At 41.9% G+C, this 288,358-nt stretch overlaps 3 protein-coding genes and 1 pseudogene across 5 annotated transcripts; 2 read left to right on the top strand and 2 right to left on the bottom strand.

Annotated features, from left to right (window-relative positions):
• Positions 1–3,923: 3,923 nt before the first annotated feature.
• ubtd2 (ubiquitin domain containing 2) lies at positions 3,924–85,560 on the top strand. Of its 2 annotated transcripts, XM_041193763.1 has the most exons (4): positions 4,046–4,191; positions 11,703–11,864; positions 64,747–64,983; positions 80,462–85,560. In XM_041193763.1, coding segments are annotated over exons 2-4 (636 nt in total). In that variant the 5' UTR covers positions 4,046–4,191; positions 11,703–11,863; the 3' UTR covers positions 80,860–85,560. The 2 variants fall into 2 exon arrangements, with proteins under 2 accessions (XP_041049696.1, XP_041049697.1); XM_041193762.1 differs by lacking the exon at positions 11,703–11,864 and having other exon boundaries at positions 3,924–4,191.
• A 21,937-nt stretch (positions 85,561–107,497) lies between these two features.
• Positions 107,498–116,770, bottom strand: LOC121281446 (EF-hand calcium-binding domain-containing protein 9-like). The gene is made up of 4 exons (XM_041194391.1): positions 116,635–116,770; positions 114,090–114,238; positions 111,022–111,198; positions 107,498–107,647 (listed from the first exon to the last, which is right to left on the bottom strand). The coding sequence occupies exons 1-4, from the start codon at positions 116,768–116,770 to the stop codon at positions 107,498–107,500; spliced, it is 612 nt and encodes a 203-aa protein (XP_041050325.1).
• Positions 116,771–160,203: 43,433 nt separating this feature from the next.
• On the top strand, positions 160,204–286,885 carry stk10 (serine/threonine kinase 10). 2 transcript variants are annotated; one of them, XM_041193637.1, is made up of 19 exons: positions 160,204–160,670; positions 200,027–200,191; positions 224,113–224,161; positions 224,923–225,072; positions 238,399–238,471; positions 241,163–241,357; positions 249,330–249,411; positions 257,700–257,834; positions 258,981–259,661; positions 261,302–261,432; positions 261,818–261,941; positions 263,529–263,708; positions 266,570–266,662; positions 270,490–270,619; positions 272,523–272,647; positions 272,947–273,135; positions 280,164–280,289; positions 281,502–281,615; positions 286,227–286,885. In XM_041193637.1, the coding sequence occupies exons 1-19, from the start codon at positions 160,515–160,517 to the stop codon at positions 286,362–286,364; spliced, it is 3,036 nt and encodes a 1,011-aa protein (XP_041049571.1). In that variant the 5' UTR covers positions 160,204–160,514; the 3' UTR covers positions 286,365–286,885. The 2 variants fall into 2 exon arrangements, with proteins under 2 accessions (XP_041049571.1, XP_041049572.1); XM_041193638.1 differs by lacking the exon at positions 266,570–266,662.
• Positions 254,816–257,367, bottom strand: LOC121280961 (annotated as a pseudogene).
• Positions 286,886–288,358: the final 1,473 nt, after the last annotated feature.

The raw sequence follows: 288,358 nt of genomic DNA, 5'->3' as shown, positions 1-288,358 counted from the left end.
ATTACAGGCCGGCGAGCCTTATGTCAGTGGTAGGGAAATTATCGGAGAAGATTCTTCGTGACAGGATTTACTACCATTTGGAAGCAAATGGGCGGAATAGTGAGAGACAGCATGGTTTTGTGAAGGGGAGGTCGTGTCTTCTAACTTGATTGAGTTTTTCGAGGAAGTGACAAAGATGATCGATGATGGAAGGGTAGTGGATGTTATATACATGGATTTCAGTAGGGACTTTGACAAGGTCCCTCATGGCAGACTGGTACAGAAGGTAAAGTCGCACGGGATCAGAGGTGAGCTGGCAAGATGGATACAGAATTGGCTTGGTCATAGAAGACAGAGGGTAGCAGTGGAAGGGTGCTTTTCTGAGCATACCGACCCTGGAAGTGCAAAATGTTTTAGTTGACGGGCAATATGATCGGCGCAGGCTTGGAGGGCTGAAGGCCCTGTTCCTGTGCTGTACTTTTCTTTGTTCTTCGAAAAAGGGGGATGGGGATGGAGGAGAGAATTCATGGTCTGAAGTTGTTGAACTCAATGTTAAATCCGGAAGGCTGTAAGGTGCCTAATCGAAAAATGAAGTGCTGTTCCTCCAGTTTGCATTGAGCTTCACTGGAACATTGCAGCAGGCCAAGGATGGACATGTGGGCATGACAGCAGTATGAGGTGTTGAAATAGCAAATGCCAAGAAGGTCAGGATCATGCTTGCGGACAGGCCGAGGGTGTTCCGCAAAGCTGTCACCCAATCTGCATTTGGTCTCGCCAATGGAGAGGAGACTGCATTAGGAGCAAATGCAACAGACCAAATTGAAGGAAGTGCAAGTGAAGCACTGCTTCACTTAAAATGAGTGTTTGGGCCCTTGGACGGTGAAGCGGGGGGAAGTAAAGGGGTAGGTGTTGCATCTTCTGCAATTGCATGGGAAGGTACCATGGGAAGGGGATGAGGTGTTGGGGGTGATGGAGAAGTGGATCAGGGTGTCCCTCGGGGCATGGTGAAAGGTAGATGTGTTTGGTGGTGGCATCATGCTGGAGTTGGCAGAAATGGCAGAGGATGATCCTTTGAATGTGGAGGCTGGTGGGGTGAAAAGTGAGGACAAGGAGGACCCTATTATGGTTCTGGGAGGAAGAGGAAGGTGTGAGGGCAGAGGCACAGGAGATGAGTCAGACATGGTTGAGAGCTGTGTCAACCAGCGTGGGTGGGAAGCCTCGGTTAAGGAAGAAGCAAGACATTGAGAAGTATTGTTTTGGAAAGTGCCATCATCAGAACAGACGTGTCGGAGGCGAAGGAACCGAGAGAACGGGATGGAGTCCTTAAAGGAGTCAGGGTGTGAGGAGCTGTAATCGAAGTTGCCGCAGGAGTACGTGGGCTTGTAATGAACATTGGTGGACAGTCTATCACCAGAAATTGAGACAGAGAGGTCAAGGAAGGGAAGAGAAGTGTCAAAGATGGACCATGTGAAAGTGATGGAGGGGTGGAAATTGGAAGCAAAATTGATAGATATTTCCAGGAACAGGTGAGAGGATGAAGCTGCACCGAAACAGTCATCGATGTACCAAAAGAAGAGTTGTGGGAGGGGGCCTGAGTAGGATTGGAACGAGGAATGTTCCACATACCCCATAAAGAGATAGGCATAACTGGGGCCCATACGGGTACCCATAGCCACACCTTTGATTTGAAGGAAGTGAGACAAGTTTAAGGAGAAATTGTTCAGTGAGAGAACAACTCCAGCCAGATGGAGGAGACTGATGGTGGATGAGGATTGTTCGGGCCTCTGTTCAAGGAAGAAGTGGAGAGCCCTCAGACCATCTTGGTGGGGGATGGAGGTGTAAAGGGATTGGACGTCCATGGTGAAGAGGAGGCGGTTAGGGCCAGGGAACTGGAAATTGTTGATATGATGTAGGGCATCAGAGGAATCACAGATGTAGGTGGGAAAAGACTGGACGAGGGGAGAGAGGACAGAGTCAAGATAGGAAGAAATGAGCTCCATGGGGCAGGAACAGGCTGACATGATTAGTCTACCGGGACAGTCCTGTTTGTGGACTTTGGGAAGGAGGTAGAAGTGGGCTGTCCGAGGTTGGGAGACTTTGAGGTTAGAAGCTGTGGGGGGAAGATCTTCAGAGATGAGGTCAGTGACAGTCCTGGAAACAATGGCTTGATGTTCGTCGGTGGCATCATGGTCCAGGGGGAGGTAGGAGGAAGTGTCTGAGAGTTCGCGCTCAGCCTCTGCGAGGTAGAGGGCAGTACACCAGACAATAACAGCACCACCCTTGTCGGCTGGTTTGATAACAAAAGTCAGGGTTGGACCTGAGAGAATGGAGTGCAGCAAGTTCAGAAGCAGACAGGTTAGGGAGGGTGAGAGGAGCAGAGAAATTGAGACAGCCGATGTCACACCGACAGTTCTCAATGAAAATATCAAGGGCAGGTAAGAGGCCAGAGGGAGGGATCCAGGTGGAGGGAGCATACCGGAGGCGGGTGAAATGATCCATTGAATGGGGACATTTTGAATCCACCTCTGTAACATCCCTTGCCTCTGTACTGTCACAGCCTTTCTGCTACTCCAACAATCATTCACACATCATTCCAATGCTCTTTGGACTGGTTTTACATCTCCTAACCTTCAGCTTATTCAAAACTCTGCTGCCCATATCTTATCCTGCACCAAGTCCCACTCGCCCACTGCCCCGTCATTGTTGATCTGCACTTCATAATTAAAATATTCATCCTTGTATTTAATTTCCTTCTTGTCCTTCTAGCTCCCCATCTCTGCAAAGTTTCACAGCCCCAATCTCACATCCCCCTTGCCAACCTCAGAACATTCTATTCCGCTGACCTCCATCCCACTCACCCTTCAATCCACAGTTGAGGGCTGTGTCTTCAGCTGTCTGAGCCCCAGTTTCAAACTTGTTCTCTTTAAAGCCCTGCTTACAAACCACCTCTTTGACCAAGAATTTAGAGGCCTAATAATTGGATCCAGATCCCAGGCTCACTATATTATTGGGACATGGACCTCCAGTCAAACACATTGATCCATATGATGTGCTGCATTCCCACACCAATTGGAAAGCAAATCTCATTACCCAGTCTAATGATGCTTGATTGATAGCCAGCCTTTTTTCCCATTTTCAATACGTTAATATCTGGTAAAGAGAAACGTACAAAGAAAATTATTTTTAAAAAACTACATTTTTTTAATGTCCCTCTGATTCTTCTGCAAGGTTGCACAGAGCAGTATCCTGGAGACACCAGGTAATCCGATTTAGCATCTGCGCACGGGAGATAGTGGGTAAAAGACGCACTTAAACCCATTTGAAGATCAGTGACAAACACACAGCCCCAAAACACGATAGTAAAATACAACCCAAATAATGCCAGAAACAAACGAAGTTAAAGTAGCTCGAAAGACCGAGATGTGAATGAACAAAAACAGAAATTGCTGGAAAAACTCAGCAGGTCTGACAGCATCTGTGGGGATAAAGACAGAATTAACGTTTCCAACCCGTCTGACCCTTCATCAGAACAACACGGCGCTGCGTGTGACGTAGCGCAAGGAGCTCCTACGGGAGAGGGCGGGGCCTGGAGGGGGCAGCTAATAGAGGATCCGTGAACAGGCACGCGGCACCGGGAATGGGGTGTGGCACAAGAGGGGGCGTTTCCCCTCAGGGGAGGGGGCGGGGCCGCTAATGGAGAAGGAGTCGGGAGCGGGCGGCTCAGGGAAGGGGGTGCGGCCTGGAGGGGGCGTGTACACGGGGGTGGGGTCGTTCATGGAGGAGTGGGGAGCCGTAGCCAGCGGCTCGCGGAACGGAGGCGGGGCCAAACAAGGAGGAGGCGGGGCCGCCGTGTAGAGAGGGTGGCCGGGCCCGTGTGGGGTGGGGAGGCACGGCGGGAGCGCGCGGACGTCTGAGTGAGTGCCGGCCGCGGGGACGCGGCTGAGTGAGAATGCCCGTGGGGGCGCGTCCGGAGGCGGGCACGCGCGGCTGAGCGAGCGAGTGCCTGCGGGGGCGCGCCCGGGTGAGTGAGGGACTGCGAGGGCGCGCCCGGAGGCGGGGACGCGCAGCTGAGCGAGTGGAGTGCCGGCCGGGGCTGCGGGCCGGGTCAGTTGGTTTGTTGTAAAAGTGACAGGCGCTCACCCATGGGAGGGTGTGTGGGCACTCAGCATGATTCCTCAGGCAGTTTAAACGAGAATTCAGACGGCACAGGGGGTAAGCGAAACCGCTGTCGTTTATTGAAGATCTCTCTTTCTCGCTTCTTCCTTACGGTTTTCAAGTTTTTTTTCATTATGTAATTGAGTTGGCTCGATGTTTCTGTCTGGCGGTGAGTGTTAAAGTCTGAGTGTGGGCCTCTCACTCACTCACTCCAACCCCCTGGGCCGGGTGGCCGCCGAGCCCGGGGAGAATGCTGACTCGCATCATGGTGCCATTGCTGGGATGGCTCCTGTCTCTCATCCCCCGGCCTGTCTCCAGCTTGGCGTAAGAGCTGCAGCTGATGCTGGCAGGCAGAGGGATGCTTTCCCCCATCGAGGATGGGATGGCATTGGGTTCTGCCTCTGCAAGTCCAGGAGCTGCTGCTGGCTTTGTCTCTCACCGGCCCATATCTGTGCACTACTTTTCCTTGCCTCATTTGACCTAAACTCGACACATCTAAATAGCCGATCGAGATGTTGTCGCAGTATTTTAGAGATTGAGTTGAAGGTTTCATGATTTGGTGTAAAATTAACATGAGACGCCAGACTTGATTTTTAAAAAATACTGTATTCCCTTTGTTCTCCTTTGTTCCTTTCTATTAATTTTGATGTGTCTTGCAATGTTTACAGTTTGGTATGGATTTTAATTTCTTTAATTCTTGGTAACATATTTTCAAGCATGCGTATTGTTGTTAAATGCATTGTAAACAGTAAAGTTGGGTCGTAGAACCCCTGAGCAATCCAAACATTGCTATTCTCCCAAACCAACCCTGACTTGATCATTTGGGCATCTTGTGAACTGTATAATTCAACAGTGTAGCATGTGTCTTGAAGTTTGGAAACAAAAACAGGATTACTCTTTAATGGACGAGGTCAAGAAAATGATTAAATAATGTAGAGGAGCCAGAATTGCATATAACTTAACTATCTTTACATTGTATATGTCTTTTGACTTAGTCAAGTTATCAATCACCCAAAAAATGTCTGAAAATTCAGTTTATGTTGGTGTTGGGGATGGGAGGGGGGTTATTAGTTGAAATGTCACCAGGATGACAAGACTATATTTTTCTTATTTTAAAGAAAGAATGGCAAACTATTTTTCATGGGTAGCAAAACTAGTCTGTAAATTTACCCTGGGAAGGGGCTGTTTTGGTATGCTGCACAACTAACTGGAATTCTTAAATTGCAGACATGTGATTTTAAATGAAAGAAAAATATGATGAAAATTTTTTAATGAAAGAGGCACTGGTGTACAGCTGCATTATTTTTACTCTTGTTTTCTAGGAAATAATATGCATATTGTAATAGTTTTCTATCATCTTTCACCACCAAACTAACCCCGCCCCCCAAAAAAATCATTCTGGCACTCAGTGTACCTTTAGCTGTAAGTGTGGCCTATTTTCTGTGAGACTGGTTGATACTTTTAAGTGATGCACAAAATTAACCCAGGTTGTTTTCCTCCTTACCTTCATGATTAAGAGTTCCACACTATAAAATGCTTCACCTCACAGCCTCGGTGAGAATTGTTAAAGCTTGTCTCACAAAAGTATCAGATCTTATATGAAAAGCATTGAGATCTGAACTCAATAGGGCCATGAATGAGAGCGCAGGCTGATACATTTGAATTGAATACACAACCATTCCTAGTGCATATTTTTCTTTAGTGGTAATTAAAAATGATGTAGTGCTGTCATGTCACAGGTTCCATTTGTTTAAAATGTTATTTCTGAAAAAGATACTTTTGCAGTTGCAACTCCATTTGGTGAGGATTCTTATTTGAGTGGATGAGAACTTCCATTATAAAAACTCATGCTGTAGTCAAGGCTTACATTCAGTGCAACATTGTCACATATTCTGTAACTTGTCAGGCGGAGCAGATGATGAAGAAAGTTCATTATTCTAACTGCATGTGTGAAAGGCCAGAATTCCCACATAACCACCTTCTTAGTGGGCAGGTGGACAAAAATGACATTCAGCTTTTTTCTGGTGGTTAAGTTTCCATGCTTATTTTTCCTCTGTCATTCTTCTGACAGCAGCAGAACATTCCCATTTGCGTACACCCAAAAAGGTCTAACATGTGTAGATGTTTTTGAAGAAAGACACACACTGAAGAAATTCAAATGTCTTTCTTCAAAAAAGAATGTTATGGTAAGCGCTGTTAACATAGCTAGATTTAAATTATCGCTGTTACTGTGTGTGAATATAGCCGGAGGGAAGTATCAAGATGTAAGATGGGAGAGGAAGGAATTTTTGATTGACTGGAAGCTTGTCATAAAATCAGATGCTGAAGGCTTTATGAGATGTGGTAATTATTTTTTGTCATATTCAAATAAGGATTTCTACCTGTAATTATTAGGTTTGTTTTGGAGACTTGATACAGCAAGTGAACACATTTAGTTTCAAAATAAATGTTTTATTAATTCATTAATTGAATTGAAATGTTGAGGAAGCATTTCCTGCATCTAAGGTATAATAAATTGAAGGGGATTGCTCTTTTTCCCCTTAAATGCAACAATTTATGGAGCAAGCACCTTAACTTTAACAATATCGTTTCTTATCCTGAGAGATTTTGTTTTAGCAGTTCATTGATTGTGAAGGACTTCAAGATGTTATGAGGTATAACAGATGTTATGGACAAGCTGTATAAATGCTGCTTTCTTCTCTTGTCACTTTTGTTTTGTCATGCTTATTGTTTGTTCATGTTGCCTGTAGTCCTACGGACTTAATTTTAAATGTTGATGATTCCATGCATGGGGAGGTAAATACAAATTTCAAATCCAGCATTCCAGTGACTTAGATTTGATTGTGCCACTTGACATTCTGATTGGATATTTTACTAAAGAGTTGAGGAGAATTTGGATTAGCACAGCTAAGCATATTGAATGTAGATGCAGTGGTAGACATGTCAATATTAATGCTGCAGACAATATAACAAAGTAATTATAAGAAAAGTTAATAGAATACAGTAATATAGTGCTAAAACAGTAAATATAAGTGTACATTAATCTACTGCAGCCAACTTAAATACAATGTTGTTTTGCTAACAATCCAGTGTCTTTATTATCATACGGATATGTGTTTTGTGGGTGTGAAGTCGTGCCAACTTTAATAATGTGGAAGACTGATGCATTCGCAACCATCTTAAGCCAGAAATGTCAAGTGGATGATCCATTTAGCTTCCCCCTTGAGATCTCCAGCATCCCAGATATAAGTTGTTGGCCAATTTGATTCATTCTGTGTGATATCAAAAAACAGCTGAACGCAGTAGGTACAGCAAGGGCCATGGGTCTCGACAACAGCTTGGCTGTAGCACAGAAGATTTGTGCTACAGAGCTTATCATATCTTGAACCAAGCTGTTCCAGGACTGCGATAGCACCGGCACCTTATCCAACAAAGCAGAAAATTTCCTGGGATAAATCTAATCCAGCCAGTCACCTCCACACCAGCCTAGTTGCAGTCATCAGCAAAGTGACGGAAGGATTAAGTGCTGTCAAGCAACACTTATTCACCAATAACCTGCTTACGCTTGCATTTCATCTGGTCCTGGTGACTTACCAACTTCAGTATGGCCAATCTTTCTAATATATTCTGCCTATCAATTTTTAGCTCATCCATTGTTTCAACAACCTTCTCTTTCACTATGACTTTGGCAACATCTCCTTTGGTAAAGACTGATGCCAAGTATTTACTTAGTACCTCTGCCTTTGTAAGTAAATTCCCTTTTTGGTACCTAATCACCCACTTCTCCTTTTATTACCCTGTTACAGCTTGCATGCCTGTCAAAGATTTTTGGATTCCCTTTTATATTAGCTGCCAGCCTCTTCTCATACTCTCGTTTTATTTCTCTTTTTCTTTCACTTCACCTCTGGACTTTCTATATTTACCCTGATTCTCACTTGTATTATCAACATGACATCTGTCATATGCAGCCTTTTTCTATGTCATCTTACTCTCTATCTCTTTCATCATACAGGGAGCTCTTGTTTTGTTTGTCCTACCTTTTTCCCTTATGGAGGATGTGCTGACCCATCTCCTATTTAAAAGCAATTAATTGTTTTGTTACAGTTTTGCCTGCCATTCTATGATTCCAATTTACCTGAGCCAGATTTGTTCTCACCCCATTGAAATTGATTCTTCCCCAATTCAATATTTTTACTCTGGATTGCTCCTTCTCCTTTTCCACTGCCAACCTAAATCTTATGGTACTGTGATCACTGTTTCCTCAATGTTTCCCTACAGGCACTTGATCCAGTTGACCCACCTCATTCCCCACAACCAGATTTCCAGCAATACTCCATTGCTCATTGGACTGGAACCATACTAATGTAGGAAATTGTCCTGTATGCAGTTCATAAACCGTTCCTTCTCCCTGCCTTTACACTATTATTATCCCAATCTACATTAGGATAACTAAAGCCCCCATTATAACTGTTCTATAGCTTTTGCACCTCTTTGTAGTTTCCTTGCAAATTTGTTCCTCTATATCTTTCCCACTAGTTGGCTTATAGAATGACCCTAGTGTAATGATACCTATTGTTTCCTAGCTTTAACCAAATAGCTTCTGTCCGTGACCCCTATAGGACATCTTCTCCAACATTTAATATCCTCCTTAATCAATATTTCCACTCTTCCTTTCTTTCCTTCCCTATGTTTCCTGAACACCTTGGGCAGGATTTTTCACTCAGCATGCGGGCATGCGCCTGACGCGCCCGAGCGTAAAATAGCACACAATGACGTCATTGTGCACTCAAGCGATATTTTGGTTGGCAGGCATGCACGAGAGTTGGCAGCGCATCCCCCCCGCCCAACCAACAATTAAGAGGTCTTTTAAAGCCGTTAATGTATTAACTAACCTCGATTTTTCACTGCCTGTTACAGCAAATTGGCCAGGCAGCCTTTGGATTTTTGAGGAAACCTCATCCAAGGGTGGGATGAAATTTCCTATATTAATTTTAAAAATTAAAATGTTTGGACAGAATTTTTATAATCTATATGTCTAGGTGAGTGAGTCTGACAAGTGGACAATTATTTTGCATTTTAAAATCTTTATTTGATAGTTTTAAAATCTTCAGCTCCCTGAGGCAGCTCTCTGCCTTCAGGGAGCTATTAATGCATGCTCCCTCGCATCCACGCTGACTTCAGTGCTCGCCCTCCTCCCCGTCCCCACCCTGGCAGTGCTAAGCCTTTCAACATGCCTTTCATGCTGGCTGGCCGTTAATTGGCCAGCCAGCATGACATAGTGGTCGGGGTTCGATCGTGGGTGGTGAGCTGTTTCCCAGCCACTCCCAGGACTGTCCACCGCGCCCGCCCAGCAACCTCAAAATTCTGCCCCTTCTACCCAAGAATATTTAGTACCCAGGCCTGCTCTTTTATGAGCAAGATTTCCATTAAGATTGCAATATTATATTCGCACTTGGCTATATGCACCTACAGCTCACCAAGTTTATTTACCATGCTCTGCATACATGCACTGTAAACCTAATTTAATCCTTATTGAATTCCCTCTTACTCTGACCCCACCTAACACCTTACTATTTCTTACTCTAGTGTTTTCCGTCTCTCCCAATTCTTTGTCCACCTTGTTTCTCCTCTCTTATGTTTCACCCTATTTTCCACTGCCGCCCCCTCCCACCATCAACTTAGTTTATTGTGTATATCAATATGTATGATTAAATAATGCACTACATACATTTTAATCATATGGACACACGATAATTTGAATGTTGGTCCTGATTAAATAATGAATTATTGCATGACAATAGTTGGAGGACTAAGATTTTCAGTGCAAAAACATACGTATTGCATGTCTTGTGACATAGGAACAGGAGTAGAGTAGGCCTTAAACCTAGCACATGCCATTCAATGAGGTCATGGCTGGCCTGCACCCTAGCTCCATATACTCATCTTTGCCCATCTCCTTTATTACATTTGTCCAACAAAATGTATCAATCTCAGTTTTTAAATTAACAATCTGGTACCATTTGCCTTTGCAGAAGAGATGTCCAAGCTTTTAATGCTGTTTGCATGGCGAAGTGCTTCCTAATTTACCTCCTGAAAGGCCTAGCTCTAATTTTGTGAATAAGCTTCCTAGACCTAGGTTCATCTTGAAAACTTCTAACCTCTCCTAGTAACTCATCCACATTGGATTTATTAACATCTCCATAGAATGTGGTTTAATCTAAATGGGAAACCAAATTTAAAATGAATCAATTTTAAGTAATTTTTTTCGTTGTTTGTTCTTTGGCCTGCAGGTAAATGTGCGTGGTAGAATTACAAAGTGGAAGTCAAATGTTTCTTGTCATCATGAAATAGTTTGGTTACAATACGCTGAGCCTATTTTGGGGTTCCAGCAATTCTTTTTACACAGGTCAAATTGGTATTGTTGCCTTGTCCTGTTTTTAAAATTGATTCTTTGAAGGAAACTGCAGTCAAGATAAATTTCTCAGAATGACATGTCCGTCATGTCTTGAAAAAAAAAGTTTTATTTGAAGGGTTGCAAATGAACATAATTAGTGGAAACTTGCCATGGTAATTAATTTTATCTATGTGGGGCCTAGTTCCAGCATAATGTTTTTAAACCATTGCAAAAGTTCACAGAAACCTGATTTGCACTACAGGAAGTCTGCACTTGAAACTCTACTCCAGGTTCTAAACGATGAGGTCTATTAAAGATTGCTGCAAAGACAGGATAGTATTTGCTCTTTTGTACTTAATTGTCCTTGTGATACCCTCTAGCGTTCTTTGTTTTAGCAGTAGTTTCACGGCTAGTTCTCAGTCATTCATGTTCTATCATAGCTACGTCTTTCTACTGCTTTAGGATTGCAACCCTTACTGAACATGACGATTTGGCCAGTGCGTGTGCTCAAACTGCTGAACTCAACACATTGCATCATGATGTTGTTTCCAGGATGTGAGCTCCAGGCGCCTGATTGACACATGCTGGCAGCTGTTGAGAACATGCATTTAATTTTAAAAAATGATGACTTCTGGATTGCCAGAAAAGAAGGGAATTGGGCAAGTTTATGTTGCCACCAGCTGCACAATATGTATACTGCTGAATCAATGACTGCAGAGTAATATAAAAGTAGCTATATAAGGAGAGCTTATAAATATGCAATGGAGTACAGCAAGGTGCATCTCCAACTCATGCCTCTTGTAAATGTTGCTGTTCTAAAATGTTTGCTGTGTGCCTGTGTATGAGGTCAGTTATATGAAATTAGAAGCCATGGTATAAAGTCTTACTAAAGCCATCTTAATTTAAAGCACGTATAGCAGCTGAAAATCTGTGCGAGTGCATATTAATTGCAATCTGCATTTATCTGTACGAGGCCTTACAGCCATAATTCAGGCTTTTTTTTTCCCCAAAACTATGGCGAGACATTGTTGTGTTCATAAACACATGGGTTCAAATTTACCCCTGCACTAAATTTAATAAATCCTAATTACAATATATCACTCATTGAGAATATATAAAACGTTTGCCACATTGTCCAATTGCATATAGAATAAAACAATGTGTTCACTTACAGGTGACATAATATACAGAAGCAAAATAGACAGCAAGGTAATAAAAGATGCCATGACTAACCTTGCACAGTTTTGAAGTGGCCTGAATTTGATGATCGGGGAGACAATCACTCTGCTTACTTGTGTTCCACATTAAGATGGCATAGAAAAGTAATATAATCTGAGTAAGTCTGAGCATGATAAGTATTTTCATTTTGAAGATCAAATAATTTCATATCAGTTAAGCAGTTAAAATGTTAACTCTTTTTAAGCACTTTGGAGGGGAAGTAATAGTTCAGGCTTCTAGGCATAGTAATAGTTTATTGTTGGTACCTGACTGCATTAAAAAACACAACCCCCTATAGAACTGAAATACGTGACATCAAATTTTGCTTTATAATGCTCCTGTGAAGTGCCTTGGAAGGTTTTATTACATTAAGGGTGCTATATAAATACAATTCTAGATATTTTTAAATTCTCTCATTATAACTGTGTCATTTCACTATTTCTATATTTAATTTTCAATTTCTAACAAGTGTATGCACTCACACAGGTTACAATTTACAGGTTCTGTACATTTTCAACCCTTAAGCTGAGCTGCATGTATGTGGAAAAATGTGTGTTGTTCCTTTTTAATTCTCCTAGTCAGCCTGTCTGCCAACTTGCCCTTGTGGCTTAACCCTGGATGTTTCCCCTATTACCACCATACAATATATTTAGTTGGCACAATAAAGGCTTGCAAACTCTTTCCTAAATATCGGTTGGACACTGAGTAATTGTATGAATCTCTTGGATTATTTTTCATTTGAAAGTGGTGATTTTTATCACTACTTCAATCCCTGTTTGTATCTTTACTTGTTAGAGATCACTTTTCTAATTAAGACTGTTGACCAACTGATGAAGCTGGCAGTCTTTACACAATTTGGGAAAGCATTTCTCTTAATTCTTTCTTAGCTCTTATACTGTTCTTTTAATCTTGATCCCAAGAGTCCACAACTGATAACTGGTTTCCAGTGTTTTTTCTGTTAAATCTATTTTCTGTATATTGGTGGGAGAGTTGTCGATCTAGTTATCTGGTCTAGAAGTCTGCTGCCACCATGGAAAACTAACTTAACAGCATGAGTTCAAGAACAGTATAAAAGCAACTTCAGATATTTATGGATCTAGTGTAGTACCCCTGCACTAGAGCAGCATGTAGGGTAGATCTTAACATTAATGTTAGCCGAGAACAGTGCCTGGCCACTTTCATGTTGTCAGTTAATTACTGAAGGAGAACCATACAGAAACTTACTACCAAATTTGTTACACGCCTGTCTGTTTTAGGAACTTTTCTGCCTGTTAACAATCTGAAGGCTGAAAACATCTTGGCCAACCCGTATAAACTTTTTCAGTTGTTCACAAATTTATTTATAGTGGGTTTTGTTTACTGGTTGGGTCAAGACTATTACTGGCATTGCAATTGATTTTGATTCTCTATACTGTCTCTTGGATTACCCAAGGGAGATAGACTTTGATCATATGATCTATATGTGGTTTACAAATGAGTCCTGCTTGCACTAGCACTAGATAGGTTTGCCAGTGCAATTTTGAGTGATAGGGAGAATTCATTAATGACCATGTCACTTTTTTTGAATATAATAGGTATTGTACACCATGGCTACTGATCCACCTTTGGGGTAGTATTTGCTTTTCCCTAGCCTTTTGAATATTACTTTGGAGATCTAACAGGAAAAATAGTGAATATTGAATTTGAGATTTCTTTTTACATTTCTTCATACTCTTCCCCAACTCTTTGCTGGACCAGAGTTCCACTAAGAGGAGACTTGATAGAGGTATTCAAGATCCTGAGGGTGATTAGTGAGAAACTTTTCCCACTCAAGAGAGCTTCAAGAACTAGGGGACACAGATTCAAAATAATTGGCAAAAGGCATAAAAGTGATGTGAGGAAAACTTTTTTCACCCAGAGAGAACGAACTTCCTGAGAGGGTGGTGGAGGCAGGTTAGATCGAGGTATTCGAAAGGGAACTGGATTGCTAAAGAAAAATGTGCAAGGTTATGGGGATAAGGCAGGGGAGTAGGACTAGATAGAATGCTCTTTCAGAGAACCAGTGCAGACGCGATGAGCCAAATGGTTGTCTCCTGCATTGTAAAGATTCTGTAATTGTGGCTGTACAGCCCAAATGGCTGTTACTTGAGCCTCCACAACAATTTTTTTGATAGGCTCTTTGACTAGGAATTGACTTCAGAAGCTTGATCCTGATCTTTCAAAGACATACACACACTTGCAGCTTTACCATGAGACACATAACAGCAGTTGGCAACAGGTATGTCTTTCATTTTCTCTTTATCCTTCCTTACTGTGATCAGCTAACTCATCGTTGGATGTCGGTCATTTTCTCTTTGGGCAGTAGGCTAGCAAAATGTAACTTACTTAATTACCATTTCCACTGATATCAAGGTGAAGGTATAAATTATCCCTATCGAATCTAAGACCTTCTAAGTGTATATTGCCTCACTGAAACTGTTTGTTCCTAATGTCCAGTTGCTTAACTTTTTTTTGTAGGTAACTTCAATAAAGCAACTTTATTTTGAAAAGGTTTTGCTCTGACCCACATTATAATATTGCTTTTGTGTAATAAATGGATTTGTAAAATTGCTACAGTATTCATTGGGAGGGAAAAATAAATGCTTCTACTTAAAAGATCATTTCAAAATGATCATGTTTCTACAATTCAGTCCTTTTTGTTCTCTCTTGCCCTTTTCTCTCTCTATCTCCCTTTCCCTCTGCCTCTCTCACACAGGGAGGGAGACTTGCATGAATGGAAGAGCTTCCTCACAAGACTTACTAACAGCATCTGAGACAACCCATGCAATTGTTCCTTTTTATGCTGTTAGCCGTAAGCCCTGTCGCTGAAGAACTAATTCATTTGTCCCAAAACTTGAGCTTGAATTTGCCAACCTCTATAACTAACATCTATCAATTTACATGGTCTTATATGTGATTACATTTTTTTTCCTGTAAATGACTTCTAATCTATTTCAAAACTTTGCTTTACTCCATTTTTGTTGCTTTCGTTCAAAATACCTTGACACTATTCCAGGGTTTTGAGTAGATCTACCATGCTTGCTGTGTCATTGTGATGTAGAGGAATGAAACTTATAAACAGGAAGTCATGGTATTCTGTGAATAGTAAGTCTTGTTATTTAGTCATTTAGGGAAAAAAAATCAAATGTTTTTTTTTGCCTTCCCTGAAAATGTTTTGCATACCTCAAAAAAAATTGATTTTTCAAGAACTTCTGCAGCAGGAGGTTATAATTGCGGTAAGACTGCCGCTCTTGGAGCACGCCAAGATTTTTTTGTTTATAACTCTCATCACCACGTCTGCTAGAATAAGTAGAAATTGTTGCCCTGAGCTGTATGCTGAGAGTTGTACTCCACTACCTGATTGAGCTTGTTCATTCAGGGAATATTTAAGTACCATAATACTTTTTCTGGGAACTAAAGAAAAGTTCCAGCTTTCATAGAGAGAAGCTATCCTGTGTAGGGAATACTTCCTGTATTATTGTACAATGGTTAGGTTCAGTTTTGTGCCTCAAAAAATAAATCTTAGTTGTTAGGTGATAAGTTAATTTTTCCATGGTGCCCAGTGGAGGGGGAGGGAGAAAATAAAAACAATTATGCTAAAAGAAGCATGTAAAATTGAATGGTTAATTGGTGACTTTGTGGTTGCTGCTTATTCATTTGACTTCTTTTAAATTTTATATTAACTCTTTCAAAATATAGTTGATATTACCATTATCTATTCAATCAACAGTGACTGCAAACAAAATGGTGGGAACGTGGAATTTAATTAGAGTTCGCAGCAGAATATAACACCCTTGGTATACAGCAAAAACATATGACCATGACAAGTAACGAGTAATGGTCCAGATCAGGCAGGATGGCTGGCATGCGCGAACAGCGCTTTCTTTGTAATTTTTTCTTCTTTTCTTGGTGCCTCACGTCTTCACAACTTCTCAAACTACTCAAGATCTTAAGCAAGGATCTACCCATAAAAATTTCTCTCCACCGCTAACTACACTGAGGTCTGGCAAAGTCTCCTACTTTATACCCTTTTTCACAGGTGGACCTGGATGGACTATTGGTAAGGCCTATTTACCTTAGAAAAATGTACTTAATTTTGAAATATCCCGTCAAACGAACTTGTCCAACCTATGGCCACAGGCCATTATCCAGCCCACGGACTCACTGTTCAAACTATGGGTATATTCAATGAAAGGTTCTGCAAGGAGCTGCTCCTTCAATTACACGTCATTTCTGTCCCTTGTTGGCTCACTGGTGAGTCCATCAGCAGGAAATTCAGGAGAGAAACATCCTCAGATTGGAGGAGCAGATGGCAATGTGAAGATGAGTAGCTTCTCTTTTGTTTTCACAGTGCGCAATCTCGCTGCCTTTAGCCATGCTGTCTCTCTTGTGCCCTCCAACACAGGCCCCCTAAAGAAGCACAGGACACAAGATTGCAGATTGGGGGAGGCCACGAGAATCAGCAGAGTTACAGCAATAGCATCCACCAGCCCCCACTCTCACCTGGGGCAGTTGGAGTCCCAAACAGGACATGTGAGGAAGTGCGTCCTTTCACAGCATCTTGAATACCTCCTCGGTAAGATGTCCAAACCTGGACCCAGGTGGGGAGTGAGTGAGTTTGTGTGAATTGGTGAGAGCAAGAACTTGCTCTCAACCCCCCACATTCGTGCCAACTCTGACTGTGTGCTACTAGAATCAAATGCAAGGTCAAGGTTAGTTAAACCCAAACTGCTTAGCTCGGTCCCAGTCCTCACCCCTTCCCTGGTGACGAGGACTTGGGCCTGGTCTGTCTCTCCAGCTCTAAGCGAAAATGCAGAAAAGGTTTCATTGGTTAACTCTACTGCTTGGCACTTTTTAATGGTCATTTTTATTATTTTTTAATTATCAATTTATTGCTTTGACATTTTTAAAAAATTCATGTTAATGTTGGACTAAACCTTATCTTGCCGAAATTTGTTCATTGGCCCCTTGAATGAAAAAAAATTGAAATTTGGACCCCACGCGAAAAGCTTGGACAAGCCTGCTGTAAAATATCACATTCTTTGGCAAAACCTTGGGTTGAAAAGCCTACCTTTAACATTATTCACCTGCTATTAACTTCTTGAACCTTTGCATGTACCTTCTGGCCTTGATCAATCCAACCTAAGCCTTGCATCATCCTTTCCTTATCACATCTCAAGCTGTCTATCTCACCAGTTTCATCCTTCCAAGAAATATTCCACCTCTGGTGTCAAACTAACTCTCAAAAGTTTCATCTGTATTAATTCCACTATCAGTTTATGTCTAAGCTGTTCATAGCCTGTTAACAGGCTGTTATAATGGCCATTCAGTACAGATGGTCTTATTCCTTATTGAATAATAAGATTATTGAACCATGGGATTGTTCACTAAAGTAATGTCTATTCTACTTCCACACAGTAGTGAACTTGGATGTTTCAGCAAGGATCTTAATTTGGAAGGTGGACTGAAAATCCTAACACAACTTTGTAGTATGATTGTTAGTTTTAAGTAGCTACCAGTTGCTCTATCACTAGGCCTTGGCTGACCATGGGCTCCTTTCTGAGCTGGGTTTGGCTGTCATTACCTAAGTGTAATCATTCCAGTAGTTTGTTTCTAGAGAAACAAAAGTTTAGGCAGTTTCCAAGAAAATAGAATTTACAGCGCTACCCTATCGTTTTCTTTATTCATTCATGGAACGTGGGTATCATTGCCTAGGCCAGCATTTATTGCCCATCCCTAATTGCCTTTGAGAAGTTGGTGGTGAGCCACCTTCTTGAACTACTGCAGTCCATGTGGTGTAGGTACACCCAGAGTGCTGTTAGGGAGGGAGTTCTGGGATTTTGACCCATTTCAAGCCCATTTTATTACATATACACATATACATATATAACTTATTTCTAATTTCTAACTTTTTGATTGGTTCACTCAAATATTCTATCCACTAAATATTTAACACGTAGGCCTTGATTTTACAAAAATGGATTGGGCAGGCCCATGCTGCACATTTGCCTGTGATGGCAGCTTGCAAGGTGGAATGGACTACCACATTTTCTGACAGGAATCACTTTTACTTGAACAGGCTAATGGCACATGAAAAGTTTGCCCAGAGATCTCTTTAATGCACTTGTCTGTGAGCTCAAGACCTGAAAAGGCTGCGATTGTCATTAACAGGAAAGTAATGGTAGTGAGAGAAAGGTGGACTAATTGCTCAGTGGCTCAACTAAGGCCCCTGAAGAATTGGAGGTGCTGCTGCAGAAGTGTACCAAAAGATGCTGTTCATATTTGGAACTGAAGCCCACCCCTTCCAATACAAGGACAGGTGCAAGCTTAAAAGAGGTAGGTTGCTGACCAAGGTATTTTAGCCAACCAGGTTCCTCACATCTGGCTGTGAATGGGGCAGAAATGTGCTGGTATCAGGAGGGAGATGAAGCACTATTTCCTATTGCACAGATTTCTTTTGGAATCTCTTACGGATGTCACTGATAACTCCCACATCTCTAGGAAATTACAAGTACCATTACAAACATTGTTCACAAGCATTCCTTTTTACACACGCTGTACCAAAGCAGATTGAGATACTAGTTTGGAATAGCAAACAGATGGTCAGCCATCCAGCCTAGAGTTCTCTTCTTGCAGGGCGAGGCGAGCAGAGTTAATCAATGGTATCATGGATGCAGAGATTAACTCAGCCACCTACCTGAAAAAAAAATTCCAGAAATGTGAGCACCGTGGAGTGCCACAATGTGGCTGCTTCCGGATAATGTCCATCGAGGAACGTAATGATGCTTTTATTATGAAACAAAAACTGAAAATGCTGGAAAAGCTCAGCAGGCCTAACAGCATCTATGGAGAGAAAAACAGAGTTAATGTTTCAAATCCATATGACTTTTTTTTTTATGGAAACATCTGAAAATTACTTGTTAAAATCTTTCCTGTCGTAGATTGATATGAGAAGCATTAATGCTCACATCTGCAACATTCAGGGGAACTGTGCCATTTAATGAAAGCTCAGCATCCAGTACAACTGATGTTTCTTTTCATAAGGAAAACAGAGAGTTTAACTGGGGCTGTCTGAGCGGCATGCGCAGGCTGGACACCCTTGATGGCCCCAGTGCGTGGCCAGGAGCATTTTAACCTGCAGATCTCATCACCCTGTTACAACAAGGACTCCCACCTGTCAGTGTGATCTAGCATGGCAGGAGCTTGGTGCCAGAGACCCGAGGGAATGCTTCCCGGCATTAAGATAAGTAGTAGTTTGGTGGGGTGGGGGGAGATGTTGGGTAGTGGTGCTCCAGAGCCGAGGGCAGGGGAGGCTTAAGGTAGCTCTGTGGGTCTCGGAGGAACAATCCTGCTCCCCCTGGCCCACAAGGAAACCGTGAAAAAAAAAATGTTGATCATAACTGGTTTCTTCTGGCCATGATCCTGCCTGCCCCAGGCTTCAATAATAAATCTGACGCTGTGCGTCATGTTGCAGTTGGCAGTAAAATCATGTTGAGGTTTGAATGATGTCATCAAATATTGACTAAGTATTTTTAAACCCCCCCCCCCCCCCCCCCCCCCAACCCACGCGCTCGCACACACACACACACACACACACACACACACACACACTCCTTTACTGGAGGTGGGTGATGCTGCTGAAAAACTAGCAATTAAAATATCAGTAGATGGAAAGTTGGTTGAAATTAGTGCCTGACCCCCCCAGTTCTCACTGTGCAGGCAAGGTTAAAACATGCCTTTTAGAGTTTGTCTCTTTTTTGCCTCTGGGTAGCTTGAAAGCTGTGCTTTATACCTTTCACTTGCACGGGAAGAGCCATCTCCAGGACATTCACAGGTGATTGGTGCAGACAAACAGATTTGGGTGTTATTCAGCCTGTATTTGTTGGCACCTCATGAACTTCTGTTCCTCACATAAATCATGCAGCACATTCAGAAGCATCAAAGGAACCCCCATTGTCATCCAATAAAAGATCTGTTGAAAATTATTTAATGTTTTTTATGCTTATCATCAAATTAAACTGTTTCATTTATGTTTGCTTTGTGTTTGTGCTTCACATTGGTTGCTTTCATGGTTCAAGTTCCAAATGGGATATTTTCCAATTGAACGGTATTTCAAAAATATGATTTACTGAGGTGCTTTTTATTTTGCGCAATATGGTTTAGTTTTAAAATTAGAATTGTTTTCAAATCCCTCCATGTTCTCACCCCTCCCTGTCCCTGTAATCCTTCCGAGATATGTGCATTTATCTAAATCTAACCTCTTGAGCATCCCCAATTTTAATCACTTCATCATAAGTGGCTGTGCCTTCAGTTGCCAAAGCCCTAAGTTCTGGAATTCTGTCCCTTAAACCCCTCTATGCCTTTACCTCTCTTTTCTCCCTTATGCTGTTTAAAACGTACCTCCTTGACCAAGCTTTTGATCACTGATATCTCCTTATGTGACCCAGTGTCAAATGTTGTTTTATAACATTCTTGTGAAGCAACTTAGGACACTTTATTACATGAAAAATGCTATGTAGATAAAAGTTGTCATTAATATGGAAGTATAGCAATGATTGTTTTAAAACAATAGGCCTGATTTTGCAGGGGTGGTGGGGTATGTGCTGGTGGTGAACTTTCGGTGTTCATCATCATTAACCCTCTAACTGTCGGTGTCATCATTACCTCTCTGATACTGACCACAACTTGAGGACATCAGGCATGTGCACGGAAATGTTCACGTGCACTGCTGCAGGCTGCATGTGTCCTCCCCCAGAGCCAACAAAGGCTGAAATCAGTGAGAATTTCAACTCCCCTGTACCCATGTCGCCTTTTGATACCCCTTTAAAAGTTATGCCTTGTTCAATCAAGTTTAACTGGATTTTTAATGGCAATGTGATTAATAAAATTTTAGTAGCAACAGAGCTGATCCTGAGAAACAATATAATTGTGGAGTGCTGTTAAGTGATTTAGATTATATAAGCTATTTTTTTCATATTTTTAATGTTTTTCAGAATATTTTTACTTCTATCTTCATCCATGGTTATGTGCCAGTCTTTAATTTGCTCTACGAAAAATATATTAAATGATTTTCCTTTTGTGAAAGGCCTTTAATTGGCTGTTTGGACATCACTCTAGCTCCACATTGTAAATGCTGAGTAAAAATGGTGCAGTCAATTCCACTGCATAACCCTAGAGCTAATTCTGCCCAAAGGGACCACTAGATCTCTTGGCAAAATTTACTTAATGGTCAGCAGCAAACGTCCTTCACTGCTAACTGAAAATCTGGTCTGATGTATGAGAGAAAGTGTTCCCCACAAAGTATCACTGATTTTATGGCAGTTATTATAGAGCCTGCTGTCTGAACATGGTAATTGTCATCAGAACGCTTCCGTAGCATTAAGATGTGCTCTGAAGTTACTGCAAAAAGCTTGCAAAATGCAGAATTGGAGAATGATTGACTGCTTTAAAGTCTGATTTATAGTGCTGAGATATATTGTAAGTACCAGGCTGCTTGCAGCAAAATCTTCCCCTTAATTTGATAGCTACATATAACTGCCATCTTTTCAAATACTTCAGGTCATGGAAAATTGGGATTAGCTAGCGAGACACAAAAAAGTCCTCTTGTTCCAGGTGACAGAGAAGCTCAGAAACAACAGATCAAGGACAATGCAGTGCAGCTTTATTGAGGAAAGAAGTAATCTCTAATTATCATGGAGTAGTTAAAAGCAAAAAACTGCGGATGCTGAAGTTGTGTTCTACCAAGGCACTGTGATGCTTGTATCATCAAACAAACTGAAAGACTTATATGGCTGGTGAATTTACATTTTGAACAGTCCTTGCTGCTGAAACACAATGTTACCAAGATTGCCATCGACAGGGACTTCGACAGTGCATCCTGAGAAGGATCAGAGAATCATTGACAGTAACTTTTGGATTTCTGCATTTGTGCAGACACCAGAGGCAGAATTTTCTGCCTTCCGGGCGGGCGGGCCCGACCCAATCTCCGGTGGGCGGGGAGCCGATCCTTGCCAGAGAAGCGGGCCCTGCCGCCATTTTAAGTGGGTGGGCCAATTAAGGCCTGCCCAGCGTGACATCCGGCAGGAAGCGCTATGCGCTTCCTGTGCAGGCGTGGGGGGGGGATTCCCAAAAGCGAGAGTGCGCTCTTCTGCACATGCGCACGAAAGAGCGCACATCTCTCTGAGGCTAAGTGCTGCCTCAGGAAGATGGCTGACAGTTCTAAAAACATTAAAAATAAAAAAATATCCTTAACATGTTCCCCACATGTGACATTATCACATGAGATGGGACATGTTCATAATTTACACTAAAACTTTATTAAACTTTTAAAATCCCTACATGAAACCTCATCCCACGGGCAGGTCCTTTAATTGTTTTAATGATCCTGTCAATGGCCTCAATTGGCCATTGACAGGTTGGCAGGCCCACAGCTGATCTCACTGTGCCCCTGCCTTCCTGAAGATTTAAATGGGGCGGGATGACATCGGGGTCCCTCCCACTCGACGTCATCCCGCTTCATTTTACGCATCAACGAACGGGCCCCGCCCCCTGCTCACCAACGGCAAAATTCAGCCCTAGAAGTTGTCAGTTTCACAGCGTAATGCTGCAAATGCTGTAATTAAATCTGCAAAATCCAGGCCAATATGTTTTCCGCTTTATCTATTCCACTTGTCAGTTAAAGCACAAAAGTTAGCAAATTGCCACTGCCTTAAGACATTTAGATTCTGGACATAACAAATATCAAAGTGTACAATTTTCGTTTAGCCTAAAAAAAAATTCACACTGATCTCTGTTCCTTTTTAAGAAAGCATGGTGCATACGGAAAGCATTTTACAAGATTAAGATCTTTATCCATGTCAGTTATCCCTGTTGTTCCTAGATGAAAACATCATGTGATTTACATTTACTGATCAGAGTGAAAAAGGTGCATATGACTCGACATTGGTGTGAAGCAATATCCTAATTGAATCAGGAGATTAAAATCATTTTTTTAAAAGGCTAAGTTAAGTGGCTGGTCAGTTTGTAAGTTGGAAAGGGCAGTTATGTAAATTTTGTTAGAATAAAGGATTATTTATTTTCTGGGGCAACCAGTTTGATTACTGCATACATATTCAATCTAATATTTTTGTAATTTCATAAGACACAAGGAGACAACATAGTAAGCACTAAAACAAAAACAAAAAATGCTGGAAAAACTCAGCAGGCTTGAGTTTCGAGTCCGTATGACTCATCTTCAGTCTTACGGACTGGAGACGTTAACTCTGTCTTTCTCTCCACAGATGCTGTCAGACCTTTTGAGTTTTTCCAGCAACTTTTGTTTTTGTTTCAGATTTCCAGCATCCACAGTATTTTGCCTTTATCATAGTAAGCACTAATTTATGCTACTTTAATGTTAGTCTTTATGCACCATGGTTAGACTTGTAGTGTAAAATTTTGTGGCAAATCCTAACCTTACCCTGGAACGAGACTCCCTGAAGTGAGCATACTCACCGATGCTGCCAGACCTGCTGAGTTTTTCCAGGTGTTTTTGTTTTTGTTTTGGATTTCCAACATCCGCGGTTCTTTGCTTTTATCTCACCGTAAGTTTATTTGGCATCACACAGAGTACAAGTCCAGTGTACTATAGAACTGGAAGCAAAAAATACCCTGATACTTTTTAAGCCCACCCATAATTAAATGTTTAGACAATGTAAATGCTGCTTATTTGGTGTACGCATTTAAAATTTAACTGCTTGGAGAGGGGTTCACCTAGTCAGCAAGATCAAAGTTTCAGTCAACCAGTTTTGCTTGGCTGAAAATCAAACTGTATTTGCTGCTTCGACTGGTAGCTGCTATCTAAATGCACCTTGCAGTACCATCCATCCTTGCTGTTTTTAGTTGCAAAATAGTTATAAATCTATGTAAGAATAGAGATAAAATGTCTGAATTTCTGCTTTGTTCACACAGCTGTTCAGGGTCATGGCTGAAGCTGGTTCTATTATTTTGAAGCTGGTTGATATTCCCAGGCTTAAACTGGTTGAGCTGCTGTAGTTTATATCTGGCCTGCTTTATGTGGTAGAGCAGATTCATTTTGGAAATAAAGATGAATTATTTGTAGAATTTGCACTATTTCCTACAGCACGCTGGCATTACGTGTTCATAATGTGTCATTTTAAAAATCTACAAAGCCAAATGGTTCGGTTGAAGTAGAAAAAAGTTAGCCCTTTGAAGGGACATTTATCTTAAATGAATTTCATTAATTTTTCTGCAAATTTTAATTTTAAAAATCAGATTTGTCATTGTGTTGAGAGCCTAGCAAGAGTTAGCTTTGTGTGTTTCTGATGGTTTCTGTACAATATATGAACATTCTGAATTACTTCTCCCTTCCCAAAGAAGATTCCGATTTGACATTAAGACCATTTTAGAGCAGTTTTCCATGTTCTGTTAATGCATTGTTAAAAATTAGCTTTTTTGTTCTCAACAATCTTGCATTCATAGAAAAATGAACCACAAATTAAAATGAACTGAAACTAGCAAACATCCTGAGTTGTTAATGAGATAACATATTATAGGGCAATTAACATTTTTGATATTCCACAACGGAGACTGCCAAAAGCAGATAGATTTGATTCAGGCGAAAGGTTAAAATTTCAAAAAACTGAAACAGGAATCCATCCAGGAACCCAACCTTTTCTGGTTTTAACCTAGACTGATTGAGCAGCAGGTGATCAACCCATTCTCAGGAGGCGGGTTGGTCGTTGAAATCTTAAGCTTTGTGCCTCCATTTTTAACCGCTGTCACCCAGTTTTCCCAAACCTTGGGAACTCCATCAGGTAAAAGCTGGTGCAAAGGCATCATGTAAGTGCCTTTATAGTACTGCTTGTGGGCCAGGAAGTGTTTCTTCCAGGCCCAATCAACAAGCTAATCCCAATTGAAATTTTGCACACTTCTGCTAGTCTAAGAATCCCGTAGCAGGCAGTTAAGCCCTTCAGCTTGCTTTGGTTTTGAAATGAGCTTGCAGAAAGGAAAAGACAAATATCCTTCCAATGCTGCAATGTGGAGCTCTGCTGATACCTAAACAATAGGAAAACTAATTATTTTCTCTTACTAGCTTTGTAGAAAATTCAGATGTTTTCAATGAAAATTGCATTATTTAATGGGGCCAAAAGAAACTGATAGCTAATGGCATCTGAGCTATGAGGGGAGTGTGAAGAACCTCAGAACCTTCACTCTGGAGAAGAGAAAGCTTAGGGTTCGAGATGAAATTTAAGTATTTAAGATTGTTCAGGGAATAGATGAAATAAATTCCGATAATATGTTCGAGATTGACACACACTCTGAAACCTGAGGAACACGACCTCCGTTTATAGAAGAGAGATGACGCTATGGCATAAGAGTTATTGCTATTTCTTTCTTATGGCTGATGTAGGTGTAGAGCAACAGCTATAATTTTATATTCAGGTGGGTAAGCCAGATAATTGCATCATGAGTAGCCGTGTGTATAGCTATACATTGTGAATTGGGCATTGAGTAGTTATACTTTCCATGATCTGTTCTGGGTAATCACAGTTTCCCACTGGAGGGTTTTTAATTTTCCATTTATGCATCAAGTATTCACATGCTATGATTTGTGATAATATAGTTTAGCAATACCCATTAGCTTTGCAGAATACCAAAGCATCAGGTGTTTCATAAGGTGTTTGCGACTCCTTTTGAACTCCATTCAGTTTTCCCAGTTTCATCAGTTTTGAAATCGCATTTTCTAAGGCTAATGGGGAGTTTGTTTCCTTGATTTATTGGACTTCCCAGAGGGCTGTAGCATTGCAGTGACTGGAAAAGGAAGTGATCTGCAACAACATGGTAGTAGGGGACAGTATAGTCAGGGGGATAGATACAGTTCTCTGCAGCCAAGAGTGTGAGCCCAGGAGGCTGTGTTGCCTGCCCAGTGTCAGGGTTCAGGGACATCTACTCTGGGTTGGACAGGAACTAGCAGTGGGAAGGGGAGGATCCAGTTGTCACGGTCCAAGTACCAATAACATACGTGGAATTAAAAAAGGGGTTCTGCTGAGGGAGTATGAGCACCTCGGGGCTAAATTAAAAAGCAGAACCTCAAAAGTAATTACCTCTGCATTACTACCTGAGCTACGAGCAAATTGGTGAAGTATAAATAAGATTAGAGAGTTAAATGTATGGCTCAAAATTTGTGTCCCTATTAATAAAGCCCAGGATACTATATGATTTATTAACTGCTGTCTCCACCTGTCCTGCCACCTTCAATGATCTATGCACATATACACCCAAGTCTTTCTGCTCCTGCGCCCTCTTCAAAATTTCACCCCTTTTTTTTATATTGCCTGTCCATGTTCTTCCTACCAAAATACATCACCTCACACTCCTCCACATTGGACTTCATCTGCCACCTGTCTGCCTACTCCACCAAAATGTCTGCCCTTTTCAAGTTCTACACCATCGTCCTCCCAGTTCACAACACTCCCAAGCTTCATATCATCCACAAACTTTGAAATTGTCCCCTACACATCAAGATCATTAATATATATCCGGAAATGCAAGGACCCCAGTACTGACCCCTGGGGAACTCCACTACAAACCTTCCTCCAAGCCCGAAAAATATCCATTGACCATTACTCTCCGCTTCCTATTTTTCAATTTTGTAACCACGTTGCTACTGTCCCTTTTATTCCATGAGCAATAACTTTTCTCTCAAGTCTGTTGTGGCATTGTGTAAAATGCCTTTTGAAAGTCCATGTTCACCACACCAACAGCACTACCTCATCCACCTTTCCTGTTATCTCTTCAAAAATTCCAGCAAGTTAGTTAAACACGATTTCCTGTTAAGAAGTCCGTGCTGACTCTGCCTTATCAACCCATATTTTTCCACATGACTGCTAATTCTATCCCGAATAACCTTGCCCACCATTGAAGTTAAACTTTCTGCTCTGTAATTTCTGGGCTTATCCTTTCAACCTTTTTGAACAATGCGTAATGTTTACAATTCTCCAGTCCTCTGGCATCATCCCTGAGTCTAAGGAAAACTGAGATTATGGCCAATGTCTCTGCAATTTCTATTGTCACTTCCTTCAAAATTCTTGGATGCACCTCATCCGGTCCAGGTGCTTTGTCAACTTTAAGTACCAACGGTCTATTTAATAATTCCTCCTTGTCAATTTTGAACCCTTCTAGTGACAGAGTGTCCTCATCTGTCACCATGGCCTGGGTAGCATTTACCTCCTTGGTAAAGATGGACGGAAGTATTCATTTAATACCTCAGCCATGGCCCCTTCGTCCATATGTAAATTCCCTTTTAGGTCCTTAATCGGCTCTACTCCTCCTTTAACCAACCTTTTACTATTTATACATCTATAGAAGACTTTGGGATTCCCTTTTATGTTGGCTGCCAGTTTTTTCTCATAATCCCTCTTCGCTTCTCTAATATGCTTTTTTACCTTCCCTCTGAACCTTCTTCATTCCTCTTGGTTCTCAGTTGTATTTTCTACCTGACACCTGTCATAAGCGCACTTTTTCTCCTTTACCTTAATTTCAATTTCTTTTTTTCATCGAGGGAGCTCTGGATTTGTTTGCCCTACCTTACTCTTTCGATGGAATATAACTTGACTGTGCTCAAACCAGTTCTTGTTTGAACATAGCCCATTGTTTAGCTACAGTTTTTCCTGCCAGTTTTTCGTTCCAGTCTATCTTGCCCCATCGAATTCGGCTCTTGTCCAGTTAATTATCCTTACTCCGGATTGCCTATCGTCCTTTTCTATCATCATCCTAAAACAAACAATGCAATGATCGCTGTATCCCAAATGTTCCCCACTGACACTTGATCCACTTGGGCCACCTCATTTCCAAGGACTGTGCGGTGGTCAGATTAAATAGAGAAGACAAGGCAGGAAAGCAAAGTACCAATAAGGGAAATGATAATCAGAGTGTGGCAGGAAGGGATTCATACAATTCTAAGAGTGTACCAGCAGATAAGGCTAGAAATACAGAAATAGTGAAAAAACAGAATTAAGGGCTTTGTGTCCGAATGTATGTAGTATCTTAACAAAATCGATGAATTGACAGTGCAGATAGAAATAAATATGTATGACCTGAAAGCCTTTACAGAAACATGTAGGATGCAGTTATGAGCCAAATGCTGTATTAGTGTACTGTAAGAGTGGGAACTATGGCAGTTATTATGTTTCAGTGGGTCACTGGTTGGCACAGGCATCTTGATTGTATTAGTCACTGCACTGACTACTCTTCCTACATGTTTACCTGCCACTTGGTTATATTTACTAATTCTGTTATATTGCGTACAATGTTAGTACAAAACAACCCTCGAAAATGTGTGACTTGGCCATTAGATTGGGCTAATTTTATTTTTGCATTGAGTTGTGTGAGAATAAACAGTAAGTGCCTTGGGTTTCTGAATTAAGTGAGTATGATGAAGGATATATGGATATAGTTAATTTTTTTGCTATTGAAATGGTGGATTGATGGTATTTTCAATATGTAGGCAGGTAATTTCATGATGTTAGTGGTTGGGAGGAGAATGGAAGAGTGTGATGTGTGAGGTAAGAACAAGATCTGTGGGTACATTATCCTGGTACATAATCAGTTGACAATTAGAACTACTGATTTCTAGTTGCACTTTGCTCTTGGAATGTGGGAGCTTTGGGGTTGTGAAGTGTATGTCACTTCACTGACAGATTTACTGCATTGATCACAAGAAAGATGTGAAGGCATTGGAGAGAGTGCAGAAAAGATCCATATGAATGGTTCCAGGGATGAGGAGCTTCACATTTTGTTATGACGTGGCTGATGATGTGTGCCAGATGGATAAAATCCACGAGGGAAACTTGATCACACAGTCACAACTGTTTTGCAATTTGTATTTTTTTTTAGATGTGTGCCCTGAATTCAGAAGTAATAAGACTACCATGACTTCAGAAGTTTTTAGAAAACTAAATTAAACATTTATTAACAAAAGAAAATATTTCAAGCATATACATAGGTCTACAAATTACTCCTGTAATAACTCCTGAAACCCTTAATTAATCTGGCTCCCAGTTACATCTCCATTAATGCAACATTAGAAAAACAAATAGATTAAACAGACCCAGGACAAGCAACGTGATACCCTGGACAGGGATATTCAAAATGAGTTTTCTCAGCTTCGGTTCCTGTAGTCAGCAACTTGATGCACAGAGGCTGGAGGCTTTTCACACTTGTGTTAGATCTTAGAATGCCTTCTCCCCTGACACAGCCTCATCTCCTTTATACATGGATCTCCCTTTGTAATGCAAATTTAATTGTTCTGATATATCTTTGGAACTTTACCTTTCTCATAATATAAATCTTTTCATAGTGTTCATATTATCAGTAACTTTTGGGAAAAATAAACACACTGTTTGGCTTAGCTTCCTCTGGTTAGGTGTAACAGCTTGCCATCTCTTTGAAACTCAAACTACTCTGGTTTATCTAAAAGTGCAAATTTTCCTTATACCTTACATTCTAAAACCAGCCATGTTTACTTATTTAGCATTTCAAACCTATCTTCTTTTTGGTAACTCAAAGCCTCCAAACCAGCTGTCTCAAATTCAGTTAAATCCCACACACGCACACATACACACAGAGAAACTATCCAAACCCCACTATTAACCTACCATCACAATAAATCACAATACCATTATGAAAATTATTGTATTTTTATGACTATTATGAAGATAGATTGTAGAAGTTGAAACTGTTTTCCTTGGAGAAGAAAAAGCTGATAGAGGTATTCAAGATCATGAGGGGCCAGGACAGATTTGATAGGCAGAAACTATTCCCTCTCCCGAAAAGATCAAGAACGAAAGGACACAGATTTAATGTAACTGGCAAAAAAAGCAAAGGCAACATGAGGAAAATCTTTCTCGCACAGCAAGTGGTTAAGGTCTGGTATGCACTGCTTGAGAGTGTGATTCAATCAAGACGCTCAAAAGGATACAGTGGGCTGAATGGCCTCCTTCTGCATGTAACGATACTGTGAAGCATGGCATGGACTGGGACTTGAATATTCAATGGTACATAATATTTAGGAAGGTCAGGAAGCTAGGATAAAGTGGAGGGGTATCTCTGTTCATTAGGGATGATATTGGTACGATAGCGAGAGATAGAATTAGTTTGGCTGAAGATAAGTTGCTTTTGGAAGTGGTTTATAGTACCCTTATCGGTATCCACACTGTAGGGCACGCTATACATGATGAAATAACGGGGGCTTGTGAGAAAGTTATGGCAATAATCATGGGTGATTTTAATCTCCATATAGATTGGACAAACTAGATTGGTAAAGGTAGCCTGGATGATGAATTCATAGTATTTTCGGGGCAGTTTCTTAGAGCAGCGCATTCTAGAGCCAACCAGAGAGCCAGCTATACTAGATTTGGTATTGTACAATAAAATATGATTAATTAATGATCTCGTAGTGAAGACACCCCTAGGTAGCAGTGATCATAATATAATTGAATTTCACATTCAATTTGAAGGAGAGAAGAATGGATCTAAGACTAGTGTTTTAAACTTAAATAAGGGCAATTATTAGTGCATGAATACAGCTGGTGAAAATGAACTGAGAAATTAGGTTAAGGGGTAGGTCAATAGCGAAGCAGTGGCAGACATTCAAAGACATATTTCAGGATACTCAAAAGATATATTCCAGTGAGAAAGAAAGAATCTAAGGGAAGGATGCACCATCCATGGCTAACTAAGGAAATTAAATATGATAGCAAATTGAAAGATAATGCATATAATTCCATAAAGATGAGAGGCAAGTCAGAAGATTGGACAGAATATAAAGAACAGCAACAAATGACTAAAAGATTAATAAGAAGGGAGAAATTAGCATATGAGAGAAATCTAGCTAGAAATATAAAACAGAATAAGAGTTTCAACAGGTATTTAAAAAGGAATAAAAAGTAAGTAAAGTGAGCATTGTCTTCTAGGAGAGAATCTGGGGAATTAATAATGGAAAATAAGGAAATGGCAGATGAATTGATATTTTGCATCTGCCTTCACTATGGAGGATACAAATACCATCCCAGATATAATTGTGAATCAGGAAGTGAAAGAGGGAACAATTACAGTCACCAGGGAAAGGATACTGAGAAAATTATTAGAACTGAAAGCTGACAAGTACCCAGTTCCTGATGGACTTCATTCTAGGGTCTTAAAAGAAGTGGCCGCTGAGATAGTAGATGCATTTTTAATTTTAATTTTCAAAAATTCACTAGATTCTGGAAAGGTCCCATTAGGGATTGGAAAATAACGAATGTGACTTCTGTATTCAAAGAAGCTGGTAGACAAAAAACCAGAAATTACAGGCCAGTTAACTTAACATCTGTCAAAGGGAAAATGCTGAAATCTATTATTGAGGAGGTCATAGCATAGCACTGAGAAAATCTCAATGCAATCAAGCAGAGTCAACATGGTTTTGTGAAGGGGAAATCATGTTTGACTCATTTATTGGAGTTCTTTGAGGAGGGAACAAGCAACATGGATAAAGGGGAACCTGTAGATGTGCTGTACTTCAATTTCCAGAAGATATTTGACACGTTCCCACATCAAAGGTTATTACGCAAAATAAGAGCTCTGTGTAGTGGGTAACCTATGAGCATGGATAGAGGATTGGTTAGCTAACAAGAAACAAGAGATTAGGCATAAATGGGTCATTTTTGGGTTGGCATGTGATGAGTGCCACAGTGCTGAGTGACTCATATATTTACGATTTATATCAATGATTTGGATGAAAAAACCAAATGTATGGTTGCTAAATTTGCTGATGATACAAAGGTAGGTAGGAAATTAAATTGTAACGAGGACATAGGAGCCTGCAAAGGGATATTGAGAAGTTAAGTGAGTGGACAAAGATCTGGCAAATGGAGTATAATGTGGGAAAATGTGAACTTGTCCATTTTGGCAGGAAGAATAGAGAAGCAACATTTTATCTAAATGGAGAGACATTGCAGAACTCCTGAGGTACAGAGGGATCTGGGTGTCCTTGCCCATTTCTGGACCAGGTTAACCCTTAGCTTTGTCTTTTTAAAAATTCTTTTGTGGAATGTTGGCATCGCTGACTACGCCAGCATTTATTGCCCATTGCTAATTGCTCTTGTGAAGGTGGTGATGCTGCAGGCCATGTGGTGTAGGTACGCCAACAATGCTGTTCAGAAGAGAGATCCAGGATTTTGACCCCGTGACTGTGAAGCAACAGTGATAGGATGATGCGTGGCTTGGAGGGAGCTGGCAGACGGTGGAGTTCCCATGTATCTGCTGCTCTTGTCCTTCTAGTTGATACATGTTGCAGGTTTGGAAGTGCTGTCAAGGGGGCCTTCTTTCATCCCTCTGAGCAAAATAGGTGGTTAGTTAAACTCCTTCAATGTAGAGAACCACAAGTTGCTACCATACCAGTTTTTCAATAGTTAAAAATATGGTGAATGGTGCTGAGATGTGTTAAAGCTGTACTAGCTTTTCTGGAAACCATGGAAAGAAAATTGAATGAGCTAAACAATGTGCAACTCTAGTAAAGGAAATAATTTGGAATTACTATTTTATTTAGATACAGATTAGACAATATTTTATGTTAGTATTAAACATAGAAAGATTTATTGTGCAGAAGGAGACCATTCAACCTATCGCATCCACACTGGTCAAAAAGGAACTATCCAGTTTAATCTCACCTTCCAGCTCTTGGTCCGTAGCACCGGAGGTTACGGCATAATCTAACTATTTATTACTCTGATTAGGGTTTCTGCATCTGCTACTCACACAGAGAATGAGTTTGCTGACCTCCCCACCCTCAGGGTGAAGAAACTTCTCCTCTATTCTGCTCTAATCCTTCTACCAATTACTTTAAAATTATATCCCCTGGTTGAAGAGTCATACGGATTCAAAACATTAACTGTGCTCCTCTCCGCAGATGCTGTCAGACCTGCTGAGTTTTTCCAGCTATTTTTGTTTTTGTTTCAGATTTCCAGCATCCGCAGTATTTTTCTTTTATCCCTTGGTTATTAACTATCTGCTAACGAAACAGGTCTATTCTGTCCACTCTGTCTAGACTGCTCATAATTTTACATGCCTCAATTAAATTTCCCCTCAACCTGCTCTGTTTCAAAGAAAACAATCCCAGCCTTCTTCACCTTATCTACTACCTTCAGGGATCTGCAGACATAAACTTCAAGATCCCTCTGTTCCTTTCTACTTCTCAATATCCTGCTATTCATTGTGTACTGCCTTGCCTTGTTTGTTCCCCCAAATGAATTATCTCATACTTTTCTGTTTGAATTCCATTTGCCACTACTCTGCCCACCTGACCAGTCCATTAACATCAGCCTACAGTCCACAGCCTTCTTTCTCGCTGTCAACTATATAGCCAATCTTCAGTCCATCATGCCCCCCTATATTTGAGTCTAAATCATTGATATATGCCACAAACAGCACGGGACCCCCATGGAAACCGCGTTCCACTGTTACCCCTTGCTTCCCGCCACTGAGCCAATTTTTGAACCAACTTGCCACTTTCTCTTGGATCCCAAAAGCTTTTAATTTATGAACCAAAGTGCTGTGTGGGACCTTTTCAAAAGTCTTGTGAAAATTCATGTAGACTACGTCAGAGGCCTTCCCTTATCGACCCACCTTTTTATTTCCTCAAATAATTCTATAAGTCAGCCAGATACAACCTTCCCTTAGCAATTTTATACTGACTGTCCTTGATGAGTATGTGCCCCTCTAAATGATGCTTTAGATTTTGTCTCAATATTTTCCAATAATTTTCCCCCTCAAGGGTAAACTGACTGGCCTGTACTTATTTGGGCTATCCCTCCTTCTCTTTTTAAACGACAGTACAATGTTAGCAGCCCTCCTGTCTTCTGCCACATGCCTGTAGCAAGAGAGGATTAGAAAATGATGGTCAGAGCCACATCTTTACTTTAAAAGAATGTGCATTTTGATGTGAAATAGCTCATATTTCAAAAGGACTCATTTCCCTCCCCACCCCCACCCCTTTCCCCCTTTATTTTTCTGTGCAAAAAATGACCTTTCCGTTTACCACACCTGCCAACCTGAGATTTCCCTAAACATCTTGTTTGGGAGCACACAAGCCTTCAGACAACGCATCTACCCAACCCTTCGAGCACCACATGCCCCATATGTGGCAGAGTCTGCAGATCGCGCATGGGACTTATCAGCCATTTTATAACACATCAAATCAGAGTGGAAGCAAGTCACCCTCGATCCTGAGGCACTGCCTACAAAGAAGGAGAACATGTCGTCTTAAATGTGAGCAGTTTTGTGTTTTGAATCCCTACCCACAAAATAATGAGTTGAAATTGCCTTTGGGATTGATTTTGAGTCAAGATCTTAGAACTGAAATTTGCACATATCCACTGCAAAGTTAATCACTTGTGACAACATGATCAATCGATAAACCATGCAAGTCAATATGAGCCTACATTTATATAGGGCATTTAACATAGAACATCCTAATGTGCTTCAAAGGCAAAAAATACTGCCTAAAAGAGGTTAAAAAAGCTAAGTTTTGAGAAGGCTTTTGAGGTTTGTGAGAGTAGTAGCAAGTTTAGGAACAGTTGTTCAACCATCGGACAAGGTAGCTGAAGGTTATGCAACTAAAGATGGAGAGAGGAACCGCAAAGGAGACTAGAATTGGAAGAGCCAAGAACACCCTGGTGTATAGGGGTTGAGGTTATGGAGATAGAGGAAAGGAGAGTTCAGAGGGGTGTCAAGACATAGAGGCATTTGCCAGTGAGAATGAAGAAGCTGTGGAAGAGAGTTTCAGTCACAATGGACAGAAAAGGGTAATCTGGACATGAAAATAATTCATTTTGGTGATGGATAATATATGTGGTTTAGAGCTGAGCTCAATGTCACAAGTGATATTAAGGTTGTGTGTCATTGGGTTAAATTTGAGAGGGCAGGCATGTGGATGGTATCGAGGCATGGAGGGATCCAAACAGAATGGCCTCATTCATACTGACATTGAGCTGGGGGAAGGTTTTGCTAATGCAGAACTTGTTTTACAGCGAACAGTTGGACACTCAGTGCTGGGGATAGTGACAATGAAGGAGAATTGACTGTCAGCTGCACACATGTGAAGACAGAACCTATAGGTTCTGATGATGTTGTAAAGAGACCAAACACCGCTGACGGGATTTGGGGCACTCACGAGCTGACCTTACTAGGGATGGGGTAGGAGGTGAAGCCATTGCATGATGTATGTTGTCAATATTGGAACAGGTGGCAGTGGAACCAAGCAAGGGTGGTGCTACAGATGTAAAAAATGGAAAACAATGGAGTTGTTGTCCATGTTGAAAACCAGAATGGTGGAGGACACAAGGTAAACATATCTTGATCGCAATCACAATGGATATCATTGGTGATTTTGTCCTGAGTGGTTTAGGTGCTGCTACATGCAGGGAAACCAAATTCAAACAGAATAGTGTAAGAGCATTGAATTAGTCAGAATGACAACCCAAGGACTCCATAGTCTTGAACACATCCAAAACTCTATTGCCACATCTTAACTTGTACCTAGTCCTGTTCACAATTCCACTGCGTTTGCTGACTTGCACTGGCTCTCAATTGTTTCAATTTGAAAATTCTCATCATTGAGTTCAAATCCCTCCATCGGTCCATCTGGTCCCTATCACTGTAACCTCCTTCAACCCGACAACCTCTCCATGGGGGGAGGTGATGATGTAGTGGTATTGTCGCTGGACTAGTAACCCAGAGACCTAGGGTAATGCTCTGAGAGCCTGGGTGCAAATCCTGCCATGGCAGATGGTGGAATTTTAATTCAATAAAAATCTGGAATTAAAAGTCTAATGATGACCATGAAACCATTGTCGACTGTTGTAAAAACCCATTCGAGGAAATTTGCTGCCCTTACCTGATCTGGCCTACATGTGACTCCAGACCCACAGCAATGTGGTTGTCACTTAAGTGCCTTCTGAAATGGCCTGCCAAGCCACTCAGTTATAACAAGCCGCTACAAAGTCACAAAAAATGAATGAAACCAGATGGACCACCCGGGTGGGCATCAACCTATGCACCGGAAATGACAACAACGACGGCAATTGGAGACCTGTCGACACTGCAAAGTCTTCCTCAGTAACATCTGGGGGCTTGGGAGAACTGTCTCACAGTCTAGTCAAGCAACATCCTGACATAATCATCCTCACGGAATTGTACCTTACAGATAACGTCCCAGACACCACAATCACCATCCCTGGGTATGTCCTGTCCCACCAGTAGGACAGGAGGTGGCAGCCCTCACAGTCGGGAGGGGGTTGCCCTGGGAGTCCTCAGCATCAATTCTGGACACCATGAATTCCCAAGGCATCAGGTCAAACATGGGCAAGGAAACCTCCTGCTGATTACTACATACTGCCCTCCCTCCAGCTGATGAATCAGTGCTCCTCCATGTTGAACATCACTTCACAAGGATGACGAGGGCACAAAATGTACTCTGGGTGGGGGACTTCAATGTCCATCACCAAGACTGGCTCGGTAGCACCACTACTGACCGAGCTGGCCAAGTCCAAAATGACATAGCTGCTAGACTGGATCTGTGGCAGGTGGTGAGGGAACCAACAAGAGGGAAAAACATACTTGATCTCATCCTCACCAACCTGCTTCCGCAGACTCATTTGTCCATGACAGCATCTGAAGGAGTGACCACCACACAGTCATTGTGGAGATGAAGGCCCGCCTTCACATTGAGGATACCCTCCATCGTGTTGTGTAGCACTATCACCATGCTAAATGGGATAGATTTCGAACAGACCTGGCAACTCAAGACTGGGCATCCATGAGGTGCTGTAGGCCATCAGCAGCAGAATTGTACTCGAACACAACCCATAGCCTCATGGCCTGGCATGTCCCCCACTCTACCATTACCATCAAGCCAGGGGAGTAACCTTGGGAAGCTATAACACAGGACTACTTGCGTGCCAAACAGCATAAGCAGCAAGTGATAGACAGAACTAAGTGATCCCACAACCAACAGATCAGATATAAGCTCTGCAGTCCTGCCACGTTCAGTCGTGAATGGTGGTGGACAATTAAACAACTCACTGGAGGAGGAGGTTCCACAAATACCCGCATCCTCAATGATGGAGGAGCCCATCAGTGCAAAAAATAAGGCAGAAGCACTCGCAACAATCTTCAGACAGAAGTGCCAAGTGGATGATCCATCTCAGCCTCTTCTGGGGGTCCTCTGCATCACAGGTGCCAGTCTTCAGCCAATTCGATTCATTCCACGTGATATCAAGAAATGGCTGAAGGCACTGGATACTGCAAAGGCTATGGGGCCTGACAGTATTCCGGCAATAGTACTGAAGAACTTGTGCTCCAGAACTTGTCGAGCCCCTAGCCAAGCTGTTCCAGTAGAGCACTGGCATCTACCCGGCTACGTGGAAAAATGCCCAGGTATGTCCTGTACACAAAGCAGGACAGATCCAACCTGGCCAATTACTGTCCCATCAGCCTACTCTCGATTATCAGTAAAGTAATGAAAGGGTTCATCAACAGTTCTATCAAGCAGCACTTGCTTAGCAATAACCTGCTCACTGATGCCCAGTTTGGGTTCCGCCAGGGCCCCTCAGCTTCTGACCTCATTACAGCCTTGGTTCAAACATGGACAAAAGAGCTGAACTCCCGTGGTGAGGTGAGAGTGACTCCCCTTGACATCAAGGCAGCATTTGACCGAGTGTGGCATCAAGGAGCCCGAGCAAAACTGGAGTCAATGGGAATCAGGGGGAAAACTCTCCGCTGGTTGGAGTCATACCTAGCACAAAGGAAGATAGTTGTTGTTGGAGGTTAGTCATCTCAGCTCCAGGATATCACTGCAGGAGTTCCTCAGGGTAGTGTCCTCAGCCCAACCATCTTCAGCTGCAACATCAATGAACTTCCTTCCATCATAAGGTAAGAGGTGGGGATGTTCGCTGATGATTGCACAATGTTCAGCACCATTTGCGACTCCTCAGATACTGAAGCAGTCCATGTCCAAATGCAGCAAGACCCGGACAATATCCAGGCTTGGGTTGACAAGTGGCAAGTGACATTCGCGCTACACAAGTGTCAGGCATTGACCATCTCCAACAAGAGAGAATCCAACCATCGTCCCTTGATGTTCAATGGCATTACCATCACTGAATCCCCCACTACCAACATCCTGGGGGTTACCAATGACAAGAAATTGAACTGGACTAGCCATATAAATACTGTGGCTACAAAAGCAGGTCGGAGGCTAGGAATCCTGCGATAAGTAACTCACCTCTTGACTCCCCAAAGCCTGTCCACCGTCTACAAGGCACAAGTCAGGAGTGTGATGGAATACTCCCCACTTGCCTGGATGAGTGCAGCTTCCACGATACTCAAGCTTGACACCTTCCAGGACAAAGCAGCCCGCTTGATTGGCACCACATCCACAAACACACACTCCCTCCACCACCGACGCACAGTAGCAACAGTGTGTACCATCTACAAGATGCACTGTAGAAATTCACCAAGGGTCCTTCAACAGCACTTTTCAAACCCACGACCATTACCACCTAGAAGGACGAGGGCAGCAGATAGATGGGAACACTACCACCTGCAGGTTCCCTTTCAAGTAACGCACCATCCTGACTTGGAAATATATCAACATTCCTTCACTGTTGCTGGGTCAAAATCCTGGAAATCCTTCCCTACCAGCACTGTGGGTGTACCTACACCACATGAACTGCAGCGGTTCAAGAAGGTAGCTCACCACCACCTTCTCAAGGGCAACTAAGGATGGGCAATAAATGCTAGCCAAGCCAGCGAAGCGCACATCTTGTGAAAGAATAAAAAAAACTCTGACCCCTTCTTCATTCCATCATTGGCGGCCATGCCTTCAGATGCCTGGACCCTAAACTTCTTCACTTCTCTAACTCTCCTCCTTTAATTCACTCCTGTTTGACCAAGCTTTTTGTCACCTAGCCTAATATCTCTTTGTGTCTTGGTAGCAATTTTTTGTCTGCTAACTTTCCCATGAAATGCCTTGGATCATTTAACATATAACTGTATATAAATGCAAGTTGTTAAGAAAAAAATTTGAGATTGGGATCATAATGAGGAAAAACAACGGCTGCAAATAGGTTTAGAAGGGGAATGGTCGGCAGTTGGCAGAATACGAAGTAAGGGAATTGTTGACTATGTTGCTGCCTATTTTATGGATGGTACCTTCTCAGCAACATGAAATTTAAAGCTACGTGTGGAAGGTATTGATCAGATAATTCTAGTTCCATTGCAACCCCCCCCCCAAAAAAAAGCACCTTGTAGAATTCTGAATTTCACATTTTTAAAAAACCTAAATATGTAAGTTGCAATGACGTAATGATGCATGAAGTTACGATATTATGTATTGCAGTTAGATTTATGGATTATTCTCCCTTTTTAAAAATTGACACCATTCTTTCAAATTCTGTTTTTTTTTTTAACTTTTTTGATTTTTCAATACAATACCCTGCAAAGCATTAACAGGAGATGGTCTAATCTGGAGAAATTAGAAGACAGCAGCTCCACTAGGTTTCTCACTAACTGGTGGTATGAAAGCCTTTTGAAGAATCCAAAATGCTTCTACTGTCTTTCACAAACATTAATTGGGAAGCAGCCAAGTTCCTAAGGACAATATAAATGGAGCTTAAATGTGCCAGCACACCTGAATTTTCATTTGGATTTGTGTCATTGGGGTGGAAATTGCTTTCTTCCTTTTGACACCGGAAATTTAAATAGTCTGTACAACAGTTAAAGCATAGAAACATAAAAAATAGGAACAGGAGTAGGTCACTTGGCCCTTCGAGCTTGCTCTGCCATTCAGTATATTGACGGCTGATCCTCTATCTCAACGCCATACTCCCATCTCTCCCTAATACCCCTTGATGCCTTTTAGAGTCTAGAAATCTATTTCCTTCTTAAATATATTCAGTGACTTGGCCTCCACAGCCTTCTGTGGTAAAGAAGTTCATCTTAACCTGAAAATTTATAAATTTTGGAATCCTATCTCTTCCCCTCCCCTCTCCAAATAGCTAAGCTTTATCTTGTTCGCTAGCACTAAGCAGCACATATCATGAAGCTCTTACTATGATACATGGGCAGTAATTTGCAGTGAGTGTTTTAAATGGTGCCTGTCATTAGTTAGGCTTGCAAGTTTAGGTTTTTAATTTTTTTGTGTAGCAAGTCAATGAAAGTACGAGCTGATAATGTCACAACAAGGGAGAATAGAGTTTGGGACTGGGCAAGCAACTGCCTGTTTTCTTAACCAATGTGATTGATGTTTAAGACTCTGTTGATGCTAGCTGTTAGATCATAATACGAAATACTAATTACTGTAATATTTGTTTGCCACTGAGGTTTTCAGTGTTTTATTTTAGCTTCTGACATTTTATTTTCTGATAATTCCAGTTTTTGTCTGTTTTCATCTAAAAGAGCAAAAAGCAGAGAATGTTTTAACTGTATTCACTTCCCTGAACTAACTGTCCACAATCCAATATGATTATCTGCCTTTGATTCTGGTGATTACAAATACTGGGATCAAAAGCAAGTACTGTTATCCAGTTATGTGTTTTAATCCCTTGTACTAGAGAACATAATGGGAGGGGAGAAGAAAAATCCTTTAATATCTATATTTACAAAAAAATTACTGGAGTAAAAGATTGTTTGCAAACCTCTAGTTCAAAATTTGGAGAAATTTACCTTTGTTTAAAACTTCAAGTCTTAAGGTGATATAAAATTCTGACACCTAAAAATTATATGCTGTCAGTTAGTGTCGATCAGAAGGCTGAATCAACAGCCTTTCTTGGGCTTTGCATATAAGTTATCTCATCTGGCATGAGGACAGTTTAGTGTTCAAACCGTATCCAAGTTCCTTGCATGAAATGGTGTCTGAATGCCATCTGGCTCAAATCACCATTTTGTCTGCTCTGTTCCATGTGAATACAAAATGATATGCAAGAAGTCAATTCTTTTGCTATGCTTATTTCAATTAGATCATAAAATCTACTTAGTGTGTGCCTTAGGGAAGAATGGTTTTGGCTAAGGAAGGAGTATAGATTTTTTTGATGAAATGATAAACCAGTTGGGAAGTAATTATATTTTCAATATTTTGGTTAGTGGACCCACACTTTAAATTGCCATTGTTCAATGAATCAGGTACACCAAGCCACAAGAAATCCTTACCTATTTTTATTTTGATAAAGACTGGTACAATTATATATTCTCACGAAATGCAACATGGTACTCTTAGAGCTGTCTTATTTTATCTAAAAGTTAAGTTTAAATAAATGCAGATTTATTTTGATCAGTTGGAAAGATTCCACTGCTTGTCAGTTCTCTGTAAGGCACCCTCTATATTTAACTTCTCTTTCTTTCCCCCTTTACACGAGCTTTCCAGCATCCACCCTGCCATCTGCCTAAATCATTTGCTCTGCATGTTTGTCCATGCAATGTCTTCTATAAATTTCTATTAGAAATACATTTCAGTTTATTTGTTGTGACTTCCCTTACCTTTTGATTTTTTTTAAAAATCCCTCAATCTTATTTATCTTGCTAACCATTTTTTTTAACACCCCCTCTTGCAAGCATGAGTAACTGAAGGAAAAGAAAACTTCTGACCAAAGCATAAGAAACAGGCCAACACAAAAGTGCTATTCTTGGTCACAGGAACTAGAAGCTAATTATAGTAGCTATTGGAATCCTCCCCTCTCCCAAAAACACTGGATTCCGTAATAGTATTGCTTTTCACATCCAGTTTTGCAGCTTTTAACAAATCTGAAGTAGCATTTGAGCAGAGCAGTGAAATTGGGAAAATGTCACTGGCATATTAAATCTACCCGAAGTGCACCATTTGGGCTTCAAATGGAAAGTTCTAAATTCGGAGGAACTGTCAGAGCTAGTAATAGGTCTTTGCATGCAGCTGCTGCTGCCAACTTAAAACTGTACACAAATGCAGTCATAAGATTGTAGGAGCATATCAAATCCCATTCACAATGAGTAAGCTTGGGGGTGGGGAAGTGGACTATAGTGACTGTTGAATTTAAGTCTTTGTTGCAGCTGCCAAATCTGTACTAGAATGCTGACTTCTTTCATAAAATAGGTTGCATAGTTAAATATTTGATCATGCTGAAAATGAGGGGGGACAGAATGTTGTACATTTTCTACGAGAAGGGAAACTTTAATGCTGGCAGGTGTCAAACCCCCATTAAAGCATGTGCTATTTCAATTTGTTTTATAAACCTGAACTGGTTGATTGACAGACCATGAGAAAGGTGTTATTTTGGTTAATGTTTGTTTCAATGGCATTTGAAATCTATTTAATTAGAAGTATGGGTGACACCTAGAAGCATAGGAGAGGCTTATCAATCTTTAATTAACATATAGCAATAGGTAAGAAGTCAAGGTTTCAATCAAGCCTTTATTATCAAATGGTACACTGCTTTGTGGTGGGATAACAGTACCAGATTTTAGTGGAATGTGAGTGATGACCCTGAGGCTGATAGTGACTACATTGTTCCAAACTGTCTTAAATTGTCTCAAGTTTTTTTCTTTATTCTTTAATGGGTTGTGAGCATCACTGGCAAAGCCAGCATTTGTTGCTCATCCCTAATTGCCCAGAACTGATTGCCTTGTTAGGCCATTGCAGAGGCCAGTTAAGAATCAACCACATTGCTATGGTTCTGGAGTCACATGTAGGCCAGACCAAGTAAGAAAGGCATATTTCCCTCTCTAAAAGGACATTTGTGAACCAGATGGGTTTTTACAACAATCAATGATAGTTGTCATGGTCACAATTATTGAGATTAGCTTTATATTCCAAACTTGTTAATGGTATTTGCATTCCACCACCTGTCATGTCAAGGTTTGAAGCCTTGTCCCCAGAGCATTAGCCTGAGCCTCTGGTTACTAGTCCAATTACATTAACATTACACCATTGACTCCCTCAAGGTGTGGCATGGGGTTGCTTGATAGGGACTGATTTTTCTCTCTATTATACAAATATTGTCAAAGCACTAGAGCCTGGTGCTATGTACTTTGTCCCAAAAGAATCAAAATAGAATTAATATGTTTTATGTCAGTAGCTGTCATGGAAAGGGCAGAATAGATTTATGCGTAATAAAAACCCACCTGTTTACAGTTAAACATTGAGAGTGTTTTTTTGTTAATTTGTATAAGACATGATAATTTACAATACAGGCTGTAGTTTTCCAAAGTGGCCAATAGATGTTTACCATTGATATCCCAATAGCTTTTTATTTGGTAATTGGCAGAAATAATCACTGTCATTTCTCTGTTTCCTTTCGTTTTAAAGCCAGGTAGGTTTACTTAAGAATATTGTATTTTGACTTCAATTGAAAGTTTTCTCCTTTATGCTGTTCTTGTACTTGCTCACTTTCTGCTAAATGTATATGCCGTGTTTCCTCCTGTCAAATGCTGATCAATAGCTAAAGATAAGCTTTGTGTTGGAAGTTCTCTGAGACACATTTCAGAAATTATTCCCCCTCCTTTCCCTTTAATCTGACATTATCCCAACTGATATTTTAGTAATTAAAACTCCCCTAATATCACCATTCAAAAGTTCTTAGGCATGTCATTACATTCCAAATAATGTACAGAATCAAAACAAAGAGACAGAAAGATGGGATTAAGCAAGATATATTTAAAAAGACACAGAAAAGGCTTTTTAAAAATATTCTTTTTGTTAAAAATCTCCAATAATTAAAACTAGGAATGAGTGTTGGAATGAGACTTCACACTTGTAAAAGTTAATTTTCAATGGCAGACAGATAATTTGGCAGTAATAAAGACTTATCACATGGTTCAAAAATTACTTACAGTGGATAATTTACTAACAGGACTACTCCAAATCTTTTTTGGAGTATTAAGTGAGTAAGTATAGCAATTTCATGCAGCTCCATGTATTTTAATATCGGGTCTCTTGGCGAGATACCTGTTACAGTGAAGCTTGTGGAGGAACAGGACAATTTGGACAGAAACTTCCTGATTTCCACATTTAACTGCACATTTGCAATCCTGTAAAATTTACATCTTAATAATGTTCACTGCTCATAGCCTTACTGTTAATTTTACAGCAAAATCTGAGCCAGTGAATTGAGAACATCATCATATTAAGCAGGCAAAACAAAGCTCATCCATGTTTCATTGTAGGAATCCCAAAACACGGTTCCTCACTTATGCCAGTATTAAACATGGCTTAAGCCAACCTGAAATAATGCCAACAAAAACAAAAATTGCTGGAAATACTCAGCAGGTCTGACAGCATATTTGGAGAGAAAGACAGAGTTAACATTTCAAATCCGTATGACTCTTCTTCAGAACTAAAGAGAAGTAAAAATGTGGTGAAATATATACTGTTTAAGGAGGGTGGGACAGGTGAAGCTGGATAGAAGGCCAGTGATAGGTGGAGGCAAAGGAGAGATTGCAAAAGATGTCATAAACAAAAGGTTGAAGGGGTGTTGATGGTGGTGATACTGGCTAAAGGAGGTGCTAATGGTGACATTAAGAGTAGAAAGCAGAATGAGCAAGTGTCAGATGGCGCCGGTGGGGTGGGGGAGAGGGGATGGTGTGGGGGAAAAAAGATCGAAATAGACTAAAAGGTGGGGATAAAACAATGAATGGAAATAAATTTTAAAAATAATAATAATAAATAGGTGGGTAGAAGAAGTATATATATAAAAATTAAAAAATAAATATTTGGGAAAAGGGGATCAAAAAGGGGTGAGGCTGGAGGAGAGAGTTCATGATCTGAAGTTGTTGAAATCAGTGTTAAGTTCGGAAGACTGTAAAGTGCCTAATCGGAAGGTGAGGTGCTGTTCCTCCAGTTTGCGTTGAGCTTCACTGGAGCATTGCAGTAGACAAAGGATAGACATTTGGGCATGAGAACAGGGTGGCATGTTGAAACAGCAAGCGACAGGAAGGTCTGGGCATGCTTGCAGACAGACCGAAGGTGTTCCGCAAAGCTGTCACCCAGTCTGCGTTTGGTCTCTCCGATGGAGAGGAGACTGCATTGGGAGCAGCGAATGCAAGGGAGGTGCAAATGAAGCGCTGCTTGACTTAAAAAGAGTTTTGGGCCCTTGGACGGTGAGCAGGGGGGAAGTAAAGGGGCAGGTGTTGCACCTTATGCATGGGAAGGTGCCATGGGAGGGGGTTGAAGTTTAGGGGCTGATGGACCAGGGTGTCCCGGAGGGAACGGTCCCTATGGAATGCTAATGGGGGTAGGAGGGAAGGGAAGATGTGTTTGGTGGTGGCATCATGCTGGATTTGGCGGAAATGGCAGAGGATGATCCTTGGAATGCGGAGGCTGGTAGGGTGAAAAGTGAGGTCACGGGAGTCCCTATTATGGTTCTGAGAAGGAGAGGAAGGTGTGAGGGCAGAGGCACGGGAGATGGGTTGGACAGGGTTGAAGGCCCAATCAACCACCGTGGGTGGGAAACCTCAGTTAAAGAAGAACGAAGACATGTCCGAAGCATTGTTTTGGAAAGTCGTATCATCAGAACAGACGTGACGGAGGCAAAGGAACTGATAGAAAGGGATTGAGTCCTTACAGGAAGCAGGGTGTGAGGAGTTGTAGTTGAGATAGCTGTGGGAGTCGGTGGGCTTGTAATGAATATTGGTGGACAGTCTATCACCAGAAATTGAGACAAAGAGGTCAAGGTGGGGAAGGGAAGTGTCAGTGATGGACTATGTAAAAGTGATGGAGGGGTGTAAGTTGGAAGCAAAATTAATACATTTTTCCAGGTCCAGGCAAGAGAATGAAGTGGCACCAAAACAGTCATTGATGTACCGGAGAAAGTGTTGTGGGAAGGGGCCTGAGTAGGACCAGAACAAGGGATGTTCCAAGTACCCCATAAAGAGACAGGCATAACAGAGGCCCATGCGGATAATCATAGCCACACCTTTAATTTGGAGGAAGTGAGACGAGTTGTTCAGTGAGAGAACAAGTTCAGCCAGATAGAGTAGAGTGGTGGTGGATGGGGATTGTTTGGGCCTCTGTTCAAGGAAGAAGTGGAGAGCGCTCAGACCATCCTGGTAGGGGATGGAGGTGTAGAGGGATTGGATGTCCATGGTGAAGAGGAAGTGGTTGGGACCAGGAAACTGGAACATGTAGGGCCTTGGAGGAATCGCGGATGTAGGTGGAAAGAGACTGGACAAGGGCAGAGAGAACGGAGAACAAGATAGGAAGAAATGAGTTCCATGGTGCAGGAACAGGCTGACACGATCAGTCTACCAGGACAGTCCTGTTTGTGGATTTTGGGGAGGAGGTAGAAGCGGGCTGCCCTATGTTGGGAGACTGAGGTTGGAAGCTGTGGAGGGAAGATCTCCCAAGGAGATGAGGTCAGTGACAGTCCTGGAAACAATGGCTTGATGTTTGGCGGTGGGGTCATGGTTCAGGGGGAGGTAGTAGGCAGTGTCTGCGAGTTGGCGCCCAGCCTCTGCGAGGTAGAGGTCAGCACGTCAGACAACAACAGCACTGCACTTGTCAGCTGGTTTGATAACATAGTCAGGGTTGGACCTGAGAGAACAGAGTACGGCAAGTTCAGAAGGAGACAGGTTAGAGTGGGTGAGAAGAGCAGAGAAATTGTGACGGCCGATGTCACGCCGACAGTTCTCAATGAAAAGATCCAGGGCAGATAAGAGGCCAGAGGGAGGGGTCCAGGTGGAGGGAGAATACTGGGTGAAAGGATCCATTGAACGGGGGGAGGACTCCTGCCCAAAGAAGTGAGCACGGAAACGAAGGTGGTTGAAGAAGAGTCCAGCATCGTGTCGAGCCCGGAATTCATTGAGGTGAGGGCGTAAGGGTATGAAACTGAGTCCTTGTACTGAACGTTCGGCATCAGAGAGGGGAAGGTCAAGGGGCTATGGTGAATACACAGCCCGGGCTGGGATTAGAAGACAGGATGAGGTCAGAGGGATGGGATGGGAAGGGGTAGTGGGTCCTAGATGAGCGTTGGTATCAATAAGTTATTGGAGCTTGCGTTCCTTAGCACCTAAAAGAAAGACAAATTTTCTTTTTAAGGTGTCAGATGAGATGAATAATAAAATTAAACTGAGGGCAAGGACAGCTTTGAGTTAGGGTGAATCGGTGCTGCTGGAGGGAAAGGTCTAGTGTGTTCATATGGCGGCGCATGGCACAGAGTGTAGATCTCAAGATGCGGCAAGAACAGCAGCCTGAGGAGCATTGTATGTCCTGGATATACCTGTAATCCTGGAATCCTGGGTGGATTCGAAACATGAAGGATGGAATTTCAATTGGAATCCACATGGGGTAAGTCGGAGACGGAGACAGTCACTGAGGAAGAAAATTATGGCTGTGAAGGACTCCATCCCATGCTGTCAGTTGCTTCATCTCCGTTGCATCTGTCCCAATGATGCCGCTTTCCAAAACAGTGCTTCTGATATGTCTTCCTTCTTCCTTAACCGAGGTTTCCCACCCACGCTTGTTGATAGGGCCCTCAACCCTGTCCGACCCATCTCCTGTGCCTCTGCCCTCACACCTTCCTTTCCCTCCCAGAACCATGATAGGATCCCCCTTGTCCTCACTTTTCAACCCACCAACCTCCGCATTGAAAGGATCATCCTCCGCCATTTCTGCCAACTCCAGCAAGATGCCTCAACCAAACACATTTTCCATTCATACCCCCTCGTTGGCATTCTTTAGGGACCATTCCCTCCGGGACATCCTGATCCACTCCTCCATCACCCAAACACCTCAACCCCCTCCCACAGCACCTTCCCATGCAATCGCAGAAGGTGCAACACCTGCCCCTTGACTTCCCCCCCCGCTCACCGTCCAAGGGCCCAAACACTCCTTTCAAGCCAAGCAGCACTTCACTTGCACTTCCCTCAATTTAGTCTACTGCATTTACTGCTCCCAATGCGGTTTCCTCTCCATTGGAGAGACCAAATGCAGACTCGGTAACCGCTTTGCGGAACACCTTCGGACGGTCCGCAATCATGATCCAGACCTTCCTGTCGCTTGCCATTTCAACACAACTCCCTGCTCTTATGTCCACATGTCTATTCTTGGCCTGCTGCACTGTTCCAGTGAAGCTCAATGCAAACTGGAGGAACAGCACCTCATCTTCCAATTAGGCACTTTATAGCCTTCTGGACTTAACATTGAGTTCAACAGCTTCAGATCATGAACTCTCTCCTCCATCCTCACCTCTTTTTGATCCCCTTTTTCAAATATTTATTTATTTATTACATATTTTTCCCACCTATTTTTATTATTTTTAAAATTTATATCCATTCATTGTTTTATCCTTGCCTTTTAGCCTATTTCGATCCTTTTTCCCCACACCGTCCCCTCCCCCCACCCCACCCCCACAAGGTCATCTGACACTTGCTCATTCTGCTTTCTACTCTTAATGTCACCACTGGCACTTCCTTTAGCCAGTATCATCACCATCAACACCCCTTTGACCTTTTGTTTATGACATCTTTTGCAATCTCTCCTTTTCCTCCACCTATCACTGGCCTTCTATCCAGCTTCACCTGTCCCACCCTCCCTTAAACAGTATATATTTCACCACATTTTTACTGCTCTTTAGTTCTGAAGAAGAGTCATACGGACTTGAAACTTTAACTCTATCTTTCTCTTCACAGGTGCTGTCAGACCTGCTGAGTTTTTCCAGCAATTTTTTTTTTTGTTTCAGGATTCCAGCATCTGCAGTATCTTGCTTTTATCTAAAATAATACCATTCTCCCATTGAGATTTTTATCCACTCTTGCCTGGAATTACTTATTTATTGTATCCAGTTATTTTTGAAGACAAATTGACAAGGTTTATTGAAGGTAAAAAAATTGAATATGTGTCATTAAGAGCATTACAGGATATACAGATGGTCAATAAGTTTATTCACTGATTAGAAAGTACTTTACTTTTATTCCCTCCAACCCCTTACCCCACTGGCCATTTTAAATCTCTTGTTAATTGATTTCAACCAGAGCAGCAGTTGGGATGCCACAGTAGGTTTCAAGGCCCTAGATTATGGTGAATAAAATCTACGTTTCCTGCTGTTGTTTATCATCTAGTGACTTCTGTGGGAAGTACGTGTAATAGGTTTTGCATATATGTGCATTGATAACAGATATGTTGAAGACAGGATTGGACTGAGCTCATGCTCTACCCCAATGTTTCGATAGCTCACAATTCATCTGTTGTAATTTGACCAAAAATAACAGTCACTTGAGCAAAATACTAAAGGGTGACCAGTTCCATAATTCAGCTGAAGATTGTGCCTTTCACAGAGGAAGAGAATAGAGGAAAAGGGAGATGGGGAACTCCATGTACTGACTGCTCCCCAGTACTCCTGTGGATCATAAAATGAGGAGGAGGCCATTTAGCCCCATAAGTTTGTTCTTCCACTCGGTGGTCATGGCTGATCAACTTAATTCGATATACCCACCTTTGCTCTAAATCCATTTAACATCTATGGGTTACAGCAATGTATCAATCTCAGATTTGAAATTTACTATTTATCTCTCAGAAATTGCCACTGATCCAGCTATTTATGAGTAAATCTGCAAGGTGGTATTGAGCCATTTAATCCAGATAGAACCCAAATTTGCATAATTTTAAGAGAGCCACTCTTTTAGGGTTGCTAATTGGAATCCAGTGAACCTTACCGGAAAGTGTGCCTTGTGTGAGAACAAGATTGAGCTCAGTTGTGATGCCCTCTCCCCTGTGACCCACACCACCACCGCCCTCACCCAACCACCTTGGTTGTCGCTTGTCAATTTTCAGAATTGTACATGATGAAGGCCAGTTGCATATAGTATTGCATTACAGTCCAGTGTAGAGGTTTTCAAACTTGTTATCATGGGGAATCTTCCAAATATTAACACACTACAGGAGACTTCCTGCAAATATTGACATCCTACCAGCTCTCAAAGAGTCTGTGATCTAAAAAAAAAGCAGCTAACTTTGCAGCTAATGCTTTATTATTGTACAGCAGAGATTCCCTCGCAGTCTCCTAGGATTTGACCACCGATGTTTGAATAGGTCGTGTGTGTTGTTGCCTGAAGAGAGGGAAGGGCAGAAAGTGCAGGATGCCAATCTTTGAATTATTTACAGATATAAAATGTCCTAATTTTCTTGAAGTATGATTAATTAATGAGAAATTTAATTACGTACGAAAGGAAATAAATTGTGAGTTTTGAGACTTGATAGTGAAAATTGCAAGTTTTGTAGTATGATAGGTTAATAGAATAGATTTGCTAATAAGTGATGTAGATGATGGAACAATAACATCAAGCAGTCATGTGCTTGACTCTCAAGAGAGAGGATGGAACACACTGTACATTAGGAGCAACATACCTACTCTGTAACCTGATTATATACAGTATTAATAAACCAGTTTAAAGCAAATACCCAGAATAAGACTAGTCTGTCTAGCGAAGATAGGTCACGCATACCAAGTACCACGCCAAGAGTCCACAGATCACGTAACAGTACAAAGCATGGCAGCAGCAGTGGTGACACCAACCGAACTAGAGGTTGGTGCCATCAACCTAACTGTAGCAAGAGTGAAGAAAATCTTGGTAGCACCTCTTCCTAAAACTCTACAGAAGGAGGAGGCAGACTGGAGAGGGGTAACAATGTCCGTACCCGGTGAGCAGTCTGCCTCTACGTCACCTGTTAAAACGTCTCAAGGGCCCGCAGATGGGCCAAAAATGTGAGTTATGGAAGAAGCACTTCCTCCAATATCAAGCAGCATCGGGCCTTCATGCAAAGGAACAGAAGTACCAAGTCAGTTTGTTTCTTTATGCTATGGGCTCAGTAGCAGATGACATTCTCATGAGGCAGAGGGTGGAGGAATCCATTGCGGACTTTAACACTGTTCTCAAAGCCTTTGATACGTATTTTAGCCCAAAGCGAAACTCAGTAATAGAGCAAGCACATTTTAATCAAAGGTCCCAACGGCCTGGGAAATCAGTTGAATTATTTCTCACCGACCTATATCGTTTAGCTAGTACTTGCAGATAAGGGGTGCTGAAGGATAGGCTCATCCACAACCACAAAGTCATGGGTGTCCAAGATGAAAACCTCTGACTTTCTACAGACCAAGGACAACCTCACTTTAGACCGAGAGGTTCAATACACGAGGTAGGCTAAACTCGGAGAAATAAACTGGGCGATAATTTGTCATGACACCAAGGCTTTAGATGACTCTGCCAACAGGGTAGGCCCACAGGCATGGCCCCACTCACAAGCCCGTCAAAACTCGAGAAAGCCTGGGAAACACCAATGCAGCAGCCATTTTGAGATGCTCATGTTGTGTTGCAAAGAAACAACAGACAGCAGGACTGCCCAGCCAAGGGCGCGGAATACTTCCAGTGTGGGAAGACGGGACATTTCAAGTGTTTCTACAAATCCAACAACTTTAATCGAGGTAGAGGACAAGAGAATATTTATGAAATACCTCCAATCAAGTAATTGAAAATCAAGACAAAGACAAAGTTAGAGTTTCTAGGGGAAGTAAATAGTCTTAACCAAGACTGCTGGTCAGTTATAGTGCAAGCTAAAGGCTTTGATGCTACCTTTAAAATTGATACTGGGGCTAGCATTAACATACTAGCTGACTATCTAGACTGGCTTCAGTCAGTATCCCTTCAGCCATCAGATATCAAGTTGCAAGATGCAGGTGGCACAAACCTTCTAATAAAAGGCAGGATAATTGTTCCTGTTTGTTACAAGGGGTGATAGATTGTTAATGCTATGTTTTTCACAATCAATGCACATCCTTATTGAGTGGAGAGGTTAAGGTACTTCTGGAAATTCTTGAAAAAACAGATGACCAGCATTTGAACAACTCGATGCCATTCGTGGAGCAATCTTCCAAGTTTTATATAGATCCAGTGGAACTTCAGTTTATTAGGGAGAAATGACTTGCTTGGCTCCATGCCAGAGTCCATAGAGGATAACACTGCCGAAGAGTTGGTAGCATCTACTTCCAGGGATAAGAGTCAATGGATGCCATACTTCAGTCTCAGGTGCAAAATTTCTTCATACTAGAGCTGTTCTACAGAAGCTGAGGCAGAATCTTCATTGCTTCTAAAACTGCAGAATCCTGCACAGAAAACTCCCCTACAGGAAACCCAATCACAGGATACCCATCCACAAAAAATTCACCTTCATATAATTTTAGAGATTCATCCCATTGTAAAAAAATAGTGTTGCCTTTATATCCTCAAAAATTCTTCCCATTGCCCACAGTAGAGCAGTCTCATACAGAGAATAGCGTGTCAATGTTACCACTGCTTACAGAAAGAGAGTGTTCTTTCTGATATACCATCAGGACATCATCTCTTCTTTTCCTGACCTTGCTGAAAGGAACTGTTATTTTTCTTGAAGTCCCGATACGATAGAATCTCAGATCTCCAATACTCTTTTCATCTTCGAGGCAGCTGTGAATGATATGGCAGTGGCAGTCTTCATTGAAGTAGGAGATGATTCATCTTCTCAGGTCTTTCCTCAGAGCGCTTCAAGGGAACAGAACATTCTGAAGAGTCCTAATTTCGTCTCTTCTAGTTCAAGAATGTCCAAAGGTTGATGTTCTTCAGTCTTCTCCCTTGTATCAGTGATTGCTTGTGAAGGATCTATTGTTCTTGCAGTTCAGCAGTCATGGCGTCTTAATTACCAGCACTGCTGCAAAGTTACTGTCCCATTTTGCTAATGATGATGTCCTCCAAGGAAAAGAGAGCCCTGATGTCCTCCAAGGAAAAGAAGAGAGCCCTCATGTCTCCAAGATATCCTCCCTTCAAGCTGAGAACACTGGGAGACTGAATCCCTCATAACAGTGACTTGGGGAGAGGGAAGATTAGGAGTTGGATAGAATCTGTAGCTGTGAAAGGGAGTTACAGAAATGCAATGTAAACAATTAAAACATAGGGCGGAATCGTCCCAGATTTACACTAAGTACGGTAGTGGATAGGGAAAACTTTTTACCCGCCGGCCACAATGGTGGCTTCTCATGTTGTATCGTCCCAGACCTGGCGCATTAATTATGCATTCCCTGGAAATACAGCGTTTAGATGGTGGGTGGGCTCTCATTCACCTGCAACGCCATCTTGCCGCTTCATCACGCTGGGCACTGTATTTAAGGTGCAGCCGCGTGCACACCTCTCAGTGCTTCAGCCTGGGATTGCTGCACAGAAGACAGGATAGCCCTGAAAGGCAGCTCCCCGGTTTAGTGACGGGCCTCTCGAGCGCCTTGGAGGCCAGCCGTGATGACCTCTGCGCCTCTCTGACCGCAGGAGGGGCAGCGGCATCACCAATCCGGCATGGGAGGCAGTGGTTACCTTGGTCAGTGCCAAGGTCCTGCAAAAGATGATAGCCAGCTAGTGGTGCAAGAGGGTGAATGATCTCCTTCATTCCGCCAGGGTAAGTCACTCTTCTCATCACTGTCAACTCACACACTCTCAAACCTATCACATATCCACAGGGCCCTCACTTACTGCCAGTTCAAGAGACATCTCCATTCACTCTCTCACCCACACCTTCATTGTCCTCATCCCATCCTTGGGACCACTTACCACCCACACATGCCAGACATACTTATCTTCTGGCCTAGCAGGTGTCCTGCTTACACTCTTTCCATCTCAATTATGCAGGACAAACTGGCACAAAAGAGGGAGACGTTGCAGACTTATGGAAGAACACCTGAAATCAGGGTCCTCATAGACTTGAAAATAAAACCATCCAATTGGCCAGTGAGAATCTGCATAGTTCCTGTGCTGACAATGATTGTGCTCTACCAAGTGAGGATCCAGCAGTGAACCATCTATCAGACAACCATGCTGTGTCCTGTTTCACAGTCCCCTTCCATGCACTAATTATCTCTCCTGGCTTTTGCAGGCACATCTGGGAAACAGCCAACAGAATCCACAACCCAGAGCCTCTAATCGAACCCCGAGGAAACCACAAAGGAGGAATCTGGAGGCACCCTCATTGAAGACCTGTCACAGCGTGCAGAGATACACACCTCGGTGGGACCTAGCCTTAGAGTAGCCTCGGGATCACAGCCTGGGGAGCACGTCACACTGTCTGATCCACAGCAGGTGGCAACAGGGATTTCCCAGGTCCCGAGTAATCCGGAGGACTGCTGGACGCTAGAAATTTGCTAAGTCCGAGTCAGATGACAAGCCTCTGGACTTGGTCATGTCTCAGTTGCTGGAGCTGCAGAGGCAAGCTCGAGAACATCAGGAAGGGATGTCCACTGCACTCCTCATATTGCAGGGCACAATGGAGAAGTCTGTCTGCCTTCGGGCTGTGATGATGGCGCCAACATTGCAATGCACCGAGGTCAACACTGGTAGGATGGCAGCCGCCATGGAGACCATGGTCATTCCTGCACTGCTGCATGGGCTGAACTCCATCGCTAATGCCATAGTTGGCCTCCAACTGTGTGTACGTGAGAGGGTTGCAGGGTGGCTCAATCTCACTCCAGCTTCCAGTTCTCCTCAAGGAGTTAGCCAGGGGTCTTTGGGCATCTATAGGAAGAAGGATCAACAGATACACACCCGGGGACATCTACCCAAGTGATTCCAAGAGTGTCCAGCCCGTCTAAATCCCCTCTTCTTGTGACCCCAGCTGCTCACGCTCCACAGGTCGCGGAGGGTGCCACTGCCACACAGCAGGACCCAGAAAGCAGGCCAGAGCCCCCCAGGTCTTGGCCCTCCAGAGAACGCCTGTCAGGGTTGTCCCAGACAGAGCATAGCAGTCAGCATGCTACATCCACCTCCACTGTGGATGTCCGGGGAGCACCAAGACCTAGTGGCAGGCTTAGGAAAGTTAAGAAGATATAGTTGGGCACTGGTGTTAATCACTTGTGCATAATGTTCACTAATTTAAATAAACTCTCAACAATTTCTCCCTGCCTATGGCTCCTTGTTCTAATGAGCAGTGTTCGTGCTACTCAGATGTGAAACCTTTCTGCACAAGAGAAAGGCAGGTGTCTCAGCCCAGGGCCTCTTCCCTGTGCTTTGTGCAGCCTTCAGACCAAAGCGATGGTCTGGCCTCACACTCCCTGAACACATTAGCGATGCCTGCATCTTGATGGTGCTTGTCATTGCTGCTAGAATGTCATGTGCAGGTGTCACCAAGTTCCATCATTCTCTGTGTGACCAGTGATGCTGTGCTCCTGAAGGGTTCGGGTGCTGAAGGCGGACAATGGATCAGGTGTTTTTAAAGTTTCATGGTTGCGTCTACATGATACGACCCTGACCACAGCACAAGTGAGCTGCATTCGGCCAGGCAGGAGTCAGACATTCTCAGAGGCTATGTGAAGATCTATGGAGTGTCCTTACTGCATGTCGTCATCGTCCTTCTGCAATCGAGCGACGATCAGGGTCTCCACTGTGTCTCCGTAATGGGGGCATCATCATAGAGAGTATGTGCGCTGCCATAAGTCAGACTGGAGTAGAATGTTCAAAGATGCAATATGAGGATCTACTGTGTCTCCTCACTGCATGTTGACATAATCCTCAACAAATATAGCAGCTATGAGAGCCTCCTGAGCATACCTGCCTTGTTTGAACAGTGCGAGGGCCTCATCCTTGCCCACGAAGACCACCTCACCCACTTCCCTGTCGACATCCTCATCGGAGGAGACATGCAGCTCCTCCATCTCCTCCTCAGCCAGCTCCTCTCCCTGTTGCAGTGCCAGGTTGTAAAGGGTGCAGCAGGCGATGACAGATGCATGAACACCTTGTTATACCTTCGCTCTGCCGCAGTCTGAGGCCACTGCATTGGTGTCATCCTGCAGGATATGCTTGTGGTGGTTGCACATCAGCTGCACAAGCGAATGGAAGCACTTGTGGTTGACTTACTTGACTGCTTGTTGCAACAGAAAACTGAGCGCTACGTGAGTGCAGTTGATGGCACCCTGCACTAGAGGGAAACCTGAGATTGGGCAAATCCAATCGCTCTTGCACCTAGGCTTTCCTGGTCCTGGGTGAAGTGCACAAAGTTGAGTGCTCTTGCGAAGATGGCATTTGTGGCCTCATGGAAGCATTTGTGGGTAGAGGCTTGTGATATCCCACAGTGGTTACCTGTGGAGCCTTGAAAGGAGCCACTGGCATAAAATTGAGCACTGTGGTCACTTTCACGGCCACAGGTAGTGGATGCCCTCCATGTCCCCATGGCGCTAAATCCTGCAGTAGCTGGTAGTTGTGACCAACCAGTTCCCTCAACAGGCACGGTCTTTGGCGACACTGGTTCTCGGTCATCGACAGGAATGAAAGGCAGCATCTATAGACTCTGGGTCCAGCTTGTGCCGACCAGTGACGGCTCGTTGTGGCTCTCCAGCAACATGTGTGGGAGCCTCAACCACCCCTTCTTCCTGAGGGTGCTGCTCCTCCCTCTGCACAGCCAGGCGCCTCTGTCGCTCTCTTCTCTGTCATCTTCATTCTCTGTACGCCACAAGGCGTAAAGCCAGTTCACCAGGCTCCATGTTCCTGATGTACTCCTACAGGATGAAAGAGAGAGATGCATGGGTTAGCTTGGGTGTTCCAAGCACCTCTCTTGGCTAAGTCTGAAAGCCCATTAGTGCATCCCAGAGAATGCTGGCCACCACTTGGATGACCAGAGTTTAGTGCTCTGCATGTCTGCCCAAAACCCCACCCTCCCCCACACCAGTCCACCTGACCGATTGATGGCAGTTTTGCCCAGTGGACTGCATGTTGTGCTTTCAGCTCAGCTCCTAATCCACACTGCAAGGCTGTGCTGTCAGCTTGAACCATGGCAGGAGACCGGTCCAAACTGTGATGATGACTTCGCAAGGTGTTGTGAGCACCTCCACCAGTGACTGCTCCATGGTCAGCTTTCACAAGGAGATTGTACAATGTGCCCAGTCGTCCAACTGTTCTGCAGTCCACTAAAACGCTCATTAGTTTGCAGTCTGTGCCCCAGGGGTGAAAAGCTCTGAAGTGCTTGGTAGGCAGATAAGCTGGAGGCCCGTCAATGTGGCTGCATCTGAACAGTCTCAGCTGCAGAGGAATGGTCACTTTATACAATATTTCCCTCATGCTTGGCCGCTTTCCTCCCCTCCACCCTTCACGTGCTTGTGCACTACCTTCAACCGCAGGGCAGCCCTTGCCATCTCCACAAGTCGCCTCAACCTTAAGGTCCAAAATTTTTGTTAAGTTGATAGTTGGGGAGGTGTGGGGTAATGAATTAATAGAGTAGATATGCTAATGAGTGATGTGGATGATATATCAATGACATCAGGTAGTCATATGCTAGACTCGGCAAGAGAGAAGATGGAATGCACTGTACTCAGGTACAACATACCTGTTCTGTAACCTGTTTATACACAGTGTTAATAAACCAGTTTAAAGCAAGTACCAGAGTAAGACTACAGACTGTCTCGGGAAGATTGGTCATGCAAACCACACCAAGAGATCACAGCTCAAAGCAAATTCCTTACCCCAGTTTTCTTCACCTACCCACTAAAGGTTGCCGATTTAGATTGTGATTCATTGCCAGCAACACAATGCTTCATTTAAACTGGGTTGGTCAGTGTTGGCAGGCTATTCAACATGGTTTGGAGGTGTGACGCTGCTTTCCTCTAATCTCCAGAATACCAGCAAGGGCCACTGGATAATGATTAAGAGTGGTGGGAGTCCTTACATTTTTTAAGGCATTCATGGAATTACTGGAATAAAATGCTGTGCCCTACCAGTCACCTCAGTTAAAACTTGCTAATTCAGCAGTGGCCATAAATCTAATAAGGGACTTTTCTGATTGGTATGGCTCATGTTGAGTATTTTTTCCAGTGAGGAAATACAAAACGATTCAACCAGAAGCATTACTATGTAGCTTCAATTGTTCTTCAGCTGATGAGTGCAAATTGTACAGCTAAATATTTAAAAATTTCCTTCAATACTACTCCTTATGTTAGAAATTATACTGTTGTAAAGGGGGTGCAGGTATGGGGTGTGAAAGTGGGGGAGGCAAGTACACCTCCACTGAAAGCATTTGGAAAAACATTGAAGATATCTCCCTATCCAAATTAATTTATATAGCATTTCACGTCTTGAGGATACCTCAAAATGTTGTACAGCCAATTAATTATTTGGGAAGTACAGTCACTGTTGTTTTGTTGGCAGGCAATTTATACACAGCAAGTTTCCACAAACAACAGTGAGATGAAGAATGAATTAATCATATTTGTCACCCTTTTTACTAGGGAAAACGCTTGAATTTCTTAATCTTAAATTTGCAGATATTTTAAGTTGAAACAATGGCCTCTTATTCTTAAATGTTCATGTATGAAAATCCTGTGTGAATTCACATATCTTAGCCCTTCATTATCTCATATACTTCTGTCACATAACCCCTTAGTGTTTTCAGGAGACAAAAATCTCAGGACAGCTAACCTTTACTCATAGATCTTGGCTCTTAGTTCTAGGTTAAACTGGTAATCCTGTTTAGTTTTCCTTCAAATAACTTTATTGTTATTCAAAAGGGGAATTAAAACTCCACTTATGGTGGTCCCACCAAGTACAGATATGATTTTAGCATATTCCAGCTACGTATCGGAAATGATGTTTAATTTCTTTCTGCCTGTGAATTCTATACCAACTTGTCCACTGAAACCCCAATATCTTTTCCCCAGAGTGATAACGTAGTCATGTTTCCATGAGTACATAATTTGCACTATTCTTGTCTGTGCCAAGTTACATTAAAGCTTTCTGTATTAAGTTCCATCTGGCACTTCTTTAATCAATGTTCTACCTTGGCTAGATCTTATAGGATTTGTTCACATTGATTTTGTTCATTTGCTACTACTACTATTGTTGCACAATCTGCAAATTCCACCACCTTAATCATTGCAAAAATTAGAAATATTAGTTGTCCAAACAGTAACCAACTCACCACTGTCTACCAAACCTCTAATCCAATCCAGTATATTCCCGAGAGCCAAACCCGGTGCATTATAATACATCACAATTATGTTAGTGTGAAATATCTTTGCGAAATTTAATGATGAAACATCTACTGTTTCTAGTCAAGTCAACATTAATTTAATTTTTTGGCTTTTTGTCTAATTTCATTTGAGAATACAGTTACAACATAGTCAGATAGTATTTCAACATCTTTCCAATCCTTAGAGTTCACCTTTGCATTGTAATTCTGAGTAGCCTGATGCTTCTTTGTACTCTTTTTCTTTCCTTGCAATTTGTTTGAAAAAGTCTTTGTTGTTATTTTGCAAGTATATTTTCATGTTCACTCCTGCGGTCTCTTTAATTTCTTTATTTCTCATTTTGTTGTAATTAACTTTCCTACCCTGTTCCTTTTACCAACATTTCAGGTTTTGAATGCTTTCCCTTTCTTTCCAAAGTCTTACCTTATTTTGGCTGCCCATGTTGGTTTCTTTTATTTTCCATGACGTTTTTCAAGGATAAATTGTTGTCTGCTTCTTAAAATATCCCTTTAAAATTTTTAATATTAGATTTTCTGGCTTTGTTATTCTTGTACATAAGTTCTATTACTTCAGTTTGCTCACGGCACCTTGAGCCACTGCTTTAATCTGCTCTGAAGTAACAGAATTAATCGTGCATTACATTGAAGAGCTCAATATTTTTACAACTTGTATCTGTTGAGTTAGTTCAAGCTCCCCCTTTTCTCACCCTTTCAATGTTATCATTAGTTAATCAGTTGTTTGGCCTAGCAATTCATAGCAAAGTGTGAAAGTTGTGAAACAAAAACAGAATTACCTGGAAAAACTCAGCAGGTCTGGCAGCATCGGCGGAGAAGAAAAGAGTTAACGTTTCGAGTCCTCATGACCCTTCAACAGAACTGAGTGAATATTAGGAGAGGGGTGAAATATAAGTTGGTTTAAGGTTGGTCGGGGGGATGGTGCAAGAGAAGTGGGGGGGGTGGGGGTGGTGGTGCGATTGTAGGGACAAGCAAGCAGTGATAGGAGCAGATAATCAAAAGATGTCACAGACAAAAGAACACAGAGTTGTTGAAGGTGGTGATATTATCTAAACGAATGTGCTAATTAAGAATGGATGGCAGGGCACTCAAAGTACAGCTCTAGTGGGGGTGGGGTGGAAATACTAGCAGGGCGTAAAAGATTTAAAAATAATGGAAATAAGTGGGAAAAGAAAAATCTATATAAGTTATTGGAAAAAACAAAAGGAAGGGGGAAGAAACGGAAAGGGGGTGGGGATGGAGGAGGGAGTTCAAGATCTAAAGTTGTTGAATTCAATATTCAGTCCGGAAGTTAAGTGCCTAGTCGGAAGATGAGGTACTGTTCCTCCAGTTTGCATTGGGCTTCATTGGAACAATGCAGCAAGCCAAGGACAGTCGTGGGCAAGAGAGCAGGGTGGAGTGTTAAAATGGCAAGCGACAGGGAGGTTTGGGTCATTCTTGCGGACCGACTGTAGGTGTTCTGCAAAGCGGTCGCCCAGTTTACGTTTGGTCTCTCCAATGTAGAGGAGACCACATTGGGAGCAACGAATGCAGTAGACTAAGTTGGGGGAAATGCAAGTGAAATGCTGCTTCACTTGAAAGGATTGTTTGGGCCCTTGGACGGTGAGGAGAGAGGATGTGAAGGGGCAGGTGTTGCATCTTTTGCGTGAGCATGGGGAGGTGCCATAGGTGGGGGTTTTGGAGTAGGGGGTGATGGAGGAGTGGACAAGGGTGTCCCGGAGGGAATGATCCCTACGGAATGCCGCCGGGGAGGTTAAGGGAAGATATGTTTGGTGGTGGCATCATGCTGGGGTGGCGGAAATGGCGGAGGATGATCCTTTGAATCCGGAGGCTGGTGGGGTGATAAGTGAGGACAAGGGGGACCCTATCATGTTTTTGGGAGGGAGGAGAAAGCGTGAGGGCGGATGCACGGGAGATGGGCCGGACACGGTTGAGGGCCCTGTCAACAACCGTGGGTGGAAAACCTCGGTTAAGGAAGAAGGAGGACATGTCTGAGGAACTGTTTTTGAAGATGGCATCATCAGAACAGATGCGACGGAGGCGAAGGAACTGAGAGAATGGGATGGAGTCCTTACAGGAAGCGGGGTGTGAGGAGCTGTAGTCGAGGTAGCTATGGGAGTCAGTAGGCTTGTAATGGATATTGGTGGACAGTCTATCACCAGAAATTGAGACAGAGAGGTCAAGGAAGGGAAGGGAAGTGTCAGAGATGGACCATGTGAAAATGATGGAGGGGTGGAGATTGGAAGCAAAATTAATAAAATTTTTCCAAGTCCCGACGAGAGCATGAAGCAGCACCGAAGTAATCATCGATGTACCGGAGAAAGAGTTGTGGAAGGGGGCCGGAGTAGGACTGGAACAAGGAATGTTCCCCATACCCCATAAAGAGACAGGCATAGCTGGGGCCCCAGCTCTTTTCTTCTCCACCTATGCTGCCAGACCTGCATGATTTTTTCCAGGTAATTCTGTTTTTGTTTTGGATTTCCAGCATCTGCAGTTTTTTCTTTTTATCTCTGTGAAAGTTGTGACCTGTTTTTCATTCATCATACCTAACTACCGAATTTCCCTGTGATAATTTTCCAGTCACCTTCACAAAAAAGGCAACATCTCCAGCCTTTATGTTTCCCACACGCCAATCTTTCCTAAATGTCCTGTGTCTTTGTAACTTTTATTAATTTCTATCATCCTAGAGATGAGGTATTTTTATATTTTTTACTGTATTTTTCATTTTAAAGAATTACTTCATTTAAGTTAGAAATATTAATTGACAATACACAATAATATTTAGGGAGTCGTTTACCAAGCACATTTGATGGCCAGTTCCTTGCTTGTAGCCAGTGCTTATCATAAATCATACTCAAAATTATTCCTCACTCCAAATCTACAGTGTACGAGTACTATAGTGTAATGTTTTGTTTGATATATAAGTTGTATATTTTCACCAAAAATAGGATAGGACTTGGGTGCAGACGTAGGCAATTCGGCCCTTTGAGCCTGCTCTGCCATTTAAAAGCTCATTGCTGATCTAGAAATAGGATAATGGAGAAAATGGTCATTTATCATCTGATTTCACAAGCATTAGTTTCAGAGTCCAGATCAGAATATTAAAGCTACCTATATATTACAGTAGTGTCTGTATGGCTAAATTGCAATTTGCTTCAAAACTGTTTACATATGAACCAGGAGCAGGAATAGGCCACACAGCCCTTCGAGCTTGCTCTGCCATTCAGTAAGATCATGGCTGATCTGACTGTGACCTCCCGCCTGCCTCCAGTGACCCTTCACCCCCTTGTTTATCAAGAATCTATCGACTTCTGCCCTGAAAACATTCAAACACTCTGCGTCCACTGCCTTTTGAGGAAGGCAGCTCCAAAAACACTCTACCCTCTGAGACAAAAAAATTCTCTTCATCTCTGTCTTAAATGGGCAACCCTTTATGTTTAAACAGTGACCCTTAGTTCTAGATTCCCCCACAAGAGGGAACACCCCTTCCACATTAACCCTGTCAAGACCCCTCAGGATCTTATATGTTTCAATCAAGTCGCCTCCTACTCTTCTGAATTCCAACAGATACAAGCCTAGTCTGTCCAATCTTTCCTCATAGGGTAACTTGCCCATTCCCGGTATTAGTTTAGTAAACTTTCTCCAAAATGCTTCTAATGCATTTATTTCCTTCCTTACGTAAGGAGACCAATAATGTACACAGTATTTCAGATGTGGTATCACCTGTGTCCTGTACGACTGAAGCATAATCTCCCCACTTTTGTATTCAATTCCCCTTGCAATAAACAATAACATTCTATGAGCTTTCCTAATTACTTGCTGTAGCTGCATACTAGCCTTTTATGATTCATGCACTAGGACACCCAGATCCCTCTGAACCTCAGAACTCTGCAATTTCTCACCATTTAGATAATCTTTTTTATTCTCCCTGCCAAGATGGAGAATGTCACATTTTTCCACGTTATACCATTTGCCAGATTTTTAAAAAGATCTGTTAAAAAGTTGAGGGCTCAGCACTGATCCCTGCGGCACACTACTAGTTACATCCTGCCAATCAGAAAAAAAGACCCATTTATGGCTACCCTCAGTTTCCTGTTAGCTAGCCAATCTTCTATCCATGCCAATATGTTACCCCTACACCATGAGCTTTTATTTTCCACAGTAACCTTTGATGTGGCACCTTATCAAATACCTTCTGGAAATCTAAGTACAGTACATTCACCAGTTCCCCTTTATCCACAACGCATGTAACTCCTTCAAAAAAAACTCCAATAAATTGGTTAAACACGATTTCCCTTTCACAAAACCATGTTGACTCTGCCTGATTGCCTTGAATTTTCCTACGTGCACTGCCGTAATAACTTTAATAATAGCTGACAGATGTTAAGCTAACTGGCCTGCAGTTTCCTGCTTTATGTCTCCCTGCCTTTTTGAATAGTAGAGTTACATTTGCTATTATCCAATCTAATAGCACCTTCCCCAAATCCTGGGAATTTTGGAAAAGAGAAGCAACGCATCAACTATCTCACTAGTGTCATGACTCACTGAGGATCGTGCACTGCAATATCAAGCCCCACTGCTTCCTGAACCATGATAAATATGAAAAGTTTGATCAACCCACCTAACTGTTTAATTTAGGTTAACAGAACACAAGCACCAAGTTTGTAAACTTACTAAGTAAATAACTGTTTATTGAGCAAATTACCTTTAACCAGTGGCAAAAGAAAAAAATATGAACTGCTAATTTCTAACTCTGTAACCTAAACTCTATCTCTTCTCAAATCCTTAAACACACACATACAAGACATACAAAATACACAAAAACATGGATTTTAAGGGTGGGATAGAACAGTTCAATAGCACAAATTTCGGAGTACAGGATTCGATGAGTTGATTTTGATCGATGTCTTCCAAGTTCCTTTCAGTTCTTGTTGATGATGCAAGGTGGTTTTCCAGCACTTTCAGTCTTTAGTTCACTGGTTGAACACTTGTCTTTCAATGTCTCTAACAGTGATTTTCTCCTTTTCCTCTTGACAGGAGTTTTCAGGGAGAGAACAGGTTATAGAGATATGAGGGAAAGAAGCCAGCTAGCTATTAATGTAGGATTACTGGAATGTTACACACACAGCAGACAGAGGTTTTTCCTTTCAGGCTAGGAGTTATTCTGCTGCACTGCTCTCACACAAACCCTGGTCATCTGGTCAGGAGCCAATTAAAACGTTGTTGCCAGGCAGTTCCCCATTAGACCAGACTCCTCCTCAACACTATCCTGTCTTTCATGGCGCACACAGTTCCGGGACAGCAACATTGTATATATCCCTCACACTGTTCCAGTAAATATGTCCTACAAACTGCAGCCATTATAATTTTAACCCACAGCCCAACAGAAATAAAAAGATATGTTCTTTACACTAGCCACTTGCTTTCGGCCCCTAGGATGAAATCCATCAGGACCTGGGGATTTGTCAGCTCGTAGCTCCAACAGTTTTCTAAGCATCAATTCCCTGGTGATTGTAATTTTCCTGAATTCCTCCCTCCCTTCCAGTTCCTGATTTACATCTATTTCTGGGGTGTTATTTGTATCCTCTGTAGTGAAGACCAATGCAAAATACCTGTTCAATTCATCTGCCATCTCCTTATTTTCCATTATTAATTCCCCAGGCTCACTTTCTATAGGACCAACACTCATTTTATTAAACTCTTTTCTTATTTAAGTATCTATAGAATTTCTAACTATCTGTCTTTGTTTCTAGCTAGCTTTCTTTCATACTCTAATTTTCCCCTCCTTATTGATCTTTTTATCATGCTTTGCTGTTCGTTATATTCTGTCCAATCTTCTAACCTGCCACCTGTCTTTGCACAATTATATGCTTTTTCTTTAAATTTGATGCTATCTTTAATTTTTTTTAGTTAACCAATATATTGGCTAATTTCTTGTTTTTGCATTTTGTTACAGTGGCTTTGGGTCGCAATCAGCCCCTGAAGAAAGAAAAACCAAAATGGAAGAGTGATTACCCAATGACAGATGGACAATTACGCAGTAAGAGAGATGAATTCTGGGACACCGCACCTGCTTTTGAAGGTCGGAAGGAGATTTGGGATGCCCTCAAGGCTGCAGCACATGCTTTTGAAAGTAATGATCATGAACTTGCCCAGGCAATCATTGATGGTGCAAGTATTACATTACCACATGGTAGGTTGTCTCATTGTATATGTTGCACACATCTAACTTAACTCTGGCTTAGAATTGGCTCCTATCTGAATTACTGTACAGATTAGATTATATTATTTTTACACGTGAACCAGAAAATTGTCTACTAAATCTTTGAGCTTCCTTATGAAAGTATTGTATGGCATCTTCTATGTGGTTTACAAATATACTAGTATGAATAGTGTGGATGAAATAGCAGTGCAATATTTGTAACCGGTCATCTAAGTTTTATTTTAATGAAAATGTTTATCTATTAAGGATAAATGCACTAATATCTTTATTAAACTAAAATATAAAGTAATTTCACATTAGTTAATGTTGCACAGTGAAATCTTAACACCACAGAGACCCCATAAGTTATCTTTGAGTAGTAAAATTAATATTGTATGTATTCTAGCAGGTTTGAATCAGTTATAACCCTGGTCAAGTTCACTGTGTTTTGCACTGATGTGTGATGTGAGTTCTCTTGACAACTTGAATGTGTTTTCAGATTGTGCTGTGTTATAACTCTTAGTTGTTTGCTGTGAGTGTAAAATCTACTGTTACAGTAATAAAAATTTGAAGTGATTGGTACTAAAGTATCAGTCTAATATTTCAACTTATTTTAATCAGAAGATTAAACTTTTATAATTCTGAATTCTTTGTTGTTGTCTTTATAGTCAGAAGTGGAAGCTTACAGCTTTAATAGTTACAGGAGGTTCCCAGAAGACTAAAACTTACATTGCAACTCCCATATCTCATCATTATTAAAATTTCCCCACACTCCCCCAGCCACCCCTGCAAACCCAAAACCTTTCCCCTTTGTTGACAAATAGTGAAAGCCCAAAGGTTGATAATGGAGATGGAGAGAGTGGGAGTTTGTTCAGGGTAGGGAATGCTATAAAGTCTCTACTCTCATTGTGCTACTGCCCTTGGTTTTGTCTTTTCCGTTGTCTGCTAGCAAACCCTGAATGAAGACTCCTATCCAGTTCTACCAATTTCTCATGCTGCCCCTCGGTAACATCTTTGGAAAATACAATGTCATTTTCCAAAATGTAAGCTGATGACGCACCATTCTACTTCACCAGCTCTCTCAATCCTTCCACTATCTCTAAATTGTCAGAGTCTTGTAGTGGCAATGGGGCCCTTATTACCTAATCACACCTTGGACTGTTCCCCCTACTCCTCTAGTCCTTTCTCCTCTGTCAAGTGCATCATCTTATTCCACCCCTTTCCTTTAAAAATCCTCATTATCTTCTGTCCTCCAAAGCTCACTGTGAGGTTCTTATCAAGATACCCTTCTTCAGTCTCTGCACTGAATGACTGCTGATCTTTGATAATAATCTTCTCACTCCCCTTTCCTGCTTTTTTTTCTTCTGAGTTGACTGACCTCTTCCATCGTATAAGCTTTTCTACCGATATTCATGGCCACCCCTTCCTATCTCTTTTCTGCTCCGTTAGTTTCAATCAAACAACACTAGCTTCAACCATATTATTGTATTCATCACCACACAGCCACCAACGCCAGCCCTCACCAACGCCAGCCCTCACCCCCTAACCCTTCCCTTCCAACCTGTTATTTGTGTCTATTTCTGGGCAGGGGGGAAAACTCCACTGCCAAAATCATTTAAAATTGCCCTTTCTAAATCCCAATTATCTAGCCATTGACCCTCCATTCACTAATATTTCTGCAGCTGTTGGTCTTCTTAATTACTCCCTCACATCTATTTTTGCCTTTGCTGGCAGTACAACCTTAACTTTTCAATCTTGCTGAATGTTCTGGTATGCCCCACATCTTCAGTCTGGAGAAACAAACTCTATTTGATAGCTATACTCAGTTATTGCACACTTGTTTACATGTGATTTCATGCAATTATTATTCTGCAGGAATGTGGTTCAAAGTCCAAGAAATGTTAGCAATTCTACAACTTTAAACTCATGCTGCACCAGACTTCTTTTTCTGTTCATGACACCAGATTTAGCTCCTCCCTCAGTAGGGATGACTGACAAGTTGAACTATTTAGTAACAAAATAAAAAAAAATTATTTTGCTTGCTGCAGAGGAGGAAGGAGCTGCTGTTTTTTGCCTTCAATATTTGTGAAAGGAAGGGGCTACAAGGAAGATTGGAAGAGCAATAGTGATAGGTGATTCGATAGAGGAATTAATAAAAGCTTTCTGCAGCGGCAGGCTTGAATCCAGGACGATGTGTTGCCTCCCTGGTACCAGGGCCAATGATGTCACTGAGCTACTGCAGAGTACCCTGACAGGGGAGGATGAACAGCCAGCAGCCGAACTACACTGGTACAAATGACAAAGGCAGAAAGAAGGATGTGGTCCCGCAGCCAGAATTTAGGGAGCTAGATAGGAAAATAGCAAGCAGAACCTCAAAAGTATTAATCTCCGGATTGCTTCCAGTACCATACGCAAGTGAGTTTAGAAATAGCAGGATAAGGCAAATGAATGTATAGCTCGAAAGACAGTGCAGGAATGGGAGGGCTTTAGATTCTTGGGACATTGGGACCAGCTCTGGGGAGATGGGAGCTGTGCAGGCTGGACCATTTGCACCTAAACAGAGCTGGGACTGAGTTCCTTGCAGGGTGTTTTCCTACTGCTATTGGGGAGCGTTTAAACTAATCTGGCAGGGATGTGGGAACCAGAAGATAATATTAGAGAGGAATAACAAGATGCACAGAATACTGTGAGAGATGGAAAGCATTGGAATTGGGAATAATAAATTAATAGTTGAGGTCAGAGTAAGGGAGAGAGTAGTAAAGTCTAAATCTGGGTTACTGTGCGTGAATGAGAATGCAAGGAGTGTGACAAATTAGATTGGTGAGTAACATGCACACATTGCTATGTAAAAATATGATGTTGTGGCTATAACAGAGACCTAACTCAAAGAAGGGCAGGGCTGCGTGTTAAATATTCCTGGATACAAGGTATTCAGGAAATATGGAAAAGGAAGAGTGAGGGCGGTATTAGTTAAGGAGAGCATTGCAGTGCTGGAGAAAAAGGATGTCCCAGAGGGGTCAAGGACAGAATCTACTTGGCTAGAGCCAAGGAAAAAAAAAGTTATGATTGCATTGCTTGGTCTAGCCTATAGGTCACAAACTAGTGGGAAGGATATAGAAGAACAAACTTACAAAGAAATTACAGAGAAATGCTAAAATTATAGAGTAGTTATAATGCGGGACAGAGAGGGGAAAGAGTCCCTAGACTGTGTTTAGGAGAATTTTCTACAGCAGTATGTTTCCAGTCTAGTGAGAAACAAGGCACTGCTAGACTGCAAGTTCTTGGGAATGAGGTGGGCTAAGTGGATCAAGTGTCAGTAGGAGAACAGTTAGGGGAATTTAGTAACCATTGTGTCATAAGGTTTAGGTTGGCTATGGAAAAGGAGAAAGAACAATCCAGAGTAAGAATAATTAACTGGGGGAAAGCCAACTTCAGTGGAGTAAGAACTGATCTGGACCGAATAAACTGCAGTCAAAGGTTGTCAGAAAACTCGGCAGCTGAACAATGGACTACCTTCAAAGAAGGGATAGTTCAGGCACAGTCAAAGTATATTCACTTAAAAAGGAAAGGTAGGGCAAACAAATCCAGAGCTCCCTGGATGACAAAAGAGATAGAAATTAAGATTAAGAAGAAAAAGTATGCTTATAACAGATGTCAAGTAGAAAATACAATTGAGAACCAGGCTGAATATAGAAGATCAGAGGGGAGATGCAAAAGGAATGAGGAAGTATGAACAGAAACTTGCAGCTAACATAAAAAAGTAATCCCAAAGTCTTCTATACGCATATAATTAGTAAAAAGGTGGTAAAAGGAGGAGTCGGTGATTGGCGACTAAAAAGGGGATTTAGGCATGGAGGCAGAGGGCATAGCTAAATTATTAACTAAATAGTTTGCATCTTGTGTTTACCAAGGAAGAAGATGATGCCCAGGCCATGGTGAAAGAGGAGGTAATTCAGACACTAAGAAAAGTTTAAAATTGATAAGGTGTAGGGATTGGAAAGGCTATCTGTACTTCAAGTTGATAAAGGCATAAGGACCAGATGAGATGCATCCAAAGACACTGGGGGGAAGAGAGAGTGGAAATTGCAGAGGCACTGGCCATAATTTTTCAGTCTTCCTTAGACTCATAGTGGTTCCAGAAGCCTGGAAAATTGCAATGTTACACGCCCGTTCAAATAGGGTGTAAAGATGAGTCCAGCAACTGCAGATCGGTCAGTCCAACTTCAGTGGTGGGAAAACTTGTAGAAACAATAATTCGGGAATAATTAAGTCACATGACAAATGCAGGTTAATTAAGGAAAGTCAGCAATGATTTCTTAAGGGAAAATTGTGTTTAACTAAATTGCTTGAGTTTTTTGAAGAGGTAACAGAGAGGTTTGATGAGGGCAATGCTGTTGATGTAATGTACATGGACTTCCAAAAGGCATTTGATACAGTGCCACACAACATACTTGTGAACAAAGTTATAGCTCCCCAGGGGTCAGCCTTGGGACTCTTGCTTTTTCTGATATATATTGACCTAGACCTTGATTTCACGATTTCAAAATTTGTGAGTGATACAAAACTAGGAAGCATTGCAAACTGTGAGGAGGATAGTATAGAAGGACATTGACAAGTTGATGGAATAGGGGGGGACAGGTGGCCGATGAAGTTTAATGTTGAGAAACGTAAAGTGATTTATTTTAGTAGGAATAATGCAGAGACACAGTATGAAATAGAGGGTACAACTTTAAAGGGGATGCAGGTGCTGTGGGACCTGGATATGTATAAGTGCATAAGTCATTGAAGGTGGGAGGACAAGTTGAGAGAGCAGTGAATAAAGCATACATTATCCTAGTCTTTATTAATAGGGGTATAGAGAGGGGTATAGAGTATAAGAGCAAGGAGGTTACATTGAACTTTTATAGGACAATAGATCGACCTCAGCCGGAGTATTCAGTCCAGTTCTGGGAGCCACACTTTAGGAAGGATATGAAGGCATTGGGGAAAGTACTGAAAAGATGCATGAAAATGATTCCAGGGATGAGGAACTTCAATTCTGAAGGTAGATTGGAGAAGTTAGGATGTTTTCCTTAGAGAAGAGAAGACTGAGAGGAGATTTGATCGAGGTACTCAAAATCATGAGGGGTCTGGACAGAGTAGAGAGGAGAAACTGTTCCCACTTGTGAAAGGATCTAGAATGAGAGGGCACAGATTTAAAGTAATTTGCAAAAGAAGCAAAAGTGATATGAGAAAAAACTTTTTCATGCAGCAAGTGCTTAAGGTCTGGAATACACTGCCTCGGAGTGTGGTGGAGGCAGGTTCAGTCGAGGCATTCAAAAGGGAAGTAAACTATTATTTGAAAGGAGGAATGAGCAGGGTTACGGGGCAATGGCACAAAGTGAATTGCTCGTTCAGAGAGCCGGTGCAGACACAATGGGCTGGATGGCCTCCTTCTGCACTGTAAAAATTCTGTGATTCTTTGGAAAGGAGGTGCTGCTTTTTGCTTCCAACTTAAGGCAATAAGTACTTAAAACTTTGTAGTATTTTAGTACTTAGTGCAAGTTAAACTTGTTGTGTAAACTTAACAACAAACTAAAATGTAGATATAAATAATCTAGACTAAGAAATGGCAGAGCAGGTTATGTGTCTGAACTACAATATGTGAGAGTTTGTGGACATTGAGGCTGTCCTGAGCAAAGACATCTACAGTAGATGTCACTGTTTCAAATCTTTCCAATTCAGAGTCATTGAACTGGAGTGAGTTGGAGGCACCATGATGCAAGGGAGAGGGGGGCAGTATCTTGTCAGTTTGCTCCAGACTTTGATCACACCATGTAGAGTGGTGCAGGTTCAGAACAGGGTTGGTGTGACCGATAGTATGACCCTCAGAAGCTGATCCTATTCAACAGGTACACTGCACTTTATACCTGTCAGCATAAGGAGGAAGTACTGCCAGAATGCAGATCATGGCATCTTGAAGAAGGTGGGGAGAAGAGGAAAAGCAATGTAGTGGTGGTAAGGGATCCCTAATTAGGGAGACAGCAACATTCATTATAAACAAGATCAAGAGTCCTCTACAGAATGTTGTCTACCAGGTGCCAACATGAGGGACATCTTGAACTGGCTTGAAAGGTTAATGGAGAGGGAGGAAGGGGATCCAGTCCTTGTGATGCATGTTGGAACCAACAACACAGAGAAAAATAGGCAAGAGGTCCTTGGAAAGCACCAGGGACTAGGAACTAATTTAAAGAACACTACCTCAAAGGTTATAATCTCTGGATTATCACCCAAACCATTTGCAAATTGGCATTGGGATAAACAGATTAGAGAGGTAGACACACGGCTGAAGGAGTGGTGTAGGAAAGTGGGATTCCATTTTATGGGACCCTGTCAGCAGTACTCGGATAGGAAGGAAATGTACCATTGGGATGGGTTCCATTTAAACTGGGATAGACCAGGGTATTGGAGGAAAAGATAAGTAGGGAAGTCACAACGATTTTAAACTAGAAAATGGGCTGAGGGGATTGGGGGGCAGGGAGGGTAGGGATGTGAGGGTGGAGGGCTCAGATGGAATAGGTTATATAAATAATAGTTCCAGAAACACAAGGGAAGAGAGTAGAATAACAGTCAGAAATTGTGCTTTAGGTTTAATAGATAAAAGGAAAACCAAAAGATGTAAAGCAATTAAACAAGGAGAGAGAAACAAGGAACATGTGAATAAAACATTAGAACAGAATGACAGTTTGGGATTTGTGAACCAAATAAGCAGTCTTTTATGCAAACATACAAGGTATAAGAAACAAGTTGAATGAATTGCCGTTGCAAATTATTTGGAGGATGTGACATGATAGCCATTACTGAGACATGGCTGTTAAATGCTCAGAACTAAGGACTAAATCTACCAGGTAGTAAGGTCTACAGGAACGGTAGAGAAAATGATACAGGGAGAGGAGTAGCCTGAGTGATTAAAGATTAAATAACTTCAATGATTAGAAAGGATGTAATAAGAGATAAACAAGCATTGGAAACTTTGTTTAGAATTAAGAAATACTAAAGGATTTAAGACTTGTTATAAAACCTAAACCTTAACTTGTTGGAGAGCATGGAGGTTGGGAACTTCAGCCTTAGAGCTTTTGTGCATACGCAGACCTGGAGTGGGCTGCACATGTGCACATCGGCATTTTTATGTTTTCTTTTGGCTCAGTGCGTTTGTGCATAAGAAAACAATGTGAAAACCCAGGTCAGGTGACAGGGTGCGGAGCACCATTGCTGGCAGTTGTCCCAGGCGGGGTCAAGGGAGAGGGGACAGGGAGAGGTCCCAGTTTTGTTAAAAAGAGAGGAGCAGAGTAAAAAGGCTCTAAATAAGAAAAGGGTTGTGGATAGCTCAAGGAAAGCCCTGGTAATCGACACGGACTCTGTAGAAGCCCTGAAGATCCAAGAAGGCAGCCAAAGATCGGTGACTCTGCCCTGCAAGCGGTTGGAGTGAAGGTACCCCTTGGGAGCAGTAATGTTCTGCTCAGCGCAGCCAAAGAGCTGAAGATGTGCTTGTGAGTTTATGTTTGAGTGAGTACTCCAGAATCCAAGGGAACGGAATCTTGGAAGATGAGATTGAAATCCTGCGAGGTGGGCCGTCGTTGACACTGTCCAAGTTGGAACGACTCTTGGAGAGAATTCCAAGGCAAGATCTTCAAAGATGAAGATTGAAATCCTTGGTGAGGGAGACAGAGTTTCACTGAGGATTAGTTGACTCAGTGTTACTGATATCTGGGTAGATTGTTGAGAAATCCAGGGTTTCTGTCTTGGTCACATCTGCCATGTATTGTGTAGTGTGGTGCATTCGACCACAGTCGGCTTATTAATTCACATGTACTTCATACTTACCCTGACTGTTAGAGTATAGGATAGATATTGTAAATTGTTTTATCCTTCTGATCTTGTATAGTAAAGCTTATTTTTATTTGTTCAAAACCCGTGGAATCTTGTGGCTTTCTTCACTTAGCAATATACTTAATTTCAATCTTTGTCTATTTAAACAAAATGTTATTGGTCCCCAACTGGATTGCACCAACAACTTGGGGCTCTGGCAAAGGATCATAACAGACTGTAGTGGGAGTTGTTTATAGGCTCCTTGGCAGCAATTATGAAGTGGTAGATTACATGAATGCACAGATTAGACAAGCATGTAGCAGTGACGGGATGGTTTTAGTGGGAGATTTTAATTTGCATTTGGCTTGGGATAAACAAATCTACACATGCCAAAAATGTAGTGAGTTTCTTTAGTGTGTTTAGGATAATTTTCTACAAACATTGAGTCCTAGAAGCAACAAGGGCTCATGCCATATTGAATTTAGTAATGAGTAGTGAGCCAAATTTAGTTAAATGTTCACACACTGTTAGGCTGTTATCTAATATTGAACATAATATGAATGAGTTCAACATAGACCCAAATTTTCGATCCCGAGTTAGATGCACAGAATCAAAAAATGTTCTGACCCCCAAACAGACTCAGGAGAAACTGTCCCGAATCGCTACATTTTTATTCCGGGGTTGGGGGGGGGTGGCGCAGGCGCAGGGTCAGGGGAGACGCGGGGCAGATTCCAACTAGAGTCGGGCCACTGACCCTGGAAACAATGCAGAGGCAGCCTCATGGGCTGCCGAGTGCACAGGCGACTGGTTAAAAGGTCCTGGGACTTTGGCCCACATGTAATAAAAACAATAAAACAAAAAAAAGCCCTCACCCTTCACACTCCCTCACTTTGCACACATTTCCCAATTCATGCCACCTCATGCCTTCCCCTCTACCCACTCCCTGGCCGCTCATGGCCTCCACAGCAACCTATGCCAATACCTGCCAACCATGGCCTTTATAGCCCCATGCCAACTTAGTGTCAAATCATACCAAGCCATGACCGCCACTACCACCCTTTGTCTTTACAACCTCCATGCCAACTCACCCAGTATCCACCATGGTCAGACCTCAGGAGCCATGCTGAGATGAACAAAGTAAAGTTATAAGTATCTATCATAGACTTTATGTTTAAAAAATTAAAGCCTGCTGATTTTATCTCATTGATAAAAGCCCGTTCAATACATTTAAATCCCCTGATATCTCCTATTTAAAAAAGCATTTGTATTCATAGCCCCACATCAAAGACAGCTAATCTCTTTATAATGACGGAGCTGTCATTCGAACTATGAACTTACAGTTGCCTGCACTGTGATAATCTAGGTTGTGGAAGCAATCAAGTGAAAGTAATATAATGACAACCCTCAGGCTTATGTCAACAAACACCTATCAAAATTGCAAGCACCGATTTTTTTTTAACTACAGGCTTTTTTTTTAAATGTAAAGAGTAGGGGACTTAAATGACTTGACAGTTCCATAGACTTCATCCACTTTTTACACACATTCATGTCGACTGTTAGCAACCCCAAAGGGAGTACCTGACCTCTTCAAATAACTCCAGTAGTTTCGACTTTTCAATGAAATTCACAAAGCTCATGAGTTGTGTTTCAGAAACCTGAGTGACCAAAATTGTCTCCATTTATAGGCAGCTGCATTAACGTGCCCTGCCTCAGTGAACCACAGGTGTGTGAAATATGTCCCAAACTCATTTCTTCCCCCCAAAGCAAAAATGGTGGGTGCCAGGTATGGGGGGCAGGATTCCCGATTCTGGGCTCCAGCGTCGTTTTGGCTAAGGCGTGGAGCTCTTCTGTCTTTGCAAAAATTCAGACGATAATGTTTGGAAGGGAGTGAAATGGCTGTCAAGATTCTAGACACATGCTAAATAATTTACTTTGTGGCAGTATGTATAGTAGAGCCAGCATGTCAGACACCCCAAGAAAACTAATATTGATTCAGGGATGAGGTCTCAGCAAAATTAATGTTTATAAAAAAAACAACGGTAATGAAGAAGTTAATGGCACTAAACAGCGACAAATCCCCAAGACCAGATGGCTTCTTTCCCAGAGTTTTAAAGGAAGTGAGGACATTGTAGATGCCCAGACTATAAGCTTTCAAGGTTCCCTCTATTCAAGAGTAGTTCCTTTAGGTTGGAAATTATACTATTTAAGAAAGATGAGAGAAGAAAACCGGGGAATTAGATCAGTTAGACTAGCATCTGTTGTCAGGAAATTACTAGAACCTGTTCTTAAGCATAAAATGACTGAACACCTGAAAAACTTTTCAGTGGATCCAAGATGGCCAGCACAAATTTTTAAAAGGTATGTCATGCTTGACAAACCTGATGGAATTTTTTGAAACATTGGCTAAAGTAGTTGAGAGGGCAGTGTTTATGGATGTTATTTATATGGCCCTCCATGAGACATTTAATAAAGCCCTTCATAACAGCCCTCAGCTAAAGTTGAACCCATGGAATTCATTGTTGACCTGGGTTGGAAATTTGGCTGTGTGGTTAGAGACAGAGAATTGGGATAATGAGTAGATCTCTAAGCAGGTGTTCTGATTGGCAGAATGTGACTAGTGGTGTCCCACAAGGATCTGTGTTTCAGGTCTCAACTATTCACTGCATTCATTAATGATTTGTGTGATTGGATAGAAAACCACACAACCAAATTTGCCAATGGCACAAAGCTAGGTGGCATTATAAATAGTGTAAATGGAAGTGTACAATTACAAAGAGATACTGGTAAATTAAGTGAATGGTCAAAACTGTGGCAAATGGATTTCAATGTAGGCAAATATGAGATCATCTATTTTTGACTTAAAAAGGATAGAGCCAGGGTAGTTTCTAAATGGTGGAATAATCCAATGAGACATGGGAGTCTATACTACATAAGTAATTCAAATGTCATGAGCAGGTTCAGAAATAATCAAAAAGGCAATGGAATTCTGGCCTTTATATCAAGAGGTGAGGATACAACGGGATATAAGTGCTGCTTCAGCTATACCAAGCCATGATTAAGCACATCTGGAGTATTGTGAGCAGTTCTGGACACCACACCTTTGGAAGGATTTATTGGCATTTGAGGGAGTGTAGCTTAGATTTACTAGAATGATACCTGGACTCCAAGGATTATATTACAAGAAGAGATTGCACAAACAAGGGTTGTGCTCCCTGGAATTTAGAAGGAAAACAGATTGAGTAGACAGAGAGAAATTATTTCTGCTAGTTGGGAAGCCTAGAACTACAGAGCATAGTCTAAAAAATTAGAGCCACATCTTTTAGCAGTGAAATTAGAAAACATTTCTACACGTAACAGGTGGTAGAAGCTTGGAACTCTGTTCTGCAAACAGTAATTGATGCTAGATCAGTTGTTAATTTTAAATCTGAGATGGAAAGATTTTTGTTAACCAAAGACATTGAGGAATATGAAGGCAAAATGTATATGTAGATTTAAGTCACAGATTAGCCATGATCTCATGAAATAGTGGAACAGGCTAGAGGGGCTAAATGGCCTGCTCCTATTTCTGTGGAATTGGACACTAACCATGGGGGCTGAGGCTTCTTAACTCTCTCTTTTGCAATCCTTGCAACTGATAGAAGGAGAATTTTTCACCCCATTTAGCATGAGCTAGCTAACTATACTATTTGGTCACAAACTAGCAAATGTTTTCAAAGTTTGTTAAAACTGCCTTTTCCTTTTGTCGATTGTTAATATTTCTATGGAAGCAGAAGTTCTCAGGTTCATGAAGTATACACTCTGGCTCTGATAAGGGACCTTAAGGTGAAGGAACCTTTAAGAGGAAGTGACCATAATACGATAGAATTTACCCTGCAATTTGAGAGGAAAAAGTTGGAATCAGATGTAACGGTATTACAGTTGAATAAAGGCAACTACAGAGGCATGAGGGAGGAGCTGGCCAGAATTGACTGGGAGATGAGCCTAGCAGGAAAGACAATGGAACAGCAATGGCAGGAGTTTCTGGGAATAATTTGGGAGACACAGCAAAAATTCATCCCTAGGAAGAAGAAGCATACTAAAGGGAGGACAAGGCAACCATGACTGACAAGGGAAGTCAGGGACAGCTTAAAGCTAAAGAGAAAGCATACAATGCAGCGAAGAGCTGTGGGAAACCAGGGGATTGGGAAGCCTACAAAGACCAACAGAGGACAACTAAAAAAGAAATAAGGAGGGAGAAGAATAAATATGAGGGTAAACTAGCCAATAATATAAAAGAAGATTGCAAGAGTTTTTTTAGATAAAAAAAAGGGCAAGAGAGAGGCAAAAGTGGACATTGGGCCGCTGGAAAATGACGCTGGAGAAGTAGTAGTGGGGAACAAAGAAATGGCAGAGGAACTGAATAGGTACTTTGCATCAGTCTTCACAGTGGAAGACACAAGTGACATCCCCAAAGTTCAGGAGAGTCGGGGGGCAGAGGTGATTATGGTGGCCATTACCAAGGAGAAGGTGCTAGGAAAACTGAAAGGTCTGAAGGTGGATAAATCACCTGGACCAGACGGATTACACCCCAGAGTTCTGAAGGAAATAGCTGAAGAGATAGTGGAGGTGTTAGTGACGATCTTTCAGGAATCACTGGAGTCAGGGAGAGTCGCAGAGGACTGGAAAATCGCTAATGTAACCCCCCTGTTTAAGAAGGGAGTGAAGCAAAAGACGGAAAATTACAGGCCGATTAGCCTGACCTCAGTTGCTGGTAAGATTTTAGAGTCCATTATTAAGGATGAGATTTCAGAATACTTGGAAGTGCATGGTAAAATCGGGCAGAGTCAGCATGGTGTCAAGGGGAGGTCATGCCTGACAAATCTGTTAGAATTCTTTAAGGAGGTAATGAGTAGGTTAGACGAAGGAGAACCAATGGATGTTATCTACTTGGACTTCCAGAAGGCCTTTGACAAGGTGTCGCACAGGAGGCTGTTCAGTAAGATAAGAGCCCATGGTGTTAGAGGCAAGGTACTAGCATGGATAGAGGATTGGCTATCTGGCAGGATAAGGGGGTCCTTCTCAAGATGGCGCCGGTGACTAGTGGAGTTCCGCAGGGGTCAGTGTTGGGACCACAACTTTTCACTTTATACATTAATGATCTAGATGAAGGAACTGAGGGCATCCTGGCTAAGTTTGCAGATGATACAAAGATAGGTAGAGGGACAGGTAGTATTGAGATGGCGGGGAAGCTGCAGAAGGATTTGGACAGGTTGGGAGAATGAGCAAAGAAGTGGCAGATGGAATACAACGTGGGCAAGTGTGAGGTCATGCATTTTGGTAGGAAGAATGGAGGCATGGACTATTTTCTAAATGGGGAGAGAATTCAGAAATCTGGAGTGCAAAGGGACTTGGGAGTCCTAGTCCAGGATTCTCTTAAGGTTAACTTGCAGGTTGACGCGGTAGTTAGGAAGACAAATGCAATGTTGGCATTTATTTCGAGAGGACTAGAATATAAAAGCAGGGATGTGCTGCTGAGGCTTTATAAGGCTCTGGTCAGACCACATTTGGAATATTGTGAGCAATTTTGGGCCCCGTATCTCAGGAAGGATGTTCTAGCCCTGGAGAGGGTCCAGAGGAGGTTCACGAGAATGATCCCAGAAATGTAAGGCTTAACATATGAGGAACATTTGAGGATTCTGGGTCTATACTTGATGGAATTTAGAAGGATGAGGGGGGATCTGATTGAAACTTACAGAATACTGAAAGGCCTGGATAGAGTGATGTTTCCATTAGTAGGAGAGACTAGGACCCGAGGGCACGGCCTCATAGTAAAGGGAAGACCTTTTAGAACAGAGATGAGGAGAAACTTCTTTAGCCAGAGAGTGGTGAGTCTTTGGAATTCATTGCCACAGAAGGCTGTGGAGGCCAGGTCATTGAGTGTATTTAAGACTGAGATAGATAGGTTCTTGATTGGTAAGGAGATTAAAGGTTACGGGGAGAAGGCGGGAGAATGGGGCTGAGAAACTTATCAGCTATGAATGAATGGCGGAGCAGACTTGATGGGCCGAATGGCCTAATTTCTGCTCCTATGTCTTATGGTCTGATGGCCTGCTGCTTAATTATACTCCCAACTAACTAATTATCTGGTCTTCAATTACAGAAGAAAAAAATATTGCAATTAAGAGCAAGACATCTGCCACAGGTAGTTAATTTAGTGTGAGTGAATGAGTAAATTAAATGGTTGAATTTTATTCAGAAGTACTCTGAATATACTCTTATACATAATGCCTGTAAACATGTTTTCTAACACACCTTTATTTAAAAATGTCAGAGATTTTGTAAATAATCTTGATTACAAATTTCAAGCAGCATATTTCAGATCAGCTACAACAGTTCAGTAGTTATGTTGCGAGTGCATGAAATCTGAATGCTCTACAGGCAGCTCAAAATATTTGAGTAGCACCAAAAATTAAACTGTTTAGAGTTGGTTGCATTGAGGAAGTTTATCAAACACTAAGGGAAATGTCTTACCATAAGAAAAGTCTTGAGTGTTTCTTTAGAAATCAATCCTGTGAAATTATTAATGAATACAGATAAGCGCTGACCAAAGCCTGGGGACTCAGCCAACAAATGACATTGTTTTCCAAGTTTTTTTTTATGTTGCCTGATTGTGCTGCCTAGGAGGAGCTGGCAATAATTTGCTGTGTGAATTTTTGATGGTCTTTCTGCCTCACTTTCCTAATATGTGGTCTTGTTGGCTTGCGGTGACTGTGGCTGATCCGATCAGCAGCAGATCATCCGAAAGTTGAGGAGGATGGGCTCTGGGTTAACACTCTCGTTCAGCAGTATTAATTCAAATTTTTTTGGACCCCTAATTTTATATTCCCTTAAGTATTTTGCTAAATGTGAAATGAAAATTTTTATTTTTCTCTTTTCTATCCTCTCCCTCTCTTTCTTTCACTCTTTCCCCTAACAGCCTGTAAAACTTTCCTTTGCAATGTGAAACTTTTCCTTCTGTTTACTAGTAAACATTTTAGTTCAATATTTTTTGGATTCTAGACTAATATTGTATTCATTATGAATTGAAGAAAATAAACCTATCCAAGGTATTTGAATTGTGATTTTTAAATAATTCATGGCCCTATTTTATAGGATAGCTTGAAATAATTCCAGCCTTATTTTGATAGGTGGAAGTGTTCCGTTCATGGTATTTTTTAGATGTTACTTTGTAAATCCTACTGACTGTTGTGAGATAGCTAATCATTTCATACATTTTGATATATTAACAGCATACTGCTGCTTAAATCACACTTCAAATTTTGCTATAAAGCACATTTCAGTTTCATAAAGGTGAGTCTTTCTGAATTTTAGGTAGATGATTTGCATTATTCCTGCATTGAGAGGATGCAGCAACTAATAACAGCAGTGCTTTATGCTGTTGAGTCACTTCGCTTTTAAACCTCAATATTTCCGAAATTGAGTTGACTTTCTTCTTTTGATGGTGTGCATGTTGGGATGATATTTTTCATTTTTTTAAATACAGGTGTCCACTTAAAATCAAATTTTCAATCTGTGGCAAGAAATGTTCATAATATATAATTGAATTTAAGAAAACTTATTTTCTTTTTGCTCCCACACACAGGAGTCCTTACAGAATGTTATGATGAGCTAGGAAATAGATATCAACTTCCAGTCTACTGCCTTGCACCTCCAATCAACATGATTGAAGAAAAAAGTGACTTAGAGACACTAGACATCCCAGAACCACCACCTAATTCTGGACAAGAATGTCAGCTCCGGCTGCGTCTCTCCACAGGCAAAGACCTGAAGCTTATTGTCCGCAGCACAGATACAGTTTATCATATGAAACGGCGTTTGCACACAACGGAGGGAGTAGAGCCCCCTAGCCAGAGATGGTTCTTTTCTGGCCGACCACTGACAGATAAAATGAAATTGGAAGAACTGAAAATCCCCAAAGACTACGTGGTGCAGGTCATCATCAGCCAACCTCTGCAGACCCCTACACCTGTGGAAAACTGACTGGCCTTTTTTGAGTCCCTTTATTAGGCTTTTACTCCTTTCTACACAAGAACATTCATTTAATGTCACCTGTGTGGTCCCATCTGTGATGAGGACTTGCAGAATGTGTTCCGATAGATCCATTTAAGTGTAGAACACAGCAGTTTCTACCAAGAAAGCAACTCAGGAGAGGCTCCAGTTCAATCAGATCCTTCAGGGATTTGTTTTTTTTTTACTGGAAGACTTTGTTTCATGCATATCTGGCCTGAATAGATTCCTTTCAATAAAGGGGCAGTGTTATGTTCTATGAAAAAAAATTAAGTAATAGAAGTGTGGCTACCATTTTACACATTATTTAGTTGCAGTGCTGCAGTTTTCTGTTTTAAATCATACATGGCTATATTTAAATGGTACTTACTGTCAGTGTGTAAGACCATATACTATCATGGCAATAGAAGATTTTCCTTCAGGGATAATTTCAGTGAGACTGAATCAGTTGAAGTTATTCAGGTTTTTAATCATAGTTGGCAAAATAACTATTGTGTTACTTCCAACATGCGCAAACTTGGGGAATCAAATTTCTGGCTTACTGGCATATTCATTTATTGAAAAATTAGGAATATGCAGTAATACACAAGTTTCCGCTCTATTTTTCTTTTATGAGATAGCAGTCTTGACTCTGTGCTGAGTTATCCGATCTTGGGTGGGGGATCATTTTGAGTATTAAAATTAGCCTGGGTACCTTCAGGTAAAGAGGGATAAAAGCCACAATTCTCACTTTTGATTGTCATTCACTGATTCCTTCTAGTAAGTGCACATGTGGATGTTTTTGAGACATGATTGGACATGATAGTGATATCCCATATGGTCAGATAGTTTGTTGATTATCTTATGAAGAATTGGATAAGATACAAGATAGTTGCCTGTGTCTGTAAAGCTGCATTCCAGTACAAATTGATACATTCACAAAATAAGGAAGAAAATTGGATTTAAAAAGTTATCAATTAGCTATATAGAAAGTAATTAGTTATTTCTATTTGACCAACTCATCAACAGCCGTGATACTTGTTAATTGGTACTTTGTTTTGAAAGCTAGTTACTATTTAGGACCATAACTCTTTAAGCATTGCAAAGACTTCAGCATACAATTCTATGTAAAGGTACTGGCAGCTGAAGCCCTAACTTATATATGCAATAATTTGGTTCTATATTACCAGGGCCATCAAATGAATGTTGCAAATCTTTACAATGACAATGTTGTAAGAAAGAAGAAAGAATTGAAAACCATGCTTTTTACTTTTTTGCATCCTCTGATGGAAAGCAAAGCTATTCAGTAACATCCAATTTGTAAAATCGAAGCTGCAACCCCCTTAAAAACAATCTTTGGTTTTTATTTGATTTAAGGCTTTCCCTGGAGAGTATGGTTTAGAGCATTGGATGACTAATATTTGCATGATTAAAATTATAGGGCTTACACTGCAAGATCTATCTGCCATTGTTGGGATAAATATTGATGTTAAATTGAATTAAATGCAGTTGCAAAATATTGTAATTTTAAGCGAGGAAATCTTGTTCTGAGTGGCGTTATCATTTGCAAAATGGAGTGGTTCATTGCAGTTGCTTTATGGTTGCGCTGGAATATATGGAAATGGTCCAGGAGTTAGGATAGAAAATCATGGGAGTGAAATAAACCAAGCCACAAAGGGTCAGTCTTTCCAGATTTGTGCTCCTGTTATGGAGCATCATTCACCTGGTAGGTATATCAGGTAAACATCTGTTGGATCAGCTCGTTTTGAATTTTGAAACCACAGATTTGTCCCAAGCTGAGACAGCAATGGGACTGTTTACAACTCTCTCTCTGGGGCACTGCAAAACAATTGGCTCATATCTATACAAGAGAGCCTGGTGGGTAATGGAAGTTCTGTACCTTTTGTATCCATTTATTACTTCCCATAAACTCCATATTTTTGATCATGAATTTGGTCTTTTACGAATTGTTCAAGAGATCTTTATGTAGTGTGATGTAAAAGGCTAATTGAAACACAAAAAGTATCAGAACAATATAAATTCCATGTAGAGCTTGTAGATTAATTTTCTATATATATATATATACACACACACCATCTTAAATTATATTGGCCCGTATTTTGCTGTTGTTGTGAGGCAGATGGCTCTTGCCATTATTACTGGGTAAAACTGACAGCAACTTCTGGCATACACAGATGTGTCATTAAATGTGAGAATGTGGAAGTTGATACTGATACCCTGCTCCTTGGCAGGATGCACTGTTGAAGTCCTTTGCTGATGAAGTTTGCATGGTGATCATTGTAATGGTGTGAACTAAGGCAAATTACCTACTCTTCTCACAATATAGACAGGTGAAAATTTAGGGGTTGTAGAATCATGAGTAACTGAGTTTTAACGGCATAATAAGTGATAATTACTGCTGCACCACCTTATTGGCCCTGAAAGGTTAATGTTACAAATGGAGAGGAGTCTCATTCTCTTGGAAGAAAATTAATGTTGCAGATTTTAAAAAAATTTTTAGTTATTCTATTTTTCTCTTTAATATCTTTCCCGTAATCCTCGCATGTATGTCTAAATATTTATTTGTCTTCCTGTATAAAGTTTTGAATGTAATTTATATTTCCTGTATTTTATTTCCTGCTTTGCAGTCTGTGTTTCAGTAAGGATTCATTGGTCTGATTGGTTGAAGAAACTTACTGGTGCTTGACCTACTAACAGATGGCACAGATCCCCTAAAAACTAGAAAATTCCACTGACAAGTCAGCGAGAAGTCCCTAAGCAAATGTATGCAAGGCATATGGTGAAAGCCGTTCCTTCGCTGCTCACAGCAAAATCTGAGCCCTGAACTGTTTTTGTCTCCTTTCAGCATTAAGCTTGGTTGATTGCCTTAAGTAATTCTCCAGACCAGTAGATGTTAAGTTTGTGACACTCTGATCAGGTTAACTTTGTATGAGCAAATAACCTGTTAGTGGTTTTCACATGCAGCCTGGTTAACCTCAACAAACCTCAGTCAGTCTGTTTGGAGAAATAACTTTTCAACATCAAATATTAATTTCATAAAATTCTGAAAATGAAGTTTTATTGAAAACTGCAAGCAAAATTGGATTAAATATTTTTTGAATTCAAAGAACATCCCTTCATTTTCAACAATTAATGTGCTTGAATTAAAAACTAATTTGTATATGTGTTCATCAGATCTGCGCCTGCACACTGAAAACAGAAAAGTGGAAACCTTTTTCACCAAAGTTTTTTTTTAAACTGAAATGACTGATATGCTTTAAGAAAAACTCAATCATGGCATCAAGAAACAGAAAAGCTTTTACTCCTATTATAATGTAAATTTCAAATCGTTCATTTTATAATTTGATCTATTTCATGTCTGTTTCCTCAGTTTGAAAACCAAGCAGCCACTGAATTGCTTACATGGGAGCCTTAAGTACAATACTGTGTCAGTAAGTGAATTCTGTAACTCCACTGAAGCTTAAAAGGAATGATCATTTGGAATCAATTTCAAACCATGAACTTATGTATGTGAACATAGGCCTGTATTGTGCCTGAGGCATGGAGTACTGTTTTAATACCAAAAGCTTTATATTTATTATCTTTTGTAAGAAAATTACAGAGATACTACTTTGTGCATTACTGTCCAATGAAAAAGTCTCTTGAAATGCTATTAATCTTTTGGCCTTCATGTTAAACTTGGAGGTTAATTTTAATAGATCTATAATTTATATCACATTGGAAAGGAATGTTGTCCAACAAAAGGCTGATCAACACAGAGTTGGCCTTCATTTATGCATTATCTTTTAGCTATTAGAAGCATTAAACATTCTGGATAAACTATTATCTATATGCAGAGTGCATTGAACAAATGTAAACTCCTGTATAATACTGGAGGATTGACTGGCATGCCATTAGCGACAGGTCAGATATTGTTTTCTAAGCCAATTATCTAAAAGATTCAGTCTCCCGAAAATTATTCCCAAAAACATTTGTGACATCATTTAAGATTTTCTTTGCAGAATTTATTCCATTAATGTTTCAGCTATTTAGGATCATGTATTTGTTGAACAGGAGAGAACACAGCTGTTACCCCTTGAGAATAAAGCACAACATTTTACTGTTGTATGTCATAATGTTTTTAAATATTGAAATGTTTTAAGTATGTCATAATAGTTCTGGGGCTTTTCAATTGGTTTTTATTGTAAATGCAAATTTGCAAAAGAAAAGTCTTAATAAAATGAGTTTTTAATCATGCTTTTAAACTGCCATACTGCAGGCTAGCACTGTTCCCTCTTTAAGGAACAGTAGTTTTTTATGTTTTGTAACTGTACATTTAAATTTTCACAGATGAAGTTGGGACAGTGTCCACTGATGCTTTATACACTTTCCAATACAGTTTGTGCTCTTAATGTGCAGTGCACAGTTGTAAGATCTATACATTGTAATAAATGATTATTTGTCATAAAAGACCAATGAATGTTTGGTAATGAATGCTTTATATAATGGATGAATAAATAAACCAAATTGTTGTAATTTCACCCCATCAATCAGTTTTCTGAATTGCAGTTAAACTCCTGTCCCATTTAATTATTTGATTATCCTAAGGAGTGCTGTTATAATAAAATGTTTTCCTTTAGGGAAAGATCAAGAAAAAGGGTAACCCATGATAATAAACTATAACTTACCCTTCCACTATTTTGTGTGTGTGTGTGTTTTTAAACGACTCATAGTTAAGTTTTCTTTACTTTACTTTCTTAACATTCATTTACATTGCCTGCTCACTGTATTTAAATGTAGAGTTACAACCTCTACTGTCTTCTTAACTGTTGTCAAGAAATTGGAATGGGCAAATTTTCTGCTAAAAATCTTGATCGTTATCCAGTACGAATAAATCTAACCCATTTGCTTCTGATAGTGTGGCAAATTGAAATGATAAACTATGGGCAAGAATTGTTCTGGTCGATATATTCAAAAAAATCATAAACCTATCTTTTGAAACATATTCACACTGTGATTACATATAATGATTAAAGCAATGCATCCCCCAATATATTTAGCTTAACTGAGCCTTAATTATGAAGCTCTGTATATAGAATATTATTGCAACTTTGATTAGTTTTAGCAGTAACTTGAAATATTATTATGGGTAACATTAATGTTCAATGCTGTCTGCAGAGAGTATAAAATATCTTTGAAGTAAAATGATCTATGCTATTCTGAAACTGTGTGTGGGGTGAAGGTGGGAGGAGAATTGTGGTACAGTTTTTTACAAGGTGCCCTGTCAATGGCAAGTGAACAAATCTGATGATGGCTTCTTATAATGCCTGTAATATTAAACATTTGTTCTTTTTGGATCATGGAAGAGCATTTTCAATGCTAATACCAGCTCCCTTATCAGATTCACAAAAATGTGGTCTATGATGCTGTCACCCACATAAGAACTGTTTTAGTGGTATTAACACATGCAGCCAATGCTTAAGTGATGCTCTTCCATAATTCAAACTTATATCAGTTTCAATGTAAACATGCCTGAAGACTACACCAATGAGAAAAATAAATTACTTTTGTTAATTTTAACTGCTATAGTCAACAATCACTCAATTTATTTGAAAAATAATCTGTGAAACTAACATGAATATATTCTATACAATTGCCTTAATTAGCTTTTGATGGCCACTTACTGGACAATAATTGATTATTGCCCTGTTTAGGACCAATGATGAGTGGTATGCCAATGATTCATACAGATTTTTTTTTAATATCCAGTTGAGGAGCTAAACACTCCTGATGTAGCAGTTGAAGGACAATGAGGTAAATAAGTTTATTCCAAAGTTACTTTTCTGACAAAGAGTATTTTGCAACCTTTATGCTGGTCATGGTCTAAGCTCTCTTATCTTTTAATATCTGGTTTCATACCATCAACACTGAAAGATAATAGAAGTGCTGGTGTTGGCAATAAACAGTGTAAAAGCCATGCTAAAGTTGTATTAAAGCTCGCATAGAGTCATTACAACACAATGCCAATCAGCCCATTGAGTCCATGCTGGCTCACTGGAGCAATCCAATCAATTCAGTTTCCCTTCTCTATCCCCGTAACCTACAAATTTAATTCCTTCAAATGCTCATCCAATTTCCTTTTGAAATCATTGATCGTCACCTCTTCCACCAGCAAGTTCCAGGTCATTACCACTTGCTGCATTTTTTTTTTAAAGTTCTTCCTCGCATCCCTGCTGTATCTCTTGTCCAAAAGTTTAAATCTGTGTCCCCTAGTCCTTGTACCATCAGTAATGGGAACAGCTTTCTTTGTCTACCTTATCTAAACCTGTCACAATCTATCAAATCTCCCCTTAACCTCCTTTGCTCCAAGGAGAACAACCACAGCTTTGGAACCCCTGCAGCCTCTCAAGGATCCATATATCCTTCCTAAAATGTGGTAACCGGATGCAATACTCTAGTTGTGACCTGGCCAGTACTATATAAAAGTTCTTCATAATTTCCCTGCTTTTATACTCGATACCTTTATTTATGAAACCTCAGATCCCATATGCTTTGCTAACTGCTCTCGTAATATGTACTGCCAATTTCAAGTATTTTTATTCGTGACTCCACTGCCACCACCAACTCCCCCCCCCACCCACACCACTTGTCTGCCTATTCTGCTAGCGTTTATATGTCCTGTTGCAATCAATTGGTATCATCCTCACTGTTTGCCACTCCTCCAAAATTGGTATCACAGACAAATTTTGAACTTTTACTTCATGTTCCAATATCCATAGATATCAAAGAAATGGTCCTAGCACTGACCCTTGGGAAACTCTACTGCCTGCCATCCTCCAGTCTGAAAAGCAACCATTTACCGTGACTCAGTTCTGATGAAGAGTCATATGGATTCGAAACATCAACTGTATCCCTCTCCACAGGTGCTGTCAGACCTGCTGAGTTTTTCCAGGTATTTTTGTTTTTGTTCTAGATTTACCATGACTCGCTGTTTTCAGTCCTTAAGCAAATTTTTTATCCAAGTTGACGCCTCCTATTCCATGACCCTCAATTTTGTTAATCAGCTTTAATGTGGTATTTTGTCAAAATCTTTCTTAAAATTAATGTAAACAACATCCACTGCATTCTTCTCATCAATCTCCTCTGCTACTTCATCAAAATATTCAATGTGATTTAGTCAAGTGTGATCTGTCATTGCTGGCTGTCCTTAATTAACTCAAACTTCTCTAAGTACCTGTTAATTTTTCTCTGATTATTGTTTCCAAAAGCCCTCCAAATTCCTCGCACTAGTTCTTGCACACCTGCAGATTTGCTCCTCTGTCTCTCACTATTTGGAGTCTTATGAAATACCCCGTAGCATGATCATACTCCTTCTGCTTTCCAACTATAAACAAATCAATTCTGTCCTTGTCTCCTCAAGGATGTCCTCTCTTTCCAACACTACAATGTCGTCTCTAATTAGTACGGCCACCTCACCTTGCTTTTTTCCTTCCCTATTTTTTCTGAACATTTTTGTATCTGAATATTAAGCATCCACTCTTCATTTTTAAGCTACGTTTCCATTATTGCAATGACATCATATTCCCACATGGTTATTTATGCTTGGAACTCACCAATCTTATTCATCCAGCCCTGTCTTTATTTTCCTCATAGTACTTCTTAGTCTGTTCCTGTCTAATACTATTAATACTACTTCCTCCTTCCCTAGTACTATCCAACAGGCTCACTCCTTTTTGCACCTTATTCCTTGTTCCTGCTTCTATATGCTGATGCCCACCCCCCTGTCAATTTAGTTTAAACCTCCCCAATCACACTAGGAAACATCCCCATGAGGACTTTGGTCCCAGGCCTGTTGAATCAGTGCCTCCACCCAGAACTGGGCCCAATATCCCAAGAATCTGAAGAGGTCCCACATGAACCATGCCTCAGGCCATGCATTATTCTCCCTATCCTTATCCATTCTCGCTGATGCATGGCACTACCAGAGATTACTATGTTTGAGGTCCTTTTTAAATTCTTCTCTAGCTGCTGAAAATCTGACTATAGGACTTCAAACCTGCCCTTTCTGTCATTGGTACTGATATGTATCACAGCTTATGGCTCACTCCCTTCCCCCTGCAGAATATTCTGCACCCTCGCTGTGATATCCTTTACCCTGGCACCAGGGAGGTGCCTCCTCCTGGAACCAGTAAAATCTCAGTCTCCTTGATGCTCCATAGTGACTCCAGCTGCTCCCCAATGTTGGAAGCCCTGAGTTCAAGCTCAAGAATCTGGAGGTACTTTCACATGAGGTTCCCCATGATACTTGAAGTGTCCTGAAGTTCCCACATGGCATAGGAATTGCAATGGCACAGATCTCAGCTTTCATGAATGCTCTAAACACAATCTCTATTTCCTCTTTTAGAATGGTTAGTACCTTATTTGAGTATTAATTATAAATGATATCTTTGGACCTGCTCTATGCTAATATTCTCAATATTAATTGACTTACTGTTATAATTACTTGATTAAAATTGTTATTTCCTAGCTTCTAGTTTAAACCAATGTTCAGAGAGAGAAAAAAGAGAAACACTCAACAACTAACCAGTTAACTGCTTTCCTGTGGCACTCACTTTGATTTTCTTGAATGCAGTCCATCCACTCACATCTACTTCTTTATTCCCTTTACTGGTCTCATTCTGCTCTGGTTCCGGCTCTGGCTGTTGTTCATATTGAACTTAAACACAAATAATGAATTGTGTAGAACTCTTGCCTCAGAGCTAGAAGGTTGTGGGTGTGGTTCATTGGCAGTGAACTGCTTTTGAGAGTCCTGAGGGTGTGAAAAGTGGTATACAAATACAAGTTATTTTATTTGATTAATAGTAAACTGAAATTTTAGTTAGAAGTATCTAATCTTTTAGACTTCAATCTATTCCACACAAAATTCAGCAGGACCTGTTGCAATATCCTTTACAATTTTGATTTCACCTAAATTTCATGCCCTTCTACTGCTGGTATAGGTCCAGATACCCAAAGCCTTCACTCTCAGAAGGAAAAAATAAAAGTTGCCATAGTCCCAGAGGGCATAAGCTGCTTTCTCATCAGAGAGAGACGACTGGTAGTGAGTTTAACCTGAGGGTCACCACACTACAGGCGAGGGGCAAGGTTGAGAAGGTTGAGGTCATCTTCAAAGATGACCTCAGTAGGGCCTTGGTGGTAACTGCTCCTAAATAGTTGGAATTGATTATCAGGAGTTTTGACTGTATCAGTCCTTGTATTCCACCACCAGCATTGCCATCATCTCACACTATTTGGGCTGCTCCCCCAATTCTCTTTGACTGTTCAGCCTGGGAATCCTGCCTTGGAGGTAGCCCTTATTTGAAAGGAATCTGGACGTCAGAATCTGCCCATGAGAAAGAAAATTATTTATTGTATCTCTGAGAGCCATTTTATCCTGCCTGATATCACAATTTCATCAGTCTCCAATGTTGTAGGCAGGGTACTCAGAGTAATAACATTGGAGAGAGAAACAGAGTTAACATTTCAGATCAAGGGCCTTTCTTCAGTCCTGAAAAAGATCCTCGACCTGACAAATTAATTCTACTTTCTCTCTGCACAGATACTGTCAGACCTGCTGAGTGTTTCCAGCATTTTGTTTTTATTTCAGATTTCCAGCTTCCACAGCATTTTGCTTTTGTGTAAAAACATTACCCATATCCATATGCTGTATTCTTACCTTTGCACATCTCCTTTCAGGTACTGATTACTCATGTTCTTTCCATTTGTGGTATCTTTTAGGGAAAGCTGAATTGATGATTTACAGAAATACAAAAACAAAATACTGTGGATGCTGGAAATCTGAAATTTAAAAAAAATCACAAAATCCTGGAAAAGCTCAACAGAACTTTCATCTGTTCTGATGAAAGGTCACTCGACCTGAAACGTTAACTCTGTTTCTCTCCACAGATGCTGCCAGGCCTGCTGGAGTTTTTGCAGCATTTTTTTTGTTTTGATGATTTACAAGTTCTGATTAATACACAGGCAGTCATGTGGATGACATTCCCATCTCATGATATGAAATTAAATGGAATGTCATCCTTTTGTGACTTTCCCTTGACAAGTTTTGATTTTTGGATCTTTCCAGCAGTATTTGGAAGATGTTACAGATTAAAACAATAAATGTGGCCTCGTGTGGTAGGTGTAACTCTGATTTTCCAATATTATTGTAAACTGGAGCCCTAGTCCAACAAAAATTGTTTAATTTGCATTCTAGCAGAATAGGATTCTGCTAGTAATTTGCAGATCCCTAAGAACGAGAATGTATAGAAGCTCTTTGTCATGTTCCAAATCCCATAAATGTCTATAATATTTTCACTAAAAGCCTTAAAAAAAGATATGCAATATGAAAAGTTTTGATAATTAATTGATTCAGCTATAAAGTGAGCATCTTGTCCCCAAGGACATTGAGAATAAATTTCTTAATTTTTCAGTACCAGTATAGAAACTGCATGAATGTTGAAAGTATAAATAGATCTTTATTCTATTCAGTTCAGTTGCTTTGGAATATGGTTCAAAAATAACATGGAAAAGGTGATTTAATTCCATGACCATATGATTTGTAAGACTACTTCATGTCAGAGTCTGGATTTCCTTCTTTAGGATTTCAAGAGGATCTTCCCAAGTAAGTGAATGCTGTAATGATGTTGAAATACTATTCTGCCAATAGGCCTGCATTTGGACCCAACCCAAATTGATGAAATGATTGTCTCTGATTGTTGGTCTCTTTCAATAAATGCTTCACTCTGTACCTATACTTGAGTTATTTAACCAATCCAAAACTAGTTCAATTTGAATGTTAAGAGTTCTTAGAGTCTCCATTTCCTGCAGGCTGGATCCAAACGACGACTTGAGTTTATAGACCCAAGGCACTTCACAATAGAGTTAATAATCTAAACACTTATCTTGCTTAGGAAGGTAGAAATGTTTTAGATACACTGTTTTAATGAAATAATAGTCCTTTAGTGCTGCTCTTTATTTTATCTCAATCAACCAGCTCCAGATTGTTAGGATTGCTTTGCAGTTGACCCAGTACATCTTGTGACACAGGGTAAAACCAATAATTTGGCTTTTTCACCTAAATTACAGTATCTAATTCTAATCAGAGAATCTTACAGATGAACAAGTTACAAATTAAATATTTTATCCGCGCAAGTTTAAAAATGAAGACTTTTTATGAATTAAGTAAAATATTTTTATTGGAATTTTTTCTTTTTAAAATGTATTTAGCCAAACGGGGGCACTATTTTAGTAATCGAACTGCTACTTAACTTAAAATTGAGAAGACTGGTATGAACTTGAAATTTTTCTGCCTGCTCCTGTTGTCGGCTCTACTTCACCATGCCTCTCTTGCTAATTTGACCATTTAATGTTCAGCCTGCATTGTGTCAGTAAACAAATGTGTGGTGTGATTTACTCAAAGTTTAAATACTCCATTGGAGGATGGCAAATTAGATAAATAGCCAGTTTTGGTTGTAGGATGTACATTCGCTAGTACGCAGAAAGAACTTCCCAATCTTTGCCTAGTGTTATGGAACATTTCACATCTACCCAAGTATCATCCAAAAAACAATACCTCCAACACTTCTGTTTTTCCTCAGTACTCTATTTAAGTGTCAGCACAGATTAAAAGGTGAGATCCTGGAGTGGGTGTCTCTGAGCCTTACAGGCCAGGGATGTTCCCCAGATTCAATGCCTGGTCTGTATTGAGCTAACGGATTTCAACAAAGTAATGACAATAGTACTGCAATTGGTTGGGTTAAGGGAGGAAAAATAGATCAGAGCCCTATTCTTAATTGCTATATTGTGACACTCCACTGGAAGTGCAGACATGGGGGTCATCAGATGAGGACAGAATTGTGCCCATCTGTGAAACCCTCATCATCTGGCATTCCCTGCAAAGACTTTCGAAAGAGTAGTGGCAATTTGATTGAGGAGCAATTTAGTAACCACTACAAAAGGAGCGAATCAATAACTTCAAGGGAGAAAGGAAGAGAATTTTTAAACTGAGGAGGCAAGGAAGATTGGATATTTCTAATATGAAGGAAACACTTTCAAAGATTAGTTTCTGTTGCGCTATTAACCTGATTCTATTTAATTTTGTTTATCTTTCCACAATTCACATTGAAACTTAATATTGTTCAATTTATTTTAATTGTCATGAACAAGTTAAAAAGCGAAGTGTTTACTGTGGGTATTAGTTTCATATTGCTGTAATTTGATAAATTGCTTAAAACAGGAGTTGTGTATAAATAGGTAATCATGAATAATCTGGCCTTGAAAGATGTCAAGGAATGTCATCTTAGCAAATCAGTTAAGGGCAATTACAAATATTACTCAGTTAATGAGTGAATGTGGTGTGTAAGTAGAAAGTAGTTTATGGCTCTCTCCTGCAAAGGTTGGGAGGGGAACAGTATCCTATGATGAGGTCTCTAAACAAGTCAGTCCTTGCAAAGACACACATACCAAATGAATCTGCAAGACTGAATACATGCCCTCTGTTCTTCTCATTGCCTAGCTGAATGGGTGAATCCAGATCCTTACACACAAGTGTGCCAAATTCAATTTTTTTCAAGTAATTTGAAAATATATGTGTGGAAATAATGAAGATGTATATATAATTATTATTTCTGTAATTCCTAATTACAGGCATGATATTTGTCTTTCCTCTTAGTGCAGATTTTTATGTTTGTAAAATATCACTTTGATGTTTAAAAAGAATTGGCTTTACAATCCAGTGCTACAGCTTTTTGCAGTAGGGTATTGGCCAGGAAATTCCTCAGATTAGTTCCTGCTGTGCTAACATCATTCCATGTAAATGGGGTTTCTCTTGAGTGTAACACCAGCTCTCTAAAGAACCACCTGGTCATTATATTTATTAAGTGAACCAGAGGCAGAAAAATTGTCAATCTCAATTGTACCAGGATCAGCACATGGTGAGTCACAGATTAATATGTACATGATAATTATCTGATTGAATAAATCGTTGCTTAAGATCAATGTTTTCTTGATGTAAATAGTTGTGATAAAACAGTTTGTGTATTGTTGAAAAAAGAGACATGTCTAAGCTTTTCATCTTGCACTCATCAGGACACTCGCAAGAATACCAATATAAGGAGAAAACAGCAATTTATACTGTATGTGAAGAGTGCTGATTGGTTAGCAAGTGGCATTGCCATGGAGAATGCACTGCTGATGGTGACTGACAATTAACTGCCAGGCATTATTTGAAATTTAAACAAGGCAGCTTGACCCTGATTGGTCAAGGCATTGCCCTGAGGAATGAGTCAGAAAATGGCTGTCACTTATTTTGTTTGGCAGAAACAGGTGCAATGCGTGTACATATTCTTTCAGTGTTCATGGCTGAATCAACGTCTCCTATTGAAAGAACTCAACTAAGTACAGATGTGTCTGAAGGGCCGACTGTACTTGAAGGAGTCGAAGAAACAGATTTGCAGGTATCTACTGAAAAACCAGATGCTCAGGCGACTACAGTGAGGGAGGTTCCGGATCAAACATCAGAAGCTGTAGAGCTGAGATGTTCTACATGCTTAACGAAACCCCCAAAAAGACTGACTTTGTAAATTATTTATCTGTATGAATAATTTGATATTTTGAGAAAAAAATGTAAAATGTATTTCTGAGTGAAGGGAGGGATGTAGTAATCTGATGTGTAATATACCCTGAAGACAATGTAATGTAAGATCACATGATCTTGATATCCCATAGCAGAGTAGCACGGGGTAGCTTTCTAATCAATAATATTGAGTTAGAGTCTGAAGAGTAAAGGCAGAGTTTTGAGTTATAAACACAAGTGTAGTCAACAATTTCCAGTTCCCTGGCCCCAACCGCTTCCTCTTCACCATGGACGTCCAATCCCTCTACACCTCCATCCCCCACCAGGATAGTCTGAGGGCCCTTAGCTTCTTCCTCGAACAGAGGCCTGAACAATCCCCATCCACCACTACTCTCCGTCTGGCTGAACTTGTTCTCACACTGAACAATTTCTCCTTCAACTCCTCTCACTTCCTCCAAATAAAAGGTGTGGCTATGGGTACCCGCATGGGCCCCAGCTATGCCTGTCTCTTTATGGGGTATGTGGAACATTCCTTGTTCCAGTCCTACTCCTGCCCCCTTCCACAACTCTTTCTCCGGTACCTCAATAATTACTTCGGTGCTGCTTCATGCTCTCGTCAGGACTTGGAAAAATTTATTAATTTTGCTTCCAATCTCCACCGCTCCATCATTTTCACGTGGTCCATCTCTGACACTTCCCTTCCCTTCCTTGACCTCTCTGTCTCAATCTCTGGTGATAGACTGTCCACCAATATCCATTACAAACCTGCCGACTCCCACAGCTACCTCGACTACAGCTCCTCACACCCCGCTTCCTGTAAGGACTCCATCCCATTCTCTCAGTTCCTTCGCCACTGCCGCATCTGTTCCGATGATGCTACCTTCAAAAACAGTTTCTCTGACATGTCCTCCTTCCTTAACCGAGGTTTTCCACCCACGGTCATTGAAAGGGCCCTCAACCGTGTCCAGCCCATCTCCCGTGCATCCGCCCTCACGCCTTCTCCTCCCTCCCAGAAACATGATAGGGTCCCCCTTGTCCTCACTTATCACCCCACCAGCCTCCGCATTCAAAGGATCATCCTCCGCCATTTCCGCCAACTCCAGCATGATGCCACCACCAAACACATCTTCCCTTCACCCCCCCCCGTCGGCATTCCATAGGGATCGTTCCCTCCGGGACACCCTGGTCCACTCCTCCATCACCCCATACTCCTCAACCCCCACCTATGGCACCACCCCATGCCCACGCAAATGATGTAACACCTGCCCCTTCACTTCCTCTTTCCTCACCGTCCAAGGGCCCAAATACTCCTTTCAAGTTAAGCAGCATTTCACTTGCATTTCCCCCAACTTAGTCTACTGCATTTGTTGCTCCCAATGTGGTCTCCTCTACATTGGAGAGACCAAACGTAAACTGGGCAACCGCTTTGCAGAACACATGCGGTCTGTCCGCAAGAATGACCCAAACCTCCCTGTCGCTTGCCATTTTAACACTCCACCCTGCTCTCTTGCCCACATGTCTGTCCTTGGCTTGCTGCTTTGTTCCAGTGAAGCCCAACGCAAACTGGAGGAACAACACCTCATCTTCCGACTAGGCACTTTACAGCCTTCTGGACTGAATATTGAATTCAACAACTTTAGGTCTTGAACTCCCTCCTCCATCCCCACCCCCTTTCTGTTTCTTCCCCCTTCCTTTTGTTTTTTCTAATAAATTATATAGATTTTTCTTTTCCCACTTATTTCCATTATTTTTAAATATTTTATGCTCCCCCCACCCCCACTAGAGCTATACCTTGAGTGCCCTACCATCCATTCTTAATTAGCACATTCGTTTAGATAATATCACCAACTTCAACACCTATGTGTTCTTTTGTTCTGTTGTCTGTGACACCTTTTGATGATCTGCTTCTATCACTGCTTGTTTGTCCCTAGAACCACACCACCCCCCTCCACTTCTCTCCCCCAACCCAACCCCTAACCCCCACCCCACACACACCTTAAACCAGCTTATATTTCACCCCTTCCTTGGATTCAACTAGTTCTGTTGAAGGGTCATGAGGACTCGAAACGTCAACTCTCTTCTTCTCTGTCGATGCTGCCAGACCTGCTGAGTTTTTCCAGGTAATTCTGTTTTGGTTTCACAAGTGTAGCTGTTGAGTTCCTTTTGTAAATAAACAGAATGTGTTTCTTCTAACCACGGTCTACTGATCTTCCCTGCCTTGGTAATAACTCAGTAACCCCGAAACAGGCCTGTAACCCAGATCCTTTAGCCTCAACAAACCAGGGCACTGGATCCAACAACCATATAAAGCAGAACAAAACCAATCTGATCAGTTAATACATCATCAGCCTAGTCTCAATCATCAGCAAAGTGACGAAAGTGGCATCAACAGTGCTGTGAAATGGCACTAACTCAGCAGTAACCTGTTCACAAATGTTCAGTCTGAATTCTGCCAGAACCACACAGCTCCAAGCATCATTAAAGTCTTGGTCCAACCATACATGGAAGAGCTGAATTCCAGAGATGAGGTGAGAGTGACTACCTTTGGCATCAAGACAGCATTTGAGTTGAGTGTGGCATCAAGGAGCATATTATAATTGAAGTCAATTGGAATCAGGAGGAAAACTCTCTACTGGACAGAGTCATACCTAGCACAAATTAAGTTAGTCATGGTTGTTGGAGCCCCAGAACATTAGTATAGGAACTTCTTAGGGCAGTGTCCTAGGCCCAGCCATCTTCAGCTACTTCCATAATGATCACCTTGCCATAGTAAGGTCAGAAATGAGGATGTTAACCAATGATTACACGGCATTCTGTTTCATTTACAACTCCTCCAATAATGAAGCAGTCCATGCCAGACTGCAGCAAGACCTAGACAACATTCATGTTTGGGCTGATAAGTTACAAATAACATTTGTGCCATAGAAGTACCAGGCAATGACCATCTCTAACAATTGGCCCTTGATGTTCAATAGCATTACCATCACTGAATCCCCCACCATCATCATCCTGGGAGTTACTATTTACCAGAAACCTAATTGGACTGGCCATATAAATACTGTGATAACAAGAGCAGGCAAGAAATTGGTTATTCTGTGGGGAGTGATTCACTTCCCCACACATTTTCCATCATCTACAAGGCACAAGTCAGGAGTGTGATTGAATACTCTCCACTTGCCTGGATGAGTGCAACTCCAACAACACTCAAGAAGCTTGACACCATTCACCACTTGATTGGCACCCCCATCCAACACCTTTAACATATACTCCCTCCATCAGCTTTGCACAGTGCCAGCAATATATACTGTCACAAGATGCACTGCAACAACTCACCAAGGCTTCTTCAGTTGCACCTACCAAACCTGTGACCTCTACACCTAGAGGAACAAGTGCAGTAGATGCATAGGAACACCACCAGCAGTAAGTTTCCTTCCAAGTCACTCACCATCCTGACTTAGAAATATATCATCGTTCCTTCATTGTTGCTGGGTCAAAATCCTGGAATTCCTTCCCTAACAACACTGTGGGTGTACCTACACTGCGCAAACTGCAGCAGTTCAAGAAGGCAGCTCACCATAACCTTTTCAAGGGCAATTAGGGATGACCAATAAATATTGGTGTTACCAACAATGCCCACATCCTGTGAATGATTTTTTTTAATGCACTTTGTGGTTTAGGCTTCTTCTTTCTGATTTTTTATTCACTAATCCCCGTTAGAGGTGTTTGTGCTTGGATGCCAAACGAGGCAAGGATTTATCAAAAATAGCTGGAAAAACTCAGCAGGTCTGACAGCATCCGCAGAGAGGAACACAGTTAACGTTTCGAGTCTGTATGACTCTTCATCAGAATTCTGATGACGAGTCATACAGACTCGAAACATTAACTGTATTCCTCTCCACAGATGCTGTCAGACCTGCTGAGTTTTTCCAGCTATTTTTGTTTTTGTTTCAGATTTCCAGCATCCGCAGTATTTTGCTTTTGTCCAAGGATTGATCAATTTGGTTATACACCAGCTTCCTCTTGTGTAGCACCAAGTCATTGGAGTAGGAGGAGACTCGTGGAATGTAAACGCTGGAATAAACTGGTTGGACTGAAGAGTTTGTTTCAATGCTGGAGATTCTATGTAACTTGATAAATTCAGTGATAAGGTTATTTCATTGTAATCACTCCTATCTATTCATTAAACAGACTTGTGTTGTAAATAACAATTGTTGGACACCACAGTGAATTTAGAATCGGCAATGGATTAACAGCTCTAAAAATTCTTGAGATTTAGATTGAGTTCCATTCTAAACTTTAGTCAATGCCTGTCCTATCTAGGATTGTCTTATACTGACTTGAAGATTGCAGGAATATTTTTGCACAAGAGTAAAACAAAATTCAATTTGGCGTGAACTATTGTTCTATATATTTTACATTTCAAACGCAAAGTATAGCATTGCGTAAACCCAGGATGCCTGTGCCGATGAATTGTTCACCCGCAGTTAGTTATTTTCCTCCCTAACCTTTGTTATATCCTTCCTTTAGAAACACTTAACCATTATAGAAATTTTCATAAAGTAATGGTTACAAGTGCCACATAAAGGGGAAAATCCAATTAGGTCCAATGTTGGGCAGGTGGATCACTGCACAACGATCCTGCCTCTGGTCCCATTGAGGTTGGCAATACACAAATTTTGTGCTGCCCAATTATCTAAATGACTGTAGTGAAACACACTGTAGACTGGGTGCATGCCCAGCAGGGCACCCAGGCCAGCACGACGCACTGCTAGCCTGCACCTCTTAGTGGGGAACTGCACTCCTGCTACGGGAGCTGCTTCAACTGTCTCAGGAAGGCTTTGAAAAAAGGCAGAGGGTAAAAAATGGAACAACAGGCCAGAGAGAGGGTTCCCAGGTTTTCCGACCTGATGCTAGAGGCCAAAAGAAGAAGAGATACAGTGTTTCCATTCGGGGCCCTCAAGGCGCCTCCTGCAAAAGAAATGGGAACAGGTGGCCAGGGAGGTCAATACCTGCAATCTGACCCTGAGAAACTGGCTGCAGTGCTGGTAAATGTTCAATAAACTCACATGGAAGATCATGAATGCATCTTCAAAGGATATCTCCCACCAACTGCACCACCAAACTCAATGCACCACAATTTATCACTCATCCATCAGCAATCGGGACTCCAGCATAATATTAAGAGACTTGACGGCACCCTCACACCAACCTCTGTCTGTTTCCACATTCTTCCAGTTATTCAGCAATGTCAGGTACACAATGCAAATGCATTGCAACAAATTCACTGACATTCGTCTCTCTCTTGCAGGACAAGCCACACATAACTGCAGGAAGTAGCAGACAACCAGTGGGAAATGGACACGCCTGCAACTCCTGAGTCTTTGGAGGAGTCAGTGCTCCATGTCACGGGACCAGCTGTTACCAAAGCTGCTCAATCTAAGGTCACTGTAAACATTCAGGATGACGGTATCTATGCCCCTGCTCAAATACCACTTCACCCTCATTCTGCTGTCTGACATGGAGTGCAAACTGCAGATGGCATGACCAAGGATCTCTTGCTTTTACCAAACCCTCTTCACTCACCCCAACCCTCTCCATCTTCATTTTTGTTTTCAAATGCCCAGGATATGCTGCTTGGCCAACCACTGCAGCCCCAGGAAAAAGGCTAAGACCAACACAAGATCTCTGATGGCTTGATCTGACAATCACACCACCAGCTCAGATACTAGTATTGGGCATACTTTGGAGGGTAGTATAGAGTCAGGATCAGCATGTGGTGAGTCATTGGGCACAAGTGATCTGCAGCCATTTCAGATAGAAAGGATTGTTCTTGTGCCAGCTCACTGAAGGGGGAGGTTGTAAATGAATTTCACTGCAGAGAATTCAGATAAGGACTTTGGGGCAGCATGAAGGAGAATACTGATAGGCATGCTTGGTGCATTGATAGGCCTGCCATAGGGCCTCTCATCACTGTCAAGGAGCATGAAGGAGTCCAGCTCCAACTACGCACAGGGCTTCGTGCAGAGCCCATCTTTGGTCAACTCCATGGCAAAACTTGTAGACCCAACCGTGATGCAGCATCAGGTGGCCAATGCCTCAGCTTCCATTAATTGCATATATCAACCTTTTAAATGCTGCAGTGAAAGTTCAAGCTGAGGTTATGAGATCATTGTTGCCATATAAAGTCCAGGTACCATCATGTTCAAAGGGGCACCCAGGTTCTCACAGCAGTCCAGCCATCTGTCCTTCAACAGATTATTGGGATTGCAGAGGCATTGCCCCGGGAGAGTGGCATTGGCTCTGTGGTGCACGAACCTGTTGTCCTGTTTCAGGATGACAGTATTAGTTCTCCCATCACTGCCACTTCGCCAGTGCCCTTGCTGTTGCCTTTCAGCCAGCACAACCCAGTCTGTTGCCTTCCATGTTGAGGTGGAACGGTCTGAAGTTGGGCTCTCAAGGCCCAGAGCTCATCCTGCATTTTCCCACAGTCAGCAGTCTTCCATCTCCATGCTGCAGCTGCTGGGATAGCACTTTGTAGGAGCACTAGGCCAGGCAAAGGTACCTGCAAGATAGGTGCTAAGGGAATGCATTAGGGTGAATAGATCAGTTTGTATGTTGTATTAGAAGTGTTTTTGGACAAAATTGGTTTGGATTGGAGTTTTTGGCGGTGACTTTTAGTTTAGAATTTTGGCCAAGAGGACACTCTAATAGATTAAAATTTGGGGAATTATGGAGCAACAGTGATGTTGAGATGAGATCTGAAGAGAACCAGAACCTGAGATCTCATCCCCACATCACAGAGATGGCCTCATTAGGGAAAGGTTGTGGTTGATGCAATAGACCACCATGAACATGGAGAGTACTTGAGGGATGACCCCCAAGAGGCCCGAGTGGCTGAACCATTGTTTCAAGATGCCAATGGTTTGCTTCATGATTGTTCTGGTGGCTGCTTAGCTCTCAGTGTAGGTTCTCATTGCACTTCCATGCAGTAGGCTTGGCAGAGGACAATCATGAACAAGTGTTAGAGTGGGTATTATCCAGGAGCCAGCTGCCTTGTGGTAGACCAAAGATGGTGGGCACAGGATGAATGCCTCACAGCTGCTACCAGAATAGTAGGTATTCATTGACCAGATCTTCTGGGCATATTGCACACCAACTGCACTCTGCAGTCATTTATTTATATGTGTGGCCCACAGAGCTACATTTTATTTAATTCATTCATGCCCATCCCTAATTGCCCTTATTCAGAAGAGTCAACCACAGGTAAGGACAGCAGATTTCCTTTGTGAACCAGATGGGTTTTTACAACAACCTGCAATGGTTTTATGGTCATCATCAGACTTTTAATTCCAGATTTTTATTGAATTCAAATTCCACCATCTGCCATGGCAGGATTCAAACCCAGATCCCCAGAGCATTACCCTGGGTTACTAGATTACTCATCCAGCAACAATACTACCATTGCCATATGTGCAGTCAGTGGTACTATGCACCTTTGGGAATCCTGCTAGTCTGGCAAAGCCATGTGCTTTTTTCCTCCTGTCTCTCTGTCTGGTAATTGAGAAGACAATGAAGTCCCATTTCCTTCTGTACAGGATTCTTGTCATCAGCCTGATGCTACAATGTAAAACAAACTGAAATGTTGATAATGTCACCTGCTCCCAACTGGATGGATCCACTGGCATGATCATTTAGGGCAACAGTAATCTTCATGACCAATGGCAGTGTTGTCTTTGCCCTACTCTGCAGCTACAGGTCCAGTTGTAGGAGGTGACATAGTTCAGTCACTACCTCCTTGGTGAAACATAGGCACCTCGCAGACACTGCTGCTGGCTGAGGCAAAGGTAGGAGAAATGTTCCTTGTTAGGTAGGGCCTTCTCCTAAGAGCTCTCCTCCTCCTCCCTCTCTGCTGCCTGATCTCCATGTCCAAATCATGCTGCAGTCCAAGAGGAACTGCAACTATAGCTTCCATTCCTGAAAGTAGGCTTTCCCTGGCCTTCCAATATCCTCTGACAACCTTGTCTAAGTCCAGCATCATACTCTTTAAACCTAAATAGTTTTCAAATAGCACTCAATACAGTACCTCCACTTACTCTGCAACTGCAAAAGAAAGTTAAAAGCACCTCACCTGGAAGTCCCATGGTGCTCCCCTTTAAGTGTGGGGAGGGGCCCTCCTGCAGCTGAACACTTGTCCTGCTGGGAGTATTTAAGAGATGGTACTAATTGGAGCTGCACAGTCCAAATGGCAGTTTGTGCACAAATCCCACTTCTTAAATCAGTCGAATTAGGAACATGATAATTAAATGTGATTGTCATTTGAAGTTCTAGAGAACAGTAATGTTTGAATTATTTCATTTTGCATGGGAATAGGGAAAAAAACGTAATTTGGTATGAATAACTTGATTGTAGAATGTTCCTGGCCAGTGAATTTGTAAAGAATTGTGAGTAATTTCTTTTCAGCAATATGCAGCTGAATTCCAAAATCAGCACACCCATTCAACAGAAGAGGTAAAGCTCACTCTGTTACAAAAGACAGTACAGTACAATAAAACTTGAATGTGGATCACATTTAAAACTTTGAGTTTATAATCTGGAGATGATTAATATTATTCATCCTGAAAGATAGGATAAGAAAACATGCTGGCAAAATGCACCCAGCCTATCAGCATCTGGAAGTAACAAAAAAAATATTGGTATTGTGACTGGTAAAATGAGAAACTGAAAAGTCTTTCTCTTTTCTGGTATATTTTCAGCCTTTTCTGTTTTTAATTTATCAGTGCTAGCAGTTTTTATTTTAACTTTTGAAAAGTAAGATATAATACACAAACAGCATCAAGGAACAACCTGTTAATTTGAGTTGAGTTCTACTGTATAATTGTAAAATCATTCACCTATTATATTCTCTTATGAAACAAGTGACAGTATTATTCCAAAGCGATGACATCACATTAGCCCCTCAGAGTCCACAATATAATTTCAGGATTAGTCCATTGAACTTTCAGTTGGTGCTCTATTAATCATACTGAGATTCTAGTCACGATGTCTCTAGCAGGAAATTGCGGAAATGTCAGGAACAGTGTATAACAGTATAAGACCTGATCAGAATTTTTTCAATTCCCTTTCCTGCCCTGCATTGGATAGATTGAAGACAGCATAGGATTACATAGGATATACCATCCAACCAGTCCACAGCAGTGTTTATGCTCCATTCAAGCCACCTCCCATCTTTCCTCATCTCAATCTATCAGCACAACTTTCTATTCCCTTCTCCCTCAATTGCTTTTCTTTTTCCTCCTTAAATGCAGCTTTAATATTCACTTCAACCGCTCCCTATAATATTGAATTCCACATTCTCACTGCTCTTTGGGTAAAAACATTTCTTATGAATTCCCTATTGGATTTTTTTGGTGACTATCTTATATCAAAAGCCTCTAATTATGCTCTTCCTCACAAGAGGAAACATTCTGTATTCACTCTTTCAGAACCTTTCGTAATTTTAAAGAACTCTATGAGGTCAACTCACTGCCTTCTTTTCTCAAGAGACAAGAGACTGAGCCAATTCATCATTTCCTGATACGAATACTCACATATTTCTAGCTGGCTGGCTGCCTGCAGCAGAAGGCCATAGTGAGGGAGATAGTCCCCAGCAATCAAAAGAAGCTCAAGGGTTGGTGAGAGGTCTTGGAGTGCAGCAACAAGGAGGAAGGGAGAGATTGCAGAGAAGATGGGATGGTGGAAAAGGAGGCATTGTGGCAGAAGAATTGCTTAAGCGGCCAAGGGAAGCAGTCCTGCTCCTCTTGGCCCTCAAGCAGTGGTGGAAAAGCACTTAGCTGCTGGATCCAATAGCTCCTGCCTCCCGTTAGCCACCGGGTTTCCATTAACTTCAAATACATCCCAAATCTGAGGAACAGAACTTGATTTAAATATTATAATTACTGACCTGCCTTGCCAGAGTAGATTACTCAGCCAGCCACAAACTCACTACAGTTAAGCCAGAAGTAGGTACAGTTGTGGGGGAGTTGTGTTTTGGCTTCACATTTTTACCAATTTAACATTCTCACCATCTCTCACCCATCATGGAGGAGTTAACATTGTGTCCTATGGATTATATATGGTAAAAAGTGAATTACAAGGTGTCAATTTTATCTTGGATAGCAGAGGACATTCAGAAACTGTTAAGCATTATACTTATGGCTCATGAATCTCATGGATAAACTACAGCTTTGTTGTGTGTTTCTAATTTTAGACTTATCATACTTGTTTGGATATTTCCTTTTCCACTCTTCCCACAATTGCTGCATCACAATGATTTGGTTGTATCATCTTACAAATTGTTGAGATAGTCACTGTTTTTCCTCAGTTTTGTTTTGGAACCCTGACACATTCTGCAAAGCAAATTTAACAAAGTATGAAGCAGAGAAATTGCTCCATAGATAAAAGGTTTGGGGTATCATGTTTTGCAAGGAATATCATTTAATCCTGCACTGTGGACTTAGGTTCACAAGTCTTACTGCTACAATGGCTAAGAATGACAACTAACTCTGGGATCAGGAATGGGATAAAACAGACAAGCTTCCTGCTCCCAGTGCAACAATTCCTGTCAGAAAGAGTATATATTTCAACATGGCTAAGTACAAGTTCAGGCTATGGTTAAATATTTCAGGTACAGTTACTATGTTTGCTGTATAATTTTAAAGTATTTATCCACATTTTAATTTTGTCTAAATTTTCTTTACTGGAGTCCTCCAGACAATGTATCATTCTGCCTTTATGGTACAAGGGAGGAAACTCATTCAAAGCCATGGCTGATGTACTTTACAGTCTGTCACCACTAGGAGGTGCATGATGTATTCTTTTTTCCCTTAGTCCACATGGAGAGGTGATTAATGCCAAATTAGTGCCTAATCCTTCCTGTTATGAATCATGATACACCATGGTTATGCTGGTCTTTATATTACTGGATCTAGAAACCTGGACTAATAATCCAGAGAACAGAACTTCAAATCGCCACTATGACAGTTTGAGAATCGGCCCTCCAACTAACTGTTCTGCCACAATCTTCCCACAATCCCACCCACCCTGCAATCTCTCCTGGCTTGTTGCTGTGCTCCGAGTCCCCTCACCAACCCCTGATCTCCTCCAATTGCTGGGAACCAACGCCAACAGTCCAGCTATGGCCTTTTGCTGCAGGCAGGCAGGCAGCCAGAAATGATTGGGTGTACATAGCAGGAAAGGATAGACAGTTTGGGTCTCTTCCATCTTGAAAATTCTAAGTGATGACCAAAAAGAGGTTCTTAAAATGTTAAAACATTTTGATAGAGTAGATACAGAGGGAGTGTTTCCCCTTGAGGGGAAGAGCATAATTTGAGGCCATCAATATAGGATAGTTACCACGAAATTCATGGGGATTCAGAAGAAACTTCTTTACCCAAAGAGTGGTGAGAATGTGGAACTCCCTACCACAGGGAGTGGTTGAAGCGAATAGTTTTGATGCATTTAAGGGGATGATAGACAATCCTATGAGGGAGAAGGGAATAGAGGGTTATGATAATTGATTTAGCAGAGGAAAGATGGGAAGAGGCTTAAGGAAGAGAAGCATCAACACACAGCATGGACTGGTTGGGCACTATGCAGATTTACGTTGATTCACCATGGGCAAGCAGCGCTGTGGGCCACTACCAGCATGGTGCACCTCACTGATATCATTGAAAGAAGCCGCATGTCACCCCCAGGATCGATGTAGCCTGCGTAGTGCTGCTTGAAGTGGTACTGCATAGACAAATCTTTCCCCCATCAGTGTGTCTTTAAACAAAAATCTCAGATGGATCATCACTGTTCTTAATGAAAGGAAAACTGCCATCCATGCTTAGCCTAGCCTATAATGTGACACTAGCCCCATCGTGTTTAATTGTAATCTGCCCTCTGAAGTGGCCTAGAAAGTCATTCAGTTGTATTAATTTCAGGGTAATTAGGGGATGTTATGAGAATGATTTTTTTTAATGCTCAATTTGATTCCTTCCTCTCTTACTGTTTCAATGCAGTTATTGTATCGCAAATAAACATTGGCAAATTATACTCATTATGGTCGACTTTGGTGAAGCTTAGCTGGCTGACTAAATGTGCTGACTATAACACAAAACTTCCTATTTTTGGCTAATTTCTGAAAAGAAAACAAGCAATCTGAATCAGTGTGATAATGCACATACCTTCTGTAGTGCGTAACAGTCATAATTGTTGTTGTCTGTACCATTACCCCATTCAGCAAAGATGTTTGCCAGGATTATGAAGTAGTGGCTATTTCCTTCAAACATTCTTCCTGAGAAATAGTATCATGCTTATTCTCCATTGTCCTCATAAACAGGGTTTTTATGTTCCATATGAGTGTAGAAAGTATCCTATCTGGATGCTCATGTTGAAATATTGTATCTGAATCAAATTTGCAAGCTTTCGAGTTCTGATGAAGCACCTACACCTGTTAATGTTTCTCCATCCATCCTTTCAGCTGGATAAAAAAGATACCATGACGTGATTTTGAAGAAAAGCAGAGAAGTCCTGGCCAATATTTATCTATCTATCAACCAACAACATTAAAAGAGAGGATCTGGTCCTTAAATAAGCACATTGCTATTTGTGGGATCTTGCTATGTGCATATTGCTGCATTTTAAAATTTTATCAGAAGTATTTAATTGGCTGTGAAGCACTTTGGCACATGCTGAGATCATGAAAGATGCTGTATAAATGAAAGTCTTTATATTATTTATGTTTATATTAGGGTGATCTATTTTTAAGAGTGAAGCCTGATATTTACAGCAACATACATTGACATAAACTATTTAACAATTCAAAGGATAAAGAATTTTTACAAGAAACATCTCATTAAAATGTATTTATTTTAAAACTTTGATACTAAACACATTAGGTGCAATGCCATGGAGCAAGTAAGATTTTTTTTCCAAATATCATTTAAATGTTTCTAATTCCTCTTTGAAGAATTCCAGTTTTGTTTCAATAGTACAAGTTTACAATGGTAACAGAGAATTCCTTTGAGAAAGTAAATCCTTTATTGGCTGGTTCTGTTTCTGTTTCTTTTTCCTTTTATCTTCATTCATGCTTTCTTGTTTATCTATTAAGGCCATGATGAACATTTTGAATTCATTGTAGGTGAGGTTCTAGCTCAAATAAATAAACAAGGCCAAATTAGTTTGACAAAACAATATTGTTTTCTTTTATTTTCTTTTTTGCATCTCTCTACTCCTAAAGATTTTCAGATGGAATTAAAATTTGCAATGATGAAATGAGCTCATACTTGCAAATTAATAATTTCCTATTCTGGCTGGTTTAAAAGCATTTTCTTTGTCGTTTAAATTTTTCTCACCTTTCTCGTGTAACTCACTTTTCAACTCCTCAATGCAACTTCTTTTTAGGAGGAGAAAAGGCAAAAAAAAAGGTAACTTTTCAGTTTCAAAACCTGTTGAGTGCCTTCAAATTACTTCACCATTATTTCAAGCTGCAGTTCAATTTGTGCCTGACTTTCTCACTCCCGTCTTACAGCAGTGTGGAGAGTTTGCAGCTATCACAGACTGAATGTGACTGTTATCCACAATGAATAAGTGCCAAGATTATATGTGTGTTTTCTTCCCAGCATACATAAACTGTGTGAGACTTGTGTTCCCACATACCAACACTGTTGATAAATATTGAAACAACTTACAAATATAATCTGGAACAACAGGAAATGAAGCAAATGACTTAACTGTTATCTTCCTAAGCCTTCCACAAGTTCTCATAGTTTTCCTAATAATCAAATAAAAGAGGTGAGCATCGCTATAATAATTTGTGCCTTGGACGAAATAATTCTTCAGGGTGTGGTTATGAGTGCAGAGTTTGTCAATAGACAATTTCATGATAAAGCAACATTACAATTCCACTGGCGAACTACTCACCCATTTGGAATATCTCACCGTTCGGAGCGTGCCAAAAATCCAGCAGCTCTGCCGAGGAGTCCAACCAGTCCAAGTAAAGTAAGCGAGAAGCCAATAGTGAAGGAGGGTTGCATATCGCAAGGATAAATTTATGTGAGGCCAACAGGAGCATTAATGCTCTTCCTGACCTCACAATCATAACTTGCAAACCTCTTTTCCCCTTTTCCTGAGCTGTCTGCAACAATCTCTTTTGGGAGCACCAGTGAGACCATTCAACAGAAAGTACCAATAGCCAGAATGTGCGTGGTGCATGCTTTGCCTATTGGTACTTCATACCCACATCAAGGCCCTATTGATATAATATCATCTACAGTTGCATGACCTAATGAGATTCGCACTTGTTTCCAGCAGGGGCAGGAAGCAACCACTTCACAAACATTTTCGAATGGCGGAAAACTGGAAGTTGGTGGGAACATGATGTTAAGCAGGCTTTTTCACTCATGCTGCTACAAATTCCACTCCCAGCAAAGGGAATGTAAATTAATATCATTCTGTGACTTTTGTCTTCATTTATTTCCTGATATATGCCTAGCAAAAAGGTCAGATTTAGAGGATCCTATTGTGCATGTGATATATTTTCTACATCTTATATCAAGGAGCAGGTAAGCTTGCTTTATTACCATAGTCAATTTAGTGGCTAACATGTACACAAATGAGAGGGGAAATATTAAAAAGGATTGGAACTCCTACTTTAGCTACACTCGTACATAATGTTTTAGTTTTCACTCCATTAAGTCTTCTCACTATGTTTTTCACTGCTGTCATCTTAACAACTGTGCTGTAAACAAAAGATTGACATTCGCTGACCTGTGAAAGGATTGTCTTGCCTCAAAATATCCCAGCACAAAAATAGTGAACATTATATTGATTTTAAATAGAATGCTCAAAGCTAACAAGAAAGAACACATCTTGAAACATTTCAAAGCACTGGGATGAAAGGTGACATTGTCAGATCATATTTAGTGGTGACAGAGAAATTAGGAGAATGGAATAAAGTCCTTATAGGAAGAGGGCAAGGAGGGAATGTAGTCAAGATAGCTGTGGGAGGACTTATAATGAATTTGGTCTCTAATCTATCCACAAAAATGGAAAGAGAGAAGTAAAGGAAGGGAAGAGTCGGAGATGAACACATGAGGTGAGGGAAGGGTAGAAATTGAAAAACCATCCCTTTACTGATCTTTCCTGTACCCACTCACACCTCCCCACCCCTCCCAACCAACTACGTTGCCATCTCTGTGCTTGGTTAAAATCTGTTACATCTATAACTTTTCTGAGTTCTGGTGAAAGATTATTGACATGAGCCATTATCTCTGTTTCTCTTTCCATCGATGTCGCCTGGTCTGCTGAGTATTTCCAGCATGTTCTGTTTTCATTTCAGAGTTCCAGCATCTGGAGTATTTTGCTTTGAATTGAAACCAGGTTGATGAATAAAAACCATGTCCCTCTGCTGGATGGGTGTTATATGAAATCATTAACATAATCTGCTTCAATCAGCTAGTGGGCCAAAGCACAAGCATTTTGGGTGGGGTGGGGTTGAAGGTTAAGTTCTCTTTCCCCCCCCACCCCCGGCCCTTGTCCCATGCCATTTCTTTTCACATGGGATGTACCACCCCCCTTTACCAGCTTAAATCCCAGAATCATGGATAAAAGTCAATTCTATCTCTGCCAGTGGGTGAAAACTTGTAGCACAAAAGAGGCTGGTTATTTAAGATTGAACTGAGAAGTTTCTTCACTCAGACCATTGTGAATCTTTGGATTCTCTTTCCCAGAGAGCTGTGGATGTTCAATCGATGAGTATATTCAGGGCTGAGAATGATTGATTATTGGAAACCAAGGCAACCAAGGAATATGGGGTAGGATGGAAAGTGAATTTGATGTAAAATTCTGCCATGATCTTATTGGGTGTCAAAGCAGGCGCGATGGGATCGAGGACCTACTCCTCCCCTTATTTCTTATGCATTTATGTTCTTAAAAACTGTCCTTTCAACATTAGTTTGTATTATTACTCAGAAGGACTACTGTTTGGAATAAAAAATTAAGATTTCCTTGCACATCTTCATGAATAGTCAAAATATAGTTGATGTAAAATTAAATCATATGGAAGTATGAAAATTGGGTTTCCTAATTGTTACATGGGTAAATACACCAGGTCAGGAAGATCCCAGACTCTTCTTTGATTTAACTGGCCTGGAGGCAGGGACACTATAGTTGGCTTCAGTCCACACACTCCCCATTTTCAGAAGGAAAATATCATCCAGGGTGCATGGTGGGGAGGGAGGTGGAGGAGTGGAGAGGGAGATGAAGAAAGGAAGAGTTCCGCTATTCAGTTTAAAAGTGTTCCTAGATATCTGGTGAGGACAGGATTAGGTTGGTTGCAAAGTACCTTATAGTTGATAGCTTGCTGACACTCACTGAGCATAAACCATGAACCCTGACCACCTAGGTAAAGTACTAAGTGCCACATGAGCCGTGGACCTATATCTAGCAAGTGCCAATGTTTTCAAGACAGAAGAGCAAATTGGCAGCAAGGGAAGTTCATTGCCACAATTTTGCCATCTTACCTCACCGCCACTTCCACTGTAATCTTGAAACATCTGCAAATGAGTACGTCCTTTGATGTTGAAGAGAAATCCAGCAGCATAGAATTCTGCTGGAGTGATGGTGTGCCCCCCATCCATGTCAATTAGGTCAAAGATGGACCGGGAGTGACGATAAAGAAACTGCTGCTCCATTTTATCCTGTAATATTTAAAACAAATAATGGCTTTGCGTACGTGTGACAACCAACAGAAACAAGCAGTAATTTGACACTAAACCATGTTTAGCCTTGCAGAACTGAATGACAATGAAATGAAAGCAAGTCTACAAAACAGAATTTAACTTTGCTGAGAGAGAATTAACGATTTAATATAATGGATACAACTTTCTGAGAGCTAGCCTAAGGTTCTGATGACTGGAGAGCCATTCTTGCCTCACCAGTTGGCTGGTTTTGTTCTCAAGCAAATCCATGTCATGATAAAAAATACATTGAAGAATGTTTTTGGTTCTCTTTATCAATTGTAATCAATGTAGCTCAGAAATTTTACAATTGAAATCTGATAGGGGAACATGGGAGATTAAGGCAGTTGTCAAACATCAGTATTCCATTGCTTTTGCAGGGGACCAGAAATTTTGTTTGGTGGGTTAAGAAGCTCCCCCCACCCACCCCCGCCCTGTAGTGAAATGATAATGTCATCTATCAGAAATCCAAGTATTTCTGCCATTAATGTTTTACCTCATACCTGCATTAAGCAGCTATGAATGCCAGTATTAATAGATTTGAATGGAAGCAATTGTCTAGGCTGCTTTGGAATTCCTCCAAATTTTTGAATATCTCTGGACTTGCTGGAATGACTAAAGAGCATTTCTGAAAACTGCCTTTGACATGATCCACCTCCAACATTTTTTATTTAACTTCAGATCACGGTCCCCTGACCCCAGGATTATTTCTGGGTGGTACTCTTTCTTCTTTAATAATAGCTGAAAACCCACAGGTGGAAAAAGGTTTGATGGGGTACACCATATAAGGCTGCTCCAGAGTTAGATGAAACTTACTTGGCTGTTCTGTTCCCATTTGCTCCAGCTGATGAGCTATTCTAGCTGACAGTGTCAACAGAGGGAACCAAATGAGTAAAAGCTATATTATTTAAACACTCCAAAATTAATTTCATAGGAACAGGAGTTGACCTTTTAGCCCCTTGAGCTTGTTCTGCCATTCAATGAGATCATGGCTGATCTAACTCCATATTCCCACCTTCACCCCATGTCCCTCAATACCTCTGGTTAATAAAAACCCATCAAACTCAGATTTAAAATTCACAAATGATTCAGCATCAATTGCTGTTTCTGGAAAAGTTCTCATGTTTCCTAATTTCACTCCTGAAAGGTCTTGTTCTAATTTTTGCCTATGCCCCCTAATCCTAGACACCCAACCAGTGAAAATAGTTTCTCTTGATCTACCCTATCCGTGCCCCTTAAGACCTTGAAAACTTTCATCAAATCACCCCCAACCTTCTCAATTCCAAGAAATACAATCCCAGGTTGTGTGATCCCTTCTTGTAATCTAACACTTGGGGCTGAATTTTCAGGTCCTCCCCAAAGGCGAGAACAGAGGCGGGAGGAGGTGGAGGTCCCTGAAAATATTGATCTGAAGTTAAATAAAAAATGTTGGAGGTAGATCATGTCAAAGGCAGTTTTCAGAAATGCTCTTTAATCATTCCAGCAAGTCCAGAGATATTCAAAAATTTGGAGGAATTCCAAAGCAGCCTAGACAATTGCTTCCATTCAAATCTATTAATACTGGCATTCATAGCTGCTTAATGGAGGTATGAGGTAAAACATTTATGGCAGAAATACTTGAATTTCTGATAGATAACATTATCATTTCACTACAAGGCGGGGGTGGGTGGGGGGAGCTTCTTAACCCACCAAACAAAATTTCTGGTCCCCTGCAAAAGCAATGGAATACTGATGTTTGACAACTGCCTTAATCTCCCATGTTCCCCTATCAGATAGGTGGTGTGTCAATTTCAAGACCCTGATTCCGGTGCCAGCAATAATGAGCAGTGCGGGGCATAGCTAGACAGGAATCTTGCTCTGAATGGCTGAAGCAGGACTTCTACCCCCTTGTATTCTCATCCTCTAGATATAAAGGCTAGCATTCCATTAGCCTTCTTGATTATTTCAGTACCTGTTTGTGACATTTTAATGAGCTATGTACCTGCATCCCCAAGTCTTTTTGGGCCTCCACTGCTTCCAGTTTTTCAGCATTTAGAAAGTACCCTGGTCTGTCCTTTTTATATCCAAAATGTGTGATGTGTGGTGTTCCACAAGAAAATAGCGGGGGTGCAATTCAACTTTGATTATTAACATCAATAGAAAGAGGAATCAGGTGGTGGCCAATCCATTACTGGCAGCTTTCTGGTTTTGCCAAAGTTGAATTTCAGCCCCTACCCTCCCATCCACTCCCCATATATTTGATGGTTTTGGAAACAGAGTAGTTACTATTTTAAAAAAAAGCTACTGCTTTTCATAGGTCTTCTAATCTGAAGGGACTGTCCTGCAACCTTTAGTGCTCACTTTTCATGGACAGTCTAGACAGAATCCTCATCACAGGAGACATTAAGACATCACTCCCATTATTTTCATTCAATTTAATTGAATTCTCCTGTCTTGACATTAAAACTGTGGGTTACTGCTGGCTATCACTTGCGCCCCCCCCCCCCACCGCCATGTCTTTTTCACCCCCCCATGTCTCTTTCACCCCGCCGCCCCGCCCCGCCCCCCAGCCCCCCAGCATGCCAGCTCTGTCCAGTTGATACAATCAGCATTTTCAGCATAGCAGTTTGTTTTGGGCATGAATAAATATCTAGGCTTAGCAGTCCTGGGAAAACAAGGCTATCTTTCTGATGGTCATGCTTGTAGCTACTCATTTTCTTGTGAGCATGTCTTTGCAATATCAATTTCATTCAACATTTTAGCTCTGTACCTTTGTGGTTTGGGTTGTTGGGCACGTGAGCGGGCTGTGAGTTGTCCAGGGAATTGTTGGTATTTTAAAAATAGTTTCTAAAGTGTCTAATTTAGGTTCATACCTTGTTAGCAATTATGATGCAAACCAACATGTAAAACTCTTCAAATCCGATCTCCCCAGAGGCTCTCCAATCGAACATATTGAAAGTTGTCTTTATCTGCGCTTTGCTCATGTCCGTGATACAGCGAAGAAAATAAAAAAATTGGACATCTGTAAGATAATTGTGAAGAACAATAAAACATAGTCTGAAGTATGCTAAAATGTTTCTAGTTTGAAAATCTCTTATTTGTATGTATTTAAATCTCCATTACCCACCATAACCCTTCTCCCAGCCTCAAAAGGTGGCGAGTAGGAATTGGCAGGTGATAGAGAGGACATAAGTTTGTTCTTACACATGTAGTATAACAATCTTCTGAGCAAGGAATGAAGACAAAAATAATCTAAACTTGTATCATTTTTATATATATATATATAAATTGAATTTAATCTCATCTTTCTCATCTGTGATTGTTATGGGCAACAAATGCTGGCTTAATCAGTGACACCAACATCCTGTGAAAGAAAAAAACATTATATCAAAAACATTAATGTTAATGGATAGCACGACGAAGCAATTTCTCAAGCAAAGCTTTATCCCATGAAAATTCTGGCAGATCATTGGAGTGCTACATATGATGTATAGAAATCAATTTAAAACACCATCCTTCTGGAAGAGTTTGGACTTCAGGAATAAAACTTGGCAATGTAACTTTAATAATGAACTCATGCACTTACAATCATTTTACAGCTGCGCAATGGTGGACTCCTTCTTAGTATGTATCCTACTGAGAGCTGGGTTGCATATGGAATGATTTCTGACACCTGTCAAAGCAGCAGGTACAGGAGGAAATTCTGTCCTGCCATGACACTGCCAATGGGAGGATAATCCCAGCTTGTACCTTAGACAATGTGTAACACTTCCTTAGTACTGTGCTAAAGTGTCTGTGAGGAAGAGATATTAATGTATATAATGTTATTGGATTTTTTTTTAAATAGAGGTTTAGTCTGTGTATGTGTTAATTGTATTAAAGCCAGCTAGTTTGTGTGCTTTGATGGATAGTAGTTTTGAGATGTAAACAGTAGGTAGAGGGTACATTTTCATTTTGTTGAATAGAGCATTCAAAGAGTGGGACCAAAATCTTGCACCTAGCTAGCAGGCACCAAGCAGTGTTTATATCATTAATAAAATTAGTACTATGAATGGGGTTCAAAGGGCCTGGTAATACAATGGGCTGAATTTTGCCATCGGTGAGCAGGAGGCGGAGCCTGCTCGCCAAGGGGAAAATGACGCGGGATGATGTCGGGCGGAGCCCCCGATGACATCCTGCCCCATTTAAATCTTCAGGAAGGCGGGGGCACAGCGAAATCAGCTGTCCGCTCGCCGACCTGTCAATGGCCAATTGAGGCCATTGACAGGATAATTAAAACAATTGCCCGTCCAACCTTAAGGCTGGCAAGCCCCGGTGGGCTTCTAAAAAGCATGAAACCTCATCCGCCAGCGGGATGAGGTTTCATGTAGGGTTTAAAAAATTTTAATAAAGTTTTAGTGAAATTTATTAACATGTCCCATCTCATGTGACATTGTCACAAGAGGGGGACATGTTAAGGATTTTAAAATTTTTCTATTTTTAATGGTTGAACAACATTCAGCGATCTCCCTGAGGCAGCTCTTAGCCTCAGGGAGATATGCGCTCTTTTGTGCGCATGCGCAAAAGAGCACTCCCTCGCATATGGGGAATCCCCCCCGCCGGTACAGCAAGTGCATAGTGCTTCCCACTGGGTGTCATGCTGGGCGGGCCTTAATTGGCCCGCCATTTAAAATGGCAGTGGGGCCCGCTTCTCCAGCGAGGATCGGCTCCCCGCCTGCCGGAGATTGGGTCAGGCCCGCCCGCCCAACAGGCAGAAAATTCTGCCCAATGAGAATTTACATTCAAAGGGGAAGGCTGGGTATAACAGAAAGGCTCTTGTGTTTGCAGATCAGAGGCATGTAAGATCTAAGCCTGTAAGCCAACAACTGTCTGCAAAGAAACAAATTGAAAGGAACCTCATTTTGAATTTAGAAGGTGAAAATGCTTTGCCTGGTGTCTGGTCAAGTCTATTGGTTACTGTTGCCTTAGTGGAGATTAATTTCGGAATTTATTAAAAGTTATGACAGTAGTAATTTGTAGCCATGTGTATATGTTTAATTTGTTGTATTCAATAAATGCCTCATTTAGTTTGATATAAAAACCTCTCGAGAACTGATGGTCTTATTCCTGAATTTAGAACTGCAACTCAAAACATACCAATTGAAAATATAGGTTATGACAGTTTAAAGTTTCCCTCTGAGATTTTAAATAACTCAGCCTTTACAAACTGCTGTATCATAACAGTTTCCATCTAGATTGCATGCTTCAATCCATAGAAGGATTGACCCACAATTTCAGACTCAAAGGTGAGAATACTCCCAACTGAGACAAGATAAGTCTGTTTAAGAAAACTCTGTCAGAACATCATTCAATTATTCTTCTTCTACTGACCATATTTAATACTGGAATTAATTTTTCTTTCAGAAATTTCCATCTTACCATTTAAAGTATTGCTATCATGGACATCCAAGAGTTTAAAATACTCCAAAAGCACTGTGGTATTTCTGACAGACAGTAAAATATGAACCCTGTCAAGATACAAAAAATTAAAAATACATCCAGGCCTCAATTTCATTTTGGAAGTAGTGCTGAAAGGTTTAATTGCAGGAATGCAAATTATAATTTCGCTGCTGTCAAAGTTAGTAGTCCAGACAAGTTTGGGACAAACAGAAATAACGAACACTGTATGGTTGTGATGTCATGCTTTGTGATGGGATAAGTTAGATTATTTTCTAAAGTGGATTCTATTTTGTCACAAAGTATGACTTAAGAATGGAGCTGTTCATTGTATTCCTATCACATTTAAAACAATCTCACTTTTACAGAAAATAGGACTGGGTTTCTGCTCGTTGTATGATTTGTATTAAAATTTGGCGAAATGGGGAAATCTATTGAGGATTGCTTTTTGTTGGTATAAATTTATTCTTAAACATCAAAGCCTCATTAGTTCCATCATTCCACCCATGGCTAAAGCAATGAAAGGCAAAATACATAAGGGAGAGCTTCTTGTTATTACCTTATTAGCTTCTTGTTAATAGCTGCTGAAGCCAAGTCACGGACAAATTCAAAAAGATATTACTTACTTGCAGTTATATTTGGTTGGAGCTTGTGATTAGTTGGTGAACTATATTGCATTTTTTACACAGATCAAACTGATTAACAGAGGTAAATGATTATTGGTATCAATTTTGATCTAACAAATTATGACAAGTCAATGGAGGAAACTGCAGCAAGAGAATGTTAAGGATATAGAAATATGAATACTGTGTTAACCAACAATACCAGAATTCGATACTTCTACAGGTGAGGTGAAAGTGACTGCTCTTGACATCTAGGCAGCATTTGACAGAGTGTGACATCAAGGAGCCCTAGCAAAATTCGAGTCAATGGGAATCAGGGGAAAAGTCTCCACTGGCTGGAGACTTACTTAGCACAAAGGAAGATGGCTGTGGTTGTTGAAGGTCAATTATCTCAGTTCTAGGACATCACTGCAGGAGTTCCTCAGGGCAGTGTGCTAGGCCCAACCATCCTCAGCCATCCTCAACCATCATCAATGACCTTCCCTCCATTATAAGGTCAGAAGTGGTGATGTTCACTGATGATTGCACAATGTTCAGCACCATTCATGACTCCTCAGATACTGAAGCAGTCCATGTCCAAATGCAGCAAAACCTGGACAACATCCAGGCTTAGGCTAACAAGTGGCAAGTAACATTCGCGCCACACAAGTGCCAGGCAATGAACATTTCCAACAAGAGAGAATCTGCCCTCAACATTCAATGGCATTACCATCACTGAATCCCCACTATCAACATCCTCGGGATTACCATTGACCAGAAACTGAACTAGATTAGCCATATTAAGAGCAGGTCAGAGGCTAGGAGTCCTGTAATGCATAACCTGCCTCCTGACTCCTCAAAGCCTGTCCACCAACTACATGGCGCAAGTCAGGAGTGTAATGGAATACTCTCCATTTACCTGGATGAGTGCAGCTCCACCAACACACCCAAGAAGCTTGATACCATCCACGACAAAGCAGCCCACTTGATTGGCATCCCTTCCACAAACATTCATATCCTGCACCACTGACAAATATTGGCGTACTGTCTACAAGATACACTTCAGAAACTCATGAAGGCTCCTTAGGCAGCACCTTCTAAACCTATGACCGCTACCACTAGAAGGAGAAGGGCAGCAGATACATGGGAACACCAGCACCTAGAAGTTCCCCTCCAAGCCACTCACCGTCCTGACTTGGAAATATATCACCGTTCCTTCACTGTCACTGGGTCAAAATCCTGGAACTCCCTTCCTAACAGCACTGTGGGTGTACCTACACAACAGGCACTGCAGTGGTTCAAGAAGGCAGCTCACTGCCACCTTCTGAACTGCAATTAGTGATGGGCAATAAATGCTGGCCTAGCCACCAACGCTTTTTAAAAATAAAAATGTTTTTCTTGCATTGACTACATCCAATAAAACAAATTTTAAAAAGTGAAAAATTTTATTATCCACTTGTGATGGAACACCAATTGTTGTTCCTATTTTATGGCTACTTGGAGCTGAAACTATTTTTGATTTACCAATTGCCAGATTTACTTTTTTATCCTACAGTTAGTTCAGTTAGTTAGATTCCATTTTCTTTTCAATAGAAAGACAATGCACACAGTGAAACTTATATTCTTTTATTTATATTTTATGTGAATGTAGCATCAAAGCTCTTGCAATTTCTAAGTATATGTTGTATTTGCACAGTGCAATTTGTCACTGTGAGAATCAGATATGGCATGTGTGCACTTAATGTTCTTATTGTTTATATCACCTAAAAAAAGAAAAACGACCTTTTGTGGTTGTGCATGAATATCATGCACTAACTAACTTTTCTGTATTCATAACACCTCTATCATCTTTTAACATTGACTATTGCAGACAATTCTAATTTTCAATTATGACATGAGTGGAACAGTGCATAGAAAATCTAATTTGTTAACTCACGTGATGTGAAATTTTGAGAGATTGGCACATTTTTAGAAATTAATATTAGCAAGAATAGTGATGTAATAAATGTCACCGTAAGTTTGATCAGTGACAAAAAAATGTCAGTACATAAAATCACAACCTTTCTCAACCGGGATAACCTGGTTGCTGTAGGGTGGTGGTTAGATGGCTAGTCTAGTGATCCAGTTGGCTAATGATCCAATGAATTCCAATTCAATTGTGATCAGGGCAGCATGAAAATTTGAATGCAGTTTTCATAAAGCTGCTAGCACTGTTCCCATTGGTAGAAGAGTTGAGGACCAGTGGGCACCTGACCAAATCTCAGAATTTAGATTATGTTAATATTTTGATGAAGATTTTATAATCACAGAAAGTTGACACACAAGGGCCCTCACAGTGCTGAACACGGCATGAAACACATTCAAGTGTTCATAAAGAGTTACAGTACACAATATGTGCTGTGTGAAATGTCCAGCATTGTTTTCTTTCCACAGATGGATTGTGAAGGGAGAGACAGGCCAGAAATCATGCTGAGACTTTATGAAACTATTGTTGAATCTCATTTTTATCAAACATTTCATGACCTCTCTGCTGAGGAATTCAGTGCTGGAGACTGCCTGTGAGATCAGCCTAAATCTGAAAACCACAACTGCCCCACAATGGGCTTGAACATATGACCCTGAGATTAAGAGTCTCATGCTCTACCAACTGAGCTCACTAGCGAATAGAAAACATCCTCATCAAAGAACACCACTGGCTAACAGTCAACAAAGCACTCCCATTGTCACAGAAACTCAAAAAAAACACACACACATGTTTTAAATCTCTCAGTTCCTACTGGAGCACATTTCACACCTACAAACTGAGGACAGCCGCACCTCTCACTGGCACTCCTCATGGTTGACTGCAAACATCACCAGCTGCAACCTAGTAACTGACCTGAGTGGTGAAGCCCCAGGTTTCAACCTTCCACAGAAAATCTGGAAAACCCTGTACCACTTGAGGGTGGGCCGGGGAAGATGAGGCCACTTGCTCCACAAGTGGAACATGAGGAACAGCTCAAATTATGATTGTGGCCATTCAAGTCAGATCATGACCCATATATTGAACTTCTGCCCTGAGAAATTCCTGATGGCATCACAACCATTCACACTGCATTAGCTGAAGTTGCTGAATGGATTATTGAACTCAGCATCGAACTCTAACTGCTTCTCCAGCCATAGGAATAAAAAAAAGATTTGAACTGACTGAAAAAAAACAAAAGGTGAACATGAAGAGAAATTTCTTTTAACACAGCGAGTGGTTACGATCTGGAATCCACTGCCTGAATGGATGGTGCAGGCAGATTCAATCATGGCTTTCAAAGGGGAATTGGATAAGCAAGTGAAGTGAAAGGGGTATAGTGGAAGGGCTGGGGATGAATGGGACTATCTACATTTTTCTGTTGCTGTCACTGGCTTGAATGGCCTGTTTCTGTACTGTAACAACTCTATGATTTTATGATGGAAGTGAAAGTGGCCATGAAGTTGTTGATTATTTTTAAATCCCAACTGGTTCACTAATGTCCTTTAAGAAAGAAAATCTATCGCCCTTACCTTTTTTGGCCTATATGTGACTCCAGTGCCACATTTAGGTGGTTAACTCTTAAATGGCCTAGCAAGCCATTCACCTACACCAAATTCAGGTTTGGAAGAGTTAGACAATAATTTCTGGCTTTGCCACTGATGTCACAGTCTGAAAACAAATAATAAAAAACTGCAAGAGTTCTCAACGATCCCAAGAGGAAATAGGCCTCTAGACCACACTGAAAAATACATACATTAACAATGAGGATTAGCTGTTTTAGCAATATTGATTTTTATAGTGCATTAAAGGGACACTGAATCGATGGAAAATGTGGGCTCAGATCTGGCATTCTGATTAGCTGCTGAACTGGAAGTAGTCAAAGGGAGTTTGTGTGTCTTAGTTATTTTAGCTTGTTTCTTTTCCCTTTCTGAATAGGACTAATGGAATTACAGCAACTCTGAAAGCTCAATAATTAGCAACATCTGCAGTGAAAAGACTTTGCCATGTGTACTTTTAAAGGCCCTTTGATAAATAAGTGATTGGATGTAGTTTGTCCAAAACAGAAAACTGGCAAAAATATTTAGTGCATTTTGATTCTGCCCTTGATAAATCTGTGTGTGGCTTTTTTCCCCCTCCATTGTTGCACATTTATTGAGCTTGACTTTGTTTGTAATAACTTTGAGTGAAATATCCAGTTTCCAGCCTCTAAGCTTTGCAATAGTTTATGAGGAAGTGTCCCTATCTCTTCTACTGCAAATCCCATGAACTACTGTAAAGGGATGAAGAAGGTTAGGGTTTCAAAAGCTGAAACCTCCAAAAGTTAGGTTAAACCAAACATGAGAAAAGCAACGAGTTGACCCTTGTTGGAAACTCCATTAAGATATCTGTTAATAATATACTATGCAGAGGAAAGTCATTCAGTAGAGTTATTATGTTTTCTTGGAGCCAAGACTGTTATTTAGCAATCTGGATGATTTGTTGAAGGGAAAGTAAGGGGAACGATTATTAACCATCATGTTAATTTTTGCCCCAGCCTTTCCAACGGAAATAGGGCAGGTATTTAGAATGGCAGTCAGAGGATTCAAAATGTGGTCCTGCCCAATAACATATAAATCAACAACATTTCAGCATAAGTGTGCCATTTGTCATGCAAGTCAGAACCAATTTAACATGCTAAAGTCACAACCCAGTGATAAGCATCATATGCTGCAACTTTATTTTTAATTCATGGAAACCGGAGGCTGAAAGCTGGTGGACAGCAGTCGCGTAACCAGAAAAGACCAAGGTAACGATTTTTTTAACTTTTGGTGAGGGTTCCTTATAGTTAAGGAGAAACAGGAATGCTCACCTTGTGTTTGAAGAAATGCCTTTGTGCACTGTTGCCTTTTGAGCACTGTTGTTTGCCATAGTCATGTGATCTCTGAGGTCATCTTTGGTAAAACAAAGGATTAAGGCAGAAGCCATTTTAGTCATCACATGGAACATGATGTTAGGAGTGTGCAGCTGAATTTGAGTGGATTTTGACAGCTGTAAGCAAGCCAGCCACTGTAAGAAACAGAGAATAATAAAACTTCAGTCTGCAATTTTATACAGGTCAACAATAGCTGGAGAATCAGTATGGCTTTGAATATTCCAGTACCTGCCCCTATAGAAATGAAGGGAGAATTGAAAATGAATTGGAAATTCTGCCAGTCTCAATGTCAGAACTATGAAATTGCCAGTTAAACAAGAAATCTAAACAATTAAGAGTAGCAACTCTGTTATCATTGCCCAGGAAAGAGTGCTACAAGTTATGTTGCATCCTTTACCTCACTGAGGAGCAGAAAGCCAATCTTGTGAAGTTTTGGGGGCCTTGACGACCCACTTTGATCCCTCTACTAATGTTATATATTAATGTTACATGTTCAACACCAGAGCTTAGGAAGAGGGGAAAAATATTGATCGGTATGTGACTGCACTGAGACATTTAGCCGAATTTTAAGAGTTTGGGTAACTGAAGAATAATCTGACCAGAGATAGGATCATCTTCAGAACAAGAGATCCTGCCATTTGAGTATGCTTGTTGAGAGAAGAGAAACTTGCTCTTAAGAAAGCCATTGACATATGCAGAAGCTCTGAAGTTGTTAATCATTAGCCTAAGAGTATTGACGGGGGAACTGACGAGGCTTTGCATTATGCTGAGAGGCAGTTCAGGCCTCCCAAACACAAGACCTTGGAGAAAAGGAAAAACTGTTTGCAGAAGGGCCAGCATAAAGATGAAGACCAAAGTACTGGATGTATATATTGTGGAGGACACCACACCAAATAAAAGAAAGCATGTCTAGCTTCAGAAAAGCAACTGCAAGAAGCTAAATCACTTTGCATGCAAATGTTTGCTGGAATGAAGAAAAGCAAGCCTATAAAGCTGGTCGCTGGAGAGGTGTAGGATGATAATTCTGATGAATCACTCTAAACCCTAGAAAAGGTTGGTATTGTCAAGTCTCAAAGTAAAAAATGGTTTATGATTGTTGGAATGATGATGGAAGAAGGACAACACAAAGTTAATGTGGTGTCAGATAGACACCAGTACTACAGCTGCTGACAACAAAAGGACTTCGCCCTGATCCTGATAAGGTATAACCTGTGGCAGAGATGCAGAAACCAGCAGATTTGAAAAGGGTGCAATGATTTGTTGGACATGTGACCTACTGAGCAAAGTTCTTATCATGTGAGTGTGAATCTCTATGCAAACACACTACAAAGGATCTTCAGTAGAATTGGGGCACAGAAAAAGAGCAGTTTTTGCTCACATCAAAACAACTAGTGACGACAATGCCAGTACTGAGGTATTATGATGTCAACAATGAAGTCACCCTGCAGTGACTTGGAGCAACCCTCATGCAGCAAGCCAACCAGTTGTGTTCACATCCAGAACGTTAATGCAAACTGAAAGACTCTTGGCACAGATTGAGAAAGAGTGGCTGGCTATTGTCTTTGCTTGTGAGCATTTTAATCATTACCTGTTTGGGAGAGAAAAAGTGAAGTCTGACCACAAGCCACTTCGAAGTACCTTTCTAAAACCACTTTTATCTGCTTCAAAGTGCCTGTAAAGGATGTTAGTTCATTTGCAGAGTGGAATATTTGAAAGTGAAGTACAAGCAAGGGAAGCAGATGTATAACACCAACATGATGTCCAGAGCTGCACTCCCTTTGAAGGAAGTTGATGATGCCAGCACAGAGTGTGAAATCTTCCAGATTCAACAAGAAGCAACAGCATGACATGTCCTGGAAGTCATCAAGCCAGCAGAGACATCAAATCTAACAGACATGTGTTTTGTTCAGATCAAGCTAACTACATAACGAGATGCAACTCTCCAAGTGCTATGGAAGTTGTGATGAAAATATGGCCTGAAAGCTGTTGGTATAAGAGAGTATTGGGCAGACAAATGAAATGATTGCCCAAGAAGGAATCTTGTACAAAGGAACTAGAATCACTATTCCTAAACAGATGAGAAGAAAGATGCTGAAGCGTATCCATGCAAGCTATCAAGGAATTGACTCTACTCTGAGGAAGGCAAGAGAAGTGCTCTACTGGCCAAACATGAGCAATGAGATTTAGGACCACATCAGCTAATGCAGTGCTTGTAAGGAACATCAAGCTAAGCAAGCTAAAGAGCTGCTCATGACATCCCAGAAAAGACTAGAAAGAACAAACAGTTCTTTGTTCATGGACATGGATAACTTGTAACTGCAAATTATGGTGCACGCAATTTATTTTTTTTCTTTTTATGGAGAAACGTCTGTGCACTGTTGCCTTTTCAGTACTGTGGCTTGCCACAGTCATGTAACCTCTGAGGTCACCTTTGGTTAAACAAAGGATTGAGGCAGAAGCCATTGTAGCCATCACAAGGAACACCTTGAGGTTCAAGGATTCCTTAGGCTTCCATGCCCCAAACCTCCTGCTCCCTTGCACCTCGTAGATTTCTCTCCCAGCATATGGCAATGACCATCCCTTGGGTTCTTGGGAGCATCAAGCTGCCATCTGAAATCCTACTTCTGCCCACCAGCTGTGACACCACTTACACTGGTTTCATGTGGAACACAGTTCTTTACAATTAAAATAGGGCCCGGAAGCAAAAATGTCTTGGGCATTATGTTCAACTCATCGTGGGAGGTTCCTCCAACCTTGCCACCAACAATGCAGCCCCATCTGCCACATACATACCCAATATTGAGGCTTGGGTATGCAGGGTAATGATATAATGTATCGAAAGTCTGATCTTTTCAGTAGGAGAATTATCACAGAATGATAAATAGTACATTTCAAAATAAATAGGTTAGGAATGTATTTTCTGGTTTGAACCTTGTCAGTCCAGGCTCATTAAAAAGGAATATTAGAATCTTTGGCCACAGTGATTTGACCAGCAATATTTAGCAAGAAAGCAAACCTAATCTTTGTAGACAACTGAAAAATATTTTTTTGAAGATGGTAAGATATTTCTGAATGGCTATTGGGCTTGAATTAATATAATTTGATCAGTGTGCAGTTTCTCTGGGCCTAGGAAACAAATGACAATTGAGGAAGAAAAATTCCAGGAATGTTAACTATGAGGAAGAAAATAGTTTAAGGGGAGCAATGTAAGATATATATGGAATTCTTTGAAATGTTTTCATACTAATTTTAGATTAAAGTAATATGTTGGAATTGCATGCAAATGAAAACTTGGTATAGGGTCAAAGGCTTAGAATGGGACATAGTTGAGGTCTTTAGAACTGAAGTTTGACCCAGTCAAGTTTGGATAGGTTATTTGACATTTGAGGACTAGAAGGAATGCATTTTTTTAAAAAAATAGAAACTTAATAGGTTGTTGAGTGAAGATGGCATTTCTGTTTGTACAAGGTAAGATTCTGGTCAATCTGAAGCTTCCCCTGAATGGGTTATTTTTTTCCCCTTTTTTTCTCCTCTCATAGGACATTACATGTTTGGGAGCAGCACCGTCTTAATGGACCTTATGTTGCTCCCCCACCCTTCTTTACATATATTAATATGCTCTGCTAGCTGCATCATGTAATATATGAATAAAAATTAACAGGAACCAAGAGAAAAAAGAGAAAAATAATATGCAAGGAATGAAGAAAACACATCCATCCAAAAGAACAGTTTCAATCACAACATCTAAGTAATGCTTTAAAATTCCACCATCACTCTGAACTTCTCTTTCACCTCCGGAGCATGAATTCTATTATAGCCCAGACTAATGAGATAAATGTCTCCTTTTTCTTTTAGCTGTAGACTTTTCTTCTTTGAGTGGGGCTGGAAATTTTGTTAAGTCCATCTAAACTTATTTAACATTATACTGACAGCCAGAAAAGAGAGATGATCTAAAATGAATGAATTTGGGCCAATTCAATCCAATTCAAATAAGGTTCAGTAGAACTGTCCATAATTTGGGAGAAATTGCCACTCACTCAAGGTTATAAGAATAATTGTAATTGGATGTATCATACTGGTACAGTAAAAGATATCAAGAAAGTTTCTGCACCTGGTTAAATTGACCCTGACCTGGGAATACTTAATGCTGACACCCCTTGCAAAACATGTGTTACAGACAGGAGGGACTTTAATATAGATTTCTGCCCTGATTTCTTTTCTCACCACCTGTCCGTAAACAGAAAGGTGTTTTGGATTTTTGATTTCCCCCTTTATTAGTGGTGCCCAACCCCTCAGTTTGGAATGATCTAATCCTCTATTCATAACCCTACAGCAAACTCGAGATAGGGTAGAATCAGAGGGTCAGTTTATTTTACACACACTCAAAACACAGGGAGGGAATGTCGCTACGTAACCCTGGTACATTCATATACTTAAGGAGGGATAAGGGAAAGAAAGACGTACAGGGCAAAGACCGCAGGAAACATAAGAAATATTGGGCACAATTTTATGCCTCACGGGTGGGCACAAAATTACGTGAGATGACGTCGGATGAGGGTCCCGACATCATCCCGCAGCTGCACCCGCCATCAATTAAAAGGCCACTTAAAGCCATTAAAAACCCAATTAATCCTGATTTTACGTTGCCCGTGTGATTTTGCACTCATTGCATGGGCAAAACAGGCAGGTGGGCAGCCCACTTTTTGCAAAACCTCATCCAAGGGCTGGATAAAAAGGGTCAGCAGCATTGCCATTGTGAGTAGTGAGGAGTTTAGGAGATAGTTTGCTGCTGGTTGCATATTTGAACTTGACAGCTTCATCTCTGTTCTCAGCTTCACTCTTAACAGTTCCAGGTTTTATTTCGGACCTATTGGTGTCTCCATGGTCCCCGGAGGATTTTGACCATGTGATCCTTCCAGGTATCAGACAGCCTTCTGTAACCTTGGTAATGAGGATTGTGCTCACCGCTATTGGCACCTCCTTTGAGGAGGAAGAGAGGGGCAGAAAGGAGACAAGGCCAGGTATCTTAATGTAGCATCCAGGGAAGCGACCTGTGGGAGGAGAGGTGCAGCCACAAGGGGCGCAGGGCCAGCAGATAGTCCAAAGTGGAAGGGGACGCAGTAGAAGCCACTAACCTGCTGCAGGGGTTTACAGGCAGTGATGCAGCTACCTCAATATGTCCAAGGTGCAATGCCGAAGGAGGCTCCGCCTTTGCAGGAAGACTATGAACTCCATTTTTCATATGATTGGGCCTGAGATCAGCTCCAACTGTGTGGGTGGACATTCCATGCCAGTGACTCTGAAGGTCACACCGGCCCTCAACTTCTATGCCTCTGGCTCTTTCCAGGGGTCAGTGGGGGATCTTTATGAAGTCTCCCAATCAGCTGTCCACAGTTGTGTCAAATTAGTGACAGAAGCTCTGTTCAGGTGGGTAATGACATTTATTCCTTTCTGTACAGACTAGGCCAGCCAGACGCAGCGAGCTAGAGGCTTTGCAGCAATTTCTGGGTTCCCCCACATCCAGGGTGCAATCGACTGCACACGTGGCCATCAAGGCACCAGCGGGTCAACTGGGTGCTTTCTTCAACAGGAAGGGATTCCACTCCCTGAATGTCCAGATAGTGTGTGAACATAAGATGCAGATCCTGCGAGTGTGTGAAAGGTACCCTGGCAGTTCCCATGACGCTTATATCCTGAGACACTCGCAGATGCTAAGGCTGTTCAGTGCTCCAGCTTGACTGGATGGATGGCTGCTGGGTGACAAGGGTTATTCGTTGAAAAGGTGGCTTATGACTCCTCTCTGCCGCCTAAAAACAGAGGCAGAGCATCATTATAATAGAAGTCATGCCTCCACAAAGGCGATGATAGAGAGGACCATAGGTCTTCTGAAGATGCACTTCCAATGCCTGGCCAATCAGGTGGTACAATACAATACCCCTAAGAGCAGCTATCATTGATAGTGGTTGCATGCTGCGCTCTCCACCATACGACACTAGCAAGGGGGAACCACTGGAGGAAGAGGATCTTGATGCGGCTCCACAGGCCACAAAGGATGAATCTAGTGGTGAGTCAGAAGAGGAGCATCGTGAGGAAAATGCTGTGGGTGTGGAGCCAGCCCTCTGTATCCTTCAGGGAGGCAGGGACGCCTTGCTCCCACGCTCCTTCAGTTCGGCTACCAAAGACTTCCTTCCACCTCATGCCAGGGCTGCCACCTCCATCCCGCGTTCTGAAATGACCTTTTCATTTGAACCCAATGTCCGCCTGTGCAATAAAATTTAGAGCCACCCACGTCCAGCATTACATACGGTGTGCCCTACACCAAAAAAAGGTGAGTCAGGCCATTACGACAAAAGCAAAATTGATATAATTTTCACACTTAAAACAAATGAACATTACCATCTCTGGTGTTCATTTCCACACCAGTAAACATATAAACAAAATATTACAGAACAGAAGATCACCTGTGAACAGCCCCTTCTGTGCTCCTGGTGCCTTAAAGTTAAATTTACGAGTGCTGCGTCTTTGTGCCGCAGCACCCCGCACCCGCCCCCCCCACCCCCTCCCTACTTGCTGGCAGGGGCATTGGAGATAGCCTGCTGACTCTGCTGTCTTGTTGTCCTTGATGACTTTGGCGGGTGTCCTCTGGCCAGTGGAGCTGGTGCTGGCACCACTTTGGAGGGAGTGGCCGGTGCCACGGCTGCCATCTCCCCAGCCATCGCAGCCTCATCAGATGCCATGGTCATTGGCAGAGGGGCGAAGGAGATGCTGCTGTCAACCAAAGTGCCCTGAGAGGAGCCCACAGAGACGACAGGCAGCTTGTGCACCAACATGAGGTTGCTCTGGACCTCTCTGCTCGCCATTGATGGATGGGCACCTAGCTGGGGTACTGTGGCCTCATCCATCTCCCACACTGGCACTGACTACCTGAGGACATTGCCTGTTTGAGCACTTGCAGGTCTGAGCAAAATCCCAGGAACCCCTGATTTTGTCCCTGGATTGGCCTCTCCTTGAGAGTCACCACTCTCTCCATGGAGGAGGCATTGCGCTCGGCCATGAGGGTCAACACAGTGCTTATCCTCCACATGGACTTTTCCATGTGGAGAAGACCATGGCACATATACCCTCATTGATCTTAGCCAGATACTCCCACACATTTCATTGGACATACAGCATCTGCCACCTAATGGGCAACTCATCATCTGCCTTCGACTCAGCATCATCCTGCTCTCCTCTGGCTGCCAATGCCCTGGGCACTCTCTGCCTCCGCCTCCATCTCCAGTGAGTGTGAAGTGCCCTTGTGCACCGACATTCTAGCTGAAAATCTAATGCCCACTGATGTGCTGGTATCTGTGCTGCTGTCTGGTCCAGAAAGCGGGTGTGACGCAGGTGCATGTGAAGCCTAGCAGACCTCTGGAGTCACAGGTGGCTCTTCGGAGTCCTGCAAACAAGTGCCTGCTGGCGAATGTAAGGGAGAACATTGACATGTCATTAGTTTGAGTCATCACGCTGTCACTGTGCATGCCAGGCGCCCTGGTGAGATAATGGAGATCTGCATCATGATGCTCTCATCTTTCAATGATCAATGGAGACTCCAGTTTTGAGGCTCCCATCAATGAAAAGATTGCACAAGAATGTTTGCACAATTTGAAACCCTCACCTCTATGCACTGCACTCTTACCTTCGTCTCACACCCCAGCCTCTCCGCGACAAGCTGAATGAGGTGCATGGCAGCTCACCAGCTCCAAGGCATCCTGCTCAAATCTGGTCAATATTAGGAGGTTTGGGGGCCTCCGGCTGTTCTTAACCTCTAAAAGCAGTTCTGGCTCATCTTCTCCTAAAAGGACAGAGGAGCATTGATTAGTCCACTCTCTACCTGCAGTGCCATTGCAGCCTGGCCAACCCCACCTGAGGAAAACCTTGCAGGGGACATACGAGTCATGGCCTTCGAGTCACAAGGCACTCAGTCCAAGCAGTCAGGGTTCACCCCCTTGGCCAGCTCTGGCATCATTGACAGTTTACACTCAGACTCTAAGACCTCTGAGCTCCACGGGTTGACAGCCAGCCCTTAACACTTCTCCATACTGATCCATGCCCACACGGTACTCACCCTTGCCGACCGCAGCAGGTCAGTGAATCTTTTGTGGCACTGTACCCATATGCACCACACAACATAGTGGCTGCTGACCTCGGCTGCCACCTCCTTCCAAGCTTTTTTAGTCTTGTGTAGTGGCCTCCTCCTCCATCTCTGGGAACACGGGTGTCTCTCCTAGCAGCCACCTCTTCCATGAGCACTGCGGGGCACTCGTCTGAAAACTGGGGGGCCAAGTGTCCACCTGACCTGCCCTCCCGCCTGGAGTCTCCAGCCACTGTTAAGGCCATAGCTTGAGTCTCCACACCAAAGAATATGATTCTTCCCTGGTAGCCTTCAAGGAGCTGCCTCTGCCATTTTTAAACCACCCGTCGGATTGCCATTGGACCTGACACCCGACAGGCCCCCAACACCCCCACCCCTGGCCCTTCCCAACCATTCGGAAGACGTGTTTCATGCTGGGCATGAGACATATCTCCCACTTCCAATGACATTCTGGTCATGAGACATATCTCCCACTTCCAATGACATTCTGGTCATGAGACATATCTCCCACTTCTTCTCCTTGGTTTGGACAAAGGATGTATGTTCCTGGTCTAGATTCTTGAGATGGTTAATGTTTTGTCCATTATTACATTTCAGAGATTTCAGAGCCCCTTTGTCTTTGCAAACATATCGTCTCCATTGGCCAGAGCTCTGCCTTAGTCTTTGTGCATTTCCTTCGAATTTGATTTCTGCAGTCAAAGGGGGCATTAGCACCTCTTTAAAGATAATGGGGTCCCTGTTGTTTTCTGAAAGCTGGAAATTCATTTTGTGTGAATAGTAGCTGGTCAGGCTTCAATCAGTGTAAAGCCTTTGTCCATTTAAAATAATATATATAAAGTAGTCAAGATAATATAGATATATATGTTTTCCTTAATGTCTTCTGGGCATGACACATGTTTTTCATCTTGATAGGCAGAAAACCTCAACAGAGAAGATATAAAATTTTAGGTAAATAACCAAGAGTGTCTCTATCCTAAACACAAAATCTGCTCTGAAACAATAGCTCAAATATGGCTTATGTTATGCTGCGGAATTATACACAAACTTGGGTATATTATTCACCAAATAAGAAACTGAAAGTCATTCTTTGGGTATGTTATTCATAAGGCAGGGGAAGCAGTTACAGTTCGATGTTGAAGTTAACAATCCAGCCAATGGCTTTATTTGTCACAGTGTGAATGGTTGTGATTCCCTCGGCAATGGATCTCTCAGAAGTTCAATATGTGGGCGATGGTCCGACTTGGGTGGTCACAATCACAATTTGAGCTGTTCTTCAAGTTCCCCTTGGGAAGCAAGTGGCCACATCATCCCCAGCCCATCCTCAAGCAGTTCAAGGTTGTCCAGATTTTCCATGGAAGGTTCCATGGAACTGATCCACTTGGGTCAGTTACCAGATTGCAGTTGCTGATGTTTGCAGTCAACCAGGAGGGCGCCATGGAGAGGTGGGGCTGTTGTCAGGTTGTACAGGGTGGAGAGTGTTCCAGTGGGTGCTACAGAATTTCAGAAAGATGTGTGAGAGCTTTTTGAGGCCCTGTATAATTTATAAATAATGCAGGACTCAAAAAGGAGTGGAAGCTATCTATGCCAACAATCTTGGGTAATTCCAGGCAGGACTATTTTCTCACTTACCTGGGCCCAAGGAGACCTAAGCTTAAATTTGCTGTTTTTGTAGTGAGCTCACAAAACTACTGGGCGCAGCTGTACTGCCATTAATGTGAAACACTTTTGCATGTACATTGTTAGTTTAACTGGCAAGTTAATTCAGGAGCTAACTGGATAATTTAATTGCTCTAAAGCAGGAGATTTAATTTAATCTTAAGTAGGTAGGCTGTTACCACTTGTACCCAATGTGAACGCCTGTGAAAAGTGGAGTCAATGGGAATCAGGTGGAAAATTCTCCACTGCTTGGAGTCATGCCTAGCACAAAGAAAGATGGTTGTGATTGTTGGAGGTCAGTCATTTCATTCCCAAGACACCTGCTGCAGGAGTTCCTCGGGGTAGTATCCTAGGCCCAACCATCTTCAGCTGTTTCATCACTGACCTTCCGTCCATGTAAGGTAGGGATGTTCACTGATAATTACACAATGTTCAGCAACATTTGCGACTCCTCAGATACTGAAGCAATCCATATCCATATGCAGCAATATCTGGACAGCATTCAGGCTTGGGATGATAAGTGGCAAGTAATACTAGCACCACACAAATGCTAGGCAATGACCATCATCAACAAGACAGAATCGAACCATCTCCTTTTAGCATTCAAAGGCATTACCATCACTGAATCCCTTTCTATCAACATCCTGGGGATTACCATTGACCAGAAACTAAACTGGGCCAGCTATATAAATACTGTGGCTACAAGAGTAGGACAGAGGCTGGGAATCTTGTGACGAGTAACTCACCACATGACTCCCCAAAGCCTGTCACCATGTACAAGACATAAATCAGGAGTGTGATGAAATACTCTCCACTTCCTGGATGAGTAGAGCTCCAACAACAATCAAGAATCTGTACACCATCCAGGACAAAGCAGATCGTTTGATTGGCACCCCATCCACCACTTTAAACACTCACTTCGTCCACCACCAATGTAGAATGACAGCAGGGTGTGCCATCTACAAGATGTACTGTAGCAACTTGCCAAACCTCTTTTGACAGAACTATCCAAACCTGTGACCTCTAGGAGGTCAAGGGCAACATACACATGGGAACACCACCACATGCAAGCTCCCCTCCAAGCCAAACAAAATCCTGACTTGGAACTAAATCGCTGTTCCCTCACTGTTGCTAGGTCAAAATCCTGGAACTTTTATCCTAACAGCACTTTGGGTGTACCTACACCACATGGACTGCAGCAGTTCAAGTAGGCAGTTCACCACAACCTTCTCAAGGGCAATTAGAAATAGGCAATAAATGCTGGCCTAGACAGTGATGCCCACACGCCATAAGAATAAGGAAAAGAAAGTGGATGCTTCTACCCATTAACTCATAATATTAAAAATTAACTACCTGGTGAGGTTCAGCGTGAGATAAAATCAGTAGAATAACTAAACATAACAAACTACATTGCATCCTAAATCTGGAAGACAAAAACTATACAAGCATTGTTAAGTATACATATTTTTATTTTGCACTGTAAGTTTGTGTACAGACCGTTTTACCATAGGGGCTATTTGTTCAATTACTGATATATGGTTTATCTATACTTTTCATTGGCTTTCATTGAGACAGCAAAAGGAACTGATGATCACAATTTGAAATTAGAAGAAATTTTGAATTTTACAACAGAATCCTGCTCACTTTGGTTGATTTTTTTTAAAAACTGCAAAGCAAATGGAAATGGAAAGGTTAATCAAAATTTGTTTAAAAATACAACTGGTGGAATGAACTGTGAGAAAGTTCCTGTGGAGGAAGAAATAAGACAGAACAAAGGAATTATGTCAAAATTCTTGACATAAAACAGACATATGTGTTGTGTTTGGAATTACAAACCAATATTCTTCATACTCAGTGAAAAGCCTTTTCTGCCACAGAATGTAATTCTATTCACTGAAGATACTTGCGTTTCAGTCTAGGTCAGCCTAGTGTCTCTGGATCCTCTGAAATTCTGCTTAAATTCTAGAGTTCTATTTTAATTTGTTGTTGCTGCACAGATCATGAGAGCAATCAGCAATTTGCTTGGCTTGTTAATTCAGCTGTGGCATTGCTATTAATTTTGCAGAATAGATGATTCTCATAACACCCATAGCAGGTGACTGGGACTGGTGAGTGTCACAGAGAATGAAGCTTTATTTTTGCTGAAAAACTGTCTAGATTCAGTTGAGTACATGTGAGACGTGTCTAAATACTGAGGCAAGATCAACAATGGACATTGTCACAGTAACTCACTGATTAAAACAGAACTAGCTGATAAAGTGCTCATTCTTCTGAGGCTGGGTTTATGAGCCATTGTTGCACAAAGTCCAGGCAGCTTTATAACTAAATCATATGTTTAAATAATGTCCTTATTCTGAAAATAATTGTCTCCAGCAAGTTCACAGTGACATCTGATAGGGAAATAAGCCCTGGAGAGAAACTGGAAAGGTAAAAAAAAGTGTAATTGAGAAATGGACTTTGAGTAAGTTTTGAAAGGTGAAGGGAGAAATGGAAAAATTTAGTGAGCAATTTCTGGAAAGTAGAGCAGAAACTGAAGACTGCCACCAATGTGCAGAAAAGGAAGCCAGCAATGCAAAACATGACAAAACCAGAGGACCAAAGGATGGGGGAATGTTGGTAGGGTTATCAAGACGGAGGAGGTTCCAGAGATAAACTAGAATAAAGCCATGAAGGGTTTTGAAGATAAAGTTTCTAAATTTAATATGTTGGGGGACAGGGAGCCAATGTAAGCTTGTCAGGATAGACACTGGGTAACTGAGCCACTGTACAACAGGATAGAGTCAGCCGAATTTTGGACAAGATGGAGTTTATGGTTTATTGAAGAGGAAAGGATGGCAAAGCAGGCAAAATAATACTTGAATATAGAAGTAACAAAAGAGCTTCCTTGCCTCTATAGTGCTCCTGAAGTAATAATGTTTTGGCTAGGCAGAGCGAAATGCTCAAATAGTCAAATCCCCCCCCAGATCTGATGACAAATGACAAAAGCAATTGTGCACCATGTGCATTTGCGTTTTCGCCCCTGGTCATGAGGACAAAATGATCGGGACTATATTGGCAGGAACAGCAGGGTCTGGGAATGGGAATGGATATTTGGTAGAAATGAGTGCATCTGATGCAGAGGCAAGGGCATATTTAGCTGAAAGCAGAGGTGTCATATGTGGAGATCTCCTGTCATAGAACTAGGCATCACTGTTTAAAAATAAGGGGTCATCCATTTAAAACAGAGATGAGACAAAATTTTTTCTCTCAGAGGGTCGTGCGTCTTTGGAACCCTCTTCCTGAAAAGGTGGTGGAAGCAGAGCCTCTGAATATTTTTAAGGCAGAGGTGAATAGATTCTTGGTAAGCAAAGGGGTAATCGGTTATCAGGGGCAGGTAGGATGCAGATTTCAGGCTTCTATCAGATCAAACATGATATTAAATGGCAGAGCAGGCTTGAGAGGCTGACTGGCCTATTCCTGCTCCTTGTTCATATGTTCAAGTTTGGGAGTAAATTAAGTGAGGGAATTTGAAGGGAAGGGGTAGAAAGTTTTTTTTTCTCCCCCATGGACAGATGAAGATTGTGTGAAGGTAGGGGAATATGAGTAGAAGGGGAGACAAAAGTGGTTGAAGATGGTCTTGTTTGTGATTGAGACTTTGGAATCAGAGATACTGAGAGATGACAAAATTGAGGAAGTGAATCAGAATTTTACTTGGGTTGAGTGAAGTTGGGAGGAAAGAGCATGTGCAGGAGAGAGGGCTAAGGGAGTTTAAAGGTGGGTTGATATCACTGAAGATGTAGAACAGCACAAAGGCTAAGGGCGAAGGAAAGGAGAACTAGGAAAGGGAGCTAAGGTGGTGTTTGAGGACAGTATAGTGAAAGATTTTCAATGAACTAGGGAGGGATGGAAGAATATGAGATGCTCAAAGGAGATGGTACCAGGGCAATAGCTATAAAGTCCAAGTGGGGAAATGGCATTGAGTGACACCATGGTGTTAGGGGCAGGGAAATGATGAAATTTCTACCCAGGTGAGGAACTTTCAGTGAACTGAAAGGAATTGCTTCCAGTAAGCTAAGTTTCTGTCAGTGCCAGAATGCTAAATGGTTCATCCACAATAAACTCACTGAAAGCAAATATTTTGCTTGTGAGGGGATTAGCAGGCAATATAGAGCAGAGTGGGGGTGATCTACCAGCAGAGTCAGAAGAAGACTAACAGCATGGGGGTTGTGTGAGAAATATTGATCCTGAGATATCTAAAATGTATTTTGCTTTCAATGCATTCTGACACTGAGAGAAACCTAGCTTACTGGAAGCAATTCCTTTTTGCTCACTGCAAGTTCCTCATCTGGGTAGAAATTTCATAATTTCCCTGCCCATAACATCATGGGGTCACTCAGTGCCATTTCCCAACTTGGCCTCTATAGCTATTGTTCTGGTACCATCTCCTTTGAGCATCTTATGTTCTTCCATCTCTCCCCAAGTTCATTGAAAATCTTTCACTATGCTGCCCTCAATAAATCCCATATGAAATAGGTTTGTACTAGCTTGTATTATGTTTATATTTTATTGCAAGAATGAAAATTTCAGAATAAATCCAGTGTTTTAGCTCAAGCTGAAAAAGTGGACAGAGGAATGCTGGAAATCTGTCAAACATTCGTTCACTAATATTGCTAACAATAGTTTTCTAGAATTAAATGAACAAAATTGAGTGCTAATGTCATAGAATGGTGAAATACTGATCATCTTACTATACTGTACTCAATTCTCTGGCTTAGCCAGGAAACTTCCCACAGGAAAGGAAGGCAAATAATAGCCCAATCATACCTATAAGACTCAGGCAGCTGTAATATGAATGAAATTTGTTTACATTCAGGCCACTCAAATCAGCATGGCTTTGTTAAAGTGCCAGGATAGGGAGGAAAAGTTGGTTGAGGAGCCAATAAGCAGTGCCAGTTGAACTTTAGTACTGTTCCAGGCATGACGTCCAGCAGGACAATCAAACTATTTTGATTCATTTTCAATTTCACTTAATTGTCCACATGGAAATTCATTTTGAATAAATTGCTTGTTCATTTAAAAAAAACATGTAAATGATAGCAACAAAAGAAAGAAAATTACCCTATCACAGAAATCTAACTTTAATTAAACCATGCATTTAAAAAAACTATTCCAACGCATTAAAATAATCAGCTAGTGTGTCCACTCTGAGTGCATATCCTCTTCCATACATCAAACAAAGATAAAACTTCTTATAAAGAAGGGCACAAATGAGTTCAGGAAGTGATTTGCCCTACCTCTGAGGAATTGGAGCTTTTTGCTTAAATGGAACCAGCAATGATACTGAAACAAGGCGTGATTCTCTTTGCTCATGATGTTCTTTATTTTCATGAAAATTCTTCGAAAACAGATTTCCTCAAGAAAGATTACTCATGAAATACCCTTTCCGTACCCTTTAAGAATCTGCTTTCCTAAGACAACAGTATCAGGTGAGACATTCAAAAATGATAGCACTCTCAACTACAGCCATATAGAAGAGTTTTATGATTGGAAGATCTACTCGAAAGGATTTTAATTTTCTGAGGTGGTATAATTGTGTATGGCCCTTGATCACAACATCTGTAAACTGTTCCCTCCAATTCAACTTATCATCTAGTTTGACACCTTGATAATTGTAGTAACAATTTCAATGTCTACATCATGAACTTTCACATGAACAATATCATGTTTCCTAAAGTCTATAACTAGTTCATTGTCTTGTTTTCATTCAGTTGAAGAGAATTGTTATCGCAACCATTTTACAAACTTCTCCAGCGAGTTCCTTTGGTTTCCTTCATTATTCCTAATGAGTCCCACAAGTACCATATAGAATCATAGAAATTTACAGCATGGAAAGAGACCATTTGGCCCATCGTATCCACAGAGGCCAACAAGTAGCCACCCAGCCTAATTCCATGTTCCATCCTTTGGTCCATAGTCTTGTAGATTGCAATGCTTCAAGTGCATATCGAAGTACTTCTTAAATGTTATGAGGGTTTCTGCCTCTACCACACTTTCAGGCTGAGAATTTCACATCTCCAACACATCATCTGCATACTTTAGGATTGTGTTGACATACTCTAATCAACAATCATTCATATAGAAGATGAAAAGTAAAGGTGACAGTACACAGCCCTGAGGAAATCCATTATTTGTTAACATGTGCTCCGAGTGAATCCCAGGAACTAACACTCATTGGGTCCTTTTGTGAAAGAAATCACTGATCCAAAGTAGGGGAGTAAGATTGCCATCAATGTTTTTTAATTTTTCAATAAGCTTAAATTGTTGCATAGTATTAAAAGCAGAAGAAGAATCAACAATGGTATTGCAAGTGTGAGGAAGGGATTGATGGATTAAATGTGCACCACAATAGCGAAAGATTTCTGGAATAGAGAAAAGAATAAAAATACAAAATGCCTTACGAGGACATCTATAAAAGAAAGGATAAGGTTCCTTGCCATCAGATGGATAAGAATGTCTTTCCACAGAGCGGGATGATGTGAAGTGTCAGAGGAGGATGGCATGGCCACCTGTATCATAAGCTGCAGATAGGCCAAAAAAAAACGGGGAGTAATAATTTGTCACAGTCACATCAAAAGCACAAATGACATTCTATAAAAGCCATTTCAATACTTTGGCAGGATGGAAACCGGATTGGAAGATTAAAACATGAGGCAGAATCTTCTGTTTGGCGTGTGGGGGTGGGCACGTCATTCCGAACTATCATTTGGTGGGCACACACCGCAGTCGGCTGCTGTTTGAAGTAAAATCATAGACCTTTTCTTTATTAATGTACAATAAAAAAAACTGTGAATGCTGGAAATCTGAAGTAAGACCAGAAAATGCTGGAAATACTCAGAAACAGAGTTAACAAGCCACGTCATCCAGGATGACGGCGGAGTTGGGGTGAGGTCATTGACCTGGAGCATTGGCTCTGTATCCCCCTCCATAGATACTGCCTGAGTAGCTGAGTATTTTCTCTCATTCTTTATTGATGTATTTGGTTTCACTACAAGTATCAAAATGAGAGAAGTTTGTGATGGAAATTGAATCTATTCAGACAAAATGAGATTGTTTACAATGTTGAATGATGCAACAGGCATTGGAATTGTCACATTAAAAAAGACAACATTTGGTGGAATAGGCTACTGACTTACAGAAGCTGCTTTAACTTGCTCATCTGTTCTCACTCTATGAGCTAGTCAGTACTAGTCTTCTATTTCCTGTGTCTCAAAGGGCAAGAAAGAAAATGCTGTTTTGTGAAAAAAAAACATATAGACTGATCAAATAATAAAGCTGGCAACAATGTCACATGAAAGATGCAAGCTAGCTTGACATCAATCACTTTCTCTCACTTCATCTGGGAACAGCCCTTGACTCCACTTGGTACTGGTTTAACCATAAACTTCGGGTGGAATTGTCCGATCCCATTGGCGTCGGGCATCATGGTGGATGGAGGAGGACAATATGCCAAGAAGGCCAAAACTCAATTTCACGCCGGCATGAAAGCACAGTGGGATCATCCAATGGAGCATTCCAGCTACTGGACCCTGGAGGAACACATGCATCGCATGCTGGGTGGATTTTCATCAACATGGCTCCAACATGAAGCAGCTCACAGAAGATGGGAGGTCTCCATTGATGTCTGGGGTCTGCTTCAGAACATCATGGTCTTGGCCAGGGGCTGCTATGGATGATTGGCAAAGGTGGGGCGGGGTGGGTAGAGAAAGGTGTACATGGGGGAGGAGATACAAGAGGAGGGTCTAGGTTTAAGTGGGAGAGAAAGGTGTACTGGGGGGGTGGGTGGCGGGGAGAGGGGCAGGGTGAGGATGGGAAGTGGGGACGAAGGTGTCGGGGGTGAAGTTGGGAAGGGGAGGATGAAGGTGTTGGGGAGTGAGGGGGCTGAGGAGGGAGTAAGAGGGGAGGAGGGTGTAACGGGAGAGAATGTGTCAACTGGAGAGATGGTGTAAGAGGGAGGGAGGCATAAGGGAAAGAGTTCGGAGGAGGGAAGCATTTTGGAGGGGGGAAGGACTTGGGGGGAGAAAGGAGTTTGGAGGGGGAAGGAGTCCAAGGGGACGAAGAAATAAGGGTGAAGGGGTGAAGGAGGGAGTAAGGGTGGGAGAGAGAGTAAGGGGGCGATGTCCAGGTGAACGTGCAAGGGAGGGGTGGTGGAGTCAATGACTGCCTCCTGGGGAGCGTGCGTAGGAGGGAATGGTGAATATGAGAGGAGGCAGAGTGAGCTGTAAGGGTGGGAGGGTAAGGGTGCGATGGTAGCGGTAGAAGGGACGGCGAGGGTGGTTGGTGGGGACTTGGAGGCAGATATAGACCCTTGGGGTGGGAAGAAGGAGATTGGGGAGGTAAATGTGGATGGGTGTGGGATTCTCAAGATGACAGGGAACGTTCATGTTCACCTGGACATCCCCAAAAGAAAAAGGTTCTGGCTGGTAGGTGATGGTGGGAAGGTGGAAGGTGATGCTAGGGAGGTCAACAGTAATGGAGGAAAGGACATGGGCGACTGGGAGAGGGGAACAGAAGGGGGAGCTGAGCAGACACATGACTACGACTATGTTTTTCAAATCAAACGTGAGCGGAGCCTCATGTTGCTTGGGCACAGGTGCTGTATGAAAGTGCGATCACTGGGTGGGTGGAGATGCACGTCAGCTCAGATGGACAACCGCAAGAGAAGCTCAGCAGACAGCATTGAAAATCTTGGGATATTGAGATGTGTGTGTTGGATGAAGACTCCATGTGTGTGGGAGAATGCTTGCATGAGGCTCCAAAAGGCCCTGCCTTACACATACACACAATTCTCTCTCCAGAATCACTCATGGTCCGGCTGTGTGCAGCTGAACTGCTAGTGAGGGGCGTGTAGGGCAAGGACTCGCAAAGCTTGTAAATTAAGCTGAAAGACACCATTACACATTATTCAGTGAAAGTGAAAATATTTACAGATTATAAAGTGACAAAATGTGATCACCAGTGCAACGACTTGTGATCAGAAATTCTTAATTTTTCTAGTACAAAATCCACCACATTTCTACTTCTCTTTAGCTCTGAAGAAGTCGTACAGACTCGAAACATTAACTCTGTTTCTCTCTCCATAGATGCTGCCAGATCTGCTGAGTTTTTCCAGCATTTTTTGTTTTTATTTCAGATTTCCAGCAACCACATTATTTTGCTTTTAACTTTCCTAGGCTTACCACTTCTTCTAGGTGCTGCCCTGACATCCGCATGAAGGGCGGAGACAGCCCTGCAATGGTTGGTCCCGTTGCCTCTGATGATTTTGGCGTGTGTCCTCTGGAGACCTGATGCATTGAGGACCCCGGCTTGCTTTAGCTAACCTCCTGTGGATGAGCTGCTCCCTCTGTGGTGACAGAGTACTAGGTTGAGGGGGTCACAGGCAAAGGGGATTCAGATGGAGAGGACAGTCACTGAGATTCCTGAGTGGATGACCCATGGGTGTCCAGCTGCCACTCCTCCTCCCTTCGGGTGCCCTGTGGCTCCTTCAGGGGAAGGAATACCTGGAGGGATGCTGAAGTGCCCTGTTTCTCTCTCGCATTGTCATTGCAGGAACTCACCCATGGCTACTGTGATGGAGTACAGGTCTGCGTGCATCTCCGCATTCTTCTGGGCAAGTGTCTCTATGGCATCTGCCATCTTTCCCATGGAGACCTCCATGTGCGCACAAATGGGCACCACTTCATCAGAGAGCAGGCAGACACACTCCTCTGACTTCCGCGCCACTGTGTTGAGGGCTTCCATCAGCTCTGCATGATGTTCCCCCGCCTTCTGCTGACTCTCCAGGATGACTTGGAGGGCCAAATCCAGAGGCTCATAATCCTGACGCGGACCTCATAGATGTCTCTTCCCCAGCAGTCTTCTGAGTGCTGGGAGCTCGGCTGAACCTGTCCCCATCTGCTGCGGACATGTGTCCATGTGGTGACCACCAGATTGTGAACCCAAGCCTGCTCTAGATCTAGGCCTCATTGAGGTGTGTGTCTCTGCGCTGGTGCAGGGTGTGGGTAAGCGCTGTGACGGGTCTTCCAGGCTGCTTCTTTCCAGCTGTTCAATGGAGGAACTGTCCTCTTGGCTGGAGGTGAAGGCCTGGATGGAGCTGAGGGGCTGTCTGAGCATATTGGTAGCTTGGCAGAGCTCCCTGTGAACCAAAATAGAGATAATTAACGCATGTCAACAGAGTCAAAAGCAGGAGAGAGAGAGCATTAACAGTTGCATTGAGAGAGGCATGATGTGGTGCAGGATCCTCATGTGGGTATTCGTTGCCAACCTCATCATCACTGCAGGCACAGTTCCATGTCCTCACCAATCAGCACAATCGCACGCTTTTCAAAGTGAATGAGTGGCCTAAAGTGGGCCATTCCACCCTTGATCTGGGACCTCTCCCTACTGTTGTAAGCCAGCTTCTGCTACATGAAAACAAATGGAGAGAGTGTGAGCAGGATGCATGGCACTGCGTGGAATGTTGGTGTGGTGACTGGAGCCATGGATGGGATGAGGACGCGAGCTCCAGAGGTTATAAGCCTGATGGAGATGTGAAGGTGTGTGTGAGAGTTCGTGTTGTTGTCCCTTGATATGTGAGATCCCTGTGTGCGTGTGATGGGTTTGTGAGTGTATGAGTTGAGAGTGATGAGGTGGTTGACTTACCTTGGTGGAACGGATGGAAACATTCATCTTCTTCTTGCACTGGATGGCTGACCTCCTCTGTATTCCACTGGCATTGACCACCTCTCCACCACCTCCCAGGCCGGATTAGTAACTCTGGTGGACCTCTTGTGGCCAGAGCAGTGGCAGGGGACATCGCGGCAGCCTTCCACTGTGTCCAGCAGGTGCCCCAGAGAGACGTCACTAAGTTTGGAGGCTGCCATCTTCTTTGCTTTCGGGGCCATCTGTCACCTGGAGCAGTCCTGGTCTGTAGGTATGAAGTAGGCTGCACTCTGATGCGCTTTAAATATGGAGCTTGGTGCAAGGAAGTGCTGAGGTCAAGGCATGGCAGGAAAATCTGAACATGTCCACCAGCGATCCAGCATGTTCCCCATGAATTGGATGATATGTTGAGAAAAGCCACCATTGCAGCTGGTGAGTAAAACATCCTTTTTCCCGCCCACTACCACACTTTGTGCAAATCTGGGATGATTCTGTTTTTAGTGCGAGGAGACAAAATGTGTGCACATTCAACTATACCTTTAGAGTATTGTTAAACCAGCCGAATGGCTGATCTGTTGAGCTGCTAAAATAAACAAAAATATCCTTTCAGGTTTACCTCTCCCAGATCTACAGGGTTCTATCTTTAAATATTCACACTAGCAATCAGAAAATTATTCTCGAGTACAAGTTCTCAATAAACTTAAAAAAAATGTCTTTTAGTGTACAAATTTTTGGTCATCTTCATAAGGCTGCATTATAATTAAGTGAGTTGTGTTAAAAAGTTGTAATGATATAAAAAAGGCATGTAAGGTATTAATCGCCATTTCAGGAGCTAGAATTCACATTCTGTTTCCACGACAGAGACCTGTTATTATTTGTTCTTTATGTGGGGGAGGGGTGGTGGTGGTGGGAGGTGATGAGGGACAGGGTTGGGGGTGGGGTAGGAACCTGTCAGCAGTCTTATTGCTGATTGTTATCCAGTGATCCGTGCTAGAAGTGTTTGTGGAAGTCCAGCAAGGACAGAGTTGGCTAATGTTAAAAACCAAAAACTGCGGATGGTGGAAATCCAAAACAAAAATAGAATTACCTGGAAAAACTCAGAAGGTCTGGCAGCATCAGCAGAGAAGAAAAGAGTTGACGTTTCGAGTCCTCATGACCCTTCAGCAGAACTGGTTGAATCCAAGGAGAGGGGTGAAATATAAGCTGGTTTAAGGTGTGGTTGGGGGGTGGGGGGAGAGAAGTGGGGGGGATGGTATAGTTGGAGGGACAAGCAAGCAGTGATAGGAGCAGATAATGAAAAGATGTCACAGACAAAAGAACAAAAGAACACAGAGGTGTTGAAGTTGGTGATATTATCTAAATGAATGTGCTAATTAAGAATGGATGGTAGGGCACTCAAGGTATAGCTCTAGTGGGGGTGGGGGGGGGCATAAAAGATTTAAAAATAATGGAAATAGATGGGAAAAGAAAAGTCTATATAAATTATTGGAAAAAACAAAAGGAAGGGGGAAGAAACAGAAAGGGGGTGGAGATGGAGGAGGGAGGTCAAAATCTAAAGTTGTTGAATTCAATATTCAGTCTGGAAGGCTGTAAAGTGCCTAGTCAAAAGATGAGGTGCTGTTCCTCCAGTTTGCATTGGGCTTCATTGGAACAATGCAGCAAGCCAAGGACAGACATGTGGGCAAGAGAGCAGGGTGGAGTGTTAAAATGGCAAGCGACAGGGAGGTTTGGGTCATTCTTGCGGACAGACCGCAGGTGTTCTGCAAAGCGGTCACCCAGTTTACGTTTAGTCTTTCCAATGTAGAGGAGACCGCATTGGGAGCAACGAATGCAGTAGACTAAGTTGGGGGAAATGCAAGTGAAATGCTGCTTCACTTGAAAGGAGTGTTTGGGCCCTTGGACAGTGAGGAGAGAGGAAGTGAAGGGGCAGGTGTTACATCTTTTGCGTGGGCATGGGGAGGTGCCATAGGTGGGGGTTTTGGAGTAGGGGGTGATGGAGGAGTGGACCAGGTTGTCCCAGAGGGAACGATCCCTACGGGGGGGGGGGGGGGGGGGGGTGAAGGGAAGATGTGTTTGGTGGTGGCATCATGCTGCAGTTGGTGGAAATGGCGGAGGATGATCCTTTGAATCCGGAGGCTGGTGGGGTGATAAGTGAGGACAAGGGGGATCCTATCATGTTTCTGGGAGGGAGGAGAAGGCGTGAGGGCGGATGCGCGGGAGATGGGCCGGACATGGTTGAGGGCCCTGTCAACGACCATGGGTGGAAAACCTCGGTTAAGGAAGAAGGAGGACATGTCAGAAGAACTGTTTTTGAAGGTAGCATCATCAGAACAGATGCGACGGAGGCGAAGGAACTGAGAGAATGGGATGGAGTCCTTACAGGAAGCGGGGTGTGAGGAGCTGTAGTCGAGGTAGCTGTGGGAGTCGGTAGGCTTGTAATGGTGGACAGTCTATCACCAGAGATTGAGACAGAGAGGTCAAGGAAGGGAAGGGAAGTGTCAGAGATGGACCACGTGAAAATGATGGAGGGGTGGAGATTGGAAGCAAAATTAATAAATTTTTCCAAGTCCCGACGAGAGCATGAAGCAGCACCGAAGTAATCATCGATGTACCGGAGTAAGAGTTGTGGAAGGGGGCTGGAGTAGGACTGGAACAAGGAATGTTCCACATACCCCATAAAGAGATAGGCATAGCTGAGGCCCATGCGGGTACCCATAGCCACACCTTTTATTTGGAGGAAGTGAGAGGAGTTGAAGGAGAAATTGTTCAGTGTGAGAACAAGTTCAGCCAGACAGAGGAGAGTAGTGGTGGATGGGGATTGTTCAGGCCTCTGTTCGAGGAAGAAGCTAAGGGCCCTCAGACCATCCTGGTGGGGGATGGAGGTGTAGAGGGATTGGACGTCCATGGTGAAGAGGAAGCAGTTGGGGCCAGGGAACTGGAAATTGTTGATGTGACGTAAGGTGTCAGAGGAATCACGGATGTAGGTGGGAAGGGACTGGACAAGGGGAGAGAGAAGGGAGTCACGATAACGAGAAATGAGTTCCGTGGGGCAGGAGCAAGCTGACACAATCGGTCTACCGGGACAGTTCTGTTTGTGGATTTTGGGTAAGAGGTAGAAGTTGGCCGTCCGAGGTTGGGCAATTATCAGGTTGGAAGCTGTGGGAGGAATATCTCCAGAGGAGATGAGGTCAGTGACAGTCCTGGAAACAGTGGCTTGATGTTCAGTGGTGGGGTCATGGTCCAGGGAGAGGTAGGAGAAAGTGTCTGTGAGTTGACGCTCAGCCTCCGCGAGGTAGAGGTCAGTGCGCCAGACAACAGCACCACCCTTGTCAGTGGGTTTGATGACAATGTTGGAGTTGGACCTGAGAGAACGGAATGCAGTAAGTTCAGAGAGAGACAGATTAGAATGGGTGAGAGGAGCAGAGAAATTGAGACGACTAATGTCGCGCCAACAGTTTTCAATGAAAAGATCAAGAGAAGGTAAGAATCCAGAGGGACGGGTCCAGGTGGAGGGAGAATATTGGAGGTGGGTAAAAGGATCCGTTGAACGGGGAGAGGACTCCTGCCCAAAGAAGTGAGCCTGGAGACGAAGACGGCGGAAGAAGAGTTCAGCATCGTGCCGAGCCCTAAGTTCATTGAGATGAGGGCGTAAGGGTATGAAACTAAGTCCTTTGCTGAGCAATGAATGTTCAGCGTCGGAGAGGGGAAGATCAGGAGGTATAGTGAATACACGGCTGGGGCTGGGATTAGAAGATGGGTTGGGGACGGAGGGACAGGCAGGGAGGAGGGTCCTAGATGGGTGTTGGTGTCAATGAGTTGTTGGAGCTTGCGTTCCTTAGCACTTTTCTTGTTGAGGTGTCGGATGAGACGAAGAATAAAATGAAACTGGGGGCACGCGCAGCTTTGAAAAAGGGTGCAGCGGTGCTGCTGGAGGGAGAGGTCGAGTGTGTTCATATAGCGGCGCATGGTACTGAGTGTGGATCTCAGAATGTGACGGGAACAGCAGTCTGAGAAATGTTTTATGTCCCGGAGATACGTGTAATCCTGGGTGGGTTCGAAACAAGAGGGATAGAATTTCAGTTGAAATCCACATGGGGTAAGTCGGAGACGGAGACAATCACTGAGAAAGGAGATATGGCTGTGAAAGTGGGTTTTAGTAAACACCTTGTCAAACACCAAGAGAGAAATGGAAAGCAATGAAGGTGAACAAGGCAAAAGAGAGATACGGAAATCTTGTCGCAGAGACGAACAAAACTTCTTCAAGGTAGGCATTTCTTGAAGAGCAGTGGCAGTCAATTAAACAAAGAGATAAAAACAAAAAACTGCGGATGCTGGAAATCCAAAACAAAAACAGAATTACATGGAAAAACTCAGCTGGTCTGGCAGCATCGGCGGAGAAGAAAAGAGTTAATGCTAATGTTAATGCTGTTACCTAAAATTGAACAGGCAGCCAACATTCTCTATCATTGCTCACATGAAAAAATGGTCACTTGGGCAACATAACAGAGGATGTTCCACATCTGTGAAACCATCAATCAGCAAGTAATCAACTCTTTTGAGAGAAAAGCGGAGAAATTCAGCAAGGTCAAACAGAAACAGTCTTAACATCACAAGACATAGGTTTGAATCCAGCCCAGATTCAGGAGGAAGTCTTCCCTCTAATTGTGGAATAAGTGATCCAATGATCTTCTCCTGTGTTACAATTTTACTACCGTAGAAATGCAGAATCGTCTGTTTGAATCTGCCTCCAGAATTGCCGTCCAGTTAGGGATGGTGAGCATATTGTGGAGGCTGGAAAGGAAGTCAGTAGCCAACCCTTCCCAGAGATAGGTATTTAAATATTATAATAAGGTTGGGAGCCGCCGATTTAACTTCCCTTACTGATTTAACCGTTTCCAGATCTTAAAAAATCCAACAGCTCAGGGAAAGCAAGGATAGCTTGGAGAAAAATGTAAGTGCCCTACATGGGACCACACCCTCCCACATCAAGTTTCCACCATCCAAAGGCCGCTCCCTTAATCAGGAATCAGATTCTCCACCCAAGGTTGTGGATCAGATCTCCTTGGTCCCTGAGAGATTAAATCCACTGCATGCCCCCACAGCAGCTTGAGGCTTCATACTTGTGGCTGTGGCCTGCTCCAGAGCACTCCTCCACTGACTGTTACCCAGCCCATCAGCCAGGCTGACTTCTGGGCATGGATCTTGTCAGAAAAATTTGTCCATTGTGGTGTTGAAACTTCTCAGCATGCGAGGAAACTCATATCAAAGGATTTCCTGACTGAAACTCCAGCCACGACCCCTACAACCCCCCGGCTTGGAAAACCCGCCCTTGTCAATAACAGCCAATGCTTCCATTTATGACAGAGAGTAAAATTAGGGGGCGTAAATATAAAATGGAAACTAACAACTCTAATACAGAACTCAGGAGAAATTTCTTTCTCCATAGTGTAGTTAGAATATGGCCCTCACCTCCACAAGTTCATGCGGCAAGCAAGGAAGCATTTAAGGGAACATTAGACTAACACATGAGGGAGAAAGGAATAGAAAGATATGTTGATGGGGTTGGTTAACAATGGGAGGAGGCCCTTATGGACCAAAAACACTGGCATGGACCTGTTGGGATAAATGGTCTGCTTCTTTGTGATATATAATATGTGATGCAAGATACAAGACTGCTGCTTGAGTTATGAGGACCCCATGCAAACGATTTGCCTGGGTCACCTATGTTGTGTGATACCTCTCCATTCACATCCATTAACATCGGCACAATCAGCTCACAGCGACACACTTACCAGAAGCCAAATGGCATAGGAACAGTATGCAGCTCACACGTGTATAGGAAGGAAAAAACTGTAACAGGCTAGCAAACTCAGTCAATGGATGGAAACTAGCATTACGCCATGCTTGATCACTATTTAATTTGCGTCTCCCTGTTCGAAATAGCAATTGGCAGGCACATGTCACTTGGCATTTTTACATGCAGGTGTGTTTATGTATAGAATACAAAAGCAAGAGGTCTTATCGCGCATTGGGTAGCATTCCTGCCTGAGTCAGAAGCTTTGGGTTCAAGACCCACTCCAGGACCAGGATTTTCCCCTCGGCGATTTAGGGGTGGGGCCCGCTCGCAAGGGGAAAATGATGCGGGATGACATCGCGAGGAATCCCCAACGTCATCCTGGGCCATTTAAATCTTAAGGCGGTCAGACAGCGAAATCAGCTGTCCGTCTGCCGACCTGTCAATGGCCAATTAAGGCCATTGACAGGCTTATTAAGATAGTTAAATGCCCTGCCCATACAACCTTAAGGCTGGTGGGCAGGCCAGGAGCCCCAGCGACCTGTAGATTATTAAACTTCATCCACTGGCGGGATGAAGTTTCATTACAATTTTGTAAAAAATTAATAAATTTTATGAGTTTGTTATCAACATGTCCCATCTCGTGTGACATTGTCACATGAGGAGGACATGTTAATAATTTTAAAATGTCTCTATTTTTTGACTTTACTTACCTTTCACTAAACTCCCTGAGACAGGACTTTGCCTCAGGGAGCATTGTGCTCTTTTGTGCACATGTGCGAAAGAGCACAATTTGACAGTTGGGGCTTCCTTCCCCCCGGAACTGGAAGCACATAGCGCTTCCTGTCGGGCAGGCCACAAGGCGGGGCCTTAATTGGCCCGTCCACTCAAAATGGTGGTGGGCCCCGTTTTGGCGGCGGGATTCGGCTGCCCACCCACTGCCAAGCCGGTGGGGCCCGCCCGCCAGCCAAGGGCTAAATTCTGCCCCGGGACTTGATGGGCAAGGTAGGTACATTCATAACATGGCCAAACAGGTTGACTATCAACTTGTAAATCCTTCCAACATACGCGAACAGCAAGTGGTAAGACTGGGAGAGATTCCTGGTCAGCCATGTGATGGAAAGAAATTGAAGCCTCTGTCATCACTATCCAAAGCTCCAGACTACATTTTTTTTAAAAAAATATACTTTATTAATAAAATATCTGGAAGAACATTACAAAACATTTTAAAATTGCCATCACAAAAAGTACAATCAGTTTCAACTTTTACACATGGATCACAAGGTGCATCAATACAATCAATGAATATTACAACATTTCAATATGGTCATTACAGACAATCAGACAATGGTATTGGAGTTATCAGCATACGTCATGTTGCACTCTGAGCTGCTTCAATACAATTATAATACAATTAGTATTCAATGTATACATTCATTGTGAGCTGTACAGCCCGAGGGGCTCTCAACAGTTCCCAGCCCCTCGGTGCACTGTGGCAGAAAGGTCTTAGGCAGCAACCTTTCCCCATTGTGCCTTTGCGGCAGCTGCCCCAAGCTTTAGCGCGTCCCTCAGCATGTACTCCTGGACTTTGGAATGCGCTAGTCTGCAACACTCGGTCGGGGACAACTCTTTGCGCTGGAAGACCAACATGTTTCGGGCAGACCAAAAAGTGTCTTTCACCAAGCTGATGATCCTCCAGCTGCAGTTGATGTTTGTCTCGGTGTGTCCCCCTAGGAACAGCCTGTAGAGCACAGAGACCTGTGTCACAGAACTGCTCGGGATGAACCACAACAGAAACCACTGCATCTCCCTCCAGACCTTCTTTGCAAAGGAAAAGTAAACAATGGTCTCGTCCCCACCACAGCCACCTCGAGGGTTCCAGACTACAACATGCATGTAAAAGTGGAGCCATTTGCTCAGTTGACTGGCTGTCCGGTGTGGATCAGGTTGGTGCCAACAGCACAGGGTTCGATCCCCATTCTGGCTGGGGTGGATTTGGGACCTGCCTCCTTGCCCTACCTGTGGTGTAGGTTGTGGTGCTGTGGGTTGGACCTGCCTTCAGGCAGAGAACTCAAGAAGAAGATAGAATGAAAAACAGTTGGAAAGATACCTGAAAATTTGATACTGGCTTTAATTGTTCTCATTGGTAAGTTCCAGTTCAGAGATCAATTGATATATTGGGTTAATTTCCCAGACATAGCATAACTAAGATTAGCAGCTCCATAAAACACTGAGTTAAAGGATTAACTTCTATCTTCAAAAGTAGCTGGGGCAGAATAAAAGTCACTGTGCATATTGAAGTGTTTTAGCTGTACTCAGTAAAATTATATGTCTTTTCACTACAGCCAGTGAGACGAAACTGGTTATGACAAAGGGAGCAGTAATTGTCTGACAAACACTGTTTTTAGAAGTGCCTTTGATTGCCTCTGGCATCTTTAATGCATTCTTTGAAAGATTATAGAGGCACATGCAGAGTAGAGGTGCATCTTTTCATGATCATTAATATGTTACTGCAACCAAAAACATCATGAGCCTGACTCATAGCCCTTTCAAGACAATAAAGGCTTAGTGTGTTGGATGTACGAACATTTCAAACATCAGGAAAACTTGTCAAAACCTGCTCCACAACCCATGACTTGGAAATCTCAACATGGAATGTTTTATAATACAGCTTCCTTTCTGTGATGGATTGCTTGATTCTGTATGGTATTTAAATTCAACACTGCTGTTCCCCTTGGGCACAACAATAACCAATATAAGATTTCAGAAGCCTAAATCTGATCTACATGGATGTTGAGGTCATAGCATTATTGAAATGAGGCTCATGCATCCATTTGAGAACAGGACATTTTGTTGATTAGACAAGTCAAAGCACAAGCTCCGATTATTATTTCTAGCTCTTAGTTATCTAACTGGCAGTCCTTAAATCCTCATTCTAACTGGATCCCTCTCCCTGGCCTTTTATTCTCTCTTGATCTTTTCATTGGGAACAGCTGGAGTGACATCGCCCATCTCAATTTCTCTATTTTATTCACTCGCTGTCGTCCTTCAGAACTTGCAGCACTTTGATCTCCTGATGCTGCCTGTCCTACTGAGTGTTTCCAGCATTTTGTGTGTTTATTTTATCTCCTTAAAGAGACTGCTGGAGGCCATTCAAATAATTGCCCAAAACTTCAGAAAACCTATTTTTTATGGAGTTGGTATGTGTAGGAGTGCACCACTTGGCTCCAAAAAACTATTGCAGGCCAAACTGACTCACCTTCTTCCCCAACTCCCAACACAGACTTACCGGTTGGACATGATGCCAGTTCACATTAGTTAGGCATTGATAAGCAAGCTGCGTTGGGGCTCTGATTGACTCCCAAAGCTCACTGGAAATATGATGATAGGTCTCTGTTCTGGCCACTGTCGCTGTTTGGAGCACTAATGAACTTGGGGCCCTGTATCTTTATTTAAGAGGTGTTTTAAAGAAGACTTTGTTAACTGTAGAGTATTACTTAACCTTGGACATCATGCAGAGAATGACCAATTAGTCAATAATTTACGGACAACGATAACTCTTCTCAATAAGATCTTCATCAAGGGCTATGAAATAAAGTTGACATTTTTACGAGCTTCCTTTGAAAATGAAAGCTAAACCAATACTTCAACCTACCTATCAGTCGGGTTTGTGATCCAGTTGAATGTACGTTAATCCTGTAATTATGTTGACTATCAACTACACAGTTATTATGTTTGCTGCAGCCTATTTAAAATTACGAATCCAGCAAATGGAGTAAGTTCAAGATCTGCTGCAAGACAGTGATATCTATAGTATATGTCGTCGATCTCGCCATTGCAGGTTGTTCTGGGCCAATTGTTTTTATTATGATTTATGGTAATAAACGTATTTATTCTAAAGTTTTGTGATTTAGCCATTTAACCCAATTTGCAGGAAGTTAAAATATATGTTTTGCCTTTAGTTCATCAAGAATCTATACCACTCTTTACCCCCCAACAAATTCATACTTATGACCCTGTATTCATATTTTACCCAGTCTTTTCCATGTCATCTAATTTTATTGTAAGCAGTTCTCCTTGAAATTTAAAGTAATACAAGAGCTTATACAGCTAGCCTCAGATAAAACTTGATTTAGCTGAATTGCAAGTTATAACAGGAAAAAATATCAGTCACTAAGACAGGTGGGTGGGGGATGAGGGATTGATTTGTCAGTTCAGGCATCGTGTTCCTGTGTATAAAGATATTGCTGTATTTATGCCAATGAAAGGAAAGCTGATCTGGGAAGGAAGTTCTGCAAACATCCACTCCCATGGGCTTTCCAGTAAGCAGGCTCTTAAGAATCTGTGATTTCATGCTTTGTTTGCAAATGTTGGTGGCCATACTGTTGCAGAGTACAAATTGCTAATTATTTTAGGGCTTTGGAGTGATAAAAACTGAAGAAGGGAATGTGAAAAATAAAAGGGAAGAACCAAGAAAAAATATGTGCATTTATATAGCACCTCTCGTGATCTCAAGGCATCTAAGTGTACTTTACAACTAATGGAGTACTTTTGAAGTGCAGTCACTGCTGTAATGGAGGGAAATGTGGCAGCCAATGAGCGCACAGCAAAAAACAAGGTAAGTCTGTGAATTATATAGAACAAACAATATCTACACGCAATGTGAAATTGGAGCAATGAAGAAACACGGAGAAAAAAAAGCAAAAAAAAATTAACTTGGACTCAAACAGAAAGTGCAGGGATATTGATGGAAAAAGCATGATTATGAAAAATTTGAACCTCGAATTAGAGCTTTAAATCATTTTTCAGATTAACAGGCCATGTGGATAAACAATAGAGGAGGGGTTTCAGAACATTAGTGTCACTGGAACATCATAGGATTTTCTTTTGACTGGGAATTTAGGAATAATTGATTTGCACCGCTTGTGAGCTGTTGAAAGATTTCCTCCAAGTTTTGACACATTTTTGATCTTTCATGTGATTGACTGTTGAATCCCCACTGCGTTCTTAATATATGACCCCTTGCCAGGCAGTGGCCCTCTAGATGTGAGTTTCTGGTTTTAACTCCCCCTCCCCCAATGAACACCAATAGATGAATGCCCACATGCCCTAGTAGGGTGGAAGGTTTAAAGTTGTGGATGCCCTCTCTGGTGGTCTGCCTTTAGATGGCATTGGCCCTGATCTTCCCAGCAGTGAAGGTGGCTTTGGAGGCAGGGAACCAGGAAATTCTGAAAGAGAAATGTCGGGCTGGCTGTCCGATGTTTTCCATCCTCCATGCATTCTTATTAGAGGTGGGCTTCCAATGGCAACAGCTACCCATGTAGCAGTGGGAAAAAAGCCAATTAAGGTACTTAAATGTACAATTAGCTTCAATTTTACCAGTTAAATGAAATCTTCCAGATGTCGAATGTGTCCCACAGTCAGAAGCTCGTCAGCACATGGAGGATGAAATCACAGGAGAGTGATCTTTGCCTGAAAATGACAGGCATTCATGTCAACAAGGAGCAAAACGGCAAGGCTCAGGGCAGGGCTGGCATGAATTAGCAAGTTAATCAGAACAGGATAAGAAGGAAGAATAACATGAATAATATAAATCTTGTAGGGAGAAAGGAAGGAGTTCATTGGGACAAAGGCAGAAAATTTAGAAACATGTTAAGAGAATGAGCAAAAGGTCAAAACTATAAATAAAGATATAAAATAACGCAATATGTTAGAATTTCAAAAGTACAACGATAAGAAGGTAGTTAAAGAGATGCAAGCAAAATAGAATCTGAGAATGAGCTTGAGATAGTTAGTTTTACAGATTCCTAGAGAATACAATGGGAAAATAATGAACAGAATGCCCTCCCTCAGTAACGGTACTCCAAGTAGAACTAACTTCAACATAAATCAACTGGAAGCCCAAGACAGACTAAAAGGACTCAAAACAAATGAATCTCCATGAATATGTTACTTCTCCGATAGTAGTGAAAGACCCAAGGGAGCAGATGTGTGAAGCATTAACACGCATTTTTGAAGGAGTCAATTATTACTGGGGGGTAGGATTGCAGTAGTGCACTGCACAGGCTGTTGACATTCCTTTAAATATAGCGCTCTTAATCACACTGCTGACCTCGTGTCCTGCCTGCCATCCCTAATTAGACTGGGAACGCAGAGATGGCCTGTCATTTGGTCATCTCCCAGAAGATTGCACTGGAGAGCACACCATTGACATGAGCAGGTTCAGGACCCAGATATGGTCCCAACACCTGAGAATTTTGTAAATCCAGAAGATTTTGCCCGTTGTGTGCCTTTTTCTCTTGCAAACAGTTAAATAAAGGAGGTTAAGGCTGGCAGTTGAGTGTGCGTATAGTGGCATAAGAGAAGTGAAGAGGTGTGCAGACTAAAGGCCAAGTGCTGGAAAATGGGATTAGAATAGATAGGTGCTTGATGGCTGGCACAGACATGATGGAATGACTCTATGACTCTAAAGCGGGGAAAGGAGTTTTAGAATCTTATCATAGCATAGTACAGCACACAGAAGAACAGTCAGCCCATCGAGTTTGTGCCAACTCTTTTGAAGAGCAATCAAGTTAGTCCCACTCCACCCTTGCACTCTCCTCATTACTGCAATCTTTTTTCTCCTTCAAGCATTTATTCAATTCCCTTTTGAAGGCCATTATTGAATTTCTATCCACCACCCTCAGGCAGTGCAAACCGAATCCTAACCACTCATTTCATAAAGACTTTTCCTCATGTTGCATATTTTTGGGTTGTGCAAAGCAGTTTTTGAGTGTTAGGGGAATTATATAGCCAAAGCACGAAATAGGGGGATAGAATCCTCTTTAACCAGAGTGCAGAGAGAAGGGGTTATTTGTGTAAGTGTTGCTTGAAGAGGGTGAACCATATGCAAGTGTCTAAGGTGTGTAAAAATGAAAGGGGCAGAATGGCCATTGCTTTCAAGAGCTGGCCAATTCATTGAAATTCTTGCAGCACTGCTCTGCAGTACTGGGGTGAGAGTTGGTGATCAGTTCTAACTCCCATCAGGGAATGTGACAGTCCTGGCAGCTTTGGTAGAATGCATAGCCAGGAGTCTGTTCCTTAAGGCTTCAATTTTGTCCAGTAGAGCTTAGAAGTCAGCATCACTGAAGTTTTGAGTTCTTGACCTGGATGTTCTTGTTTTTCTCCACTATTCTCTGGACAGAAATGGCATTAAATGGTTATAATTCTCTCCAAGTGTTATCAAAACTTTGGCAAGACCTGCAATAAAAGAGCGAAGCACTGTTCGTGTTTTAGCTGCCAACTGCAGCCACACTGAGCCATTAATAGGGCATGTAGACATTTCCTGGTGGTTCAGCTGCTTATCCTTGTTTTAAACTGATTTTTGCATCATTCAGTGTGCAAATAAACTTGCTCAGGAGCCTATTCCTTCCGTTGGTCACCAGTGGACTCAATGATCAACTTGAAGGAATAATAGCAATGCATATGAATCACATCAAGGAAATTCTGGACTGCGTAAGTTAGTATGTGGATACTGGACGTTCTGTCCACCCAATTGTGTCAATATTTACCCTCCACATTCACACTCCGACCATTATTTTTGGTTCTAGGGCTTCATAACCATCTATCCTTAAAGGGAACTGCTGAAAGCTACTCAAAAAATTGACAATGATTGTGTCGAGTGGTGGCTACTGTTTGTGGAAAAACTTAAAAGGAATTGATGGACATTCTGCAATCCCATTCCAAGGTCACATGGTGCAATGCCTTAGAAAAGTGGTAAGCAACCAATGATTAGCACCACCCCCTTCACTTCTGGACCCTTCTTTTGCATCCTTGACCACCAAGCACTCTAACAACAACTTAAGATTTTTACAGTGTTTTAAGGTAGTAAAACGTTCCAAGGCACTTGACAGGAGTATCATCAAGCAAAATTCACTTCCCATGAAGGAAACAGGTAATGTGGTCTGGATTGGCCCTAGCCATTAATTTTTCATTAATGGAGACTGTAGTTTAAGCTCTGGCACATAAAGGGTTAACCTGGGACTGAGTACAGTATCGCCCACAGAGTGATATAACAGAACATATGATCCACACCACGGGATCAGTGTAGTGTTGGACAGAGTTGTGTGCAGAAGCAATCATGGAGACAGCTCCTAGCTTGGACCTTTACTGTACCTATGTATATAGTTTCTGGTAGTTAATAAATACTTACTGTTGAACTACCTAAGACTATGAAAAGCTTAATAAGACTACCAAACTATGTCCAACACCCTGCAATATGGTGGCAGTAAATGGAACAACTCAAAACCTCGCAGGGACTGCAGAAGAAAATTAAAATCCTGGAAAACTGAAGGAGAATCAAAAAAGCATTCTGACCCAAAGAAAAGCTCAAAAAGCAAAGGCACAGAAGGAAATTGCCAGTGAATAGCTCCAAAGAAAGGCTTGGAAGCTGAAGACATAAATTAAATTCCTCACTGCATCTGAAGACTCCATTGAATCCCGTGGAAGTCCAACTTCAATACCCAGACTGAGCAGAGACAGCAGACTTAGCAGAGGTGAGCTAAAAAACTTCTGGACAACACAAGTACTGAAAAAAAATTAAAGACAGCAATGGTCAGAACGTTTAAATCATAGTCTGAGAAATCTGATTCTTGAGTTGGTGCATGAACACATGGTGGCTGAGCTCACTCTGAACAAGGAAAAATAAACCAAAAGTTAATCGTGATGAGTAGGCAGCTTTAATAAACACCCAGCAAAACCCAGGATTCGATGCTTCCAAGGCCAAAGAGCATTGTACTAAAGCAGGGAAGACTGTAATCAATTGATCGAGGCAGCCCATTGTTGAAAAAATTTAAATGCTGTAATTGTGAATACCAAAACTAGCAAACGTGGGAAAACCCTTTGTGAAGAAGTGTATGGTGCCGCCATCTTGGATTTTCAGAAACCTCTTAAAACTGAACCTGCAATTTAAAAATTTTAGCCATGGATTAGAAATCCACTCTTCCAGATCAATGTGGACGTATCCAAGGCCCAGTTCAATCACAAAAATGGGGACTTTGGAGAAAGGGATTCCTTAGATACATAGTTGCTTCAGGTCTAGATGAAAAAAAAGAAATTGAACAAGTTAACACACTTCTTTATTCAGTAGGCCAATGATATAATAGCTAGACAAGGAATCAATGAAGCATCTGCAAAGTTTGTGAAGTTTTAAAATCATTTTAACCTCAGAAGTAACAAAATCCTTCAAAAGGGCTAAATTTAATAAATGTGTTGAACAGAGAGGAGAACCTGTTGATTCCTTCAGTAATGAGCTGTACAAAATGGCTGAAGGCTCTGGTAATGATGACCTGAAATCTGAGCTAATTAGGCTTAGATTGGTGTAGGATTAGCAGATGATGCACTCTCAGACATGCTTCAAGCAAAGGAAGATCTAAAGCTTGAGAAAGCCATCCAGATTATCAGGCAATCTGAAATCCATTTGCAGCACAGATCTATATTAAGAAGAGAAAGCAAACTGCGGTACAAAGTAAAACCCACTGTCCAGTTAGTGAAACAGCACAGAAACAGGGACACCCAGGCCAAGGGAAGCAATAATCTAACTGACCAGTAGAGCGACCATGCCAGCACCCAGAGGTGTGATCAATGTCCAGCAATTTCAGCCTAATGCTTTCAACATAACTGAATAGGACACTTTGGGAAGCTATGCAAAGCCAAAATATCAAAATGCACAGAAGACTACCAAGAGGATTCATGAGATCGAGACAGCACACCAAGAGGATACACAACTATGCTTCTTTGTTGAGGTAAAAAATCCTGGATTTTCCTTCTGGAATGAAGACATCTTGGTTAATGGCCATCTCATAAACTTTAAATTGGACATGGGAGCCAGTATTACAGTCCTATTGGATAAAGAATCGTGGCTGAGAGAACCTTGACTAAGAACAATAGAAACACTGCTTTATGGGCCCGGAGGATTCCGACTTTCAATCATTGGCATGATTCTGGAACAATTAAGGTATGGCGACAAACAAATTTTTGTGCTGATGTAAGTCATCCGTAACCAGTCTTTTTCTCTCTTAAGCAGAGGTGCCTATTTTGAATCTTCTCAAAACAGCAGAAGATGTCAAGACAACTCTTGTAAGTTTGCTGAATTGCAATTGGGAACTCCAACAAAAAAGATTCTCTTGACTGGACATCAGCTCTGAATTATCTTCTCTCTTTGCAGGGCAGGCTTGTCCACTTTTGTTACAGGTGCTAGAAGCCCCTCATTGGTCAAACCAGCCAATCACTCAGATTGTTGCCACAATGCTTCGAGTAGATGACAGTTAAGAGAGGAACGAGTAACGAGAAGGGACTCAACCTCCTGCTCTAATGCCAGTTGGAGATAAACCCTGAGACCACAGAGCAGACACTGCAATTCCCTGCCAACATGATTGTGCAACAAGCAACACTGGAACTGAGTAGCAGCCATCCATTGATGACAGCACACACAGCCAAATACTAATGTGAGCTTACTACCAAGTCATACCTTCACAATAGGAAGGGCCATTTTCCATCCCAGACAGTGTCATGGTGAGCCGCACGAAGGAAAAAGAGAAAAAGCATTATAGAGATGAGCCCAGAATTTGTCCACCCTGTAAAGAGCGGGATTAACTAACTGTCATCTATCACCATAATTGGGGAATCGACAAAGAACGATTTAATGCCAAAGAATGGTAAAGGGGAATGAAAGGACACCCGACTGTGAGAATAACTTCCAATTCAACAAAGTTTGCCTGCAGCAACAAAGCCTACCACTCCTCTGACAGTTGAGAGAACATGATTTAGGAGGGTTATAAGACCTCCAGACTGCCTGAACCTATGAACACAGAGGCTTTGGTGGGGGGGGGGGGGGGGGGGGCAGGAGATGAGGTCAGGAGGAGATGGGGTCATAGTAATTATGTAAATACAAGAGGTAAACTGGGATAAAGATTTTGGGGGAGGTGTATTACAGCACATAAAGGCTTACCTTGGGACTGAATATAGTACTGTCTAAACAATGATACAAGAGAACACATGACTAGCACCGAGGGGTCAGTGTAGTATTGGACAGAGCTGTGTGTACAAGCAAGCATGGGGATAGCTCCTAATTTGGACCTTTATTATATATAATATTTATTGTATATAGTTTCTAGTAGTTAATAAATATTTACTGTTGAACTGCTTAAAACTACAAATACCTTAATAGGACCTACCAAACTACATCCAACATCTTATGACTGAGACTTCGAGCGAATTCTGAAGATTGGTAACTCCCCAACACAATTGATCCTGTAGATCACGGAATTGTGAATGGACATCTTACAAAGTCTCTTTTTTCAGCAATACCTATTGTCTCATGATAACTAACATCTTCTTGTGCTTATTACAACTTGTTGCTGTTCGGAGATGGGCTTTGGGGTCAGGCACAACTAGAATCTGCGGACCAATGGGCGGGGGTAGAAGGAGGGGGTGGTGATGGACGTCAAAATGGACCAATGGACAGAGAACAGAGGCAGAGCTGGGAAGCAGTGGGCTAACGGGCGCGCGGCAAGAGGCAGGGCTCGGCGGCAATAGACTAATAAGCGCTGAGCAGGAGGCAGGACGCGGTGAATGGCGACCAATGGCAGGGAACAGGAGGCGGGGTGGGGCGGCAGCGGACCAATGGGCGGGGAGCAGGAGGAGGGGCGGGGAGCAGGAGGCGGGGCGACAGTGGACCAATGGACAGGGAGCAGGAGGCGGGGCGGGCGAAGTTTATTTAAAGTGATGGAAAGTGTTGCGGAAACCGGCAGGTGGATGGAGTTGGGGTGCAGGGTGTGGAGTGGCCGCTGACATTAACACTGCACTCGCTCATTTTCAGATACAATTGGGAAGTTTGTTGTGGAGTTCAAGACTTGCTTGGAGTTTGAGGAGGATGGGAGTAGTCGGGTGACTGAGTGAGTGTAGGCGGCCCCCGGCAGGGAGGGAGGTCTCCCCTGGGCTGAGGAGGAGGATTCACCGCCACAGATTGCCGGCTTCCTGTTCTTACCCCCACACCCTCCGCCATCCTCTCGCTGATCCTCGTGTCTTCCTCTCCTGGCTGAGGGATGGCTTTCGCCAACTTCAAAAGGATTTTGAGACTTTCCACTTTTGAGAAGAAGAAATGCAAACAGTACGAACACGTCCGCAGGGACTGCAACCCCGAGGAGAGCTGGCAAGTGCTCGGGGAGCTGGGCGATGGCGCCTTCGGCAAGGTTTACAAGGTGAGGAGGCAACAGCTTTACTTTTTGCCTGAGCTGATAGTTATAGTTTGGTGACTTCTCCCCCTCAGCCTCTGCATGTTCGGTGTCGCTGAGCTGAGGTTCTCTTTTTTTTCAGCTTTCACTAAACTTTGTTCCACATTCTTGACGATCAAAGATATTGTTGCCGCCCATCTCTTTCTTAATCACGATGGCTTTCTTCCTTTCCACATCTTATGGAGAGTTTTTTTTGGGTGGCGGCGGGGTGGTGGGGAAAGCATCTGTGCGAAGGATTAATACCGAGCTTTTCATAACTATGTTACACGCGTTTACTTTCTGTGAAATAATCTTGTTACTTTTGAAATGAGTTATTTGGGAGGGTTTAAAGCAGAAGTGCACTTTCTCCCTGATCGTTTGTTCACCTCCCTGACAATTTGCTGGCGGAAGACAGCGCATTCTTTGTTTGGTGTGCGGCTTTTCATAATGAGACTGGGATATTTAGAAAATATTCCGCAAAATCTTGGTAACCATGCTGCTCTGTTTTGCTGCTAATCTTGAGGCTGAGAGTTTTAGACAGCTTCCGGCTGACGCACTTAGTGTGAAAAGTGGTCAGTAAATTCCCTCTTAATTTCTTAGAGTGAAGCCTTACTCTTGATGTGGTTTGGGAAGGTAATCCGGAGAATGGCTGAACTTGTCCACATCTTAACACATGGCGAGGACATTCGAGAGCCTTTATAAGTAAACTTAAGAGTAGAAACGAAAGTTACTGAGCCTCATGCCACCTTATTTGGAGCTGGGAGATTTGAGCTGTACTGCCAGGTTCACATCGTGCTTTGACCAGACAGAACTGTTCACCATTCAGTTTTTATATTTACTTTCTTTTTTGTTCTCGTCCTATGGTGGTGACCTTATGTCCCTAGCTCCCTTTATATTTATCTTCAGTTATTGGTCTTTGGATGCCTGCTGCGCAAAGGCCAAAGACCCCGTTGTGGTCTGCTACATTGGACCACAGCAGTAAGCACCTCATTTTCCATATCAGTAGCTTTGTGGATGTGCATTGTTATCAATTCTCAAAGTCAGATTTATTCACTGGCATGTAGCATTGAGTTCAAGCTCCACTGCTGACTGATTTTAGTGTAGTATTGTTCAAGATACAGTCTTTTGGATGAGATTTTGAAGAGGCCCTGTCCTCTTGTCACGGTGACTCTGTAAAGGCTCTCAAAGCACTATTCTTCCCTCTAAGAAACCCAGAGACAGATCATCTTTGTTTAATGTGTGTAAATTGGCTGCTCAGTTTTGCTACATTAGTGACTGCAATCCAGAAGTAGTTAATTGTGTTTGAAGTGCCTTGGGTCATCATGAGAACCTCATTAAGTGACAGTGGGAAACGGTGGATCTGTGGCATCTGCACTCTTTTAATGTTAAATTGTTTTCTGAAGAATTTCAAGACTTTACCTAACATGAGAAAGATTGTGAATGGAAGATTTCCCTTCTGTATTTTGTGTTGATAGGATGACCATATGAGCTGGGCAAAAACAGAATTACCTGGAAAAACTCAGCAGGTCTGGCAGCATCTCCGCCGATGCTGCCAGACCTGCTGAGTTTTTCCAGGTAATTCTGTTTTTGTTTTGGATTTCCAGCATCCGCAGTTTTTTTGTTTTTATATATGAGCTGGGCAGCTCAGTGGTAGGATGTGGTTTTGTATCTCTTATTTTCCCCATATATCGAATTCATGATCTATCATGTCATGAACAGAAGAGACGTGTTAATGTAGTGTAGCAGAAACCAGTAGGAAGGAGGCTGTAAACATTTTGACCATGAGATTTTGCCAGTATATGAACATATAATGCATTTTTGGATTCCTCTCCCCACTATTTTTGGAGTTATTTATTTTAAATTTAACCCCTGTGCTAACAGACTGCAGAGAGGATTTTGGGATAAATGATTTAAGCATTCAGAATCTGTTGGTGGAACAGATCCCTTGACCTAGCTGTGGAGTGATGCATGTATGTACTATATGTGGACTGATGGAAAGGAGAAAAATGTCAAGTTATTATGTACAATGAAAACTGTTTAAGTTGTGGACTTAATAGTGCCAATAGGTAATGCTACATGTAATTGTACCTGCAACAGAAGTTTCTGCCACAGTAATTGGGGAAATTTGATTATCCATTGTAACTAAGAAGAGTAAAGTTATTAATAACTGCATGACACATGATCATTTGAGAATGGAATGATGTGAACTTAAGCGATGGGTGAGCACAAAATGGGTAAATTTGCCCAGTATGCTTTAAAATGCTTATAAAAACACAGGATGGTTTGAGATCATTTGTTGGGGTGGTTGGGGTTGTGCTTCTGCTTTGGCATGTTATGATATTGAAGTATTATGAGCCCAAAACATGCTCATGAGGCCATATGTTGCTGAACTGAAGTGTCATTTTAAGTTGGGGGCTTCTTAACCATCACATGTTTATTTTATTCTACAGTGCTCTAAGCATGGAAAAGATTGATTGGGGCTGAGTATATGGGATAACAGATGTTAGCATATTAAAGTTTTAAATAATTAAGCTTTACTTGCATATCATAACTGAACTCTATTTAAAGAGGCTATTTTAATGAGCCTTCCCTGAAGTATATTTGTGCCTGTGATGTTTACCAATTTATCGAGGAGTGCTGCTAAGATTAGTAATGTATTTTCCTTGCTCAATTGGTCACCATAAATTAACTGTCAATTAACTATTCTCAAATTTGTTAATATTAAATCCCCAATGAAGTGAGGAGGTGTTGTTAGTTTTCTTTCTTTTTCTTCATTATAAGTGTATGATGTTGAGAGTGCCACCAGTCATGTCACAATTCATAGTACTTCATGACCCAGGAGGCCATTTTACATTTTGGTGTTGGCAAGCTATTTGACTGGGTCGATGGGGCTGAGGGCAGATAGTGCACCTGTCTTACTCACCTCATGCTGATGCATGGATCTTACAGCAGTTTACTGGATGATCAGAAGCAGAAAAGCTGGTGTCTATTTTTAATCTTTCCCTGAGCATAGAGATAGTACAAACCAGTTCAGCTTCATTGTTGCATTGACAGAGGTCAGCTAACTTAGCACAATGCAGTGTTGGAACTTATAACTGAACTGGTCCTCGTGGGTCAGGGCAGCATGTCGTGTGTGTATCTACTGGGCTGAACTTTGAGTCCTGGGGAACAGAGAATAAGTTTCATGACTAGTTGTACTTTTAAATTCTGAGTATGGGAAAAAGGGTTGCAGCTGAAAGAGACCTGACGCTAAACATGCCCAGAAAATGCAGAGCAGCAAGCAGTGAAGGTACTATGTACTATGAACATCATTGCAGAAATAGTAGAATACAAATTAGAGGAGGTAATCATCAAATTTTATTAGTGTCTAACCAGTACATGCCTTAAGTAGTGCATTCAATTCTAGTTGCTGAGAAACAAGAGACATACTAGTGCTGAGGGGCAGTACAGAGAATAACCATGAAATTAATACCCAGAGCCTGGATTTGATCTGTGAGAAAAGGCTACATTGACTTGAATGTTCAGCTTAAAAAAAGGCAACTTAAAGCTGGTCATATAGAGAAGGGTATAGAAAATATAAGCCCAGAAAGTTAAATTGAGTGTGTATAACTGGGGACACAAGTTCAAATGTGTAAAAGGTAATTTTAGGACTGATATCGGGTGTTGGGATTTTATGGCCTACTGCCAGCATATTTAAAGGCAGGGCTGCATGTGAAATAAAGCAGGTGGCGAGCCCATCCCCTTCCTGAGCTGTCCCCATTGTATGGAGGTGGGTATGGTGCCAAGCAGCTGCCCACTCTTAGGCCTATTGAGACCCTTAAGTTACCAATTAAAGGCCAGTTTAAGGATCTCATTCTGCCTTTGTCGTCATAATACATTGAACAGGGTAAGGCGGAAGGAAGGTGGCCAGCCCGCAACTTTAACAGCTTGGGCTAAAAGATGGGAAGGGAGGGATAGGTGTACCACCTTTGGGGTGGGGGAGAGGTCCTCTGTGCCCTCTTCCTTGCCTAGAATCCCAATCCCTCTCCAAACAAGATTCCAAGACTTACTTTGAAGTCCAGTATTCATCTTCCTCCTTCTCAGGGCTGTTTGTAATCCCAGCTGTGGCTGCTACTGTGTCTTGGCTGCTGGGCTACTCAGCTGCCAACCAAACAGTTTGGCCACAGCTCTTGAGGGCAGGACTTCTGTGCCTGAGGGGCAGAAGTTCCACTCTCACTTTGTTGAGGCCACCCCAGTGTATTCTCACTGCGGGGCAGCCTGTTTGAAAGCCAGCGAGGTGCCAACCAACTCGTCAGCTGGGAGGGTGAGCGGGGAATACGACCCCCACCCCCCAACTTGTAAAATTCACCCCCAGGAAATTCATCAGAGTGTGCCACAAACTCCTGATGGAGTAGTGGAAACAAAAACACTTCTTTCATTTAAGAAATGATTGGACGGGTTAAGATGTGCTGTACGGTCTTCCTCATCTGTATCTAGAGATTTTGAGGGTAATTAATTACCCTTACTCCACCAAAATAATTCATTGTAATACCTTGTGCAGCAAGAATGCAGCTACCGCAGCAACCAGTATGCCACTCTGCAGTTGAGAGTACAGTGCAGATTATTCTTAGCTCTCGTAGAACTTGTTCACTGAAGCCCCACCCTAGTAACAGTATTTTTCTCCATTTCAAGTTAAAAGTTGGTTTTGGATTTTTTTTAAATACCATAACACTTGCCTAAAAGTCTCTTAGTCAGACCACAGTTAGAGTACTGTGTGCAGTTTTGGGATCCACGTTATTGCATCAATAAACTATCTATAGAGAGGGTACAGTGTAGATTCAGTTAAGATGTTGCCTGGTCTGAGGGAATACAAATCGGAAGAAAGATTTGGAAAATTGGGGTTGTGTTTTTTTAAGAACAGTGAAGATTAAAGACTATTGGAGGCATTTAAAATTGTGAAGTGATGGGACAGAGTAGATAGGAATAGACTGTTTCTAGTGATTGAGGGCTCTAGAATAAGGGCGTGTAGACAGAAGATTGAATATAACAGGTTTAAGACAGACAAAAAAATTGTTGTTACACAGAAGTTGATGAAACTCTAGAATGAAGTACTGAAGTAAGTGATGAAGCAGAGGCCATTTTAGAATAGGTTAGGTGGGTGGTTGAAGGAATAAAGTACATTTCATTTCATGCCAACAGTAGCTCTTTCACACTCCCTTGATGGGGTACCTGTGTTGCTGTTGAGGTGGACATAACGAAAAACAAACTTCAGTTTTGTGAGTTAGGCAGTAACCTGGCTCATTAATTGGGACAGCTTGAAAAGGCAATTCATTTGAATTTGGCTGAGTTTAGTATAAAACCCAAAATTCTAGTTTGAATTGTTAGACTATTGTCTGTCACAATTTCTGGTCAGTTTCTTCAGTATTACTTGCATTGCTGGTTGAAAGTTCAGATTTGAAATTGGGATTGCAGTATCTGGGCCTCATGCTAAATTGAACTTTGAGTGGCTGACTTTAAACAGATGCAAAAGTGATTCTTCATGTGTTTAATATATAATTTAAGATTTTTTATTATACCATCGTGTTTGGCAATGTGTTAACAGTGCAGGTTAGCAGAATGGTTCCAAGGATGAAAGATTACAGTTGTGTGGATAGTCAAAATGGGGTTGCACTCTCTTTAGAAAAGCACAGGCTGAATGGAGAATTGACAGGTGTTTATTTGCCCCATTTAAACTGTTAATGATTTCAGAGAGAAACTGTTTTCAGTGGCTGAAAGGTTGCAAATGAAAAGGTGCAGATTTAAGGTAATCGGCAAAAGACCCAGAGGCAGCATGAGGAAATGTTTTTTTTAAAAGCAACGAGTGGTTAGAATTTGGAATGCAACACCTGAGAGTGGTGGATACAGATTCAAAAGTAAAGTAACCTTTAAAAGACAATTGGATGAAAATTTTGGATAAAAAATTGCAGGAATATTGGGAAACCATGGGAGAGTGGGACTAACTGGATTGTCCTTTGAAAGAGCCAGCAGAGATTCATTGGGCTGAATGACCTTCCTCTGTTCTAGGTTTCTAATATGTGTGGCTTAATTCTCCTACTGGCTGTAAATGTAACTACAAAAGGATTTGATTTTTAAAAGTTGCCTTTTTCAATCTAACAGCTGTTATCGAGAGTGCATGTCGACAAGAAACTTCTGTATACAATGCGAGTAGCTCTGTGTGGCAGATGAGCATTGAATGAATGTCTGCATCACAGATTATCCATTCACAATTAGTCTTCTGTTTGCATCTGTAATAATAAAGATTGTGGGTTTAAAATACAGTATTTAAACTGCCAGAATCACTTATGAAAGAGACTATCAATATAATTGCATCCTGCCAGTGCCACAAGTGAAACAAACACTACCTGAACAGTTGCCATTAAGATCTGGGTAATGATAAACACTTATAAGGAATTTCTGTAAGGCCAGACAGAAAGCGGAATAACATTGATCCAAATATTGCTGTTTGCATAGCACTCTTGCTTTTGAATTTACTGTAGATCAGTGTAAGAAGCCTAACTTCTCCAATCCCTGTTGTTAATTAGTGGCTTTTTCTGAGACTTGGAATTGCTTTCAAATTTTAAATCTTCAAAGACATTGTGCCTTAATTTGACATTTCAAACTGATTTAAAGCACATTTGTTGCTCTCCTATTGAGGTTGTCCAGCATTGAAATCATCTGCACAGTCCATAGTTAATAAGACATTCTTTGCTGTTCTCATCGTTTGGCTGATGAGTAACTGAGCCATAGAAACTGTGAATGTCCCAGGTTTGATTATTTGCTCAGCTAATTGATGTCTCTAGTCCTGAGTTTGGGATTGGCTTTTTGGGGTTGGGGATGGAGGGAATCTCACTAGGTGGTTAGTGGAGTGTTTTAGGATTCAGATATGGATTAGTGTGCAGACATCCTGTTGGAAGCATCCAAACACTTCCTCAGTGGAGAAGTACATGCTGATGTTCATTGCCTGAGCTCACCAAGAAAAGATTTTCCTGAGGCAGAATCTCAAAATAAGAAACCATGCATTCAAATCCCATGGCTCCAACTGGAACACACACAATACCCTGCAAACTGATGACAGCCCCATCTCTTGCTGGCACACCTTCTGATTGATCACAAACATCAACTGAAACCTGGTAACTGACTTAAGTGGTGAATTCCCAGGTTTCAGCCATCCATGGAAAATCTGGACAGCCCTGAACTGCTTGAGGATGGCCTGGGCAAGATGTGGCTACTTGCTCCACAAGTGGAACATCATGAGCTGCTCACATTGTGACTGTCATCACCCAGTCAGACCATCGCCCATATCCTGAACATCTGCCCTGAGAGACCCATTCTTGGTGGCATCACAACCATTCACACTGCATCAACTGGAGCCATTGAACCACGACATCAAACTATAACTGCTTCCCCAGCCATATGAATAAAAACAAAAAGCAAGATAGCCTTTCAGTGAAGTACCAAGCAGTAACTGAGTCTTAGAGCCAGTCCTCAGCAAGTATTCAACGCATCATACGTGAAATGGTGGTCTTCCAGTCGCATGCTTAATTGGCTGGGTCATGTTCAAGCAAATGTCTACATAGCCTAATGGCATTTTTTATTCCCTGAGCAAAGTTGCTCCAAAATCTTTCCTCAAATAATCATAAATACCCAGCTGGGCTGCAGGTTTGGAAAATATTGCAAAGATACAGTACACTGAGAATTGAGGCAACTGAGGTATATGACCCTTTTTTAAAAGAAAGGTTGTTTGATTGGCATTGTCATGTACACTAGACAGTACATTATGCATGGTGACTGGGGATCCTGTGCTTAAGCTTGACAAATGGTTTACATAATTATGCAATCATTAGAACATATTGAGGATTTGAAGTGATGAATCATTTAATTTCTCCTTTTAAATCTTTCATTTGGAAAGAAAATACGTTTCTCCCATTTTATTTATTATTGAGAACCCCAAGTTGATTGATGGGGACGCGGCACGGGAGTCAGGAAAACGGTCTTCTAAGTTGGGACACAGAGACCCATCAAACATCTGAAATACAGTGAAGACTAGTCCCTAATTGGGAGGGCACTTCCCTTGTTTCACTTGTAAGGTCTTTTTGTACATTTCACATTATGCTGGGCTATTCAAAATTTCAAATAGTTTCAGATCCAAATGCCTGAGAAGAATTACCTGGAAAAACTCAGCAGGTCTGGCAGCATCGACGGAGAAGAAAAGAGTTGACGTTTCAAGTCCTCATGACCCTTTGACAGAACTTGAGTGAATCCAAGAAAGGGGTGTGGTAGGGACAAACAAGCAGATCATCAAAAGATGTCACAGACAACAGAACAAAAGAGCACATAGGTGTTAAAGTTGGTGATATTATCTAAACGAATGTGCTAATTAAGAATGGATGGTAGGGCACTCAAGGTATAGCTCTAGTGGGGGTGGGGGGAGCATAAAAGATTTAGACCTCCATCCCCACCCCCTTTCTGTTTCTTCCCCCTTCCTTTTGTTTTTCCAATAAATTATATAGATTTTTCTTTTCCCACCTATTTCCATTATTTTTAAATATTTTTAAATCTTTTATGCTCTCCCCACCCCCACTAGAGCTATACCTTGAGTGCCCTACCATCCATTCTTAATTAGCACATTCGTTTAGATAATATCACCAACTTTAACACCTATGTGCTCTTTTGTTCTGTTGTCTGTGACATCTTTTGATGATTTGCTTGTTTGTCCCTACAACCACACCAACCCCCTCCACTTCTCTCCCCCCCACCCAAACCACCCCCCCACACCCACCCACACCCACACGCACCTTAAACCAGCTTATATTTCACCCCTTTCTTGGATTCACTCAAGTTCTGTCGAAGGGTCATGAGGACTTGAAACGTCAATTCTTTTCTTCTCCGTCGATGCTGCCAGACCTGCTGAGTTTTTCCAGGTAATTCTGTTTTTGTTTTGGATTTCCAGCATCCGCAGTTTTTTTGTTTTTATGCCTGAGAAGAATGCTTGATGCTAATTATTAAGATTACACTTGTACTTTATTGTTCTATTACCCTCTTGATTTTGCACATAATACACTTCTCTTGTTTATCTATGTATTGCCTTGAGCTTTCCAATGCAATCCTGAATGGCCTCTTACATTTTATCCTCTCTAAGCTTGAGCCCATGCAAAATTTGGCTGTGTCCTTACTCACACCCAGATCCATTCATCCATCACTGTGATTGCTATCCTACATTGGCTCCTGGTTAAGCACGTCTCGATTTTAAATTCTTAGCTTTGGTTTCAAATGCTCCACGGTCTCACTCCTTCCCATCTCTGTAATCTCCTCAAGCTCCACAACCCTCATGAGAAATCTCATCTCTTCTAATTCTTCACTCTTGAGCATCCCTGATTTTATTGTTTTCCCCATTAGTGGCTGGCCTTTCAACCACCAAGGCTCTGGAATTCCCTCCATAAATCTCTCTGCATGTCTTCTTTCAAGGTGCTCCTTAATGCCTATCTCTTAACAAAGCTTTTGATCATCTGCCCAATACCTCCTTCAATGACTTGGCATTAAATTTTGTTTTATAATATTCCTTTGTAGCACCATGGCAACTTTTATTGCATTAAGCATTCTATATAAATGTTATCATGAAATGTTTTTAGCACAGATTGGAACTAAAACTTTTCGTTTTGGCACCTGACTTCATTTCCTTTTCCTCCCAATTATATGATTGCGAATTTATTTGTTGTAAGGAAAATGTTATCTGGGCAGCAAGGAATGCACCCTCATTCTATGCCGTTGATCCCTTTTTCATCTAGTGGTTCCCCCTGGGCCAAAGTACCTCACAATATTTGGCTCCGAGTCTATGGCGGGGTAACCTGATCCCACTCCGCTGTTGCTGTTTCTCTTGATCACCAAAGCGATGGCGAGAGCAGTTCAGTCTAATTACACTTGAACCTAAAATTGTATATTTTGCTGCAAACTGCCTCAAATTACACTGGTTTTATCAGAGCATGAACTCAGTTCTATGTTAACAATTGATGACAAAAGCTACTCCAAGTTGTCCTAAGATGCTGTATTTCTTTGTATTTTGGTTATGAACCTGTAAAGCAAGTAAAGTTCTCATGTTATGAGTCATTAGTTGATGGAGCTCATGAGCTTATAAGGTAATGGGCAACAATTTTTAACAGCCTTGAGGAATGTACCACTTGTATTCTGCTCTGAGATATTCTTAGAGCGCTGTCTTAATTAGCATAGTGTTGATCAGATGTTGTGCCAATGTCTTAAGTGAATTGTTTTATTAAAAAGACACTTTTGAATGTAAACCTCCAAGCTTATCTTGTCTATAAGACTTCTCTCTCTTCATCTTTGATTCTATGCCACTGAAATGCTGACCACTTGGGCTTTATCCTTGGCCCCCATGCCAGCTGATATTGTAAGTGGTTCCATTTCAGGAATGAACCCCTGCTGGCCCCCTTTGTCCTTCAAACTGCAGCCCCCATCTCCAGCTTCCCTTTCTTCTCCAGTCTTTGAATGTGTTGCCTATCAAATCTTTTCTGATATTTCCCGCAGTTCCATGCTGAATCTCTCCAATCAGCTTTCCACACTTAAATGGCCCAGATGAAAGCCACAAGTGCCATCCTCTATGACCATGGGAATTAAGGGGAAAACTATCCACTGGCTGGAGTCATACCTAGCACAAAGGTTGTGGTTGTTGTTCAGTCAGCTCACCTCCTGGACATCACTGCAAGAGTTCCTCAGGGTCGTGTCCTTGGCCCAACCATCTTCAGCTGCTTCATCAATGACCTTCCTTCCATCATAACGTCAGAAGTAGGGATCTTTGCTGATGATTGCACAATGTTCAGCACCATTTGTGACAACTCAGATACTGAAACCAGTCCATATCCAAATGCAGCAGGACGTGGGTTATATTAAGGCTTGGGCTGACAAGTGGCAAGTAACATTACCTGGCACTTGTCTGGTGCCAATGACCATCTCTGACTAGAGAGAATCTAGCCATTGCCCCTTGACGTTCATTGGCATTACCATCACTGAATCCCCCACCTTCAACATCCTGGGGCTTACCATTGACTGGAAACTGAACTGGGCTAGCCATATAAATACTGTTGTTACAAGAGCAGTCAGAGGCTAGGAATCCTGCAATGAGTAACTCACCTGAATCCCCAAAGCCTGTCTACCATCTACAAGGCACAAGTCAGGAGTGATGGAATACTCCACACTTGCCTGGATGAATGCAGCTCCCATGACACTCAAGAAGTTCGACACAGTACAGGACAAAGCAGCCCACTTGATTGGCATCACATTCACTCCCTCCACCACTGACAAACAGTAGCAGCAGTGTGTATCATCTAAAAGGTGCACTACAGGTTTTCATCAAGGCTCCTTAGATAACACCTTCCAAACCCACAACCACCACCACCTAAAAGAACAAGGGCAGGGCAGATAGATGGGAGCACCACCACCTGGAAGTTCCTTCTAAGTCAATCACCATCCTGACTTGGAAATATATCGCCATTCCTTCACTGTTGCTGGGTCAAAATCCTGGAACCCCTTTCCTAACAGCACTGTGGATGTGCCTACACCACTTAGACTGCAATGGTTCAAGAAGGCAGCTCACCACCACCTTCTCAAGGGCAATGGGCAATAAATGCTGGCCCAGTCAGCGAAGACCACATCCCATGAATGAGTTTTTAAAAAAAAACCGTGGTGCATTGTTCCTCTACTGCCTCTGTGATCTTTGACATTAAATTATAACTGGACAATCTCCAGGAATGTTTTTTTTCTTGCCACTATCTCTAGGGTTCCCCAAAGATCCTCAGCCTGCTCGTCTTCCTTGCCAAATGCTGCCCCTTGGCGACATCATCTTCAGACATTGGATGAACTTCCACATAAAGGCTGGTAACACTTAGCTTTCCGTCTCTGTTGCCTCTCTCCATCTTCCCACTACCTCTGTCGTCAAACTGCTTGCCTGACATCTAATCTTGGATGAGCTGCAATTTTTTTCAGTTAAACTTTGGAAGAAGGAAACCACCCTGGCCCCCGCCACAAACTCTTGCCTCTGATTCTATCCTCCCCATGGTCACAATGAAACTGAGGTTTGCAGCTCTTTTCCTATTTGACTCCAAATCCTCTGTCTTGTGAAGTCAGCCTATCTCCTGCTCTGTAACATCAGCTTGTTCTGCCTAGGCCTGTCCAATCTGAAATTGTCAATGCTTTTGTGACCTTCAAGCTTAATATTTCCAGTGCTCCCCTGCTGGCCTCCATGTTTTAAAAACTGCAGTTCATCCAAAACTGCTGCCTATATCCTACACCAAGACCTGCTCACCCATCCTTGCTGATTTACATTGGCTCCCAGCCCTACACTTCCAGATAAAATTCTCATCCTTGTGTTTTAATCCTTTCATGACACCACTTTGTCTGTATCTGCTCCAGCCCGATAACTCTATTTTCCACCCTGACCACTACCCCCAAATCTGAGCTTTGAAGATGTCGATTAGACAATTGTTTTTGCTAGCATTCTGAGCCCGCTTTTGAAAGAGCTCTAATTATTTAGAAGTAAAAGTATATATGTTATGGACGTTTTTATTCATTCACGGGCTGTGGGCTTCACTGTCTAGGCCTGCATTTATTGCCCATCCTTAGTTGCCCTTAAGATGGTGGTGAGCTGCCTTCTTGAACCGCTGCAGCCAGTGTGGTGTATGTACACCCACAGTGCTGTTAGGAAGGGAGTTCCAGGATTTTGACCCAGCAACAGCGATGTAATGGTGATCTATTTCCAAATGAGGATGGTGAGTGACTTGGAGGGAACTTCCAGGTGGTGCTGTTCCCATCTATCTGTTGCCATTGTCCTTCTAGATGGTAATGGTCATGTGTTTGGAAGGTGCTGTCTAAAGATCCTTGGTGAATTCCTGTTATGCATCTTGTAGATGGTACACACTGCTGCTACTGCACGACAGTGGTGGAGGAAGTGAATGCTTGTGGATGTGGTGTCAATTAAGCGGGCAGCTTTGTCCTGGATGATATCAAGCTTCTTGAGTGCTGTGGGAGATGCACTCACCCAGGCATGTGGAGAGTATTCCATCACACTCCTGACTTGTGCCTTGTAGATGGTGGACAGGCTTTGGGAGCCAGGAGGTGAGTTACTTGTCTCACAACTCCTAGCCTCTGATCTGCTCTTGTAGACATGGTATTTATACAAAGCTAGTCCAGCTCAGCTTCCGGTCAATGGTAAACTCCCAGGATGTTGCTGGTGGAGGATTCAGTGACGGTGATGCCATTGAATGTCAAGGAGTTATGGTTGGATTCTCTCTTGTTGAAGATGGTCATTGCTTGGCGCTTGTGTAGCACAAATATTACTTGTCACTTATCATCCCAAGCCTTAATATTGTCCAGGTCTTGCTGCATTTTGACATGGACTGCTTCAGCATCTGAGGTGTCGTGAATGGTGCTGAACATTGCAATCATCAGCGAATATCTCCACTTCTGACCTGATGATGGAAGGAACGTTACTGATGAAGCAGGTTGGGCTGAGGACACAGCCCTGAGGAACTCCTGTAGCAATGTCATGGAGCTGAGATGACTGACCTCCAACGATCACAACCATCTTCCTTTGTGCTAGATATGACTCCAGCCAGCAGATAGTATTCCCCCTGATCCCCATTGACTCCAGTTTTGCCAGGGCTCCTTGATGCCACACACAGTCAAATGCGGCCTTGATGTCAAGGGCAGTCACTCTCACCTCATCTCTTGCGTTCAGCTCTTTTGTCCATGTTTGAACCAAGGTTGTAGTGAGGTCAGGAGCTGAGTGACCCTGGCGGAATCCAAACTGGGCATCAGTGATCAGGTTATTGCTAAGCAAGTGCCACCACCAGTGATAGCACTGTTGATGACCCCTTCCATTACTTTACTGATGATCGAGAGTAGACTGACGGAGCAGTGATTGACCGGGTTAGATTTGTCTTGCTTTATGTGCAGGACATAGGACTCATTTGTGAAAGCCCATCCCTAATTGCCTTGAGAAAGTAGTGGTGAGCTACCTTCCTGAGCACAAATGAGAAGCTTGGTAGGCCATTTGAGAGGGCAGTTAAGAAGTCAACCACATTGCTGGGGTCTGGAATCACATATAGAACATTAGCAAACTAGATAGATTTTTACAAGGATTCCGTAGTTTCATAGTCACCATTACTGATAGTGGGTAAAATTCCAGATTTATTCAATTAAATTTAAATTTACCAGCTGCAGTGGTAGGATTTGAACTTCTCCACATAATGAGTCTAGTCCTCTGGATTACTGGCCCAGTAACATAAGTGCCATGCTACCATGGGGATTGGATGTTATATAAAGCCAAATTAATCAGATTTAACATTTTTTGAAACTTTAAAAGGTTGGATCAGATCATGAAGACCAATCAGTCTCTGTACATGTTTAAAATACTAGCATATCATGCTTATGCAGAAACATCTGGGATAACCAACAGCCTGTCATTAGTGAAATTGGATGCACTGCACAAAGGTAACTAAGGGAGAGTGGCATAACTAGACTTCCAGAGTAAAAGAAGGCTTTACATTTACATGTATGCTGCAGTTAATTTATAATTTAGAAGCTTATAGAACTGAAATGACCTAGCTTTGTCTCTGGCCTGCATGACAACCTGACCTTTTCTCTCTCCCCATTCCCATCTGTATTGCTTAATCTAGGTATGCTCACTGGAGCTGTGTCCCCACAATTTTCTTAACTCAGCGCAGGTCAGTGGTGCTACCTAGATTCTGCTAGTGATGTGAAATTGCTACACTTATCCACTTATTTATCAGTTTGGCCCAAATGGCCTGTTGAACTTTGTCCATCTCGACAAGAATATGTGGAGTGTGTGTAACAATCTTTACATATAAACAGGAAATTTGAGGCCATTATCTTATTAAATATTTATCGCTGAGATCATAGAATGCTTAACATTCCAACCAATTAAAATAAGTAACTTGTTTTTAGAGGGTGTGGGGCAAATGGGACTATGATGGGTCCAGTGGACGTGTAAATGTATTCACTCTTTGTTGCAGGGCTACGTTTTAACACTTGAGATGCTTTTGAAAGGCTGTGTGTTTTCGCCAAAGTTATTTAATCTGTACACACAGCAAATACTCTCAGAATTAGATGTACATCCAGGGGTAAAAATTGGAGGCAAGAACATAACAAACTTGCGGTACACTGATGACAGCAGTGCTGCTTGCAGAATCAGAAGGGGTCCTACAAAATCTAGAAGTTTAGGATGTGGATTGAGCATGAACTCCAAAAAGACAAAAACAATGGAAGTCAGACAGAATACATAAGAAGAAACTAGAGTGAAGATTGTAGTGGATGGTGTCACACTACAACAAGTTCATAAGTTTCTCTGTTGAGGACAAATGATAACACAAGATGGTATATGTGGTGCCGACATTAGATGAATAATAGAGATAGCCAGAAATAATTGTGTGAAGATGAAGGATGGATCAACAACAAGAAAACTCAAGCTTGTAACAAGGAAAAAGCTCACAAGATGCTCCATTCTCCCCACTTTGCTGTGTGCCTTAGAAACCTGGAAAATAATTAAAGATCTGTGGAAGAGAATTGAGGTATTTGAAATGTGGGTAGGAGATGCATGCTAAAAATTCCATATACAGAAAATAAGACAAGTGAAGAGATGCTTGAATCTGCAAGAACAAAAAGGAACTCTTTAATGAAGTGACGTCCAGAAAACAGTGTCATTTGTTCAGAACTAAAAATCCAAAGAGATTTCTTCTAGACGGCAAAGTCGGGAGGCAGAAAGAGGGGTCAACCTCAGTGTAGTTGCACGTAACAGAGTGTTTGCAGAAGAATTACAGTTGATGTGTGAGGATGTGGAAGACAGTTGAGCATGACGCACCATGACAGCAGAACTCGTGGTAGGAGTAGCTACAAGCAGCAGCAGAAGTCGTTGCAGTTTTTGTTTAATGCACTGGATTCCACTTGTTTAATGTGCAAATAAGGCAGTGGCTCCCTTCCTCTGGAGTTTTAATTTTGAACAATATTTTTGTGGGAAGGTAGTTACAACAAATTGTAACAAAGCACTGTGCATACCTCTCGAGTCCTGATTAATTAAACGAATAAACAACAATTAAGAGAGTGAAAAGGAAATTCCTGTTTTGTAATGTGCATATATTGCGAAATATACTTGACTTGAAGTTCTTTTTTATTCACTCATGGGATGTGGGCATTGCTGGCTAGGCCAGCATTAATTGCCTGCCCCTAATTGCCCTTGCGAATTGCACTGCCGCAGTCCATGTGGTGTAGGTACATCCACAATGCTGTTAGGGAGGGAGTTCCAGGATTTTGACCAAGCAACAGTAAAGAAACGGTGATATATTTCCAAGTCAGGATGTAGCTTGGGAGGGAATTTGTGTGTGGGGGTGTTCCCATGTATCTGCTGCCCTTGTCCTTCTAGATGGTAGCAGTCGTGGGTTTGGAAGGTGCTATCGATGATGCCTTGGTGAATTCCTGCAGTGCGTCTTGTAGATGGCGCACACTGCTGCCACTGTGCGTCAGTGGTGGAGGAAGTGAATGTTTGTGGATGGGGTGCCAATCAAGTGGACTGCTTTGTCCTGAAACTTCTTGAGTGTGTGGGAGCTGCATTCATCCAGGCAAGTGGAGGGTATTCCATTACACTCCTGACTTGTGCCTTGTAGATGGTGGACAGGTTTGGGGAGCCAGGAAGTGTGTTACTCGCTGCAACATTCCTAGCCTCTAACCTGTTATTGTAGCCATAGTGTTTGTGTGGCTAGTCCAGTTCAGGTTCTGGTCAGTGATCCCCTGGATATTGATAGTAGGGGACTCAGCAATGGTAATGCCATTCAACGTAAAGAGTCGATAGTTAGATTCCCTCTTGTTTGGAGATGGTTATTGCCTGGCACTTGTGTGGCATGAATTTTACTTGCCACTTGCCTGTCCAAGCCTGGATATTGTCCAGGTCTTGCTGCATTTGAACATGGACTGCTTCTGTATGTGAGGATTTGCAAATGGTGCAGAAAATTGTGCAATCATCAGTGAACATCCCCACTTCTGACCTTATGATGGAGGGAAGTCATTGATGAAGCAGCTGAAGATGATTGGAGCGAAGACACTACCCTGAGGAACTCCTGCAGTGATGTCCTGGAACTAAGGTGATTGACCGCAGCCATCTTCCTATGTGCCAGGTATGACTTTAACTAGCAGAGAGTTTCCCCCTGATTCCCATTGACTCCAGTTTTGCTAGGGCTCCTTGATGCCAGACATGGTCAAATACGGCCTTGATGGTCAAGGGTAGTCACTCTCACTTCACCTTTGGAGTTCATGTTTGAACCAAGGCTGTAATGAGGCCAGGAGCTGAGTGCCCCTGGCGGAACCCAAAGGTTATTGCTAAGCAAGTGCCGCTTGATGGCACTGTTGATGACTCCTTCCATCACTTTATTGATGATGGAGAGTAGACTGATGGGGCGGTAATTGGCTGGGTTGGATTTGTCCTGCTTTTTGTATTACAGGACGTCGCTGGACAACTTTCCACATTGCCGGGTAGATGACAGTGTTGTAGATGTATGGGAACAGCTTGGTTAGAGGCACGGCAAGTTCTAGAGTACAAGTTTTCAGTACTATTATGGAATATTGTCAGGGCCGTAGCCTTTGCATTATCCAGTGCCTTCAGCCCTTTCTAGATATCACGTGGAGTGAATCGAATTGGCAGAAGACTGGCATCTGTGATGCTGGGGGTCTCCAGAGGAGGCTGAGATGGATAATCCTCTTGGCACTTCTGGTTGATTTGTTGCGAATGCTCCAGCCTTATCTTTTGCACTGATGTGCTAGTTTCCCCCCATCATGGAGGAATGGGATATATGTGGAACCTCCTCTTACAATAAGTTGTTTAATTCTCCAAAGCCATTCACAACTGGATGTGGCAGGACTGCAGAAGTTAGATCTAATCTGTTGGTTGTGAGATCGCTTAACTCTGTCTATCGCATGCTGCTTACATTACTTGGCTCTGTAGTCCGAGTTATAGCTTCACCAGGTTGACACCTCATTTTTAGGATGCTGCCCCGGCATGCCCTCCTGCACCCTTCTTTGAATCAGGGCTGATCTTCTGGCTTGATGCTGGGATATGGCAGGCCATGAGGTTACAGATTGAGTATGATGCTGCTGCTGGTGGCCCGCAGGACATAATGGATGCCCAACCTTGAGTTGCTAGATCTGTTTGAAATCTATCCAATGTACCACAGTGGTAGTGCCACACAGCATAATGGAGGGTATCCTCAATGTGAATATGGGACTTGGTCTCCACAAGGACTGTGCGGTGGTCATTCCTACCGACACTCATGGGCAGATGCATCTGCGGCAGGCAGGTGGGTGAGGATGAGGTCAAGTGTGTTTTTCCGTCTTGTTGGCTCTCTTGCCACCTGCTGCAGACCCAGTTCCGCAGCTACATCCTTTAGGACTCGGCCAGCTCGGTCAGTAGTGGTGCTACTGAATCATTCTTGGTGATGGACATTGAAGCCTCCCACCCAGAGGACATTCTGTGCCCTTACCGCCCCAGTGCTTCCTCCAAGTTGTGTTCAACATGGAGGAGCACTAATTCATCAGCTGAGGAGGAGGAGGGGGGGTGGGGGGGCGCGGGGGGGGGGGGGGGGGGGGGTGCAATACGTGGTAATCAGCAAATGGTTTCCATCCCCATATTTGACCTGATGCTGTGAGACTTCATGGGATCCAGTGTCAATGTTGAGGACTCCAAGGGCCACTCCGTCCCAACTGTATACCACTGTGCCGCCACCTCTGCTGCATCTGTCTTACCAGTGGGCCTTGCTGGAAATGAAGGTGCAAACTTTAGCATTGTCTAGTGCAGAGACTTATTATGCCGCACAATTCTGATGCCTCAAATTGATGTGATTTGCCCCTCCCAAAGCAAGATTCTTGTTTCATTAAAAAAATTGAGATTAGAATTTCAATAAGTAACCGGCAACATGACTCTGGCATAAATATTTTGGATTTTTTTTGTCACAAATCTGGCTCAAAGTTATTCTGTTGGAGAAAATATTTAGTTCCCCCTCGTGATGAGCCAGGATTTATTGGAACTAAAGAAGTGTTTGTTCAGAGGTCTTAAGTCAAAGAAGCACTGATGCAGCAGAAAGTGGAACCAGATCCAAAGGCTCAGTTAGATGATCACAAATAAAAAGTTAGTAATCTGACCTGTCCATTTAGCATTAATGCAAGTGTCTAATACAGATCCGTTGTTTTAAGATTGTAGCTGCGTTTGTGGTTAAAAGTCATCTAATGGAGCATGTTATTAACATAGTGAATTTTGCACGGCCATAGCTGCTGTAAACAGTTTTTTTTAAAAAGTGCTCTCAACTTCCCTTTCAGTTTCGAGGTCTATGATGGTCTGACTGATAAAGCTGGTGTGCAAAGAGTCACAAGGATGTGTTAATTTCCATCCTGATGTGGCAATTTGAAAGGGGGAGCCTTTTAATGACTTTCCTCATGTAGATGTTATGTGAGAATTGTTTAAACAAGTTCAATGAATCTGGTGACAACTATGCAAATATCATAAGTGCATTTGACTTTGAGCTGCATGGGCATAATGGGAGCTTTCACTGCTTCACTGCATGCATTGGTTTGTGGTTACTAGTGAGCTTGAGAAACTGAAACTGTTAACTAGTTATTGTTTTGTCATGATAACTTAATCTTTGAATGGAGAGTGGGTGAAATCTGATTATATTCAGGATAGATAATAGAAATGTGCCATAAATAATGTGCCACATTATAGGAAGGATGTGAACACATTGGAGAGAGTGTAGAAGAGATATACAAGATTGGTCCCAGGATGAGAAACTTCAACATTGAGGATAAATTGGAGAGGTTGGAACTGTTCTCCTTGAAGAGAAGAAGGCTAAGAGGAGATTTGATAGAGATATTCAAAATCATGAAGGGGCTGGATAGAGTAGATAGGATCAAGAATGAGGGCACAGATTTAAAGTGATTGGCAAAAGAAGCAACTGTGACGTGAGGAAAAACTATTTCACACAGTGAGTGGTTCGGGCCTGGAATGTACTGCCTGGAAGTGTGGTGGAGGCAGGTTCAATTGAGGCATTCAAGAGGGCATTAGATGATTATTTGAATAGAAACAGTGTGCAAAGGTGTGGGGAAAAGGCAGGGCAATGGCACTAGGTCATTGTGCTCATTTGGAGAGTTGGTGCAGACACGATGGGCTGAATGGCCTCCTGTGCTGTTAAAAATCTGTGATTCTGTGAATGAAGAGAGCTAACTTGACATTTAAGGAACTAAAAATTTTGGGTGAGGTGGGGTCATTTAGGGCATTGCTAGCACAATACATTAGATGATGACATTGAAGTCTCTGCATTCTAAGTAAAACTTTGGTATGGTGCTTTTTGGGGCAATCACAAATCAAATCAAACCACCAGTACACTTCATTGAAAATTGAATTGTAACTAAATGCAGAAGTAAGTTCACATTGCCCCAATCCACTACAAAAACTCGGCACTTCACTTCAGAGCATGAAGTATTTGAGTTGTGAAAATGTCTCATTTCATGATTTGTATATTTTGAGTATAAATTTTAGTTTTGGTGTTGAAGTGTTCAACTCGAAGGTGATAAACACTCCCAATTGATAAACTGGTAAACGGATCTAAAGTCATTGCAGTTCAAAGGGTGACCTATAAGGTCAGAGTTGGAAGTGGGGGAAAAAATAAACAATGGGTAATCCTCTCCCAGCTTTGTAATGGAGTCAGTGAATCTGGCAAGTTATCCTCATTTGAGATTTGAATTACTCATGTTTGTCCCAGAATCAAAGGGGTGTTTTGAAGGTAAAACTGAAGTTCCTAATATATGGTAGCACCCTGGTAAGCCTCCCCTGTATCCTTTCCAAGACCTTGACACCTTTCCTAAAGTATGGTGCCCAGAATTGCCCTTAGTACTCCAACTGAGGCCTAACCAGTGATGTATGAAGCTCTGGCATGATCTGTTTGCTTTTACATTCTATGCCTCAATATATAAACATGCTTTTTTAATCATCTTATCGCCACGTCCTGCTATCTTTATGGATTTGTCTTCATGACACTGAAGTGTCTCTGCTCATCTGTATTTTCCAAAATCATGTGATCTACAATATATTGATTTTCCATATTACCCCTCCCTACATGCACCATTTCACATTTCTTCACAGTGAACGCTCACTGGCATAATTTTGTTCATTATGTTTTTTATCCTGAAGTCTATAACTACCCTCAGCATCAACACCACATGGCAAGTGTTTCCTACATGAATCTAGGTCGATTTATAAAAATTGAAAAGAGTAGTAAATCCAAAACGGATTCTTGGGGAACACCACCTCCCAGTCGGATTACAAAGCACCTATCCATCACTATTCTCTGGACACAGAATTGGTTCGGTGACAGGAAGCATTCTGCTACTTTTCCCTTAATTCTACGAGCTTCTATCTTATTAAACAGCCTCCTCTGCAGCACTTTGTTGATTGCCTTCCAGTAGATATATATATATATATATATATATATATATATATACACACACACAACATTGATTTCACTACTTTGATCAACCTTTTCTGTTACCTCATCGAAGAATTCAATAAAATTAATCAGACACAATTTGTCTTTAGCTAATCTATGCTTGCTCTCCTTGATTAACCCATGCCACCCTAAGAATAAGTTTATGTTGTCCCAGATGATTTGTAATAACCTCCCCATCACTGATGTTAGGTCCAATAGCCTAGTTATAAAGACACTAGTTTCTTGGTTTTTCCCTTTTCCCTTCCTTGAATAGTCCTGGTACTGCTACTGTATCCAATGAGTAATGCCAGCCTGTGACCAATGTCTCTGCTATTTCTACCTTTGCTTCTTTCAGCAATCTGCCGTGCATTCCGTCTGGACCAGGTGACTTACCAAATTACAATAATGCTGATCTCTATTACTATCCTGTTCATGACTTCTCTCTCTTTTTTAGTGTGACAATTAATCCCTTGTTTGGGGTTAATTTACAAATTTTCAGATAGTCAAGCAAGCAAGTGCCATTTTGAATCCATCCTGGAATCATGCTTAAATTGTGTGACGCTTGGTCCAGCTTGCGTACCTATCTTTCTCATATTCACAGAATTTCAATTTGGTTGACATTCATCTGCCACATTGGAGTGAAAATCTGAAAGTGAGTTAACTGTAAGTGCTGCTTGTAGAACTTTTAGTGACATAAGAGAGTCCTCACAGCAGGCTGCTGACTTGCCTTGGATTGAACCAAGTTTTTTTCTGAAAGAGGTGTTAACCTGCACTTGTCATCAAGTGAGATGGTAACAACCCTCACCCCAGAACTTAATCTCTGTTTCTCTTACTGCTCTTGGTTCAATGATTTGGAGATACCTTACGTCAGCGGCACTGAACCTTTTTGTTTCTGAGGCCCTCTCCCATGCTCAATTCTCCGGACACCCTGGAACACAAGGAAGTATTTTTCTGTGTAAAAATTAGTTATACAATTAAACGTACATCTTTATTGATTTTGTCTTACTTTGTGTGAAATTTGTCACTAGGTGCTGAGCAATAATTCTGTCAAGATGGGGAAGTATCTTTGACAAGCATGCACAAATCATGGTCATTTTTCATATAAAAGCAAAAAACTGCGGATGCTGGAAATCCAAAACAAAAATAAAAATACCTGGAAAAACTCAGCAGGTCTGGCAGCATCTGCGGAGAGGAACACAGTTAACGTTTCGAGTCCATATGACTCTTCAACAGAACTAAGTAAAAATAGAAAAAGAGGTGAAATATAAGCTGGTTTAAGGGTGGGGTGGGGGGGGTGGGGGGGGCGGGGTTTGTGGGGGTGGTGTTGTGGGTAGAGCTGGATTTTTTATTTTTCATCCTGGCTCAATACTTTGTTTCTGTTGAAAATCCGGCTTTGCGTGAGTAGGTTGTAGTAAATGGGATCAACACTTCCAGTGCTGCAAAGGAAGCTTTGCTGCATTCTTCGGAAGATTTGCACCAAAATGGATCCGGCAGCATTCCCCCGAACTAGGTTCTGAGCGAGCTGTTGGAGCTGAAATGTTAATGAGCTCTTCTAACAGCTTCGATGGGACAGGAGGTGGCAGACTGACTTTAATATTCTCATTGAAAGACTGTTATTCTGTTGAGTTCCAGAAAATAAGCATTAAATTGCTTGTATAGACCAGGAAGATGCATGACCAGGCAAGGTTTGATTATGTTAAAATCAGCTTTGTTTCTTGAATCAGAAACTGTAAGCGCTCAAATATACAATTCCTCCCCCACCAACCCTCCTTACAGACAAGAACTTTTCAGATGTGCAATTTCCCTTTGAATATCTCAATTCTTTCATGCTAATGAAAAAAAAGTTCTCCCACCTTGCTTAGTTTTATTTAGCTTATTTATTTCACAGAACATGTCAGCGAGGTAGTCCAGCTCAGCCAGCCACATGGTATCATTCAGCATCTCAGCAAGTTAGGAACATAGGAGCACGGGTAAGCTATTCAGCCCATCGAACCTGCTCTGCCATTCAGTTAGATCATGGTTGATCATCTACTTCAAAGCCACTTTCCGCACTATCTCCATATCCCTTGATGCCATTGTTCTCCAGAAATCTATTGATTTCTGTCTTGAACATGCTCAGTGACTGAGCAACTACAGCTGTCTGTGGTAGAAAATTCCAAAGATTCACCACCCTCTGAGTGAAGAAATTCCTCCTCACCTCAATTTTTAATGGCCTACTCTTTACCCTGAGATTGTGTCCCCTGGCTTTAGACTCATCAGCCAGGGGTAGCATCTTTATTTTATCTACATTCACCCTGTCATGCCTTGTAAGAATTTTGTACGTTTCAATGAGGTCACCCCTCATTCTTCAAAACTCTAGGGAATACGGATCCAGTCTCCTCAATCTCTCCCTATAATACATTCCTGCCATCCCAATGATTAATCTAGTCAACTTCCATTGCACTCCTTCAATGGCAAGTATATTCTTCCTTAGATAAAGGGCCAAAACTGTGCAATACTCACCAAGTCTCACCAAGACTCTATTTAACTGCAGCAAGACATCCTTACTTCTGTCCTCAAATCCCCTCATGATGAAGGCTACATGCCATTTGCCTTCCTAATTGCTCACTGCAACTGCATGCTAGCTTTTAGTGACTCATGAACAAGGACACCCAGGTCCCTTTGGATACCCTCACTTCCCAACCACTCACTATTTAAAAAAAATACTCTGCCTTCTTGTTTTTTCTACTAAAGTGAATAACATCACACTTATTCACATTATATTCCATCTGCCATGTTGTAGCCCATTCACTTAGCTTTCCTAGGTCCTCTTGAAGCCTCCTTATGTCTTCCTCGCAACGTACGGTCCCACCCAGTTTGGTGTCATCAGCAAATTTGGAAATATTACAATTGGTCCCTGCATCCAAATCATTTATATAGATTGTGAACAGTTGTGGACCAAGCACTATCCTTGCAGTACCCCACTGATAACAGCCTGCCATTCTGAGAATGAACTGCTTATTCCTACATCATGCTTTCTGTCTGGTGACTAATTCTCAATCCATACTAGCATATTCCCCCCCAAACCTATGCGCTCTCATCTAGTTTACTAACCTCTTGTGTGGGACCTTTTCTAAAGCCTTCTGAAAATCTAAGTACACTACATCCAATGGTTCCCCTTTATCTATGCTACAAGTAACAATCTCAAAACTTCTAGTAAGTTTGTCAAACATGATTTCCCTTTCATAAATTCATATTGACTCTGCCCAATTTTATCATTCATTTCTAAATGTCCAGTTTTCACATCCTTAATAATAGAATATAACATTTTCCCTACTACTAACGTCAAACTAACACTAACGTCAAATTAACAGGTATGTAGTTCCCTATTTCCTCTATTCCTCCCTTCTTAAATAGTGGGGTTACATTTGTTACTTTCCAGTCATTAGGAACCTTTCCAAAATCTAAAAAATTTTGTAAGATAACCACCAATGCATCCATTATCTCTAGCCACCTCCTTCAACACTCTGGGATGAAGCTCATCAGGCCCGTGGGATTTATCAACTTTCAGTCCAGTTAACTTTTTAAGTACCTACCTCTTGACTAATCTTTTTGTTTCTCAGTTTTACAAGTCCCTTAGTTGCCTAACATTTCTGAGATTTTCTGTATCATCTTCTGTGAAGACAGAGTTTAGTTTCTCTTCCATTTCCCTGTTCTCCACTATAAATTCTCTTGTACTTACCTCGCTGTTTTCACTCAAGCCAGTTTTTTTATCCAAGCTGACACTGACCTACCTAGTCCATGAGCCTCAATTTTGTTAGCCAGCCTTTTATGTGGTACTTTGTCAACCACCTTTTAAAATCCATATAGACAGCATCCATTGCTTTCTCTTCTTGAACCTTCTCTTGTTACTTCATCATGATCTGCCTTTTACAAATCTGTGCTGGCTCTCCTTAATTATCTTAGGTGCCTGTAATACTTTTTCCAGGGATTATTGTTTCTAAGATCTTAATGACTGCTGGTGTTAGACTGACAGGGCTATAGTTACTAGTCTTTACACCCTTTCTTGAATAAGGATGCCAGATTTGCCACTCTACAATCCTTTGGCACCTCCTCTGTATCTAAGGAAGATTGAGAGTTTATGGCAAACCCTTCTGCTATCTTCAGTTATACTTCCTTTCGCAACCTGGGATGCAAGCCAACTGGACCAGGCGACTTACCCACTCAAAGCACAGCCAGCCTTTCCAGTGCTGCCTCCCTATCAGTTTTCACCTGATAAGCATTGTACGTCCAGTTTTATGTTTACTAATATTCTCTATCTCGCTTCACATTGAACCCTGGCTTCAGCTTCCCTACCTTTTCCCCTTTGTTGAAATGCAAAATTAATTCTTTGTTTGTCATTTGATGTTAGTAATCCCTTGCCCCTCTGCTCTACAAACATTTCTCTCAGGATAATATGCATTCTTTTCCTTTAGCAATTTTCTGCGCTACCATGCAGTAGTTGTGGATTTCATTACAGCATTAGTACCAGCCGATTCCTTAGCCTTTTGCTCAGAGAAAATGAACAAATGTTGCATTTACGTAGCTGTCTTCACATTTATTTAATTTTGCAGGGTTAATGGTGGCTTTATGTTGTTTGCTTATACCTCTGCCACCTCATTGTTTAGATCTTATGGTGAACTTGATGAAGGAAGTTCTGTACCATCACTTAGTAGGTCTTGTTGTTTTGAAACTGATGATGCATTAAAAATTTATCCATATTTGCTATCTATTGTCTGTGTTTACCATGATCTTTCCTATTCTTTGTAATTATTATTGTTCCTGTTCCCACTGAAATAGATCTGCTACACCTTACATTAAGGAGAATTTAATAAGCCCTAAATTTAATTTATATGCCAGTCTGCTGCCCAAGGTCTGTTCCACCCCGTCTTCCGTTTGCTTAGCAGGAAATGAATCAGGAACAAGAAGTGTACAGTACTCATTACAGGCTCATTTTGTGCTCATTCAGTTGGACTGGACTAAAATTCCAAGTCCACCTCTTGCATTTTGGAAATTGAGCTTCCGTCTTATTTTGATAAGAAACTGCAACGTGGCAGAATTAGCAGCACCAGCAAAGACACAGGCAGATGGCACATTAGGGAAATAAACAGGGCTCTGTATGACTATGCCTAGCCAACCTCATCAGTATAAATCCTTTCATGACAAAGACATCACCCTGCCAACTCCAAACATTCTCCTTCCCAATCCCATGTCGCACAGTTGGCAGCATTGACTCAAAATATCATGAGTGCCCAGACGAGCTCAGTCAGAGAAGTACATGACCATGAGTGTAAAGCTCAAGCCTGCGATATGAGAAAAATCAAAATGCCTTTAGCTTTTTTATTCACTCATAAAAGGAAAGAGCGAGACCCAGAGCCTGATTAGTACAGCACTGCCGCAGGCCCAGAGACTTGAAAATCTTTCTTTTGGTGCACACACACACACACACACACACACACACACACACACACACACACACACACACACACCTCCAAGGCCATGTGACACATGTACTCTCTCCATTGATGACGATCATCCCTGTCTCAGGTTAATCAGGAAAAATGTTTCTTCAAATGCCTGAGCGACTTCCAACTGACACAGGGTGGTTTTGCCGGAAGTAAAGGGTTGAATAGAAGGCCTGTGCTGCCTTGGCACTCAATGCTGGTCTAACTTGTGGATTCCACCCCCACCCACCCTCCACAGACGCAGGTTTCACCCCTCAGAAGGGGAATTATAATCCACTATTTTATTTAATAGTTAAAAGCGGTGAGTGATTTGTGAACATTGAAGCAAATAGGGCTGGATCAGCAAATGAGATGAATATGGGCATACGAAATAGGAGCAGGCGTAGGTCATTCAGCCCCTTGAGCTTGCTTCACCACTCATTAAGATCATGGCTGATCTGTTGGTGTTTCAAATTCCACATGTGCACCTAGCCCAATAACCTTAGATTCTTGTTAGGCAAGGGAATCAATCTACCTCCGCCTTAAAAATATTCAATGACCCTGCTTCCACTGCCTTTTGAGGAAGAGTGTTCCAAAGTCTCACAGCATACAACGAAGAAAATTCTCATATCTGTCCTAAAGGGACACCGGAAATGACAACGGCAAACCAAACCCTGTTGACCCTGCACAGTCCGCTACAGTAGCATCTGGGGACTTGTGCCAAAATTGGTAGAGCTGTCTCACAGACTAGTCAAGCAACAGCCTGACATAGTGATACTCATGGAATCATACCTTACAGATCATGTCCCAGATCCCACCAAAACCATCTCTTGGTATGTCCTGTCCCAGAGGTGGCGGCACAGTGTTTTACAATCAGGAGGGAGTTTTCCTGGTAGGTCACAACATTGACTCTGGAGCCCATGAAGTATCATGGCATCAGGTCAAACATGGGCAAGGAAACCTCCTGGTGATTACCACGTACCCTGAAACCGGCTTTCAGCTGATAAATCAGTACTCGTCCATGTTGAACATCATTTGGAGGAAGCACTGAGGGTGGCAAGAGCGCAAAGTGTACTCTGGTTGGGGGATTTCAATGTCTTATCACCAAGAGTGTCTCGGTAACAACACTACTGACTCAGCTGGCAGAGTCCTAAATTACATAGCTGCTACGCTGGGTCTGCAGCAGGTGGTGAGGGAATCAACAAGAGGGAAAAACATACTTGACCTCATCCTCACCAACCTGCCTGCAGCAGATGCATCTGTCCATGACAGTATTAGTAGGAGTGACCACCGCACAGTTGCGGAGACAAAGTCCTGCCTTCACATTGAGGATACCTTCTGTTGTGTTGTGTGGCACTATCACCATGCTAAAGGGATAGATTTTGAACAGATCTAGCAACTCAAGACTTGGCATCCATGAGGCGCTTTGGGCCAGCAGCAGCAGAATTGCACTCAACCACAATCTGTAACCTCATGGCCCAGAATGTCCCTGACTCTACCATTACCATCAGGCCAGGGGATCAACCCTGGTTCAATGAAGAGTGCAGGAAGGCACGCCAGGAGCAACACCAGGCATTCCTAAAAATGATGTGTCAGCCTGGTGAAGTTATAACACAAGACTACTTGCGTGCCAAAAAGCATAAACAGCAAGTGAAGACGGGGCTAAGCGATCCCACAACCAACTGATCAGATCTAAGCTCTGCAGTCCTGCCACATCCAATCATGAATGGTGGTGGACAATTTAAAAAATTCACTGCAGGAGGAGTGTCCACAAATATCCCCATCCTCAATGATGGGGGAGCCCTGCACACCAATGTAAAAGATAAGGCTGAAGCATTTGTTGCAATCTTCAGCCGGAGGTGCTGAGTGGATGATCCATCTCCTCCAGAGATCCCAGCATCACAGATGCCAGTCTTGAGCCAATTTGATTCACTCCACATGATATCAAGAAACAGAGGAAAGCACTGGATAGTGCAAAGGCTATGGGCCCTGACAATATTCCGGCAATAGTACTGAAGACTTGTGCTCCAGAACTTGCTGCGCCCCCCAGCCAAGCTGTTCCAGTACAGCTACAACACTGGCATCTACCCCTTTATTTGGAAAATTGCCCAGGTATGTCCTGTACACAAAAAGCAGGACAAATCCAACCTGGCCAATTACCGCCCCATCAGTCTACTCTCGATCATCAGTAAAGTAATGGAAGAGGTCATCAACAGTTCTATTAAGCGGCACTTGCTTAGCAATAACTTCCTCACGCTCAGTTTGGGTGCTGTCAGGGCCACTCAACTCCTGATCTCATTACAGTCTTGATTCAAACATGGACAAAAGAGCTGAACTCCCGAGGTGAGGTGAGAGTGACTGCCCTTGACACCTAGGTAGCATTTGACCGAGTGTGGCATCAGGGAACCCTTACAAAACTGGAGTCAATGGGAACTGGGGGCAAAACTCTCCGCTGATTGGAGTCATACCTAGCACAAAGAAAGATGGTTGTGGTTGTTCGAGGTCAGGCATCTCAGCTCCTGGATATCACTGCAGGAGTTCTTCAGGGTAGTGTCCTCATCCCGACCACCTTCAGCTGCTTCATCAGTGATCTTCCTTCCATCGTAAGGTCAGAAGTGGGGATGTTCGCTGATGATTGCACAATGTCCAGCATCATTCGTGACTCCTCGGGCACTAAAGTAGTCCATGTCCAAATGCAGCAAGACCTGGACAATATCAAGGCTTGGGCTGACAAGTGGCAAGTAATATTCGTGCCTCACAAGTGCCTGGCAATGACCATCTTCAACAAGAGAGAATCCAACCATTGCCCCTTGATATTCAATGGCATTACCATCACTGAATCCCCCACTGTCAACATCTCTTGACCAGAAACTGAACTGGACCAGCCGTACAAATGCTGTGGCTACAAGAGCAGGACAGAGGCTAGGAATCGTGCGACGAGTAAGCCTGACTCCCCAACACCTGTCCACCATCTACAAGGAACAAGTCAGGAGTGTGTGATGAAATACTCCCCAATTGTCTGGATGAGTGCGGCTCCCACAGCACTTAAGGAGCTTGACACCATTGAGGACAAAGCAGCCTGCTTGATTGGCACCACACCCACAAACATTCACTTCCTCCACCACTGACACACAGTAGCAGCAGTGTGCACCATCTACAAGATGCACTGCAGGAATTCACCAAGGCTCCTTTGACAGCACCTTCCAACCCCATGATCATTACCATTTAGTAGGTCAAGGGCAGCAGATAGTTGGGAACACCATCACCTGGAAGTTCCCCTGCAAGTCACTCACCATCCTTGGAAGTATATTGCCGTTCCTTCACTGTCACTGGGTCAAAATCCTAGCACTCCCTTCCTAACAGCACGGGATGTGCCTACACCGCATGGACTGCAGCAGTTCAAGAAGGCAGCTTACCACCACCATCTCAAGGGCAATTAGGGATGGGCAATAAATGGTGGCCTGGGCAGTGATGCCTACATCCCGTAAATGAATAAAATAAACCCAAGTTTGAAACAGTGCCCCCCCCCTAGTTCTGGAATCTACACAAGAGGAAACATCCTTTCCATGTCCACCTTGTCAATACTGTTCAGATCTTATATACTTAATCAAGCCACCCCTCACTCTTCTGAACTCAAGCGGAAATAAACTCCGTCTGCCTAACCTTTCCTCATGAGATGACTTGCTCTTCCTGGTATTAATATAGTAAGCCTCCTCTGAATTGCCTCCAATGTATTCACATCCTTTAAATACTGCTGTAAAAGTCAGTGACTTGCAAGGGAACTTGCCTAACCAATTGCAAATGGTGTCTAACAGTAAAAATACTGAATTGATTTGCACATGCAGAGTCTTTGCATTGGTTCAATTATTTCACTCAAGGACAACTACTGAGCGGACAAACCCAACTGTTGGACCCCCTGAAAGTTTCTCACAGGCACCTGGCTGAGAAACCCTGCTCAATATATGATGGTTACATATACTGTTTGTTTTTACTAAAGTGGTTGCATGAATACAAATTGCCAATAAATTGCAAGAAGTTCTATTAATTATACCCATATGTTTGTCTAAATGCAGTATCCAGGTGGAGCTTTAACTCAGAAATAAATCCGAAATAAATCCGGAACAAGTACAGTGCTCAATGTAGGCTCATTTTGTGCACGCTAAACATCCTTCTTCTTTGAATGTGTGTCAATGCGAAGCTGCTGCTTTGCAAGATTTGTTTTTAATTGTACATTGACAGTGCTTTCAGTAAACCAGCCACATCCTCTACAGAGTAATGAAGGATTAATTTTAGAGCTGCTCACTGCCACTGACCAATAGTGGTCTGGTAGCTGAAAAGACATTTATTTTGACCATATTTTGCTTTGCCCACACCTTGAGCAATGTTTGAACTAAGAGTTCTGTTGACTCCTCTCTTATTGTTCTGTGTGTCTGTTGTTTATGCTATTTGCAGATCAACACTGTAAATCATACCTTGCTGGTACTGGAGAAGGTATCCGCCCAAAAATTTAAATGATAGTAAATGGGCATGTATTAATCCAATTAATCCACTTTAACCCAAGGATGTTTTAGCAATTCATTTGGAGCAAGAGGATAACTAAGGATAGGGTAGGACCTATCAGAGAAGTGCATGGTAATGTGTGCATTGACACGGAAGATGTGGGCAGGGTTCTCAATGAGTACTGTGTCTCTATCTTCACTAAGGAGAGGGATGATGCAGACATTCTAGTTAAAGAGGAGGGGTATAAAATATTAGATACAGTAAACATAGTGAGAGAGAAAGTACTGAAGGGACTAACATCCTTGTTGGTGGGTAAATCACCAGGGCTGGATGGATTATATCCCAGGTTGTTAAAGGAAGCCAGGACGGAAATAGCAGATGCTCTGAGGATCATTTTCCAATACTCACTAGATACAGGTAAGGTATCTGAGGATTGGAAATCTGTGAACCTTGCACCAATATTTAAAAAGGGTGCGAGGGATAGGCCATAAAATAATAGGCTGGTCATTCTGACTTCGGTTGTGGGCAATTATTGAAATCAATTCTGAGACAGGATAATCCCTCACTGAGAAAGGAATGGATTGATCAGGGATAATCAGCATGGTTTTGTTAGGGGAATATCATGTCTTACTAACTTAATAGAATTTTTTGAGGAAATAACAAAGAGAACTGATTAGGGCAGTACAGTGGATGCTGTCTACATGGATTTTAGTGAGGCATATGACAAAGTCCCACATGGCAGGCTGGTCAGAAAAGTAAAAGCCCATGGGATACAGAGTAATGTGGCGAGTTGGATCCAAAATTGGCTCAGTGACAGGAAACAAAGGGCAGGATTTTTGGGTTGTTTGGCGGGTGCGGTTGGCGGGCCAGGAAATGGGCTGCTGCCTGCGATTGGCCCTCGACCGCAATTTCATGGCAAACCAGAGTGTGAAATGAGCGCTGAAAGTCTCAGTGCTGCCGGGGTGGGAGCGGGAGTAGAGTGAGTGCTGAAATCTGCGTGGGCGCAGGGAGGCACGGAATGAAAGCAGCCTGAAGGCAGAGAGCTGCCTCAGGGAGCTGAAGAATTTTAAACCATGAAATAAAGATTTGGAAAAGCAGGAAAAAATGCCCACACATCAGACTCCCTCACATGAACATATAGATTATAAAAATTCTTTCAAAGCATTTTTATTTTAAAAAATTAATATCGGAAACTTCATCCTGCCCGTGGATGAGGTTTTCTCAAAAATCCAAAGGCTGCCTGGTCAATTTGCCCACCCGCCAACCTTAATGTTGGTTTGGCAGCTAAAACTTGAACTTAATCAATGCATTAATGGTCTCAATAGGCTTCTTAATTGTTGATGGGCACTCTGCCGACTCGCGCTCGCACCCGCTGACCAAAATATCACCTAGTGCGCAATGACGTCGGGTGCTCATTGTGCACTATTTTATGCCTGATTGGGTCCCGCCCGAGTAACGTAAAATTCTGCCCAAAGGGTAATGGTTGGTGGATATTTTTGCGAGTGGAAAGTGTTCCATAGGGCTCAGTGTTGGGGCTCTTGCTGTTTGTCATATATGTTAATGAGTTGGACTTAAATGTGGGAGGCATGATTGTGAAATATGTAAATGACACAAAAATTGGCTGTGTAGTTGATAGTGAAGAGGATAGCTTTGTCTCCAGAATGATTATTAATGATTTGGTTGAGTGGGTGGACAAGTGGCAAATGGAATCCAATCCAGAGAAGTGTGAGGTAATGCATTTAGAACTAAGCAAGGGAATACCCAGTAAATGGGAGGATATTGAGAGGTGCTGAAGAAGTGAGAAACCTTGGAGTGCATGGCCACAATCCCTGAAGGTGGCAGGACAGGTGGATAAGGTGTTTTTTAAAAAAAGCATATGGAATGCTTTCCTTTATTGGATGAGGTATTAAGTACCAAAGCAGGGATGTAATGATGGAACTGTATAAAATGCTGGTTCGACCACAGCTGGAATTTTGTGTACAGTTCTGGTCACCACATTATAGGAAGGACGTAATTGCTTTGGAGAGAGTACAGAGGGGATTTACAAGAATGTTGCCAGGGCCTGAAAATTATACCATGAAGAAAGATTGGGTATGCTAGAATTGTTTTCCTTGTATAGGGGAGGCTGGGGGGGTGGGGGGGAGACCTAATTAAGGTGTACAGAATCGATGGGCCTAGATAGGGTATACAGGAAAGACTGATTCCCCTAGCTGAGGGGTTCAGTTACCCAGGGGGCATAGATTTAAGGTGATTAGTTTAAGGATTAGAGGGTACATGAGGAAGAACCTTTTCACCCCGAAGGTGTGTGGGCATCTGGAATTCACTGCCTAAATTGGTGGTTGGGGCTGAAATGCAGAACTCATTCAAAAGGTACCTAGGTTTGCACCTGAAGTGCTGTAACCTACAAGGCTGTGGACCAGGTGCTGGAAAGTGGGACTAAAAATGAGTGGCTAGTTTTTTTTCCCTCTTTTATGACCAGTGCAGACATGATGGGCTGAATGACTTCTTTCTGTGCCATAGCTTTTCTATGGTTCTATCAGGTAAACAGGCCGTAATCTAATAGCTTCTGTCACCTTAGAATCCATGACAAATCTTTGCAGGTGTAGCATTCCACAGTTTCCAGTTGGTACATATTAAAAATGAAAGGAAAAATTAAGGGGCTGGCATAATTATTGAAATATTGTAGCTCGGGTTTAGTTGGTAATTGAACTTGGCATGAAATAGTATGACTTTTGGTGTAACTCCACGTATTGCTATTTAATGTCTGGGTTCAGTTTCTTTTCAAAACCTGTATTCTTACACATCTGTAATATATACAGATGTTGTAATATGTACAGGTGTCTGTGCACCATTTCACTTGTTTTTTTAACCCTGGCCCATGTGTGTTTTTTTTTAAAGACGATAATTTGTTTCTTTCGACTGTACTTCGATATATATGCACACACACATTCTGTAGTCTGTGTTTCATCATTCAAAAATAGTATTTATTTGCAGCAGATAAGGAGGGCTCCATTTTCATTCTGGCTTTGGACTTGGTGTGAGAAGGGATACAGCTTAGTTTTCACCCCTTCCTTGCTAGCCTACATTATCCCCCAATGCCTTATGTTCAAAGCCATCACCCCATCTTAACCCTTCAATCTTCCCTAGCCTTATAACCCTGCTCCCACCCACCTCCAGGTAACCCCCCTTATGATTTTGGCCCCAAAAATTGCCCTACCATTGATGAGGCCATGCCTTCAATCACCTGGAAAATCGTCTTCAGCTCCTCCCTCTACAACCCTCTTTGACAAAGTTTTTTGGTCATGTCACTTAATATCACCCTTTTGACTTCTGTGAAACGCTTTGGGTTGTTTTTCCTACATTGGAGGGACTATGTAAATGAAAGTTGTTGATTAAATGCACTTAAACCTTTCATGTGAAATGTGTGCTAGCATCATTCTAAATATTTTGGTGTGAACTTCACTTTGTTCCTGAAAGTTGCATGTGGAATGATGGTGTTTACCTTCCAAAATGTCAGCGGTACCACCCAAGTGATACCAGAGCTTCAAGGTATTACCTGCCTTTTTAATTCCTCACCTTCCTCTTCCCACTCTTTGCACACATGCCATGTTCTCCTTCAATGGGAGGATGTGACTGGAGCTTGAACATCTCTACAAATGCTGATTAAACCAGTCAGGCAGAAAGAACGTGCAAATAAGCAAGTTTTCTATTTGGCCATACAGGGTAAAGGCTTCAATTTTGCAGCAGTGAGTGAGAAGAGCTGTGAGATAGCACTTCAGTTTCACATGGTCTTAATTATTCTGCTCACTCATCGAATTGCAGGAACAGTGACTTGTAATTCAATGCCCTCCTCATAATTACACCTTCACTTCAAGGCTAGGTCTTGGTAACAAATGTACATTTTTATAATTTTTATGTCTTCAAGACATCCCAAAGCTCCTTGCAGCCAGTGAATTGCTGTCCTTGTTATGTATGCAAACGTGCTTGTCAATTTAACACAGCTAGGAGCCACAAACAATGATTAACCAGCTAAGCTTTTGGTTGTGGTAGTTGAGAGAGGAATGTTGGTTAGGGCAGGAGGGGTCTAGTTTCCCTTCTGCTTTGAAATATTACCTTAGATTGTGCGCAGTTTATCCTTGCATTTGTTTAATATACAACATGCCCAATACTTCAGAGTGGATGGGTGTAAGTAGGTAGAAGGGGGAAGGAAAATCAGGCACTGAGATGCAGAATCATCAGAGGTGGTGGCTAAATATTGGAGCAATAAAAAGACATTAGTGCCTTCGTAAACTATTTACCCAGTTTTTAAGTCTCAATTTCTGGCTTTAGTTTTATGGCAGATGGGTGTTCTTAAGCTGGGAAAGGTCTGTGCAATAATAGTAAACTGACGTCGCCAGCTTTTATGGTTGAGCTGTGTTCTATGCCTCTGGTTAGACAAAACAAATTGTAGCCTGTCCATCTGGAGACTTCCTTTAGATATGGAGCAGAGGTTGCTGCTGACTGTGGCAGTGTTTTGCAAAGACCATGGGACAGACTTTACTGTCAAAATATTTGAGGCTAATGGCACTCAGCATTTTTTAGGAGGAAGTCTTAAAATAATACTGCACAGAAGGAAGCCATTTGGCAATGCCAGCTCTTAGAAAGAGTTATCCAATTAGTTGCACTCCCCGCTCTTTCCTCCATACAATGGCAAATTTCCCTGTTTCAAATATTATATCCAATTCCATTTTGAAAGTTATCTGCTTCCACTACCCTTTCAGGCAGTGCATTCCTGATCATAACTCAGTGTTTTAAAAACACATTTCAGCATGTTGTTTTCGGTTCTCTTGCCGAACACTAAAGCCTGGATCTTTGCCATCAAGAAATTTCCCAACTTGGTAGACCTTCTCGGTATAAAAGGCCCCCTGCACGCACCTTTTTTTGCTCAGGAGAGCCAGTGGTGTGATCGAGTTGGATCCGCCGACCCCAGAAGCAGTTTGGTTGTGGCTATGGAGATAGGCGAGTGCCCAGATGGGCTGGATAGAAGGCCTGCCTTATTTCTCTGGGATTTTGTCCCAGTTGTATTATAAGCTATTAGGCCCGCTAACACTCCGCCCTCACCCACCCCCCATGCATCCTCTATGTCCCTATGCTCAACACCATCCAGGAAAGGCAATCCACTTGATTGGCACCCCATCTAACACCTTAAGCATTCACTCCCTGCACCACCCATGACCTCTACCACCTAGAAGGGCAAGGTGCCCCTTCCATGGCCTCCCTGCATCCTCCATGCCCACTTACTTAGTATGCACTATAAAACCATTTTTAGAAAATTCTTTCAAAGAATGTGGACATCTCAGGCTAAGCCAGCATTTGTTGTCTATCCCTAATTTTCCCTGGGAAGGTGCTGGTGAGCTGCTGCCTTGAATTGCTGAAATCCATGTGTGTAGGTACATCCATGGTGCTTTTAGGGATGGAGTCCAGGATTTTGACCCAGCTACTGATACAGTTCCAAGTGAGGATGCTATGTGATTTGGAGGGCTGGTTGCAGGTGATGATGTTCCCATGCATCTACTGCCCATGTCCTTCTGGGTGGTGGTGGTAGAGGTTGTGAGTTTGGAAGGTAATGTTGAAGGAGCCTTGGTGAGTTTCTGCAGCGCATCTTGTAGGTGATACACACTGCTGCCACTGAGTACCGGTGATGGGAGGGAGTGAATTTTTAAGGCAGTGGATGGTGTGCCAGTCAAGTGGGCTTTTATGCCCTGGATGGTGTTGAGCTTAGAGTGTTATTGGAGATGCACTCATCTGGCAAGTGGAGAATATTCCATCACACTCATGACATGTGCCTTGTAGATGGTGGGCAGTCTGGAGGTGAGCTACTTGCCACACAATTCCCAGCCCCTTACCAGCTCTTTTAGCCACAGTACTTATATGGCTGGCCCAGATGGCCAGACATCTGTTTCTCCAAATTACCTCATTATGAATGCTTGGCTGAATTCCAGGACTAATAATGGATTAGTTCAGCAGCAGACTTGTTTTCACAGGCTGAAGTGGAGTGTTTACTTTGATTGACATCGTTTTTGAGGTTAATTTATTCTTTTCTTCATATTTTTTAATGCGTGTATGTTTATTTGGACCAGATTAAGAGGTGAGGTAAAGCTTCTATTATTCATTCTGTAATGGCTGTTTTTCTGACACTTTGATGGGGTTGTAAGAACAGTTTTTTTTAAAAAAAAAGTAGATTTTTATCTGGCTGTTTTCTTTTAAGTACATTTCACGACTTACCATTGTTATTGTATGGCTCATTAGTTCTTTGGTCTATACTGGGTGAGTGAAAATGGAAGGGATCTGGGGGTGGTGCATGGAAGGAGTAAGGGCAAGACTTTTTAAACACACCTTTCACAGAGCCCTGATCTAGACTACGGTTCATAACTTCTGTGAGTTGCAACGGACCACATGTCCTTGAGAAGTTGGCCTGACTCCATGAAAATTGTGGGGCTGGGGGATGGAGGTCTGAGATGCCTACGCCTGCGGTGGATCTCGCCAAGTTGGAAATGCAGGGTGAGGGCTCGCTACCTGCATCCTTATCCCATGCTGGTGAAATTTGCAGATGCCGGGGATCCCAAAATCGTCTTCAGCCTGTCTATTTATAGGTCTCCAGAATTGACCCAACTCTGAAAATCTGTCCCACTGTCTGTCCTCTGGTTACTGACCTGCCATTCATCAAAATCCTCCAAGATTTTTAAACACACCTATCAAATCTCCCCTTAACTGTCTGCTTTAAGGAGTGCGCTCCCAGCTTCCCCAGTCTCTCCACATTATGGAAGTCTTTCGTCCCTGGTTCCATTCTAATAACTCTCTCCTGCACCCTCTCTAAGGCCTTCATAAAATGAAGCATGCACCCAAAATTGGCACAATAATGCAGCTGAGGCCTAACCAGTGTTTCATGAAGGTTTTGCAAATCTGTTAGCAATTTCAGCAAGGACAGATAAGCCGTTAAAATGTGAAAATGCAAAATTGCTGGCTGTGATTTGTTGTTTCCCCAACAGCTGTGTAAAAATGGCATCTTGCTGCCTGGCTCCCCTTTCAACTGCATTGAATGACATGAAGCTCCTAACTTTCTGTGGCATCTTTAGATCTTTAGTTCCTATATGCAGTCTGTAGATAGGAATTAAATTTGTGACTGTCCTTTGCAGCCTCAGAAGCCTTTGTAATGGTATGTTTCATCTTAAATACTGTCAAACAACCACTCTGTCATTGAAAATTAACTTTTGCAGGTGTGGAGTCTTGTTTCTTAAGCTTTGAATTAATTTTTAAAAATTTTTCCTTCTCTTTCCCTCTCAATCCAACCTTTTTTCCTTTGCCTTTCCCCTCAGATTTTCAATGTCTCATTTGACATTGAATATTCACTTTACTAACTGGCATTTCCTGTTTCAGGTGCTGCCTTTGTTCATTAATGATTCTTCAATCTGGTTAAGGACACACAGTTGTCTACCCTATTCACCTAGGCCCCAGATCGTGAAGGGCTGTCTGGATGTAACGTGCAGAAACTTTCAGTGCAAAACCTCGTGAAAAGTATGTGTTCAAAGCAGGTGCTGCTTGTTTGCCATTGACAATAAATTCTGGCCCAGTTTGCTTACATACTTACTCTGATTTTAAGGCTCTGTTGGAAACTACATAGTAAAATTAATGGCACACAGTGTCACACTGTTATAGGTGTTCACTCCTTTACCAATTGAACCTAGGAATGGTGAACTGGGGCTAAGAGATTTTTATGTTTGCCATGTTTCAATACAACACTCAGCCAGGTTTTAAAATACTTTATTTTTATCTATTACAGGCCATAAACAAAGAGAATGGAGTCTTAGCTGCTGCAAAGGTCATCGAGGTGAAGAGTGAAGAAGAACTTGAAGACTATATGGTGGAAATCGAGATTCTGGCCTCTTGTGACCATATTTACATTGTTAAACAGCTGGATGCTTTCTTTTATGAAAATAAGTTATGGGTAAGGAACATAACTTATTTCCTTTTATATTGCTGAAGAGTAAGACTCCCTGCTTATAAATCATTGCCGAGTGGATGGGGAACCTGCTGTCAGTCACGGACAATGTTCTGATAAAAGCTGCAGAGAAAAGCATGGGAGTTGTCTTGAATGCATTGCTGCACCTTTTTCCTTCCTGAATTGTTTTCCACAGCATTTGCCATGTTTTGAGTAAATGATTGTTAATTTTTATCCATTGAACTCTCTACTCCAGCATGTCGATTGTTCAAATGCTGGCTGGAGTAGTACATTATTAAAACAGATCAAGCAATCAGATCTTTAAATCAAATTAAATTGTCCCCCATGCAGAAATATACAAGAAGTGCAGAATTTATTGCAGAGCCTCTTAATAATACCTCTCTTGAAGTAGATTTGGAAACACAAATAATGTTTTACTAGTGCCTGGCACTGTAATGCTTGAACACGGGTGGTAACTAGGTAATGGTTATGTTCAGTTTTCTCTACTAATTTAATTCTTACTTGTTCAAAGCTTGGCATAATGGTTGACAATGTCAACTCCGTTTTCAAAAGATTTATCTTTGTGGTAAGAGGCCGCCTTGGCAAGCATTTAGAAATGTATTCATCCTACTCTTTAGGCACTTCCTGTTCCTTTAAGCTCCTTACCTTGTTCCAACTTTCCCTGTCCCTCAGTCGCTTCATGGAGTGATTTGCTTGCCTTTGGGCTTTCAATCTGTATCTCAACAACTTGGCTTTCACTGCTCTCCTATTCTCACTAAGCCTGACCCTCCATATAAGCTTTCCTACCCTTATTCATGCTCACTCCTTGAACCTTGCTGCCTTGTGTGCCTTCTCTTCCGTAGCCTAGATCACAGACAAGGCCATTTCTGGTCAAGTCCTTCTATGTCTCACCACTCACATCTCCCATCCCATTCCAGCCAAATTTCCTTGTGTTTGCCCCTTTTGTGGGGGGCGGCGGGTGCAAAGAATCTCCCCCAGTTGCCTACAACTAAATTTTCAAGCTCTTAATTGCCTAGCCTTTGACACGCCACTTGCCACAATATTTCTGTTGATTGGCTCAATCACCCCATTCTCCCCCACCCCATCTTTTGAAGCCATTGCCTGTAGTAAAACCTTTGTTCTGTCCCATCCTGATATTCCTTCTGTTGTGGCCCTGACCTAACTCTTTGAATTTCAAAGGGTGTAGATTTGAGTGTTCTAAGCTGTTCACCACAAATCTAGCTGCAACACATTGTGATATTGAACCTCACTCTTCTCAGCTGACACCTGCCATTACTCCACACTGGAAAGCAAACTTCATCTCCATCTCCTCTACCAACCTTCATCTTTAACTAATCTCCCTTGCTTCCTTCATTCTCAAATCTAGCTCATGAACTTCATTGTCATTGAGGTTGAGTGCATCTGTTCAGCTGACTCTGCCAAACCTCCTCCCACGATCCCCCTGGCTTAAGGGTGAACCAGCTACTTTGTTTAGTTTCTTTATCTGTCCTTGTGTCCTCTGAGTTCATCATAAATTTGAGGCACAATCTTTGATCCCGTTCTTCTAAACAAAGTCTCTATGTTAGCTGACATTGTAAATGGTGCTGTCTTCCTTTCAACATTGTGGTCGTTGCCTCTTTTCTCTCAAGACCCCCATTCCCTGCTGCCCCCCCCCCCCACAAAAAACATCTTTGCCTATGTCATTGCAAACTACCATCCTACTTTCAATTCCCTTTTCCTGAAATACTTGAAAATGTTGCTGCTTCCCAAGTCCATGCCCATCTTTGTTGGAGGCCTGTTTGAATATTTCCAATTATGTTTAGAACCATGGAAAAGTTACAGCACAGAAGGAGGCCATTCAGCCCATTTTGCCCATGCCAGCCTGAGGACACCCAGGCCCCCTTTCTAATCCCACCTTCCAGCACCCAGCCCATAGCCTTGCACCTTACAGCACTTAAGGTGCAGATCCAGGTACTTTTTAAAAGAGTCTAGAGTTTCTGCCTCTACCACCAACTTGGGCAGCGAATTCCAGACACTCATTACCCTCTGCGTAAAAAAAAAAGTTCTTCCTCATGTCCCCCCTACACCCTCTGCCACTTATCTTGAATCTATGTCCCCTGGTTCTAGAATTCTCCACCAGGGAAACAATTTTATTCTGTCCACTCTATCTATTCCCCTCATAATTTTGTACACCTCAATCAAGTCACCTCTCAGCCTCCTTTGTTCTAAGGAAAATAACCCCAACCTATCCAATCTCTCCTCATAGCTACACTTTTCTAACCCTGGTAACATTCTTGTAAACCTCCTCTGCACTCTCTCCAGAGCTATTACGTCCTTCCTGTAATGTGGATACCAGAACTGCACACACTACTCCAGTTGTGGTCTCACCAGTGTTTTATACAATTCCAACATTATATCCTTACTTTTATATTCTGTACCTCTGCCAGTGAAGGAGAGCATTCCATATGCCTTCTTTACAACCTTGTCTACTTGAACTGCTGCCATCAGGGACCTGTGCACTTATATGCCAAGATCTCTCACCTCATCAACCACCTTAGTATATTCCCATTTATTGTGTAATCTCTGTAACTGTTTGACCTCCCTAAATGTATGACCCCACACTTCTCTATGTTAAAATCCATCTGTCACTTTACTGCCCACTCCACCAACTCATCTATATCATTTTGGAGATTATGGCTATTCTCTACACTATCCACTACTCGGCCAATCTTTGTGTCATCTGCAAATTTCCCAATCATGCCCTCCATGTTCACGTCCAAATCGTTATAACATAAACAACAAGGGTCCTGACACCGAGCCCTGTGGAACACCACTTGAGACAACTTCCCATTCGCAAGGGCATCCATCGGCCATTACCCTTTGTCTCCTGTTACAAAGCCAACCTTTCATCTTGTTTGCCATATTACCCTGAATCCCATGGGCTTTTACTTTCCTGACCAATCTGCCATGTGGGACCTTGTCAAATGCCTTGTTAAAATCCATGCCTTTCCATATGACAGTTAATCCTATCTCTCAGGATTGATTCTGCTAATTTGCTCACCACCGATGTAAGACTAACTGGCCTATAATTGTTTGGCATTTCCTTTGATCCCTTTTTAAACAATGGAACTACGTTTGCATTTCTCCAGTCCTCCAGCACCTCCCCTGTATCTAGTGAAGATTGGAAAATCATCCTCAGAGCATCTGCTTTCTCCTCCCTGACTTCCTTCGGAAACAATCTGGTGACTTATCAACTTTCAAGGATTTCAACCCTTCTCTCTCTTTATGACTATCCCGTCCAATATCTCTGTGTTCCTCCTGGACTACTATATCTACATCCTCCCTTTCCTTTGCAAACATGGAGATAAAATATTCATTCAAAACCCTTCCCACAGCCTCTGCATCTACACACAAGTTTCCATCTTCATCTCTGATAGGCCCCACTTTTTCCTTAACTAACCTTTTAGCATTAGTGGCCTAAACAAAAGCATAGTGGCATCCTCTGTTATTGTGACCACAGTGCACTATACCTCCATATTCAGCTCCACCTCTTTGCCTTTGACATGGTCAGTACACCATCTTCCTCCAATGCCTCTTCTCCATTGCCCAGCTCTGTGGGACAGACCTCTCTGGGCTATTGTAGTCAGAGTATCTCCATTAATGATTTGCTTCCCAGCACCATTCCTATCCTAAACTCCCTTCTCTTGACTGTTGCCCCAGAGTGAAATCGTCTTAAGCTATGGGGTCCTCCCCTCTCTGTCTTGATTTCTCCCTTGCCTCTGCTGTTGAACACCTTGTCAAACATGCAATCTAAGATGGGTCGCCATTTCCTCCAGTGAAATATTGGAAAGACCAAAGCTATCATCTTTAGCCCTTGTCACTGATGTCTCGACATCATAATGGATAGAGATTGATTGTCCTATAACCCAAAGTTATTAACTCTAGATCACACACTGACCTACAAGGACCAGCTCAACAAGCAGTTTAAAAGACCAAGAGCATAAATGGCTTCCTAAGCAAGTTTGCTGGCTCAATTGGGCAGCTAATACCCAAACATTTGCAGGTTATTATTAGTTTGCTGCTACTCGGAGAATGCTGCGCTTCTGTATGGTTAAGCTCTTCCAATGCAAGATTCTTTGAGGTATACTTAAATCAAATGATGAGAATAATGCGGACTGTCAGACCAATGAAAACTGGATATCAGTCTTTTCAAAGATTTGCCTAATTTTATGCTGTTGTCCACTTCAGTATTTTGTGGAAATAATATTTTTCTTCAGTTTTACATTGCAAGTACCATGCCTTTTTCATGTCTTGCTGCTGAAATGTCTGCATGTAACGGTGTATTTTTGTGAATTTTTGCTCGCTAAGGGATATTGGTACAGCGTTATGAAATGTTATCCATTTGGGGTATCTGATCTCGATATCAAGCACTTTCAGGTCATGTACCAAACTAGATTCTCAGTGCCCAAACTCATTTCTGAAATGACTGCTCCATAGAGGAGGCTTTCACTCTTGACCTGGGCTTGATTTGAACTCAAGCGAACAACCAGTGTTGAACACATGGCACTGCCCAGTTACACCCAACTTCCTTCCTTTTCACTCCATTCTATTTCTGCTAAAACCGCGCATTAGGATGCTGGAGATACTTGCTTGTGAACATTTTTGGACTGTTCTGAAGGGACCACACAAACAGATAACATCCGTTAGTTTTATTATTGCATTGTACAAAATTTGATGAAAACTGAAGTGCAGTAAATCTTAATTTTTGGTGCTTTGAGTGTTTCCTGGTATTTGTTATCAAACAATTAATCTGTTGAACACCTTGTGTATCCATGCAAACTTTAAAGAGATGTTTTCTAAATTGCTTAGATCTTATTTCCTAATTAACAATTGAGTAATTGATAATAGGTACTTCATGATTTGGAGTTATTGCCATGTAATTGCATTTTTTAAACAAAACCTAAGGCCAAAAAACTATTTATAATGTCCTGTTAAAAAGCCAGTTTTAAAAAAAGTACCTGCAGTCACATACTTTTATTGTTACTTATTAGTTTCAATGTATGAACAATGATTGCCAAATTTCAGAAATGTACCTAATATGGAAATGGTAAAACATGATCATAAATTTAGTGGGCTTTCCTGCCATTTTTTGTTTGAATTGGGTTGGTATGATGGTAACGTAGTATAATTCTCATTATGCAGCTTTAATCAAAGCTGGGATGGACATGGGCCCCACCCCCAATGTAAAATTCAGCCTAATGGTCTGTTTACAAATGAGACACAGCATTTGCCATGTCTTCCTATGGTAGGAAATTCTCCAAATATTGTTCATGGTGTGTTGTATCATAGTAATAATATTAAGTAAAAAAACATGCTTTTTTTATGTATGTTACTTTTTTTTCTTCTTCTTGGCATGTCAGCATTACTGGCAAGGCCAGTTTTTATTATTATTCTTCTTTTGGACCCTCCCATTTTACTTGGGGTTGCCACACAAGCTGACTGATTACCCTTCTTTGACTCCTCCTGTCAATTAATCATTCCTCTTGCAGTCTCACTGTGTTTAGGTTTTTCACCACCATGTCTTTCCATCTGGTCCTAGGCCATCCTCTTCACCTTCTTCCTGGCAGTCACATCTTCATCACTCACCTCATCACATTTCCCCTCTCTCTCCAACAGGTGACTATTTCGATCTCTGCTTGGTCAGCTCCTTCAATGCTCCCATAATCTTCACTGACCCCCCTGATATTTTGGTTCCTGATTTTGTCCTTTCTCATTACTCTACACATCCATCTCAGCATCTGCATCTCATTAGGATCTGGTCAGTGTTCCTCCCTTCTTGATGTTACCCAAGTTTCTGCACTATATAACAAGGCCAATGTCACAACTGCCTTGCATATTCTTCCTTTCAGTTTCAGTGATGCTTTTCTATCACAAAACATTCCACTGCACTTCTTCCAATTACTCCAACCACAGCTAATCTGTTAATCAGTACTTATTGCTCATTCCTAATTGCCTTTGAGAAGGTGGTGGTGAGCTGCCATCTTGAACTACTGCATTCATGAGGTGTAGATACATCCACAGTGCTGTTAGGAGGAGAGTTCAAGAATTTTGACCCAGCGACAAAGAGTGAACGTTAATATTGTTCCAAGCCAGGGTGGTATGTGACTTGAGGAACTTGCACGAGCTTACACAGTATTTAAATGGCTGGTTCAGTTAAGTTTCTGAGTTATGGTAACCCCAGGACATTGATGCTGGAAATTTAGCAATGGCAAAGCTGTTGAATGACAAGGGGAGATGGCCATTGCCTGGCATTTGAATGGCATGAATGTTACTTGCCACTTTTCAGCCCATGCCTGAATGTTGTCCAGATATTGCTGCATGTGGGCATGGAGTGCTTTAGTGTCTTAGCAATTGTAAATGGCACTGAATGCTGCAGTTGACTGTGAACATCTCCACTTTCACCTTCCCTCCAACATAGGTAATTGATAAAGTAACTGAAGATGGGTCTAGGACACTACCCTGAGAAACTCCTGCAGTGATGTCCTTGGCCTGAGATGAATGGCTTCAACAACCACAGCCATCTTCTTTTATGTTAAGTGTGATTCCAGCCAGTGGAGAATTTTCTGCCTGATTCCCAGGAGTCTTAAATTTGAAAAAAGAAACATAATTAGATGGATTGGAGTGAACAGGTGGAAAACAGAACAAGTATTTTGGGATTGAAAAATTGAGAGGTAGCATTGATGTTATAAAAACAGAAAATGCTGGAAAAACTCAGCAGGTCTGACAGCCTCTGTGGAGAGAGAAGCAAAGTTAATGTTTTGAGTCTGTACGGCCTTTCTTTAAAGCTAAAGAAAAGTGGAAAGGTGATAAAATTTATACTGTTTAAAGGGAGTGGAACAGGTGAAGCTGGACAGAAGGCCAGTGATAGGTGGGGGCTAAGGAGAGATTGACAAAGGTCATGGACAAAAAGGCAATGGGAGTGTAAATGGTAGTGGTAAGGGCTAAAGGAGGTGCTGATAGTGGCATAACGGTAAGAAAGCAGAATGTCTTAATAACAGAACAAGGGTAAGCACTTTGAAAGAGCAACATGGAACAAATAACAGATGGTTGTTTTGGGGTGGGGTGGGGGAGTTGTCGGTGGTTGGGGGAAAAAGGATGGAAAAGGGGATAAAACAATGAATAAAAATGAAAATAAGTGGATAAAATTTTTTTTAAAAAATTAAAAAGTGGTGAGGATGGAGGAAACAGTTCATGGTTTGAAGCTGTTGAACTCGATGTTAAGTCCGGAAGGCTGTAAAGTGCCTAGTCGGAAGATGCGTTTTTCCTCCAGTTTGCGTTCGGCTTCACTGGAACAATGTAGCAGGCCAAGGATGAACATGTGGGAACAGGATGGTGTATTGAAATTGCAAGTGATAGGGAGGTCTGGGTCATGCAGACAGATCGAAGGTGTTCTGTGAAGCGGTCACCCAGTCTGCATTTGGTCTCCCCAATGTAGAGGAGACCGCGTTGGGAACAGCGAATGAAGTAGACTAAATTGAAGGAGGTGCAAGTTAGCGCTGCTTCACATAAAAGGAGTGTTTGCCCCTTGAACATCAAGGAGGGAGGAGATAAAGGGGTAGGTGCATGTGAAGGGGATGAGGTGTTGAGAGTGATGGAGGGGTGGACCAGGGTGCCCCGGGGGAATGGCCCCTATGGAATGCTGATAGGGGGCGAGGGGAAGATGTGTTTGTTGGTGGCATCATGCTGGAGTTGGTGGAAATGGCGGAGGATGATCCTTCAAATACAGAGGCTAGTGGAGTGAAAAGTGAGGACAAGAGGGACCCTATCGTTGTTCAGGGAGGGAGGGGAAGTTGAGGGCAGAGGCGCAGGAGATGGGTCGTACACAGTTGAGGGCCCTGTCAACCAAGTGTGTGGGAAACCTCGGTTGAGGAAGAAGGAAGACATGTCAGAAGTGCCGTTTTGGAAAGTGGCATCATTGGAACAGATGCAATGGAGGTGAAGGGACTGAGAGAATGGGATGGAGTTCTTACAGGATGCAGGATGTGAGGAGCTGTAGTCAAGGTGTTCAATGTTCAGCGATGCTCAACGCAAACTTGGGGAGCAGCATCTCACCTTCCGATTAGGCATTTTACAGCCTTCCGGACTTAACATTGAGTTCAACAACTTCAGACCATGAACTCTGTTTCCGCTAGCTTCACCCCTTTTATAATCCCCTTTTTTTATAAAAAATCATCTTTAGCTTTTATCCACTTATTTTAATTTTTATTCATTTGTTCATTGTTTTATCCCCTTTTCATCACTTTTTCCATCCTTTTTCCCCTACCACCGCCCCCACCCCACCCCCGAAATGGCCATCTGTTACTTGTTCCATGTTGCTCTTTCACAGAGTGCTTACCCTTGTTCTGTTTGTCTATCGACTGTGGCTGAGTGGGTAGCACTGTCACCTCTGAGTTAAAAGCTTGGTGGTTTAAGTCCCACTCCACAATTTGAACACAAAAATCAAGGCTGATGCTTAGGTGCAGTACTGAAGGAGACCTGCACTTTGTGGGTGCTGTCAATCAGATGAGACATTTAACTAAGGTGCTGCCTGCCCCCTCAGGTGAACTTAAAAATATTGTACGCCACTATTTCGAAGAAGATAAAGAGGAGTTATCCCATGTCCTGTCTGATATTTATCTCTCAATCACTATTGTAAAAAATGATTATCTGGCCATTATCACATTGCTGTTGGTACTTGGTACTCCGTAGTTTTTCACCAGGAAATTTTCACAGGAGGTACACAATGACTGCAGTCGATAGATTGTGGTACTTGGTAAGTGGGAGTTGTTTGCCGGAGCTTTCTGTGCACAGATTGACTGTTGTGTTCCCTGTATTACAACTGACTACACTTAAAAAGACCTTTGTTGGCTGTAAAAGCACCTTGGTGGTTGTGACAGACGCTATAGAAATCCCCCAGTGTCCTTAGTGTCCATCCTCTTTTGACTTATTTTCTAAAGTGCTGTAAAATCCTGTACAAGTTACATTCCCACATTTGCAGTTTTAAAGTACGCTTGCAGGCCTAGCTTCTATACTGGATTTTTTTTAATTTAAAATGAATATTACATTGCAAATCAACACACCTCACTATGAGCTATGATGGGTGTTTAACAGATGACACCAGTTATCCCAGTTGCAGAAGTGCATTCTTTCAAGCATGTTTGAGGTTTTTCAAGTTGATGTTTAAACATTTTGTCACAGAACATAACAGGCCACAGGAAAACCAGTACATTGCGTAAAATGAATAGCTTTAGATCTTTTGTTTCCTAAATCTGTTTAATGATTTTGACCACCTACGTTTCTTGCAAACCCAAATCTGAGACAGATGTTTTCCTCATTCATAATTCATTTTTTAATATCTTGGAATAAAGACAGCAGCCAATACCATCTCTTGTTCTATGTACATTAACAAAATAACATTTAAATTTGAAATTGGTAACAGATGGTGTACCTGTAAAGGAGTTCTACTCCGGTAAGCAATCTTGAAGTTATCTTAGTGAATAACAGTGTGTAGAATATCTGAGATATGAGTTAAGTTGATACAGTCTTGTCCTGGCCACTCTTTGGCTGAATCAGACCCTTCGTGACATTGGCATTGTATTTGACTCTGACTGAGCTTCCAACCCAATATACTCCTCCAGCAAGGCTTTCTGATCCATAATACCTGTTCCCCCTTTGCCCCTCTTGGCTTAGCTGCTGTTGAGACCCTCATCTATGCTTTTATTAGCTCTAAAATTGATTATCCCAGTGCCCTCCTGGCTATCATCTTGCCTTGCATTGTCATTCAAAACTCTGCTCCCTGTAATCTAACTCTCATCAAGTCCCATTCACCCGTCATCCCTCTGCTGCTAATGTGGATATGATCCCAATACGGCACCACTTTGACTTTAAAAGTCTCAACCTTGTTTTCAATTCCCCTTCATGGCCTCTACTCTCACTATCTCTGTGATCTCCTCCAGCCCTACAACCCTCCAAGACATCTGCATTTCTTTAATTCTGGCCTCTTGTGTGTCCCAATTTTAATCATTTTTAGTTTCCTGGATCTGAAGCTCTAACCCAAAACTCTGCCTCGCAGTCTCCCTCCTATTTTAAGGTGCTCTTTAAAACCTACTACTTTAAGCAAGTTTTTGGCTACATCTCCCCATATCTTCTAGAGAAATTTTATTGAATCATGCTCTTGGGAAGGGCTTTCGGACAATTTACTGCATTAAAGACACCTAGATAATTGCAACTGTTCTTCCCCTCAAACCTGGAAGACTGAAACTGTTGCCATTTGGTATGACAGTAACCTGCTTTCCATATCCATATAAATTCAGTGCAAACCATCCTAGCTTTGGACAAAAGTAAAGGAGGAATATTTATTATTTATATTGTTTAAATAGAAAATTATTCTCGACTTTCTATATAATCTTTAAATGTTTCATAACATTTGCAACCACAATTTACATTTATTTGTAGTGCCATGACTCACTAGGGATAGTGCGCTGTAATATCAAGCCCCACTATTCCCCGAGCTGCGATAAATGTGAAAAGTTTGACCACACAACCAGATAACCTCCGTTAAACAGTTGGGTAGAATTGGGGCAAACAGAATACGAGCACCAGGTTTGTAAACTTAAGTAAATAACTGTTTATTGAACAAATTATCTTTAACAAGTGACAAAAGAAAGAAATATGAACTGCCAGCTTCTAACACTATAACTTAAACTCTATCCCCTTAAATCCCTATATACACATGACACACATGACATGGGTTTTAAGAGTGGGCTAAAACAGTTCAATAACACCAATCTTGAGTACAGGATTTGATGGGTTGATTTTGATTGATGTCCTCCAAAATTCCTTTCAGCTCGTCGATGACATGAAGTGGTTTTCCAGCATTTTCAGTCTTTAGTTCACTGATTGAGAACTTGCTTTTCAAAGTCTCTGACAGTGGTTTTCCCCTTTTCCTTTTTACAGGGGTTTCCTCAGAGAGAGAGTAGTTTATAGAGATGTGAGGAAAAGAGATTTTAGGTGTTTTCTCTTTGCAGGCCAGGAGCTTTCCGCTGCACTGCTACCACACAAAACCTGGTCAGGAGCCAGTTAAAATGCTGTTGTCAGGCAGCTCCCTTGGTCCAGGACTCCTTTCTGGCACCATCCTGTATTTCACGGCACATTCTGTTCCAGGACTGCAACATTGTATTTATCTCTCATCTTGTTCCAGTAGACACATCTTTCAAACTGCAGCCAGTGTAGTTTTAAGTCCACAGTCCAACAGAAATAGAAGATAAAAGGATGCGTTCTTTACAGTGGCAAATTCATGAAGAGCTTCACCTTAGAGCACTTTACAACAACTTTCACTTGAAAAGCATTTTCTAATGTAGTAACATATCCCAAGTTAGTTCACAGGAGCTTTATCAGACTGAATTTGTCACAGAGCCATGTAAAGAGATGTTGGGACAAGTAACCAGAAGCTTGGCCAAAGTAGCCGATTGTATGGAGTGATTCAAAGGAGGAACATGAGGTGGAGAGGTTTAGGGAGGGAATTCCAGAGATTAGAGTCCAAGCAGTTAAAGGTATGGCCACCCACTGTTAGAGCAAATAAAATTGGGGATTTCAAAGGGAGCAATGGATGGTGAACAGAAAATGAAAGGATGGGCTAAGAGTTCGTGAATTTTTTGAAGATTTGAGAATAGTAAGGCCAAGTGGAAGAGAATTCTTGAGGGCAGGAATATAGTGGTTGAAAAAAAATATTTTGCTTGGTGCCTACAACTGCATGTAATATCGTAATTGTGGTTGACCTTGTGGTTGAGTTTTATCACTGATCTTTGCACAGGTTGTAAAACTGCATCATTTCAAATTTATGCTAACTGTAAAGTAACTTGATGCAAAACATTTTTTATATAAAATTGGAGATTTGGAACACTATTTACAATTTCCTATTGCATACTTCTAACTTAAGGAAAGCAGTTCCTTTATGCTGATTTGATGACATGTTGTTAAAGTTTCACCTCCAGAAGAACAAAATTGACCTAGTAGTTCTGTCATACCATGTAGGATATATCGATCAATGCTTACTTAGGGCATATTAGTTTCTAGCTGGAATCATTCTAATCTGACACTTGGATTGGAATTAACCAAGGAATGTTGAGTGAGTGGTCCTGTGTGTGTTATGAAAATGCATGGTTCCACCACAACCAGTCCTATTGCTAATCCTTGTATCAGATGACATTTTGTGTTGAAGGTATTAGTAATTAGTCTCTTCCCTAAAGCAGAAGTAATAGATAAACTACATGTGAATGTTTTGGTTGCTTACCTTCATGCACTTTGTGTAATGATTTTGGACACACAGCCCTTCCTACATTTGTTGTTTTTGAGTTTTACGGTAGAAAAAGAGTAAGACACTCATGAATAGAGTATGTATTTCCTCTGCTTACCTCCCCGCAACCCGTTCAACTTTCTTAGGGATGCACAAATATGAATTATGAATATAAAGATTAATTGTAGTTCTCTCTTTTCAATTGGTTTTGGATGTATGGTATTGAAGAGATGAGAAGTAAAAAGTAATTGCTTTTAGAGAAGAAGGAATTTGGGAAGAAAATAATGCATGTAATAATAAAAGTGTGATTATAAACCTCCCTCTCTGCTGTGGTGTTGTCTGGAGTGTCAGGAGCCTGAGGGGGAAATAAATGCCGATCTGTGCAGAGGCCACTTATTGGATGAACGTGCAGCTGTTTTCAGGACACCATCTGCAAGGAATGCTTGCATACTTTCTCCAGTGTTTTCTAGACAGCTGAATCTAATGAGAGTTTTGGTGATGCAGCGCTCCCAAGTTGTCATAAAGATAGAGCTGCTCTGTTTCTCCATATACATAATTTTGGTTTTGCTTTTAATATTACTTTTGGATGTGTATGTGAAGTTTACTCTTTGCTTTCTTAATAAGTGATGGGGTACAATAAAAATGGATATGTTGGGCAGCAAAGGATAAGGTAATATTTGTATGGAAGTCAAGTCCTCGAGTTTGCAGGCCACTAATACTTACAAGAAGGCCTTATTTGCATATATAGCTGGTGTACGTTTGCCTAACATAGACAGTATTCAACTCCTCACATTGCTTTGAATCCTATTTGTTACCTTAATGTTGCGCTAAAGATTATAATTCACCTTCAACAGAAGTAAGTACAGTATCTGGAAAGATTAGCTGAGTTTTGCTACATTGGAGTTCTATTAATAAGCATTGTAAGTTAGCACATACCAGCTGGCTTACATTTATAAACATTTTGTGCATGATACCTAGGACAGCTGTGCTGTTGCTTCTGTGGCCAATTCCTGTGCTCAATTCTATACTGTCTGCATTCATGTCCAGGAATTCAGCTGATTTTCTTCTTTGTTGCCAGTAACTTTCTGGAAGATTGCTTAATGCTTGAGGGCACAGCCTTGAGCCGTTTTCCCTCTGTTGTAACTCCACTTGCTGTCAATAAACTGAAGGATCAATTTCCTATCATTACCAGTATTCAACTTTCCACAGTGCCTGGTTTGGAATACTGTGGTATTTTTCAGTGGGGTGCTAAGATGACGAACCCCTGGTAATAAATTTGAAGGTGCTTTTTGTCTTCTGTTCAGTTTCTGGTGTATAGGCCTTAGGCAGCTGACCAGATGAAATGAGAGTTTTCTGCATCATATTTTAATAGTGTGCCATTCGCTCACCTCAAAATGTAAAAAATCTAAAGTTGTCACTGGTGATAACTAAGGGAAGAGCTAGGGAGGGAAGTTGCTCTTCAAAGAATCATAGCTGTGTTTTTCCCTTGTTGCAGGCTTCACTTTTGAGTGAAGCAAATTCATATTTTGATGACTGTTACGATCCTTGGCCAGACCCCAGGATTTGGGGGGAGATCTGGTTGTGGACCAATGACATTTTGTTTAAAGTAAATAAAGGTTCAGATTCGAGGCACTTGCTTTTGGAATAAAGCCACAAGATTCAACAGGTTTTGGGCAAACAAAAACAAACTTTAATATACAAGTTCTGAAAGATAAAACAATTTACAAATCTCTCTTATGCTTACCCTGAATGTTAGAGTATGAAGTCTGATTCCATGGGTTTCTCAACACCCCACCCACGTCTGTCACGTTGTGAGCCAATCAACCTCACTGAAACTTCATCTTTCTCGTGAGGGTTTCCAATCTCCACATTTGAAGATCTTGCCTTGGAATTCTCTCCAAACGCTGCTCCCACTTGCACAGCTTTAACAATGGCCCGGGGTTCAATCTTGTCTTCCAAGATTTCTTTTCCCTGGATTCCCGAGTACACTCAAACAGCAGCTTACAAACACACTTTCAGCCCTGTAGCCGTGCCATGCAGGACACCAATGCTCCAAAGGGGTACCTTTGCCCCAACAGCTCTCTTTACTTGAAGTCTGCTCCCTTTAAGTTGGAGTCGGTTTCTCTGTTCTTTTCTTTTAACTTGGACCTGTTTCTGTCCCTTTTTTCTTTGTGATACTTGTTGGCTGGCAGGCTGCCTCAAACTGACTTCCTCATGAAGAGCCATTCACTGACCCTTGAACTGATCTGGTGACCTATCAAAATGCTCCCAGAGTGTCCCACTCTTATTACTAGGCAGGAACCATACATTGGTTCCTTCCAATGCTTGTTACATACAAACATTGGAACATCCTACACCTTAAATGTTATAATCTTCACAGACTGCTAATTTAGCACTGAGGGACACAAAGATCAATTGAATTCATAACTTGACCAGATGCCAATTCTGGTCAGTTTCTGCTCTTGCAGGAGGCTGCAATCCTGAGGGGGCTGCCTAGCCCGGTATCAGAAAGTATGCATCAAGGGCTTTTAGATGGTCACTTTCCTTTTAGTTTGGATTGTGGAGAAACTGTGTCTGTGTGCTGGCTCGCTATATTTATATTGCTACAATTGGTCCCATTATCCCACTGGTAGAATTGCAGACTCTTATTTGAATAGTTCTATTGTTGGGGAAAAGGTGCTGCTTTCAGCAATGTGAATACAGGAAGCTGGTCCACAGATGCCAGTCTCTTGCATCCCAAACTAAAACATGCAGTGGAGGTTCACCAGACTAATTCCTAGGATGGTGCGACTGTCCTATGAGGAGAGATTGAGGAGACTGCAGGGTCTGTATCCTCTAGAATTTAGAAGATTGAGAGGTGATCTCATTGGAACTTACAAAATTGGTGGAGCAATGGTGGGCAAGAGAGCAGGGTGGAGTGTTAAAATGGCAAGTGACAGGGAGGTCTGGGTGATGCTTGCGGACAGACCGAAGGTGTTCTGCAAAGCAGTCACCCAGTCTCTGTTTGCTCTCTCCAATGTAGAGGAAACCGCATTGGGAGCAATGAATGCAGTAGACTAAGTTGAAGAAAATGCAAGTGAAATGCTGCTTCACTTGAAAGGAGTGTTTGAGCCCTTGGACAGTGAGGAGAGAGGAAGTGAAGGGTCAGGTGTTGCATATATGTTGGGGAGATGCCGTAGGAGGGGCTTGAGGAGTAGGGGGTGATGGAGGAGTGGACCAGGGTGTCCCAGAGGGAATGATCCCTGCAAAATGCTGCCGGGAGGTGAAGGGAAGTTGTGTTTGGTGGTGTCGTCATGCTGGAGTTCACGGAAATGGCAGAGGAAGATCCTTTGAATGTGGAGGCTGGTGGGGTGCTAAGTGAGGACAAGGGGGACCCTATCATGTTTCTGGGAGGAAGGAGAAGGCGTGAGGGTGGATGCGTGGAAGATGGGCTGGACACGGTTGAGGGCCCTGTCAACTACCGTGAGTGGAAAACCCCGGTCAAGGAAGGAGGACATGTCAGAGGAACTGTTTTTGAAGGTAGCATCATCAGAACAGATGCGACGGAGGCGAAGGGACTGAGAGAATGGGATAGAGTACTTACAGGAAGCGGGGTGTGAGGAGCTGTAGTCGAGGTGGCTGTGGGAGTCGGTGGGCTTGTAATGGATATTGGTGGACAGTCTATCACCAGAAATTGAGACAGAGAGGTCAAGGAAGGGAAGGGAAGTGTCAGAGATGGACCATGTGAAAATGATGGAGCGGTGGAGACTGGAAGCAAAATTAATTAATTTTTCCAAGTCCCAAACCTCCCTGTCACTTGCTATTTTAACACTCCACCCTGCTTTCTTGCCCACATGTCTGTCCTTGGCTTGCTGCATTGTTCCAGTGCAGCTCAACACAAACTGGAGAAACAGCACCTCATCTTCTGATGAGGCACTTTACAGCCTTCTGGAGTTCAACAATTTTAGATCTTGAACTCCCTCCTCCATCTCCATCCCCTTGCCGTTTCTTCCCCCTCCTCCTTGTTTTTCCAATAATTTATATAGATTTTTCTTTTCCCACCTATTTCCTTTATTTTTAATGTATTCCACCGTTCATTTATCTTTACCTTTTATGCCCTTTTAGTCTTATTTCACCCCACCCCCACTAGAGCTACCTTGCTTGTCCTGCTCTCCATTCTTAATTAGCACATTCTTTTGGATAATATCACCACCTTCAACACCTCTGTTCTTTTGTCTGTGACATCTTTTGGTTATCTCCTCCTATCACTGCTTGCTTGTCCCAACAACACCCCCCCCCCCCCCCCCCCCCAAACCAGCTTATATTTCATCCCTCTCCTATCTTTACTTAGTTCTGTTGAAGGGTCATGAGGACTCGAAACGTCAACTGTACTCCTCTCCGCCGATGCTGCCAGACCTGCTGAGTTTTTCCAGGTATTTTTTATTTTTTGTTTTGGATTTCCAGCATCTGCAGTTTTTTTGTTTTTATCTTTGGAATTCTCTACCCCAGAGGGCTGTGGGAGGTCAGTCATTGAGTATGTTCAAGACAAAGATTGATAGTTTTCTAGATACTAATGACATCAAGGGTTGTAGGGATAGCATGGCGTTCAGGTAGACGATCAGCCATGATGTAGTTGAATGGTGAAGCAGGCCCAAGGGGCTGAATAGCCCACACCTGCCCCTGTGTTCCTTTGTTCCAAATCAATACACAATTGTATCATACATTTTGTATGTATTTCAACTGACTGAAATATGAAGGCTACTGCACCCTCTGCAGAGTATTCCCAGTGAAGTAATATCTACTGTTATGCAACCATGATAAACACATCTTTCTTGTTTATTATTTGGATGCGTTATTCACCCTAGCTAAGATGCAAGTTAGAAAAATGATGGATGTTGTCATCCAGAGAGCTCAGTGGCACACCTGTAGCCTAGAACTCAAGTACTCTACTTCACAATGTTGATTTCAAATATTCTTGCTTCCAAACAAAGAAAATTGGATATCATAATTCTAGCGGCATCCAGAGTTGGGTTGTGGTTGGAGGCCAAGATGTATGGGCAGTATGCCTACTGAATGCCACAATTGAGGAAAGAACTGGGTTACTAGCAGTTGCAGCTTATACTGAGCGATGCTTTAAATTGTAAAGTTTCTAGTTCAGTGAATTTTGCTAACAGCTTGACTACAGGCTTCAAAATATCATTATTCCTTTCCTGTTTTACTTAGCAGTCCCACAGTAAAATCAGTATGAACCCTGATATCAAGCTATGGATGTGTAAGGACTCGTTATAGTGTAATACTAGATTTACACCAGGTAGGAGCTTGCTCACTGGAATGAGCCTTTAATTACCTTTGTCTATAGGCAGCAGGCCAAACCTTTGTGGTGACATGTCAAGGTGTAAACCATCTGAAGCCTGATTATAGTGATCCAATCACTTATTATGCATTTTTTAAAATGGCATTATGCAAAGGATCATGAAATATGGTCTGCATTTGCTAGTTACTTTGGCCAGAAAATAGTTGATTTGTGTGCAATAATTGTGATTTTTTTTGATTCATGATTCAGGACTACAGTATGTTATTTTCACTTTCAGTAACTAGTTTGGCATATACTGACAAAACAGGATGTTTGGCATGTCCTGTTAGCACAAACAAAGGAAAAGGGCCTTTTTATCACTACACCACTGTACTTGATCATTGCTGCTGGGGAGTGGAAAGTCACAGGCTTTGATAAAAGGAAGTTCTCTTATTATGGGAAATGCCTGTTTTTGAACTAATTTACTTTTTCAAACAGTAGCTGGGCCAATGAACATCACACAGCCTAGTCTGAAATTGATGAAGTCCCAACAATAGAAAAAACAAAAAAGCTAGAAACCTAGAAGGTCAATCAGCATGAATGGGAAGAGCTGGTGTTTCATCTTTTGGGTGCATATCCATGAAGAATAAGCCACCTAAAACATAAATTGTCAATGCTCTCCACAGATGTTTGTAGATACCCATGTATTTGTAGTTTTTTTCTGATTTTTCTTTCAAAATTTCTGCATTATTTTCTCTTTGCCAGTGTCATCAGTAGATGCTTTTATATTTGTTTAATGTTGCCTGTTTGCATTTCACAAACTATGGGCCACATGTACCTGACAGCCACCCCACTGAACTTGTTGGATTTGCTAAAGCCAATGTCTAGAAAGACTGGAGTATTTTCTCAATACTGGAGAGATTTTATCAACCCCATCAATAAAATTGCTTGCTTCTCCTTTCCAGCATTGCCTACTGCCACCCTTATTTATCAACTTCTAATGATGGACCTCTGTCCATGCCTCCATCACCCTGCAGTTTCTCTAGATTGCTTCCAGGCTTCAACACATCCACACCCCTGTAGTCTGAACCTTCATCCATCACGAAGCCTTACATCTTGTCTCGCTAAGCTCCACTGGCTCCCCATGTTATGACATGGCAGTTGATGTTTGCCAGGCAGATCAAATCCTCAAGGGAAACTTGGCCACGCTATCACAATGGCTTTGCAATTTGTATTTATTACGAGAAGATTTGTGCACCGAACTCAACTAATGAGTCCACTAACACCTTTAGAGATTTTAAAAGCTAATTTAAAACATTTATTAACAAAAGAAAAGATTTCAAGCACGTACATAAGATTACAGTTACTTAATACTATGACAAATCCCAAAATCCCTAATTAACCTGACTCCCAGCTACACCCCCTTTAAGGCAATGGTCCCAAAATAGATTTTAAGTTTAAATAGACAAGCTTAAGTTTACCACAGCACCCATTTGACAGCAGAATTCCAAAGGTTTTCCTCCACCTTTGATCACTGGATAGAGTAGACCTCAGCAAAAGTGGCTGACGGCTTCCCTAAGTCTGTTTTACGCAGTCCTTTTAGATCTTACATGCCCCCCCCCAACATGGCCTTCCATTCTTCTTTATATGTGTTTCTTTCTTTAATCTGTAAATTCCATTGTTCTAAATGCCTTTGGAAATTTACTTTTCCCATAATATAAAAATCTTTCATGTTGCCAATGTAGTCAGTACCTTTAGGAAAAAGAAACATACCACTTGGCCTTGCTTATCTTGTTAGTTGTAAACATCCTATCATCTCTTTGAAACCTAAACAACCCCTTCATTTACATAAAAATACAAATTTCCTTCACACCATACATGCTAAGCCCTCATTGTTTACTCATTAGCATTTCAAATGCCTTTTACCCCTAGCTTTTGATAATTTCAAGCTTGCAGTCTACCTGACTCTTATTAAATCTCACATCAGAACCATCTACACTCACACCCATAAACCTATATTACAATAAACACAATAATATAATGGAAAAAAATGTTAGTTTTATAACACCCATGTCCCAATAAGTCAATTCAAAATCCACCATTGTTTTCAATGAATATCTCTTCCAGCACACACAACTCTTCTAGTACTCGGTTTCTCCTTCCCTCTAATACTCTCCACTCCACAATTTTTTTTCATTCATCTAGCTGGACAAGCAATTAGAATTTGACATTGAGGTTAACAATCCATTTAGCAGCTTCAGCTGGGTGCAGTGTGAATGGTTGTGATGCCACCAGGAATGGCTATCTCAGGGCAGAAGTTCAGTATGCATCACAGTATCTTTAGTGTAGAAGGAGGCTATTCAGTCCATTGAGTCTGCACTGGCTTTCTGAAGCAGCATTCCACCTAGTCCCACTCCCCTGCCTTATCCCCATAACCTTGTACATTCTCTCTTTTCAGGTAGCAGTCCAATTCCTTTAGAACACCTCAGTCGAACCTCTATCCAACACCCTTTTGAGAAGTTTGTTCCAGGCTCCAACCACCCTCTGGGTGAAAAATGTTTTGACCACCACATGGTCATGGTCTGACTTGGGCGGCCACAGTCACAACTTGAGCTGTTCCTCATGTCCCACTTGTGGAACAGGTGGCCACATCTTCCCCAATCTATCCTCAAGCCGTTGAGGGTTGTCCGGATTTGCCGTGGAACGTTGAAACCTGAGACTTCACTTGGGTCAGTTACCAGGTTGCAGTTGATGTTTGCAGTCAACCAGGAGGTGCGCCATCAGGAGGTGGAACTATCATCCATTTGATGGGTGTGTAGAATGTTCCAGCAGGAACATGTTTTATTTTGAGGCCCTGTGCCAATGGGAGTGTTTTGTTAGCTGTCAGCCAGTGGTGTTCTTTGAGGAGGATGTTTTTCCTGTGGAACAGCAGGTTTAATGTGTGCTAGCACAGGAAGCACTTGAGCTGTGTTGGTCTCAATGTACCAGAAATAATCTTCATGACTTCCCAGAGGTGGAAATCTACCATGTTTGTGTGCCTGCTCTTGAGCCAGTACTCTGCTATTGGGTAGACTAGGGCAAGTGAAACAGTGTGTAGTATGTTGGCTCTGCTGCCCCAGGTGGTAGCCACTATTTTCTGTATGAGATAAACCAGCTGGGTCACACCCTGGAAGCAGCAATACCATCCCCCTACCCCGGATAGGCAGGTTTTCACACAGGCCACAAACACTCTTTACATTGACCTTGCATATTGAAGCCGGTTTCCAGAAAGGCCTGAAGATAGGAACTGCCTTTTTTGACTTATCCTTTGTATAGTGCACAGTGTGGTGCACAGGCATGCTGATCAAACTCTTTGAAATCATCTGCTGTATCAAAACCCTACAACTAATCAACAGTAAAAAAAACTTCTTTGCGTGCACCTTGGAATTCAAGCACCTTGGAATTCAAGTCAGCTGCCCACGCATGATGAACAATGGGCTCCCACAGGGATCAGTCCTCACACTGGTTTTCTTCAACACATATATACCAGTGACCCCCCTCCCACAAAGACACAGCTCTTCGCATATGATGATGACTTGGCCATTACTTTCCAGGCTAAAGAACTCCAAGAATTGAAGGAAATTAGTATTACTAAAAAAAATAGTGCTGGATAAATTAAATGCTGGACTGGAAGTTGATAAATCCCTAGGGCCTGATAATCTACATCCCAGGGTACTAAAGAAGGTAGCCATGGAAATGGTGGATGTATTGGTTGTCGTCTTCCAAAATTCTGCAAGTTCTGGAATAGTCCCAGCAAAGTGGAGGCTGGCAAATGTAACTCCGCTCTTTATAAAAGTGGGGGAGGGAGAAAACAGTGAATTACAGACCGGTTAGCCTAACATCAGTAGTAGGGAAAATGCTAGAATCTATTATAAAAGATGTGATAACAGGACACTTAGAAAAGAGCAGTGAGATTAAACAACATCAACATGGATTTATGAAAGGGAAATCATGTTTGATAATCCTACTGTAGTTTTTTAAGTATGTAACTAACAGATACGGGAAAACCAGTGGATGTGGTGTATTTGGATTTTTAGAAAGCTTTTAATAAAGTCCCACATAAGAAGTTAGTGTGCAAAATTAAAGCACATGGAATTGGGGGTAATATATTGGCATGGATTGAAAATTGGTTAGCAGACTGGAAACAGTAGGAATAATTAGGTCTCTTTCGCAATGGCAGGCAGTGAGGAGTGGAGCACTGCAGAGGTCAGCACTTGGGCCCCAGCTATTCACAATATATATCAGTGATTTGGATGAGGGAACCAGATGTAATATTTCAAAGTTTGCTGACGACACAAACTTGGTGGGAATGTGAGTGGTGAGGAAGATGTTAAGAGGCTTCAAGGCAACTTAGACAGATTGAGTGGGCAGAATTTTGTCCTTGGTGGGTGGGTGGGTCCCACTGGCTCGGCGGCGGGCAGGCAGCCGAACGCTGCTGAAACAGGGCCCGCTGCCATTTTGAGTGGGCAGGCTCAGCGGCCTGCCTGACAGGAAGCGCTATGCACTTCCTGTGCAAGGGCGGGAGGGATTGCCCATCTGTCTGAGTGTGCTCTTTCGCACACGAGATGGGAAATGTTCATAAGAAACACACAAACTTTATGAAACTTTTTAAAAACAGACATGAAACCTCATCCTGCCAGTGGATGATGCTTTATGTATAATCAGGAGTCCGCCAGCCTTAAGGTTAGATGGGCAGGGTCTTTAACAATCTTAATTAGCCTGTCAATGGCCTTAATTGGCCATGGACAGGTCGGCAGGCAGGCAGACAGCTGATTTCACTGTCCACCCGCCTTCCGGAAAGGTTTAAAGGGACCGGGATGACGTCAGGGGGTCATCCTGCGTCATTTTCCTGTCGGCGTGCGGGCGCCACCCCCAAATCGCTGATGGGAAAATCCTGGCCAGTGAGTGGGCAAATACATGGCACATGCAGTTTAATGTGGGCAAGTGTGAAGTTATCCACTTTGGTAGGAAAAACAGAATGGCAGTGTGTTATTTAAATGGTGACAGATTGGGAAATGTTGATGTACAAAGGGATCTGGGTGTCCTTGGACATCAGTCACTGAAAGCAAGTATGCAGGTACAGCAAGCAGTTAAGAAGGCAAATGGCATGTTGGCCATCATTGCGAGAAGACTTGAGTACAGGAGCAAGGATGTCTTACAGCAGCTGTACAGGGCCTTGGTGAGACCACATCTGGAGTATTGTGTGCAGTCTTGGTCTCCTTACCTAAGAAAGGATAAACTTTCCATAGAGGGAGTGCAGCGACGGTTCACCAGACTGATTCCTGGATGACAGGAATGTCGTATGAGGAGAGATTGGATGGACTAGGCCAGTATTCACTGGAGTTTAAAATGAGATCCCCTCTCATTCTTCTAATGTATAAAATCCTGACACAGCTGGACAGACTGGATGCAGGAATGATGTTTCCTCTGGCTGGGGTTCTAGAACAAGGGGTCACAGTCTGATTATATGGGTAGGCCATTCAGGACTGAGAGGAAGAGGAACTTCTTCACTCAGGGTGGTGAACCTGTTGAATTCTCTACCACAGAAAGCTGTGGAGGCCAAGTCACTGAATATATTTAAGAAAGAAATAGATTTCTAGACTCTAAAGGCATTAAGGGATATGGGAAGAGAGCGGGAGTATGGCATTTGAGATAGAGGATCAGCCATGGTCATGTTAAATGGCGGAGCAGGCTCGAAGGACCGAATGACCTAGTCCTCCTATTTTCTATGTTTACCTGAGAGAACTCTCCGTAAATTGATGGCTGCTCATTCAACCATTACACTTCGATGTGTCTTGCCACCTGCTTAGGAATTTCTTTAATTTCTCAATGCTGTGTGCTCTCTAAATATTAGCTTTTTAAAGTCTCCCTCTTTCCTGCCCCTCCCTGCCATTGTTGTTATTGAGAAAGTATTCTTTGCTTTGTGGCACAAAACTAACTTGTGCCAGTTAACTCGGATGGAGAGGGATGCGTAAACCACGGTTACGCATGAACCTGAGGCTCGCCCTTTCCAAGAGTCTAGTGGAGGCCAAATGAGTGAGTTTGCATCATGACTGTTCCTTACACATAACCATCAATTGGTCAAGCATCATTAGGAAGCTGGTGCTTTCAATTTGCATAACATCCTCACCAAGTGGCCAGTTGGCGATGTAGTTTGTTGGAAAGGCATCAATAAGAATATGTGTGGCTTTGTGCAATAACTTTGTATAAAATATCTGCCTGAAACTTCACTTTGATCCAAAATGTTCATGCAGCTTACTTGTTTGTTTTCTCCTTTTAAAGATTATGATCGAGTTCTGTCCTGGTGGTGCAGTGGATGCAACAATGTTGGGTAGGCTTTCTGCATCAAAGATTTAAATAACAAGCTATTATTTTGTACATTCAATATTTGAAACATTGGTTACTTTGAAAATTTGGTGGTTATGTAATTCCTGGAAAAAAAAAAGTTGTTTTTTTCTGTGGAGTCCTTGTGGACCCGATGGAATAACAGGGCCCCAACTGGGACGTGCATAGAGCTCTAGGACCTCTCCAATGAGACTTGCCTCTCCCTTTTTGCTTCTAAACACCCCTGCATAGTGTAATTTTATACTGGAAACTGTTCCCAAATATGCTACCAGTTCAAAGTAAACAAATAGCCTATATTTTGTTTGTTGCATGCATTTTATCAAAAGTTTCATGATAGCCCTTCCCATAATCCAGGACCAATTGTAACTGTAGGTGGTGCTGTGATAACTGCTTTTGATGCTAAAGATGTCACGTTTTGCAGATCACATACACTAATATTTTGTGCATCGCAGAACCTTCTACAGGATAATTAGGGATGGACCTAGCCAGCAACGAGCATTTCCCATGAATGAACTTTTTAAAATTGTGAAAGAAACTAAACACCATCACAACTCTGTTCTTGTCCCCCTGGTCTTAATTTATGGTTTGCTTGAAAGGACTTGCCCCAAAGAGCCAAATCCCATATCTCCACCCCCCGCGCCCCTTTCCCCAACTCCATTCTATTTTTTTTTCCGGCCTACCTTGCTCGTGAGCACCCATTCCCCATTTGGAATTTACATATTTGTTGTGTGGCATTTTTTTCCACAGAATTGGATCGTGGACTGACTGAACCACAGATCCGTGTTGTTGCACGTCAGATGCTAGAAGCCATTGAGTATCTTCACAGCCAGAAAATCATCCATCGGGACTTAAAGGCAGGGAATGTTCTACTCTCCCAGGATGGCAATATTAAACTTGGTAAGGCATTTGGTTGTTTCAAATACTTTTCCATGAAAAGCTAGTCTGCATATTTGTAAAGTCTAAAGGAAGCAAATGATGTAACTTTTTAAACTAAGTGCAAAATACAATAAAACATTCAGATTTTCAGTAACATGTGGACGTCAAGCTAACAAAATTGACGTCCAAGGGAAACTCTCTAACTGGTTAGTGTCATACCTAGCACAACGGAAGATGGTTGTGGTTGTTGGAGGTCAATCATCTCAGTCCCAGGACATCACTGCAGGAGTTCTTCAGGGTAGTGTCCTAGGCCCAACCGTCTTCAGCTGCTTCATCAATGATTTTCCCTCCGTCATAAAGTTAGAAGTGGGGATGATCGCTGATGATTACACAATGGTCGGCACCACTTGGGACTCCTCAGATACTGAAGCAATTTGTGTCCAAATGCTGTAAGACCTGGACCAAAATTCAAGCTTGGGCTGATAAGTGGTAAGTCATATTCACATCATACATGTGGCAGGCAATGACTGTTTGCAACAAGAGAATCTAACCATTTGCCCTTGACATTCAATGACATTACCATCGCTAAATCCCCCACTATTAACAACCATTGACCAGAAACTGAGCTGGACCAGCCACATAAATACTGTGGCTACAAGAGCAGACTCCCCAAAGCCTGTCCATCATCTACAAGGCACAAGTCAGGAGTGTGATGGAATACTTCCCACTTACCTGGATGAGTGCAGCACCAACAATACCCAAGAAACTTGACACCATCCAGGACAAAACAGTCGCTTGATTGGCACCCCCATCCAATACCTGAAATATTCACCCCCTCCATTACCGACGCACAGTAGCAGCAGTGTGTACCATCTACAAGATGCACTGCAGCAACTCACCAAGGCTCCTTCGACAGAGTCTTCTAAACCCTTTACCTCTACCATATAGAATGACAGTGGATGCATGGTAACACCACCACCTGCAAATTTCCCTCCAAGCCACTCACCATCCTGACTTGGAATTATATCTGTTCCATTGCCACTGGGTCAAAATCCTAGAATTCCCTTCCCAACAGCGCCAAGGGTGTAACTTACATCACATGGACTGCAGTGGTTCAAGAAGGTGCCTCACCAGAACCTTCTCTTGGGCGATTAGGGATAGGCAATAACTGCTGGCCTAGCCAGTGACACCCACATTCTGTGAAAGAATTCCAAAAAAAAAATTCTGAATTGTCATTCATGGCCTTTTGGATATAATTGTGAAAGAGGCATACATGTTTTCAGAGCACCAAAAGCAAACATCTGAAGTTTGCTCAAGCAACCCTAGAGGAAGTAACCTTTTGTAATTATAGATTGTGTATTCAGCAGTGACAGGATTATAGGGAGGCTGTGTAAAAATACTGCAATATACAGGAGTAACTATTCTTCAAAGTACCTGACGATTATTAGAAGCTTGTTTGCTTTCTCAGTTTCTGCTGCACTGCTGTTGGGAGAAGAGATGTTTTTCCCAAGTCAGGGCGATTCCTCTTCAGCAGAACTTGAACTGAATGCCTTCTTACAACAGATTTAAAGTGTTTGAAGTAGATCTCCTAAACTCAGCCTCCTACAACAGGAAACACGTGGTCGGGCAAGACCTTAATAAGGGAAAATAGATTTTGGTTCACATTTTAAAAAAAACACGCAATTTCTTCCCTTTTGGAATTATTGGTGCAACACAGGAGGAGGCAATTTGGCCTATCATTGTTCTTTTAACAAGTAGTTACTTTTATGAGAACATCAAGTTTATTTATTAGATGCTTTGAATAAGATGTTCTGTGCCCAATTTCTGAGATGTCACTTCACATGTAAGGAGTACAACTGTCCCAACACTTGTCAGCTACTTCACTTAAGTGTTAACCATAGCTCAGTGGCATGCTCAAGCATGAACATAAAATGTCAGTTGACACTCCAGTGCAGTATTGAGGGAGTGCTTCACTATCAGAGGTTTTTTTATTCATATTGCTGGGGAAGCAGTTATAGTTCAGTCTTGAGGTTAACAATCTATTCAGTAGCTTCAGCTGACAGTGTGAATAGTTGTGATGCCACCAGGAATGAATCTCTGAGAGCAGAAGCTTCGTACCTGTGTGATAGTCTGACTTGGATGGTCACAGTCACAATTTGACCTGTTCCTCATATCCGACTTGTGGAGCAGGTGGCCACATCAGTTTTACCTTTTTTTTCCCCGTATCTTTTTTTACCACATCTTTTTGGCCTGTCCTCAAGCAGTGAGGGTGGTTCAGATTTTTCACTGAAGTTTGAAACCTGAGACTTCATCACTCTGGTCAGGTACTAGGTTACAGTTGGTGGTGTTTGCTGTCAACCAGAAGATTTGTCAGCGAGAGGTGGAGCTGTCATCAGTTTGTAGGGTGTGGAGGGTATTCCAGTCAAAGTTATGGGATTTCGGACAAGTGCATGGGTTTTCATTTTGAGGTCCTGTGTCAATGGGAGTGCTTCGTTAGCTTTCAGTCAATGGTGTTCTTTGAGAAGAATGTTTTCCCTGTGAACATCAGGAGGTTCAATGTGTGCTAGCACAGGAATCTGCTCTCATTGTGTTGGTCTCGATGATTCATAAATAATCACCATGACTTCTCGAAGTTGGATATCTACCATGTTTGTATGGTGGTTCCTGAGCCAGTTTGAGCAGCTGTGCTCTGCCATAGAGTAGACCAGGGCAGGTGAAGCAGTGTGTGGTATAAGAGCAGAAGATGTTAAGACATAGGAGCAGAAATAGGCTGTTCGGCCCATCGAGTCTGCTCTGCCATTCAATGAGATCATGGCTAATCTGATAATCCTCAATTCCACATTCCTGCCTTTTCCCCGCCTCACTGATTAAAAATCTGTCTATCTCAGCTTTTAAATATAATTAACGACCCAGCCTCTACAGCCCTCTGCGATAAATAATTCCACAGATTCACTACCCTCTGAGAGAAGAAGTTCCTCTTCATCTCTGTCTTAAATGGGTGACCTCTTGCTCTGAAATTATGCCCTCTGGTCCTAGACTCCCACAAGGGGAAACAACCTCTCAGCATCTACCCTGTCAAGCCTGCTAAGAATCTTATGTGGGCAGGGCTTTTCGTTTGGCGGGGGCAGGTGCAGAACCAAATGCTGCCTGCGATCGGCTCCGCACCACCATTTTACACAGACCTGCATTAAGGCCCACCCAGTGTAAATGGCGGCTCCTGAGAACAGCGGGAAGGGGCAGGTGGTGACAGGAGGCCAATGACCCGCTGGGTCCAATGGCGACCCGGCAGCCTATTCAAAAATGACGCAGGCTGCCACTGATTTCGGTCAGGAGCATGATGGAGAACATCCTCAGAGAGCAGGCCAGGCGGGAGGGCAGGTTGGCGGGGCAGTTGGCCCTGAGGTTTTCCCATGAGTGCCTCGCTGCCCTCCTCGAGGAGGTAACAGCACGCCGCGAGATCTTGGTACCAAGGGAAGGGAGGAGGAGGCCCCTCCACATAAAAAAACGTGCCTGGGAGGAGGTGGCAGTATAGGTCAGCTCCCATGATGTGGTGAGACGTGCCTGGATGCAGTGCCACAAGCGGTTTAATGATCTCTTGCAATCAGCAAGGGTGTGCACCGTGTTGGCATGGGTCACTTAGCATAGCAATTAGGTTGCCCCCCACCCCCCCGCCAACCAGGCCCCCCCCCCCCAGCTCAGAATTTTGTTTTTGTATTCATTCATTCACGGGATGTAGGCTTTGTTGGCTGGGCCAGCATTTATTGCCCTCTCGCTAATTGCCTGTGAGAAGGCAGTGGTAAGCTGTCTTCTGGAACCGCTGCATATGGCGCAGGTACACCCACAGTGCTGTTAGGGGGCGAGCTCCAGGATTTGGAGCCAGCGACATTGCAGGAATGGCAAAACATTTCCAAATCAGGATGCTGAGTGACTTGGAGGGGAACTTCCAGGTGGTGGTGTTCCCATCTATTTGCCCCCCTTGTCCTTCCAGGTGGGTTTGGAAGTTCTTACAGTGTGAATGGCAACTGTGATGGAGGCAGTATCTGAGCAAGGGGGTCAGCCCTGGCTGCTTGGAGTGAGAGTATTGTGGCTCCAGAGTCATGAATCGGATGAACCCTGCAAAGTTTCTCTCAGGTGGGGGTGATAAGGCTGCAATGGCAATGCAGATACAGGGTGGGCTAATCAATGCTCCTCTCTCCTTTCAGTAGAAGACAGCCCACAGTAATGCTGAGTGGCTGCGGACTGGCGGAGGGCAGCCCCACCTTCTCATCATCACCAGATATGTTGGCTCTGTTGCCTCAGGTGGTTCCCGCCAGTTTCAGTATGAGATTCGCTCTCACCTTGACCTTGGCTCCAGTGTTCTGGAGGTGTTGCTGGTAGTTCAATGTATGGCCAAGTGTGATGTCAAGGTATTTTGGTGTTAGGTCGTGGGTGAGTGGCCATTGCTAAGCCAGGGAAACTACTCAACGACCCACTCAACTACCATCCTAAAGCGCTGCTCTCAATAACTTACCTAAAGCCCTGCAACACCACCTAAACAGAGTCCCACCTGGAAGGGATGCCATCACACCACAGCAGGTCTTCAAATATTGAGACAGGTTTCCAGAAAGGTCAGAAGGCAGGAACTGCTTTTGTTGACTTAGTCTATGCCTATTGACACAGTGTGGCGCAACTAGCATGCTGTTGAAACTCTCCAAAATCGTCTGCTGTGTGAAACCCTACAACTCCATGTTCAGCAACCGACAGGTGTGTTCACCTTGCAGATCAAATCAGTTGCCGATGCATAACCAACAATGTGCTCCAACAGGGATCAGGCTTCGTACTCGCTTTCTTCAACATATATACCAGTGACATCCCTCCCACAAAGTCACGGCTCTTCACAAATGCTGATGGCTTGGCCTTGGCTTCCCATGCTAAAGAACTTCAGGACATTAAGAAAACACGCACTGAAAACACACTCATGTTCTCTGGAAGCCTACTACAGAAAATTGAGACTTAGACCAAACTCTGCCAAGACTGTCATTTCAGCTTTTCACCTGAACAACTCAAAGGCCAGAGAAGAACTTTGTCCAGTTCTATTGCTGACTGAGAGATGTTGTCTTTCTAATGAGATGCTGGACTGAGGCTCTGTCTTTTTTCTTGGTTGATGTGAAAGATTCTGTGGCACTATTTCCAATAAGAACAGGGAAGTAAATGCAAAATACCGCTGATGCTCAAGATCTGAAATAAAAATGGAAGGTGCTAGAAAAACTCAGCAAGTCTGGCCGCATCTGTGGAGAGGGAAACAGAGTTAACGTTTCAAATACGATGTGACCCTCCGTTATAATCTGAAGAAGAATCATATTGGACTTGAAATGTTAACTGTTTCTCTCTCCACAGATGCTGCCAGACCTGCTGATTTTTTTCAGCACTTGCTGTAAGAAGAGAGGAGTTCTCATCTGCATACTAACAAATATTTATACTTCAGTAAAACAGATCTCTGATCGTTATCAGATTGCTGTTTGTGGGAACTTGCTGTGTGCAAACTGGCTATGCATTTCCCACATTACAACAGTGACAAAACTTCAAATGTACCCAATTGGCTGTGAAGTATTTTGGGACATTGAGGTTGTGGAAAAACTCTGTTTAAATGCAAATCTTTTATTTTTCTTAGTGCTTAACTGCTGTGTGTCCTTAAACAATAACCACTTAAATAAGCTTTGAGGGGCTTTGTAAATGAATGGCATAATTTTCTTCTGTGGTTGTCTTCAGTTAAACATGTAAAAGGGATTTGGTGTTATTGCCTGAAAACTTATCGAATGTTATTTCTCCTATTGAATTCCGACTTTGCTGGGGCACCAAGTGGCAGGGCAATGGTTAAGGGGCTGCCTTGTTTTGCCCGTCTTATTTGTATAAGGAATGCTTAGTCACTGGAGCAGAATTCCAGTTCAAAGTGGGGCACTTCTTGGCTGAGACAGATCTGAAAGAGCACCAGTGTCTGTCAAGTTGAGCTTTACACGATTGTAGCATGTGTCAAGGTGATGCTGGGAATGCAAGTGGTTCCTTCACCCTTCATATTGCTGCATTAGTGACCCTAATCTCTAGGTTTGGAGCCTACTTTTAGATTTAGGGCTTAGTCCAGCGCTGCCTTTTTTCCTGTGTGATTGGCCTGACTACAGCTACGTAAGCAGACTGCATTTCTTACAAACTAGAAACTGCACCTTTTAAATATTTGCCTTGCAAAGCTAACATCACCTTGATTAGGAGGCACTTTTTCTCAAACACGGTAGTGGAAATCTGGAACTTTCTTACTCCAAAAAGCTGTGAAAGCTGGATCAATTTAAACCTTCAAGACCGAGGGCAATTTTATTTTTGTTAGGTAAGACTTTCTAGGGATACAGAGCAAAGGCCGATAAATGAGTTGAGGTACTGATCAGCTGTGAGCTAACTGAGGGACTGAATAGTCTGTTCCTTTATTTCTATATCTCAGTAATTTGCTTATTGGAGAAGTTCCAGAATTGGGAAAAATACACTAGACCACATTGAGAAGGCTGAACTTATTACATTTATTTACATTTTAAACATGATTTGCAGAGTCAGAAGGAAAATTGTAAAAAGCAAAACTTGCCCAAGAAAGTGGGCATGCTGTGTTTGGAAAGGAAAAATCCCCCGGGTAAGTTGTCCTTATCACTATCCAGTGATCTGTGCTGGAAGTATGTGTGGATCTTTGATACAGATGGAATTAGGCTTGGCTGAAACTGTTTTGTACTGAATAGCAATTTACTATCGTTAGTCAGCAAATACATTTCAATTCTATTTCAATTAACAGTACTGACTTAAAATGCATATAGGAGAATACTTTTATGTCACTAACTTTGGAATATACTGCAAGGCATTTTTAAAAACTTGACCTTTAGCAAAGGGTTATAACAAAAATTTAAAGTATTGCAAGTGCTTTGCAATTTAGCGCACATTTGCCAATTTTAAACTTATTAGTAGAATGTTATTGTTTCTGTTTGAGTTTATAACATAAAGAGGTTCTAAAAGCACCAGAGGTGCAGAAAGGCACTGCCCAAGCTCTCTGGCCCTGACATGAACTCTGCAGCTGACCTTTGCAGTGCACATGACCAGCAATGTTCTGATATAGCACACAAATCGTCCCAAGTCTAATAATTAGGATTGGTTCCATGTTCTTTGAAGTTTATCATCTAGAATTTCTGTTGAGGACTTGAATTAATTGGTAATACAACATCGTGGTTAAAGACTAATTAATGAAACTGAAAGGGGAAATACTGGGGTAGGATTAATGTGTCGAGGTATAATGCTTACACTCATGAGAATTACATGTTAGTTACATACAGATGAAGCTAAGCCCACACATGTGTAACATTTAGGGCACTTCCAGAACCGCTTGTGCCTTGACCATAATGTTTCTTGATCATAAAATTCTCATGCTTGTTTTCAGAACCTTCCATAGTCTAGGCCCCTACCTACCTTTGTAATTTCCTCCAGCCCCACCGTCCTGAAAGATATCTGCACCCCTCTAATTCTGGCCACTGAGCATTCCCGAATGGCTTCACCTTTGGTGGCTGAGCCTTTGGTTGCCAAGTCATCAATTTCTGGCATTCTTCCTTTCCTTGCTCCCCTCCTTTAAGACGCGCCTTGAAACCTACCTCTTTGGTCAAGCTTTTAGTCATCTGATCTAATATATAATTATATGGCCTGGTGTCATATTTTATTTTATAATGCTCCTGTGTAGTGCCTTGGGACGTTTTATTAAGTTATGAGCCAGATCAGAATCTGGGGTTTGTTACAGATGTGTGAGCCTTTTAATTTTCAATTCAGGCCAAGTAAATGGCTGCTGAGAGTTCAAGAATGAAAAATTTGCTTTGCGTGAGCACCTCATGTCTTCAGGACATACAAGAGAACATGCTTGACCTCATCCTGACCAACCTGCCTGCCGCAGATGCATCTGTCCATGCCTGTAATGGTAGGAGTGACCACCGCACTGTTGTTATGAAGATGAAGCCCTGCCTTCACATTGAGGATACCCTCCATCGTGTTGTGTGGCACTACCAACGTGCTAAATGGGATAGATTTTGAACTGATCTAGCAACTCAAGACTAGGCATCCATGAGGCGCTATGGGCCATTGGCAGCAGCAGAATTGTACTCGAATACAATCTGTAACCTCATGGCCTGGCATATACCCCACTCTACCATTACCATCAAGCCAGGGGATCAACCCTGGTTCACTGAAGAGTGCAGGAGGGTATGCCAGGAGCAGCACCAGGCATACCTAAAAATGAGGTGTCAATCTTACTGAACTAGTCGCATGCCAAACAGCTTAAGCAGCAAGTGATAAAACACAGCTAAGCGATCCCACAACCAACAGATCAGATCTAAGCTCTGCAATACTGCAACATCCACTCGTGAATGGTGGTGGATATTTAAACAACTCACTGGAGGAGGAGGCTCCACAAATATTCCCATTCTCAATGATGGGGGAGCCCAGCACATCAGTTCAAAAGATAAATCTGATGCATTTGCTATAATCTTCATCCAGAAGTGTCGAGTGGATGATCATTTTGGCCTCATCCAAAGATCCCCAGCATCACAGATGCCAGTCTTCAGCCAATTCGACTCACTCCACATGATATCAAGAAATGGCTGAAAGCACTGGATACTGCAAAGACTATGGGACCGGACAATATTCTGACAATAGTACTGAAGACTTGTGCTCCAGAACTTGCTGCGCCTGTAGCCAAGCTATCCCAGTACAGCTACAACACTGGCATCTACCTGTCTTTGCGGAAAATTACCCAGCTATGTCCTGTACACAAAAAGCAGGATAAATCCAACCTGGCAATTACTGCCCCATCAGTCTACTCCCGATCATCAGTAAAGTGATGGAAGAGGTCACTGACAGTGACACTTGCTTAGCAATAACCTGCTCACTGACGCTCAGTTTGGGTTCCACCAGGGTCACTCGGCCTCTGGCCTCATTACAGCCTTAGTTCAAACATGGGCAAAAGAGCTGAACTCCAGAGGTGAGGTGAGAGTGACTGCCTTTGACATCAAGGCAGCATTTGACCGAATGTGGCATCAAGGAGCCCTAGCAAAACTGGCGTCAATGGGAACCAGGGAGAAATCTGTCCACCGGTTGGAGACATACCTAGCACAAAGGAAGATGGTTGTGGTTGGAGGTCAATCAACTCAGCTCCAGGACATCACTGCAGGAGTTCCTCAGTGTTCTAGGCCCAACCATCTTCAGTTGCTTCACCAATAAGGTTAAAAGTGGGGATGTTTGCTGATGAGTGCACAATGCTCAACACCATTTGTGATGACTCAGATACTGAAGCAGCAAGACCTGGACAATATCCAGGCTTGGGCTGACAAGTGGCAAGTAACATTTGTGCCATACAAGTGACCATCTCCAACAAGGGAGAATTTAACCATTACCCCTTGACATTCAAAGGCATTCCCATCACTGTATCCCCACTATCAATGTCCTGGGGGTTACCATTAACCAGAAACTGAACTGGCCTAGCCATATAAATACCGTGCGTACAAGAGCAGGTGAAAGGCTCGGAATCCTGTGACAAGTAACTCACCTCCTGACTCCCCAAAGCCTGTCCACCATCAAAAAGCACAAGTCAGGAGTGTGATGGAATACTCCCCACTTGCCTGCTTGAGTGCAGTTCCCACAACACTCAAGCTTGACATCATCCAGGACAGAGCAGCCCACTTGATTGGCACCACGTCGACAAACATTCACTCTCTCCACCACCCATGCACAGTGGCAGCAGTGTGTACTATCTACAAGATGCACTGCAGGAATTCACCAAGACTCCTTAGGCAGCACCTTCCAAACCCATGATCATCTAGAAGGACAAGGGCAACAGATAAATGGGAACACCACCACCTGGAAGTTCCCATCCAAGTCACTCACCACCCTGACTTGGAAATATATTGCCATTTCTTCACTGTTGTTTGGTCAAAATCCTGGAACTCCCTCCCTAACAGCACTGTGGGTGTACGTATACCACATAGGCTGCGGTGGTTCAAGAAAGCAGCTCACCACCACCTTCTCAAGGGCAACTAGGGATGGGCAATAAATGCTGGCCCAGCTAGTGAAGCCCACATCCTGCGAATGAGTTTAAAAAAAGGACCTCTTGAAGTATTTCATAATTTTACTTTTAAAGGGCTTCATTGGTAAATAGTTAAACACGACCACCAATTGAATGCTGCAAGATTCCGCAAATTAAGTCACAGAAGTATCAGCCTAGATTGTGTTTAAGGCCTGGAGTGGGTTTGAATCTTTGGCCTCTGACTCAAGATAGAATGCTACCAACTGAGCCAAGGTGACAGTTCCTAGACCAAAGAGATTATGTGACTTAAATTACCAATGTATATGTCAATGCCATTGCATGGGAGTTAAACAAATGTTCATTGGCTGTGATTGTCAGATAACATACTGATTTAAGTGAATCTAAGTAAAATTTGATGTTCCTGATGGGATGGTGTAAATTGTGCTGTACATCACATTGCCATGTTTATATAATCATAGTGATTTGTATTTACCAAATATATTCCTTGATTAATTGTCTGATAATTCAACTTCAAAATGAAGGTACAGCATTGGAAAAACTACAATAGATTTACAACTTTGAATGAAATCAGATGAAAAGCAAGCTTTCAATTCCTTATTGACAAAAAGTGGCTTAAAAAAACCGAACCTGTTGAACCTTGCCAGCAACTTGCATACAATGTAGCAAAATGTCCCAAAGCAATTGCACACCGGTGTAATCAGAAAATGGACACTGAGCCAAAGAGGGTAACCAAAAGTTTGCTCAAAGGGCAGAATTTGAAGAAGGCCCTTTGAAAGGAGGAGTGGAAGGTGAAGAGCTTAAAGTAGGGAGTTCAAGATCATACGATCCGAGTCTAAATACACAACCACCATTTGTGGAAGAAAAGGAAGGGGGATACAAAAAAGGGCAGTGAGAGGAACAGAGATTTGGGTGGAGTGGTTTGTAAGGCTGGAGAAGGTTAAAAATGGTGAGGGGGGTGTGGTTGCAGTGAGTGAGGTCATCAGTGGATGGATATAGAGAGGCAGTCCTGGGTGTTGCTCTCATGCATATGGAAGCAGTACCCAAGCTTTTCTGTTTTGAAAGCTTATGACAAAACATAATTAGCTAATTACAAACCTTTCTTATGGTATTTATTTTGAACTGTCTTCATTTTGCCAAATGTTCTGCACTCCACGTTTCTGTTCAATTATAGATAAATACACTACCACTCTGCTTACTTTTGACTAGTCTTTAGTGTGTACGTAACTGCAGCACAAGATTTTGTTTCATTAAGTAGATCATTACAACTCCTAGTTGCTGGCCTTTTCTGTTAGGCAACTCTGAAGGGGTCAGATTATTGTATTCTTGAGATGGTATCTACTTATGGACCTGTTGTAAAATTGTCCTGTAGTAAACCTTGAAGTTGTGCAAGAGGTTAAAATTGTATGCCAAGATATTGCAGGAAATTGTAGCACTGCTTAAACACAACCACATCACTGGCTGATCTCTATTGAATATGACAGATCTATGAATGTGTTAGATACGTTTGGTTTTTAGCAACTTTGTTATATTATAAAGCTCTAGATCATTAGCGTTTTTTGTTGCCTTTTTAAAAAAAGATTTGCATCTTGTAAGGTTTCCTGTGAATTTCCTGTTTCACAATAAGAGTTTGTAACATAGTGTGAGAACCGATGAGCAAACCTTCATCATAGATATAAAACAGAAACGGTTATTCAAAAACCTTTCACATTTGACAAGCATGACGACATGACAAAGTACAAAATTTTCTAATTTAATGAACAGCAAAAAATGAATTACTCCCTCAGCTCCCAATTAATTTAAACAGTGACTTTGGTGTTGATAAACTAAAGATATTCTGCACTTAATGCCTCTAACACTTAAAACGTTGCTGAAATCCTTCCTGCCTCATACCCAACCCATAAATGATCATGGTTTAGCAACTAAATACTTATTTTTCTTTTCAAATGTCTTTCTTCTCAAATGACTTAGTTCTTGTATTTTCCCAGCAGATATAGGTAGCCCATTTAATCTGAATGGTTCTCATTATGGTTTTAAACACTACAAATGGAAATGCAAAATATTGATGATGAACTTTGACCCTTTTACTATTATTCTTGTGTCTTGTTTAAGTTGGAACTCCTGCCTCTGAGTCAGAAGGCTAATGGGTTGAAGTCCCATTGCAGGACTTGATCACAAAATCTAGGCTGGCATTCCAGTGTGGTACTGAGGCAGTGCAGCTGTCAGTGGTGCTGTCTTTTGGATGAGACGTTAAACCAAGGCCCGGTCTGCCCCCTCAGGTGGATGTAAAAGATCCCATGGCACAATTTTGAAGAAGAGTGGGAGGGTTATCCCTCAATCAAAATCACAAAAACAGGCTATCTGGTCATTACCACACTTCTGTTTGTCAGAGTTTGCTGGACATAAATTGGCTGCTGGGTTTCCAACAATACAACAGTGGCAACACTTCAAAAGTACTTGACTGGCTGTGGTGATAGACTGCTTGTTATTCAAGCATTGCCTAGCTGTAAGAGATTTCAATGTCTTCCAACTGAGTCAGTGTGGGATTGACATTAACACTCACAGAATTGGTAGTTTATGTTGGTGCTTGGGGAATCTTCTGCAGCTGTGCCACTCCCTGGCCTTCCCCCTCAGCACATTGGATGTTGTGAGTTTGGTGTAGATGGTCCTGAAACATGCTAAATCAAATTTCATTGCTTGCCTGTACGTGGGAAAATATTGCAGCTGATGAGCCCAAGATAGGTGGTCTGCAATGCAGGAGTTTGTAAGGCCCTTTCTTAGGGTGTCTTTGTATCATTTGCACCGACCACCCAGATATAGTTTGCCCTGATACAATTCCCCATAGAAGATCTGCTTGAGGACTCTGTAGTCATCCATGCATGCCCATTTCAAGTTAAATTTTGTGGAGGGGTTCTCCATGCTGTTGAGCCTATCATGATGGAGGACCTCTGTTCGTGATTTTGTGCTGCCACTAAATTGGCTGTAAAGCACTTTGAGATGTCCAGTAGTTGTGAAAGGTGCTAGCTAAATGCAAGTCTCTTTACTGCACAGCTTTTTGTTAAGGACAGCTCAATTGATAGAAACTGTTGTGCAAACATGGGGTTGCTTTTACAGGATTGGTTACAGCTCTGCTCCTAATGAGATAATGTTACAAAGCTTTGTAGTATTAAATCCTTATGGTGTTTAATTGAAATACAGGAATCATTGCCAAATTCCCCATATAAAGAATTATTAAAACCGTAATTATGTTCTTTCCTTCACAGCTGATTTTGGTGTTTCAGCAAAAAACACAAAAACAATGCAAAAGAGAGAAACTTTCATTGGAACACCCTATTGGTAAGTGCAAATGGCGATGGCCTTTTCTGAGTACAAACATTGGACTGACAGTACAGTGAGAAGAAGGCATCTTGTGGTTAATTTAACTTTGTATGTAACTTTTTCATTTCTCCCTGAGAATTAGAAGGTTTTTGATCTGTGCATGCTGCTCTGACTGGAGGAGTTTTTATTTTTAATGAGTAAACTCTTGTCTTCTGCTTTGAATGTTTTCTTGTGCTTTCTATATTTGGGATGTTTCTTTTCATTTATTCTCAGTTTTATTGGTAGATTTTCCTGAACGTTGTTTACATACCTAGTTTTTGTTCGTCTAAAAACCACTCCCAAGATCCACATTCCACTGTGCCTTCGGCTAAGCCTTCTACATGGCCTGCTGCTTGGCCAATATTTCTAATACCAAGTGCCCTGGAATATTAATGTATTACAAAAACTACACAAATGCACGTTGATGTTAATGAACTGGTTTATAATATTATTGACTATTGATACTATGGGCATGATTTTACGGGATGCTACAGTCCCCATGCCCCTGGCTAAAAGGTTGGGGGCGGGGGGGGGTGTCCTCCCTCATGATCCCACAGCTGCCCCACAGCACTTTAATGCAGAGCAGCGTTAATTGCTTTAAGACTTCTGCCTCTAAGGCAGGGCTTCCTCCTGAGATAGAGAACTGATGGTAATGTGATGGCTGCTAACTCTGCAAGTCTCAGTAGCACAAGCTAGCAACAGTGGCCACTGCTGGGACTACAGGCAGTCCCCACCATGCCAAGTAGCCCAAATAAATAATATTAAATGGGTGCAAAATAAAGTTAACTGTAATCCTGCAAAGCAACTTATTTAATTACCCCATAAACTGTTGTGATCACCTAATTTCCAGCAGCATGGAGGCTGAATTTTATGCTCCAAGCTGGTGGGTTTGAAGGTGGGGTTGCTTGTAAAATCCAGCAGGTGGCCTACCCGCCTGCCCTGACCTGCCTGAAAATTTTTGGGGGCAGGGAAGGTGTCAGGCAGCCCGCCTGAAATTAGGCCTATTGAGGCCCTTAAGTGTCCAATTAAGGGCCTCATCCCACCACTGCTGGTGGCCTAAATAGCCAAGTGGTTATGGTACTGGGTTTGTAACCCTAAGATCAAGCGTTCAAATCTCACAATGGCAAACTATGAAACAATGTAACTTCATCTGAAACAGATGGAAACGGGTTTGTACTCAAAAGAGTTACAACACTTATCAAGAGTTCAAATCTCACAATGGCAAACTATGAAACAATGTAACTTCATCTGAAACAGATGGAAACGGGTTTGTACTCAAAAGAGTTACTTGACCCAGGGTGAGGAGAGGCCCACACCATGTGGGAAGCCCAGCAGCTTTAGCTTCCTGAACCTGATCTCCCCACCCCCTGCCATCTCATCCCCTCACTGAGACCACCAACCCTGGACTTACTTGGATTACTCAGCATGATGGGGACTGCCTGTAGCCCTAGCATTGGTCACCACATCTAGCTGATGTGGCTGGGACTTGCAGAGCTGTCAGCCATCAGATTACCATCAGTGCTCTAATGCAGGACTTCCTCCTGCGATAGAGGTGGAAGGCTGACCTTAAAGGGCAGCTGTTGAAATCACGGAGAGGTTCCCCCTTCCACCCTCCCAACCTTTTAGCTGCGGGCATGGGGACTGTGCTGTTCCATAAAATAATGCCCATAATATCAATAATGCATGGATATAATCCTTTATGCCTTGTCTTTTGCTTTGGATGTGACAACCTTCTGAAATATGTATGTAGAGAATTAATGGACAGGAAAGGACCAGCTACTCCATCAAACCTTACACCGTACTAGCTGGACCAAAAGGACGAAACACTTTCTTCCCTTCCACCCAGTTGTATAATCTCTCTTGGGAGAGGCAAAAAAACCCTTGATGTTCAGTCTCCCTGGAATAATGAGGAAGGGAGCAGTTGGGTGGAGAAACTTGGGCCCCAAGACATGTGTATAAAGAAGCATTTTGCACCCTGCCATGCACAACTCTAGTGATTGCCTTTGGAACGAACTTTGAGCATATGCTCAGGTACTTTTAATATGGAATTTGTTGCAAAGCCTGCCTTTCTGTGCTCAGAAAGGTGTCATTAAGAGTGCATCAGCTAGTCACATTCTTTAATTTATCAAATGAAGTGGCATGAGCATATTATTAAACCCAATAGCCTTTAAGTTCTGAAGAAGAGTCATATTAGACTCAAAACATTAACTCTGTTTCTCTTTCCACAGATGCTGCCAGACTTGCTGAGTTTTTCCAGCACTTTGTTTTTCTTTTCAGCTTTTAAGTGCTCCATATACTCATACCTGTGATAAGATTTCACCTTAACAAAAGCCTTATTGCCTAAAATGTGCACTGGTCAAATTGTCAACATGTTTGCCAGTGCAACCAAAGAAAATGTATAATAGAAACAAAATGCTGGAAACACTCAGATTAGGTAGCAACTATGGAGCGAGAAGCAGAGTTTGTATTTCAGGTCAATGACCTTTCATCAGAACATAAAATATGCATTGTATACCTATGCTGTGTCTATAAAACTATATACTATAAATTTATTCGGAATTATATTTGAACGTGTATGTATTTGACCACTGTAGAATTTTGTTAGTTAGGAAATTCTCAATCTTGTTAGATTTTGTTTTCTCAGTCATTACTTTCTTGGTTTGCTTTTAGGATGGCCCCAGAAGTGGTGATGTGTGAGACCATGAAAGATACTCCATATGATTATAAAGCTGATATCTGGTCGTTGGGTATAACATTGATTGAAATGGCTCAGATAGAGCCACCTCATCATGAGTTAAACCCAATGAGAGTTTTGTTGAAAATTGCCAAGAGTGATCCTCCAACGCTGGACCATCCATCAAAATGGTAATGACTAAATTGTTACACAAGTTTTTATTTACCCAAACCTATTATTGGGGGGGGGGGGTGGGGATGCTTTATAACAAATTTTAATGCACTTTGCTCGACTACACACACACAAGAATATAACCTAGAGATTCTTGGAAGCCAAATTGGGTGATGTTGCACGTTGTACCCCATTCTCATACATACCAGATAAAGCACTGGGGTCTGGAACAATGGGCGGAATTTTCCAGCCCTGTCACAGTGGGGGGAGGGTGGGACCAGAAAATGCAGCAAGCCATTCAAAAGTCCATTGGCTTCGACAGGACCAGAAGACCCCAGCTAACTTGTCTGCACCAGTATCTGCTGTGGAGCTAAACATTTCTAAGCGTAATGGTATTTTTTTGGTTGCTGCCATTCCTGATTGTAACCAGAGCCTGACACACTGGTTTGTCGAATTTCTCTAGTTTCTTGAGTTGCACCCGTAAGAAATTGTTGCATATGCTGGCCACATTCAGAAAGGCCCATGTCAGTCAGGTGTCACTGAACAGACTAGTATCAAATGTAGTAGAGCCACTGGCACCCCATGGTGCCTGAGATTAAGCTACATTTGTTGAACTCTGGAGGAAAAGCACACCACCGAGAGAGCAGCATTATGTTTCTTATGTATCTGGGCTTGCCAGTGGTATTGTCACTGGACTAGTAATCCAAAGACCCAGGGTAATAATCTGGAAACCCAGGTTCGAATCCCACAACGACAGATGATGGAATTTGAATTCAACAAAAACCTGGAATTAAAAGTCTAATGATGACCATGAAGCCATTGCCAATTATCATAAAAACCCATCTGGTGCACTATTGTCCTTTAGGGGAGGAAATCTAACCTGGTCTGGCCTACATGTGAGTCCAGATCTGCAGTAATGTGGTTGACTCTTAAATGCCCTCTGAAATGGCCGAGCAAGCCAATCAGTTGTATCAAACTACTAAGAAGTCAATAAAAAGGAATTAAAATGGACGGACTAGCCAGCATCAACCTAGGTACCAGAAACGATGACTACAAACCCTTGCAAAGTCCTCCTTATTAACATCTGGGGGCTTGTGCCAAAATTGGTAGAGCTGTCTCATAGACTAGTCAAGCAACAGCCTGACATAATGATACTCAGGGAGTCATACTGTACAAATAATGTCTCAGACACCACCATCACAATGCCTGGGTATCTAGTGTCAGGACAGACCCAGCAGAGGTGGTGGCACAGTGGTATAAAGTTGGGAGGGAGTAGTCCTGGGAGTCCTCAACATAATCTCCAAACCCCATGAAGTCTCATGGCATCAGGTCAAACATGGGCAAGGAAACCTCCTGCTGATTACCATATTCCAACCATCCTCAGCTGATGAATCAATACTCCTCCATGTTTACACCACTTGGAGGAAGTACTGAGGTGGCAAGGGCACAAAATATACTCTGGGTGAGGGTTTCAATGTGCATCACCAAGAGTGGCTTGGTAGCACCACCATAGACAAAGCCGGCCGAATCCTAAAGGACATGGCTGCTAGGCTAGGTCTGTGGCAGGTGGTGAGGGAACCAACAAGACGGAACAATATACTTGACCTCATTCTCACCAGCCTGTCTGCCGTGGATACATTGGTTCAAGACAGTATCAGTAGGACTGACCACCGGACAGTGCTTGTGGCAACAAAGTCCTGTCTTCACATTGAAGATATCCTCCATTGTGTTGTGTGGCACTACCATCGTGCTAAGTGGATAGGTTTTGAACAGATCTAGCAACTGAAGACTGGACAACCATGAGGCATTGTGGGCCATCAGCAACAGTAGAATTGTACTTAAACACAATCTGTAACCACATGGCCTGACATATCCCCTGCTTTATCAACCATGGCTCAATGAAGAGTGCAGGAAGGCATGCCAGGAGCAGCCTAAAAATGAGTTGTCAGCCTGGTGAAGCTACAACACAGGACTACTTGTGTACCAAACAGCATATGCAGCAAGTGATAGAGAGTTAAATGATTCCACAACCAACAGATCCCATCTAAGCCTCTGCAGCCCAGCCGCACCCAGTTGTGAATTCTGGTGGACAATTAAACAACTCACTGGAGGAGGCTACTCCACAAATATCTCCATCCCCAATGATGGAGGAGCCCAGCACATCAGTACAAAGTATGAAGCTGAAGCATTTGCAACAATCTTCAACCAGAATCTCAGATGCCGGTCTTCAGCCAATTCAATTCACTCCCACGTGATATCAAGAAACGGTTGAAGGCACTGGATAGATGGGCCCTGAAAATATTCCGGCAAATGTGCTGAAGACTTGTGCTCCAGAACTTGCTGCACCCTGAGCCAAGCTGTCCAGTACAGCTACAACACTGGCATCTACCTGTCTTTGTGGGAAATTGCCCTAGTATGTCCAATACACACAAAATAGGACAAATCCAACACAGTCAATTACCACCCCATCAGTCTGCTCTTGATCATCAGTAAAATGATGGAAGGAATCATCAACAATGCTATCATGTGGCACTTGCTTAGCAATAACCTGCTCAATGACGCTCAGTTTGAGTTCCGCCAGGGTCACTCAGCTTCTGGCCTCATTACAGCCTTAGTTCAAACATGGGCAAAAGAGCTGAACTCCAGAGGTGAGGTGAGAGTGATTGCCTTTGACATCAAGGCAGCATTTGACCGAATGTGGCATCAAGGAGCCCTAGCAAAACTGGCGTCAGTCGAAACCAGGGGGATATCTGTCCACTGGTTGGAGACATACCTAGCACAAAGGAAGATGGTTGTGGTTGGAGGTCAATCAACTCAGCTCCAGGACATCACTGCAGGAGTTCCTCAATGTTCTAGGCCCAACCATCTTCAGTTGCTTCATCAATAAGGTTAAAAGTGGGGATGTTTGCTGATGAGTGCACAATGCTCAACACCATTTGTGATGAATCGGATACTGAAGCAACCCATGTCCAAAATGCAGCAAGACCTGGACAATATCCAGGCTTGGGCTGACAAGTGGTAAGTAACATTTGTGCCATACAAGTACCAGGCAATGACCATCTCCAACAAAGGAGAATTTAACCATTGACCCTTGACATTCAATAGCATTACCATCGCTGAAATCCCACTATCAACATCCTGGGGGTTACCATTGCCAGAAATTGAACTGGACTAGCTACCTAATACTGTGGCTACAAGAGTAGGTCAGAGGCTCGGAATCCTGTGGTGAGTAACTCACCTTCTGACTCCCCAAAGCCTGTCCACCAGCTACAAGGCACAAGTCAGGAGTGTGATTGAATACTGTCCAGTTGCCTGGATGAATGCAGCTCGAACAAAACTAGTGAAGCTTGACACCATTCAGGATAAAGCAGCCTGCTTGATTGGCACCCGTCCCATGAACATTTATTCCCTCCGTCACTGAGGAACAGTGCCAGCAGTGTGTACCATCTACAAGATGCACTGCAGAAACTCACCAAGGCTCCCTAGGCATCACCTTGGAAACCCACGACTGATGCCATCTAGAAGGACAAGTGCAGCAGATACATGGGAACAGCAACACCTGCAAGTTCCTTTCCAAGCCACTCACCATCCTGACATGGAAATCTATCCCGGTTCCTTCCTGGAACTCCCTCCGTAATGGCACTGTGGGTGTACTTGAACTGCTGCAGTCCATGTGGTCCAAGAAAGCAGCTCACCACCACCTTCTCAAGGGCAACTAGGGATGGGCAATAAATGTTGGCCTAGCCAGTGACACCCAAGTCCCTAATGAATGAAAAACAACAGATGAAGCTAAAGGCCTAAGAATAGGGCTGACTCTTCCAATTTCACTATGTCAGGATTTAGTCAGGGGAACCAGGCCAATCTTAAACATAATCTGTGCAGCAGGTGGCACGTCGGCCAAGGAGTTCACTTTTGGTTAGTGGAGCTGTGGACAGAACTCTTGAGTTTTGTCTATTCCCTTGGTCTTCAACACTTCCAATTCCATGGTTTGATTTGGTGACAAACTTGAGAAACTCGAGTGCCATGAAATGTTGAGGAAAAAGTTGACTCTTAACCTCTGGAGAGAAAATGATTCTTTGGAATGTAATCTGGTATAAGTTTTCTCAACAAATGGTTTCCTGAGCTCCATGGTGCTTGATCAGTTCAATGTGAACATGTCTGAAAGATCACATCATTGAATTGTAACTGAAAGCTGCTGCTAAAAAGGGCAGAATTTCCCCAACCCTTTGGGAGCAGGTTCAGAAGTGAGGAGGGTGGACAAGACACGGAAATTGATGTGGCGTGATCCCACCTTCTTCCAGCTTTTCCCAGGGCAGCATTGAAGATGGGAGGGAAATCCCTCCTTGGATCTATCAGTAAGGAATTAAGAACTTGTTCAGGCTGTTAAACCAATTCAGTGGATTTAACCCTGAATCCTGGACTTCTCAGTCATGAAACCTGTTTCCCAACCCGTCAGAAACTTGCCACGGTCACAGAGGCAAGCCCATAGTAGGAAATTCTTCAGTGAAACTGAAAAGCTGGGAAGGTATTGATCAGTTACACTGAAATGCTCCAGACTTGGCGATTGATAGACTGATGTTCAAAGCACTTCTGAGTGCTTGACAGGTGATTGCCAACTTCTTGCAAGTCACTTCACCTGTCTAGAACTTCACTCACCTTAAGCTGCATTTCCCTACTGCCAAACTTGAACACGGAATGGGAGTACCTCATGCAGCTTAACCTTCCATCTCTGCTGAGGATCAAGAAGATAGGTCACACCACCGCCAGTTGCTCTTGCAGGAGCAACACCAGCTGCCTTCTTCTCAGCCACATGGATCTGCACAGGGCAGATGGGAAGGACGAGATCCAGCTGAAGGGAGGCATGATTCAACGCAAGATCTACAGGCAGAGGATCAGCTCCCTCGACTTGTCCGACCACGACTATTCAGGAGGCTCAGGCTTTCATGGCTGGTTGTTGCTGACACCTGCAGGCTCCTGGAACAAGACCCCCTTCTCAGTGAACCAGGTGTGCATATCTTGCCATTGGCCATCACTGGAGGGCCAACACTGCTCTCCCCACACTCTGTCTCTTACCAAGCTGCGTGCTCTCTTCAGCAAGGAGAGAAAGCAGAGATCAATGAGAGATTATATTGGCTTGTAGGTAGAGGAGGAAAGGAGACTATTTGTGGAGGGTGACTGTGAAGCATTGGTGCAAGATGGCAACAGGCTGATTGCAAGTGACATTGTTGGCTGCTTAGGTAGGGATGTGCATAGAACAATGAGTGGAGTTACAAGGTGTATTGACCTGAAAGATGCTGTGCAGGAGAATGTTGGGTTAGTGTGGGGCTTGGCACCCAGTGTTATGCTACTTAGTTGTGATGCCCTCTTGGTGTAATGTCTTCCGCTTGGAGGGACCTGATGCTGATTTCCTTAGCCATTTCCATCCACACTTATTGGTTGGACAATTTGTTCTCTTGGGAGAGAACTGCAGTCCCTTAGATCCCCCAGCAGGACCACCAAGCAAGAGTGATACATAAGAGCGAGAGCCTTTCTAGGCTTTCTCCCCAATGCTCTGGTTGTTGTAGTCTGAAAAATCTGAGTGATGGTGAACTTTTTTGACCTATACCATTGTCCATTCAATTAGAAATTCTTCGTTTGACAACATGGGTGCATCATCCCACTTCCCTAATTGATTGGGGAGCTCAGGTAGGCTGACAGTTGGTTTGTTGTGCATTATTGTTCAAATTCGGGTTCCAGACTCTCTCAAATGTTCCCACCTTCCAGCAGGGACTAAAGTGAGGTTTGATGACAAAGTGTCAAAGGAAAGGCTCCGTTTGCCAGACTAATCTCAGCCCTTCTTAAAAAAAAAATTTCAGTAATATTGTTGTTTGCTGATGTTTGACTTGCACTATATACTAAAAAAAGTATATTTTTGAGTTTCAAATGGGGAAAAGGGCTTGTATTTTCCTAAACCTAATGTGCTTATACAGTCTTAATCCACTTCAACCTAATGGAAATCCATGGCTTAAAGCTTTGACAGGTCAGTTGTAATTGTACAAATCTTTACTTATACTCCCCAGCCCATGAAGTGCTGCTTTCCCCTCAATTCTACAAGGGTGTCCGCAGTGTGCAGATTGATTTGGATTATTGAGGACTAATTTGGCACTGGCTGGAAAAGGAGGACTAGATTTTTTTTTTAAGTTACTGACATCCTCACCTCAATTAATTCAAACTTCTCCTTTCTCTTTTTTCCCATGGGCAGAATTTTGCCCTTGTTGGGTGGCCTCGGCAGGGCTGGACGGGGGTGGTCAGGAGGCCTACTGTCGCCTGCGATTGGGGCCAGTATTTCATGCTGGCGGGCCAATTAAGGCCCTCCCAGCATGAAACGCGAGCGGCAGCACTCAGCGCTGCCTGTGTGGGCAGGGGAGGAGGGAGATTAATGGCCCTAAAAGGTCTCCTAATTGTCAGCAGGCCTCTACCGATTCCTGCGCGTGGCCGCTGACCATACTATCGCGTGCAGGAATTGGTTGCGTGCCCGCCTGCCGGGGTGAAAATTCTGCCCCATATCTCCACACCTCCCAGAGAAAATAAAACCCTTGATCTCCTTGAGTCTGGCAATGCTTTCCGGGAAAAGTAATGAGCAGTCAGTGATCAATGGCAGTGATACATGTCTGTCTTGGTTTATGACTTCTGGCCATGCAACAGAACAGTTTTTGTCCAGTTCATGGATTTATGGCAAAGAGGGGAAATGGTCAAAGGAAGGGGGAACTCATTAACCCCGTCACCCAGTAACTTGGCAGGGAGGACTTTTTTTAAATAAAAGTTCTTAGGACCATCTCACTTGTGATTAGTATGAGTGAGTGGCATTGAATTGTGCATAAGGAACATCAAAACGAATAGTTAAGCTGCCCTTTAGGAACTTGTACCACACTAAAGACACTCATGTAGCTGATGAGGAAATGGAGACTTGGGATGCCAGCTGCTGGAAGAGGTAGTACTGGGTGTGAAAACTAATGCAGAGTTTTGCTAATGATTGACCAGCCAGACTGGTTTAGTAATGGGGCCTGATAGGATGCCATTGTCACTGGGAGTGAGGTTTCCTAGTCTGCTTTGGGTAATCCCACAGGTCAGTTCTCTAACAGGTGGAGTGATTCTGGCCAGTTGAGCAATGGGAAGTTTATACTAGTGATGTTTGATGTTATCAGGTTAAACACCGGCAATATCCCTATGAAAAGTTGATCTGTTAAACCTTAGCTAAGCAAACCTGAACTTAAGCTCTTCGAACATGGCTAAGTGGTTGTCTCATTAGGGGGATCATGTCCACTTTGTCAGGCACATAGAAACTCTGTCCATGTGGATTTCTCAGTTTCTTCGTCTGGAGGCTCTCTAATGTGGTGAAAAATGTATTCGCATGCCATACACCTAGCTGACCAAAATAAAACTTGAGCATTGACCATATCTCTCTCTCTGCACTTTCATCAATGCAGTTGAATTTTAACAGGTGACATTTTGCTTAAGAAATAATTTGGCCTGTTTGAGTTTATTTTTAAATTATCTTGGGACGTGGGTAATGTTAACAAAGCTTCATTTTCTTGCCAAGAGTGCTTTTGGGAGCTCTCCTTGAATCACTGCAGTCCTTGGTGAGTTGCTGCAGTACATCCTATAGACTACAATCTATAGCCACAGTGCGAGAGTAGTGGAGAGGGTGGCAGAGTCCAGTGGCAGGTGCTGATCAAGTGAAGCTGTTTGTCCTAGATGATATCCAACTTCTTGTATGTTGCAGCTGCACTGCACCTACCCAGGTGAGGGTTGAGTATTACTCCTGATTTGAACTGTGTGGATAATGGAAGGGATCTTGAAAGTGTTTACAACGTGCTAACTTTTTAATGTAAAGCACTGTTGAATTTAAAACAGTTGGGTACAATTTTCAACATGTAATTTAAAAAAAATAATTTGAACCAGATATTAAATCAAATTATTATTTGAAACATAATTGAACTGTCATCTCTTCAGGTCTAAAGATTTTAAAGATTTCCTCAAGCAAGCACTGGATAAGAATCCAGATACCCGCCTTAGTGCAGCTCAGCTATTGCAGGTGAGAGCTTGAGAAACATAATTCTGTTTCATGTCATGGATTGTGCCTTTGTCAAATTCTAGGTATTTGTCTATTTTTATGTCTCGCACTACTTAAAATAACATTTTTTTCTAATGTCATGGGATTATTTGTAACATTTCTATCCATTTTAAATTGATAAAAGTAAGCTACTGCCTTTCATTACTACCTACAAAAATGTGGCTTAATGGAAACCTGAGACATTTTATTGATTTTTTTTATTAAATGCCGTAGCCATGATGTCTGAATGTTAGAAGAATGCGGAGGTTAAATTTCAACCAGCTATCCAGTCTGTAATGGCTATTGATTTGAATTTTCATTCTTGTGTGATGGCAGAGTGAGTGAGTTTTATTAAATTAGAGGTGCTTTACAATAGATTTGGGAAAGATGGAATAACAGCAAAAATAGATCTTGTTAAAGTAGACATTTGTTGGGGCCAGTATCAAATAAAATATATTTATGATAAATCGTGGTGTTTCTGTAACTCTACATACTTAAAAACCAATTTTACTCAGAGAAAATGTCCCCATTTGTCTTGATGCATTGGTTCCAAAATCTCTGCAGGAGGCCCCCATCATATCTTGAGCATGAAATCAAGGGGAAAATTAAATGGTAGCAGGGAGTTGGGGAAAGCTAAGGAAAACTTCTATTTATTTTCTATCTTCTGATACTGTTTTAAATTCAACAGTGCTAATTCTGTAACCATCAAATCTTATTTGTCTACTAAGTAATTTAGTCGGTAATTTATAGCATAAGTCTTGATCTCATGCGCCATTTGTTCTGCTCTCTTGCGTTGAGCTCAGATGAGGGTACAGGGTTTAGCCATTAGTTAAAATGTATTATAGAAGTCTTATGTTCAATCTCTGCACTTAACTATATATTATCGAAATGTTGGACAGGTAAAAGTACACTCCTCATCCTAAGAAGTAAGAAACCAATGCTGGGAATGGCTTGCTATGGTGCATTAGAGCGAAATACCTAGAATGCAATATTAAACTTACCAGGAAGCACCTAAGCCAAATGAGCCCTAGTATTTATTTGCACAATTTTTACGTTTTTGTGCAAAGCTTGAAGAGTTTCATGAAAAGGTGAAATGAGCACCAACAACTTGTGTTTGTAAAGCACCTCTAATTTAATAAAACACCCCAATACCTTTTACAGGAGCATTATTTTAAAAAAAGCTGCCAAGCCACAAGTTATTGGGTCAGATTACCAAAAGCTTGATCAATGAGGTAGCTTTTAAGGATTGTTTTAAAGAGAGAAACTGGGGTGGAGAGTCAGAGATTTAGGGAGAGTATTCCAGAGCTTAGGGCCTAGGCAGCTGAAGGCATGGCCGTCAAGAGTTAGATGCTCAAGAGGCCAGAATTAGATGTGCAGATATCTGAGGGTTGTGGGGCTGGAGAAGATTGCAGAGGTAGATACAGGGATTTTATCAGCCCCAGGGAGACAGGATAGATTGCAGCGGGGCCAGTAAAATACCAGGGGGTTGGGTTGGGATGGCTCCCTGGTGCAGTCACGCTGCTGGGGAAGTTCCCTGCCAATGCTAATGGTGGTGGGCTACTATATTTGAACAATTAAAGGCCATTTTCCCAGGCCAGTGGCAGAGTGGTCATCTGCCAGCTGCATGGAGGCAACTTTCCAAAGGCTTCACAGCCCAAGGAGGGAGCCGCTGCTGGAACGGTTTCTCCTTCAATCACTGGGTCCTGTCTGCTTGGACTCTGCAAAAAAAGAAAATAAACCCTTCCACCCTTCAAGGGTACCTCAAAATGGAAGCGCCCTCCTGTTTTCCCCTCCAAAGTTGCAGAGCTGTTAGCCCTCTGATTGGGACGGCAGCATGGAAGGCCTGCCTATCTTCCTTAATTGGCCGCCTTCTCTGCCTATTATTCGTTAATTGGTTGCCCCCAAAAAATATATCTTTCCCACTTCACCCCCTGCCCGCATGGCCATGCTGTACACATTGTTACCAGCCAAATCTTACCCAGGGCTGGGTGAAGTTACAGAGGGATTTGAAAACACGGGTGAGAATTTTAAAATCAAAGTGTTGTTTGACCAGGAGCCAGTGTAAGTCATCAAGCGCAACAGGAACAGTATTTGGTGCAAGTTAAGATAAAGGCAGCAGTGTTTTAGATGACCCCAAGTTTTTGGGGGGTAGAATGTGGGAGACCAGCCAGGAGTGCTTTGGAGTAGTCAAACCTGGAGATGATAAAGATGTTAATGAGAGTTACAGCCGCAGATTAGCTGAAGCTGGGGTGAAATCAAGCGATGTTACGAAGATGGAAATGGCAATTTTTGTGATCATTTGGCTTTCAACTTCAAACTTGAACAAAAATTGCCATAATAGTAACTGGTTTTTATCTGTCTTGGCCAAGCATGTTTTTTGTTTTTCGATTGACTTGTTGGGGATCAGAACAATGCCTTAATGTGAATAATCTGGTGGTGTTCGTTTTTTGGTTTTGTTACTGTTTTCCTTCAAGAAAAAATGTGAATTTTTAAAATAATTTTTATGGGAACAATGTTTCAATGCAAGAACATTCCTCTGATGTCCTAGCTTTCTTTCCCACCTTTGCATCCAACTCTTATTTTGAACACATCAAATGTTTTTGTCACCCCGATCACCTGTGGCAAGTATTTCCAGAGTAACATTTTCAAAAAGAACAAAACCTGATAGTTAATTTTGGAAAGATTGTTAGATCCCGTTAAGAAACCTGTTAAATTGCGAAAATAAATGAGCGTAGCTTAAAAATCAGGGTTGCTTCAACATTTTTTTTGTAGCTAGGTCAGGTGGAGCCACATTTGCCAAAATGAATATCCTATACTAAGCAACTCATGAATGCTTATTAATGATTCTTGAAGGGAGGCTTATACTTCCTGTGTGGTTCTTCCATGATCCAAATGGCAACATATCTGTGATAACATGACGGCAAATTTGTATTAGCTGGCATGTCAAGATAGAAGAAAAACTTGAGCTTTTCCGATGTATAAGAATATATTTTCCTGGAAAGCAAACATGGTTGTCAGTAAATCAAATGATTGTTGGCCTTCCCACAAAGGAAAACAGATTGGTTAAAAATGCACAAAGCCCTGATGAGCTTATTTTGGTTCTCAGGAGTTCACTTAAGGAATGCTTTATATCACCATTACACACCAAGCTGAAAGCTTAAACTTGTGCACTCTTGTGCAACACCTAATTCTGGTAGTTGTGACTGCATATACATGTTTAACTTTATAATGGACTGATTGGTAGCCTGTTAAGTACATGGAAAAATAGTTGTTTTGATGGCATGTTATTTTCTCCATCACACAAAGATGTTACCTTAATAGTACTAAAAGAATCTTTGCTTCCGTAGTATAAATATTTTTAATTTTATGTATTAATGAAAGTCTTCATGGCTTCCTGTTAAGGCTTGCCATTATTGATTGTTATGTTTACATTTGTAATGGATGCTTCCTTTATAAGCTTCTCATGATGTATTGACAGATCAGTCATGATCTTATTGAATGGCGGAGCAGGCTTGAGGGGGTCAAGTGGCCTACTCCTCCTAATTCGTATGTTCATATGTATGTACATCATTCCCCTCCCACCCTCCCCTCCAACTGCTTCACTGAACTGCATCCCCAATAGAGTGCTGCACTGTCTAGTTTACATAGGCAGTTTCCATCATTAATGTGAGCATAGGAATTTATCACAGAAATAATCAAATATTACTTTAAAATATGCGCCAAATTACTTCTGCACCTTATTGAAATGCCCTTGTCCTCTTACCCTCCTTCATCTGATGAGTCTACTTGATATTGGCATTTCGTGTGCACCAGTACAAGATCAATCCTCTGTTAAAAGTTGTGTGTAGCACACCACTACATACTTTAAGTAACCTTTTTTTAAAACAGCCTCTCACATGATCATAGCCACATTTATTCTGTTATACCTTATTGGATCATTTCTCTATCTAGTCAAGTAACAGTCCTAATTCAACTGAACAATTGCATTATGTAATCTATACTTTAGCAATGGATTAATACTTTGTATTAAAAGTGAAACGTTATTGTCCCTTTTTATATACATAAAAATACACCCTCTAACTTACCATAAGCAGTGCGATGGGAGAATTGTTAACTAAACTTTCACTGTAACTTTTCATCTGCATCACACTTCCTCCACTGAAAATAAATGATCTGCCAGGAGTCTCACCCTCTTCCCTTACCAATTGTCTCTGTTGACAGTGATTAAAAGTTCCTGTGTTGTTCCTTTTTGCAAAGAGGCTCTTCAAGTTTTTGTGGTAATCATATTACATAATTTTAGTGTAATCCAGTCTGGGCATTGCAGCAATGCAAGCAGCCAAATGGCATTCTTGTGAGATTTGTACTACTGGCTTCATCATGGCTGCAGTTGACCCACTGCCATTGTTTTCAAGATGGAATTTTTGATTTTGAGAATCCAACATAAAGGTTATATCTCTGTTAAACCAGCATCTGCATTGTAATTACACTACCACATCTAAATTTTACACAGTTTATTAACATTGACACATGTTGAGAAGTTGAGGAATATTTTGTTTTCTGATTCTTGTGGATTAAATTATTCAGGAGGAATTATTTAGCACTTACTAATCTTCTAAAACAGGTATGCTATCAAAACTTTTGTCAACGTCAGGTCCATTTATTAAATGTGTAATTAAAAAAGTTTTTGGCTTTAAATGAAAGATTTTCAACACGTAACTAAATAATTTCCAATTGCTGAAATCTCTGAGGATGGAGAGATTCCTTCACCCTTGTGCCTACACAGACTATGTGCAAACTACAATAGAAATGGTTTCACAGAAATGTGTAGTAATAATGGAAGAAAATTTCTTTTTTATGCTAAACTAAGGAAAAGCTTAAAAATGACAGTTTTCTGAGCTACATGATGGGTTAATAGAGGATATTAGTTGCTCAGTAAATTCCATTTTTAGCTTAGGTCAACATGGAAGTATCTGGCATGTTTTTAAAAGGAAATAAAACATAGCTGAAGTTTTTCTTTGAAATGGGGAATGTATGTAATGATGGTTGATAATATCCAATACGTTTGTTTTCACACATTCACACACGTCCCTCGGACAATAGTATGAAGTAGTGGAAGGATTCGCAGGTTGATTAATGGGCCACAATGTAAATCCTCCTTGGTGTAACCATTCTCATACTATTTGATTTAAAGTGATTTGTTCCACCCTATGTATTGTTTTATTGGCTCCAAAAACCCATGCAATAAAGGGGAGTAGGCAGTGGTGGATTTACAATTAGTTGTGCCCTGTGCTCAGCTTCAATTTTTGGCCACCTGCTCCCCCACCAGACTGTGAATCTTCCTCCCCCCCCCAAGCCCTTCCTCTCCCTCCCCTTTGCTCCAGCCACATCAAGCTGCAAATCGTGTCTGGAGAACAAGGTTTTGGCAAATGGGCTGGTGATTTTGTGTGGCCATGCTATTCCTGTGGTCAGGAGTGACCCGAGTACGCAGTGGCTGTCCCCGTTTCTGTGACAGTATCACCTCCCTAGCTTGGCGATTACCATTCACTTGGGCAGGTTTCTCAGGCAGGCCCATTGTGTTGTCCATTTTCCTCCATCATCCAGGGAATCCAAGATCTCCTGAGATTTAACTCATTTGCAGCTGATGGATACCGCTCCAACACCGAGGGTCGCTCCAGGGGCTACTTAAGACCCCTCTCCGGCAATTGCTCGTCAGATGGGTTTGTTTTTGTACGGATTTCCATATAAATAGAGCAGGATTGTCTTCTCTCCTATGCCATTGGTTGGACCGTCGGTCTGTACAGTAGTGGATGTCGTTGGGACATCTATCATTCTTCTACTGTTCATGCATGGCCTGAGCGCTGGACTATATGTTTAGACAGCTCCAGCTCCTTCACCAAGCTCACAAGCTCTTGACTCATGTCTTTGCTTTTGTTCTCTTCCTGTTGGATTTTTTTCTGGAGAACCGAAGAATCAACCTGCAGCTGGGAAAGCTGGTTTTCCTTCATGAATTCATGAATTTTCTCCCTCGGTGCTTGGACCTCTGCCACCAGCTCTCGAGTTCTGGCCTCTTCAACTCATAACTGATTCCAAGCCCCAGTCTGGTTCAGGGTTTCACTTTCCTCCATTGCCTTGCCTTTGGTCATCTGTTTTTTGATTTCTTCCTGCTCAGGAGGTTTGCCTTGCCTTGTCTTGTCTTGTTCGCTCTTGAACTTCTGCTCAAGCTGGTCATACTCATCCTTAGTCTTCATTTAGGTCACCTTCAACCACCTCCAACTGCTTTAATCGAGACTTCAAACGCTCGTATTCCAGCATTAGCTCTCCTAATTTTATTATCGTCCAGCCGAGTATCTCCTGAAAGTTTCTCCAGTTCTTTCTTGGCTTTGTTTTGGAATGCGTTTCTTTCCGCCTCCTCTACGCGGTCAAGTTTCTTCTTCAACAAGCCAACTCAAGTTCGAATCATTTGACTTTAGCTCTTCATTGAGTTTCGCCTCCAGTTCATCCCTTTCATTGAGAAGGGTGGATACTTTCTCCTCAACCTCCAATTTCAATTTCAGTTTCTCCGTTACCTGTATTTTTTTACTTTGTTTCTGCTTCAGCTTGTTATTAAAGTCATTAACTTTCTGCTCTTCCTGATTTAATTTGTTCATGACACCTCTCCTCTTGTCCACCAATATCACGGTAAGGGATTTTCAACTTGGTCAAGTCATCTTTCAAGATTAATTCACTTTTCCCCAGTCTAACTTCTGACGATTTGAGTTCTTTCACTCGGCCTTTCACTAATTCCAACTCATTGATCAAGTCTTTGGTCAGATTCTTCTCTTCATCCAAAATAACAAGCAGTTGGGAACATTCCAATTTGCTTTTGTTAAAAATGCCTTCCAGTTTTTCTAGATCAACCATTCTTTTCCGTAGCTTTTCCATTTCTAGTTTCAAGTTCCTACTCTGCAGCTCTTCCTCTTTCAATCTTTTCTTCGGTTCTCCGTCCTGATCTTCTCCTTGGTTATCTCCTCATTCATACCCTCCATCTGCAGTACCTGCTTCCTCAAGTTTTCCACCTCAGCCATGAGACTGGAGTTGCCACACTCCCCATGGCTAATGTTAACTTGCAATTCCTGAAGTTACCCCTCTGCTTTTTGTAGACCTTTGTTGGCTTCCTGCAACTCCTCAAGTCAGCGGTTCAGACTGGACAGCTTTTGCCATAACTGATGGTTCTGAGATTCTTGGGTGGTGACTTGCTCTTGCAAAGACTTGGCAGACTTGTGCCCGAGTTATGCCTCAACTTCCCGTAATGGTTTGTTTTAGTGTCTTGATGGAGTGGGAAACTGCCAGATTTTTTTGTATACAGCCGAGCAGACAGTTTAACGACTCAGCTGAAAGATGGTACTTCCAACAGTTCACTCACTCATCACTTTGGGGCCCCCCTGTTGCTTGGGGGCCCCATACCATGGCACAGTGTGTTACGTTGTAAACCTGCCCCTGCGAGCTGGACACCCGTACTGATGCGAGTATCTGTGCATGCCAACCCAGATTTCTGAATCTGTGGTCTCTACTCACTAATACTGTCTTAAGTGGAGTTTGTACTCTGCACCTCAGAAGGAAAAATGCCAGCTGTAAGCTGAAAGCTCACTCTGTCATCCTGTGTAACTGTGTTGTTGGAGCAGTATGGATTGAGAACCTTCTAAATCATACTGGACATCAAGATTGAAACTCCTTGATGAATAATGTTGGTTAATTTGAACAGAATGAATCATGGTGACATCAAATGTCTGTTCCCACTGTTGTGTAAATACTATGTATTGTCCTGTTTAACTGCTCATTAATGTAGTCTTAAAGTGCCTGTGTGGTTTATTTTTGTCTTTAACCTACAATCACAACTAGAAGAGTGAGAATGTGGCTAGACGTGTATGTGTTTTTTACGGAATTATCAAAAAAAGTCATTCACGTGCAATTTATGAACCCTTTGCATCTTTTTAACAGGAGCACAACTCTTGATTTTGATCTACTCCTTATTTTATGGGTGGAGGTTGATGTTCCTGCAGCAGCCTCTTAATTAGAGTTTGAAAGTATTCATTTTTGTGATGCTCAATGATGGAATAACCTGTTGTTATTCACTTTATTCTTAAAACTATCCCTCACAAAAAGAAACTGAGCAGAACACAATCTAGAACTGAGTGAAAATTGCAATCGAGTGGAGTCCAAAAGTTCATGAGATGCAGTTGTGCTTAGTAGCAACTGAATTAATATAGTCAATATAATCTTTGTTTTAACAGCACCCTTTTGTGAGCAGTGTCAGCAATAATAAACCACTGAGGGAATTGGTGGCAGAGGCAAAAGCTGAAGTGATGGAGGAAATAGAAGACAATAGAGAGGAAGCAGAAGATGATGACTCATCAGAACCATTATCAGTAAGTACAAATTGAAATATCATTTACTTTTAGAATTGTGTTTAAATTCTAAATCTGAGCCAGGGTGAGACAAAAAGCTGCACTGATGTAGTCTGGCATGCTTTTACAGGGGTGCGTATAAGGCAATCTTCGGAGTATGTTTGAAAGCAGTTTTTATTATTTCAAATTGAAATGACAGTGTAATTTACTTTGCTTTATATGTTTGAGAGAATCCATTTTGAAAAGTGTTTATAATAATTTGCAAAAGCAAAGAAGTTGAGCTAAACCTCTGGTTAGGCCTCAGCTAGAATATTGTGTCGAATTCTGGGCACCACAGTTTAAGAAGAATGTCGAAGCTTTGGAGGGGGTACAGAGGAGATTTGACTATCAGGGATGAAATAATTAGTTATGTGGAGAGGCCAGAGATTGTTCTCGGAGTAGAGAGGTTAGGGAAGATTAATAGAGGCATTCAGAATTGTTAAGGACTATGATACATTGGATGGAGCAAAACTGTTTTCTGTTGGCAGCAGGGGCAATAACTGGCAAAGATAATTGGCAAAAGAACCAGAGAAGAAGTAAGTTTTTGTTTAGTGCACCAAATTATGATCTGGAATGTACTGCCTGAAAAGGTGGTAGAAGCAGATTTGATATTGTCGCTTTCAAAAGGAAATTCAATATATACTTGAAAAGGAAAAATTGCGGGGCTATGGGGAAAGAGCAGGGAAGTAGGAACAATTAAATAGCTCTTTCAAAGATGGGCTAAATAGTCTATTTCATTGCTGCATCATTCTATAATTTATGTTCTGTATGTCTGCATTGCAGTCATTTTCCACCAAATCAAGTTTAGCTAAATAAATGCTCCATCTGAGACTTTAGTCTTATGCATGCTTAATTCTGTTTTACTATATTCAGTATTATAATATGAATATGACTTCTAAAATACTAAAAGTCCATGTGCCGATATTTCATTGAAAGGGTTATATTTAGGGTTGTAATTCTATCATGTGAAGTAGAAACTGTGTTGCACAAAAATGCTGTATATTGTAAAACAAAACTTTATTCTCATCTTGCAAACAAAATGCAATAAACCTACTGTCAGACTTTCTACAATTAGAAGTAGTAATTGGTTGAAATCCTACCTAAATAAAATCAAGTGTTGTTCTTTAGCCCTTTCCAGGTCACACACGTGGTCTTTCTGAATTGAGCCAAATCAGTCTGGAAGCGGATAAAATTCCAAAAATCCTAGAGCCTTTAGAAACCAACAGTGCTGCCTCTGAAGTTACAAAAGATCAGACTGATAAGGCCAATGAAGGACTATTGGATGAGGGTATATGCAGCAGTGACAGTGACAAGGCAGAGAGCGAGAACTCAGTGAAGACTATCAGCTCAGACTCTGGAACTGATGACAGTAAAATTAGCCCATGTGCAAGGGACAAGCCTAAAATGGACTTGGGGACTGATGATGGAAAATCAAATGAGGCCATAAATGCTTCTGCACAAACCTCAGAAGTGAACGAGGTATCAGAACAGAATTCCACTGAACAACAAAATTTGACAGACAATTCTGGGACTCTCCAGCCAAGAGATATACCAATTTCTGAGGACCCTGCTGATTCAAAGAATGAGAAGGAATTGCTTACCGAAACAACAAAAGAAAGTAAATCTGATAAGCAGGTCGCTCTGGTTCCAGATTCATTGGCACTCAATGGAGCAGTAGATTCTGCCAACATACAGTCGAGGAGAGATTCCGATTTGGGTAGCGTATCTGCTTCCGATAGCATTGATTTGAACATTTCCCTTTCAGCTGATCTCTCTTTAAACAAGGAAACTGGTTCTCTATCAATACGGGTAAGAAATTTTGTTCTCGACAAAATGTTTAGTATTATTAAATTCACTGTATTACTGGCCTTGACACAAATGTATGTTTATAATACTTCTAATTTTGAAAAGTATTTTCCTTCTATTAGATCAATAACAACAAATTATATTTGCAACTGCAATTTCTAATAAATATCATAATTGTGTTTTTTTACTTATTTCATTAAATCAACTCCCCTTTAGTGAACCAGACTCGAGAGCTGGGAATATAATTCTTGGGTTTCTTTGTCCAGGGTTAATATATGTTATTTAGCATAATATTGTACTTTGGCATTGATCTAATGTTGTCATTACATTTTCCATAAATCCGGAAGGCAGAAAGCATTAAACACTGGAACTTATGTAGCTATAGTAACCGATCAAGTTTATTTCCACTTTTATTTCAGCTCATGTAAGATCTGGATGCAGGATAAGGGTTATCCCTATCTAGTTATAGCCTTTCTCCAAATGACAATGAATGGTCAAGCAAAGCAAAGAAGCAGCTTCTTTCAATATCTTAAAATAAAACAGTTGCTTTGGGTTCTTGCCCATGGTAAACAGAATGCAGTTTTAAGGGGCTACATGTAGAAACCAAGACCCCTAAATGCTTATGGAGTTCTACTCATTTGAATGTATATTGACCACAATGCCAGAAAGGCTGAAAACTGAAAGATTCTCAAGTTTTATACTTTGAGTTCTTTTGCAGATAAATATCAATCAATAATGATCAGTGACATTGTTAGGTAATAAATCATCTTATGAAGTAAGCTGCATAGAATGCTGACAAGAAAGGAAGGTAGCCTTATCTGCAATCTAAGCACCCCAATATTAGTATGACTGCAATTCCTATCCTGTACTACATAATCTAATGCATACCTGGATCAGGGAGCACTAAGCCAAAGGAAATGTCTCAGCTGCCATGTCAAATTTTAAAAATGACAGGATTACCATAAATTTTAAATGATAAATGTAAGACCTACAAATTGGTCCACAATGTTTCATCACAAGTCTCTTTCCTTCAGTGCAATACAGTCTCATGGTTGTAAAATGCATCTGACAAAAGACCATCTAAAAAAGATCTGACAAATGGTTATATGAGGCATGGAGAATCTATTGACAGCTTGCTTGCAGAAATGTATTTCTCATGAAAGGCCTAACATTTTAATGCAGAGGTGGGCTTGAAGAGTAATTTTGTGAAGCTTTGGTCACTGACAGTGCACATTGGAAATTCAGACCTTTACTGTTAATTTTTCTGACTTTGCAAAACAAATGATAACTGTTTTCACTGTTGTCCAGTAATTTGAGTCAATAGTTTTCAGTAAGCAAAGACAACTGGGCAATAAAATTGTGTTAATTGTCCACAGATATTAAACTATATATAACTCCAATTGTGCTGGCTTCTGGTCTTGATGCTTATAGGGGCAATGTAAGAGAAATGAATCCATGGACAAACATCCCTCATGATAAAATATGAACAACCAGTACTTGGTGTATTATGTTTACAAAATTATGAAAACTTCAAGTGCTATAAAAATAGGTGTTCCATGTTTAGCTGGAGAATGCAATTAACAGTTAAGTCTGCTTCATTTTGTGCAATTTAAAATTAATATTTTTGGTGTGTATTTGTGTAGGGCAACAAGGCAAACAACAAGACTCTGAAAAGAACGAGAAAATTTGTTGTAGATGGAGTGGAAGTGAGTGTCACTACATCAAAAATTATTGGGGAGGATGAGAAGAAAACTGAGGAAATGCGATTCCTAAGGCATGTGAAAACATTTTTCATCTAACGTTTATAGCTGTTGAACGAACAGCTTCTAATACCTTACCTTTTATTTCCAGTTAAAGGCTTTGCCTTTGATCTGCTTGTGCAAATCTGTGATTTTGCATAGTATAATTGGAACTGCAGAAATTATCATAGATCATTGGCAAAGATTTTGCAAAAAAAAAGCTGAATAGAAAAAAATAATTACACGGTTTTAATTTTGTACATGATCTCTTAGTATTTTAAAAATTAGCTATGGTTGCATTCTTGTAGCAAAGTTGAGCAGTGAAATTAGTGAAAATAAGGCTCATGCAAAAATTGCCTGATCCATAGTACATCAGGTGAAAGCTTTGTATAATCGTTGATTTTCTTTTTAAATCTACAGGCGTCAGGAGCTGCGAGAGTTACGGTTACTTCAGAAGGAGGAACACCGGGCTCAAACACTACTCAATTTCAAATCGCAGCAGCAGTTAGAGCAAATGCTTCGTCGTTTTGAACAGGAGATGAATGTATGATTCGTCCTAATGCCTCATTTTCCTTTCAAACATTTGCTTTTTGTCATTTGGATGATGAGACTCAAGATTGTGTTGCTCTTGGGTAATATCCTTTGTGAACAAAACCAACTTTCCATGAGAGATAGGTAGTTACCTGATTATGTTGATCATTCTCATGATCTGTCCAAATGTGGAAGTCCACACATAGCTTACAACATCCTCACAGATTCTTTTCAATATGGATTGGGGAGGGTTGGGCAATAGGTGTACTGGTAGTCATTGAAAGTTTTTTTTTAGGCAAGGGTCTATGAACAGTGGCAAAAGCAATTGGAATACTAGCCCTGTCACTCGAGCCCTGGAGAGAAATCATAGGGAGAATTTTCTCCCCGTTGAGGAGGGGGGTTGAGCGGGAGCAGATGCAGCCGATTGCCAACTGCGATTGGCTGCTTACCGCCATTTTATGTGGGCAAGCCAATTAAGCCCGCCCAGCGTGACGTGCACCCGGAAGCTCTGAGCACTCCCTTTGCGGGTGGTGGGGGGGTTGCCTGAGTCAGGGCCTGCCTCAGGGAGATTAGTTTAAGTGCAGAAAAATTTAATAATGGAAAAAAAAATTTAAGACATGTCCCCTCGTGTGAAACTCACATGAGCTGGGACATGTCTGTTAATTTTATTTAAAAAATTTTACAACACTTTAAAAACCTTCATGAAACCTCGTGGATGAGGTTCCATGAAAAACGCAAAGGCCGCCTGGCCTCTTCGCCTGCCCACCAACCTTAAGGTTGGACGGGCAGTTTAGTTTATTGATTTAATTGAGAGTTAACTGGCCTTAATAGGCCTTTGACAGTTCGGGTGTGTGCCCGCCGAACTGAAAATCTGAATGACACACGGTGATGTCGGGGCGCACGCCCTACATCACCGCGCATCATTTTACACCTCAGCGAGTGGGCCCCGCCCCTGTTCATCGAGCTGAAGATGCTGCCCCATGGGCCTTTATTGCATCTCCTATTTCCCGGTCCCTTTATTCCAACCCCACCCCCCCCACCCCCCCCCCCCCCCCCCCACCCCCCCACCACCTCCCTCACCATTCCCGATTCTAGTGAAATTTGCATCAAATGCACTTTAAATAATAATGGTGACAAAAACAAGGTAACTTATTTTTTCTCACACAACTTTGCACCAATACTTCATACTTGGGAAAATTCCCTTACTTACCCCATCAATCAAGCGTTTAATGTGATCAGACAAACTCTTTCATTTTATTTTTTAAAAAAGAGATAAATAAACCTACAGGTCACTTTTAAAGCGGAGAACCTCTCTGCATTTGCCTCAAGTGCTTCCAACACATTAACAAATGATTATGGGGGTGACACAGGAACAGATTCAGCCACTGCACCCACCTCATCCTCCAACCTCCCTGGGTGCAGAGGCTGGGAACTGGAGGGATTTTAGGATTGTATCAGCAGCGAGTGGAAAGTTTATTAGCGATTTTGAAGGCTGGTGGTGCAGCCTGCAGGACTGCAGCAACCTGAGCTGGCTGTTTCTTTCAATTGTTCATTTCTAATAATAAATGTTGTCTGAACAGTTAACTGCATTTGTCTGCAGGCAAAGAAGAAGTTCTTTGACACAGAGTTGGAAAATCTGGAAAGACAGCAAAAGCAACTGATTGAGAAAATGGAACAGGAACACACAAACCGCTTACGCGATGAGGCCAAACGAATCAAAGCTGAGCAAGAAAAGGAATATTCCAAATTCATTGATCAGCTGAAAACTCAGAAGAAAGAGGTAAAGATTAATAAATTATGATAAAGTACCTTGTCAAATTGAAAGCTTTCCAGCAAACCTGCATGGAAATTGTGTTAAAACTTGAAATGTAATTGCAATGAGCTACATTTCTAACATGTATATTTGAGATGAGTATTTATAGCAGTTGTTTAGAATAGAAAGTCCCATCTGTCCATGACCCTTGAAACTTTCTTTTTCATAAATTGTTAAGTTCATCAAAAAAAAAACTAAACAAAGCCTGCAAGTTACTTAAACTTCCAAGTGCAGGCAGTGTGCATTACTCATGAGCATTGGACTTCGGGTTTAAATTCTTTCTTATATTGTTTGAGAATTTAGTGAACTGTGTACTGAAACTACTCTTTGCTAGATAACTTATCGTTTGGTAATTTTGTTTCTGATATTTTGCTGATTTCATTCTTTCTAACCTCCTAGTTAAAACAAATAAAATGTTAAAGTGCACAGAATGTAAGGTTTCTTGTTAATGTGTATGTGGTCATGTATGTTTGATCTTTGTACCTGAAAAGTGTTGTAATTTCCTTTTTATACCGTGATTACTTGGTTTAATGACAATGTTACCCTAGAGCTGCAGATCACATAACACAGCTTAACTTTTCAGTGACTAGAATTAGTATTTTGTAATCTGTTTGCAATTTTTGTATTTTTCTCGATGCTTGGATGCCCTGTATCAAAGACATACGAGTAGACCAACTATTTGCCCTGTACCTCTGGCAGTGTCTCACCATAGCTGGGCTATTTTAATGTGTACAAGAGCAGCTGGCAGGAGGAAGGGATACTTTCTATGATTTTCCATCCTTCCCTGGGGTGCCTGACCTCCACTTGTGTCATAGCATGCCTAAACATGTAGGTTATGGGATATCAGTGTGAAGATAACACAACACCCTCCTGCAAATGCATTATGCTCATAACTATTTAGATCCTTTTTAATTGGGAAATTTTACAGGAGATATACAAACTAATTATTATAACCACCTTTAATAATGCAGTAATTGTAACAATACTGATCCAAAAGTTCAGATACTTGATTCCATGTCAGCAAAGATTTCATCTTTAACGATAGCTCCCATGAAAGGATGCAAGGTTCTGAGGGATCCTTGGAGTCGGGGGAAGAGAGTACTGATAATACAGCACTATGGACTTGTTCACTCCCAGTGAATGTGGCCAGTATCCCTGGTCGTGAAGCTCTCGTGGTATAATAATAAATTCCTATGCTGGGAACATCAGCTGAACTCCAGTCATGACTGGAGATACAAGATTTTTTAAGGAAAGTCTCCCATTGGTAAAAGTATGCCATACTTTGCCATTGCGGAGCACCTCATTTAAACAGGGGTAATGGTACATCGTGTGGTACACCGTGCAAAAATATACTGCCTGATACTGAACTTAATATCATTGCCTGCACAGAAATCCTACCTAGGGTATGGTAGAAAGATGGGTACCTCTTTGAATGCAAAATAACTAATCCATTTATTCAGATTGCAGCTTTCTTCCAAGTCGCACACAAACCTTAGAAATGTCCTGCTTCTGGCTGTCGTCAATCCTACACCAGGAATGTACATAGAATACATAGAATGTACAGCACAAACAGGTCATTTGGCACAATCGGTCTATGCAGTCATTTATGCTCCACACAAATCTACTCCCACTGTAATTAACTCTTCACTCTGGCTCATGTTCTTCTATTCTCTTCTCCTTTCTATGCAAAGTCGCTGTATGTGACTTTATTACTTATTCCTTTTGAGCTGCAAATATGCTGTCCTAAACACACTTCCTCCTCCCTTCATCCTTATTGTGTGGAAGTCGAGACTCGACGCACTGTCTCCTGCTTCGTTCATTTCAACAACTTCAAAACTGTAGACTTCATGACCTCCCTTAATCAGTGCTTCTGATAATTTAGATATAGCCTTTGGCTAATTACTACTAGATTTTTCTCCAATTCTCTTCATCCATGATTCACTATGGGCTTTGGCTCTTCACTTAGCTTTCTGATTTTTTTCTTGTAAAAATGTCCATATGATAATTGTTCAAGTATCAATGGACCACTTTGAAGGGGGGGGGGTGGATATTATCAGGAAGCTTTTTTTCAACCTTTAATAACATTCAGAACATTTTCTTTAATTGGCTGAAATGTACTATTAAACGTTTTTGAAATGAATTGCAATTGAACACACATTGAAGGAAACTATCCATTATAGAGTATATTTTGTAAGAGGAACGTGAGATAGTGAAATGCTTCCTTTGTAGGAGGCCAAGTTTTACTTTGAAGCATGACTTCTCTGCAGGATCCACATCCCTTCAAGAATGAAACAAAAAGAAAACACTTTTTTACTGTATCATTATGTATGTTATCATGCATTCCATTTTACTGCCATTTGTGCATCACTACAAACTTGGGTTTGATGTGACTGCAGAACATGGGCGTGTGATTTCTCTTGGGTGGGGGTGTGCCATGTTGCACTGTCCCAACTTTGCAGCATGTGAGGTTTAAGCCTATTGAGTGGTCAGACAAGGGTTAGAAAATCCTCAGCGGTCTTTTGGACTTCCTGAGCCCTTACTGAACTTATCTTCCTGGCTGCAAGAGTGCATTTCTACCCAGGCAGTGTAATTTAAGTGTTCACTGTGAACGGATTCTGAACTACAATCAAATATCATCTATAAAGCAATTGAAAATCAAAATACATTTTACAATTTATTTTACTTAGCCACAACTAAATAGCAAAAGCTAAGTACACATCTGCTTCATACATAGCTTGGGCACTCTTATTCTTGATCCTGAAATCTCTGCATTTGATGCAGATTATTAGATTAACTGTTAAAATATGTACTTTCTTGTTGTACATTAGGTAAAGAGTGAAGTTGAAAAACTTCCCAGAAACCAACGCAGAGACAACATGAAACAAAAAATGGGAGAATATGCACAGAAGAAACAAACACAGGTAGCAGCAGTAAATAGTAACAATGAATTAGAAGGGCCTAAATTTGAATAAGTAAGCTGCTTCCAGCCATTCTCGAGTTGAATTGGCCAAAACCCATTGGACTCTTCCATCTCTTTGTCTCAACTACTGATTAAAAAACAAACTCTTCATTTGCTTTCCCTAACATCGCTTATTAAAAAAGAATTACATCTGGTGACTAACTCTGCTACAAATCTAACCCACTATACAGACCTGAATATTCTTTCCTAACTTAATCCTCCTCCACCACAAAAAAAAATGTTCTGTTGTCACAACCTTGAAAAAAATTATCTGCCTTGATGCTTCAAATGTCCTGGTTTTATGTGAAGAGCCAAAATTACCTTTTTATAAGTTGAGTTTGGTTCTGGTCCAGCTTTCACTGCTGAAGCTTGGATAAGCTTGAAATTATGATTCAGGTCTTGATCTTGTAATGAAGAAACCGGCCTTTTAGTTTAGTCCTGTGGAAGACCTGAACTCAGTGCAATTAAAAATAGATTAGAAGCAACCTTTAATGATAACACTGAAATATTGGATTCTTGGCTTGAAGACTCAAGTTTGAATCCTGCTCTTCATAACTCCTTTTTGTGCTTTTTGTGTGGTATATGTGTATTGTTGCATTAACAACAACAATGGTGGCATCTGCGGGTGGGGTGTTTTTAAGTGCTTTGACTACCATGCCAATTTTACAACAGATAATGCAGTTGGTTTTGGACAAACTGACCTGTAGAAGTCTGTTTTGGGGATCGTTTATCTATGTACACTTGGATGTTTGATTGTATTTGGAGAACTGATGTATTGCAGATAAATTTCTACAATGGACAGCCTTGTGTTTGGAGGTACGTTTAAAAATTTTGTAGTAATCTTTATATGGGTTCCGTATCGTCCATCCATTTAATTTCATGTACCCTTCATTGAGAAACATGCTGGCTGAACTGGAGTTTATAAATAATGATTGATGCAATTGCCAAGGATACTTTGTACGTTTAATCATATTTCACAATAAGAATCTATAGCTGGTCTGAAAAGCTTTTGAAGCACCATATTTGCTCTGAAGGCAGTGAAAATCACATTTTTTGAGAGTATGGTAGAGGCATGGAGGGCTGGTGGGGGTGTCAGGGGGACGAGAGTGTTAAGATTGGACTCTGTGTACCAGGGCTACTTGAAACACATCTTCTTTCAATGCCAAGCCTTGAAAATGTGGCAAAGACATCTGCCCTAATTGGAATGCATGAATTGTAGATATTGGTATGGATATCACTAAATTAGGGACAGGAATCTGATTTTTTTGCAATTTTTAATTAGAATTTTTTTATTATGAATAGTTGCCACTAAGTAAACTCGGTATTTTTAACTCTCTGCTGAAAAAGAACTTGAACATATTCCTGTTTAAAGAGTATTTGCACATGGTAGGATAGTGATGCTGATACTGAGATCCAGAACTCAAGCTCAGTAGCTGTTGGTAAATTGCAAAGGTCAATCAAAGAAAGCTAATCATTTGAGCTGACACCTGAGCAAAGGACTGAAACCTGCCAGATTGTCATTTAAAAACTCAACTGATGCTCAAATGCCTTGGAAAGAAGGGAGTCTGTCGCCCCAATAAGGGTAGTGTACACAAGGCCCGAGTGCCACATTGTGGTCAACTCTCAATGCCCTGTTTTCATATCTCACCACTTCAATGACAATGAAGGAAGAAAGCAACCAAACAACATTGCCCACATCCCACGAGCAGGTGGTAATAGTTTTTGTTTCAATATTCAAATTCATTAATTTTTTTCCCATTTTTAACTTTTCATCAATTATATTTTTAAAGCAATCCCAGCTACCTTTATAAGATACTTAGTATATTATTTTAAGGTGAAATAAGATATTTCTCCCAGCAGGTTGCTGCAGCAGTTTCTGAAATAGTATGTGAGCCAGCTTTGCTTTCAAGGTGCATAGTTCATTTTAATATTTTAGGATAATGGTTATACACTGCAACTAGGATAATGGTCATACACTGCAACCAGCATAATGGTCATACACAGCAACTAGCAAAAGCAGTTTATTTTCTTAAATGTATTGTCACGTGCTTGAAATCCAGCTTCTTGGTCCGTGCAGCCTGTGTTGCCAAATCTTGCTGCCTCTTCACTTCCAGTCTTTACTTTTATCTCCTTGACCAGGTTTTCATGGTTTCCATAACTTCAGAACTTTTCCTATCTCAGTTTCTGATTATATGGTTATGGTTCATGATGTCTTTGCATAATAGGGATGCACCCTACTACTGTTATTGTAAGATATCTGACACGGGTGGATGCTATTCTTTATCTTTGGTGTACTAATTGGAGCGCTACCCTAAGGGTTCTACCTATTTGACAAATCTTTTTGACGGGTGAAGGTGCTGACACAATTTATTTTTGCTAGCGTTTCAGTTCAACCTCATGATCTAAGTGGCTAATAAACTAACTGATCTCAGTTTTTCTCAAAGGTGTGCATATTCACTTTATGAAAAGTGTGCTGTACCGCCCTAGCTGAATATCCCCATCAGATACCTTCAGGGAACAAATTGTTTTGAAAAGTGTCAATTGTTAATTCTTTTGTATTGACATCAGGATTAACCAAAAACCAACACTGGAGAGTTCCAGTTAAGAAAGCTATTTTCTCTGCCACGTTGTCAGACGAATATTTTCCTGAAATTCCGTGAAACTTATCAGCATATCAACAGCATGAGAGTGGAACTGTGCCACTTTCTATCAAGGAAGTTCGCACGCAACTGATTTTTGATGGTTTAACACCAAAACATCGCTAACCACAAATTTTCTGGACCGTTTGTGTTGCTTCCAAGATGCATCTGCCGAAACACTGCCAATTATTCAGTGAACTTCTCCCAGCCCAACCTTAGTTCCATTCTTAAACGCATTTGCCCAGAATTTTTTCAGAGTTGATAGTACTGCATCATTATTTTAAAGACTTGAATCATGCTCAACTCATTTTCCAATTTCTGCTCCCTGTTTAATTTTTGACGTGCCAAAGTCATAGTAACTTTTTTGTAAAAAAAATTATTTCCACTAGTTGCATTCCTACCATCATACATAGGAAAAAAATCATTCAGCAGCAGTTATATGTGGGTTCTTTAACATTCAAGGAATCTGTTTCGTCTTGAATGTTCGAGTTTTATTTAGTTTTTGCTGCTGAAGTGTTTATGTTTAGTGGTTTGGGGATGCAAGATTAAACCCTTGATGTGGCCCATTTCTGTTTTTCCCTCTACTGCCTAATTGTATATAAACATTTCAGTCAAAATATTGTTTTCTTGCACAAAGTTCAAAAGGCAAAAAGCTGTGACTTTGCAATATTACTAGTATTCTATTAGTTAAGCAATGTTTCAAATAATTTGCTTGGATTTAATTTAATGCCCAAAAATTCCTTTTGATAAATAATTCTGCAATGATTGGAAAAGGATGATTTTGAAGCAAAGCCATTGCTCTTCAGGGCAACTGATGTCGAACTTTTTCTTGTGTCATCTTTGACCTTAATTATATATAATGCTCATTCCAAGTGACTATTCAAATCATTTTGTTACCAGCTGCTCCTTTTTATTTTTGTTCCAATATGTTGATTTGTTGTTGCCAGGAAGCTGATAGCATAGTAAATATACATCTTGTGTAGAAGAATAAAAACTATGTGATTGGAACTTCAAATGATGCATTGCCAATTACTCTGCAAACAATTTGCTTAATAATCAGCATCATGGAATAAAGGCATCTTAATGAAGTTACCAATGGCTCATTAAGGTGGTTATTTAAATCCACTAAAAAGTTCATGTAACTGTCTAGGAGCAGGACTTTCAATCAAAACAGCATCAAGAGCTGGATATTGCATTGAAAAAAATAATTGCACAGAACAAGAAGGAAATTTCTGACCAGGAAAGATTGTGTCTTTCAAAGAAGCAGCAGCTGATGAGAGGTAAGATGCTTTCTTGGAGTTATGATTTGGGTTTGGAGTTTTAGAATATATGCCAATGGAAGTAGTATAGTTGGAGAAAGAATGACTTCAGATTTACAAAATATAGATACACCATAACAAATGCTTCAGATTTTCCTATTGGGCAATAAGTATATGTAAAAGTTAGGAATGCTGAACGGATCTAAAAATCCACTGAGTCTACAGAGTTTTACATTGAAAAAAACAATTCCAGCTGCACCAGTGACTCAATGAAGTTCTCAAACAGACTAAACCATACAGACCAGAAACATCTCCAGTTCAATCCTCATTCTCTGATATTTACCATTAAGGTGTTGGCTGCAATGCTCCTTTCTGTTAAATAGATCATCAACACTTACAGTACTCTGTTTTTCTAGTATTGAGTTCATATTCTACCACAGGTTGTGAAATTGAATAAATTGAGTTATCAAATAACTCAGCCTGACATTATAGGCCCAGTTTTAATCCACTGCACCTGACCAGAATGTAATCGCCGGGTTTTGAAAATATTGATCGTAAGGTACTTGTCTTGTCCACCCTGCACTCACACCGTGCCCCAGTTTAATGAGTGCATTTTGGCCAGTAGGAGAAACACTTGCTGCAGATGAGCAAGGGTTCATTGACTTGCACAAACTGGATTTTGATGATGCCATTCAGACTTCAACTTAATAACCTTGGTGTGCAAATACCAATCACATCTGGGGAAGCTGGCTTGATAAGGTGTCAGGTAAGGTCAGAAAAATTATATCTTGACTGTTTCCTTGTGAGTCAAGAGGAGTAGGAATGACCTCTGGGCCCCATAATACATCATTGATCTTTCTCCCTTTCTGACTAATCTCATCTATTGCCCTCGCCCTCACCAACACCAACAGCCCATACTCACCTAACTACCAGCAAACACTCCTGTGGGTCCCCAGAGGCAGCCTCTTGTTGTGTTCTCCCCACTTGTGTGACATTTCCCCTGGGAGTCAGGTCCGCACTGTGTTAATTAGGAGTTAAAATCGTCAGTGTATCAGCAATTACATTGTCAAGGTCCAATACCAATCATTGTATTGACTGGCAATTACATTAAGACAATTGAATTGTTACAACAGATGATGGGCATTGGCTCATCCATAAATGGGTACTTAACTGGCAGGGGAAAGGCCATGATCATGGTTTCCTCTGCATGTGTAACTTAAATTCTATTGCACTGTCTGTCTGTATTGACCATTTTGAAATATCTGTAACACTCCAGGGGGGAAAGGAACTGGGAGTCTGTCACTCTGGGCTGGCTGAATAAACCTGCTTGAGGTAAAAGGCCAGCTTCAGACTCATTCTTCCTTTATATACAATTATTGGAGTTAACAAAAATGACTTCAGTATCACTCTGGTGAGTCTGGACAAGCCTGCCATTTGCCTTATTAGCCACATGCTCATCTCTCCCCTGTTTCACTGCACCCCAAAAGTTAAAATCGAGGTTTATTTGTTCAATAAATGCCCTGTAAAATGGGTTAGCAAGCCAGACCAACTAGGGATGAGCAATAAATGTAGCTTTGGCAATGCCTGCCACATGCCAAGACAAATCTTTTCTTTTAAAAAAAAAAAGTGCTTATTGTCCATGCCACTGCATGAATAAAGGCCAGTTAATCAATGTACTGGAAGGCTCCCACTGCCTGTGGAACTGAGTCAATGCTTTCAAGATTGGAGACTAGGAGAGAAAATGGCAAAGGAGCGAATCAACCAACATAAATATGTTTTTGTACCATCTTAATTACATTAGAACCAGTATATAATGGGATATTGATATCAGTTTTATAGAAAATATATGTTACCAAGTAGCCCTCATTGAATTCAGCTTGTGTAGTTTAACTCTTCCTGAACATTCTTTTATTTCTTGTTGCAGAAAGGGAGGCTGCCATCTGGGAACTGGAAGAGCACCATCTGCAGGAGAAACATCAATTCCTCAAGCAGCAGTTAAAGGATCAATACTTTCTGCAAAGACATCAGTTACTGAAGAAACATGATAAGGTAAAAAAAAAACTGGTTCAGTATAGGAAAACACACATATTTATGACCTGTAAGGACTGGATATTTTTTGTTTGTCTGCTGCAAAAGAACCGTTTGTCTCAATGATCCATGAGTTTCATTAATCTTCAGTTGACTTTGATAGATTTTTCTTTAGGTTCTTTACCTTTTTTTTAATATTACATAGTTAACCTGGTTCATCTTTAATTATATGATCAATGGTATATTCAGCTTTCTGCAGTTTGACAAAATTACATTTCACCTACATACTATTTCACTTTATTTATTTTATATGACCAAAGGAGTTGGAGCAGATGCAACGTTATAATCAGCGAATGATTGAGCAGCTAAAGATCAGACAGCAACAGGAAAAGAACAGACTTCCCAAAATCCAAAGAAGCGAAGGAAAGACAAGAATGGTGATGTACAAGAAAAGTCTGCGCATTAACTCCACAGGGAGCCACACAGAAGACAGAGAGAAAATCAAGCAGGTAGTTTGTATGACCCAATTTTCATAATGGCAATAAGTGCTGCTTTCTGACTTCCACCAGGTTGCTATAAGAGATATGCAAAAGGAAAAGACGTCACCCAAGCTTCACAAATCAGCAAAATTTATTTCTTTGAGAGTTATAATTTACAGAAATAATGGGTAATCAGGCAGCTTGAGTAGGCAGGGTATGTAGTTTGAGATAGGGAAACCTTTTAACTCCAAAGCATATGAGACTTGCCCCTGACCGATTCCCCACCAGGATATCATCCTGATTGATCCTGACTTGGCTTCCATTCAGCTGGGGAATGCTCCGGAGGAAGCCACGTGGCAGAGTGGATCTGATTCCAGGTGAGGAAGAGGGGCACAATCCCTGAGCTCAGAGGCCTTTTGATAGTGATGAACTTGAGGGAAGCGTTCCTAAACATAGAAAAGTAGAAGCAGGAGTAGGTCATTCGGCCCTTCGAGCTTGCTCCGCCAATCAATATGATCATGGCTGATCCTCTTTCTCAACGCCATACTCCCGGTCTCTCCCCATACTCCTTGATGCCTTTAGTGTCTAATCTATTTCCCCTCTTAAATATATTCAGTGACTTGGTTTCCACAGCCTTCTGTGGTAGAGAATTCTACAGGTTCAGCACCCTCTGAGTGAAGAAGTTTCTCCTCACCTCAGTTCTGAATGGCCTACCCCATATCCTGAGACTGCGACCCCTTATAGATCCCCCAGCCAGAGGAAACATCATCCCTGCATCCAGTCTGTCCAGCCTGTCAGAATTTTATACATTTCAGTGAGATCCCCCCTCGTTCTTCTAAACTCCAGTGAATACAGGCCTTTTTAGCCCAACCTCTCCTCATACAACAATCCTGCCATCCCAGGAATCAGTCTGGTGAACCTTCGCTGCACTGCGTCTGTGGCAAGTGTACCCTTCCTTGGGTAAGGACACCAAAACTGCACACAATACTCGAGGTGTGGCCTCGTTGCCTTAACATTTTTCACACCAAAAGAAATACTCTGCTACACTTCTGTCAATTATTCACATTTGGGCATGGTTGTAAAATTTTATTTTAAAACTTTAAAGAACTTGCAGTTATATAGCTCCTTTCATCTATTAAGGAAGCCCTGGGACACGTCAGCCCATGAAGTACCTTTTGAGGTGAAGTCACTATTGTTATAGGAAAATAGGACAGGCATTTTGTTTGTGAGTTCCACAAACAATAGTGAGATAATTGACCAAAAAAATCAAAGATTTTGAAACTGGCTAAAGGTTAAAGCCAGCCCACCAAGCGGATTCCTCTGCTCCTCTTCAAATAATTTCATGAAATATTTTACATCCATCTGAGTGATTACATTTAACATTTATCCAGAAAACAGCTATAACATTACCTCAGTATTGTGCTGAAGTATGGCCTAGATAGTATGCCTGAATCTCTTGATCCCAAGACCTGACTCTGATGCAAGAGTAATGCCACTGAGCCAGGTCAGAAACCAAGCAGTATGTTTTTATGTTATGGACAGCCTCTTAAAAGATGAATGTAACCTGAATAACATAGGAATAGTAGTGGGTGATTCGGCCCCTCAAGTCTATTTTGTGCTATTCATTGAGATCATGGCTGATCGGTGACGTAACTCCATATACCTGCCTTGGCCCCATGTCACTTAATACCCTTGGCTAACAAAAATCTATCTAACCCAGTTGTGCAGTTAACAATTGTTTGTGGAAAAAAGGTCTAGCACTCATGGTGTGAATAAGTGCTTCCTAACTTCACTCCTGAAAGGTCTGGCTCTAATTTTTATACAAACTAATTCTAGACTTCCCAGCCATTTTTTTCCCCAATCTACTTACTTGTTCCCCTTAATATCTTGAAAACTTCAATTAAATCATTTCTGAACCTTCTAAATTCCAGAGAACAAAACCCTAGTTTGTTTAATCTCTTCTCATGACTTTACCCTTGGAGTCCAGGTGGTATTCTAGTAAATGTACACTGCACTTTCTCCAACACCAGTATCTCCTTCCAAACGTGTGGTGGCCAGGATTGCTCACCGTACTCCAAGTGTGCTCTAAGTAGGACTTTGTGCAGCTTCTACCACCACCCGACCTCTTCCCAATCCCCCAATCACTGTATTCTCGTCCTCTAGATGTAAAGGCCAGTATTCCATTAGCCATCTTAACTAATGAATTAGCTAATTTAGCTGTTATGGGACTGTTAAGAAAGATTATTGGATTCCTCTGTAAGTCCATATTAAAATATGCAGGGACAGGGCCCTGTCTGCTATTTCAGTCGTCACCTCAAAAAAAAATCATTAAGGGTTGTCAGGCATGATTTGCGCTTTACAAATCCAAGCTGGCTCACTCACTGATCAGCTGAAAATTTATCAAGCTGGGGATTTCCTTTCTTCCCAGCAGAATTTTCAGATGAGTTGTATATTTTTTTTGATTCATTCATGGGTTCTGAGCATCGCTGGCTAGGCCAGCACATATTGCTCTTCCCTAATTGCCCTTGAGAAGGTGATGGTGAGCTGCCTTTTTGAACTGCTGCAGTCCATATGGTATAGGTACACCCACGGTGCTGTCGGGAAGGATTTCCAGGATTTTGACCCAGCAATAGTGAAGGAATTGCGATATATTTCCAAATTAGGATGGCGAGTGGGGGCTCGGAGGGAGCTTCCAAGTGGTGGTATTCCTATGTGTTTGCTGCCCTTGTCCATCTAGATTGTCGTGGTCGTGGGTTTGGAAGGTGTTGTCAAAGGATCCTTTGTGTGAGTTCCTGCAGCATAACTTGCATATGGTATATGCTGTTGCCACTGTGCATTGGTGGTGGAGGGAGTGAATGTTTGTGGATGGGGTGCCCATCAAACAGGCTTTGTCCTGGATGGTGTCAAGCTTCTTGAGTGTGGTGGAAAGTGGGGAGTATTTCATCACATTCCTGACTTGTGCCTTGTAGATGGTGGACATGCTTTGGGGAGGCTGGAGGTGGGTTATTCGTTGCACAATTCCTAGCCTCTGACCTGCTCTTGTATTTATTTGGCTAGCCCAGTTCACTTTCTGGTCAATCGTAACCCTCAGGATGTTGATAGTGGGGGGTTCAGTGATGGTAATGCCACTGAACATCAAGGGGCGATGGTTAGTTTCTCTCTCGCTGGAGATGGTCATTGCCTGACACTTGTATAGTGCGAATGTCACTTGCCACTTGTCAGCCCAAGCCTGGATATTGTCCAGGTCATGCTTCATTTGGACATGGACTGCTTCAGTATCTGAGGAGTCACGAATGGTGCTGAACATTGTGCAATCATCAGCAAACATCCCCATTTCTGACCTTTATGATTGAAGGAAAGTCATTGATGAAGCGGCTGAAGATGGTTGGGCCGAGGACACTATGCTGAGGAACTGCTGCGGTGATGCCCTGGAGCTGAGATGACTGACTTACAACAACCACAATCACCTTCCTTTGTGCTAGGTATGACTCCAACCAGTGGAGAGTTTTCCCCCTGATTCCCATTGACACCAGCTCTGCTAGGGCTCCTTGATGCCACACTGTGTCAAATGTTGCCTTGATGTCAAGGGCAATCACACTCACCTCACCTCGCGAGTTCAGCTCTTTTGTCCATATATGAACCAAGACTGTAATGGGGTCAGGGCCCAAACTGGGCATCAATGAGCAGGTTATTGCTAAGCAAGTGCCGCTTGATAGCACGATTGATGACCCCTTCCATTACTTTACTGATGATGGAGAATGGATTGATGGGGCGGTAATTGGCCTGGTTGGATTTGTCCTGCTTTTTGTGTACAGGACCCTGGGCAATTTTCCACATAGCCGAGTAGATGCCAGTGTTGTAGCTGTACAGGAACAGCTTGGCTAGGGGCATGGCAAGTTCTTGAGCACAAGTCTTCAGTACTATTGCCGGAATATTGTCAGGGCCCATAGCTTTTGCAGTATCTCCTGCCTTCAGCCATTTCTTGATATTATGTGGAGTGAATTGAATTGACTGAGGACCGGCATCTGTGATGCTGGGGACCTCCAGGGGAGGCCGAGTTGGATCATCCACTTGGCATTTCAGGCTGAAGATTGTAGCAAATTCTTCAGCCTTATCTTTTGCATTGATGTGCTGGACACCACCATCATTGAGGATGGGAATGTTTGTGTGGAGCCTCCTCCAGTGAGTTGTTTAATTATCCACCATCATTCACGACTGGATGTGGCAGGATTACAGAGCTTAGATCTGATCCGTTAGTTGTGGGATCGCTTAGCCCTGTCTATCACTTGCTGCTTATGCTGTTTGGCATGCAAGTACTCTTGTGTTATAGTTTCACCAGGTAACCTCATTTTTAGGAATGCCTGGTGCTGCTCCTGGCATGCCCTCCTGCACTCTTCACTGAACCAGGGTTGATCCCCTGGCTTGGTGATAATGGTAGTGTGGGATATATGCCAAGCCATGAGGTTACAGATTGTGTGTATGAGTACAATTCTGCTGCTGCTGATGGCCCACAGTGCCTCATGGATGCATAGTCTTGAGTTACTAGATTTATTTGAAACCTATCCCATTTAGCACAGTGGTAGTGCCACACAACACGATGGAGGGTATCCTCAATGTGAAGGCGGGACTCTGTCTCCATAATGACAGTATCGGTAGCAGTGACCACCGCACAGTCATGGACAGATGCATCTGCGGCAGACAAGTTGGCGAGGATGAGGTCAAGCAGGTTTTCCACTCTTGTTGGTTCCCTCACCACCTGCCGCAGACCCAGTCTAGCAGCTATGTCATTTAGGGCTCGGTCAGTAGTGGTGCTACTCTTGGTGATGGACATTGAAGTCCCCCACCCAGAGCATATTCTGTGCCCTTGCCATCCTCTGTGCTTCCTCCAAGTGGTGTTCAACATGGTGGAGCACTGATTCATCAGCTGAGGGAGGGCGGTACGTGGCAATCAGCAGGAGGTTTCCTTGCCCATGTTTGACCTGATGCCATGAGACTTCATGAGGTTCTGAGTCAACGTTGAGGACTCCCAGAGCAACTCCCTCCTGACTGTATACCACTGTGCCGCCGTCCCTGCTGGGCCTGTCCTATTAGTGGGACAGGACATGCCCATGGATGGTAATGGTGGTGCCTGGGACAGTATCTGTAAGGATGATTCCGTGAGGATGAACACGTCAGGCTATTTCTTGACTAGTCTGTGAGACAGCTCTCCCAGTTTTGGTACTAGCCGCCAGATATTAGTAAGGAAGACTTTGCAGGGTCGACAGGGCTGAGTTTGCCATTGCCGTTTCTGGTGCCTAGGTTGATGCCAGGTGGTACATCCGATTTCATTCCTTTTTCGTGTCTTTGTAGTGGTTTACTAGGCCATTTCAAAGAGCATTTTAAGAGTCAACCACATTGCTGTGGGTCTGGTGTCATGTGTAGACCAGACCAGGTAAGGATGACAGATTTCCTTCCCTAAAGGACATTAGTGAACCAGATGGGTTTTTACAACAATCGACAATGGTTTCATAGTCATCATTAGACTTTTGATTCTTAATTCTTTAATTTTAATTCCAGATTTTTATTGAATTCAAAATCCACCATCTGCTGTGGTCCCCAGAGCATTACCCTGGGTCTCTGGATTACAAGTGACAGTTAACATGCCACTACGCCATCACCTCCCCCAATGCCTAGGTCAATGCTGGGTGGTCCGTCCGGCTTCATTACTTATTGACTTGTTTTTAGCAGTTGCTTGTTAGGCCATTTAAGAGTCAAACACATTGCTGTGGTTCTGGAGTCACATATAGGCCAGCCCGTAAGGATGGCAGATTTCCTTCCCTAAAGGGCATTAGTGAACCAGATTCCGCCTCCCACTTCAATTTTATCCATTATATGCAATTTCAATAATTCGTGCCACACAAGCGCCAGGCAAAGACCAACTCCAACAAGAGAGAATTTTACCACCTCCGCTTGATATTATGTGGCACTACCATCACTGAATCCCCAACAATCAGTGTGCTGGGATTACCATTGACCAGAAACTGAACTGAGCCAGCCTTATAAACAGTGGCTACAAGAGCAGGTCAGAGGCTGGGAATTCTGCAGTGAGTAACGTGCCTCCTGACTCCCCATAGACTCCACCATCTACAGGGCACAAATTAGGAGTGTGATGGAATACTCTCCACTTGTCTGGATGAGGGCAGCTCCAACAACGCTCAAGAAACTTGACACCTTCCAGGAAAAAGCAGCCCACTTGATTGGACCCGACTACCACTTCAAACATTCACTCTGTCCACCACTAATGCACAATGGCAGCAATGTGTATCATCTACAAGATGCACTGCAGCAACTCACCAAGGCTCCTTTGACAGCACCTTCCAAACCTGCCACCTAGAAGGACAAGGGCAGCAGATGCATGGAAACACCACCACCTGCAAGTTCCCCTCCATACACCATCCTGACTTGGAACTACATCACCGTTCGTTCCTTCACTGTTGCTGGGTCAAAAGCCTGGAACTCTCTCCCTAACAGCACTGTGGGTGTACCTACACCACATGGACCGCAGAAGTTCAAGAAGGCAACTCCCCACCAACTTCTCAAGTGCAATGAGGGATGGGCAATAAATGCTGGCTCAGCCAGTGACACCCACATCCCATGAACAAATTTTTTTTAAAAATCCAATTTTAATGTTTGCACACAGTTTTCTTCCAGCTTTGGGTGGAAAGGTAAGAGAATACAGACTACTCATTACTCAGTATGCAATCTGATGTATTGTCACGGTTAGGGCAATCATTCAAACTAAATATTCTCCACACACCATAGCAATCTGACCCTCAATGTTTTTTTTTCATTCTGTTATGTATGATGTACGAAATCCAACAGGGCCTGTTGTGTATGGAGAATGCCTTTGTTCAAAGAGTTAAGGTGTCTCAACAAAACTAGATCATCAACATTTAGTTCCATTTTCTGGACACTATGCTGTTCTGTGCATAAGTAACTCAAAATTATAATATTTTAGGTCATATTCACAAAAGTTCCTTTTTCTCTAACTTATGGCATGATGTTACTTACAAAAATAGTTTGGACAGCAAGAAGAGAAAAGGCAAAAGATGGAAAAGCAAAATCAGCAAATAAAGCATGAAACCCAAATGAGAGACATGCAACATACATGTGACAATAATATCCAAGAGCTCCAACAACTACAGGTAATCGAGTTAGCATTTGCTACATATCTTTGCATGCTTACTTCTCAGTTTTTCTTTATAAAACAGGTTGCAATCTGGAATAAAACAGTGTAGAAATACACAGCAGGTCTAGCAGCAAGTATTGAGAGAAAATCAGAGTTAATGTTTCATGTTGATGACCTTTCATCAATCTCCTGGTTATTTGGTTATTTTTGTTTGTGGATAGTATCCAGGAGTAGAGATTTGAATGCAGTTTCACAAGCTTGTTTGTACAGGCCAGGTTGCAGTTGCTGCAAAAACTCTGGTATGTTTTCCTCATGCTGTTTCAAGGGAAAATGGGATGTTGATTTTGCGCAGTGACTATAAGCTGCCTGTGCATCCTGACAACAAGTTCACTGGATCATTTTTATACAGTAATTAATTAGTAGTTTTGATTATGTGCCATTTTTTTGGATACAACTTTAAGAATGAAGCTAATGTGTTTTAATGTCAGCCCACTTCATTGGTGGGTTTTTTGGGTAGCTTTATAAATTTGATGCAAAAACTGTCCCATTCTTTAGAAAAATGTCACGGCAGTCTAAACCATCTAAACAAATGAACCTGATATTGGAACTAAATGAATTAAAAAGGCTAAGAAATGTGTATTGTGTTGGAGATGGTGTGTAATGAGTCAAACTGAACCTGCTGCAGTTGCTGTTTAAAGATTCCTGCAGAAAGCCTCTGTTAAAATCTCATTTGAAACACCAAATTAAATATTTTTACACCTTATGTAAATATTTTAGAAATACGCAAGTTTGGAAGGAAATCTAATCTGTTGAGTTATCATGAATAGTGATCCAGTTTGTGCAAACATTGACAGGACTTGCCAGCAAGTATTCTCACAGTAATTAACACCCCTAATATAACTACAAACAAATGTAGCCAACATTGTGAAGTTAATGTGTTTCAAGGAATACTATTTTTCATTATTGCATTTGTTTCTTTTTGAATCCATAATGAAAATTATTTTTGCAAACAATTGTATCCCTTCCCTGGGGATTCTAAAAATTTGGAATGTGTGTAAATGTTGTTCACATTTGGTTTGACTACCAGCTGTAGACTGTCAGTAACTGGAAGTGAGATCACGTAAAATTAAGTTTTTATACTTAATAGTATTGAGGCAATAGAGCAATTTAAGAAAGGCAAGTGGCAAATGATCAGCTGCAGTAATTTAATTATCCCTAAATTCTTCAGAATGAAAAGTGCCATCTTCTAATAGAACATGAGACCGAAAAGTTAAAAGCACTTGATGAAAATCATAACCAGCAACTCAAGGAATGGCAAGAGAAGCTGAGGCCAAGAAAGAAAGTAAGTGGTTATGAACAGTCAAAGAGAGAAAAATGAAGAATTTAATGTTTTCTCATGCCCAAAGCCTTGTTGATTGTCATATAATTTATCCTTTAAAAATAGAAATTTGGGAACAGCTCCTACCTCCAGCTGTTCATCTGTGTATGTTGTCCTTTTCGAAACAGGTTTGTATCAAGTGGTTTCCATTCATTAAGCATTGCATTGTATTAAGGAAAACGTGGTTTTCTGATTATGGTTGCTTAGGCGTGTGTTTTCCCCCAAACCTTCCTTCAGCAAGTTCCCATCCAAATATGAAGGCTGTGGATGCGGGTGGGGGTGAAAGAGAAGGTTACAGTTCTGTAGGTTGCTGGCAACTACCCAACTACCTGCTGTGTTTCCAAAGTGGCTTTAAGCCTTAAACAGGCAGCAAATACTGCCTTTAACCCTGGGAGCCTTTGTAGCTGAGCCCAGGCAAGTTCATGATCAATAGAGAGAATTCCAATAAGGGTGATCTATCTTCCTGTTGAAGACAATGGATCTACCTAGGTCATTAGCACCTAGTGACAAAGTCTGTTGGGATTGGGAGAGGTCCCAAGGGAAGTTAGTTTATTTATTACTTCATTTGGGAATGGGATATGGATTTAAAATGAGAGACTAACATTTTGTTTTGAGTTCAGCCACCACACTGTTGGAAATTGCTGAGCGAGTGTCAAGCAGGAGGATTTGAGGGAGAGCAGCTACTGGTCTGCTTTTGTGCACTGTTAATTCTCTGAATAGAGACCTGAGAAAGGGGTGCTCACACCCTAAGCTGTTGTAGGCAAGCATTCTTAGGAGAGCAATAGTAGAGGACTTAGCATGTTTTTTTGACATACTCATTACTTTCTGTGAAACCAGTGGATTGCTTAATAGCTTCGGGTTCTACCATTTTTAATAACTGAAAATAAGGAAAATTTATAACTAATCTATAATAGTGCAATTTTAAAAAATAGAGCAGATCATCCCCACTTTCCTACCTGCAGAATGTGTGTGGTGTGGTGAAAGAGAGAGTCTGAACTATGTCAACAGAGATGGGCTGGATTGGATGCTCCCTGTTAGCGGTTTTAAAGATGTGGGGTGGGGGCATGTACACTGCAGCGGATGGCCTTCCCACTACTGACCCGCACACCCCCAGCCTGTCTGAGATTATACAGGAGGGCAGGGGATAAGTCAGATGGCCTGCTCTTGGGCCTATTGAAGTCCTTAAATGGCCACTTAAGGGTTCATCCTACTGTGGGGAGAGGCTCTTGCTGGGCTGCTGTTGGGCAAGGGGAGGCATATCCATTGCAGGTTCCCTGGGACTATCAGAGGCATCTCCCCGCTCCCCTGTTCACCACAGCACTCCCTCCTCCTGCTACCACCTTCCCCGCAACCCCCCCCCACCCCCACCAACACCCAACTCTCTTTTTAATGCTCCCCCTAGCCTTTTAACCTGGCCTTTATACACCACGGTGAGACCCCTCCTGAATGCAGACTTGCTTTGGCTCCTTGGCGTGGTGGGACTGCTGGTAGCCCCAGTCATGGCCACCACTCCCAACTGGCGCTGCTGGGACTACAGAGCTGCCAGTCATCTGAATGACCATCAGTTCTCTAAGACGCGATATACTCCTGAGAAAGGTGCAGAAGTCTCGCAGCATTAATGGCCCCAGCGTTAAATTGCTGTGGGGCAGCCAGCAGGATTGTGGGTGGGCTCCCTCCACTTTTTAGTCATGTGTCACAGCATTTCAAAGGTACTTTAGCAGGATCTAGGGTGCCATCACACTAGAATAAAGAACAATAGGGACTTTTCATTTATATAACATTTAATACCCTCCAGATGTCCCAGAACACCATGGCCAATGAATTACTTTTTGAAATATAGTTAACAATTATGTAGGCAAAGAAAGAAACCAACATGTGCACAGCAAGATCCCTCAAGCAGTAATGAGATAAATAATCACTTAATCTGTTTTGCTTCGAATTAGTTGAGAGATGAATGTTGTTCAGGACGTCAGGAGAACTCTCCTGCTCCTCTTCAAAATGTGCCTTGTAATTTTTTATTTTTTGCCTGCTCATCTGAAAAGGCAGATGGAGCCTCGGTTTAAAGTTTGAACCAATCGGTAGTACCTCCAACAATATAGTATCATAGAGTAATGCCAGCCTAAGTTGTATGTTCGATAAGTCATATGATCTTGTGATTCTGACATCTGTGCTGTCACCGAGTATTGAATGTCTACTAATAGCCCATTTGACAAAAATAGAATATTATCAAATGTTTCTTCCTTTCTCTACAGTACTTGAATTTCAAATGCTACACTCGTTCTGGAAGCTACACTTTAATTGAACCAACACATGCTCTTGAAATAGCTACAGAATGCTGTAGTACACTGCTTCCCAAGCTGCTTCTCTGTGTGACCCCATTTTGGCACTTGAAAATTGATGTGACCCCAGATTGAAAGTCGGGATGGCTGTCAGAGCAGGGTGCAGGGTGTGTTTTGGGGGGGTGGGGGTCATGGGGTGGGAGGCAGGTGGTTGGCTGAACAGATGGTAGGCGGTGATAGTTTTTTCCCCTACCGTTTTACAGGCTCATTAGAAGATGCAACTTCAGAGCTTATTTCTTTAATGCGCACCCACAGACCCACGTCAAGAAAAAACTGAGACTGCATGTCATGGGGCCTTGGAGCTGAGCATGGGGCTGTCCCAAAAGATTCTCCTCTCCACAATCACCATTGCTGCCTCCAGAGGATGGTGAACTCACAGCCCCAGTTGCTCATCCTGCAACCCCACTGGGGGTCACAACCTGCAGTTTGGGAACCCCTGATGTAGTGAGACAATATTCTTTAATGTTCTTCTGTTATAATCACATTGCTCACCAGTTTGCTTTGTTTTGAAAATAATCAATACAAGTAAAAATAGGTACTTGGAACCAGTTATAAATGGATTTGTGTCCAGCAGCTATTAAGATGCTGTCAGGCCAATCAGATGCCATTGCACCTTTTGATTATTTCATGGCAACCTTAATGGCTTGAAAACCTGAATTCAAGTGACCCAATTCTCATAGGTTGTGCTCCACAGTGTTTGGGACTTTATCGTTGAGATGATGAAATGTATTCAGCAACTTTTTGGCAGTTCTTGCTCTGTCAATACAAAGAGGAAACCTCAGTGGAGTAGTCAATCTTTCGGGTGTTCATTCTATTAGAATAGCCAATGCAATGTGAAGTCATTTCTTCTGTGAACTTTACTGTGATAACCTAATGAAAACAATATTTTTATTCATTTACTTTTACGGAGTACAAATTGAAGATTATACTCAAGATATAAACCCACACAATATAGTACTTATTCTTCCACCATCTGAAGAAGTGGAGGGCACACACAGGTTTCTGTCATTTTGAATAAGAAACTTGCAATTTAGATGCTGTTCTTTTGGATTCTAGGCAAAGCAGTGTTATCAGATGTGCACAAGAAAAAGGCACAAATGTTGTTTCATTGTCAGTGTTTAGCAGGTCAAATTCTTGATATGGCTTGAAGAAAACAAATACCTAAATAGCCTTCAGAATTCTTTCTGAAGTGCACTGATCTGCAAGTGCAAGTTCAGAATCTTATGATAGTAAAGCAGCAAAGTACTGCAGATTCTGGATACCTGAAAGCAAAACAGTAAATGCTGGAAATGCTCAGCAAGCCTGGCAGGATCTGTGGAGAGAAAAACAGAGTTAACATTTCAGCTGCGTGAAAGCTCCTTAGTCCTATGTTCTAGTTTTGTCAGGGTTTGAATTAAGACTTCTCATACCTAACAGTGAATTGAAGACCAATGACATGGCACAAATATTTTTGAAATACAAACCTTAATTTTGATTATCAGTATTGAGTAAAAATGACAACTTTTTTCAACCTAATCTCATTTGGCTTTTTACTTTGCTATCTTTTACTGAAATTAATGCTGTACCTTTAGTATTTGATTTACCCTGTTCATTCTGAATAATAACGTTAAGTGTTTCAATGCTTAAAAGTAACTAAATTCATAGTTTGGTGATTTAAGTATTGATCAGGAGTAGAAATGTGAAATGCTTTTCTGGCCCCTGGAATTTCATTGATGCACTCCCATTCCGCCACTGGTCCATTATCAGAAACCCAGTCAGCCCACTTATGCAGGTGAACTGAACTCCTAATAAAAAACATGTCAGCAGTGTGAATGGAACTTCAAGAAAGTTCCCAGCACCGGTCTTATGCTATGAAACACTTGATTTTGTATATAGTAAGAGATAGGTGATTAGAACTGCATGATTTTATAATATCTGCATTTATTTAGCACCATTTATGAGAATTGAAATGTATCGAAATATCACATTCAGATGCCAAGAAGTTTGATTTGAATTTAACAATTTGTAACTATGGACCAGTGGACCAAGAGGTGTGCTACTCATTTAGTTCAATAAACACAGTCAGATTTCACATATTTTAGTTCACCTTTATTAACACTATCAAATAATAATGGTATTATAAAAGGTTACTCATGATTAGTATTCAAGATTAGTACAACTTGATTGATCTAGAGTCTCTTTTGATTTCGGTATTTGAATGTTTTTCTCAGTTTTAATAGCGCTGTGTTTGCTTCAGGCTTTGGAAGAAGAACTGACCCAGAAGAAAAAGGACCAGGAGGCCTTCTTTAAAATTAGTGAAGAAGCAGAGTGTCAGAGTCCAAGTTCTCCAAACAAGGTTGCCAAATTCTTTCCCTTTACTTCAGAATCATCCTAGGGAAGATCAGGACTACGTTACTTCTCTAAGAACTCAGGATTACAGAGATATGAACAAGTCTTTAATTTATATTTTCTAAACTGAAATTTGTTGATGTTTTCTGAATTAAAAGGGGAAGAAATGCTGTATTTACTACTGATATCACAAATAATATGAACCTTTGGATGTTATTGTGTTCATCAGAGGACATTGCTATGTCAGAAACGTACACGTGCAGATGTACATAAGTATTCTTTAGTTGAGAGATACTTTTCTGTGTCTACTTCTGAATTCTTTGCTTATTTTTCAGAGCTTCCTTGTCAATACATGAAAAGCTAACCAAGTAAGATAATGCAAAATTATAGAACAAGTTTTTTTTTTAAAAGATGTTATTTAGTTCATATTATCAAAGAATTTTTTACTAAATATCCTTAATACCTAATGAGTTAATGAAGAACTGGGTTCAAAAGAAAACAAATCCTGTTCAAGTGAACGACTGTAATTAAAAAAAAATCTGCCAATAAAAGTTATAATCTACAGCATATTGGTTGCTGTTTATTTGACTTTCCTGTTTGTTGATATGGGTTTTTGAACAATCTGATGCAATGAAGACTTCCCTTCAGTCTTTTGACAATAGTCCTAATCTCAGCTTGAGTATTATACTGGCAGCTGAAGGCCCCTTAGTTACAAGCTTGCCTTTATTGGTATTTCAGAGATTCCTTTAGAGGAAGAGTTTTGCCAGTTATGAGTGGAGTTATCTCACCTAGGAGACAGAATAACACCATCAACAAATAAGGACAGTGCAGGGAAGGGGAAGAGTGGAGAATGTTTTTAAGCCATTGCATTGGTTTTCAGCTGCATCCCTTGTCTCTCAGAGCAGTATTCAACAGTTGCGCCAATATAGGTTATCGCCCTCTGTGGTTGGGAGCCCGGGTTCCAACCTGGGTACAACCATTTTGTCTCATTATTTTGTACTTCATTGTTTTACACTGCTATTTGGTGGTTGCATTAAAAGTTTGCTGTTTTCACCTCAATACTATTTGTATTGTGATTCAGTGTATATGCTAATCTAAAAGTAAACACAACCTACTGGCGTGGTGGCAGTGTTGGAACATTTTCACACCCCTCTCCAAAGTAAATTGGTGAGTTTATTTGGCACTTGTACTTGGATATTGACCTTTATTTAGTCCACAATATTACAATACTGTAACAGTGGAAACTATGGCAGCCACACATCAGCCACCGTAGCAGTGATGCTGAGGAAAGATTGAAACAGTCAATTCATTTGAGCATTGGCATCAGAACCTAATTTACGTTTTGACACTTGATCCCAACTTTGTTCCCTTCCTCGTTGACTGTTTCACATGGGAGAAGAGAATCAAGGATAACGTTATCCGTGGATTCAGTGACAGGACATCTTTGGGATTCACCGTCCAGCAAAGAGTGAACTTATTGGACCTGGTGCTAGGGCAGATGGAAAATTCTGCCCCATTATATCACACAACTCCATTGTTAAAGCATCTACTTCTCTCGCCTCGATATGGCAGACCATCCATCTACATTATGATTTCCAGGCCACTGGTGTCCACCTCCTGACCTGGCTGATTTCAGATTGCAATCAGACGAGAGGCATGAATATCTGTATCAATGTTTGGCCGCCTTTGAGGATAACCCCTTTCAGAAAGGTGGGTTCAGTTATCATGGTTGACCTCTTGATGATGATGATGAGGAGATCTCACCCTCAATGGGGAACACAGTGGTCCTATGTTGGCTATAAGTCGTCACCCTGGTCTATCACGTGTAGTGGAATAGAGGTTTGGCACCAAGCTCAGGTAACACATCCTAGCATCTGTCAAGCCAGAGATCTCTCAAGCCTTGGATTCACTGTTAAGTGAGATTCATGCATCTGCTGATACCAAGACTCTTCCTGCTGCTCCTTCCTCCTTCCAGGGACACTGGACTGGTTCACTTTCGCTAAACCAGACTCCCTTGCGTTACACACCAAACGTCTTGTC

The sequence above is a fragment of the Carcharodon carcharias genome, chromosome 8 (genome assembly GCF_017639515.1).
Source record: "Carcharodon carcharias isolate sCarCar2 chromosome 8, sCarCar2.pri, whole genome shotgun sequence".
NCBI classification, from domain to species: domain Eukaryota; kingdom Metazoa; phylum Chordata; class Chondrichthyes; order Lamniformes; family Lamnidae; genus Carcharodon; species Carcharodon carcharias.
Note: the sequence above shows the minus strand (reverse complement) of the source record. Positions and strands in the feature narration are given on the sequence as shown.

Excerpts from the sequence above, each read along its gene's own strand:
- ubtd2 (XM_041193762.1), top strand. The coding sequence starts at position 4,122 with ATGGGAGGGTGTGTGGGCACTCAGCATGATTCCTCAGGCAGTTTAAAC. Across the intron at positions 4,192-64,746 it reads GAATTCAGACGGCACAGGGG|TGGCTTTGGGTCGCAATCAG; the intron begins GTAAGCGAAACC and ends ATTTTGTTACAG. Across the intron at positions 64,984-80,461 it reads AAGTATTACATTACCACATG|GAGTCCTTACAGAATGTTAT; the intron begins GTAGGTTGTCTC and ends TCCCACACACAG.
- LOC121281446 (XM_041194391.1), bottom strand. The coding sequence starts at position 116,770 with ATGAAATTGAGGCCTGGATGTATTTTTAATTTTTTGTATCTTGACAGG. Across the intron at positions 114,239-116,634 it reads TGATAGCAATACTTTAAATG|ATGTCCAATTTTTTTATTTT; the intron begins GTAAGATGGAAA and ends ATTATCTTACAG. Across the intron at positions 107,648-111,021 it reads ACAGTGGAAGTGGCGGTGAG|AACCTCACCTACAATGAATT; the intron begins GTAAGATGGCAA and ends TATTTGAGCTAG.
- stk10 (XM_041193637.1), top strand. The coding sequence starts at position 160,515 with ATGGCTTTCGCCAACTTCAAAAGGATTTTGAGACTTTCCACTTTTGAG. Across the intron at positions 225,073-238,398 it reads GGATGGCAATATTAAACTTG|CTGATTTTGGTGTTTCAGCA; the intron begins GTAAGGCATTTG and ends TTTCCTTCACAG. Across the intron at positions 261,942-263,528 it reads GTTTTGAACAGGAGATGAAT|GCAAAGAAGAAGTTCTTTGA; the intron begins GTATGATTCGTC and ends ATTTGTCTGCAG.